This window comes from Hyla sarda, chromosome 4 (genome assembly GCF_029499605.1).
Source record: "Hyla sarda isolate aHylSar1 chromosome 4, aHylSar1.hap1, whole genome shotgun sequence".
Taxonomy (NCBI): domain Eukaryota; kingdom Metazoa; phylum Chordata; class Amphibia; order Anura; family Hylidae; genus Hyla; species Hyla sarda.
Genome location: NC_079192.1, coordinates 383,445,091 through 383,702,704, shown reverse-complemented (window position 1 = coordinate 383,702,704; position 257,614 = coordinate 383,445,091). Strand labels below are relative to the sequence as shown.

General features: G+C 42.9%; 1 protein-coding gene and 2 long non-coding RNA genes across 7 annotated transcripts; 2 read left to right on the top strand and 1 right to left on the bottom strand.

Moving 5' to 3' along the window:
- Positions 1-19,589: 19,589 nt before the first annotated feature.
- LOC130267358 (uncharacterized) lies at positions 19,590-22,339 on the top strand. The gene is made up of 3 exons (XR_008843154.1): positions 19,590-19,846; positions 20,291-20,450; positions 22,102-22,339. It is a non-coding gene; the product is annotated as an uncharacterized LOC130267358 (long non-coding RNA).
- A 13,727-nt stretch (positions 22,340-36,066) lies between these two features.
- On the bottom strand, positions 36,067-256,234 carry RNF130 (ring finger protein 130). Of its 5 annotated transcripts, none has more exons than XM_056516991.1 (9): positions 255,141-256,234; positions 191,310-191,504; positions 156,302-156,552; positions 117,574-117,645; positions 97,394-97,476; positions 84,074-84,170; positions 69,449-69,653; positions 59,791-59,967; positions 36,067-40,183 (listed from the first exon to the last, which is right to left on the bottom strand). In XM_056516991.1, the coding sequence occupies exons 1-8, from the start codon at positions 255,376-255,378 to the stop codon at positions 59,825-59,827; spliced, it is 1,284 nt and encodes a 427-aa protein (XP_056372966.1). In that variant the 5' UTR covers positions 255,379-256,234; the 3' UTR covers positions 36,067-40,183; positions 59,791-59,824. The 5 variants fall into 5 exon arrangements, with proteins under 5 accessions (XP_056372966.1, XP_056372969.1, XP_056372970.1 ...); XM_056516995.1 differs by having other exon boundaries at positions 40,136-40,183; positions 59,791-59,884; XM_056516990.1 differs by lacking the exon at positions 36,067-40,183 and adding an exon at positions 54,203-54,389.
- Positions 40,073-69,404, top strand: LOC130267359 (uncharacterized). Its single transcript, XR_008843155.1, has 4 exons — positions 40,073-40,209; positions 47,637-47,767; positions 66,960-67,002; positions 68,928-69,404. It is a non-coding gene; the product is annotated as an uncharacterized LOC130267359 (long non-coding RNA).
- Positions 256,235-257,614: the final 1,380 nt, after the last annotated feature.

Below are 257,614 nucleotides of genomic sequence, written 5' to 3'. Positions count from 1 at the left end.
AAGGAAGCTGTAGCCAATGATCACTTTCTTGGGTTGCTGCTCTCGTGGATACCGGACTAGCAGGACGGATCTGCGCAACTTTCGAAGACACGCTAGGCCAGAAAAGCTGCCAGCCTCAGCACTAAACTAAACCGTGAGTTCTAAACTAATCCCCACTAAAGCTAGCGTGACTACTGGACCCCAACTAATTCCCCTAAATCCAGTGGAACAGCGCATATCAGTCTAAGGACTCTAAAACGCTTAAGGTCCCAACCACTATCAATCTCTGAGAGACTTTGCATGTATAGAGACTGTTCCTGTTATGAAGCTTGCATAAAATCTTCAGTAAAAGTTCCAACTGTTTTCAGCAAACTCTCCGGTTGTGGACATTCAATTATTCTCTACCTCCCTATCGCTCTTGGGAAGGGTGGCGGTAGGACAAGCATTACAGAGGAGCCCTCACCCTGGCGTCACGAATAGAAAGGGTTAACCAGACACCCTTTAGTCACCGCACAGCTACACCCCATATACCCTACTCCCCCAGGCTATCACAATAAAATAGGATATTTTGAAAATAAATCATATATTTATGCATCTAATACCTGTGGCCGGGTCTCAATATCTTGGACCTACAGCTGAAATCCTCCCTCTTCTCTTACACTACAAAGAAAATTAGAAGTAATTAGCAATGTTGACAAATTCAAAATACACAAATTATTATTGTAATGAGATAATGAGCTGAGTACAGATCGCATTTTCAACTACTGTGTTAGGCTCCAATAGAACTGGTTATGGTATTGTATGTTGAAAAGCAGCATTCCTGGTACAAACAAGACATTATGGTATGTCAGTCATCATTTAGCCAGGAAATAATTTGAAAGTAGATACATTATTAACATACAGTGTTCTGACCAAGTTGTATAAACATTTTTATTTTTCAATATCAAGAAAGAAGCAAGCGGGAGGCACTCGTGGATGCTACACGTAGAATTTATTCAGGTCCGGTCACAGGATACAATCAGCCAACTAGCCGTTTCACGCTAAATGTGCTTATTTATGAGGTCATGAATAAGCACATTTAGCGTGAAACGGCTAGTTGGCTGATTGTATCCTGTGACCGGACCTGAATAAATTCTACGTGTAGCATCCACGAGTGCCTCCCGCTTGCTTCTTTCTTGATATTGGATTGTCTTTACTTCTGGGGATTGAGCACCGTGTGAACACGGTTACATCTGGATGACCGAGCCTTGGTTACAGTTCACACCACCTCCGGCTTTTTGGTAGGCGGCAGTGCCGACTTTCTATTTTTCTTCTTGGACATTTTTATTTTTCATTTTGCTCTATAGGCACTTATCAAATTTCTTACACCCCTCAAGCTTCCATGACACCTTAAAGGGGTACCCCTCATGTTTTTTTTTTGGTAATTAAACTTGGGCCACAAAGTTAAACACATTAGTAAAATACTTGTTTTCAAAAATCTTAATCCTTCCATTACTTATCAGCTGCTGTATGATACACGACATTTTTTTCTTTATAAATGTTCTTTCTGCCTAACCACAGTGCTCTCTGCTGACACCATTGTCAGTTTTAGGAACTGTCCAGAGTAGATGAAAATCCCCTAGAAAACCTATCCTGCTCTGAGCAGTTCATAAAATGGACAGAGGTGTGAGCAGAGAGCACTGTGGTCAGATAGAAAGGTAATTCCAAAAGAAAAGAACTTCCAGGGGTGCAAAACAGCAGCTGATAAGTACAGGAAGGATTAAGATTCTTACATTTAAGAAATGTAAAAATATGTTTACATTTCTGGCACCAGTTGATTTACCCCAATTTTTTTTTCAAGTGGAGTAACCCTTTAAACTCTGACCTATTTTAAACTTTTTTTTTTTGGGGGGGGGGGGGGGGTTGTTGGTAAAGTGACTGCGAGAACATTGAGTAATTGCCTGATGGTGTTGCCTAGCAATGTTTTCTAATGTTCCCAGTGTTTCCTCTTCTTTATTTGTGTGTTTATTTGTGTTTACCACCCACTTTAGACATTGCTAAGTAAAATATATTAAATAACTAGATATGGGTGTACTGAACACTAGTAAAAACACCCCGTTACCCAGTTTTCGACTAAATACAAAGCTTGACCAGCTCGCAAGTAAATAACAGAAACTGAGTGGTGATTTCGCGTATGTGCGGAAAACTCCCGCTTTTGCTTACCTGCGAAAAATTTATTAACGCCGTGCGACAATGTAGTAAATTTGTCGCGCGTAAGCAGAATGGAAGTGAAAAAAATTCAACTAAAAAAAAGCATACCTAAGCAAACTTTCATAAATGCCCCTTAATGTCGGTAATAAAATTCAGTCTTTGAGCAGGGCCCTCGCTACAGTGATAATGGCTAATAGCCAGATACATTTAGAGGAGAACTCCCTTTTTCAATGGCACTTTTGCCATTGAAAAAGGGGGTTCTCCCCTAAACATGTCTGGGCATTAGCTATCACCCAGCAATCCACTTTGCTGTTTCTAACTCTTGACAAGGATTGATTCTCCATTCTCAAGCGCTGGAGTCCCCTGCTCAGCGGACCACCATTCACTGAGTAACTGCCACAGCACAAGGAAGCGGCCGCAGCGAGTGATCTGCATATCCCGGCTCCTGCCATCCCACATCCCCGCTACTGTCAACTCATCCATCCAGTGCCGGACGCAGCTCCGAGCCACCTGTCACCATAGACCTTCCTGCCAGGATATCCACAACAAAGACGGAACAAACACCTAAGAAGACTGCAGGTATTTCTACCAGGCCGGGTGCGCTGTGAGCATGTACCCGTGCCAATCTGCACAACGCTATATTTCATCGTGCTCATTCCTTACAGTATTTACAGCGCTGCTACTATTTTTACTCTATTTTTATTATACATCATTTTACAAGTGATTCTAACTTTTTCCCTGTCTGGTAGACTGGTACCATCTTTTTAAAACCATTTTTTTATGTTACAATATGTTATACTGCTTTTAACCTATATATATCATTATCTATGTAGCGAGGGCCCTGCTCAGAGACTGGATTTTATTACCGACTATATTGGCAATATATTTAAATAAAGCACATTGGGGGAGATTTATCAAAACCTGTGCAAAGGAGAAGTTGCCCAGTTGCCCATAACAACCAATCAGATTGCTTCTTTCATTTTTCAGAGGCCTTCCTAAAAATGAAAGCAGTGAGCTGATTGGTTGCTATGGGCAACTTTATCTCTGGACAGGTTTTGATAAATCTCCCCTATTATATTTAGATGCCAGCCACATCTCCCATCTCATTTTTTCCCACACACTAGCACAAAATACTAACTGTGCCTAGAGGTCTGAATTTCTTAATTTTATTACTAGTTTCTTTTGGCACTACGGGTAAAGTGTATCTCAGCACCTCGGCCCAGTTAAACTTTACATTTATAGTGAGCGGCTCCCCATCCACTTTTTAATGAATTGTAATACACCTGATTTTCTGAACTACTACTATCAAAAAGGGATATTGGGGAACCTGCAGAGATTCTCACATGTCTTTTATGAAGGTCTAGATGTTATATAGCTTGAATACCATGTTATTAGCAGATTATTTATCATTATAAAATACCGTATTTATCGGGGTATACCATGCACCGGCCTATAACACGCACCCTCATTTTACCAAGGATATTTGGGTAAAAAAAGTTTTTTACCCAAATATCCATGATAAAATGAGGGTGCGTGTGTGCGCGTGTATACCCCGATATACCCCCAGGAAAGGCAGGGGGAGAGAGGCCGTCGCTGCCCGCTTCTCTCCCCCTGCCTTTCCTGGGGTCTAGAGCGCTGCTGTCGGCCCTTTTCACCCCCTGGTTATCGGCGCTGCTGCCCGTTCTGGCCGATAGCCAGGGAGAGAGAAGCGGCGCCGACAGCCAGGGGGAGAGAAGGGGCAGCGGCACCCATTGCCGGCGCCGCTGCCCCGTTGCCTCCCCCCATCCCCGGTGGCATAATTACCTGAGTCGGGTCCGCGCTGCTCCAGGCCTCCGTCGTGCGTCCCCAGCGTCGTTGCTATGCACGGCGCGGCGCTCTGACGTCATGCGCCGCGCCGTTCAGCGCATAGCAACGACGCCGGGGACGCACGACGGAGGCCTGGAGCAGCGCGGACCCGACTCAGGTAATTATGCCACCGGGGATGGGGGGAGGCAATGGGGCAGCGGCGCCGGCAATGGGTGCCGCTGCCCCTTCTCTCCCCCTGGCTGTCGGCGCCGCTTCTCTCTCCCTGGCTATCGGCCAGAACGGGCAGCGGCGCCGATAACCAGGGGGTGAAAAGGGCCGACAGCAGCGCTCTAGACCCCAGGAAAGGCAGGGGGAGAGAAGCGGGCAGCGACGGCCTCTCTCCCCCTGCCTTTCCTGGGGGTATATCGGGGTATACACGCGCACACACGCACCCTCATTTTATCATGGATATTTGGGTAAAAAACTTTTTCTCCCCCTTCTCTCCCCCTGGCTGTCGGCGCCGCTTCTCTCTCCCTGGCTATCGGCGCTGGCACCGATAGTCAGGGGGACAGAACGGGCAGCAGCGCCGATAACCAGGGGGTGAAAAGGGCCGACAGCAGCGCTCTAGACCCCAGGAAAGGCAGGGGGAGAGAAGCGGGCAGCGACGGCCTCTCTCCCCCTGCCTTTCCTGGGGATGTATCGGCGTATAACACGCACACAGACTTTAGGCTAAAAATTTTTGCCTAAAAAGTGCGTGTTAAATACGGTACTCCATTTTTTTTCTATCTTTCAGGAAAATAAAAAATAAAAAAAAAACAGCATTGGAAAAAAACTGAAAAATACTCTCCCCCATTTTTCTTTCCAGACTTTTCCATCTTTACAGCGGACCATGCTTATGTTGCTGGGCTTATGTTCAGGAATTGGGCTTACAATTAATTGCTTAGCATATATTTGTTACAAGTAAATCTCTGACGTTCTTGTGAAAGGGGATGTGAACCCAGCCTGAGGACAGTTTTTGGAGAGTCAGCGAACACTTTATTTGTAAGCAAGAAGTTCCACAAATATACTGATTGACAAAAAAATCCATAATGCACCATGAATGTGTTGTTGGATTCAAATCCCAGAGCTTTTTAAAGGGGTATTCTGGTGAAAAACAATTATTTTTTTTCAAATCAACTGGCTCCAGAAAGTTAAACAGATTTGTAAATTACTTCTATTACAAAAAATCTTATTCCTACCAGTACTTATCCGCTGCTGAAGTTGAGTTGTTCTTTTCTGTCTGACCCCAGTGCTCTCTGCTGACACCTCTGTCCATGTCAGGAACTGTCCAGAGTAGGAGCAAATCCCCATAGCAAACCTCACCTGCTCTGGACAGTTCCTGAGACGGACAGAGGTGTCAGCAGAGAGCACTGTGGTCAGACAGAAAAGAACAACTCAACTTCAGCAGCTGATAAGTAAGATTAAGATTTTTTAATAGAAGAAATTCACAAATTTGTTTAACTTTCTGGAGCCAGTTGATTTGAAAAAAATAATAATAATAATAGTTTTTCACAGAAATACCCCTTTAAGATATAAAAGCTGAGCTGTGATTGGTTGTTTGGGGGAAATGTCTCCAGTTTTTCTCTTACACAGTTTGTATAAATCTGGGCCTGTGTGTGAATACAGTGATGACATATGTAACTGATTCCAATAGTAGAGCAAAAGGGAAAACTGTATAATTGAAAGGAAGCTCCAGTAGCATGTTGGGCTGACTCTAGCCAGGATGCCAGATGGGAAACTATTGGGCATGGAGGCATAGACGTTTCTTATGGCATGCTGCAGCACATTTGCCCACAGAAGTTACAGCTGGATGAAAAGTCTCCAGATGAGAATGACATATTCCGTGTGGATATTCCGACGTGTGAACTTAGCCGAAATGTTTCAATCTGGCAAAGACATTCCTGAGAAACCCTTGTGTCTTGGTGAGCATAATCCTGCTAAATGATACCAGTTGGAAGCCATGAGAGACAACACAAGAGGCCTCAGGATGTTCTGCACATATCTCTAGAGTCTCTCGCATCACTTCTAGGGGTGGCAGACTGACACATGTAATGGCTTCCCGGATCATCACATCAGCAGTTTGGGACGTGTGTTCCTCCACAGAAAAGGAAGAATTAAAGGGATACTCCACTGCTGCCCCTGGGTGCGGGCGTCATGACATCACGGCCACGCCCGCTCATTATGTCACAACACGCCTCTTCAATGCAAGTCTATGGGAGGGGCGTGGTGGCAGCCACGCCCCTCCCATAGACTTGCATTGAGGGGGCATGCTGTAACGATCCCGCAGCCCGCACCCATCGTTCAGAACACTGGGGCAGTGGAGACCCCCTTTAAAGCCATCACCATGAGGTCTCCATACTCAAAACCATCTGTTGTCGGATCCCAAACCGAACCTGCATGCATCGCTAAAGATGATACGGTTCCAGTCGATAGCAGTCCAAGTTTCTCGTTTGTGACACTACTGAAAACAAAGGGAATGGAGGCTGGTTGTTGATGGAAGGAAATGTAAAAGGCGCAGTGACACCAAATTTCCTTGTGCCAATCACCTGGAAGTGGTCTGGGCAGAGACAAGATATGTACAGAAGGTGCCACCTGTGTCTGGTTGGTGGAAAAGGAAACAGTGTCAGCTGCTCATACTTGTTGGTGGGCTACCTGGAGCCTGTTCATTATGTGTGCGTGCCCTCATGAAACCACTGCTCCCAACACCTCCTAACAGCGTGGTCAGTATGGTGTTAATGGGGGCAATTTATCAAAACATGCAACCATCCTGCTTCTCTCAGCCCAATGATGCATCCCCCCTTCAAAGTTTGTCAACAGGACAAATATCTTCACATACATTGTAGAGACATGTCTAGCAGTCACCAATCTTTCACCAAGAAGTACACTATCTAAAAGTAGCCTCTGAAAGAATTTTGCAGCAACCTAACGTTTCAATCTACAATAGTTGCATTAGGTTTTTGTTTTTTTTAAATCAATGAGTGTATGTTGTCCTGGCTGCCTTCCACCTCATTGCCAATGCTGCAACTCAGAAGTATTAACCTTGGAGCTACTGGAGGGTTATATTGAGCGATAGATGTCATATCTGTTTAAAGGTTTTATTTACAGAGGATTTTGTTTGTCCGTTTTAGCTATGACAATTTACATCTATCATTCGCTGATGTTTTCCTGAAACTGAGATTAGTAATCTGAGAGGAAAGAAAACTTCGAGGTTGCAGAAATGCCGAGTCATTTGACTAATGATATTGAGAAAGAGCGGTGCATCTGGTGTCTCCCTCCTCCCTCCTCAGATCCTGCAGAGAAGTAACACATAATGTGATGCAGAGTGAGCCGCAGGAGAGGATAGTGAAGGTCACCGGGACTGTTCCCCGATGCCACTACTGACGGGGGAATCTACTGCATTAATGAACCACGGTGTCAGCGGAAACAGTGCCAACGTTACTGCAGGGCAGGCTGGTGCAAAGGACATGGGCCTAAATCCAGACATCCTTCCCCTTTATTGCTTCTGCAAGCTAAATGTAGGTCAGGTATCATCCTGGAAGACATGCGGTTATAGCGGTGTAGTAATGTCTATTGTGGGATCCTGGAAGTTTATTTTTCCCTGTAATTAGGATTATCAGGGTACTATGAAAGCCAATGGCAAAGATTATACACATATGTTCAGAGATAACAAAGCATTATCATTCTTGACCGATCTTCTTGCATGGTGGCCCAGTAGTTAGCAATGTTACTTTAGGGTTGAAATCTGGAAAACACTATGTAGATGGTTCCTATGCTCAAAGGCAACTTGTTAAATTGACTGGTCAGAAGGCCTTTTGCACTGGGCAATGACTGTTCCTATGAACATTGGCCCTTGTAAAACATCCTTGCAGTTTTCTTACTCAAAGGGAGAAGCAGGTCCCACCCTTTCATTCTTGTTCCGTTTGTGGTGGTGGTTGGGGGGGGGAGGCGGGGTTGAGATGCAGACTATGCCGCAGGCGCCCAGACATGGACAGTCAAGGATGTTGATAGGGAAAAAGAGAAAAGCAACCACACAAGGAGCCTAGTGCATTATCTTTTGGACAAAGAAGTGTGTTAGGATAAGTATTATTGTGCTCACCTGGAGTGCAAAATTTATGCGCATATAACCCAAGTATTCTGGGTACAAGTGCCGGTTCTCGGAGGAGGTGCAGAGCCGTGGGGTAGTGGGTAGGAGCTGAAATCCGTCCACAAGTAGTGTAATGCCAGAAGTAGAAAGAAAAACCCCCTGTAGGCGCAGATTGCTCCGGAGATGACAGACAAGAAGATATCATTTTTAAAAAGAATATCTTTTTATTGAGAGACCAATGACGCGTTTCGGGTACAACCCTTCCTCAGATTGGTATGACATGACAAAGTTCTCAGAGGGTATATATACACAAGCAGACTCAGAAAAAAACCGCTAGAATTAGGCGGGTACAATTAATTAGCATAACATATAAATCAAATATACATAAGAAAAAAATATAGTGGTCACACAGATTAGGGTACGGGGAATCAATAATCATAGGCGCACAGGCACACCCTAATCACCACGGCTGCGGCCCGCTGCTGCAGGACTTTTTTTTTTTTTCTCAATACTAAACCCCAGCCCCACCGGACATCCCCGACATCACCCGCCCGACATCACCAACGCCAACCAACAAACACCCCCCCCGCTCGGCGCCCCAACCGCTATTACACATTATGGAATACGGTCCCTACACTGACTGACCTTACATGCCGCCCGGGGCCGCTTTAAGAGCGCGGGGGCTGATGGGTCAGGCTAGGTGACTCATGGTGCGCAGTGCCTGGAGCCCGCACACGCGCACTGTGTCTGGAGAGCCTGCACAGGAGAGGCCCGCTGCCAGTGCAAGGACAGTCCGGCTTCAAGGTCAGGAGAGGTCATGTATGGCCTGCTGCCATACATGATGGGGATGTAGTCCTGAACTGTGAGCCTACATTATGTAGGCTCACAGCTCAGGACTACATCCCCATCATGTATGATTGTGACTGTCTATTATATGTAGGCTCACAGCTCAGGACTACATCCCCATCATGTGTGATTGTGACTGTCTATTATATGTAGGCTCACAGCTCAGGACTACATCCCCATCATGTATGATTGTGACTGTCTATTATATGTAGGCTCACAGCTCAGGACTACATCCCCATCATGTGTGCTTGTGACTGTCTATTATATGTAGGCTCACAGCTCAGGACTACATCCCCATCATGTATGATTGTGACTGTCTATTATATGTAGGCTCACAGCTCAGGACTACATCCCCATCATGTGTGCTTGTCTATTATATGTAGGCTACATATAATAGACAGTCACAATCATACATGATGGTAATGTAGTCCTGAGCTGTGAGCCTACATATAATAGACAGTCACAATCATACATGATGGGGATGTAGTCCTGAGCTGTGAGCCTGGGCATGTGTGGTGTGGTCAGTGCATACTGGGAGTTGCATGCTGGGAGTTGCAGTTACTACTGTAACGCCCAGCATGCCCTGATACAATCTCGGTCTGCTCTGCAGCTGTCCCAAAATTTGTTTTGTTTCAGCAGCAAAACCATAGACTTTATCAGCCTGATACAGTCTATGGTTTTGCAGTTGACCCAAAACTACAACTCCCATTATGTTGCACTATACTCCTGAGTCCTGGGGAAGCAATGCATTAATTTTGGGACAGCTGCAGAGCAGACCAAGATTGTATCAGGGCATGCTGGGAGTTGCAGTTACTATCTGTAATGCCCAGCATGCCCTGATACAGCTTATGGTTTTGCAGCTGACCCAAAACTACAACTCCCATTGTGTTGCACTATACTATAATATAGGTTAAATGGTGCTACATGCTGGGGGGAGTTGAAATTTCCTTGATCCAGATTCCAGCCTATATCTCTGCAGCTGAACCGAAACTACAGCTCCCCCCAGCATGTAGCACCATATAACCTATATTATAGTATAGTGCAACACAATGGGAGTTGTAGTTTTGGTCACCATATATTGTATCAGGGCATGCTGTATATATATATATACATAACACGCGTGTGCGGAGTGAGTTTGTGGTTTAGGGCGCACGCCTATGTCAATAATAATACATAACTGAATGAAAAAAATGGACTTTGAATGAAAAATATATTTAAAAAACGTGTAAAGAAAATCGTGGAATAACGGAAATGACATTTCAGATGATGTAGAGACTTGGCCCGCACGCTAATAGATTGACAACATCTCGTGTGAGGCTCGAGAGGGAGGCTTGAAGTATTCAACTTTCCAGGATGCAGGAAAAAATTCTATTGTGATATAAAACATGTGGGAAAGAAAAACGGAAATAAATAACCATAATAAAGACAAGTAGATACATAGTGATTGGATACTTGAAACCATGTGACCGCCCATTTATAAAATCTGCCGGGATCTTCAAATACAGTTCTTCTACACATCACAGTATTCCATTCATCCATTTCACTTGGTCTTTATAAATCGTTCTCATCAATATCCATTCTTAAAGTTACTGTACAACCGGTCATTTGGAATCATGTGCTCATTTATTTATATAAAAATATATTTCCCCCTACATACCACATCACTCTAGTATTTCATCTATTTATTCCACTAGGTTTATTATGTAACTTTGTCTTTATTATGGTTATTTATTTCCGTTTTTCACAAGGGATCTTTTTCTGCATTCTGGAAAGTTGAATACTTCGAGCCTCACTCTCGATCCCTATTCAAACACGAGATGTCAATCTATTAGCGTGCGGGCCAAGCCTCTACATCATCTGGAGTGTCATTTCCGTTATTCTGCTATTTTCTTGATACGTTTTTTATATATATTTTCCATTTTTTCATTCAGTTATGTATTATTGATTCCCCGTACCCTAATCTGTGTGACCACTATATTTTTTTCTTATGTATATTTGATTTATATGTTATGCTAATTAATTGTACCCACCTAATTTTGGCATTTTTTTTCTGAGTCTGCTCATGTACATATACCCTCTCAGAACTCTGTCATGTCATACCAATCTGAGGAAGGGTTGTACCCGAAACGCGTCATTGGTCTCTCAATAAAAAGATATTCTTTTTAAAAATTATATCTTCTTGTCTGTCATCTCCGGAGCAATCTGCGCCTACAAGGGGTTTTTCTTTCTACTTCTGGCATAGTCAAGGATGTTGGTTGGGGCTGCTGAATGGGAACCAGTAGAGGTCTGTCCCAAACTATGCGATACAGTGCCTCAATGCCCTGGGTCACCCAATTGTATTGTTTACTGTTTACACATTAAAGAGTTATCCCATGTAAAGCATTTAGTACCCGTTATATTATAGGTGGTAAATGTATGATTCCTGAGGAGCCCAACCAATCATAGAATAGGAGCCCCTATTTCTCAGGAGTTTGAAAGAAGCAATGGACGTGCACGTCACCTACCATTCCCTTAAAGGGGTACTCCAGTGGAAAACAATTTATGTTAAATCAACTGGCTCCAGAAAGTTAAACAGATTTGTAAATTACTTCTATTAAAAAATCTTAGTCCTTCCAGTATTTATCAGCTGCTGTTTACTACAGAGAAAGTTCTTTTCTTTTAGAATTTCTATCCTGTGTCCACAATGCTCTCTGCTGACACCTCTGTCCATGTCAGGAACTGTCCACAGCAGGAGAGGTTTGCTATGGGGAATTGTTCCTGCTCTGGACAGTTCCAGACATGGACAGAGGTGTCAGCAGAGAGCACTGTCGGTAGACAGAAAATAAATTAATCTTCCTCTGTAGTATACAGCAGCTGATAATTACTGGAAGGATTAAGATTTTTTTAATAGAAGTAATTCACAAATCTGCATAACTTTCTGGCACCAGTTGATTGAAAATACATTATTTCAACTGGAGTACCCCTTTAATTTCTATAGGGATCAATTGTTCTTGGTCAGCTTAATAAAGTGTAAATGGAGCAGCAGGGCACATGTATGTTCACTGCTTCCTTCATACATTTTCTCACTGCTTGACCCTTCACTTGGAACTAGAGATGAGCGAAGTTACAGTGATTCGATTCGTCACAAACTTCTCAGCTCAGCAGTTGCTGACTTTAGCCTGCATAAATTAGTTAAGCTTTCAGGTGCTCCGGTGGCTGGAAAAGGTGGATACAGTCCTAGGAAAGAGTCTCCAGCCCACTGGGGCACCTGAAAGCTGAACTAATTTATACAGACTAAAGTCAGCACTGCCGAGCCGAGATGTTCGTGACAAATGGAATCACTGTATCTTCACTCATCTCTACTTGGAACCTTTACTGTAGTGATCAGTGAGTGTCCAGTGGTGAGAAAATAGTGATCACTATAGTAAGCAAAGGATAGCGATCATGCAACAAAAGATAGGTGAAATACACTGCTCAAAAAATAAAGGGAACACATAACCCCTTAAGGACGCAGGGTTTTTCAGTTTTTACATTTTTGTTTTTTCCTCCTTACCTTTTAAAAATCATAACCCTCTCAATTTTCCACCTAAAAATCCATATTATGGCTTTTTTTTTGCGTAACCAATTCTACTTTGCAGTGACATCAGTCATTTTACCCAAAAATCTACAGCGAAACAGAAAAAAAAAAAATTGTGTGACAAAATCGGAAAAAAACACGCCATTTTGTACATTTTGGAGGCTTCCGTTTCTACGCAGTGCATATTTCAGTAAAAATGACACCCTTATCTTTATTTTGTAGGTCCTTACGATTAAAATGATACCCTACTTATATAGGTTTGATTTTGTCGTACTTCTGGAAAAAAAATCATAACTTCATGCAGGAAAATGTATACGTTTAAAAATGTCATCTTCTGACCCCTATAACTTTTTTTATTTTTCCGCATATGGGGAAGTATGAGGGCTCATTTTTTGCGCCGTGATCTGAAGTTTTTATCGGTACCAATTTGGTTTGATCGAACTTTTTGATCACTTTTTATTCATTTTTTAATGGTATAAAAAGGGACCAAAAATACGTATTTTTGGACTTTTTAATTTTTTTTCGTGTACGCCATTGACCGTGCGGTTTAATTAACGATATATTTTTTATAGTTCGGACATTTACGCACGCGGCGATACGACATATGTGTATTTTTATCTACACTGTTTTATTTTTTTAATGGGAAAAGGGGGGTGATTCAAACTTTTATTAGGGAAGGGGTTAAATGATCTTTATTAACACTTTTTTTTTTTACTTTTTTTTTTGCAATGTTATAGCCCCCATAGGGACCTATAACACTGCACACACTGATCTTTTACACAGATCACAGGCGTGTATTAACATGCCTGTGATCAGTGTTATCGGTGCTTGACTGCTCCTGCCTGGATCTCAGGCACGGAGCAGTCATTCGCTGATCGGACACCGAGGAGGCAGGTAAGGTCCCTCCCGGTGTCCTGTAAGCTGTTCGGGACACTACGGCGGTCCCGAACAGCCCGACTGAGCCGGGATAGTTTCACTTTCGCTTCAGACGCGGCGGTCAGCTTTGATCGCCGCATCTGAAGGGTTAATACAGGGCATCACCGCGATCGGTGATATCCTGTATTAGCCGCCGGGACCGACCCGATATGACGTGGGATATATGTGACCCCGCGGCATATCGCGGGAGCCGGCGGAGGACGTAAATATACATCCTTCATTGTTAAGGAGTTAAACAACACAATGTAACTCCAAGTCAATGACACTTCTGTGAAATCACACTATACACTCAGGAAGCAACACTGATTGACGATCAATTTCACATGATGTTGTGCAAATGGAACAGACAACATGTGGAAATGATATGCAATTAGCAAGACACCCCCAATAAAGGAGTGGTTCTGCAGGTGGTGACCACAGACCACTTCTCAGTTCCTATGCTTCCTGGCTGATGTTTTGGTCAATTTTGAATGCTGGCGGTGCTTTCACTCTAGTGGTAGCATGAGACGGAGTCTACAACCCACACAAGTGGCTCAGGTAGTGCAGCTCATCCAGGATGGCACATCAATGCGAGCTGTGGCAAGAAGGTTTGCTGTTTGTCAGAGCAGTGTCCAGAGCATGGAGGCGCTACCAGGAGACAGGCCAGTACATCAGGAGACATGGAGGAGGCCGTAGGATGCAACAACCCAGCAGCAGGACCGCTATCTCTGCTTTTGTGCAAGGAGGAGCAGGAGGAACACTGCCAGAGCCCTGCAAAATGGCCTCCAGCAGGCCACAAATGTACATGTGTCCACTCAAACGGTCAGAAACAGACTCCATTAGAGTGGTATGAGGGCCTGACGTACACAGCCCAACACCGCGCAGGACGTTTGCCATTTGACAGAGAACACCAAGATTGGCAAATTCGTCACGGGCACCATGTGTTCTTCACAGAGGACTCTGTAGGTGGGTGTAGGTGTCAGCTTACTGTATATCTGGGATGTTTGGATCTTACTGCGGTGTAATTTATATTAGACTTGCAGCCTAAGAGATGAATGCAAGATGAAAGGTGATCTTTAGGATAGAGGACAAGTGTCAGATCGCGGGGGTCCAACTGCTGGGACTCGGCTCTCCTGAATGGGGCGTGCACTCATGACAATCCGAAGGAATATGTTGAACTGAAATGTGGAGTGCGGTGACAAGACAATGCAGAGATAACCGTGCCGTCCACTCTTGTTTGTGCAGTCAGGAAGAGCTTCACTTCCTCATTTTTTGTATTTAGTGATAGGAATAGAAAATAAGCACGAGGGTTTCTTTGTTATAACTTGTCCAAAGCTAACATGAACAATCACATGTGCATATCACAGTTTTATTTTAGACCACTTCATTGCACAACCTAATGTCATGTGACTTATAAACATCAACCTTTACCATATTTTGGTTCAACAGCCCTATTGTTTCCCATTGCTGCACTCTCTGTAGATCATTAAAAAAAAGGTCTTAAAGGGGTACTCCGCTGGAAAACATTTTCATTTTCATTTTAAAATCAACTGGTGCCAGAAAGTTAAACAGATTTGTAAATGAATTCTATTTAAAAATCTTAATCCTTCCAGTACTTATCAGCTGCTGTAAGCTCAACAGGAAGTTTTTTTCTTTTTGAATTTCCTTTCTGTCTGACCGCAGTGCTCTCTACTGACACCTCTGTGCATTTTAGGAAATGTCCAGAGTAGGAGCAAATTGCCATAGCAAACCTATCCTGCTCTGGACATTTCCTGACATGGACAGAGGTGTCAGCAGAGAGCACTGTGGTCAGACAGAAAGGAAATTAAAAAAGAAAAGAACTTCCTGTGGAGCATACAACAGCTAATAAGTATTTGAAGGATAAAGATTTTTAAATAGAAGTACCGTATATACTCGAGTATAAGCCGACCCGAGTATAAGCCGAGACCCCTAATTTCAACCCAAAATCCCAGGAAAAGTTATTGACTCGAGTATAAGCCTAGGGTGGGAAATACCTCATCCCCCCCTGTCATCATCCAGACCCCTCATTAACATCCTCATCATCATCCCCTTGTCATCATCCCACACATCCCCCCTTCATCATCCCCTTGTCATCATCCCACACATCCCCCCTTCATCATCCCCTTGTCATCATCCCACACATCCCCCCTTCATCATCCCCTTGTCATCATCCCACACATCCCCCCTTCATCATCCCCTTGTCATCATCCCACACATCCCCCCTTCATCATCCCCTTGTCATCATCCCACACATCCCCCCTTCATCATCCCCTTATCATCCCGCACATCCCCCCTTCATCATCCCCTTATCATCCCACACATCCCCCCTTCATCATCCCCACCCCTCTTCATCATCCCCACACCCCCCCTTCATCATCCTCTTCTCATCATTCGCCCTCAGTGGTCTTCAACCTGCGGATCTCCAGAGGTTTCAAAACTACAACTCCCAGCAAGCCCGGGCAGCCATCGGCTGTCCGGGCTTGCTGGGAGTTGTAGTTTTGAAACCTCCGGAGGTCCGCAGGTTGAAGACCACTGCGGCCTTCAACATCATCCAGCCCCCCTTTCACCCCCTTTAGTTCTGAGTACTCCCCTCCGCTCGGCGCTGGTCCGGTCCTGCAGGGCTGTCCGGTGAGGAGGTGGTCCGGGCTGCTATCTTCACCGGGGGCGCCTCTTCTCCGCGCTTCCGGCCCGGAATAGAGGCGTTGCCTTGACAATGACGCAGAAGTACGTTGGCAATGAACGCACCTCTGCGTCGTTGTCACGGCAACGTGACTATTCTGAGGCCGGGCCCGAGGCGCTTAGAAGAGGCCTCCCCGGTGAAGATAGCAGCCCGGAACCACTATCCCACCGGACCACCTCCTCACCGGACAGTCCTGCAGGACCGGACCAGCGCCGAGCGGAGGTGAGTACTCAGAACTAAAGGGGGTGAGAGGGGGCTGGATGATGTTGAAGGCCGCAGTGGTCTTCAACCTGCGGACCTCCGGAGGTTTCAAAACTACAACTCCCAGCAAGCCCGGACAGCCGATGGCTGCCCGGGCTTGCTGGGAGTTGTAGTTTTGAAACCTCTGGAGGTCCGCAGGTTGAAGACCACTGCGGGTGGGGGAGTTCACTCGAGTATAAGCCGAGGGGGGTGTTTTCAGCACGAAAAATCGTGCTGAAAAACTCGGCTTATACTCGAGTATATACGGTAATAGAAGATGATTTAAAAAAATGTTTTCCAGCTGAGTACCCCTTTAAAGTGGTATTCCAGCACTAAAAACGTATGACCTATCTGCAGGCAGGGTCGGTTTTAGGCTTAGCGTGGCACTGGGCAAAATCAAAAGAGGGGCCCCAAAAGTCGTAATAGTGCACTAACAAGATTTGTACATTTTTTGGTCACTTCAAATACCATAAAAAATATCTAAAAAGCAATTGAAAAGTCCCATCTAAACAAAAATGGTACCGATAAAAACTACAAATCACAGTGCAAAAAATCACCCTCATACATACCCATATACAGAAAAATAAAAGAGTTATAGGGATCAGAATAGTACAATTTCATATTTTTTGTATAGTTCCCCCACATTAGGTTGGCAGCATAGTTCCCCCACATTAGGCTGGCAGTATAGGTCCCCCCACATTAGGCTGGCAGTTTAGTTCCCCCCACATTAGGTTGGCAGTATAGTTCCCCCACATTAGGTGCAGTATAATCCCCCCCCCCACATTAGGTGCAGTATAGTTCCCCCACATTAGGTGCAGTATAGTTCCCCCACATTAGGTGTAGTGTAGTTCCCCCACATTAGGTGCAGTATAGTTCCCCCACATTAGGTGTAGTGTAGTTCCCCCACATTAGGTTAGCAGTATAGTTCACCCATATTAGGTGCAGTATAGCTCCCCCACAGACATACAGCCTTCAGCTATATACAGTGTAGGCTGGAGGCTGTATATCTGTGCACTGCCTCCACTTCAGTGCTCCGTCCACCGCTCCTCCGGTCCACCGGAGGAGTGGTGGTCAGAGCATCCTCCTCCTCGATGCTCCACTCCTCTGTTCCTACGGGCGCAGACAAGGGACGTCAGTGATGTCCCTGCGTGCGCTACCTCCCGGCGGCCCCTGCGTTTTTAAAGTTAACGTGGGGCCGCAGAAAGGTAACCGGGACATCCTTGTGTCCCAAAAAGATCTTTCGGGACACAGGGATGTCCCGAATGTGACGGAGCTTCTGCGGGCTGCTGCGGGCCCCCCCCCCCCTGGGGGATGGGGGTCCTGGACAATTGCTCGGATTGCCCCGCCCTAACACCGGCCATGTCTGCAGGATCCCAGGGGGTTAAACCTCTGGGACCCCTAGGGTCTTTATAAGCAAGCCCTGAATCTATCTTTGCTAAATCAAGTGGTGGATTGGCACACTGTCCCTTCATAGTTTATGGGAGTATATCGCTCATTTGGTCACCATGGCAAGATTTTTTGTCTCAGTCGATCCAAACTCCTATGCAAGCCCAGACATTTAGGCCGATCTGAATGATAACACCACCCCCCGCCCCCACCCCCTCTTCCCTTTTGCATCTAGTCTCCTCAGGTTTTTAATTTTTGTTATGAAGGTTTTTTTTTCCATTTATTTCTGTGATCTTTTGTTTTTTCGATCTGACAGCGCAAACCAGCCAAAGAAGGAGCATTAGCTTGTTGTTCGGCTGATCGCTGGCCCTTGCAAGGACAATTATCGGGAACGAGCATTTCTAGGAACTCTCATTTGCCCAGTAATCAGTTGCCCATAGCAACCAATCAGATCGCTTCTTTCATTCTTAACCCCTTAAGGACTCAGGGTTTTTCCGTTTTTGCACTTTCGTTTTTTCCTCCTTACCTTTTAAAAATCATAACCCTTTCAATTTTCCACCTAAAAATCCATATTATGGCTTATTTTTTGCGTCGCCAATTCTACTTTGCAGTGACATTAGTCATTTTACCCAAAAATGCATGGCGAAATGGAAAAAAAAATCATTGTGCGACAAAATAAAAAAAAACACGCCATTTTGTAACTTTTGGGGGCTTCCGTTTCTACGCAGTGCATATTTCGGTAAAAATTACACCTTATCATTATTCTGTAGGTCCATACGGTTAAAATGATACCCTACTTATATAGGTTTGATTTTGTCGCACTTCTGGAAAAAATCATAACTACATGCAGGAAAATGTATACGTTTAAAAATGTCCTCTTCTGACCCCTATAACGTACGGGGCAGTATGAGGACTCATTTTTTGCGCCGTGATCTGAAGTTTTTATCGGTATGATTTTTGTTTTGATCTGACTTTTTGATCACTTTTTATTCATTTTTTAATGTTATAAAAAGTTACCAAAATACGCTTTTTTGGACTTTGGAATTTTTTTGCGCGTATGCCATTGACCGTACGGCTTAATTAATGATATATTTTTATAGTTCGGACATTTACGCATGCGGCAATACCACATATGTTTATTTTTATTTTTTTTTACACTGTTTTATTTTTTTTTATGGGAAAAGGGGGGTGATTCAAACTTTTATTAGGGAAGGGGTTAAATGATCTTTATTAACACTTTTTTTAAACTTTTTTTTTGCAGTGTTATAGGTCCCATAGGGACCTATAACACTGCACACACTGATCTCCTATGCTGATCACTGGCGTGTATTAACACGCCTGTGATCAGCATTATCGGCGCTTGACTGCTCCTGCCTGGATCTCAGGCACGGAGCAGTCATTCGTCGATCGGACACCGAGGAGGCAGGTAAGAGCCCTCCCGGTGTCCGATCAGCTGTTCGGGACGCCGCGATTTCACCGCGGCGGTCCCGAACAGCCCGACTGAGCAGCCGGGATACTTTCAGTTTCACTTTAGAAGCGGCGGTCAGCTTTGACCGCCGCTTCTAAAGGGTTAATACCGCACATCGCCGCGATCCAACCGCTGGAAGCACCCTAGTTGGGAAACACTGGTCCACACGATACGTTATATCGTATGGATGACCATTTACCTTCAACCAAATTTTCCAAAACTGTTTAATTCTTTGACAGGGCGAACCTAGACTCACAGGCCCAGATATATCAAACTGTGTGAGAGAAAAAATTTTGTGATTTAGCCACCACAACCAATCACAGCTCAGCTAATGAGCTGAGGTAAAGTGAAAGCTGAGCCGTGATTGGCTGCTGTGGAAAAATCACTCTATTTTATCTCACACAGTTTGATAAATCTGGGCCACAGTCTTTAAATGCACAAGATTTCTATCTGGCTGATTGATCAATTTGGCATAACTTAGGATTGTCTAGTCTTATTTTAGTTGGCTTTTAAACCAGGACATTTGGTGCATATTTATTATTATTATTATTTTTTTTTGCACTTCGAGGCCACACCAGTTTTTACCCATTCTATGCCTGTTTTGCCAAACCCACCTAAAGAGTGTCTAGAACTCATAATAAAGGTGTAACAAGTCAGGTAAGGCTGGTTTCACACTACGATTTGTAACTACGGTTCCCGTATACAGCTGGAAGGAGGGGGCGGGCTTAATCACGGCGCCCACACTCAGCCGTATTCGGAAGCCGTATTTAATGCATGTCTATGAGCCGACCGGAGTGAACCACAGCCTCCGGTCGGCTGCTTTTTCAGCCGTATGCGGTTTCCTGACCGTAGGCAAAAACGCGGTCGACCACGTTTTTGCCTGGGGTCGGGAAACTGCATACGGCCGAAAAAGCAGCCGACCGGAGGCTGCGGTTCACTCCGGTCGGCTCATAGACATGCATTAAATACGGTTCCCGAATATGGCTGAGTGCGGGTGCCGCAATTAAACCCCGCCCCCCTCCTCCCAGCCGTATATGGGAACCGTAGTTACAAACCGTAGTGTGAACCCAGCCTAAGACAGATTTCCTTTTTTGTCTGCAGCGCCGGCTTCTTAAATTTAGCAGTCCAGCCACGGCTGCAGGAAATAATGAGTGACGTCCCTGACGCCGCACAGAGGAGCTGGCAGGAGACGTCACTCATCATATTATCCACACAGCCCACAAGACCCCCCACATTAGCTGAGCCTGCTGAGCGTGGCCAGGTAAGGAAATATGAAAAATAGAAAAAGCAGGGGGGATCTAATGTGGGTGAACTATACTGCCAACCTATTGTGGGGGAACTATACTGCCAACCTAATGTGGGAGGAACTGTACTGCCAGTATAGCAGTATGTGGGGGAACTATAGTGCCAGTATCGCTTCCCAACATTAGGTTGGCGGTATAGTTCCCCCCCACATTAGGTTGGCAGTATAGTTCCTGCACATTAGGTTGGCAGTATAGTTTCCCCACATTAGGTAGGCAGTATTTTCCCCCACATTAGGTTGGCTGTATATTCCCCCCCCCCCCCCACTAGGTTGCCAGCATAGCTTCCCAACATTAGGTTGGCGTTCCCCCACATTAGTTTGGCAGTATAGTTCCCCCACATTAGGTGTGCAGTATAGTCCCCCCACATTAGGTTGGCAGTATAGTTCCCCCCACATTAGGTTGGCAGTATAGTTCCCCCACATTAGATTGTAGTTCCCCCACATACTGCCAACCTAATGTGGGGGGAACTATACTGCCAATCTAATGTGTGGGAACAATACTGCCAACCTAATGTGGGGGAACTACACTGCCAACCCAATGTGGGGGAACTACACTGCCAACCTAATGTGGGGGAACTATACTGCCAACCTAATGTGGGGGAACTATACTGCCAATCTAATGTGGGGGGAACCATACTGCCAACCTAATGTGGGGGAACTACAACCTAATGTGGGGAGAACCATACTGCCAACCTAATGTGGGGGAACTACAACCTAATGTGGGGGAACTATACTGCCAACCCTATGTTGAGAAGCTATACTGGCAACCTAATGTGGGGGGGGGGGTGATATACAGCCAACCTAATGTGGGGGAACTATACTGCCAACCTAATGTGGGGGAACTATACAAAAATATAAAATTGTAGTATTCTGATCCCTATAACTAAATTTTTCTGTATTTGGGGATGTATGAGGGTCATTTTTTGCGCTTTGATTTGTAGTTTTTATCGGTACCATTTTTGTTTTGATGGGACTTTTCAATTGCTTTTTAGATATTTTTTTATGGTATTTGAAGTAACAAAAATGTGCAAATCTGGTTAGTGCACTATTACGACTTATGGGGTCCCTCTTTTGATTTTGCCTAGGACCACGCTAAGCCTAAAACCGACCCTGCGAGATCTAGCCACACCTCATGATCCCCAGCACTCCAGCTCCCTCAATGTCATCTACCGGTAGACGGAACACACTCCTTTTTTGGGACTCCGAATAAATGGAGCGCGTGCGGTCTGCAGGACACATTCCTCTCTGAAAGCTGGGGCCCATTCAGTAAGTCATGGAGGGTCCCAGTGGTCGAACCCCCCATGATCAGCTACTTATCCCCTATTCTGTGGATTTTGGGAGAAGTTTATTTGTTGCTGGATTTCTGTATCTACTAGACAATGATACAATTGTCACCATTCATATGTCCACCAGATGGCACTACAGTGCTGCAGCAATATTATTATAACTGCTTTGGAATTTCAATATAACTACTTAAAATTATATGAAGATAAAAACAAGGATGGAAATACAATAGGCACAAGTTGATCATGGTGCAGCTTTATCACTTTTTCATTGGTTTGAATACATTGGTCATTATGTTTTTGTTGTGTTTATTTTTTCTTTGCAGGTATGTGACAAGGTGAAATGGCGCACCCCTGGTCTTTCAACAGCATTGAGGCTCAGAGGGCACAGTTGGCACAGTTTCCAGTTGACTAAAACGTTATGATGCTCTGAACTTTATGTAGATTTTTTTTGTTTTTGTTATTTTGTGCTACATTTTCGATTTTAGTTTTTTTTTGTTTTGAAAAACAACATCCTGTATATTATCACAGATTTTTGGAACAGAATATCAATTCACATTTAGGGTATGCTCACATAGTAAATTTTCATGTGGATTTTAGCAAGTATTGTGCCGTGTGAATTCCTATAGAAATCACATCCTAATATTATTAATATGCTCTGTAGTTTACATAATGATCATTATGTTCTACATTCAGAAAAAAAAAACATGACAAAAATAAGTTTCTGTGTCAGATCAGGTAGCCAGGACAAGGTTAAGCCCCATTCATGGGTAAACCCATAGCAAAATATGCTGCATACCAAGTGAAAATCCATTTCAGAAATCTCAAGGTACGCCTCATATTTCTGCTGAAAAATCTGCATCATATGTGTTGTTTGAACATGCCCATATTGGGGGACATTTATCATGGTGTGCAGAGTATTTTTTTTTTGCTTACTCCGGGCGCACTAAAAGTTGCATGTGCGCCTAAGCACTTTTTTGTAAGACTTTTGAGGGCACGCATAAAGTAGCAAAAACCCTTACCTAAGCAACTTTCAGTGGTCGAGTATTTATGATATGCAAAGGTCGCACGTATGCAGAAATAAAGACATTGCAAACCCCCTTCAAAACGTCGTAAACCAAAGCCAGGTCAGACCTGGCTTAGAAAAATGGCATTAGACAGCACTTTTTAACCCCTTCCTTCTGGGGCTATTTTTAATTTTTGCACGTATCTTTATTCTTTAGATCCGTACGGTTACAAGGATACCTCATTTATATAGGTTTTAGTTTATTTTACTGCTTAATTAACACGGTTTAATTAACATTATATTTTAATAGTTTGGACATTTATGCACATGGCAATACCACACATGTTTAGCTTTTTTTTTTTAATTTTTCCATTTGAAAGATGGGAAAGGAGGGGGGGGGGGGTGATTTAAACTTTTACTATGGAAGGGGTTAATGCATATTTATTTACTTTTTTTTCTTCTTTTTTTGTTTTTACACTTTTTTAGTCCCCATAGGGGACTATAACATGCAAGCTCTAGATTGCATATACTAATCAATGCTTCTCCATAGGAGAGCATTAATCAGTGATATCGGGTACCGATCAGACGGCAGGGAAAAAGGTAAGAAATCTCCCCCTGTCCTCTCAGCTGATCGGGATGCTGAGGTTTTGCCGCAGCAGTCCCAACCAGCCCACTGTGCTAGTCGGGAAAGGAATTAACCGCTTTTTCAAAGTTGATAGCGGCATCTAAAGGATTAATGCCAGACATCAGCCCGATCCACAATGTCCCACATAGCCGTGGGTCCCGGTTGCTGACCAGGACCCACCGGATATGATGCGTGTTCACCTCCTGAGCGCTCGTCATACAGCGGGAGCCCACCGTGAACGTACATATACGTCCATTTACGGTAAGGGGTTAAAAAGTCGCAAATGTGACTTTTTATGCAAAAAGCTCTGCTCCCTGGCCACCTGCCTGCTAGTTGTTGCAAGACTACAATTCCCATTTCGCTCTTACAGTGAGTATATCCTGGGAGTTGTAGTCTTGTGACAGATAGTGGGGGTCTCAGATGCGGGCGGCTGCGAAGCAGTGACAGCCAGCTCACAGGAATGTGAAAGTACGGTACTGTAATATCATATTTCCCAGCCGGAGCCATGTTCGGCCAATCGGTCCGGTAACAATGGTCCTCGCCCACCCTGGTAACGTCAGGCTGAACAATGCCCAGGAGCTCCTATGCCCAGGAGCGACATTTTTTACACTCTGGGTCTGTTGGTACCGGCTCTTCCTAGTACCCCTGTGGCAGTGGATATTGAGGTAATAACTGGGGGTTAGGACTTCCATTTTTTGGGGTGCTAACGCTAAGCCCCAGCTTTGTAATGGACTCAGTCTATAGGACAGCTTCCATTATTAAGCCTGTAAAGTAAAAAAAAAAAAAAAAAAACACATGTTAAAAAAAATACTTTTATTCCAAAAAACACTCCCCATAAACCCTTGTTAACCATTTTATTAATATTAAACCAAAACAACTGAATCTTAAGTAGTCCTCTGCATACACAGATCTGAAATGAGAAGAAAAAAAATATACACAAAAAAGTGGCTTAGTAAATTAGGGGGAAAACGTGAAGGAAAATATGATTTTATATATATTTATATATAAATATGAGAGGAGGTGGTGTTGCAAAGTGGTGTTCTGAAGTCATTTATCAGTTTTTGCTAAAAAAAGAAAAAAAAAGTTGTGTTTTAAAGCGATTTATTTTGTTTTTGCTTATGTGAGCCAACTTTATCAACCCCCTGTGTTAGTATGATGTCACACATAAGCAAAAAAAATGACTTCAGAACTCACTTACCAAAGCATCGATGATAAATCTTCATATATCTTCATATATCTTAAAACGTGATTTTCCTGAATGTCCTCATTGCATCTTAATCAAAATGGTTCATACATATTCCATGGGTGTCCTGCATGTTAGGGTACATACAATGCATTCAGAAAGTCTTTAGACTCTTTCACTATAGTCACATTTTGTTATGTTGTGCCTTTTCCTAAAATAAAAAGATATAAAAAATAAAAATTACTCCCCCCCCCCCATAATTCTGCACTCAGTACCCAAAATGCCATAGACCAAACAGAAATTGAAAAGCTTTGATAACTTATTTAAAAAGTAAACACTTAACTATTGCATTCACATAAGTATTCAGACTCTGGTGGGAACATTTTTTTTAAAATCAACTGGTGCCAGAAAGTTAAACAGATTTGTAAATTACTTCTATTAAAAAAATCTTAATCCTTACAGTACCTTCCAGCTGCTGTATGCTCCACAGGAAGTTCTTTTCTTTTTGAGTTTAATTTCTGTCTGACCACAGTGCTCTCTGCTGACACCTCTGTCCATGTCAGGAACTGTCCAGAGTAGTAGCAAATCCCCATAGCAAACCTCTCCTGCTCTGGACAGTTCCTGACATGGACAGAAGTGGCAGCAGAGAGCACTGTGGTTTGGTTTTCATCCAGATATAATGCTGTAGGGATGGGTATTGAGCAGGTAAGAAGCAGTGCCCTGTGTCCTCAAGACATAACACTTTGAATTGAGCCCCAAAAATGTAATCTTGGTTTTATTAGACCAGAGAATCTTGTTTCTTACAGTCTGAAGGATATATGGAGCACAGCCAGGGTGACAATTTGGTTCTTTTTTGCCTCTCTTACCAAGGCCCTTCCTTCCTGATTACTTAGTTTTGTTGAGTGGCCAGCTCTGGTTGTTCCAAATTTTTTCAATTTAAGAATTATGGAGGCCACTGTTCTTTTGGGAACTTTCAGTGCAGCAGAGGTTTTCTGTACCCTTCTTGAGATCTGTGCCGCCACACAATACTGTCTCTGAGCTCTACAGGCATTTCTTTCTACCTCATGGCTTGGTTTTTGCCCTGATATGCTGTGAGACCTTATACAGATATGGCGAGGTTGTATTCCTAATCATCTTCAATCAACTGAATTTACCACAGGTGAATCCCTTCCAGAAACATATAAAAGATGGTAATTTTTGTAAAGGACGTGAACCCTTTATAGTTTTTTCTCATTAATAAATGTACAAAAAGGTTTAACATTCCCTTTTTATATTCTCAATATAAGATATTGAGTGCAGAATAATGATAAAAAAAATAAAAATGTTTTTTCTACCAGTACCAAGTGTTATAGAGGTCTTCCCGAGCTCCTGAAGTGTTGAGAGCTGGAAGGCCTCCTCACTACCCTTCATATCCCTGCTTGATTGACAGTCAGCTGGAAGCTGAACCCTATTTCCAAACTTGTATGTACAGCTCAGAACTAGATTTGAATACATAACTACCTCCTTTCTTATCAGTTTTTATTTTCTAATTGTCGAAACTAGTGTCTGCAGGTTACTCTGGGGTGGGGGGTATTTAATTGGCTTACAAAAGTTGTTGCCTCATTTACAAAAAAATATTTTAACAATTCTCATCACTTCTTCAGAGTGACATGAAAAGTGGAAAGAATTAATTGGGGGAGCGGCATGGCCTGCCTTTGCATGTCAACCGTAGTATAATTTACACAAAAAAGGTTATTGAAAGAGCTTTATTGACCATTCAGTCATTATAAATCATACAATAAACTACAATCACACAAAGCATGACAGCACAATACATAGCACAGGTTTCCTAAGCCATACATCGCACAGCATGCTACACTAACACTCCGCTCAATCCTGAAAGAGAAAAAAACACCAAATCAAAATAACCAAACAATACAATCTGTGATTGGGGGAGAGGTGAGGGGCTATGGGGGAGGGGGCATGGGGGGATGAAAGATTATGGGGATAGGAGAGGGGTCTCCACTCCTCTTTTTCATCTATGCCCTTGCTGTCCAAGATGGCATAGTCTCTCAGCAGGCTGTGTATGAACCTGCGGCAGTCCGGGACAGACATGTTCTCCCTGTCGATGACGAGGCAGTCCCTGGTCAGCTATACAGTGTCCTTACAACAGTTCATAAGGAGACAGGCTTCCTGGATGGCCTCCATGTTGTGGACCCCTGACCGTAAAGCACTGAGTGGTACGATAGGCAGTTCCTGGACACAGAGTCTCTCAGTTCAGGTTCCTGGGTGTTCAATAGACCCTGTGCAAAGGGGCGCTGCCAAAAGACATGCAAAGATGTTTTCTCCAAGAAGGGGCACCCGGGGAAGTACTGGGTTCGGCACAGGTTGCGGGCATGCATGAACAACCATAATGGCCATCCATGAAAAGTTCTTATGTCCATTGGTTAGCCGTGCAGAAGCCACATTGGCCCAAACTGTCTCTGCCCTGACCTCAGGGAGCCCTGGAATGAGCTCCAACAAGTCTTTTGCTCTGATGAGCTTGTAGATGGTCTTTGGCTTCCACAGGGTGGGCTTCAGTCCCTCCCGACAACATCCCTGTAGAACCAGGGGGTGTTACATTTGTAACAGAGGGAGAGGTCCCACTTGTCCCAGCTGAGCTCCCTCCAGAGGGGCAAAAGAAACAAGCGAGACATGGACCTGTCCGCTAAGCCAGTCTTTTTCAACAGAGTCAGCTGCACGCTGACACATGCAAAGGAAGCCCACAGCAGAGTAGGGATGTCAGGGACGCCCTTCCCACCCTTGTGGGGCTCATTGTACATCACAGTCCACTTGACTCTGTCGATTTTGCCCCAGATGAAGCAAAACACAGTCCAGGTGATGGTGCTGCAAACGGTGGTATGGAGGGCCAGGCCTGTGCGGTGTACTGTACTGTAGCACAGGCAAAACTTCACTCCACTGGACAAGTATTTTGCCCTCAATCGAGAGCTTTCTGGAACTACACAGTCTGATTTTAGAGTTAATCTTTGCCAGTCAGTTTTGCCTAGACTTGAGGGCCGCGCCTTCCTTCCAGAACCAGACTAAGAGGAATTGGATGTAGTCTGGTTTAGCAGTGAAGGAGGCGGAAGAAGCCAGGTGCCATTTCCCAAAGAACATAGCCTCCGACATTCCACAGTCTCAAAGTCCTCGCAGGTCTGGATAAGTGTGGTCAACGAATGCCGATCGACGCAGAAGACGGTCATGTCATCAATGTAGAGCAAGCACTTGACCTCATAGCGATCTAGTACCGGTGTGGTCATCCCTCTGATCTCTCCATTCTGCTGGATAGACTCTGCAAAGAGCTCTATAACACAAACAAAAAAATGACCCTGGAAAGAATGGGAAATGGGTCGCCGGTCACCAGCACTGTGCTGCAAATGTCAAGATACATAACGTTAACATATGAGCAAAACATCTTCCCCTTACCCATGTTGCGCAAAGCCCCACCCATGAATTCATGAGAAACACGTTCAAACTCCTCCTGATCCAGACTGACCAGGGCGGCTCAGGCATGGCAGTTCTGAATGTAATGGACCGTGTCTCTCACAAGGGCAAGGCAATCGGCGATCCAGTGGCCTAGGAGGCTGCAGGTCTGGTCCAGGTGGACATTCTGCCTGATGACAGATTTCAGCCTGTTGGCCAGCGCCTTGGCGAGGATCTTGTAGTCCATGTTAAAGAAAGAGATGGGATGCCAATTTCAAGTCACATCTCTCTCCCTTCCGCTTATACAAGATCATGATCATTACTTCCCTCAACGACGAAGGCATTCTGCCCCCCACCACCATCTCCACTAGGTCTGGACAGATTAGGTCCCCCAGCACGGGCCCTACTGGGCTTTAAGGATTTAGCAGCAGAGAGCAGCTCCTCCACCATCAAGGGATCTTCCAAGACCTAAGCACCTGTAGAATCAACAACGTTAGTGATACATGACAGGAACCTCTCGTTGGCTTCGCAGTTGGATGACTTTGGGGCATAGAGATTGCAGCAGAAGACCGTGACGATCCCCATCACCTCCTCCTTGCCCCTCCGCGTGTCTGGTCTCATCTCGCATCTCTGTCAGGGGCATGTGGCCAGCATGGAGCTTCCAGAAAAATAAAGAGTTACACTTCTCACCCTTTTCTAGGTCCTCTACCTTGGAACGAAAGACGATTTGCTTGGATTCCTCCTCAAAATGCCTTATTAAGCTCTTTTTGGTCTCTTCTAGCTCCTCCCTGACGTCCCAGCCGCACTGGAGCAGGTCTTGCAGTGAACGCAACTCGTGCTGAAGTTTCCAAGTCCCATTTCTCACATGCCTGTTGTCTGCTTTTTGCATGAAAAACAACAAAATTTGACTTAAACATACACCCACCAATCACTAATAAAGTTAAAGAAACATTTATCGTTACGCAAAACAATGTAAGCATCTCTAAGTTCCTCCATGATCTCCCTCTGTGCCAACAGGGCACAATTCAACTTCTAGGAGCCTGTGCCATGTGGGAAATAATGGCTCAGAGTCCCCCGAAATCAAATGGTCCAGTGGTCAGAGAAGAAGCAGGGGACCATAGAGTATATAATCTGTTTAACTGCTCTCTAAGTGAAGATGAAGTCTATCTGAGAACAGAGTGAGCCATCAGGGCGACTACATGTATAGTTTATGAAGCAGCTCCCTATGTGGCCAACAATGTCCTGCAAGGATGCCTCTGTCACCATCTCGATCAGCAGCTTGGATGTCGTGTCCAGATAGGCGGATCTGCTAGAACTGCGCCCGTCTGCTTCAATGGGGCAGTTGAAGTCACCACTCAACACTACTGCCCTAGTGGTGGCAAGCTGGGCTGGCAGGGCCTGGAGCACCTCCAGACTGATACCCTTTTCAGGGGAGACATACACACTGATTAGCTACATGGCCTCATTCCAGGCTGGAGCATCCTGGTTGGGCATCCTGCCACCTTCTGCCAGCCTGAAGTGGAGCTGGAGGCAGATGATGGCTTGGGCTGGGCCTCCCAAGCCATCTTCATTTCTGGGTTGGGTATCGAAATGAGGCCATGACTTCTACCAGCAGGCATTATCAGCTTCCTTTTCTTCTTTTGGAGAGTCTTCACAAAGTCTTCTTTCCTGTGTGGGAGGAGCCATGCAAATAATTTCCCCAGGGTAGGAGGAGCTATGCAAATCTTCTCCAAAGGTGACAAGCTTCTACGAGGAGATTCCTTGCCGCTTTCATCGAAATTCCGGAAGTCGCCACCATTTCACTTCTTCGAAAGTTGTCGATGGCTTCCTCTGGAGCTGGAGTCTTGTGTCAGTTCTTGAAGCAGAAAATACTCCTCCTCAGGACCTTCCAATGACATCAATGGGGCTTTGATTCCAGACAGAATTTCAACATGGAAATTCTGCTTGGAATCTGCTTCAAATTTCTTGGTTTTTGCAGTAAAAGTAGAGGAAATTTGGTCGGATGTCCTGGGCATAACTCACAGTGCACATTCCCGTATTTATTTGTTTGGTTTTTGATCACTGTGCCACTTTATGGGTGTTGTTCGTCAATTGGATTCATCAGGGTGCGGTAAGCCCTTTTGGGTGTCCCTTCTGCCAGTCCGGAGGAGGTGTGTGTGTGGTTCCTCACCTCCCTGCAATCCCCAGGCATTCCTGCCTGCCATGGGCAGGATGCCATTGGTATACGGCTCTGCGGGTGGATACTTGGGCTAACGCATAGGTTGATGCAAGGAGCACTTGTGGTCCCCTAGTAGCTTTGATGAAAAGGGACATTGAACCTGGACCCTTGCAAGTACCTTTTGGCCCAGAGGGGAAGGATGGTTTAGTTGGAGGGCCGCTTTCCTTTCAGAGAAGGGCTTTGTGATGGACCGCATCCTATTGCACCTTTTTTTTGAGTGTAACATGTTTGCACTTTTTTCTTGCACTTGGGTGATAGACAGCATGTTCCTTGGCTCAATAAAAAATAAAAAAGTAGAGGAAATTCAGTGTGAAAATTTTGTGAGGAAATTCTGCCATGTGAACATAGTCTTAGGAGGCCACCAAATAGATTAGTTGGTTGTCTGGTATGGCCAGATGTAGAACCTTGAAAATCAGCCATTAGAGACCTACTCTAGTTGTATAATCCTGTGTCTGTGATGAGACAAGCACATTAAACTCCAACATCCATGTAGTCTTAAAAACATACGAATAACTAATACATCCAATGGGTATTAATGAATCAATATGTGGGGAAGTATTAGGAGTACCTATAAAGCATAACAGATCCATCAGTAGCATTTTGGTAATGGTTTCCATGTAGCAGCAGCAGATTATTTAGGCACATTTCCCTCTGACACTTAGTTCCAGCAATTGGTTGGGGGTCACAGTGGTTGGATCTCCAACAATCGGATATTGGAAGCATATTTATTTTAGCCATATGCCACTAATGTCTGTAATGAAACAACTGCCTTTGCGCAATAATGGACAATAAAATTAGAAGCACCACAGCATATGGTATAGTTACTGGTGTCAGGCTCTAGGTGCAGGCACGCTGTGCCCTAAAAATAGTAATTTCCCATCTGAAACCACATTGACATCTGCATTATGCCCAGATACTATAAATCTATAACATGTTTCCATGGTTGGTGTTCTCCCTAGGAATCGTAAATCCTGTATTACCGAAGTCCTCTTGTTGTGAGATGGCGAATATTCTGTTCTCCAGTGGAGCACTACATTGGCCTTTTCTTTTCCATTCAGCATTAAACAGGCCACTATGGGGACAGACTTCTAATCCCTTTATTACAGTCTACCACATTCAGAGAGAAAACATTTCACCGAATGGTTCCTGTTAAAAATGAGCAGTCATCGAGATTCATTGTTATGTAGGGTTCCTTTGTTGATTTTACACGTCTATTCTATGAGCTTGTAGCTTGTTAGACTCTATCTAGCACGACTGCTGTTTTCTTGACATATTCTTCTTCTTTTTTTTTTTTTAACTACAGTGCCTATAAAAAGTATTTACCCCGTTGGACTTATTGTGGAACAACATTGAATCACATTGGGATTAATAAGGATTCTGTTAAATCTATCAACTGATAAATAATTAAGTATGGTAGCTACAACAAATCTCTGCAATTTGACCTCCATTCGCTACAGTTATCAACCCCCATTAGCAGATGGAAACAGGGACAATATGGCGCAGGAGCTGAACATGCACTGACACTGCCTGCAGTGGCTGGGATTGGAGATAACTCTGATTATATCCATTTAAGCTTTTAGCTGTTGAGGTCACTAACTTCCATCGTCTAATTGTGCCCCCGAAAAATGCAATCTGGGGTTTTGTCATGGCAGCTGGGGGCTCAACAAAGACAAAGCTTAAAGGGGAACTCCAGTATGTAACTTCTTATCCCCTACCCACAAGTTAGGGAATAAGTGTCTGATCGTGTGTGTGGGGGGGGGGGGTTGGGGGTCCAACCGCTGGGACCACCCGCGATCTCCTGCTTGGCACCCGATGTTCTGAAGATTTGTTTCTAGAACACTGGATCTCCTCGTGCTCAAGAGCGGCGGTGGTCAACACGCCCATTCCTTGCACTGTTTGTCAGAGATACAAAAGCACTGTATTCGTGTATCTCCGGCTCTCCCACAGAGATGCATAGAGGGGATTTGTAGCGGTAGTCGCTCTGTGCATGAGGAGAGCCGGGCCACCGGGCAAGAGTATGCGTGGGGTTCCAGCAGGAAAAACCCCTGTGATCAGCCACCTATCCCCTATCCTGTGGAGATGGGAAAAGAAGTTAAGTACCAGAGTTCCCTTTTAATATGAGATTACATATGTAATTACACATACTGCAAATATGTACTGTGTTAGTTCCTCAGGTTCCAGGATGACCATTGTATGTTGAGACCATAACTCTATGGAAACCTGGAATTGGTTCTGAAGCCCTAAAATGTCATCCGAAAATAGGAAAAAGTGATGATTAAACAAAAATAAGTAGATAACTAATATAGATAAAGCAAGTCCTTACATATAAAAGTAAGAAAGAGCTGGTTGGAAGCTGCAAATCACTGTCTCTGTAGAGGACAAGAGCTTCTTCAGGGTCCTGTACAGTACACAGTGTCCCAAAAAAGTTAAATGGAGCTGTGCAAAGGAGCACCATGGCACAGGTAAAGAGTAGTACAGAACATGAAATACCTCCCTGTACTGTAGGAGGCGCTACCAGACAGCTAGTCAGTGCATGCACTTCAGTAATACAGGTGTTTTACCAGTGAATGCCCATTCCGATTGGTCGGTTCTTCCAGCCATTAACTCGTTTTGCAGATCTGGACTGTCCGTAGCATTGTATGTTGAGTCTGGTTTCAAGTTACAATGGTCCAGAAAAGACCATTGTGTGTTGAAACTATTGTATGTTGAGGCCATTGTATGTTGAGGGATCACTGTACTGTACAAGTGATTACAAGTTCCCAAAACGTTTAATAATATTTCTTTAAATGTAATATGTTTTTTTTTTTTTATGGGAAAAGGGGGGTGATTCAAACTTTTATTAGGAAAGGGGTTAAATGACCTTTGTTAACTTTTTGTTTACTTTTTTTTGCAGTGCTATAGCTCCCATAGGGACCTATAGCACTGCACACACTGATCTCCTATGCCGATTCCTGCAAAGCCATAGCTTTGCAGGGATCAGTCAGATAGAGGCTCGATTGCTCAAGCCTGTAGCTCAGGCTTAGAGCAATCAATCGACGATAGGACGCAGCGGAGACAGGTACGGAGACCTCCGCCTGCGTCCCAGCTGATCGGAACACGGCGTGACCCCGTTATAAACACCGGGATCGGGCGTACAGGTACACCCTACGTCCTTAAGGAGTTAAAGGAGTTCAGTAATGAAACATAACTTATCCCCTATCCAAACAATAGGGGATAAGTTATAGAGCGGTCAGACCCCCCGCGATTTCCTGAATGTGGCCCCAGCAATCTGTCCGACACGCCCCCTCCATGTATCTCGTAGAGACATTTTTCTCTCCTATATTCACTTGTATTAGTGATTTATGCAAAGTTTTTTTTTAAAACAACCGTGACCATTTAACACAAGGTAAGTGAAATTACTTTACTGCAGCATTCTACCACAGATAGATGATCTGAGGTACACATTTTGGGGGGCTATTTTCCTATTACCCCTTGCGAAAATGAAAAACTACAAAACTACAACTCCCAGCATGCATGGTCTGCAACAGCTGGAGGCACACGGGTTAGGAAACACTGAATTAGGAAACAGACAATATTTCCCAACTAGGGTGCCTCCAGTTGTTGCAAAACTACAACTGCCAGCATACCAGGACAGCCGAACGGCTTGCTGGGAGCAGTAGTTTTGCAACAACTGGAGAACAGTTTGGAGACCACTGTGTAGTGGTGTTCTAACTGTAGCCCTCCAGATGTTGCAAAACTTCAGCTCCAAGCATGTCTAGACTGCCCAGGCATGCTGGTAGTTGTTGTTCGGCAACATCTGAAGGGCCAGATGTTACAGAACTACAACTCCCAGCATGCCTGGTATGCCTGGGCATGCTGAGAGTTGTAGTTTTGCAACATCTGGAAGAGTACAGATTGGAGACCACTGCTGCCTCTGATGCAGACGCCACTGCGGCCTCCTCCACTTGCCTGCGCCGATCCTGCAGTATGTCCCCCCCTGAAGCTCTCGGTGTCATCTTTCCCCGCTCTGCCCGGACTTCTAGGGGTGGGCAGAGCGGGGGATCAGAACTTTCACCTCCCAGTCTGCTGAGACACAGTGATCGCTGACCAGGACCATTCACATATGGTCCTGGGGGGGGGGGGGCTTGCAGAAGTTGTCTCCCGCTGGTAACAGCGGGACTTCTGCCTGTATACCCGTTCGATCCTGCACATCGCCGGGTTAACTAAATGACTTATATAAATGTCAGGATGCGCAAACTACCAGCATAACCTGACGTTTATATAAGTCATTCTGTGGGAAGGGCTTAACAACTGTTGTGGTTCAGCATCATGAAACAAAGCTACTAAATTAATGTTAATGTTAATTATAGAAAAAATTAATTATATATCTAATAACTATTAATTTTAAGGTTGAAAATACACACCGCACACCCTGTTAATTTTAGGACACGTACATGCTGGCGTACCCACTAAAATTAATTAATAAAGAGGAATGTTGTGTTAAAATAGAATAAGGCACTAAATAATTGTGTAAGAATTTTTACAGACTACGTAAATATCCCATATGTGGCACTAAAATTTTTCCTTGAAAAAAATAAAAATATAAAAAAACATACATAGTAATACAGCTTCATGCAAATTTAGGGGTGGGTAACGTGCCAAGCAATTTTTTTTGTGGCTTCACTATTGTTTATGTGCCTGTTGGTGCTGCGCTGTCTTCCTTCCGACGTAAACTCCGGCCTCAGCGCAGCGACACAAGACTCCGCCCACCAACGTCACAAAACGCGGGCTCAAAGTTAAACAAAAAGCCTCCAGAGTACGGATATTCATGGTGCGGCATAGTATGTTTTTAATATTTTTTTAATTTCTGAGGAGGGTGGATGGGTTGTTGCGGGATAGTTGGAGTGCAGCTATTTAGTGCCAGGCAGGCCAGTCAGGGTGTCACCCGATGCGGTATGCCCCCCCTCCCCGTCACTCCCTAGCAACACTAATGGTAATAAAGAGTAGATAAAGAACTTCGGCTATTAACATAAGGGAAAACTTTTCTGCTTTAAAAAATGCTTTTATAAGCGGCGTTCTCGAGTTTTGCTTACGTGTGATTTGATAAATAGGTCACATGTAAGCAAAAGTAAGTTAAAAAAAACCCTGTCATATAAAAGCCATACGTATGAAAAGAATGATAAATCTCCTTCATAGTGATTTTTCAGGGTCGGAACATTCACCAATCAACCAATCGCTAGGTAGAGCTGGAAGTAGTGCATGCTGTGCGCAATCTCTCCCGACTTGTTACCGAGAGTCATAATACAAGTCTACAGGACCATCTCAGTCCCATAAATAGACAGAAAGGAGAGACGCCCTCAGCTCATGGACTAAACAATTGACCCCAACCAATGAAAACTTCTGACATGCCTCTAGGACATGCCAAAAGTTTATTAAAGCAACAGGTAAAGAGGTTGTCCAGGATAAGAAATACAGAAGAGGTCTTAAAAAAAAAAACAGCACCGCACCTGTCCTGGGTGTGGTATTGCAGCTCAGTTCCATTGAAATGAATAGAGCCTTATTGAATCACCACTCACAACCAGAGGACAAATGTGGTGCTGTTTGTGGAAATATTTAGCTTTGTTTTTCTATTCCTTGATAACCCCTTTAAGTATTTATGACATATCCATAGGATATACTATAAGCAACTTATAGGTGTGGTTCTCACCTCTGGGACTCTCATCTATCTAGAGGACAGGGATCTTTATTAAGATTTTATGGGTTTTTCTTCAAGATGTAAAAATGTTAAAAACATAAATAAATAAATAAATAAATAAATAGGAAATTGAGGACAGACAGACCAATGAAAAGGTGACATTTTAATACTCATATGAATATTGCTGATCAAGTAGCAGGCATCTACACAGGCGAGCTCTGCTGCAGACATCTTACCACAGAGTTCTTTACCACCTCACACAGATACAAATGTCTAGGCTGCGTAGGGTTAAGCTGTGAATTATTAGACATTCTCCTGGTAATTTTAGCTAAGCTACAGCTGAAAATCCCGGCCCTGCAATTATCCAGACCTGTATCTTTTTCACAGTAGTTACCAGTCATGCTGATACAAGGAGCTGTGAAAATGGCCTTTATTCCAGAAAAGCCAAGATACCAGGTAATTATGTCAACTTCTTCAGTTTTCAATGGTTACCGATCCTGGGACCTTCAAGAATTAACAGGGTATGAAAGCTGAATGGCTCTATAAAGAGGCCAAAAACCTTTTGACAACAAGAATTTCAAGGCTAATTAGTAATAATAGCTCAGAGCCACATTCCGGTAGGTTGACTAGTTATAGGTTCCTGATTTAACTTGTTCGATGTCTAGGTTACCTAATAAAGATGAAAATGCTCTTTCTGTATGAGAGACCACCAATTTTGGCGTGGAAATCTGGATAGGGCTTTAGGGAGTTTAAGGCTGGGTTCACACTATGGATATGTGGCAATCTAGGGGGTTGTATGCTGGGACTAGTAATGCTCCTCATAGGTCAACGTTGCTGCAAGTGGTGTGGCAGTCCCAGTGTAACCCGGCCCTAGGCGTGAACTACTTTTGACAATGGAGGGCTGCACGTTGGTACAGTGGTGGGAATTCCCAGTGGTGCGTCCCAGTGTGCTGTGTGCTGGTGGTCGGGATGTCCTTGATGTTGTGGTGCATTTAGTTAACCAGACACAGGGAAACAGGGAGAAGGTGCAACACAATTGTGGAAACAAGTGGAAAACAAATGTTTTCAAATCAACTGGTGCCAGAAAGTTAAACAGATTTGTAAATTACTTCTATTAAAGAATCTTATCCCTTCCAGTACTTCTGAGCTGCTGTATACTTCCGAGAAAATTGTGCAGTTCTTTCCAGTCTAACAACAGTGCTCTCTACTGACACCTCTGTCCATGTCAGAAACTGTCCAGATTAGAAGCAAATCCCTAAAGAAATCTAGAAATTCTCTCCTGCTCTGGACAGTTCCTGACATCGACAGAGGTGTCAGCAGAGAGCACTGTGGTCAGACTGGAAGAAACTTCAGATATACTACAGAGAAAATTGTGTAGTATACACAGCAGCTGGAAAGTATTGGAAGGGTTAAGATATGTAAATAGAAGTAATTTACAAATCTTTCTTGCATTAGTTGATTTGAAATTTTCTCCCACTGGAGTTCCGCTTTAATAGAATTCTGCTGCCCCATTTACACTACAGAATTTCCACAGCGCAAATTCCGAACTTATAGACTCCACCGAAAGAATGAACATGTTCATTCTTTCGATGGAATCAACTCTGAAATGAACTGCTGTCAATTAAGACAGTGCATCTCTCAGCGGTCCTAGCTCCAGACGGAATCTCTGCCTAGAATATCTCCGTTCGGAAATTCCCTAGTGAGAAATAGCACTTAAACCGGTCATCAATTTCATGCTGCATAAACCACAAGTCACCAGGGCAGTTCCCAGTGGCTTCTACCTGCTCTGTTGGCCTTGATTAATAGATCTCTCCCTATACCCAAACAGATTTATCAATCAAAGCTGGTGGGGAAGGGAAAAGCTGCCAGGGGCAGCCCCAAATACTCATGGTTCGGGCAGTATGAAAGTAATGACAGAATCTCTTTAAAGGTGTATCCAAGTTTTTGACAAAAAAAAAAAAAAAAGATGATCAGCAACTAAAGAAAAAAAATCTGGTCCTTTCCTAGGGTGATTCAATGTGGACAGCTAAGCGATGAGATCCATGATGCCAATAGTACAGAATATGACCACTAAGGCCACTGAATAGCTGTGCTAGTCACCTGCATCCACTAGTTAAAAAAAAAAAAAAAGAGCAGAACACCCAAAGTGTCAAAGAGCTTAGTAATATTTTTTTTTTTACTTCTTATACCACATCTGCAACTTGGATAACTACATAATACAAAGTAATACAATATTGAATGCCGTCAGCCACCACTAGGGAAAGCTTGATGAAGTCAGCTATATACAGCATACATCAAATGGGTGATAGCTACAGGTAGTCAGAATTTTATAATGGGCTGTTTTATAAAAAATGGAATTCTGACAGGTGGGTTATAATTTGTTTCTTTTATATAAATTTTATTTATTTAATCGTAATAAATCCTTTTGTCTAACCACTTAGATGCCGCAGTCGCTATTGACTACGGCACCTAGAAAATTAAACTGCATGTGTAAGATTCTCATTGGAGTCAAGAGCTGTTGCTGCCGCTAGCACTTTCTTGGGATATTAGAATTACCTTTGCTTAGAAGGTCCTTTAGACAGGACTGCCATCAGAGATTCCTGTCCTTCATACTGCCGAACCTACTGGATCCCATGACTTAATTTGGCCTGGGCCCATGACAGCAGTACAGCCAGTAATGCCCTGATGACAGCCATGTCTTCAGGTAGACCTAGTGAGGAGCTAAGGCCAGCACCTTCTTGGGATATTGAAAATGTCATTGCTACACTGGTGCAGGGAGTTGCTGCTGAGGCCAACACATCTAAAGTGACACACATCTGGAGAAGGACCAAGAGTTTTGCTGCCCTGTGGCTAGCAAGTGTGAATCTGCCCATCCCAGACTATACCATTACTCTGTGGACAGTGGTTCCAGTTGTTTTGTCTTTAGGACCCGTTTCTGTCCTGTCTGTCGCACAATGAATGTTGGTGCTATTCCTTGATTACTCGCTCTATTGATTCCTTTTAACCCGGTCACATTGACAAAAAGCACAATAACAGGAAGTTTTGCTGATGTATAATGATCACTTTTTATTCCGACCATTATTTTTTAAATATGAACAGCTGAATACTTGTTAGTAAGTTACAGCAGTAACCTGAAGAATGTCCATTACTGAACTAGGAGACTGGTCAGAAGCCCAAATATAGTAGTCAATCACTACAGGTCTACTAGAAGAGAAAGTTCAGTGTAGTCACGCTCCTACTAGAAGTGTCCAACCCTCCGGTCTCTTTTTAAGCCAATAGACTTTCTAGCACAACAATGGTTCGGCTCATGAGATTCTAACTGATAATTTGTTCACGCAAAACAAACATCTAGAGAAGATCGTGAAGGCCACTGTGAACATTTTGGTGGCTTTATCTATGTTGAATTGAAGCTGAATCTTTTACTTTCTTTAGTTATTTCTGTAAACTGGTGCTTAGAATGCCTACCACCAATAAGACGACCAGAAAAAGCATATTTATGAACCCATTAAATATTAAGACCCCTGTTCCCACACCCCTCATATGTCCAATAAATGGCAACGACCACTGTACCACCAAAATGGAAAACCAAAATTTTGACTAGAAGCAAGCATTGAGACGTTCTCTGTTCCCTCCATTCAGAGACAATCCAAAGGCAAATGTGGATCAGCCCTTCAGCAGCAGAAAAACTGCTGTAGAAATGTTTTTTCTTCCCATCGACACTGAAGAAACCAGAAATGCACTTAACCATGAACTGATAGCAGCAAAAAGTCTGCAGCTTCTTGAATATCGTGACATAAAGAAAAATAATTGTTCCACTGACATCCAGATATTATTGAAGAACTGATAAAGATAAATAGCTAGAAGAGGTAAAAGTGGGAATGCAACGGTCTGCAGTCTCCATGTTTTTTTGTGCTTCATCATGCACCATATTAGCAAGAGACCGGAGTGTCCCCTGTCCATGTTGCAGCTGCCAATTCTTTGGCAGGAGGGGATGGGATACTGTGCTTTGTTTTTCGGCTCTTCACTTGGGACACAACACAAAATGGGCAGCACGAGTTGTTAATGTACAATGAGGTGAGTGGACGGGGGAATAAGGGAGTACAAGAAGAGGTAGAGGGGCAGCAGATAGAATGGCTGATTAAGAAAACGGCTCATGTCTTGTTTTCGTCATAGATGTCGAGAGATGGCTCAATGGTGGACAGCTCTGTTTCGTAACCCAAGCTTCGTGGAGACAGGGAATTTCGGTGGAAAAACAGACTACCTGAAAAGGAAACATAAAAAAATAAGGTTAATTTATGTTATGTTCTTAAACTTTTTGGCTTTCTAAATTTTACCTACTATGAAACTGAACATACACGGGGGCACATTAAATGGGTGGCATGATAAGTTATGGACTGGGAGGTGAGAAGAAGACAATGGTTTATAATATTATAATAGTATGGCAACTACTTTATATCTACCAATACTAAACAAATGAAAATAAGGCCAGCCTAACCCACTTGCCTAAAGGTGACTAGCATCTTGTGGGCAGAGTAGCAGTAGCAATGTATAATCACACACAGGCTTACATTTGAACCTTTTTTTATATTCTGGTAACCACTGAGCTGGTTGTTGTCTCCATCTAGCTAGAATCCACTTCACAGGGTGTATGTCCTACCATGGTTTGAAATCAAGAGATTATTAGAAGTGATTAGTCCATCTCTCTTGTATAAGCTTATTGGTCCTATTTAAGAACAGCGCCAGAAACATATCTGTCCATGTATCTGGTATTGCATCACACCCTATTCAAGTGAACCAGAACCAATTCCATAAACAGTCTATGGACAGACATGGTGTCACTTCTGGATAAAAAAAACAGAACATTTTTCTCTAACCTTGGTCAAACCCTTTAAAGGGGTACTCTGCACCCCTAGACATCTTATCCCTTATACAAATGATAGGGGATAAGATGTAAGATTGCCGGGGTCCCGCTGCTGGGGACCCCCGGGATCCCGGCTGCTGCACCCACCTGTACAGCTTCCACCTCACACCGGCAACGCTGGAGGCTTTGGATCCTGACCACAATGGCGGACAAGCGTGACGTCACGACTCCGCCCCGTGTGTATGGGAGGGGGCGTGACGGACCTCCCATAGACTTGCATTGAGGGGGCGGGTCGTTACGTCACACGGGGCGGGGTCGTGACGTCACACTCGTCCGCCATTGTGGTCAGGATCCGAAGCCTCCAGCGTTGCCGGTGTGAGTTGGAAGCCCTACAGGTGGGTGCAGCAGCTGAGATCCCGGGGGTACCCAGCAGCGGGACCCCGGCGATCTGACATCTTATCCCCTATCCTTTGCATAGGGGATAAGATGTCTAGGGGTGTGGAGTACCCCCTTTAAACCTGAATTTATCATAATATGACCACTCTGGGAATGCTGTGTGTTGTGGTACCTTAAAGGGACACCAAATGTAATTCTCTTTTGCATTTTCTGTATAGTTTTATGGGCAGCCATGTTAAGACAGGAAGAGGACTGTTTTTCAATAAGATTACTATTAATGAGTCCAAAACAAAAGTACTTGCTTAAGATTTGCATTTCAGGTTCAATGCTTTTTTAAGTAGGATTGTATAATCAATTGTATGGTTATGTTCATTCACTGCCAGTGGGTTACGGTCTGTCGTATTTGTTACTATGTGATGCCTAGTATAGCATAGTTTACTGTGGTATTCTATCTTAATGGATGCATTATAGGTCAGTAGGTTCCGTTGAGATATATTGCTCAATGGATCCATCAATACCGTCATGGTGGTAAAAACAGAAGTTATAAAGCTTGTGTGAACAGAGTCTTAGGCCTATGATCCATCTGCTGACCTACAATAGGTCTGACAAGCCCAATGTGGATTATATTTTTTTATTATTTGGTAGGCAAAGACCTTATCTTCTAGCTGTTAAGATGTAATGATACCTGTCTGAAATGGAACAGATCCTAACCACAGTGTGAACATTTACAGAAAAGGTATACAACCAACACATTTAAAATTCTGCTCAACATTAAGGTGCAGCCTTCCACATTACTAAGTCAACCATACAGAGTAAGACATAACAACTTATGGGACATCTTCAAAATTCCAGATCGGAGGAACAGACAGGTTTCTATTCTGTTAATGTAAGGGATCGTGTGTAATTTTTGGAATGCATTATTTTAAATAGCTCAATACCCACACATAGCCGATCTTATTCTAAACATGAGCAAAGATCATGGACTAAATGGATATCCTCAGCCTATTGGAATACCTTATGTTTTCCAATAAGACTTCATATACTGCTTGAAATCAGGCCAGTCTTCAACGAGAGGCAATACACATGGCAGAATACAGAGGCAGCATTTGCATAAGTACACAAACCCATTTACAGTATTAGTAACCCACTTAGAAAACAAACAAGACTACAGAGCTGGAGAGGCAACGAATACAAGCGCAAATCCAGAAATCAATTACAACTATAGTGTGTACAAGGACTTTACATTGCGGGTCACATACAGATCACAAACAATAAAAAAAGTATCAATAAATATATACATAACTACAAAAAAAACATTAACCCTATATTATCTAGGGCAATTTTACTGCTTCTTATTCCATATTTGGATTGTGGGCCCCATAGTGTGCCTGATCCCTTATCAATGCTTAATTTTACATGTGAAGAAGGAAGAAGCACCTGTACTCCTGGGTCCTCATGATATCACTGTACACTGGTAGTTCAGCACTGTCATAGGGACACTGCATGAATCCCAGTTTTCATCCACTGCAATGTACACATACTTGAATAATGATATGAATATTTTTATCTTTACACAGATGTATCTATATCACTAGACTCAACAAGGTTAAAGTTTGGGCAGGAAGTGATATCATGGGCCTATTACTTTAAGTGCCGAAAACTGGCAGAGAAGTAATCTTCCACTGAATACAAAATGTAATTGTGTTCCCAGATATAAATCTGTGCCCATACTTTCGGAGCTCCACCAAACTCCACTATGTACTATAGGTAACACACCTGTATAGGGCAATTAAACAAAGCTGCACGCCAACTAAGCTTTACCGCAAAGGTGAGTTCACATTCATGACAAAACTTACGGTTTATGTAGAAATATTCTTCTTATTTTTATTAACTTTTGTTTCATTTTTCACATGAAGTCGTCTTGCAGGACGTAGGTATAGCAGCAATCATGCAGCAAGAAGTTAGACATTCGCTAACAGTCATGGCACAACGTTTCAGGGGCGGACCCCTTATTCATGTGCACTGACTGACGGGAAGATGAGAACCTTAGTAAGAGCAGACCAGCTGCAATTAATTAAAAAGACTTCGAAAATGTTAAATTGCGCTTATAACTTAAGTTATCTATAAAATCGTTTACTGGGTCTTACAAAAATACATTAAAACTACAGTTTTCCTCGATGCCTCTCGGCATTAACGTTTCGAGGAACAGTCTAATGTGTCTTATGTTAAGTCCAATTTAAGAAAAACTGAGCAAACAGCATTGAAATCATTGCAGAATGGCCCCTCCCTTGTAATAAAAAGAGCTGACAAGGGAAGGGCCATTGTTGTTATGAATAAAAATTATGTGGCAGAAATCTATAGTCCGCTAGCGGATGAGAACGTTTATAAGAGATAAAAAAAATGATCCAACCAGTGAGCTTAAAAAGATAGTGGATGCATATATTACACAGAGCTTACAAGATGGTGCGATTACAGAAAAAATGGCAAAGTCTCTCATTACTGATTATCCCAGGGTACCTGTTTTGTATACACATAACCCAAGGTCCAAAAGGACCGCGACAGGCCCCCTGGGCGCCTGATCGTTTCAAGATCGGGCTCCCTGCTTCAGCCTCTCGTGGTCCTTGTGGACAATTTTTTACAAAAAGAGGTAAAAAAACATTGCCTAGATGTTTAGTAGATACCACCGATTTCTTGTTACAGCTGGAAAAAAAATTCCTTGCAGCGATGTCACTTTTTTTTAAATGTACATTATATGTTCAAAGCATGTATACTAATATCCCTCAGGAAGAGGGCAGTGAACGTGTACGAAGAATGCAACTCTTGAAAACAGGATGCTATCGTTCCTCATGACACTATTAGATTTTGTTCTGATTAAGAATTACTTTCGTTGTGATGCTGAATATTTTTTTTACAAATATACGGCGTATCAATGGGGTCTTCATTAGCCCCTTCGCTAGCTAATGTATTTCTGACATCTTTTGAGGATCGAAACATCTTTTTGCCAGGATTATTGAACGAGTCATCCATGTGGCTTCGCTACGTGGATGACGTGTTCTTATTATGGCATGATAGTGAAAAAACATTGTTTTGTTGAGCAGTTAAATGGTTCACTTAACTTATGATGCAAATATTATACATTTTCTGGATGTTGAGGTTAAAAAGACTGAACAGGCATTTAAAACAACACTGTATACAAAGCCAACTGATAGAAACAATATGTTGCGTAAATGTAGCTACCACTCTCCTGCGGTTTTTAGAGGTTTGCCCAGGAGTCAATTTATTCGGACACGTACAGATGAAGAATATAAACAAGTGAGTGAATGTACAAATGAAGAACATAAACCAGTGAGTCAAAAAAATAGTTAAAAAATTTACAGCAAAAGGATATAATCAACAAAAAAATCTGAAAAAAAATGAGATTGGTAAACTAGCAAGAGAACAACTTAAGAAACGCCCCGAAAAAAAGAGGAAAGAAAAGAATCACGTCTTATATGTAGTTACATATGATACAAGAAGTAATTTGGTCAAAAAAACTATTAAAAAATATTGGGGATTACTTAGAACTGACCCTAAATATGGGAAATTATTTTCTGATTTACCTATGTATGTACATAAGAAAGGAAAATCAATTGGTGATAGACTGATCAAAAATGACACTTCTGTATAAAAGAAAGACAGACAAACATTTTTGTCTGCCTGTAAACAAGAGACATTTCCTTGTTTATCGTGCACAAATTGCAATAACATTATTAAAGGGGATGCAGTACAACATCCTAGAAAGGGTCATAAAATTAATATTAAAGGATTTTACCTATTAAAATGCGCTTGTGGTAAGGGCTATGTAAGACAAACATCTAGAAATATTAAAATCCGTATTACAGAACACAAGTCAGCAATAAGGAAAGCCCTACAATGAAGTACACAAGATATATTAGAACTTACATCCACTAAATATGGTGAAACCACCGTTGCACGTCACTTTAAAGAACAAGGCCATCAAGTTTCTGAGCTGAGATGGAAGATTTTGGAACAGGTAACAGTTGAAGATTCCAACCGCCAATGCTTGCTTCAGAGAGAAACGTTTTGGCATGTCGAGAGGCATGAATGAAAACTGTAGTTTTAATGTATTTTTGTAAGACCCAGTAAGCGGTGTTATCGATAACTTAAAGGAGTACTCCGCTGCCCTGCTTCCGGAGCTCCGCTCCCCAGCGCCCGGAAGTTTATTGTTCCCAATGCTGTGTGCGGGCTTCCGTGTTCAGGGCTGCCCCTCGTAACGTCACACCAGCCCCTTCAATGAAAATCCATGGGAAGGGGGCCATAGGGGGTGTGAAGTCCCATAGACTTTTGTTGAGGGGGCGGGCGTGACGTCACGAAGGGCGGCCCTGAACACGGAAGCCCGCACACTGCGTTCAGGACAATAAACGTCCGGACGCTGGGGAGCAGGGCAGCGGAGTTCCCCTTTAAGTTATAAGCGCAGTCTAAGTATTTTTAATTAATTGCAGCTGTGGTGCTCTTACTAAGGTTCTCATGCTCCCGTCAGTTAGTGGGCATGAATAAGGGGGTCCACCCCTGAAACGTTGTGCCATGACTTGGGAAGCTTCAGCTAATGTCTAACTTCTTGCTGGTATACTACATCCTGCAAGACGGCTTCATGTGAAAAATGAAACAAAATGGAATAAAAATAAGAAGAACATTTCTACATAAACCGTGAGTTTTGTCATGAATATGAACTCACCTTAGCGGTAAAGCTTAGTTGGCGTGCAGCCTTGTTTAATTGCCCTATACATGTGTGTTACCTATAGAGAAGTAATCTTATCCTCAGTGACCGTGTTTCCTTTTTGTCTGTTTCTTAAGGTAATATCCTAAATTTAAAAACACATTAAAATGTTACATTCCAAAGTTAATATAAATTGAATTGTTAATGTAACAAGCACTTTACACCTTTCAGCATATCACATTATGTAAGTATAAGGCCGAAACGCGTCACTTGTCATCGTTTGGTGTTATGGCTGAATACATTTTCGTATTGCCTGACATCCCCGCTGGACATCCCTTGCTCTTACCACATTATATATCATATCATTGGAACCACAAATAGATCAGACATTACTACTCTCCTAGAACATGTAAGAGAACTGTGGGTACTACGCCATTGTGTAGGCTCTACTAACCTCATGGGGGTACCATGACTATCATTTTAAGTAATTGCAGGGGGTCAATGTGTATTTGATGTGTACAATGTGTATTTGACTGCAGAACAAATATCACAAATATTCCAACATCAGATCTGCACTTAAAGGGGTATTCCAGGAAAAAACTTTTTTTTATATATCAACTGGCTCCAGAAAGTTAAACAGATTTGTAAATTACTTCTATTAAAAAAATCTTAATCCTTTCAGTACTTATGAGCTTCTGAAGTTAAGGTTGTTCTTTTCTGTCTAAATCCTCTCTGATGACACCTGTCTCGGGAAACGCCCAGTTTAGAAGCAAATCCCCATAGCAAACCTCTTCTAAGCCGGGCATTTCCCGAGACAGGTGTCATCAGAGAGCACTTAGACAGGAAAGAACAACCTTAACTTCAGAAGCTCATAAGTACTGAAAGGATTAAGATTTTTTAATAGAAGTAATTTACAAATCTGTTTAACTTTCTGGAGCCAGTTGATATATATAAAAAAGTTTTTTCCTGGAATACCCCTTTAATGCTTAAATGTAGACAGATGATAATAGTGTCTTATTGTAATAATATCATTAAATCATTAACTGCTATACTTTTGCCGACAATATTGACAAAAACTACTGTTACTAACAATGCATGCACTTATACAGTTTGACATATTCAATTTAAATTGCATTATAGATGTACTTGATCTTATGATCATTAGACAGGATAGAGGCACACAAGTTTTTTTTGCATGCCTTCTAACACTAGGTGGTGTGTAAATACAACTGTTGGTTTCTCTTTGCATACATGTTATTCTCGTTCCCTGTATACAGTACCTATGGGTAAACTGTGTGACGCCACATTATTCCAGACAGTTTCCATGCCTCAGTATATCGCTGCAGAAAATAAATTTGTGGATTTCCTCCCATCAGGGTACGTTCACACGCTTCTAACTAGCAGCGGGTTTCCTGCCGGGAGAAATCCACATCGAGTTACGCTACCATTCACTTGTATGGGTCTGCAGACAGTCCGCAATAGTGGCAGATTTGCAGGCCACCAGTGGACCCGTCAAAATAAATGGTAGCGTAACTTGGAGTCTGCCTCTAAAATAAATTCTTGCACTAAAACTCGATAATGTACACTGCTGCACCAGAATTACCAAGCGGAACTCCGCTCTGGAAAATCCGTAGTGTGCATGGACCCTAAGGCTTTGTTCACACACTATATTTTTGAGTTTTATTTTCAGCCATTGTTATGTTCTCACAGTTTTTTTTCAGCCATTTTTATTGCTTTCAGCAAACAAATAGATACAGAAGTTGGCATAACAACCGAAAATTACACCTCTGAATTGCCGCTATGGTCGTGTACTAACTGGAGAGGCTGAACGGAGAAGCTCGCGGAGGTGCTAAATCTCTTAGAACCAACAGGTAAGACCAAAACATAAAAATAGAATAACAAAAGGCCACTTACCGCATCTTGTGCTTAGCTTTATTTTCTTTGTGCATATAAAATGCCAGCAAGGCAGGACATAACGCCAGGAAGGCGCTGCAGCGCCTTCCTGCCGTTATTTCCTGCCTTGCTGGAATTTTATTTGCAAAAAAAAAAAGCTAAGAACAAGAAGTGCTTTTTGGCTACACAATTTTTTACTGTGAAACATTTTGTTTTAACATGTTACATCTTAAAACAACATGTTTCACAGTAAAAACCAGACGGGCAATAACTGCATGACCAATCCACAGACATTCGCAGTAATAAGTGTGGTTCTGCTGTGCTGGGATTGGCTTTCTATGTACTTTAGCATTTTAGATAGTGAGCTCCATTGGGAAAAGGGTGGATGGAAGTGATAATACACAGTAGCAGTACAGCACTACAGAATAAGTATTTTGTTTCCTAAAAAAAAATTACTTTATCACCATGATAGTATAAGTTGGAAAAAATTGTTTAAGCTTCGCCATCTGTTAGAATAATTTTGTTTGAGTTCTTGTTTTATCTCGCGCTCTCTGTTGGCCACTTGATATCTAAATGCTATTATGTGGATTATAGAACAATGAAAACAACATGAAACTGTATTGGATACAAACAGCATAATGTTAAGCTCTTCATGGTCCCATAGTAAGCAATAAGTTAGCTCTTATCCGCATTGACCTGGCTTATAGAGCGGGCAGCTACACAGAGGGACAAGAACGCTTATCTGAACCGCCACACTTTACATTCCAATGGAGTGAACTTTTGGAAGTAACCAGATTAAAAACTACATAGGAGATGTAAGGTATATAACATGGCCAATAAACAACAGAAATAGGATACAAATAATGACTAAGATTTAATAATACTGTCTAAAGGCCCTATTACAAAGGGCAATTATTGGTTGGCCCAGCAATCTTACGACAAATAAGCAAATGCTTGTTCTGTGGTTGGCTGATTTAATTTTTAAGGGGTTGCCCGGCAAAAGAAACAACCTGCGTTTAGTGTCAAAAAGTATAATAAAGCAGCTGACTAACGTAATGTTATTAGCCATAGTGCAGAGCTCTTCTATATCGGCCATGCTGCTTCCCTTGTAATCTGTGACGATATGTCACAGGCTCTCAAAGCAGTCTGTTCCATCCCTCCTGTCAGCACGGGACGAGTCCAGTGACATGAAGGGGTAGCTCATTAAATTTATGATTCATTAGTTAAGGCAGCAGAAAGGCAATTCTGACAGAAATTACTGAGTGAGAATTGGTCATAAATCTAATAACCAATAATACGAGGGAAGAGGGATGGAGCAGACTGCTCCGAGAGCCTGTGACATGACTTCCCAGCTTACAAAGGGAGACAGCACAGCTGATATTGAAGATATATGCCCTATGGTAAGTTGTTTTATTTTACTTTTTGAGACCAAATACAGGTTGCTTCTTAAGCTCAACAACTCCTTTATGCTGGTTTAAAAATCCCTGTACGTTAGCAGCACATCATCCTAAGGGATGTGCAGCCAACAATAATGGAAGCAAAGAGCTACATAAATGATCAACACAAAGTCATAGTCAACCAATAGAAAGTAGTTACAAGATAAATTTATTATAATTTATTTCTAAAAGAAAAATCTAGTTCTGCCTTCAATTCCCTTTACGGACATGTAAAAGCAACGTTAAATGTTTGTAATTTATAGCAAAAGAACAGGCCTAACACCCATCAAGGCAGGATACAGCATGTCAGGTTGTAATATAGAGGACCTTTCATCCCACTGCAGGTCTCCAATTGCAATGAACAAGGATTAAAGGGATTGGGTTACTTCACCATCAGCACTTATTTGATCAGGAGCTTAATGCAGCTCTTTGGTCCGCTGTTCCGAACATCCAAGTGCAGATTGTTTAATGGGAACTTAATGGTACAATATAACAATCAGTTCAGAAGAAGAACTTAAAAACATCAAGCTCCACATCCATAGAGCAGGCGTTCCAGGCATACATGTATTATTAGTTACTTAAAGGACTCATTTTTCTTTTGTGCTAATTCTAGAAGCATAGGCCTGAGTCGGAAAGGCCATATCCATCCAGGAATTCTTGCGTTAAAAACAATGGTGACCCTGGAGAGATAATAGAAACCATACTTATAAATGTATGATTCTAAATTGCCTCTCTAGCTTGGGAAATTCTCCCATAGGACCTTTACACTTATAAGATAGGAGAATGTCTAACATGAGTATATGCATAATATTTTACCAAAAGGGGCAGATGCAAAGCTACTGACCTGAGTGTAAAAATGAAGCAGTCAACAATGAAAATGCTATTATAAGTACAGGCCTTACAGGGAAACGTGAACTGCCAGGCACCTGATTTATTCTCTTAAAGGGGATCTCCATGACTATATATTAGTCTACAGAAAAGCACTCACTATGTGCAGACTCTTCGCAATATACTTTCTGTACTGTCTGGTCACAATGAGAAGGTCTCAGAGACTATATGGAGTCCATTGATAAAGAATTATACTGGCCATACATATTAAGTTGGACCTGTCATCACTTTAAAGCTGCTTGAACCATTGGTGGTCCCCAGAGGCTTTAGCCAGTCCTGGTGAACTTCACTGACATATCTTTTAAAAAAGGTAAAATCAATAAAGATTGGTGGTGGTTGAGCAGGGTTTTGGAGAGGCCAATGGGGTCTCCAAGATGACAGATTCCCTTAGTAGCTGCCTGCTCTGCCAACATCAAGCATGGCCCAATACGGATGATGCATGAGAGCATATCAATAGGGTGAGGAGGGTAAGCCGCTGACAGACTCCTGTTATTTCCCATGGGAACTGGTCTAAATCAAACTGCTTGATCCCTCCGCATACGTGACTAGCACTCCATTAAGTCTCTATGGTTTTCCGAACATTGCTGAACTCGGCAATGTTAGAAAGCCCCATAAAGAATGAACTGTGCACTGCCGCTCCTATCATGTGGAGGATGTTTGTCCTAAATTTTTGGAAACTGGGGGTCCCAGTGATTGAAAACCTCTATTCCTTATCAACAGGACTTTCCTAAATATGTAGTTGTATAAGACTAGAAGCACATGGCTGCACCACTTTTGTCCATGGGTTGTGTCTGATATTGCAGAGACAGATACCAGGATGGAAACCCAATGGACGCAAATATAGTCATTGGGGTCTGTCAGGCGTTAATGGTGTCTGTCATGTAAAGAATCTGGTGCCATTATTTTCCTTTTTCTCAGAAAAAGAACCTAGTCTTAAAGGGATAATCCAAGATTTAAGAGTTGATTTGTTTAGGAAACAGCACCACCCCTGTCCTCAGGTTGTGTGTGGCATTACAACTTGGCTCCATTAACTTAAATAGGACTCAGCTGCAATACCTCAAACATTGCCTACTGTTCATACGCAGAACTATGTGACTCTCTGGCTACAGACCACAAACAAAACACCCCTTCATGCTGTCATCTTATCATTGCATAGTGCAGTGTTTACCAACCAGGGGGCCTCCAGCTGGTGCAAAACTACAACTACAGCCTTTGGTTGTCTGGGCATTCTGGGAGTGGTAGTTTTGCAACCGCTGGAGGCACACTGGTTGGAAAACACTGGCGCAGTTAAACAGGGCTTCTATCCCTGACTATAAAGGATCGCTCATTGCACAGACCCAGGATATTAGATACTGGTTTAGTAACTGCACTGTGTATACACCATGCCAATGAAATTATTATTTCTTATGAAAAACGGCAGCGTCAGGCGGTGCGGCACGGCTCGCACTTCAGAGAGGCTGGGAATACGCTGTTACGTGGAGATGCTGAACAGTAAAGGCTTTATGATATATTTATTGAAGTTTTCTTGGTGGAGAAAAAAAAATCAATGCACTTTAGCTATATGCCAGTTAACTGTGCCAGGACTGCTCACTTCCGCAATAACAGTTTACCTTACGTAGCATCATGAGAAATGACAGCCTCTGTCCTTTACTTGAATAACATCATACCCTATAGCCATTAAAGGCAGGAGAATGGAGAAAAGGATCTGTTTTTTCCCAAGAAAACAATGGCACTCTTGTCCATGGGCTGTATCTAGTATTATCACCATAGACAAGAATGACGCCGTTTATGTAGGGCCACTCCATAAAAGAGTTATACACCCATTAACATTTCCTAAATGTTATAAATTAACATAAAAACCTCAACCTACCTGTCTGAACTCATGGTAATCCAGCGTAGAACCTCAGGTGTGTGCCCTGGTCTCTGTTTACTAAACATGTGACCACTGCAGCCAATCAGTGGCCTTAGCAGTGGAGTGCAGTACTATTGCCATTACCGCTCACCAATGAGAGCCATGATGCAGTAGTATGGCAAGTGACCTCTGAGGCCACTGCCAGTAAACAAAGACTGGCTTGCCTGCGGGAACTTTTACACTGGAATGCTGTGGGATCAGACAGGGGATTGGTGGTTTTAATGTTATTTTATTACATTTTGGCCTCTTATTACAATTTTTGCTTGGCTCTAGTGGCCGATGGGTATGCCCAGTGGGCTCCAAAGCCTAATATGCATCTTAGAACTCTGATATTTTTGTGCTGGTGGGGTCAATTAACTAATGAGAGGCTTCAGGGTCAAAAACCCTATACTGCCATGCCCTTACATTATAAACTATTATAAATATATCTAAAAACCTGCTGAAAGGTCCACATTAAAGGGTATTTCCATTAGACGTTTATTGCATATTAACAAGATATGCCATAAACGCTTTATATGGACTGGTTTCACCTCAACTTTAGTTACCTCCCTTGTCCCAACACTTCAAAGGAGAAATGGCCACACTTGCATTTCACATTGAAGTGAATAGAAGTTGCGTTACCTGGAACCACCACCATACCCTGAACAGCACAGGGCTTCTGGCCCATGTTCACTGCTTAGTCTGATTGGAGGAGATACTGGGTGCTTATACCCCACCGATCAGTGGTTGAGGCTTATTCTGTGGATAACCCTTTACGGTCTGTAGAATTTACAGAAAGAGCTTAACACTGACATTCATGGCCAACAACTACATTGAGACATATGGGGAATGCAGTGGCGGTCAATAGACCCCTATTCTCTTATTAGGTGAGGTTTACAGAGGTCCTGCACCCATAAGGAATATCATGCTTATATGCCATAAGTGCTCAATATGACAGTACCGCTTTAATACAGTCTTTTATAACCCTGACACCATGTTTTGGGTTTGGTCACTTTTCTAGGACACCTATTCTTAATATCTGAGCTGGGTCCTTCATATAACTCCCCCATTAGTAAACAATCCTAAATTTAGAATGTTAGACCTGAAATGACTGGAAATAACTTTTACAGCCTTCCCCAAACTCATCCATAACTATTAGCACTTGTCTGGGATCACTTGCACATTTGATTTGCTTCTTGGCAAGGTGTTATCCTAAACCTGGATACTGTAATGTAGAACTGGCCCAGATTCTGCTTTTGTCTAGAACTTTCTGATGGTTTTATAATGAAAGCCACACATTGTTTCCTCCCGGTAACCTAATAGTAAATAATGACTGCAGAAATTCTGTTATGTGTCATGTGAAATTCCACCACTATGTCATAAATGTACAATATTTGAAGAGGAGATGGATATTCTTGCCAACCTAATGCATATATGTGAGTGCTGAATTGGTGGAGGCCAAAACAAGGGTTCCTCATGATCGCGAGAACAGGGAAACTCCGTACCCTGGCTTCACTGACCTGGCTTGAAGGAGCTTGATAAGACAAGGTATTCTGCTCAGGCAACCCTGCAAAGAATGCCATAAAAGGGTCAAGGTTATGTAAACTCTATCCAAAAATGGGCATTTAGGGGCATTTCCAGAGCAAGGTTTAAATGTACCGATACTGGCTTTGAAAATGTAAGCCGCTGTTCCATGGTTACAAACAAATTCTGCATGCTTTATTGATTGTGCAGACATGTATTAATCCTTCCTTCTAGTTAACTTACGGTACTCTTGATCATTGCATCTATGGTCAGAGCTACTCTGTATTATTCATAAACATGTTATATAAGCCAAAAAGAAATCAATGTCTGCACAGCAATTGTCAGCGCTAAAAGAGAAAGGAGGGAAAAGAGACAGGCAACACAGGGCAGAAACGCAAAAGAAGGGACGCAAAGAGAGAAAGAATGCTTAAAGGTCCACTGAACTGAGCAATACAAAAAGCAGCCAACAGTAAAGCGCATCTTGAGTCTTTTCAGGTACATAGATGAATATCCCAGATCACTGTCCATAATAAAGGTGCACATACCGTTTAAATATAAGCTTAGGTATAAGCTTCACTAAAGATGAAAGTATAAATAATCCGATGGATTTATCTGCTGCTATGTCTTCCCCTCTACTATGAGTAAAATAACACTCAACACTTATATCTTATTAGAATTCTTTAATTATCAATTTACACGTATAATGAAGATTTGGCACTAAAAAGTCATCATAAGAAAAATAAACCAAAAGACATATTAAAAAGGATTTTCATTGCACTCTGTTAAATGGTGTGGAAAAAAAAACAAGCAAAACGCTTTTCCTGCCCTCTTCAGAAATTGCTGCTTCACGACCATTCCACTCTGCAAAGCGAGCACAGAAAAAAAGGTGTAAGAAATAGAAGAGACAATTCATAAAAACAGTAAACTATACATTTATTTTTCTTTCCTTAATGCTGCTAAAAGATAGATAAATCACCCAATATAACTATGTGCAAAGGGAACGGAGACTCTGCAGGACCGCCTGTTGCACATCAAAATCCAACCATACCGCCATATTAATTACAGTTTAGGTATGTATGATGTATCTGGACACAGGTAATAAGCCATACGCTAAGTATAAACAATGGCGTTTGACTATTTTTATTAGCACATGCTTTTGTTTTCCGGCTGCTAGCCCTGCTGGGTCCTGTTGGACAGTACAATGATGTACTGATGGGAAAAAAGGAAGAATACAGCAACTATTAGCTGATCACTCCCGCTAAGCAGTGTGCAAGGTCACTAACATTTTATTAGCCAAAATAAGGACCACTAGGACAGCCAAAAATGTGAAGATTCTGATACAAGAGTGGGGTAGTATCAGTCATATGATCTACCAGCAATGGTGGAGAACTGGAATACCTCAAAAGGTACAGATTCTAAGAATAATAATTGTAAATTAAGGAACTGCAGTTCCCTAAAATATGGTATAAGGACTCATGCACATGGCAATGCAGTGCCAATCCCTACAGGTCTGTAATACATAAGGAAACATAGGCTTTCCATGTGCAGTTGAGGCACATGTGAACTTCATGCTATAGTTCTAAAGGAGAACACCTCCATAAATCAGCATGCATAGGAGTAAGCAATCTTTTTAATAGACTTCGGTCCTGTTCAAACCACAGGACATATAAACGTGAATATAAAAAAAAAAAAGGTATCCAAAACATATTTTTCCGTGTCGCCACCTGACTTTAATAGGCCACGTTTACTAGATACTTTTGACTAGATTGTTAACTTATTTTTTGGAGGGCAGAATAGCGATGTCTAGTAGACTATTATGTTCTCTAAATAGTACTAGATTGTGTCATAACCTTTTTTTTTAACATTCTAATCAATGGGTGATGTGTGCAAACAATCTGCTTTAAATTTTCATACTTTAAAAGTATACGTTTTAACTACTTTTTGCTAAAAGGTAAAGCTAGGTTCACATCTGGGTCCGAGGCTCCATTCAGGGTCTCCTTCGCAAAATCCTTTCAAATAACAGATGAAAAAAATCTAGTCAATACTTTTTTTTCTGTCTGATGGATGTCAGCTGGAAAGTGGACGGACCTAATTAAAGTCCATTGGGCTCAGTTGTGCAGTGGACTGTCTGACTCCATTTATCGCTGCGACACAGACCTAGCATTGAACGTTCTAATCTTCCCTTATGACCAACCCCTCTATACTGCTACCCAAAAAAAGAGGAGCAGTCACTAGACAAAGGAAGAGAAAAAAAAAAAAAAAACATGTATGGAGTTTATTTTTCTGTAAAAAAAAAAAGTACAGAAATGTATACAAACATATACTTATATTTTTTAAGTATAAGTCAAAGACCTAAAAGCATAAAATATCTGACTTTTTCAATGTCTTTAGCACATATGTTAAAAGTATATGATGTGAATGTGGCCCAATATGAAGACCTGTGTGCCTACACATATAAATAAAAGGTACAGTCTGGCCCCACAGGAGTCTGTGTGGTGCCTTATTACAGATTCATGATACATTCATGTGCATGAGGTCTAAATGTTGCTTTGCCAATTGAACTATCTACTTAAAGGGGTATTCCAGGAAAAAAAAACTTTTTTTTATATATATCAACTGGCTCCAGAAAGTTAAACAGATTTGTAAATGACTTCTATTAAAAAAATCTTAATCCTTTCAATAATTATCAGCTGCTGAAGTTGAGTTGTTGTTTTCTGTCTGGCAACAGTGCTCTCTGCCTGCTGACATCTCTGCTTGTCTCGGCAATTGCACAGAGTAGAAGAGGTTTGCTATGGGGATTTGCTTCTAAACTGGGCGGTTCCCGAGACACGTGTCATCAGAGAGCACTTAGACAGAAAAGAACAACTCAACTTCAGAAGCTCATAAGTACTGAAAGGATGATGATTTTTTAATAGAAGTAATTTACAAATCTGTTTAACTTTCTGGAGCCAATTGATATATATAAAAAAAGTTTAAAGTGGTGGCGGTTAATTTTTGGGGTGACCACTTTCCTCATTTGACACTACTTCCATGTCATACAAATATCTTTGAAAAAATGGCCGCTACATGTCGGGTGCCCTTTAAAAATGATCTTGCCACTGCAAGCAATAAAAAAAACTATGTTAAACCTCTATCAGGCATATTTAACGTTAATGATACACTTTAGAATGGCTTTACTGACAGTAAGACTCTTATCCGTATGGACAGCTCATTTCATTACAGTGCAGGCTCTCAGAAAGAGATCTTATTCAGTGCAATGTATTGATCCTTCAATATAATAGGTCTGATGGACTCGCTCTAGTTTATCATAAGCGCCGCAGGCCGGCAAGGATCATAACTCATAAATGACAGACACTGAGGAAAATGAAGCCATAGAGCTGCCACAGGGGAGGGTGCATTAATATAGAAAATGTACATGCATTCATTTGAATCCTCAATGAGAACCTTCTTAGTGCCCTGAATATAGGACAGCAGTTGCGTAGTAGGCAAGATTCATAAAAATGGATTTCAAGCGATATTTCCTGCCAGTATTTATAGGAATGAATAGAATATGTATACGTAATAGAATATGACGTGATTTATAACCCTATTAGCTCCCTAAGAAACCTGTTGCATGTACTGTCTGCATATGGCTACTGGGAGCAATAGAGCCTGTAACTGGTATATGTTAGCATGCAAACCAAAAGAATGAAGGGGAAAGAATTCCCCTTTGTACATTAGAGTTAAAGGGGTATTCCAGCTGTGAATGTTCATCACCTATTTATGGTTATGGTGGGCAGGCTACTGTTGCTCATTGAAGAAACACAGTGGCATAGAAGGACTGAAAAAAGCCCCCACATATTAGCCAAATCCCCCCCAAAGGAAAGACCTTCATACCTCCAACTGAGTTATATGGCATTATCAGCCACCATACAACTACTTGAAGATGGGGAACCTGTGACAGACCCTTGTTACTGAAATCAGTGGGGGGTCCCAGCAGCCAGCCCCACAAATATAATATCTTAAGGAAAGGTAATAAACATTTATAGCTTCCATACCCCTCTAATATGTGGTGGAATATAAAACTCAAATGTCCTACACAGGATCCAAGAAGCCCTAAATAGAGGTCTGTTGCAAAACGTGCATTGGGGTCTGAGGTGGAGGTCCGGGATACTGTGACACTTTTGGGTATATACTCATACTTCTTAAATGCATATTGCCCAGTGTCTATAAGAACCCTTTTGGCATTATACTTTGTGACTTTTTTTTGTATTTTACACTATTTGTGATTTATACACCAGTGTATGCCTCTGGAGATATGTGCAATAATATTAAATTGCCCTAGTCTTATCTGTATTTCTATGGTCCCATCACCACGCGGCATTTCTTTTAGATTTATGAACTATGTATAAAATAAAGGTAATAATTGTAGGTACAGAAAAAAGTATTGCAAATCAATACTTCTATCATAGGATTTATTCCTAATCTGAAGATGCATGTGGAAAACTATTTACTTGAAAAACTTTATTTTTCGTTGGCTTTTAATACTGATTTGCATTATGTGCCTTTAACAATGCGTGCATGCATGTTTGCAATGAATTTGCTGATTATTTTTTATTGTTTATGTAAACTTGTGGATACTTCCTGTTTACCTTTTCTGCATACCTGTGGCTCCGCCCATTTGGTCTTTTGGCGCCATTTCTCACACTTTGTACACTATTTAAACTCCATTATGCCTATTGTAACTAGATCTAATTAAGAGGGTGTTTTCCTCGAAACACGTAATCTCCAATTTGTTTGTTATTTTATTCAATAAAGTGGTCCCTGATGAGGGATCTTTTTTTATCTACTCCTGCCTCCCTCTACATCTTTTGGGTCAAGAAGAATCCGCAGCGCATGGACTCATAGATCTTCTTCCTTCACAGTGTTCTACCTCTACTACAGGACTGGCTTCCCCCATGCTTCCTGCGACCTCCCGGCTTCAGCAGCGGTTTTGACTGTTTGGTACCGTAATATCTAGGGTGATAGGCGCATGTCCTATTGCTTTGAGGTGAGCGGCCAACCACTAGACGCATCGGTAGCCCTGAAAACTAGTTTTGTTCCACCTGCCAAGGGTAATACATGTGGCGCCACTCGTGTGGTCTTTTCTTTTTTTCTACCATACTACTTGAATCGATGAGGGCTACCAAGTCTGGGGATGGTATAATTTCAGATGTGTTATACACTAGTGGTTGAATGTTCAGCTACCCACGGTGGTGGAGAGGAAGATTTGCCTGGCCCATCCACCGTCAAAAAATAAAGAATAAAAAACTTCTAGGATTTCAGGATTTGTAATGAAATGCAACTTTCTGTTTTAAAAATGATTTACTTGTTAACCTTGAGAGTAGGTCAGACCCTCAGCTACCCCCTACAGCTGGGCATGCTTACAATCTAATAGCCATAAGGGTTATTATTGTTATTACATTTTTCTAGGTTATTTCTATCCTTCCCACTCCTCATGCTCCAATAGAACTAGTGATGGAATATATATATATAAATATATATATATATATATAAATATATATATGAGCATAACAGTACATCAGTGCAGATCACGGGTCAGTCTATGTGGACAAGGATAACCTTAGCTTCCATCCCATCAGTGATCTCTTATAATAACATCATATTACAGAACATTTTACTCATAAATCTTGGGCATATCTAGGTCAGCCTTACAAAATGGACTAAGTCTTCAGAATCAAGAGAGAACAATCTAATTTTGCACAAAATTATTGCAAATTGTTCACATCTGCTGTGGAAGTGATACCTGACTAGTCTGTTGGAGAACTGAGAAAGCAATACAAAAAATTGCATTTATTACTTGGCACCCCAATATCTGTTTTCTTTTATGGAACCAATAATATGGATTAAACAAGTCAACATTTGTGAGAGGTTCTTTCTAAGGATAACCTTTATTGGTATAACAGCCCCTTTTCTTCCAGATGACATATGTTATACCCGGACACACAAGTCCAGACATAGTCTAGTCCTAGTCAATAAAGAAAAACTTGACATAACTGTACAGTATTTAATATCAGCAGTCTGGCATCTTATCTCCTGACCCAATCTCTACTAATGATAGAACCTGTCTTTCCTGTTAATAAGGCATCAAACCCTGAATGGGGCCTGCTCAACAAAACCGGCATTGTGTCTCACTGTGATATCTTGGCTACCATGTAAATGGAATATAAGCATCTTTGCAATAAACAGCATACTTATAAGACAGAAAGACATTGTTACTTACTCTGTGGCGTACAAGTTAGCCGTGGCTTTGATGATCATGTAGCACAGCGTAAGGGCGCTGAGAAGGCCAAAACTGGCAATAATGAACCATTCTTCTGTTGACAAAGGAAATGGGAGGGAGTCACTCTCGACAGCAATTTCAGCAGCATGGCCAACACATCACTCCAATGCCCAAAGGCTGAAAGGAACAAGAAGAAAGGTGGCTTTTTGGGCCCACACCACAGGACGGAGCCCGCCGGCAAGGATGGAAAGTGAAGATTAGTACAGTTACTTGTAGGAGAAAGAAAATAGGAGAATTAGCAGAAATTGACTGTACGCAGAAGGGACAAGAGTGGTAGTCAGGACAGACTGAATGATGGCGAGCGTAAAAGATCAGTAAGTTGAGGCGAGCAAGTAAAATGCAGAGAACATACGGCTGACAGTCTCCTTTTTAGTAGACACCAGGTTACTCTATTTAATAAAAAAGGCAAAATGAATTTCTGTATGTTATCAAGGTGAAAGGTAGTGCACAAAGAACGCCTCCAGACATTTTACCATATTTTACCTAAATGTGTAAGGAAATTGTTACCACCAAATAAAATCTACAGTCATACACTTTAGTCAATCCCCATAGATTGCAGCAATGCAATAATCACGAAAACAACAAGTTATCACTTAAAATATTTTCTTACCAAAAATTTTTAATTATATATTTTAGTAAATCAGAAGGAAGAGCAGCCTAGCAATTGCATCTTTTACCTAGGTTCTGTTCACACCTGCATTAGAGACTCTACAAGGGGCCTTCATCGAAGATTCACTCATATTTAACACAGAATTATTTGCCACATCATCGGCAAATCTTGCCACATTATACAGCCCACTGCTTTGCTCAGTTTGCTAGGTATTTGTATTGTGATAGCTTCTATGGGCTGGGTTCACTGCTGGCTGGAATTTGTAGTGCACCAACTGTGCACAGTACAGCAAGTGACAGGAGGTCACTATCTGAGGTCAGCCTACTGAACAATGCTTAGCTCTTCTTGTACTGTGATAGCTTTTATGGGTTCGTTTACAGCTGGCTGGGATTTGTAGTGTAGCAACTCCAGCTAAAAGCGTACCCGTCTGATCCAACAAAAAAACTTTTTTTTTTTTAAATATATCACTCAGTACCTAATCCTGATCATGTAGGTCAAATTTTTATGTGTCTAGCACCTTTATTTATTTTATATTACACTTTTAATTTACCTCACAAGTCTGAATTCCTCTCAAAGGGAGGGCACATGGCCTCACTGTGCAGGTCTCCACCCCCTCCCTCAGTATGTTGTCTGTTCATATCTCCCCTAGCATTAGCAAAACTACAACTCCCAGCTTGTCCTCACTGACAGTAGCGGAACACAAGCTGTCAATCAAGGAAGTGTGTCCATAATGTAGGTAATGATGCATGGACACAGCAGGACTAGTATGTGTCCAAGCAAGCGGGGGGGGGGGGGGGGGGGGGGGGGGGGGGTCAGTTGTTTGATTGTTTTTTTCAGTATGAAACAGAAAATGTTCTAATAAAAGCAACTGCAAAACCTATTGGTTTTGCATGCTTTACAACATATCAAAAGTTTTTGTATCTGACAGTTCCCATTTAAAGAAATGGGTAATGCTATGTAATGTGATGGTTTTTATGAGCTCATTTACTGCTGGCTTGGATTTTTAGTGCACCAACTGTACAAAGTACTGAAGGTGACAGAAGGTCACTGTCTGAGGTCAGCCTACTGCATAATGCTTTGCTCTGCTTGTACTGGGATCGCTTTTATTGGCTTGTTTACAGCTGGCTGGAATTTGTAGTGCACCAACTCCAGCTTAAAGGAACAGGTTAAAATAGACATCTATTGTATCAGTGTTTCCCAACCAGGGTGCCTCCAGCACTTGTAAAACTACAACTCCCAGCATGCCCAGACAGACTTTGGGAGTTGTAGTTTTGCAACAGCTGAAGGCACTCCAGTTGTGAAACACTGCGTTATATTATCATCAATCTTTACAATATACAGCACAATATATCTTCAGTTTGAGGCAGAATAGATCTTTTACAATAACCCTTCTCATTACCACATTCATCCCAAGTTGCTTATATTGTATAAGCTTTGTTGTGCTCCATTTCTTTACAAGTGTAATGATAAACGGAATTTCTCAACAATATAAAAATTATAGTTAGGAATTTGGAAAATGTATAGTATAAGGATGCTTTGAACATTTGCTGCACACATTATAATAAATCTGCATGTTCCAAGTCCTGGCTGATGGCTCTCATTTACAGTAGTGACAGTAAGAGGATGTGTAGTATGTGGTAGGAGGGCTGAGTGGGGGGAACAGGGGTGACAGAGGGCTGAACGGGGGGAGGGAAACAGGGGTGAAGACAGAAGTGACAGGAGGACTGGGGTACCTGAAGCTGAGCTGTGGTATCGGAGCACCATCACCTTTCCGTCTCGTGCGAGTGTGCATCCCTTTCCCAGCCTGCACCACACTCAAGGCGCCGCAGGGGGAGGCTGTGGGCACGCGCACACACTCAATGCGTACACAGGCTTCCCTTACCCCTGCAGCGCCATGAGTCACAGGCATGCAGGCCGGGCGGGAAATGATAAAAAAAAAATGTTTCTTTTGTTAGCGGCAGGCATCCCTTTTTGTGGGCACCCCGGCTGTGTCGGTGCAGGATTTTGCGGGATTTGTGGTATCCGCAGCATGGCACCTGACCGCCCGCTCCCGCCTTCTGACCGCCTGCACATTTTGGGGTGGGTCCCACGGGATCCCAATCCCAATGCAGTACTCTAGATGCATGCTTTTGGCAAGAAGAATTTGAATGCCCAGTTATTGATTGTACCCCCGCATCGTCATCCTTGTTTCCGCCAAAGCATGAACCAATGCAATGTACAGGAACTGCATGCAGTACTAGCAGTGTGGCAATGAGCCTTATACAGAGTGTGCCTGCTTGGACTGAGGGTGGATTCCCCCACATGTGATTTGAGGGCAAGCATCATGCTTGTCCTCAGGAAGGCCTCCTACTCCTGAATGGCCGAGACAGTGTGCACAATACCAGAGGGGTTTTGGGGGAAAAAATGAAAAAGGATCTGAAAAGACATAGAAAGCATCAGGATCATTAAAGGAGCAAGACAGAAGCCATTTTTTTGTTTCAGGAAAGGTACCCTTGAAGTAAAGATGCCTTATCGTAGTTAATTTATGGGGAATACAAGCATTTACCTATATACAAGTAAGATGATGTATCTGGTACTCTCTCAGGCTCTGTCCACACCGCCAGACCCATTGGATGGACCCTGACTGTGTATGCCGGACCACGTTGACTTATACCAGGTCTGTCGGGTTCTGGCATTTAAGGGGAAGAATAGCACAGAATGCTGCACTTTTTCTTTCTGTTAAATCTGACAGAACTACAGATGGAGGCTCCGCACAGAGTCTGTGACAGTAGGGTGGACAGAACCTTAAAGAGCACTCACTTTTTGCAATTTCTCCTTCGTGTTCCTGTCATTGTCAAGTTATTTCCTGGTTACCCCGGGAAATTGTTTATTCTACTGAATACGTTGCTCATGGCTGAGCTTTAGTTGTTAGTAAAAGGTTTTACAAACTGTTTTAGAGGAGCTACTTTAGGGTTTTTATAAATGTCGTGATCCAGAGCTGTTGTCTATTCACGACTTCCTGACGGCTCTTCCACTGCTGAGCCTTTATTCTATATTTGATGACTCTATTTATTTGCTTCTGACCTGATGCCGCCTCATTATTATGCTCTTTGTTATTATTCACTGCTGTGAGTTCATTTATATATTATATGCTGTTTATACTACCTAAAACCACTTAATAAAACTCTTTGGAAAAAAAAACCAAAAAAACAAGAGCACTCACCGAATACTTGATTTTTTTAATGTTATGAAACAGTAAAAAAAACATTGGGTTTTAGAATCAATCATATTCTATATAGATATAGAAATAAGGGAATATTTAGTAGAATGTCAGAAAGGAAGTAAAAAAAAAAAAAGAAAAAGCAGTACATCAATGGGCAATGTCAGGGTAGAGTACGCTTTACCAAAAACTGCACTGCACGTACCCTGTAGCAAATGGAGCCTCAGTTTCTGTATTACACACATAGCAAAAATAATGTCATCTATTACAGTGAATTAGACCAGTCTTGTATAACTTTTATTTATCTGTGGTAAGTTATATGCAGTGTAATGATGTTGGGTTTTCATTCATGGATTTGTATAGGCAGAAGATTATATTCGGAATATAATAGAGGATAAAATTGTATTTCACTGACTCCATATTAGTTTAAAGTGCAAAGATGGGAAATACTGTATACTGCGCTCACATCTTAAAGTGGTACTCCAGGAATTTTTTTTATTTGACTATGCTACAGGGGTTGTAAAGTTAGTGTAGTTAATAATATAGTGTCTGTACTTGTGTGTGACGGTTTTCTCACAATTCTTCTGTGATTTTCACCCCAATATTTATTTTTAACAGCATACAAAATGACTGAGGTCTCAGATTTTTCCCAGGTTGCAATGCGGCCGAGACCTGACTTACTAGTCACCTGATGACAGGGAGCCTGTCTGCTTCAATTGGTGGAGGGATCGTTTGGTGGGAGAGAGATCAACTGCAACTAATGCAACAGCTGTAGGCACCTTGATTGAAAACCACTGGTCTTTTGAATGGATAAGCTAATTTATGTTTCAATGGGTGAGGTGGTTGATGTGTGGGAGGGAGGAAAATGGAATTCTGGGATTTGTAGGCAAAGAAGGAAACTCAAACAGGAAATACCAGTTCACAAAAAGCTAGCCACAGTGTTATGGTAATCTCACGACATAGCCATTTAGCCCCAAGACAAGTGCAGATCCTTCCTAAGCATGTCCATTACTGTCTACCAGGTACGTACTAAAATCACCGTATGGTGGATAACCCCTTTAACATATCAGTATTATATTAAGGTTTTCTTAGAATTAAATGTATTTCATTTTTACAGAGCACAAATCCAGTCCTAAGGCAGGCCGCATTACAAACCTGGACACTTTAAATACATTTTTGCATGCATCCCACCGCGACAGCTGTGAGGAAATGTATCTTATGTCACTGGATGCACTAAGCTGTACTCATATCAATGAGTAAAAGACTCATACTGGCAGCCACCATAACTTTAATGCTAGTCTATTTGAAACAAATCACATTCATTCAAATTGTATCCCAATTTTAGATTTATATGAATCCAAGACATTTGGGAACTGGTATGAGGTGAATTGTAAAGATGTCCATGGTCCCTTAAAAAAAATTGTAAATTATGCACTGGAGCAGGGTCTCCTTTCAAAGGCATGAATCCCTGCTCTTGTACACTGAGTGGCCTGCTTAAGCCTGGCCTGCTTACACTTCTCATTGCTTACAGTACATTTGCTGGGCTGGGCGCTCTGAACCTGGCCAAGTAAATGTGTACAGATCTGAAACTACATTTTGGGAGGTTTGCTCATCTCTGCATGGTAGCAGTTAAAATACCCATACACCTTCAATAGAAGTCAGCCAAACACTCAATTGGTTGACAGCTGTTCTACCAGTCCTGAGAACAAAAGGATCAGGTATTGACATTTAACACACACAATCCATTTTCCCCAACATGATCACGGAAGAGGCAGAAGACCCCTCCATACACATTAGTTAAAGGGGTACACCACTGGAAAAAATTTTTTTAAATTAACTGGTGCCAGAAAGTTAAATAGATTTGTAAATTACTTCTATTAAAAAATATTAATCCTTCCAGTACTTATCAGCCGCTGTTATGATCCACAGGAAGTTCTTTTCTTTTTGAATTTCCTTTCTGCCTGACAACAGTGCTCTCTGCTGACACCTCTGACCATTTAAGAACTGTCCAGAGCAGGAGAGGTTTTCTATGGGGATTTGCTCCTACTCTGGACAGTTCCTAAAATGGACAGCGGTGTCAGCAGGGAGTACTGTTGTCAGGCAGAAAGGAAATTCAAAAAGAAAAGGACTTTCTGGATCATAACAGCAGCTGATACAGTACTGGAAGGATTAATATTTTTTAATAGAAGTAATTTACAAATCTGCTTAACTTTCTGGAACCAGTTGATTACCATTTTTTTTTTTTTCAGTCGAGTACCCCTTTAAGATTCCAGATTCTGGAGGGTTTTTTCCATATAAGTGTATTGGCACAATTATTCCATGGTATTGTATTTTATGAAGTAGCCAAGATATCAGGAATTGTACCAACAATTTCTGATATCATACAGGCACTAAGATGTTTTGCAAAACCCAAAAGGGGACATTGTTCATCTACTCTAGGCCTTGATGGAGGCCTTAAGGCTGAACTGGTCAAACTGGTCAAACAATTGTGAATGAATCTGCCAAAGTTTATGAAGTGAAATAACTGAAGATATCAAATGAAGAGGTCAATGACTTCAATATATACACAGTACCCTGAGCTTCTAAGCTGCCCCTATACAGTGACCAGCACGTGTATGCATGGATTCTAGATATGAATGAAGTCCGGGTCAGGAGGGTGGCATCTCAACCTTACCTTTCCTTGCCTGGAGTATACAGATGTGGTTCAGTAAGGCAAAGTGACGTCACTACAGATCCTCCCAGACAAAGGAAGCAGTGTAGCTTTCGAAACGCGTCAGTTTTTTTTGTCCTTTTTGGTTCTCCGTAGTGACGTCACTTTCCTTTACTGAACCAGATCCGTATACTCCAGGCGGGGAAAGGTAAGGTTGAGGCGCCACCGGCCGGGGCAGTCTCTCTCCTGACCCGGACTTCATTCAAATCTTATCTGGATTCCACATTGAAACAGACCTACGACGTTCCACAAGGTGTTTTTTTTTATAAATGATGCACATGATTGTGGGGTAATATCTATCATCAACGTAAATGTTTTAAAACTCTGTATTAAACAGTGAGACGACCTATTAGAGATATGGGCTTCACTAAGCACTGCAGCAGAGCATTGCACCGCAACAAAAAGACATTATGGAGATTGGAGCACCACTTCTGTATGGTTATATGCAAAAAAAATCGGATAAAATCTTTTTATCATGTTGTAATATCATGTTGTTTATCAGTTTATCATGTTGTAATATCTTCTATTAATAGCGGAATATAATGGTATATGAACCTATCCCTTAATTAATTTTATACTTACCATTACAGTGTATCAACAAACAACTACAATCACTGAAAATTCACCATAACTGTAAGTAACAAACATGTACACTCATATGTTGTATGTTTAGTTGTGTGATACACATTAATCAAAGTCCTACACAGGCACTTAATACACTATACTATATACTCTTTTAAACCCTAAGTTTTATTGGAAACTCTAGTGTCCTGGAAAGTATCTGTGACCTAATAAAAAGACATATTGGATAGAAGTCATGTCATAGTAACATTTCATGATCGGTGGTGGTCTGGCTGCTGAGACCCCCACCAATCTCTAGAACAAAGGGACAAGCCTTCTGCTGACCACTCTGTCCCTTAGCTTCTGATTGGCTTTTCTTGGAACGATTAGTAGATGGATTACAGATGTCACGACAGCCTCATAAAGATGCATAGAGATTGCCAAGGTGTCTATCCTCTGTGTACTTGACTTTCCAAGGAAAGCAGAGCACAAGAAAAAAAACAAAAGTGAGCACTTCTGTCACTTTTGTTCTATTGGTTGATGGAGGTCTCAGCAGCTGACCCCTCGCAGATTACACTAAAACATGACACTAATTGTCTAAAACTTTTGGTACACGTTAAGCACAACAAATGGTGTATGGGAAATACGCCAAACAATGTAAGGGTGCTTTCACACCACGTTTTCAGCCTACGGCTGGGGGATGGGAAAACCGTACGCCAACTGGACCGGCGCTGAAATCCATTGATTTTAATGAGCTGACCGTTTGAGTCACCGTTTGACTCCGGCAGGCTCATTTCTACCCCGTATCCGGTTTTGTGACCGGACCTAAAACCAAAGTATACTATGGTTGTAGGTCTGGTCAGAAAACCAGATACGGGTCGAAAATAAGCCGACCAGAGTCAAACTGTGAGGGCTCATTAAAGTCAATGGATTTCATCTCCGGTCCAGCTGGGGTACGGGAGCGCATGGTTTTCCCCTCCCCAGCCAGATCTGGCAGCCGTAGGCTGAAAACGTGGTGTGAAAGCCTAATTTATACTGTTAAAACATTTTAAGAGTGGAAAAGTAAGAAGGGAACCATGGGGCCACAGGCCAGAGCAGAATAGAACCACAATTCTCCAAAACCATCTTCAGCTGGTCAAAAGGTATCGTCATTTTAGTTTCTACTCAGTCTTTGTATTTTTTCATTGTCTTTTTTCAAGTGATCTGCATTAAATTTTTCTCTATCCTGTTGTCCTTCCTCACCTCTCAATTGAGGTGGACTTCTTGGCTGTTGGGTCTCATAGTAAAAGCTATATCTGTTCAGAGATAAGAAGGCCTGGAAAAAGGGTTTGGTTTAGTTTGGATGTGGTTGAATGGACTAAATTTTGTTGGTATTACAGTATTTGATTGTTTCTAATCTCTTAAATCAGCCTTAATTAACAAGTAAATGGTTTAAGGGGTACTCCGGAGGATAAACAATGTTTTCAAATCAACTGGTGCCAGAAAATTATATAGATTTGTAGATTACTTCTATTTAAATATCTTTCCTTCCAGTACTTATCAGCTGTTGTATCCTCCAGAGGAAGTTGTGTAGTTCTTTTCAGTCTGACCACAGTGCTCTCTGCTGACACCTCTGTCTGTGTGAGGAACTGTCGGGAGCAGGAAAGGTTCATTATTGGGATTTGCTCATGATCTGAACAGTTCCTTACATGGACAGAGGATACAGCAGAGACTACTGTGGTCAGACTGAAAAGAACTACACAACTTCCTCTGGAGCATACAGCAGCTGATAAGTATTGGAAGGCTAAAGATTTTTTTAATAGAAGTAATTTACACATCTGTATAACTTTCTGGCACCAGTTGAAATGAAAACATTTTTATCCTCCAGAGTAAATCTTAAAATTTTTTGGAAATAAAAGGTTATCGTTATAACATTTATCTATCTGATTCTCATTAATGTTTGCCTATTTTCTGAGTCTGGCTGACTAGTAAATGTTTTTTTTTTCTTCTCCTTTCAGTAAAATGATAAAACAAACATCCAGCATTGAAATCATTTTCAATTTGTAAAACCCCTCCACTGCTTTTTTTCCCCCCAAAAATAGCAATTTTTCTTGGAAAAAAAATCTTAAAAATTATTATTATTTTTTTTTTATGTAAGCTTTCGGAAGTAGTAGTAGTTTGTGAACAAAGTATGTTTAATTTTCTATATGTATTTATGTACCCTTTTGAAATGTAAAATGCTACATATGATGACATTACATAAACAAGACATAAAGATTATTACGTATGAAAAGAATAAACTTCAAGTGTTTAAATCCATGAAGGATTCACTCAAGTATGAGTGAAGACCTCTCCTCTACATCCTCTGTGCACGAGTGTTATGTGATCTTCAATAGAAATAATTTCTACTAAGCACACTAGCATTACAATGTGGTTACCAATGGATTCTTGGGAGATGTCGGCTGGTCACAACATAACAACAAATATGGCAGCATACAAGGTGTAGTTAGTCAAGCAGCCAGTCCTGGGTATGACTTACTTGTGACAGCTATGTTGATTTCTCCTGTCCTTGGAGTGATCTCTCCCTCGTGCGGGAGCTGTGATATTGCAGAAGAGCGCAGGGATTCTAGAATCAACGATCCCTCATCCACTGGGTCACTTGGTGCAGTTCCTCGTGAACTTGGTTGACTCCTGGTGAGTCTCTCTACATCAAATGCTACATTATCGCTGCATGGCACATTAGTCTGAAAATAAATCATGAAAATTAATACGTTTCTCAAAACTGCTCAACACTATAGAGAACAACTGTAATTAACAAAGATTGATACAAAAGAATTATAAACCCTGCATTGCACAAAATTGTATTTCATAAAGCTATTACTTTGTACCTGACATTCACATTAACATTTACAAAAACAAAACATAAAACATTCAGTCTACTTACTTAAAGGGGAAATCCAGCAAACATTATTACTGTTGGCAAAAATACAGTGAACTGAACTAAAGAAAAACAAACATGTACAATGACTGCCACCCAACATGTTTCACCGCACTCAGTGACATCATCATGGATGGCTAAGATGCTTACATGGCACTTAATATTTTGCTGGTTTCTTGCATGGGTGCAACCGTGTATTGGGTTTAGGTGCTGGCTACATTTTTGTTTTATTTTGTTTTTGCTGTGCAATGTGGGGGGAGTGACTCCCTCTGTAGCCGTGCATCCCCTCCCCTATTTCACAGGAGGTGGTTTTAGGTTGTTAGTGGATCCAGCATGTCGCCCAGCCTGAGGTGAGTGAATGTTAGGGTCCCATCCTATATGAGGCCACCTCCACGTGGTGGATGGGAGGGGGACACGTTTTGATCAAAACGTGCGCTAAGAGCCTCAATTTTGTTGACCAAGTGTGCTGCTGCCATTTTCTTTTTTTAGTCTATTGTCTACATGCTTTTATGTAAAGTCTTCTGCACGGAAGACCATAGCAAGAGATTGCTACCATTTGCTGTCCAATATTTTTTTTTTCCCTTTTATTGTTAAACTTTACTTATTTTATTTTATTTTTTTAAAAGCTTGATAAAACCAGTGAATTTGGTTAAATGTATTGGCAATAGTGGGGAAGGACGTGGGTCAAGAATATTTTGCAGATTCAGAGGGTTAAACTACGCATTTAGACCACTTATTCTATCTGCTTCTTTCAGGATGTGCCCTGTGTGCTACCTCTGTATGGTGCTCAGGTATTAGTATATTCCTGCTGTCTTCCGTGGCTTTGATGTGCGTGAGATAGTTTAAGTACTCTTATCCTTTGCAAAGCTCATCCAAGATGCTCTTGAAATAGAATTGCTTTTAGCAAGCCACAGCCTGGTCTTATGGGGAGAAGAAATGACTGTGGATCAGGCAGTAGAATGTCCCTGTTATAGGCACAGAATGACCAGGGCGTAATGCAGCCATCACAGCAAAAAGAAACAATAGGACATCATATTTGTCCAGTGATACAATATATGAAAAACCACAGATACATTGTAAAATGATGTGCCAACTCAGCTCTACTATAGTACACAATAATAATTTACACAAGGTTTCTTGCATTCATAGTCCCTTCAAAAACATTAACACCAGCAAGAAGAATCTGGAAGATTTAAAGGGGTACTCCGCCTCTAGACATCTTATCCCCTATCCCCAGCGGCGGGACCCCCGTGATCTCCCTGCTGCACTCGGCGTTCGTTTAGAAGGTCGGGTGCAGCACCAGAGGCTCATGACATGACGGCCGCACCCTGCTCTTGACGGCCAAGCCCCCCTCGATGAAAGTCTATGGGAGGGGACGTGACGTTGACGGGGCACGGCCTCCTTGCATTGAGGGGGCATGGCCGCGACGTCACGAGCCTGTGCAATGCATTGTCAGTCATCCTGCATGGAGCGAAGTTCACTCCCTGCACCAGATGTCTGGGGTGCGGCAGCCGAGATAGTGGCGGGATCCCCACGATCAGACATCTTATCCCCTTATCCTTTGGATAGGGGATAAGATGTCTAGGGGCGGAATACCCCTTTAAGCTCTGAAGCCTGCATGATTGTGAATGCAACTCTTGGCTATAATACAAATGCAACTCAGGATCAGATACGTCCCCCATGAGGGCACTGTTCTCCTTATAAAGACCGCCAGCTGGTGAAAGGAGTCTTTCCGACAAAAGAGAAAAGGTTCCCCCCTCTGCGATTTTTTTTTACCCACTGCACCAAAATGTGAGACTTTTTACAAAAGCTGTCCACAGCCAGTTTTGTAAGGCAGGTCTGGGCTTGTGTAGATTTGCGACACATAAAGTACATGAGGTGAACATGTCTTTTCAATAAATTTTCTCTAGATTTAGAGTATAAGGGTTGTTCTTGTGAGACAACCCATTTAAGGTCTATTGTTAAGAAATGCAAGGGAAGTTCTGCACCACTTTCTCTATTAGTAAAGCCATTCCATTACGCAAGCCTTTTGTCCGATGTTATTCCTGTCTACAAAGTGGATGCTAATGGGAGGACATGTGATGAGATACGTCCATCGGCCTCCACCTTTGAAACACAAGTGCACGACTTGTGCAAGTACAGGTGAAAGCTCTACTGTGCACTAAGCTTGCATGTCCTCTTGCAGAGATCATGGACATTCAGGAAACTCAGATGTTCAGATGTTTCCATAGTGTAGTGTGTTCTAATGGAGGAGGCCAATGGATGTGTGTCATCGCACAATCCTCCACCTGCCAGAGCAGTAGCTAGCTCTTTTTGCGCCTGAGGCAAAAACAGATAAGTGTGCCCCCCCCCCCCCTCAAACATATACATCACTGCCTCCAAATTACAGTGTCCTATGAAAAAATATATTACCCAATCTTTCCTCAGCCCCTCCAATATACATCCCTATTTAAAAGTAAATCATCCCCCTCCAACATACAGTCCAATGTAAAAAACATTTCTCATTACCCCTCACCTCAGCAGCCGGAAAGCCAGCCACCAACCTGGCCGTTAGGAAGAGGAGGACTAGTTCCTAGCCCTGTAGCACTGCCCACACTGCCTCTGCTGCTGCCTCAACATGTCCCGCCTGCTAGGCCAAGAGGTAAGGGACTAACTAAATAAGATGGTGTCTGCCCGGGATCCCTTCCCCAGCAGTGTACCGGCCTCAGCTCAGCTCAACCACCATGATACGTTCCGGAGGTGGTGCAGGGAGGCAGTGCGCCTTAATGCTGTGCTGCTCCGTAGTTTAGCCACTTAAAGGTAGAGAACGAGTACTTTAATGCAAACAAAACTAAAAAGCACAAGGCCAGCCTGAGCGGGAACTAGCACCAGTGGCCGACAGCTACCGCTGCGCCCCCTTTCCGTCATACGATCAGGAAAGATGATTTTGCTTTACAGATAAGGGAAATGGTATGGAACGTTTAAAAAGTATATATTAGTAAGTTGTATATATTCATCTTTCCCATGAATTTGTTAACATTAGACGTAAAGTGGCCAACCTCTTTAAGGAGATGTTATATACAGTGACCCCTCAACTTACAATGGCCTCAACATACAATAGTTTCAACATACAATGGTCTTTTCTGGACCATTGTAACTTGAAACCAGACTCAACATACAATGCTACCAGATCTGTCCAGATCTGTGAAACGTTTCAATGGCTGAAAGATCTGACCAATCAGAATGGGCATTCACTGGTAAAACCCCTGTATTACTGAAGTGTATGAACTGACTGGTGTCTGGTAGCGCTCCCTACAGTACGGGGAGGTATTACATGTTCTGTACACTTTACCTGTACCAGGGTTATCTGCTCCTTTGGACACCAGGTGAGGACGGCTCCATTTTACCTTTTTAGGACATTGCGTGTACTGTACAGGACCCTGAAGAAGCTCCTGTCCTCTACATAGACCAGTGTTTCCCAAGCAGGGTGCCCCCAGCTGTTGCAAAACTACAACTCCCGACATGCCCGGACAGCCTTTGGCTGTCCGGGCATGCTGGGAGTTGTAGTTTTGCAACAGCTGGAGGCTCCCTGCTTAGGAAACACTGACATAGACCGTGATTACAGCTCCCAGCAGATCTTTCTTACTTTTATATGTAAGGATTTGCTTTATCTGTATTAGTTTTCTACTTATTTTTCTTTAATTCTCACTTTTTTCCTATTTTTGGATGACATTTTGGTGGCTTCAGAACCAATCACCGGGTTTCCATAGAGTTCTGGTCTCAACATAAAATGGTTTCAACATACAATGGTCGTCCCAGAACCAATTAATATTGTAACTTGAGGGACCACTGTAGTTGCATAATGTGTATAAGCTTTAGGAACATTTTCTGGTATGGAACAACCCATCTTGCAACACCCACATAAGACATATAAATCCAAGTTGTAGATTCCCGTATATCAGTAGGATTCTGTTCACCTCTATGGTCCGATAATATAACCATTGGCAATTATAAAGGGAAACACCAACCAACCGATGGTATCTACTTAACCAATGTTATCTACCTGTGGAGGTAACTTTGAGTCTTAGTTTTTTCCTCAGATATTTGGGATAACTGTGCACAGCAGAATCACTTATTGCCATAGTGCACATGACGGCATGTTATAAAGACCGGAAAAACCTGAAAATCAGCTTCAGTTTCCTAAGTAGCTGTGGAAAGCTATTGAGCTCAGTACAAAGAATCTGTCCGTCTCTGGAGAAGGGAACTGCCTGAGGCAAACACTGTAAAGCAACATGCCCAAGGTCACCACCAGAGATGACAGTGGAATTCAGATTGAGGAGAGAGACTGAAGTCTGCTCAGACCGCTGCGGTCACGTATGTGCTGCCGAGCCTCTGTTGTCACTGTACTTAAAGGGATACGGGAGCAGAGTTTGGATAGCAGCCTTCCCAGGATGATCTTTCATTCAGAACTCAAGAAAAGCATGGTGACAGCTTCTGTGGAAAATGGGATGTCAGTCATATTTGTTGTCACCCAGAAACAGATCTAACAAACAAACAACTGAATACAACTAGAAATTGACTGAGCATACCGATTCAAGGACACCTATTTTTTTTTTTTGGAGAGGAAATGCTCAAAAAGTGTCCTCAAATCTCAAAACTTAACTTGGAACTTACAATTTTGTTTAAATTTAATATTTTCACAAATGGTATTTAAATGAGCAAATAATAGCTGTAAAAATTTTATATCACAGAAAAAAATAATGCTTCTATATATTACTCACTAGGTCATGCAGATGCTTTACATGTCTTTTTTTTTTTTACTCTAGCTTCTGTATTTGGCTCACATATTCCTCTGTTCTGTTGCTCTCTCATTCTGACATTCACTACTAAGGAAGAGGAGTGCCCTAGGCACTGAGCCCGCCCTCACTCACCATGCATTCACTTCCTTCCCTGAATTTTCTATGCTGGCTCTCTTCATCTAATAACTGCAGGCTGCTCTGTAACACCTTCCCTCTGCTTTCATGCTGCAGTCTGATAGGACAGGACAGGAGTGAGCACAGAGAAGTGCTAGTCCCACCCTCACTTTCTAGACTTTGTCCCAGCCTGTGCTTCAGCTGGGACAAAGATGATGCTGCAGCGTGGACAGGATTGTGTTGTGGATGGTATGGGACCTCTACTGGTCTTTTTTTTTTTTTTTTTTTTTTTTTTTTTTTTTTTTAAAGCCATTGTTTCTCTAAAAAATGGAGATAACTTTATTTAATGAAATATATTAGAAAGGTTTATGTTTTGCCAAGATGTACAACATATAAAAAAGTTTTTCATTCTGCCAGTGTCCATTTAAAGATCTCATTCAGTTAGTGAAACAGACATTCTTTATATCCAAAAGCTGAGATGAGTGTTTTCTACGTGTGTACTGGGTCTAGGCAATCTTCTGCTGGCTAAACAACTGGGACTACATACAGACATATATATTATTTTAACTTCACTAATGAATTGCACTAAACTATCAGGGTGCGGTCCACCTACGCAGATCGATGCAGAAGAAACACTTCCTGCATGTGGTGGCCAATGGCAAAATTGTGGGTCCATTGGCCACCATGGTTTTGTCCAAATGCGTTATTGGACCATAAACTTACTATATGGGGAATTGTTCAAACATTGTTCATGGTTCATGACAGGAATTGGCACCACCAATGGTTTTGCTGAGAGCTATTCTTCTTGACAAATCTAAGGACGCTGCTAGTCTGAACTGAGCTTCTGACACTAGTGTGACCATAGCCAGATTTGTGCTGCTGATGTTGCAGGTTGGTTGCAGCATCTGCTGCATTCATTCCCTGTCTGCTCCTCTGCCTGTGGCATTGTTCAGCACATATCAGCATCCTGTTAACAAACCAATTCTTCTTAATAGTCCCAATAAAGATTTATGTATACATGATAGGGAGATGGTAATATAGGCAAGTAGGACCAGTCAGAGGTGATGTTTCGCTCACAGAGGATTGCCAAAACTGGAAGCAATTGTAACAAATTATCACATGCGAGATGTTTTTATTTCTGTACAGTTTTCAACCTTCAGATATAACTAAGAATGTTCACTGGCAGCATACAGATATCTTGGAAATAATAAAAAGTGAAACAAAAAGCGCACGAGAAAGCTGCAGAATTTTTCATTATATAATGATTAAACTTTAGTTGCATAAAACAAACTACTACTGGGCTAAACCAGATTCATAGCTTGGCGTTCATTCACCCAGGGCAAAGGTTCACTTTACTGCCCTAGTCCTATATATAAGTCAATGTTTCGCAACTAAAAATACTAAATACTCTAAGGCCCATACAGTACCTCTGTATACAGAGTTTTATTTTTGTATTTTATCAAATTCTGCATTATGATGGCATTCACTCCAAGTAGCACTGGTCCTATGTAACCATATGTCCATAACACAGTGCCGCCTGAAGAGACTGTATAGCAGAATACGGTAGTACACACTATGTGGTTACAAGGACTCCATGTGCTTTTGTATCTTAATGTCATTTAAGCCACGTAAGAAAAGATTAGATCTTCAGAGTTTTATTTTACGTCCATAAAACCCAATCACTTGGAACACAGAAGCAAGGAAAAGATGTGGACGTGTTTCAGGCAGTGAAAGACCTTAAAGGGGCACTCTGGCATCAGGTAAAAAAATAAAAATGCTGAAGTAGTATAAAGCATTGTTTACCTATCTGCCCCAGTTCTGAAACCACCAAAGATGCATTGATTTTTCTCAGCTCTTCATCACAGTCCTCCCACCTTGCTTATTTCCCTCTCAAAGTACTCCCGCCAGTTCCCCACCCAGAGCAGTTGCAGAACATCTCATTCCAAAGCAGATTATCGCACAATTAGTGAGGTTGCCGCATCTGCTGCATTCATTCCCTGCCTGCTCCCCTGCCTGTCGCATTGTTCACCACATATCCGCATCCTGTAAACAACCTCATTCTACCTAACTATCCCAATAAAGATATATGTGTATATATATATATATATATATATATATATATATACAGGGGTGTGGAAATAAAAAAAAAAAACTACTTGTCCAAGGGACTAAAGCGGAACACAATCTACTTGTCCCTCAAGAAAATCCACTTGTCCTGGTTGATGAAATAATTTCAACCAAAATAGTCTGATTCCCCCCACTAGACCACCAGGGATGGATATAAGATCCTTTAGACACTGCTGACAGCGATGATCTAATGGTTTAATAGGCGATCGCAGTATGTCAGGCTAATAGCGGCGGGAGAGCTGTAGCTCCTCTTACACCCGAGACAAGCCCAGAAAAGTCTACATGTAACTTTTTGATCACCTTATAAAAAATTTCTCATATGAAGTGACCAAAAATTAGCAATTCTGGACTATTATTTACATTTACACCGTTCACCGTACGGTTTAATTAACATTATAATTTAATAGTCTGGACATTTCCACATGTAGCGATACCACTTATGTTTATTTTTGTACATTATTTTTATTTAAAGAAAATTGGAAACTTTTATTAGGAAAGGGGCTTATTCACATATATACGCACCTTTTAAAATATTTTAATCACTATTTTTCAGTCTCAATAGGGACTTATGTGTTACTGGGGGGGTTCTGCTTCTCCAGTTTATATGGTGCATTTTGTGTCAGAAAATGCTGGAAGTTGCATTTAGTTACTAGATAACTACAACACCCAGCATGCCCTGATACAGCCTATGGTTGTGTGGGTGTTGCAGCATGTTGCACTGTATAGTAGGACAGTTAAGGTTATTGTGTAACATGCTGGGAGTTGTAGTTTTGGTTTGTGTCAGCTGCAGACCCATAGGATGTGTCAAGGAATACTGGGAATTACAGTTAGTAACTACAACACCCAGCATGCCCTGATGTAGCCTATGGCTCTGCAGCTGACCCGAACCAAAACTACAACTCCCAGCATGTTACACTTTATAGTTCTACAGTTTAGGTTATGGTCCAACATGCTGGGAGTTGTAGTTTTGGTTTGGGTGTGTTTGTGTGCATCCGTGGGGCTCTTGGTCGTCGGGTGAGTATGAAGGGGCAGGATTCTGGGGGTGCAATTTAGTGCGGGTGCCACTAAAAATAAATAAAATTAGATGGCACAACTGCCCTAATGCCCGTCTGCTCCTATACAAAACATTTATGCATACACATATCATACACACACCCGCCACTGCCCCCCCACATCATACATTACATACACACATACACTCACACCATACATATACACCATACATATACACACATCATACATACACCCGCCGCTGCCCACCCCACATCATACATCACATACACACACACATCACACTTAGACATTATACACACATCATAAATTACATACACATCACACATAGACAGACATCATACACACATACACTCACACCATACATATCCACCAGTGTTTCCCAACCAGGGTGCCTCCAGCTGTTGCAAAACTACAACTCCCAGCATGCCCAGGGCATGCTGGGAGTTGTAGTTTTGCAACAGCTGGAGGCACCCTGGTTGGGAAACACTGATATACACCATACATATGCACACATCATACATACACCTGCCGCTGCCCCCCCCATCATACATTACATACACACATCACACATACACTCACACCCTACATATACAACCACCCTTCCTGCTGCCGCCTGCATTCTTGGTCTCCTCACCTGATCCGCCATGAGTGGACATCAGAGCTGTAGTCCTGGCCGGTGTGAGGTGAGATTTCCGTTCCATCGGCTCCTGCGCCTCACACCGACATTAAAGAAAAATAAGGGGGAAGTCTGTCTGTCCCTGCTAGCCCGATACAGGGCTAAATCTATAAAAATTCACCTGCCCGGCGCCCAAAACTACTTGTCCCGGGCGTCGGGCTATAGGATTTCCACATCCCTGTATGTAGATATATATATATATATATATATATATATATATATATATATATGTTAGGGAGATGGTGATATAGGCTGTAGGGCTGGTCAAAGGTGATTACATCTCTATTCATCGCTGCTGCCCCATGGCTTAAATAGATCCTATGATCTAAGCTTGCATTACTAAATTAGTACTGTATGCTCTATTATCTAAGGCCACTTTTTATGTATATCTTTTGTGCTTATTTTCGTATTTTAGGGGTCACAGATATTTGCTTACTTGACATGTTTATTTGTGATCATGTAAGGGATCAATACACTTAGGAAACTTCTGGCATTGGCCCAAGGGAGACATTGATTAACAAAGCCAGATCTGCAGGCTCTTGTGTGAAATGGTGCTGTCAGTCATGGTACTTAACATTGGGTATAGTGTGCCCACATGGCTATTATAGATTCACTGGCATTATTTCTGCCCAGCAAAGCAGAAGAGAAAATCAAATTGGCAGATGAATCCAATTGGCCAAGAGAAGCAAACTCCCAGGACTCAGCTGAGACAGTCATTGCTCAGTTTTCATAGACTCTAGCCACCTTTTGTATATACCATTCATCTTCAACCTATTGCCACTGTTCTCCAGATGGCGGAGGGGGTTATAAGGCCTCTAGCTTGGCGTTTGTGCTCGGAAGAATAAGACTACAGAACACAGACGTCCTTCAAGGCATATGTAGATGGCTGTTAATCTTTGCAGAAAAACAACTTGTCCTCTTGCCTCTTATGAAGAAGTGCTGCATAATTTTGCTCTTAAGCACTATGTCTCAACAGGTCTCAGACGCACTTCAAGACACTGAAGGGCCTCTGCAGCTTGATCTGTGCTACTGTCGGATTTCGCTGGGCCTCTCTGTCTGTCCGGCTCCAACTCCCCAACCGGTTTACTTCCTCTCATGCTTCATTAGTCAGATCAACATTCACAGCTTGCTTAATGGCCCTGTGATATTTAGGAAGAAATATGCAGGGAATTGGAAGGTCACATGTGCCCTGCAATATGTAATGCTTTTTAATGTCGCTATGCTTATAAACAGATATATAATATATCTATCTTAAAATTACTTCATACTGTCCAAACTTTCAACTGGCTCTGTATACGTATACTCTGTGGGTTCTGTATACCGGCTATAACAGTGCCATGGATACGTTTTTTCTCAATCTGGGGCAAATGTTCGGTTGCTGCCTTAACCCTGTAGCTAAAAACATGTTCCTAAATGTGTAGAAAAGGAGTACGGAGCACTTACCAGGTCTTTCTTGCTTTAGCTTCTTTACTGTTCGTCAGAACACGCAGGGTTGGTCAAGCAGGGGAGCAGATGGACGAGACGCGGGAATACTGTGCTGGCGACAGACCGTTGTGCACCGAGGTCCATCGCCAGCACAAGACCTGGTGAGTGCTCCGTACTTCTTTTCTACACACTTATGTTCTAGTACTGTACCTTTTTATTCATCTGCCAGCACCTGATAGGCATAGCTTAGCTTCCAGGGGCAGCTTCCTGCAGTATCTCCAGTCTCAAACCCCGATTTGAGTCTGAAAACAATGGGGGGCAACTTATCAATGTCTGACACTGATAACTAGAAGTAGAAAAGTTGAACATTTTTGTGCAAATCTTATTCATGTATTCCTTTTAGTGTTTCGCACAAAAATTTTGAGCACTGGGTGAAAATATTAGATACACAAAAAGAGATCAACACACAGCCGCACTGTAGCAATAAATCCAGGAAGAAGGTTTCTCCCATCAGAAGACGAATTTCAAATTCTCCGAGTGCTCGATTTGTCTCCTGATGGGAGAAACCTCCTCTGTGCGAAAATTTTGGTTTTTTTCATTGATCCTCTCCCCCCCCCATGAGTTTATCTGCAAATGTTTGACATTAATATGCGTCACAAAGTGACAGATCACTTATCTTAATTTCTACACACGATCTTAAATCTGTAGCCATTTGATGCAATGCAGTTCACAGACAGAAATGAATGGCCAATTTGTGGGTGGATTTTGGCATTGGAGTATGTGGCAAAATCTGTATAAAAACATACAAACTACAAAAGGAAAACCCCCAACTAACATTTTTATATTTTGTACATCTTTGCAAAACATTACCATTTGTAATATACTCCATAAAAAATGTTATCTCCACTTTTAAAGAAATCATGAGTTATTCAAAAAAACAAAAAAAAACATATTGGATGAAGAGATCCAGCACAGCACAGCAGACTTAGGGAGGAAATGAATGCATGGTGAGTGAGGGCGGGCTCGGTGCTTTCCTTGGACTCGCCCCTTTCTAAGCAGTGGATATCAGAATGAGTGAGCAGCAGAACAGAGGGATTGGAGAGCCAAATACAGCAGCTAGACACATAAAAAAGGACATGTAAGGAATCTGCATGAGCTAGTGAGTAACATACTGTATATAAGCATTATTCTTTTCTGTGATATGACAGTCAAGTTCCCTCATCCTACTAAAGAAGTAGTGGTCCCAGAGGACTGAAGAAGCACATGCTGCTATAAAACTCACAATTGTGTTTTTACACAAGATGAAGAAATGAGAGAAAACAAAAAATATCACATTAGCCATCAGCGAGTAGCACTTTGTGAGAGTTCTAATGTGAGTGTTTTCAGGACGTTTCTTCATCTCGTGATGGATGGTTATTACTTACTCAGCCATTTTTTACGAATGGCAAGAAAAGAGCCCTAATAAATACCTGAAAGTAAGACTAACTGTATTTGTAATATAGTCTGGGAATCTATGCGCTATAAAATCACAACCCTGACCACAGCAAATTCTTCTTGTAACCTAAGTCCTGAGTAGGGAACGACCGATTATCGTATTGGCCGATATTATCGTCCGATATTCACAATTTTGTAAGTTATCTGTATCAGCATCCAACCTTGCCGATAATGCGCCAAGCGCTTGCGCCCCCAATGAATATATTTGCGGCCCGGACATCCCTGTGTCCCGAAAGATGTTTTCGGGACACAGGGATGCCCCCGTCGATTCTCTCTTGGGTCCCGTGTTAAGTTAAAAAACGCAGGGGCCGCCGGGAGATAGCGCACGCTGGGACGTTACTGACGTGCGTGCGCCAATAGCAACGGAGGCGCAGAGGACCAGAACATGGAGGAGGAAGACGCTCGGTGGCCAGCATGGTAAGTGACCAGCGGCATGTCAGTTTCGGTGCTCAGACCAATGCTCCTCCGGTCCCGGGACCTACTGCTATGGCCGGAACGGAGGAGTGGTCGTCAGAGCACTGAAGTGCAGCAGTACACAGGCATACAGCCTCCAGCCATACACTGTATATGGCTGGAGGCTGTATGTCTGTGGGGAACATACTGCACCTAATGTGGGGAACTATACTGTCAACCTAATGTGGGGGAACTATACTGCCAACCTAATGTGGGGAACTATACTGCCAACCTAATGTGGGGAACTGCACTGCACCTAATGTGGGGAACTATACTGCCTACCTAATGTGGGGAACTATACTGCCAACCTAATGTGGGGAACTATACTGCCAGCCTAATGTGGGGAACTGCACTGCACCTAATGTGGGGAACTATACTGCCAATCTAATGTGGGGAACTATACTGACAACGGAATATCGGTATAAGTTATCGGCTATCGGCCTGAAAGTTCACAGGTTATCGGTATTGGCTCTAAAAAATCCATATCTGTCGATCCCTAGTCCTGAGGGGTCACAATGGAGGTGGTAGGAGAAGCAATAACAATTATAAGGGGTTTTCCCCCTTTTACAGAGCTGAGTTCAGGCTTGATCATAGCACTGAAGGGTTAAGCAGAGATTTCTCCGAACCCTGTAGCTGTAGCAAGAGCGTGGCTGTATATTGCAGATTTTGAAGGTGCAGAGACAGTGCATGTAAGGTCATTAGGAGGAAAATGTAAGATATGGTGTGGCAACTGGTAGCTGCCCATGATGTACATTTCTGCCATGTTGTGGGAAGTGGTTGAAACCGTATAATATTCTAAAAGGGTTACGCTAGGAAGTGTAAATGCACCTGCTCAATAGTCTCCAATGCCCCATAGCAGAGGACACAGGCGGGTGGGGGCTGAAAAGGAACCATCCTGTCAGTGGGTACATGGGCACAAGTTTTATCACAGCCTCATTATAGTGGAGTTGCCAGCCAATTCCTAGGAGCCTGAAGTACTGCATATATTTTATCAGGGCACTTCAATAGCTACAATTCTGATAAAAAAGAAAGTCACTATAATAAGTTTTTACATTTGGGTATACTATACGCCAACAACTCTTTCCTTATCTTGGAAATGTTCTGGCTATAGTATGTAGCTGGCTATACATCCTGTTCCTTTCCATTATTTCAGTATAGGAAAGATTATCTTAGCTTCGTAGGGATATATGGATCTGCCAGACACATCTGGTGGCCCTTATCTCAAGGGGAAAAAAAATATAGGACAGGAAAAATTCATTCTATAAGGGTCAATGAAATGTACAAATCTAGACATTTATTTACAAGGAATTCGAGAGAGTTGAGTTTGCAGACTTATATTGTCTTCCATCACACAGGCAGACGATACTCGATAAAGGCATTCATCAGTGAACAGTAATAATAAATGTCTAGCGGCTGGTAATTCCGCTGAAGATGCTAAAAAAATCCTAATAAAAAAAAATTATAAAATAAATAAAAAACATCAGACAGCTGCAGGCAAAGAAGTAGTCTTTTTAAAGGGGTACTCTGGCGCTTAGACATCTTATCCCCTATCCAAAGGATAAGGGATAAGATGCCTAATCGCGGGTGTCCCGCCGCTGGGGACCGTGCACGCAGCACCCCAGTTATAATCAGTCCCCAGCTGTCACGCCCCCTCCCATAGGCGTGCATTGAGGGGCGGAGCGTGACGTCACAAGGGGGCGGAGGCGTGACTTCACACGCGGCTGGCCCTGTGGTCGCCGGTAATCAGACCCGGAGCGAACTGATTATAACTGGGGTGCAAGATCACAGGGGTCCCCAGCGATCAGGCATCTTATCCCCTATCCTTTGGATAGGGGATAAGATGTCTAAGCGCCAGAGTAGCCCTTTAAGTAAACAAAGTATATACCTGCAAAATGAACAAAAAAGATAAAATCCTTAGTCACCCTATTTGCCAAAACAATTCCTACTCTTGCTTGGCTGATTTATTGCCTAAAAACTCAGGTCTGCTTTCATGGTGTTACTAAGACCTCAGTCCAGACCCATAATCCCTGAAATAAAGGACCTTTATTAGTGTCCTTGCTGACCAGCATTAGTGTCAGAAAATCAGTTTCAGTGACTGTACGTATGATATAAAAACGTAGAAGCCTCCCATTATCGTCTACTTACCACAATACCCAAGGCCTTTAAAATGTTTAACTTGCACATGGGACAGGTGCAGTGCTCGCTGAGCCACGGGTCCACGCACACCTTGTGGAAGACATGCCTAGGAAATGAAACAAAACCATTTTAAAATTGGTTCCATAAAACCTAACAAAGCAATCTAATTTTCCAAACTGACTACATGGGGTAAAAATTTTAGGTTTTAGGGAGGAGGGGTTGTATTATCACACTACCAACACCTTGAAGCATCCTGAAAGACCCCACTATATCACTTCTTCTGACACCAGGTCAAAAGGATTTTTAAATATATATATATATTTTTTTACGGGGAGACTAGCCCATTTTAAGGCACAAACTACCGTATATACTCAAGTATAAGCCGACCTGAATATAAGCCGAGGCCCTAATTTCACCCCAAAAATCCAGGAAAAATTATTTACTCGAATACAAGCCTAGGGTGGGAAATACATAATCCCCCCATGTAATCATCCAGAGACCCGTCATCATCACCGCCTGTCAATCCCTTCATCAGTGGTCTTCAACCTGCGGACCTCCAGCTGTTGCAAAACTACAACTCCCAGCATGCCCGGACAGCCATCGGCTGTCCGGGCATGCTGGGAATTGTAGTTTGGAAACCTCTGGAGGTCCGCAGGTTGAAGACCACTGCGGCCTTCGTCATCATCCAGACCCCAATCATCATCACCGCCTGTCAATCCCTTCATCAGTGGTCTTCAACCTGCGGACCTCCAGATGTTGCAAAACTACAGCTCCCAGCATGCCCGGACATCCGATGGCTGTCCGGGCATGCTGGGAGTTGTAGTTTTGCAACCTCTGGAGGTCCGCAGGTTGAAGACCACTGCGGCCTTCATCATCATCCAGACACCCCCTTTAGTTTTCTACTCACCTCCCCTAGGTTGGAAGTTAGGGTGAGCTGGTCCGGGCCATCTATACTGCAGGGACCGTCCGGTGGGGAGGGTTAGTCGTTCCAGGCTGTCCATTTTCACCGAGGGGGCCCTCTTCTCCGCGCCCGGCCCCGGACTAGTGACGTTGCCTTGACGACGACGCAGAGGGACGTTCATGCACGGGGACTGCCCGGAACGACTAACCCTCCCCACCTCACGGTCCCTGCAGCATAGATGACCAGACCAGCTCACCCTTCCTTCCCACCGAGGGGAGGCGAGTAGAAAACTAAAGGGGGTGTCTGGATGATGAAGAAGGCCGCAGTGGTCTCCAACCTGCGGACCTCCAGAGGTTTCAAAACTACAACTCCCAGCATGCCCGGACAGCCGATGGCTGTCCGGGCATGCTGGGAGATGTAGTTTTGCAACATCTGGAGGTCTGCAGGTTGAAGACCACTGAGAAGGGATTGACAGGCGGAGAGTTCACTCGAGTATAAGCCGAGGGGGGCGTTTTCAGCATGAAAAATCGTGCTGAAAAACTCGGCTTATACTCGAGTATATACGGTAATCCCTCATATAAGACCCAGCCTGGCCATATTGGTAAATGCCAGAACTTATTAATACATGAATGGGTTGACAACTATGAAATACTTAGATTCTACTGATATAATGGTAAGAAGTGTTGACAATTCCCTTTTATATTGCACAATGGGTCATACCTGCTCATATTTGTTTTACCATAGAAGGCAACATTATAGTAGTGGATACTGATGCAATTATATTATTTAGTTTGTAGGTATTTACCTTCATCTCATGACACGTTTAAGAAAGAACATTTTGTCAGCATGGTAAAGTAATACACAAATAATAAGTACGAAAGATTCAAAGACCTGTGATTCATCAATTATACTGACATATGAAATGTTATTTTGAAACACTTGTTAAGCATTTATCATTACTATTAAAGGGTCTGCCTCTTAAGACAATACTTTTTTGTTATAAGGGTTTGCCAAAGGTTGGCTGGTTACAGGGTGTCCCCACTGTAGGAAGCACCAAGTATCAACTGCAACCTGTGCCAAAATGTGTTCAATCCTCCTGCAGCACCCCCGCAGGAGAAACACAGCATTTACACAGTTCCTCAACACAATCAATGGCCTTTCCAAGTAATGCACAGAAGTAGGAGGTCTTATAGGAGACACTGTATGCAATCTTTGTTCTAGCTTTTTAATGAGGTCCCGAATTGAAGTTACCCTCATCTAATAATTCAAATGCCTTTAAGGGGTTGCCCAAATAAAAATAAAAAATAAATAAAAAATCACATAATCTCTTCATATGTCCATTCATATAAATAAGCAATGTGTAATGCTTAAAAATAAAATAATGTATGGAGTGGCTCCTGTTATATCTACACCAAAATAGACCTGGGCAGCCCAATAATAACACCTATACCCACGGTGTTCAAAATTACCGTATATAAGAATAATACACAGGAATTGGGGCTGAAAGGTCAATGATACCAAATGTAAGTGAAAATAAGTATAATAATGTATTAATACTCGGCAATATTATAATACTATAAAATAATGGTATACAGTGGTAACCGTGACCCACAGGGCCCTTGTGGAATCACGGTATTCACTAAAATAATAGTATCAAGATAAAAATAGATATTCGCTCAAATATAAAATGTGACCAACCTCATAAAATTACATGAAAGCAATAATAATTGTAAAATTGCCACCAAAGTATTGCACATTAGCCTATAATAGAATATTGTCCACACAGTTATTAGCAGCAAGTGGGAATCGTCATGCAAATACACTGCTTCAGCGCAATTTTGTTTGCAGCTGGGGTAACCAATAGCAACCGTATATACGTCCTTATTGGAATAATGGAACTTCGTGTCTGATAGTCTCCACTGAATAGATATAGCAATGGACTGCCGGCAAATGGCTAGTTTATAGGCATATACACTGTAGCAATGTAGAAAATGAGATAGTAGCGCTTAGTGTAGGAAGATGCTGCCGGAGACTCGGCCATCTCCAATGGTGGCAGTGCCGGGTTGCGGTGTGCTCTCGGCAGCGGTCTTTCAGCGTTGCGTTATGGTGGGCTCTCGGCCGTGGTCCTACAGCGCTTCTATCTCCTGGATGGATGGACAAGATAGCGGCGTCCTCGTGGCAGCGAGGCGCGCATGTGGCAGACTAGGTTGCGAATAAAATGCCTCTCGTCTGGTCAGTGTAGTGAGTGACTGACTGGGGCTTAATAGAGGTGGTCGCAATGTTCATAAAACGGGATGCTGGACGCGTTTCAAAACTATCTCAGTTTTTTCCTCAGCAGCAATCATAGATACATTTACAATTATTATTGCTTTCATGTAATTTTATGAGGTTGGTCACATTTTATATTTGAGCGAATATCTATTTTTATCTTGATACTATTATTTTAGTGAATACCATGATTCCACAAGGGCCCTGTGGGTCACGGTTACCACTGTATACCATTATTTTATAGTATTATAATATTGCCGAGTATTAATAAATTATTATACTTATTTTCACTTACATTTGGTGTCCACTATCATTGACCTTTGAGCCCCTATTCCTGTGTATTATTCTTAATGCTTAAAAATGTTGCGCCTATCCACAGAGTAGGGGATAAGTATCTGATCGTGGGGGAGTTCAACCTATGGGCCCCCCTTGCAATCAGGCAGTTTCCCCTTATCCTCTGGAAAGGGGTTATGTTATTTTGGCTGGATATCCCCTTTAATTTCCCCTACAGTAATGGAAACCTTACTTCAAGCTAATTACAGCTAATCTCTAGGGGTCTCAGTGAGGAGACACTTTATGATCAGCTTACTGTCAAAGGACCCTTTTAATAAGAAGAAAGTACTGTATCCAGATCGAAGATCCCCTAGGGCATGGGTGTCAAACATGCGGCCTGGCAAACATGTTCATTGCTCTGGTCAGGGTCGCGTTAACATTAAAAACACAGGAGCCGCCGGGAGGTAGCGCACGCAGGGACGCCACTGACGTCCCGTGCGTGCGCCCATAGGAGAAGAGCAGAGTGGAGCAGAGCAGTGAGGACGACATGCGGGTTTGGTAAGTCACCACTCACCAGCACGTCATCTTCGGTGTTCCGACCCCCGCTCCTCCGGTCCCGGGACCTACTGCTATGGCCCATAGACAGGAGGAGTGGTGGTCAGAACACTGAAGTGGGCAGTAAACAGGCATACAGCCTCCAGCCATACACTGCATATGGCTGAAGGCTGTATGTCTGTGGGGGAACTGTACTGCACCTAATGTGGGGAACTATACTGCACCTAATGTGGGGGAACTATACTGCACCTAATGTGGGGAAACTATACTGCACCTAATGTGGGGGAACTGTACCGCACCTAATGTGGGGGAACTATACTGCCAACCTAATGTGGGGGAACTGTACTGCACCTAATGTGGGGGAACTGTACCGCCAACCTAATGTGGGGGAACTGTACCGCCAACCTAATGTGGGGGAACTATACTGCCAACCTAATGTGGGGGAACTATACTGCCAACCTAATGTGGGGGAACTGTACTGCACCTAATGTGGGGGAACTGTACTGCACCTAATGTGGGGAACTATACTACACCAAATGTGGTGGAACTATACTGCACCTAATGTGGGGGACTATACTGCACCTAATGTGGGGAACTATACTGCCAACCTAATGTTGGGGAACTATACTGCACCTAATGTGGGGGAACTGTACTGCACCTAATGTGGGGGAACTGTACTGCACCTAATGTGGGGGAACTGTACTGCACCTAATGTGGGGGAACTGTACTGCACCCAATGTGGGGAACTATACTGCACCTAATGTGGGGGAACTATACTGCACCTAATGTGGGGGAACTATACTGCACAGTCTTGTGCAGTGAGGCAGGGTCTTGTGCAAAGGGGGCATGGAGTGTTGTACAAAAGGGGCATGGGGTCTTGTGAAGGGGGGTTATGGGGTCTTGTGAAGGGGGTCATGAAGTGTTGTGAAGGGGGTCATGAAGTGTTGTGCAGGGGGCATGGGGTCTTGTGTAGGGTGGGCATGGGGTCTTGTGCAAAGGGGGCATAGGGTCCTTCTGCAGGGGGGCATGAGATGTTGTGCAGGGGGGCATGGGTTGTTGTGCAAAGGGGACATGAGGTGTTGTGCAGGGAGGGCATGTTTTTTTTTTTTTAATGCGGCCCACATAAACTTAAACCTTGTTTTTTTTGGCCCATGTTAGCCTTTGAGTTTGATATGCTTTAGGGTATTTTAAAAGTTTTATTTTAAAGTCAGACAATCCCTTTAATATCAATTGTGAATAGAATTGCCCAATGCACAACATATTTAGTGTGTCTGGAGAAGCTTGTATGGAAGCCCTCTATATTGTAAAAAACAAACTTTTCCTATTAAGAAGTAAGGATTGTGGGTACGGAGAAGCCGAGGAATAGGATATTACACATAAGACTAATAGAAACTTCGCTGAAACAAAGCTGACATTTTATCATTTACTGGATGCACAGATCCACCTCCCTTCTATTTCACCAAGTTCATAATCGGGAGATCTATAAATGGCTTTCAGACGTAATGACTTTTAGATATTATCGACTTAGATTGCGACCAAGCTCTGCTTCCCATTGACTGCCCAGCATTCTGTCTCTCTAAATAGTCTCTGATAAAGACCCTTCTATAGCAAGGCGCTTAATCTTAGAAAACCATTTTCCTTGTGAGAGACAAGATTAACTCAGCTTGTTGTCCACTCTGTTCTCGATTTGGCTGTTCATTTTTTAAATGCTTGCCAGAGAAGCTGGACTTGGGTCGTGGGAATGCTCTTTGTGTGTAACTAGGACCCAAAGTCTTCTATGAGACAAGCTTCCAAAGGATTCAACAGAAATCACATGGAATGAGAACCTGACAAAAGGGTCTGGCATTTCAGATTTTCTGAATTAAAGGGGTTCTCCATAGTCTGTCAAATCATTTTTTTTTTTTGTTTTACATTAATTTCAAGATCTCTTCTTGTTACAAAACGTGAACATCTCAGAGAAGTCCGAGATGAGTTTTCAGCCTCTAAATTAGGGCTGCACCATTAACTACAACAGCAAACAAATTGTCATATTAGCTAAGTGTGACTATGTGCACACAAAACGCTGTGGTTATCACTTTGAAATTGAATTTCGGCACCCAAGATCCGACTCCCATGTCTCCTGCTCTCCGCTACCTCCCACCTGACACCGATGTGTGTGTAATATGATGATGCTTACCTATCCCTGAACCACCATTATTAGGCTGCAGATCCTGTTCTCCTTTGTGCAGTCCTAGAATCTTCTCTGTGCTTTCTCCTTCCGAGACAAGCAGCTGGATGCAGGACCTTCCCACTCAGCCAATGGCTGGTTTCAGCAGTGTCCTGTCTCAGCCAGTGATTGGTTAGGCAGAAAGGTCCTGAAACCAGTTGCTTGTCTCAGAGCAGGAAGCCTAGAGAAGGCACTGGGACCACATGGAGGTAAACAGGATCTGTGGCAGACCAACAGGGGATGGGGGTAGGTAAGCATAAGATTTTTCTTTTTATGTTTCTTCCGCACCCCAGCACAATATTAAGGGGGGTGAACATGGAGGATGTGAAATGGGGGAAATGGGTCATTAAGAGAGGGGGAATGCTAATGAAATAGAGGGGAATGGACAGGAAACGGAGGGTGGGACATAAAATGGTGGAGATTGTACATGAAATGGATGAATGGGACATGAAATGGAGAGGACTGAATGTGACTTTGCAAAGTAAAACTATGTAATGCTTCGCTGTGCAAGGTCTCTCATATCAAGTATGAATTGATGATATGTGGAGCTGAGGAATTTGGATATGCAACTGTGCCTGGTGGTGCTTGGGCCAGGCAGGAGATCCAAGATGTCTCCTCTCCATACTGCCAGGGAAGTCCGCTCTGACTGGAGAGGCAGAGATTCTGTCTGAAAATCACAGCCCTCTGTGCTTACAGACAAAGCCTTTGCACTGCTGCCGAGCAAGAAGCAAAGATGTCGAATTCTTCAGAAACAACTGGTGACTGGAAGAAGTTATCATGGTGGGCTGGGCCAGATGGAGAAGAAACAAGAACGTAGACAACTTCAATCAGAGAAGACGTCACTTGTGAGTCACTGGTTGTAACTGCACTATATCACTTTATTATGTATTGTCCCTATATTGGGGTAATATTGGTCTGTGTATTGTGGTTTTCATTCAGTAGCAGTAATGGTTGTATTATTCAGTTATTTGGCAGTGGAAATATGTCTTGGTATTATTTGTCCCTTGTATAGTGTTAATATTGATAATATTGGAATTAATACTAAGCTTTATGCAGTATCAGTATGATGATACTGTCGCTATAAGGTGGTAATATGTGGTAATGGTGTGGTGGTATTATTTGGCATTTATATAATGTTTGACACTAAGATGGTAATGGATAGATGGTGGTATTTGTCCTTTGTATAGTGGTGTCATTTGGTAACTGTATGACTATTAGAGACATATATTAAACTTTTCTGGTACTGTTTTAAGCCACAGACTTTCTACACACAAAATGTTATTAAGATTTTGAATCGGGAAGGGGATGCCATTTCAGTTCTCACCTCCGGCAGCAAATATGCCAGAATCGGCCCTGTAATAGGGATAGCAGATGACAACTTTCTCATAAACACAATTGATCTTAAAGTGTTGAACGAACATCATCGGATGAACAGTCATTTTGCAGAACACTTTTTAGTCCATATTGGCTGTAATGTAATGTACAATTGTTCGACTGGCCATAGATTGATCAAAGACAGAAAAAAGGACGTCCAAGCCTTCTAAACACATTGAGAACATTCTTTCCCAATTGTTCATGGATGAAAAACATTTCCAAAATGAAAATAAATCAGTCCGAAATGGCGAAAAGTTTCAAACACAGCCATTTTTTGTACCAGATGACAACAGTCTGTCATTATTCATCACCATAATGAATGATCATTTCCGTTGAAAACATCCATTTTCATGAACTTTAATCTAATGGGCATAGGAAATCAAATTTAAAACCAAGAAAAAACTTGGAATGTATTTGGACCCCCAAACCAATCATCCAAAGGTGGGATTCACCATGACAGGCAAGCAAATAATACAATAACCGTTAACACTAAGAACTGTCAGCGGAAGGACTCTGCACACAATATAAAGAGCACAAAAAGGATCCTGATGTCAATTTCCCCCTGTGGAACAACTGTAGTTGAAACGCTAAGATGAAGAAAAAAGCATCTTCATGATGCAGTAGGGTATATAACATATACCAGATGTCATACTTAATGAGAAATGCATGAGACACGTGATCAAAAGAAGTGGCTATGCACAGCAACTGCACTACAATTATTCTTCCTTTCCCTTACTTTACACTTGAAGACACGCAACGAGTGAAGATAAATCACACCGGAATTCCGGCTTCATAGGAGAAATCTTGTCCTTGCTTTCATTTTGGTGACTAAAATTGAGCAAGTGATTTGCAAAAGTCTGCAAACCATCCTAAAAGATCACAATATAAAATACTAAGAGGCAGGACCTAGCAGGTCCTCTCCAATCCAACAGCTAACTTTGTCTCCAAATACATTTTTCCGACACAAACCTCATCGGCCCAACAGTCAGTAATTCCAGACAAGTCACCGGTCCCCGCAGAGTGACAACAACCACATACACAATGATCAATGTGATCATCTTTTTCCCAAGGAAAAAAAGAAATTAAGGCCGGAGGGTGGATGCTGGTAATGACTGGGTACAGGGATCGGAGGCCTGAGGAAATGATAAAAAAAAAAAGTCCCAGACACTGCATTTATCACTGACATCCATATCAACAGAGCTGGTGTCTCAGAGCTTTAGCATCCACGGATAATTTAATACAAGCAGACATAAAATCATTACTGCAGAGAGTACGAGTCCCGCTGCCGCATGAAGCCATAGTCCTGTTCGTCATACACATCCTTTTTATCTGGCTGCAATATCTGCATGCCTGTAAAAGGATTTTCTGAAAAGCAGCGGGCGCCCTTAAGCCAGATCCATACATCATCTGCCTGCTGCCAACCTATGTGGTATGTTACACACAATACCTCACCGGACAGATGTTACGGGTGGAGCAAAGGCAAATAATATAATGCACTGTGTGTATTGGAGTCCCTGCTGCTTTCAAGCCCCCATCCCAATCCCAACATCTCTCTATGGTGTTTTTCTTTTAGACTTTAAATGTAAAAATATGAAAATGCATGTATTTTTTTTTTTTTATCTCAACTAATGTTTAAGGTTATTTTTCAGATGCCCTTCCTTCAATGCTCTCAGCTAAAAAAAAGTATTTTTTTCCCTTTTCCGGTAATAGCGTGGACGTGTCCGTGTTTCTATTAAAGTCAATTATATCACTTAGTTGTTGCATGTTCTCTCCTGTTAGGTTCTCTCAGAGGATCAGCCAGAAATTTTCAGATTTTAACCCCTTAATGACTCAGCCCATTTTAACTTTAAAGGGGTACTCCGGTGCTAAGACATCTTATCCCCCATCCAAAGGATAGGGGATAAGATGCCTGATCGTGGGAGTCCAGCCACTGGGGACCCCCGTGATCTTTCACGCAGCCCCCCGTTACCATCAGTCCCCGAAGCATGTTCGCTCCGGGTCTGATGATTGCCGATCACGGGGCCAGAGTATTATGACACCACGGTTCTGCCCCCGCGTGACGCCCCCTCAATGAAAGCCTATGGGAGGGGGCGTGACCCACACGATCAGGCATCTTATCCCTATTTATAAAATAGCAAAAGGGGGGTGATTTAAACTTTTTTTTTTAACCACTTTTTACTTTTTTTTTTTTTTGCCCCCTTAGGAGGCTTTACCATGCAATTGTTTGATTGCATACACTGTTCAATGCTATGCCATAGCATAGCATTGATCAGTGTTATCAGTGCTCTGCTGCTCCACCCTGCTGCGCAGGCATGGAGCAGTAGATCGCCGATCGGACGACGAGGAGGCAGGTGAAGACCCTCCCGTCATCCAGTAAGCTGATTGGGACATAGCAATTCTGTCGCGATAGTCCCGATCAGATCCGCTGAGCTGCCGGGATAGTTTTACTTTCAGTTTAGATGCCGCGATCAACTTTGATCGTGGCGTCTAAAGGGTTAATGCCGGGCATCGGCCCGATCGGCGGTGCCCAGCATTAGACGTGGGCCCTGGCTGCCCATAGCAACCGGGACCCACAGGCTTTAACCCTTCTCCGCTCGTAAGAATGGTTTAAACTCTGTTAGCGTTATCAGGGCGTACAGGTATGTCCTGAGTCCTTAACTGGTTAAACCTTGTCAAGAAAGTGGCAAAACATTATATAAAACATTATAAGAGAATCTGACAACTGGTTCACCCGCACTAAACCCAATATATGCAAGTTATAGAGCAAGTGAAGAGCATTAAAATGAAAGATCACTCAATCTTTTTGGTGGCTTCTGTGCAGAGTTATGTGCTTTTATTCATATTGCACTCCAGCATGCAATGGAGGCGAGGAACCAGCTAGCCCAGCTCCCTTGCCTCAATCATCACTCCCAGGCCCACCACTTTCCTTCACGTGACAGCCTGCATGTGCATGGGGGCAATGATGCTCCTGACTTTGCAGACTATCAGAGCAGAGTGCTCATCCCCTTCATCAGCAAACCCCACTGCCCCCTCCCCGCTATCACATCATAGAAGGAGGCAGGCTGAGGAGTGAAAATTGATGAGGCAGAGGAGCTGGGCGAGCCAGCTACCCGCCTCCATTGTGTGCTGGAGTGCAAAATCAATAAAAGAATAAAAGAGTATTGGGTTTAGTGTGGGTGAACCAAATTCTTTTAAAGCTTGCAAAAGCTTTATAATGTTTTGCCACTTTCTAGACAAGGTTTAAAATCTAAACATTTCTGGCTGATCCTTTTAGCGGACCTAACAGGAGCAAACACGCAACTAAGTGATAAAATTGACTCTAAAAGGAACAAGGACAGGCTGATGAGTGTGGCCGGCAACCACAGCTAATATGAAATGCTAGCCTTGTATAACAACACTGCCAATGCTAGAAAGCTTCAACCCATCCTAATCCATTCTAGAAAAGTCATTTATCAACCCTTTCTCTATCAAGGACCTACGTAATATGTCCTGAGTTTCAACTTTGGCCACCATTAAATTGTTGAGCTAACACATGTAAAGTAGCTATCAAAGAGGACTTGTGGACTCTCTTTAAAAAGTGAGATATGGGCATGTATAGATAGCGGAGGACAAGGGAGGGGGGTTATGTAGATATTTGTTACATTTAAAGGAAATGTGTCATCAAAAAATGACCAATTGTCTATATCTAATTTTTATATTAACCATATTTTTTTTTATTTTTTTTTATATTTTTGGTATTTTTTTTTTTTCTAAATTTGCATTTGACTATCTATATTTAAAAAAAAATCATGATATCTTGCAGTCTCCATTATGGTGGCCACTAGAGCAAAAACTAAGCTGAGACTTCCTGTTCTGTACAAATCATTTCCCAGTTATGCCTTTCTTCTGAGAAGCATAGTGAAAGGTGACAGTGGTAGGGAGAGAACAATGAATCTACCACTATTCACAGCAGACATCAGCCTCCCCCTCCCTGTACAATGATCTCTGAAAAGATCATAGAGAATGCTCAGTAGCGTCTGGGACCACTCCTGCCAATTGTTGTCTATGTTACCACTTCTCTTACCAATCAGGGAGTATATGTGCCATGTAAATGGGTTCCTTATTACACCTACAATTGAGAATAAATATGAGAAGCTACACATCTCATTCCGGATGTGTTGACTCTTAACTCATATGTTTCATGGCATCTGGATCACAAAGATTTTCATGGTCTCATTAGTACTGGTGAATATGTGAACCTATGTGCATGTAAAGACAGACTAAGTGTCATGTGTGAACTCTGCACATCTTGAACTTTTTAGGGGGCACTGTATGTCTCAGACTCTTCTTAGGTGAGCCTTTTATCGATGAAGTATATTTTTACACAATATTACTACTTCGGTGTAGAAGTGCTAGGTGGCACTTTCACAAAGTACAAGGTGTCTTCTTTTGGGAAATCTATTGTTGATGGGGTTTAAGTGGAACTTTTTTTAAAGGGGTATTCCAGGATTTTTATTTTTTATTTGACTGTGCTACAGGGGCTGTAAAGTTAATGTAGTTCATAATATAGTGTCTGTACCTGTGTGTGATGGATGGTCTTGCAATTCTTCTGTGATTTTTGCCCCAAAGGTTAATTTTAACAGCATACAAAATTAGTGTTGGCTCAGGTTTCTCAGGTTGCAGTACAGCCCGAGACATTACATCACTATCTGCTTCAATGGGTGGAGCGACTGCTGGGTAGTAAGGAGATCATTCTGCAATGAATTGTATTTTTGCTGCAGCTGGAGGCACCCTGGTTAGAAAACACTGGTCTTTTGCATGAAATGCAGCTAATTTGTGCTTCGATGTGTGGGAGGGAGAAAAGTGACTTCACACTTAAAGGGTACCTCTCATTAAATAAACTTTTGATATATTTTAGATTAATGAATGTTGAATAACTTTCCAATAGCATGTTAATGAAAAATATGCTTCTTTCTATTGTATTTTTCCCGATCAGTCCTGTCAGCAAGCATTTCAGACTCATGCTGGAGTCCTAAACACTCAGAGCTGCCAGCCTGCTTTGTTCACAGCCAAACAGGCTGTGAACAAAGCAGGCTGGAAGCTCTGAGTGTTCTCCTTTGTAAACAAAGCAGACTGGAAGCTCGTAGTGTTTAGGACTCCAGCATGAGTCTCAAATGCTTGCTGCCAGGACTGGTAGGGAGACCCCTAGTGGTCATTTCTTCAAAGTGGAAAATTAAATAGAAAGAAGCATATTTTTTAATAACATGCAATTGTAAAGTTATTCTGCATACATTAATCTATAATATATCAAAAACATTTTTTGATGAGAGGTACCCTTTAAAAACAAGGAATTATGGTACTTGTAGCAGAAGAAGGAAACTCCAACATGAAACTGTCAGTTCACAAAAAGAAAGCCAGAGCGTTATGGTAATCTCATAACATAACCATTTAGCCCCAAGACCAGCGCAGATCCTTCCTAATCATGTCCATTACAGTCTGGCAGGTAAGTACTAAAATCAACTTATGGTGGATAACCCCAAGATTAATCTTGAAAAACCCAAAGTCAAGATTAATTTGTGTTTTAGAAATGTGTGGCTGCGAAATGGTTAAAGTGTAGAGCCCCTTAAATACTGATTCCCAAAAATGCGCTTAAGTGGTTTTCTCAGTGGGTTGTATACTTCAGTAATGCAGAAATCATATTTGACAGACAAAAACTCTGTAATATTTAAATGCGCTAAAGAGTGGCAGCAAGAAATTCCTCATGTGTACTTACTTGCATGGCAGGACACGCACAATGTCATTCTGCTTGTAGCTCTCGATACACACAGCGCAGTGGTCGAAATCTGGGTCTGTTTCCTGCATGAGAAAAGGGAGACGTACGTGAAGGCCTCACATTAAAACACCATACACCATGGATCAGATGTAAAGTTAGTCAATGGTAAATCCCTCTATCTCAGTGTTTCCCAACCAGTGTGCCTCCAGCTGTTTCAAACCTACAAATTCCAGCATGCCCGGACAGCCGAAGGCATGCTGTGATTTGTAGTGCTAAAACAGCTGGAAGCACACTGGTTGGGAAACACTGTTCTTCCAGTTGCATTACATCCGGACACTGCACAAATAACATTTGGGGTATGTTTACACTACGGAATCTGCGTAATTCTGTTCTGGAATCCTGCTTGGACATTCTGCTGCACTAATGTAGCATTGGTGTAAATGAGGCCCTGCTGACACATTCACACTCCGGAAGTTCAGCTGCGGAAAATACTGTCACGGAAATTCACATGCTTAAAGAACTAACATGTTCATTCTTTTGGCGGAATAACATGTCATTAAAGGGGTACTCTGCTGCTCAGCGTTTAGAACAAACTTTCCCGAACGCTGGAGCCGGGAGCTCGTGATGTCATAGCCCCGCCCCCTCATGACAGCTGTCATGACCCCTCCCATAGACTTGCATTGAGGGGGCAGGGTGGGACGTAATGTGGGGGCGGGGCTTTGAAGTCACAAGCGGAAGAATCTGGACAAAAAACAATGGAGCGGGACCCTTTTGTGAGCATAGCCTAAATGATATCACTCGCTTTTACATGTTATCAGTTTTCACTTGGAAACTGTCAACAAGCTGCTACTGATCAATTCCCAGTTTTATTATGCTCTATATTATAAAGGAGTTCACAAAAACAACACCTGTCAGCAATCCACACGGTAGGGGATAAATATTAGAATTACTTGGGGTCTCACCACAAAAACCAATACTCATCACAATTAGGAGGTACCTCTTGGGCATGCTGATGGTTGTAGAGTAGGCTCTTGTCACAACTAGAGGTACTCCATTGGGCATGCTGATGGTTGTAGAGTAGGCTCTTGTCACAACTAGAGGTACTCCATTGGGCATGCTGATGGTTGTAGAGTAGGCTCTTGTCACAACTAGAGGTACTCCATTGGGCATGCTGATGGTTGTAGAGTAGGCTCTTGTAACAACTAGAGGTACTCCATTGGGCATGCTGATGGTTGTAGAGTAGGCTCTTGTCCCAATTAGAGGTACTCTATTGGGCATGCTCATGGTTGTTCTGTAATTGTTGGGCATGGATTGTAGAGCAGGCTCTCTTCTGTTTCTGTAATTTGACTGCCGCTCCATACAAACCCCTGTTCACTGTGCTTGTGTGATGGAAAAGAAAAGTGGGACTCGAGATCCCCAGCATTTGGCTCCCAGCGATCCAACCTTTATCTTGCATCATTGTAGTAAACTTCTCAGCAGGGCGCTATCATACCTCAGTGGACGAACGACTATCTTTTTGCATGTTAACTAAATGCTCTCCAATTAATTTAGGTGGCGTTATCGACAAATGTGAAGAGCATATGCAAGGGCATCAGAAACCATTGCGGGAACTAAATTAGCAGATGGTCAATACTTCATGTGGGCTCATCTGATGGGGCTGTAGTGATGAATGATGGGCATTTGCTGCATTTTCTCCTTATTCTATGTGCAGAAGCTTGTTCTATACTGAAGATGCTCAATACATAACATCTTATCCCCTATCCCCAAAGGATGGGGATAAGGTTCCTTTAGAAGGCTGGGTGTGGGTGGCGGGGGTCGTGATGTCACGGCCACGCCCCCTCGTGACGTCACACCACGCCCCTCTATCTGTGCAGGTGGTTTCCTACCAGCCACCTAACACAACAGTCAATAAATGTGTTACTCAGGTTATATCAGGTTACACAATCACCCTCTTAAGGCTGCAAACCTACGGATTCAAACTCTCATCAGTGGACTGACTCTCACACTGACAAGCTGTCTTCAGCATCTGTGCTGATCCGGGCTAGTCTAAAATCCTGGGATGGCTCGAGAAGGGTTGAAAGCACCCACTACTAAATATGCCTTTCAGCAACATAAAACACAGGCCCGACAGCTTGCTAGGGATGTTCATAAGTCCTGTTAAATAAGGGGTACTGTGGCATTGAACTTTTTTCTTCTTTTTTAAATTCTGCCCAGGCCTCCGGCATTAAAAAAACAAAAAAAACTCTACTTGCCTCCAGCCGCTTCCCCAATGTCTCTGGTATCCTGCTCCCGGCTTCCTCTCCGGTCCTATTCCTGGTTGCCAAGGATTGGCAAAATGAGACTGCTGCTCAGCAATTCATTGGCCACAGCAATTGATTGGTTAAAAGGCAGTGTGACGTATGGGGCCCGGTCTTCTTCCTGGTGCTGGGACCTAATACTGGAGACACGGGGGAGCAGCAGGAGGCAAGTAAACTTTTTATTTTTTTAATGCCTGGGCCTGCCTTTAAAATATTTTAATGTCGGAGTACCCCTTTAAGTCTTGCCAGGTATTTAAACTGTTGGATTTCCCATATGTCACCGAGCTTCCTCTGGATGAGATATGCGCCTCCTGAAACCAGGTATTCACATATGACCGGTACCTTGGGAAACAGTATTTATCTGGTTGAGTAAAGCATCTGTTAAGCTGTGCAATTTATTATAATTTCTCTGTTTGCTGTCAGTAAATAGAAATATTTTTCAGTTTACTTCAAGATGCTATACACACATAAAGACATTATACTCCTCAAAAGGCAAATATATCAGCAACGAAACGTTCTCGTCATTCCTATTTGCTACAACATCACAGTTCAATTGTATCGGCTAAGAGTCCAGGCTTTTTTTTCTTTTAGCTTTTAGAGGATTTCCTACACACAACTGTATTAAGTCCTAGCAGTAAGTAGTATCAGATTTGCATGCTTTTTTACCCAGGTGTAAGCAAGAATTTTTCCATATGATGAATAGAAAGCAGAGATATGAAAAAATGGTGAGAAATTGATATAAAGGAGATTAGGGTTAGGAAATGCATAACTTTTCATGCTGCAATAATAAAGCTGTATTTACAAGCACATATTTAGCTATATCAATAGGTACTACAGGAAAAAAGTGCAGAGCCGAAGCATCCGAAAGTCTTATAGAAAGTTTGTCCAAATTGCTAGGATATACTACACAATTTCTGGGGCTCTGACTGCTGTCAGCTCTGTGTTATACTGTCACTGGCTAACCAAGCCGAAAGGACCTAATAGGAGACAACCCTCCCCCTTTCCAAAACATTCAGACATTGATGACAACCCCTTTCAAGTGGCAGCTAAGAAAAGACAGTGACAGTAATATTTAGCGATTTTTACATAGAAAACACAAGCCCAGATCCAGGCGGTATGGTTTCGTGAATAGTATGCTGGTATTGTGTTACATTCCTGCTTGACTGGAGAACAGAAACATCTGAGGCCACTAACAATGTTAGGATCAATGGCAACCATTAAAGTTAATGTTTCTGGGGTCAGAACAAAGCATTAAAAGGTTTACCATTAAATCCAATTAGAAGATCTTGGAACAATTACACTGAAAAATATGAGGTTTGGAGCAAACGTTGTATCCTGTCTCCAGCCTCGTACTGTATGTCATTTCTATGTATGTCTGTATGTCGGAAAAAACGGGATAGATTTTACAAGATGCAGCTGATTTACATGCGGCATGTAATTCTGAGGGTGCCAACTTACCTAAAAGGCAAGCACCATGTTAGGGAATAGAATACATAATAGACTTTTTGTTTGGATGCATACCACTCTTATTTTTAAAGCATAACGTTGAACAATATAGAAATTTTAAATTTAAAAGTAATGGATCACCTAGATTTATTTTACTGATTAGAGTTTGATATTGAAATATATTATTCTAATGTGATTACATTTTCTGATATGAATTTTATGTACAATATATGAGGGCAGACATATTGCCAAGAGATTCTGCTGTTTTCTGCTGGCACTCATTGGCTTCTATGGGAGAGTTTTCTAGGCATACGCTGTGACCTGTGCATTGGTCATTGTGCAGGGAGGGGAAGGAAGGGAGCTGTAACCATCACCTATCATGAATGGCCTAATCTCATCTGTTTGTTTTCATGTGCTACTATCATTTCCCCACATTATGGAAAACAGATAAACTACTGTGTAAAGCAGGAGACACATTCTAATATGCAGGGTGATTTAAAAAGGATGGTGCAAAAATAAAGGCCTGTGGTTAAATTATTAGGGTACCTCTCATCAAAAAAACTTTTGATATATTATAGATTAATGTAAGCAGAATAACTTTACAATTGCATGTTATTAAAAAATATGCTTCTTTCTATTTAATTTTCCACTTTGAAGAAATGACCACTAGGGGTCTCCCTACCAGTCCTGGCAGCAAGCATTTCTGACTCATGCTGGAGTCCTAAACACTACGAGCTGCCAGTCTGCTTTGTTCACAAAGGAGAACACTCAGAGCTGCCAGCCTGCTTTGTTCACAGCCTGTTTGGCTGTGAACAAAGCAGGCTGGCAGCTCTGAATGTTTAGGACTCCAGCATGAGTCAGAAATGCTTGCTGACAGGACTGATCGGGAAAAATACAATAGAAAGAAGCGTATTTTTCATTAACATGCTATTGGAAAGTTATTCAACATTCATTAATCTAAAATATATCAAAAGTTTATTTGATGAGAGGTACCCTTTAATGGTAAATTGCAAATGACTGAAAAGCAAAGCAAAACTGAAAAGGTCAATCACCACAACAAGAATTTGGGGCTCAGAAAAACCATATTTTCTCATGGAAGCAAATGAGGGACTCATCCAGAGTAAACGTCTTCTGTGCACTGAGCGGACACAAAGTCTACGGTCCCAGCCACAGGATCTGACCGACCTCAGACAACGCATCTCTAAAGCAGTGGAGTTCATATAAAAGCATATGCTGACATGTGTCTGAACAGAACTGGACAATCACCTAGACATCTGACGTGTTCACCAATGGAAATCACTTCGAATAGAATAAACATGGATAGATACAATGGGGGAGATTTATCAAAACCTGTCCAGAGGACAAGTTGCTGAATTGCTCATATCAACCAATCAGATTGCTTCTTCCATTTTTGAAAAGGCCTCTGCAAAATGAAAGAAGCGATCTGATTGGTTGCTATGGGTAACTCAGCAACTTTTCCTCTGGATCGGTTTTGATAAATCTCCCCGTGTTTTTTATGTTAATAAATTTATGTTTGAACATAATTTATGTTATGAAAGTTTGCTTTACGGCCAGTATCAGAAGTGCTGTAAAAAAGATAGTGGGGAGGGAGATAGACGCCCCACAGTTTTTTAATCTTTCAAAATTGACTTTTTTTTTTTATAACCATATATTGAAAAAAGTCATGTTATCCATTAATAAGCTCAATATAAGACATTTTTAACAATGACAGTGCCTTTTTAACAAAACCAAATGACAGCAAAATCTCCCATGTAAAACATAATGAACTTCAACATGACTGATGCTATTTTTCACCAACATCTGGTGCCAGATACGGGTTTGCTGGCCCCATCACACCAGATCGTTGGCCATCCTGCCAAAACCAGTAGTTTTGCACTAAGTTTTGTCTAAACTGTGTGGGCACCTTTATATATATTTTTTGATTCAAGCAGCACCAGAGGCGACCTAAAAGGGATGTACCCCATCACACACATTTATCGTTAGAATATTTTGTCTCCTACTCTGTTTGCCATGCTTGGCCCAAGTATGCTCATGACCCAGGGAGGTAGTGAGCCATTTTATCTCCTTTTCAGACCAATGGTCTCTAAGCTGTGGCTCTCCAGCTGTGGGGGCATGCTGGAAGTAGTAGGTTTGCAAAAATTGAGAGCCGCGTGTTGGCTTGGAGGACAAAATGCAACATAATCATAATAATTGTGCTTTGAAGCCAAAAATATGCTGCCATTTATCAGAAGAGAAAATTCCGTTTTTTTTAGGCAGAAGAGGAAAAGCTATGTTTACATGAACGCAAATGTAAGAGTTTTTATTATTATTCTTGGTTGCATAATCTTTCCTAAACATTGCATCTGTTAGGACTACTTGAAAGGCAAACAATTCCCAGATGTCTCTCCAGCCAGTGCTTATAAGATAATGATTTCATATGGTGACATCTTAAAGAGAAAATCTGTCCTGCATCAGAAACTGTAAGGTTTACTACAGGAAAGTCATGTTCTGTCCTGGCCAAATCCTAATGTCCCATCTGTCTACAATCTGGTAAAGACCAATGTGTTTGCAACATGAGGAAACGTTAGCAACAAATCCAATTGTTTCTTTAATTGTTCAGAGGTCATTTAAAAGAAGCGATCGGATCAGCACTTATCACCTTGCAAAAGTTAAATCTTCCCTAATGTCTGTCGTCTTGCCACAGGCTGCACACAATGACTATCTGGGTCAAACATTGTAGATGCACATCATATTTTAGGAATCAACCAATATGGCCGACTCTACAGGTCCCACCATTGGAGGTCACCACTCCTGGTTTCGGACCATTTCATAGGTGCAGGGAGTGTAACTTGAAGCTTCTGAGTATCAATACAAAATCTGTAAGATTAGGTTCATATGCATCTGACAATCCAGAGCATTCTGGATGGGAAAGCTGGATGCAGACTAGAAGTATTGCATCAGACATCTCATCCAGTGCCCCATAGGTTAAAATGGGGCATACTGTGGATGATCCACCATATATGCACTGGATGAAAACCCTCCATAAGCAACTTGTTGATACATCACCACCACTGTCATATGTGATAAGAATCATCCAACAATAGCAAGGAAACTCTCCCAAAACAAGTGTATATGCTCCAAAAATGCCCACTTTGGGAATACCAATACCCTGCCTCTGTTATGGTCTGGTTCTTGGGAATGCTCCCCAAAAATCTGACATTTTTTAAGTATTCTATAGGGGTATATTTATGTGCTGGTCAAATTATGTCTTAACTTAATTTCTACACCCTGTCATTTGTAGTATGGTTCTTTTTATACAGACCAACGGGGATCTTTTGGGCCCTCATATGCTTAAAGGGGTACTCCGGTGCTAAGACATCTTATCCCCTATCCAAAGGATAGGGGATAAGATGCCTTGATCGCGGGGGTCCCGCCGCTGGGGACCCCCGTGATCTTGCACGCAGCACCCCGTTATAATCAGTCCCCGGAGCATGTTCGCTCCGGGTCTGATTACTGGCGATCACGGGGGGGGGGGGGGGGGGGTGGGGGGGGGGGGGCGGAGCATTGTGACGTCACGCCCCGCCCCCTCAATGCAAGCCTATGGGAGGGGGCGTGACAGCTGTGGGACCCCCGCAATCAGGCATCTTATCCCCTATCCTTTGGATGGGGGATAAGATGTCTTAGTGCCGGAGTAACCCTTTAAGGGCCTGGGTGCTGATCCAAACCCTGCATCCTTTATAGTCATGCCTGTGGCTTTTTACACATCCAGAAATTCACATCCACATAAGCATAACTGTATAATATCTACCAATCCTTGTTCTTTGATACAGGAAGACTTTGGGGGAAAATGCATTGAATCTGTAAATCCATTTATTATTTCCGCCCTTTTTGTCTGTGCGTATGTAGGTTCCCCAAATGCATTAAAAAGGCACATGTTCTTTATAAATAGGTTAAATCTTAGTAAATCTAGGCTGGAGTGGAATTTAAAAAAAATATGTGACAATACACTAAAATGTGACAATTTTAAATTGTCATGTTTGATAACTTAACTAACACTGCAAAAGTCTAAGAAAATTTCAGTTCATCCTAACAAGTTTTAGAAAATAACTTATGCGGTGTGAAAGCAGGAAAATTTTTTAACAAGTGTACACAAAAAAGCTGTGTAAATCTATATATATATGTAAAGCTCAACGTGTGTGTATGTGTGTGTGTGTATGTATGTATGTATGTATGTTCCAGCATCCCTTCCAAACTGCTAAAGATATTAACATGAAACTTGGAACACATGTTACTTATATGTCAACAACAAACATAGGATATGTAATTTAAACCTTACTCACCACCATTTGCCAGGGTTGGGGTTTTTATTTAAAGTCCCATACAAGTCTATGGGAAATATATGTTACTGCATAACTTCCAAACAGCTGGAGATATTTCGATAATACTTGGTCACATGTTACTTATGTCAAATAAAAATATGTAATAGTTAACTTAACCCCTTACCTGCCCCCATATGTGAAGGATAGGTTTTTTGTTTCAAGTCCCATGCAAGTATATAGGACTTCTGGTGTCATACTCCACAAGCTCCTCTCTGCTTCTCCTGGTGAATGTGTCAGTCCGGCTGGTAAGCCACACCCTCCCTGCATGCCATGTCCCTTCTCACAAAGACATGCCCACATTTTTAAGCCACACCCCTTTTATTTTCAGCTTAAAATATCTTTACCATGACGCAGCCGCACCGGAGGACGGGATATGAGGATTAGAAATGAGGACGAGCTATGGGGACGGGATATGGGGTCGGGATATGGGGTCGGGATATGGGGGTCGGGATATGGGGACGGGATATGGGGACGGGATATGGGGACGGGATAGGTTTACAAAATATGCGGAAAGGATATCGAGGTCGGAATATGAGGAGGGGATATGGGGTCAGGATTTAGGGACGGGATGAGGACAAAAGCTTCCTCCTTTGTTGCTTTCCCTCCCCCACAAGGATGAGGTAGGAAAAACCGGGCAGCGCCGGATACTCCGCTAGTACAATGATAAATTCCATTGTTTGCTTATACAATTCAGATTTGTTATCAACAGCAAACCAGCTGACAACAGAACACTGCTTACTTAAAAGCGTTTGGTGGATAAGCTTATGCTGTTTGGCAACTAGAAATTGCTGCCATTTTTAATATAAAGATTATGTTGTCTTTCCTATTACTCTGAAGGACTTGGCTATGAAGATACATACTGTACTGTTCTGCCATTAGGAAAAATGTAAAATAACAAATACAAATTGTGTTTACTCCAGGGCATTTAGGACAATAGGCAGAACAAGATGCAACATTAAAAAAAAGTGAAACATGCTGGAAGTTGTAGTAACTTTACAGCTAGAGAGCCACAGATTGAAGAATACCAATTTACAGTGTACCCGTCAGATCCAACAATTTTTTTTTAAAATATATCACTCAGTACCTAATCCTGACCATGTACATCTAATTTATGTGTGTCTAGCACCTTTATTTTTTTATTACACTTTTAATTTAGCTCACTAGTCTGAATTCCTCTCAAAGGGAGAAGTGTGGCCTCATTGTGCAGGTCTCCGCCCCCTCCCTCAGTATGCTGTCTGCCAACATCTCACCCAACAATAGCAAAACTACAACTCCCAGCTTGTCCTCACTGACAGTAGTGGGACACAAGCTGACAGTGGGAGGATTTTTCCTGCACTCACAGCTGTCAATCAAGGAAGTGTGTCCATGACATAGATGATGACGCATGGACACAGCAGGACTAGTATTTGTCCAAGCAGGCAGGGGGTGCTGGCTTTTTCAGTTTGAAATACAGAATTTTTTTTTAATGAAAGCAATTGCAAAACCTATTGGTTTTGCATGCTTTACAGCATGTCAAAAGATTTTGTATCTGACAGTGTCCATTTCAGGGCCCAAGTAGAAACCACCATCAAAGATGATCATGATATGCTCAGAGTTGTAGTTCTGCAATAGCTGGGGAGCCAGAGGATAGAAACTACTAACCTAAGGACACATGCAGATCCCAGCATCTGGACATGCTAGGCCCCCTCAATACAAGTCTATGGAAGTGGGCGTGACAGTCACCCCTACCCCTCCCATAGACTTGCATTGAGGGGGCAGGCTGTGACATCACGAGGGGGCGGGTCCGCGACGTCATGATACTCCGGCCCCTGTATCAGGCACGGAGCGAAATCTGCTCCGAGCAGATGATATAGGGTGCTGCAGTAGAGATCACGGGGGTTCCTAGCAGCAGGAACCCCGAGATCGGACATCATATCCCCTATCCTTTGTATAGGGGATAAGATGTCTAGGAGTGGAGTACCCCTTTAAAGGGTTACTCCGCTCCCCAGCGTCCGCAAAATTCCACCTCACACCGGAACATTGAGTTCCTGGATGCAGTGTGCGGGCTTCCGTGTTCAGGCCCGCCCCCTTATGATGTCACGGCCTGCCCCATCAATGAAAGTCTATGGGCAGGGGGCACGACGGCCATCACGCCCCCTCCCATAGACTTGCATTGAGGGGGCGGGACATGACGTCACATGACGGGGCGTGGCATATCGAGGGGGCGGGCGTGAACACAGAAGCCCACTGACAGCGTTCAGGAACTCAATGTTCTGGACGCTGGGGAGCAGAGTAACCCTTTAAAGCTTAGCAACAGTAGGGGAGTTGCATGATGGAGACTACTGAGCTTAAGAGATATGTAGGTCATAGTGCCATGAACCGTGCCTATTACAAACATGAACACCACATAAAAATGTCCATATAATACTCATGGACCTTAGATGGCAATGGCAATGGACCTTAGAAATGAATAATGCACCTTGTATCGGTTGTCGTAAGTGTTCGAAGTCTTCAAGGATCTACAACTGAATAACATCTGATAAAAATAACCTATTCAATTTGGCCAATGAGATCACAGATCCATCATCACTTATCAGATCTGTTACATTGGGATCAAAACTTTATTCTCTAAATCCAGTATCAATTTCCTTACTGATATACTCAGAGGAATTGGATATAAATTTACAAGTGATCACATTGCTAGCTAGAGGATGACTAAAGGTTTGTGATTGCTGGGCAAATAGTTCCCATTTCCATGACTTAGCAACTGCATAGCATATGACGTCCACCGCTGGCACAAAACAGCAACTTGGTAACGGTAAAGTCATGATTGTAAATTTATTTCTGACACGGTCACGACTTGCATGGTATGATAACTACTAAAACAGCTAAATGCAAAATCCCACGAGAAATATTCATGCACAATGACGTCAAAGTTGCATTGTAATACCGTAAATGTCCATTGCAAAATACAACTGGATCACACAGCCAAAAGGGACTTGGCACGTCAAGATAAACTTGAGGAGAAACACATTCTGGGATACAGCAAAGTTTTCTCCAAATAAAAACTGCAAAAAAAAATGTTGAAGAAGAGTTTTCCCCAAAATTATTTGCCTAGGTTACGTTAAACCTGAACACCCTTTAATAAATATTAGTCATCCAGGGTCTCATAAGACCTCATACTTATACATAGGGATTTTATTGCCCCTGCTCATTGCATAAGATGGCCCCCGAAACATCTAGGTCCAGATTTATCAATCTGTCAGACATAAATGTGTTAGATTTTTGTCCCGGACAGATAACATTCAATCACAGATCAGCTTTAGTTTCTCAAAATAAGCTGTGATTGGTTGTTATGTGTCTGAGACAAAAATCATACACATTTCTGTCTGGTGTCTACTGGCTCTAGTAATATCTAGCAGCAAGCCAATATGTCTACAGGATATCAGTGGGAGATCAGCCTCCAAAAAATTGATTTTCATTTCATTTTTTTAGATAGAAACTTAAAGTAACTCTTTACTTTTGAAGGACAACTTGTCTGTTCTTCTATTGATGGGGTGCACATGCGTTTAGCATAACAGACTTTCCACATATTGCAAGTGGCTGCATCTGGCAACTACCAAAAGACTGTCCCTGTAAGCCCTATTTAGGCACCTACTCAAAATAAGGGCTGCATGCATGTAACAGCAACTCTTACGTTGGAGGTATCTTTGGTTTACCATGACAAACGGCTTACTATATGTTCAACCATATAACCTTACAGTGGCATATGTTGGCCAATGACCACAAGCATAAAAAAGACACTCTTTTGGCCTCTACTGTGTGAATGGGGGCTTATGACAATGTGCGGCATATGTGCTGGGAGCTTTCACTGTTCATAAAATGGTCAAGTTTACTCGTATGTGAAACTGATCTTAGTCAAGTGGATATCACTTATAGATACACTTGTGCCATATGTGAGAAGGCTGGTGCAGCTAGCCTGTGTTTGTGGGAGGTGTGGGGTTTCTGCGCTATAAGAGCCCGCTGCTTCACTAACTCGGCACGCCGCGGGTTCTGTTACGTCATCCTGGTCAGCTGACTGTTGGGTCAGCTGACCGGAAGTTCGGTCGGTGCCGGCATGGGTAAGTGGCTGGGACTGGCTGGGGCATGCGGCAGCGCCCTCCTCGCTCCAGAGGTAAGCCGTGGCTTCGGAGGGACCTTAATCAGTCCAGCCCTGTTGTTTATACGTTGTATCGGGGCACTATAAGGAAACTCATGGTAATATGGGGCCTCATCGCGGGCACGGTGTGGGGCCGCATCGCGGGCACGGTGTGGGGCCGCGGGATGCGGCACCATGTGGGCGACATAGGAGTATTTGCGGGGCGGAGACGGGCACGAGTGTGTCATTGCCTGCCGCCCCCCCCCTCCCATCTAACCGGCGGTAGGGGCGGCACTTTACGTGTTATAAGGGCAGGCGTTTGCTTCCATATAGTGTACCCAAAGCTTTCCTGTGTTCACACTATTACGTATTGCACAGTTTGTCACTCGTTTCCAGCCTTTTAGTAGCCCAATTGCAAATCTCAAAAAATAAAAAAAATAAAAAACCGGCATGGTTTTGGGATCATGGCGTCACTATTGCTTGAGGTGGAAACAGGTTGTCTTTCCATCATGGTGCGGTGTTCGCTTCTGTCATTTGGTTGCGCAGGTAGGTTAATTGTAATGGGCGTTGTTGTATACGCGATCATAGAGTGCGTATAGTTCACGCGCTCATGGCGTTTGTGCTGCACGCACGCGCCTGCGTTTTTCTGTGCACGTGCCCGTGGCGTTTGTGCGGTGCACGCGCTCGTGGTGTTGTATCATACACGCTCGTAGCATTTGTGCCAGGCACGCACTCATGGCATTTATACTGTACACACGCTCGTAGCATTGCTACTGTACACGCTCGTAGCATTCATAGTGTACACACGCTCGTAGGATTTATACTGTACACACGCTCGTAGCATTTATACTCTTCACACGCACGTAGCATCTTACTGTACACGCTCGTAGCATTTATACTATACACACGCTCGTAGCATTTTTACTGTACTCGCCCATAGCATTCTAGTGTACACACGCTCGTAGGATTTATACTGTACAAGCTCTTAGCATTTATCCTGTACACACGCACGTAGCATCTTACTGCACAGGCTCGCAGCATTGTTACTGTACACGCTCATAGCATTCATAGTGTACACACGCTCGTAGGATTTATATTGTAAACATGATCGTAGCATTTCTATTATGCACGCGCTCGTAGCATTCATACTGTATACACGCTCGCAGCATTCATACTGTGCTCACGCTCATAGCATCCATAGTGTACACATGCTCGCAGCATTCATAGTGTACACACGCTCGCAGCATTTATACTGTACACACGCTCGTAGCATTTTTTACTGTACACGCTCGTAGCATTTGCAGTGTACGCACGCTAGTAGGGTTTATACTGTACACGCGTTCATAAAGGCACACGCTCGTAGCTTATACTGTACGCATGCGTGTAGCATTATGCTGTACACGCTTGCAGCAGTTATATTGTACACGCCGAAATTAATAAATAAATAAAAAACAAACAAACAAAAAAAGTGCTCCTTTAATTGTGCTAGCCAGTTGGTCATAGAGTTCTGAGCACACGTTACCATAATTAAGTCTACGCAGACAGTATTAGTTGTTTGAGGCACATGCTCCCATATTCATTCCTTGCGTACAGTCAAAGTCAGTCGGTGCACGCTCCTATAATAATATTCATATACACGGTCATTTGGTTACTTGCACACGCTCCTATAATTTGTCACGCTACTGGCATACGGTCACATTCCGCATCTATGCTCTTTATTTATTTAGCTTTCAACACGGCCCTCCTGTTGTCAGGCGGGGCTTATCATGTGTTTATTGCTGCACGTGCACTTGTAGCATTTGGTGCAGTAGCAGTGTTGCTGCATGGGTTACTTCGGTACAGACGTTACTTTGGTTAAGGTTTTCATGTCACATTGACCAGTCACGTCTACAGGTCAGTTCTGTTACAACCTGAAACGACTTCAGGTTGACGTCAATGTCATTACGTACATTGTGTTATTTAGAAGTAGGGTTAGGCTACTGGCATATAGCTTTATTTAAAAAAGAGAAATTTTTTAGTCTATGCATGGTCACGAACTTTCGCTGCTTCAAGCGGACCAGTCACGTCCACAGGTAAGTCCGATACAACCTGACACGACTTCAGGTTGGCGAGTTTTCCATTTTCGGCCGGACCTGTCACGTCCACAGGTTGGTTCAGTCACTACTTGACACGACTTTGGGTTGAGGACGATGTCGTGATATGCTTGTGCATGGTTATTTAGCAGTTGGGATGTGCATACAGGGATATAGCTTGGTTTGTCTGTCTCGGTTGTCACTGATGTAGTTATACTTTGGTTGAGTTTCATGGTCATGCCCGGCGCGTAAGTGTTGTCATTACCTGTCACGTCCACAGGTCGGTCACAGTTACAACCTAACACGATTTTAGGTTGACGTCTAGGTACTTTTCTCGGTTACATGTTTGCACTTGGGATTGTGAATACGGTCACGGTTTTCATATTTTCACTCTTAGTGACATATTATTGGGTTTTGGCCACTATTCACTGTAATTAGCACATATCATCAAGGTATCATCATAGTTAATAAAGCTTTTTTGTTTATTATAATGAAGTTTTGCCCTCTATTTAATTCAGGTGTACCTACACGCGGCAGTACATGGCACACCTCTGACTGCCTGATAGTTCGTTAGATACTAGGATTAGGTAGGGACGCTACGGTTATGAGCACTGACCACAAGTGAGAAGGCTGGTGCAGCTAGCCTGTGTCTGTGGGAGGGGTGGGGTTTCTGCGCTATAAGAGCCCACGGCTTCACTAACTTGGCACGCCACGGGTTCTGTTACGTCCCACCCGAACCCTCCCCTTCTTTCAATAATTCAGGAAAATCATAATTTCAGGTATGCCCTCTAGTTAATTCAGGTGTACCTACACGCGGCAGTACATGGCACACCTCGGACTGCCTGATAGTTTGTTAGATACTAGGATTAGGTAGGGACGCTATGCTTATGAGCACCGACCACAAATATTCATTAATACTCAAGAATAAATGTACAGGCTTAATAATGAAGTAATGTTTGACATTAAAGGAAAATTGCGGTGCAGGGACACTTATCCCCTATCCAAATAATCAGGGATAAGTGTCTGATCGTGTGGGTCCGACTGTTGGGACCCCTGCCATCTTCTGTGCAGCTCTCCGGCTCTCCCCAGGATAGGAGAATGTCGACCCCCGCATGAAGCTGCAGCCGACACCCCTCCTCCATGTATCTCTATGGGAGAGCCAGCGATACCTGATTGCTGTATCTCCGGTTCTGCAATAGAGATACATGGAGAGATCAAGGGTCCCATCAGTCGGACCCCCCACGAACAGACACTTATCTCCTATCCTTTGCATATGGGATAAGTGTTCCTGCATTGCAGTACTCCTTTAAAAAGTAACTTATTAGCCTGTATGTGTAAATAGCATATTTGCCTCCCTGGGAGACGGAACAAAACATAAATGCAACTTAGCCATTTTTTATGATCAAAATTCATGTTTTCATGGCTCATGAACTAAGAATTTACAGAGATAAAGCAAAGAAAAAGTTTATTGCTCCACTTGTGACTTAAAGGCGTAAGGAGTACCCACAGCAACTGAAAAAAACTATTCGGCTGCCCAGCATGAGAAACACAATCCCACTAGAGACAAATAAGGAGGGTAGAGCAAGGGAACAGATGGTACAAAGTATATGATGTATGACTTACCACCTGTTCAGTACACAGGAAGTCATACTGCAGGAGATAAACACCAGAAGCATGGTGATATGATTGGGTGCGAGACCGGCTTTCACAGTCGTCTCAATTACTAATGACATTTGCATACAATATTTGAAGACTGTAGAACTCATTTAAACCCAGGCAGTCCTGGTTGTTCTCCATGCATTTCGGAAAGAAGGTTTATATATAGACTTGTCAGGAATTAAAAAAAGAAGCTAACAAGTACATGGAGATTCTGATAGCTCTGAGCTGCTGATTTCTGGAGTTTTATCATGTTAAAATAAAACCTAAGAGGACTGCTGCTAGAAAAGTTCCCCATGAGCTAGTAATTGTAACTCAAAAGTCATTTCTATAATACAGTGTCACAAATTTAAAGTAACAATGGACTAAAAAGTACCTGTTACCAAATAAACTTTTCTAAACTAACTCAGGCTATGTTCCCTAACTACTCCTAACACTCCTCCCACCTTAAAATGATTTTCAGGGCTTTAGAAAGCTGTGTATCATACCTTTATTCTTGCTCACATAGTGCAATCTCCAAGCAGGAGAAAGTGGGTGTTTCCTAGCAGGCATGACATCACTGAAGCCTGCTAGGGACCACTTTCGCCCTCAAATCTTTGCAGCGCTATGATGAATAGAAGACCTCAAGCTATGTGCTTCTTTCAGTGAGGCTCTATGCATCTTTCAATGAGGCTCTGTGCAGCTGTCAATCAAGCTCAACGCAGAGAAACACTTCCTGAGTTTGGTCTCCTTTCAGGCCAGGAGGAGACCAAACTTACTGTATTAATTGTGGCAGGTAACAGAACAGAGGCACCTAGTGGCCATTTTTTCTATTACATTTTAAACATATTTCTGTTGATAATTTTAAAAGCAAGTGAATTGGAAAGTGTCTGCTAATTACACAAGGAACACTAAATTAAAAGTTTTACTTGGTGACAGGCACTCTTTAAAGCATTACGGTCATTTGTAAAAAAAAGAAAAAAAAAAAAAAAGAAATGTTTTAATCATTGAAGTAATGTGCCCTAAGACCTGTCTGCATAGTAATATGCATGTTTATATATGTAAATACCTTTTGATCTATGTATTACTATGCTCAGTCTTTCTGCATCTCTCTTGGAAGCTGGGGCGTTTCTCCAAGAGCATGATGAGCTAATTTCCTCCCCACCCTCTAACTCCCCTGTCATAAGGTCTGCAGAAACATTTTTTAAATTTGCAAAGCTTTGTGCCTAAAGTGTATGCTCTATAGAACTCTAATGCAGCCATGTGAAACTACATGGTGCAAGTACACAAGAAAATTTTGCATTTTGTGCAAAAAATATACACTTTTACATTTGCACAGCTTTGTGCCCAAAATCCATGCTTTTTATAACCCTAAAGTAGCCATATGGTACCTATATGGTGCAAATACAAAAGAAATACGTTCATAAAATGACCAAAGAAAAGCGTATCGAAAAAAACATAAAAGTTATGTCAAACTCAGTTCACCCCCCTATCTATAAAAAAAGCATTTTTAGAAATGACCACAGGTCCCCTTTAAAAGGCTTGAACTAAACAAGTAGATCAGAGTACACATCACAGACTGTAACAGAATGCAGACCTTGAGCAATGTAGAATTTAAACAACGTACAAACGAAATTCCTCCAGATCCTTCTCATGTCTAACTCTATGCTTAAGGAATGCAGCCTAGAAAACTTAGTATAGTCTGCAATGCCTTCTTCTGGATATAACCTGCAAAAATGCAGCTTATTCTTACAATTTGATGGGAAAGTATTTTTTCTACTACCACTGCAATTGGGTTGTAAGGCTAAACAAGTCACGTGTAAGGTGTCAGTGAAGCGTTAAACCGGCAGACTTTTCTTTTATTTAACAACAGCATTGTTGAAGTGTCTGTGGTTTTTTTACATAAAGTTTCTATTTCAGCAGGTGACATAGTATACCGCTCTATGGTGTCTATGACCAAACAGAACAGTAAATGTGCTTATTAGCATGGTAGGAGACAACTAGGCCAGGATCGCATTTCATTCCAATTGCTTTAAAAATAGCAAAACATAACAAGAGTCTGTGCTACTATATAAACCAAAACAGGGTATGCTAGAAAATTACTGGACAAGATCCCACCCAAATATGATCTAGACTCTTGTAAAGCTATACAGAGCCATAGTTCCTAGACTTACATGCCCCGATTTATCAAACTGTTTGAGAGAAAAAGTGGAGTGATTTTCCCACAGCGACCAATCAGAGCTCAGCTTTCACTTTACCACAGCTTGTTAGCTGAGCTGTGATTGGTTGCTGTGGGAAAACCCCTCCACTTTTTGTCTCACATAGTTTGATAAATCTGGGCCACAGTGCTTAGGGAATATTACCGAGAGGTGAAGCATGGGGGACTGATGTGGTATATGGAGTAATTCAGAGTCCACTGAGACCGCCAGACTGAGAGCCGGTCTTGTCCGAATAGGGCCTATGGACAGCAAATGTCTTCATGAGAAATCCCCTTTAATAAAGTAGGAATCCAACCAACTTAAAATAGCAAAGGGATTTTTTTTAAATGATGAATATTCATAAGCCGGGCAGTGCTGCGGACGAGCGGTGCTGAAGTCCTGGTCTGCTGGTACTTACCTATACATGACTCGAGCACCGGAGAGGAGCTCCCATCATGCACGGCAAGTCCAGACTGCTATCAGCAGCCGTAGACCTGCCAGTAATGGCGGACAACAGGGATCGTGCTGATGTCTGCCATTAACCCCTCAGATGCTGTGATCAACACAGATCACGACATCTGCGGCAATGTGGCGCTTTAAATGGCTGATCTGATCGCCTGCGGGGATCAGATCAGCCATGATGGTGGAAGGAGGTCCCCTCACCTGCCTCCGTCCATCTCCCGGCATCCTTTTCTCTGATCTGACATTGAGCAGACCAGAGAAGTAGATTGCCGATAATACTGATCAGTTCTATGCCTATGCATAGCACTGAACAGTATTAGCAATCAAATGATTGCTATAAATAGTCTTCTATAGGGACATAAAAAGTGTAAAAAAAAAAAAGGAAAAAAATTAGGTTTTTAAAGAATGTGAAAAAGGCCATCCCCCAATAAAAATGTAAATCTTCCCTTTTGCCCATTTACTACCAAAAAAGCTTAAAAAAAAAGAAGTTTGGTCACTTTACATTACAACTATAAAATAATAAAATGTGATCAAATACGGTGCAAAAATTACGGTCAAAATAGTAATATTTTGTGAAAAACAGTTTGAGTTTTTTTTAAATCGGTACAATAATACAAATGTAATCATGAATATAATTTTATTCATATTGACCCAGAGAATAAAGAAAACATGTCATTTTTACCATTAAGTGTACAGCGTAAAAAAGAAACCCTCCAAAATGTGCAACATTTCAGTTTTCTTTTCAATTTCCTCACACAATATTTTTTTGGGTTTGCTGTACATTTTATGATAAAATGAATGATTTCATTACAAAGTACAATTGGTCACGCAAAAAACAAGCCCTAACAGGAGTCCATGTATGGAAATATAATAGTTATGATTTTTAGAAGGTGAGGAGAAAAAAACAAAAACGCATAAATAAAATTGGCTGTATCCTTAAAGGGGTACTCCGGTGGACAACTTTTTTTTTTTTTTTTAAATGAACTGGTGCCAGAAAGTGAAACAGATTTGTAAATTACTTCTATTTAAAAATTTCAATCCTATCAGTACTTATTAGCAACTGTATGCTACAGAGGAAACGCTTCTTTTTTGTCTTGTCCACAGTGCTCTCTGCTATCCACAGTGCTCTCTGCATAGATTTGCTATGGGGATTTTCTCCTGCTCTGGACAGTTCCTGATACAGGAATCAGGTGTTAGCAGAGATCACTGTGGACAAGACAAAAAAGAAATTCAAAAAGAAAGTAATTTCCTCTGTAGCATACAGCTGCTAATAAGTAGTGGAAGAGTAAAGATTTTTTTTTATAGAAGTAATTTACAAATCTTTTTAACTTTTTGGCACCAGTAAATAAAACAAAAAAAAATATATGTTTTCCACCGGAGTACCCCTTTAAGGCCAAAATGGGCTGTGTTCTTCAGGGGTTAAAAATGAAAGAAGTGATCCAATTGGTTGCTATGGGCAACTTTTACCATATACAGTTTTTGGTAAATCTCCCCCCTAGTCATGATGCTTTTATTCTCCTCAACCAAGTGGATTGAACCAGCAGTTTTGTTTACATGACTATAAATGCTGTTACCTTATCGCCTTTTCTGACCGTCCTTGTCGTAAGCTTCCCGATGGCTTTCTTTGCTGCATCGCCAAGTCGTCTCTGTGAAAACAACAAGAGTAAGAGATCAGTCATTCATTCAGGTGCTCAAACACACAACGGGGAAATCATGTTATCCCATGACACTTTAGGCAACAACAGAGATCCATGAGATGCAAGTCCAATTAGTATTATAAGCAATTGTAAAATGGTAAAAGTAAAACTTTGAACAAAAATAATTTCCTAAAAAAATTCTTACGTTTTATATATATTATATATACACAGGGTGGGCCATTTATATGGATACACCGTAATAAAATGGGAATGGTTGGTGATATTAACTTCCCATTTATGGCACATTAGTATATGTGAGGGTGGAAACTTTTCAAGATGGGTGGTTACCATGGTGGCCATTTTGAAGTCAGCCATTTTGAATCCAACTTTTGTTTTTTTCAATAGGAAGAGGGTCATGTGACACATCAAACTTATTGGGAATTTCACAAGAAAAACAATGATGTGCTTGGTTTTAACTTAACTTTATTCTTTCATGAGTTATTTACAAGTTTCTGACCACTTCTAAAATGTGTTCAATGTGCTGCCCATTGTGTTGGATTGTCAATGCAACCCTCTTCTCCCACTCTTCACACACTGATAGCAACACCGCAGGAGAAATGCTAGCACAGGCTTCCAGTATCCGTAGTTTCAGGTGCTGCACATCTCGTATCTTCACAGCAAAGATAAAAATCTAAGGGGGTCAGATCGGAAGACCTTGTGGGGCCATTCAACTGGCCCACGACGACCAATCCACTTTCCAGGAAACTTCATCTAGGAATGCTCGGACCTGACACCCATAATGTGGTGGTGCACCATCTTGCTATGGGTGTCAGGTCCGAGCATTCCTAGATGAAGTTTCCTGGAAAGTGGATTGGCAGTCATAGGCCAGTTGAATGGCCCCCAAGGTCTCCCGATCTGACCCCCTTAGACTTTTATCTTTGGGGTCATCTGAAGGCAATTGTCTATGCTGTGAAGATATGAGATGTGCAGCACCTGAAACTACGGATACTGGAAGCCTGTGCTAGCATTTCTCCTGCGGTGTTGCTATCAGTGTGTGAAGAGTGGGAGAAGAGGGTTGCATTGACAATCCAACACAATGGGCAGCACATTGAACACATTTTATAAGTGGTCAGAAACTTGTAAATAACTCATGAAAGAATAAAGTTACGTTAAATCCAAGCACATCATTGTTTTTCCTATTAAATTCCCAATAGGTTTGATGTGTCACATGACCCTCTTCCTATTGAAAAAGCTAAATTTGGATTCAAAATGGCCGACTTCAAAATGGGCGCCATGGTCACCACCCATCTTGAAAAGTTTCCCCCCTCACATGTACTAATGTGCCACAAACAGGAAGTTAATATCACCAACCATTCCCATTTTATTAAGGTGTATCCATATAAAAGGCCACCCTGTGAGTGTGTATATATGTAAAAAATAGGACAGTTATGCAGTTATAAAATCATTTGGTCATAACGGCAGTCCCTGGCGGTATATCCCTACCTCTCCAGCCTTGACTCTCTCGCCATACTCAAACAAGGAGAGATCTACCAATCAAGGGCGACCAGAGTGTGGTGATGCTGCCTGGTGACCTCCCACTATAGCATGTGCACTGACAATGGATTTAACAGGATTTCAAGTATTACTGTCATTGAGTCAAACTTTCTCCAAGTCCTGAGACCAGCTGCATCCGTGCGTTATAGCTGGGTGGAGCAGCAGCATGCTTCACTCTCTGTCCGGCCAGCTGATCAGACTGCTGCGCTCCATTATAGTCAATGCCAGCAGTGCATGCGCTGACCCACAATACAGCTGTGCATCGGGTTCAGGACAGCAGCAGCTGTCGAGGATGGTAGGAATATATTTATGCACATTACATACATTTTACAATCTAAGAAAAAAAAAACTGGGTAAAATTCATTGTGAAATTAAATAAACACAGGGTAATGTGCAGATATAAACTACCACGTTGTGCAATCTAAATCTGCATGGATATTTCCTGCAGGAAGTCAATAGGAAAACCTTCCCATTTTAGACATTGTACTACTCATTATTAAGAGGTGACCAGATGCTAAAACTTCTAGCAAAGCAGAGATAACAAAGGTGCACTTCAGATCCTCCTGACATTCAAGCCTCAGGGGGTGGCTGAACAAAGTTAGTCTTTCCGACAGCTTTCAAAAACAGGATTCAATAAAAATAAAAGCCATATACTGTAGTTTTAAAGGATCAGAAAGATCAATCTCTTGACTGGCTTTAAAATAAGCTTGTAAATGAAAGCCTGCACATTGTGTAGAAAGGTCAAACACTAATGTGTCCCATCAAAGTTAATGAAGGTCGGCTGCTTTCTGGTTGCTGCCTTAGGCCCTGAAATAAAGGTCTCGTCTTTTTCGGGAATATCGCCTCTGAGTGCGCCCAATTAACCCTCCGAAATGTTAAACGTCTGGAATTATACTTGATAGGACACTGACAGATAACATTGGAAATTCTAGTCATTTTTGCTACAGTTAAATAGATATTCCCTTCTTAGAAGTTCTTGGTAGGATATGGCATAAATAACTAATAGGTGTGGGTACGGCTGCCATTCTCTCTCAATGAAAAGATAGCTATGATTGTAAATGACTCTCTTGGTTGAAGTCTATGAGAGTTTAAAAAGAGGTGAACAAGAAGATTCATGTCCTTAAGATAGTTTAGGGTCCCATACCTATCAGGCATTAATGACATGTCCTGAGGTTATGTCATACATTCTTATGAAAAAAGCAGCTGCAGCATGGTACTTACCATGAGAACAGGTCCTTTATTGTACCAATAGGGTGCTTATATGCAGTGGTCAGGTGATAGCCGTTGTTGCGCACAGTGTGTTTCCTATTGGTTTACACACTTTGTGTAAAAAATGCAAATAAAGGAACTATTTTATGGTAAAAGTGCCAGGCTGCAACTTATTGCTTCATAAGATGATATGCTTTTCTGACTTGTTGGACTGATAATAGTGTTTGAGCACCATCGGGATACAGATTGGGGTTTTGAAATTACATACTGTGTACTGGTGCTCTGGACACAGGCCACACTGGGTGGTACAGTTAAATAGGCAACCCTATCACGCCCAACAAGTTCTGTGCTTGAGTCCATTTTATCAGAAAAGGGTTTGCCAGATTTGGTACGCTGCCTAAGCAACTGTACGACCCAGCGTAGCTTGCGTCTCCCCACGGTGGAGCTGAAGATTGTAGAGGCTTTGATTTACCCTTTAAAATTAAAATATATCCTTTTAAGCTGATCTTTCTGCTTTTTTAATGCCGATACAGTTGTCTTATGCTTCTCTGTGCAGTAATAAAATGTATTGGAATTTTTACTAATTCATGAAAGCCCTGGGAGTGTCTACTTGTCTTCACTTTAAGTACTTTAAAGGTCTTAAGAGTGCAGATGTCCTTGCTAAAACTGTCTCCAGGAGAGAAAACTGAGGAATGACATAGTTCCTCTAAATGGAAAAAAAAATGCATTCAGAAAAATAGGGCTAACAATGGGGAAGGTTCGTGGCAATTTTATACTTCACATTTGAGGCAGAAATATGAGGGTCTGCCACTGATATAGATGCAAGATTATTACTGATGTATGCACACAGCCAGAGACGTCAGGGCAGCCTAATGGTTAATGATGTTGCCTTGCAGCAATGAGGCCCTGGGTTCGAATCTGACAAAGGAAAACACAGAGTTTGCATAGTCTCCTCGTGTTTGTATGTGATTTCTCCATGTAAATTTCCTTCCAGATTTCAAAAACTGACTTATAGTTTCATAGGTTTCCTATATAAATGACCACAGGGTGTGTCTGTGAAAGGGAAATTAGACCCTGAGCCCCGCTTGGGACATCGACTCAATGACAGCAATCAATGTACAGCAATGTTGAATTTATTGGTGCTATACAAGCACTGACATGTGAGTATATGAGACTCTATTCTCATCATAACACTACATAAATGAATAAATCACACAAGACTGTCGGAGTGCGCTTACTTATTCCAATCCACATCCAATGAAACAAAAAATGCCCAGGCTCTAAGACCATGATACTAGATAGGTTATCTGTCTGGGGTAGAATATATTTCACACCTATTCTAAGTACATTTGTGCAATTGTCTTCCAGGGGACAGGTGACCTACACAATGCTTGAAGAATAGCTTCCATAACAAACTCAGTTAGTCCCAGGGGTCTACTTGTCCCAGAATAATCTTTACACAAGCTAACCTTGTCCGAAGCACAAAATGTATGAAAAGGCTTCTAAAAATCATATATATATGTGTGTGTGTGTGTGTCAAATAACCATTGTACACGCATAAAGTGTGGCTAAAAATTTCTGGGTCAACTAACATTAAGTATTAGAAGCCGTCTGTAATGCCCTGAAGACCATCCCCTAACCAGACCAGACATTCTGCGACCGATTTTTGGGTCCAACATATATTATGTATACTGGCACCCTTCTTTGAGAACCTCACCCAGCTAGAAGACCGTTTTTTTTTTTTTTTCAATTTTGGGTGAGCTTCTAAAAAAGGTTTCACTGCGATTCATTAAAGTAACATACAACCAAATACTAACCAAAATGAGAAGCAAATACTGACTAAAGACTAACAAGTGAAAGCAGTCTCAGTCTTTCACCTGGCTGTCTGTCCTCCAGAGTGAGAATAAATCAGAGAGCGGTGTCTGTTTCTGACCGCTTACAGATCCACAACTCTGTTCTCAGTGTTTGGGTTGGGTTCTCACATAAGATTTGACTGATACTGGATCAGTATTTTTAACTAAAACCAGGAGTGAGCCCAACACACATAAAAGAGTGCAGTACTTTCCGTAATAGTTTTTTCTCTGTTCAACTCCTGACCAACATACAACGTGTGAACCTAGCCTTAGAGAGGGCTGGGTTATACAAAGCAGGCAAGAACGTGTAGAGTTGGGAGAGCATACATGGAGGGTAACTCAAGCTGTAGATAAGAAGGAAAGCAGACAATGTACATGGTGTTTTTTTTTTTTTTATGAGAAAGCAGGTGAATACATTGTGTACAAGTGTAAAGTGAAAGCAGAGCACCCAAAGCAAATGGTAGAATCCAAACCACACAGATGTCACCTCTGGCATGTATTACTGGGTGGACACATCTACACAATTGGAACCAGTGTGCAAATGGAATATCAGGGGTGTCACGATGCCGGCTGGCAGGTAGTGGATCCTCTGTGCCAGAGAGGGATTGGCGTGGACCGTGCTAGTGGATCGGTTCTAAGTCACTACTGGTTTTCACCAGAGCCCGCCGCAAAGCGGGATGGTCTTGCTGCGGCGGTAGTGACCAGGTCGTATCCACTAGCAACGGCTCAACCTCTCTGACTGCTGAAGATAGGCGCGGTACAAGGGAGTAGACAGAAGCAAGGTCGGACGTAGCAGAAGGTCGGGGCAGGCAGCAAGGATCGTAGTCGGGGGCAACGGCAGGAGGTCTGGAACACAGGCTAGGAACACACAAGGAAACGCTTTCACTGGCACAATGGCAACAAGATCCGGCGAGGGAGTGAAGGAGAAGTGAGGTATAAATAGGGAGTGCACAGGTGAACACACTAATTGGAACCACTGCGCCAATCAGCGGCGCAGTGGCCCTTTAAATCGCAGAGACCCGGCGCGCGCGCGCCCTAGGGAGCGGGGCCGCACGCGCCGGGACAGGACAGACGGAGAGCGAGTCAGGTACGGGAGCCGGGATGCGCATCGCGAGCGGGCGCTACCCGCATCGCGAATCGCATCCCGGCTGGAGACGGTATCGCAGCGCACCGGGTCAGTGGAGCTGCCCGGAGCGCTGCGGTAGCGAGAGAGAAGCGAGCGCTCCGGGGAGGAGCGGGGACCCGGAGCGCTCGGCGTAACAGTACCCCCCCCCTTGGGTCTCCCCCTCTTCTTAGAGCCTGAGAACCTGAGGAGCAGACTTTTGTCTAGGATGTTGTCCTCAGGTTCCCAGGATCTCTCTTCAGGTCCACAGCCCTCCCAATCCACCAAAAAGAACTTTTTTCCTCTGACCGTCTTGGAGGCCAGTATCTCTTTCACTGAGAAGACGTCAGAAGAACCGGAGACAGGAGTGGGAGAAACTAATTTGGGAGAGAAACGGTTGATGATGAGTGGTTTAAGAAGAGAGACATGAAAGGCATTAGGAATACGGAGAGAAGGAGGGAGAAGAAGTTTGTAAGAGACAGGATTAATTTGGCACAAGACTTTGAAGGGACCAAGATAGCGTGGACCCAGTTTGTAACTGGGGACACGAAAGCGGACATATTTAGCGGAGAGCCATACCTTGTCTCCGGGAGCACAAACTTTTTCATGCGAGATGAAGCCTGTAAAAGAGAAACTTGGGTCTCTTTCCATATGGTGGAAAGATCACGAGTCACTTCATCTACCGCGGGCAAACCAGAGGGCAAGGGAGTAGGGAGGGGGGGAAGAGGGTGACGGCCGTACACCACGAAAAATGGGGATTTGGAGGAAGATTCAGAGACTCTAAAGTTATACGAGAATTCGGCCCATGGTAGAAGATCTGCCCAATCATCCTGGCGGGAGGAAACAAAATGTCGTAAATAATCACCCAAGACCTGGTTAATTCTTTCTACTTGTCCATTGGATTGAGGATGATATGCAGAAGAAAAGTTTAATTTAATCTTGAGTTGTTTACAGAGAGCCCTCCAGAATTTTGACACGAATTGGACGCCTCTATCCGAGACTATTTGTGTGGGCAACCCGTGAAGACGAAAAATGTGTACAAAAAATTGTTTAGCCAACTGAGGCGCTGAAGGAAGACCAGGAAGAGGGATGAAATGTGCCATCTTGGAGAATCGATCAACGACCACCCAAACAACAGTGTTGCCACGGGATGGGGGTAGGTCTGTAATAAAATCCATACCAATCAGGGACCAAGGCTGTTCGGGGACAGGCAGAGGATGAAGAAAACCAGCGGGCTTCTGGCGAGGAGTCTTATCCCGAGCACAGACAGTGCAGGCTCGCACAAAGTCCACGACATCCGTCTCCAGAGTCGGCCACCAATAGAAGCGAGAGATGAGTTGCACAGATTTCTTGATGCCTGTATGACCTGCGAGATGGGAGGAGTGACCCCATTTGAGGATTCCGAGGCGTTGGCGTGGAGAGACGAAGGTCTTTCCTGGAGGAGTTTGCCTGATGGAGGCTGGAGAAGTGGAGATCAGGCAGTCAGGAGGAATGATGTGTTGCGGAGAGAGTTCAACTTCCGAGGCATCCGAGGAACGAGAGAGAGCATCGGCCCTAATGTTCTTATCGGCAGGCCGAAAGTGAATTTCAAAATTAAATCGGGCAAAGAACAGAGACCACCTGGCCTGGCGAGGATTCAGCCGTTGGGCAGACTGGAGATAGGAGAGGTTCTTGTGATCGGTGTAAATAATAACAGGAAATCTTGATCCCTCCAGCAGATGCCTCCATTCCTCAAGTGCTAATTTAATGGCTAGAAGCTCTCGATCCCCGATGGAGTAGTTCCTCTCCGCCGGAGAGAAGGTCCTAGAAAAAAAACCACAAGTAACAGCATGCCCGGAAGAATTTTTTTGTAGAAGGACCGCTCCAGCTCCTACAGAGGAGGCATCAACCTCCAATAGGAAGGGTTTAGATGGGTCAGGTCTGGAGAGCACGGGAGCCGAAGAAAAGGCAGACTTGAGCCGTTTAAAGGCGTCTTCCGCTTGAGGAGGCCAAGACTTGGGATTGGCATTTTTTTTGGTTAAAGCCACGATAGGGGCCACAACGGTAGAAAAATGTGGAATAAATTGCCTGTAATAATTGGCGAACCCCAAAAAACGTTGGATAGCACGGAGTCCAGAGGGGCGTGGCCAATCTAAGACGGCAGAGAGTTTGTCTGGATCCATTTGTAGTCCCTGGCCAGAGACCAAGTATCCTAGGAAAGGAAGAGATTGGCATTCAAACAGACATTTCTCTATCTTGGCATAAAGTTGATTGTCACGAAGTCTCTGAAGAACCATACGGACATGCTGGCGGTGTTCTTCTAGATTGGCAGAAAAAAATCAGGATATCGTCCAGATATACAACAACACAGGAGTATAAGAGATCACGAAAAATTTCATTAACAAAGTCTTGGAAGACGGCAGGGGCGTTGCACAGGCCAAAGGGCATGACCAGATACTCAAAGTGTCCATCTCTAGTGTTAAATGCCGTTTTCCATTCATCCCCCTCTCTGATGCGGATGAGATTATAAGCACCTCTTAAGTCCAGTTTGGTAAAGATGTGGGCACCTTGGAGGCGATCAAAGAGTTCAGAGATGAGGGGTAGAGGGTAGCGGTTCTTTATCGTGATTTTATTAAGACCGCGGTAGTCAATGCAAGGGCGTAGAGAGCCATCTTTTTTGGACACAAAGAAAAATCCGGCTCCGGCAGGAGAGGAGGATTTACGGATAAAGCCTTTTTTTAAATTTTCCTGGATGTACTCCGACATAGCAAGAGTCTCTGGGGCGGACAGAGGATAGATTCTGCCCCGGGGTGGAGTAGTGCCCGGGAGGAGGTCAATAGGACAATCATAAGGCCTGTGAGGAGGTAGAGTCTCAGCTTGTTTTTTGCAAAAAACATCCGCAAAGTCCATATAGGCCTTAGGGAGACCGGTTACAGGGGGAACCACAGAGTCACGGCAAGGGGTACTGGGAACCGGTTTTAGGCAGTCCTTGAAACAAGAGGGCCCCCAACTCTTGATCTCCCCAGTGGACCAATCCAGGGTTGGGGAATGGAGTTGAAGCCAGGGTAGTCCAAGGAGGATTTCGGAAGTGCAATTGGGGAGGACCAAAAATTCAATCCTCTCGTGATGAGGTCCGATGCACATTAGAAGGGGCTCCGTGCGGAAACGTATGGTACAATCCAATCTTTCATTGTTTACACAATTGATGTAGAGGGGTCTGGCGAGACTGGTCACTGGGATGTTGAACCTGTTGACGAGAGAGGCCAAAATAAAATTTCCTGCAGATCCGGAATCCAAGAAGGCCATAGTAGAGAAGGAGAAGGCAGAGGCAGATATCCGCACAGGCACAGTAAGACGTGGAGAAGCAGAGTAGACATCAAGGACTGTCTCACCTTTGTGCGGAGTCAGCGTACGTCTTTCCAGGCGGGGAGGACGGATAGGACAATCCTTCAGGAAGTGTTCGGTACTGGCACAGTACAGACAGAGATTCTCCATGCGGCGTCGTGTCCTCTCTTGAGGTGTCAGGCGAGACCGGTCGACCTGCATAGCCTCCACGGCGGGAGGCACAGAAACGGATTGCAGGGGACCAGAGGAGAGAGGAGCCGGGGAGAAAAAACGTCTTGTGCGAACAAAGTCCATATCCTGGCGGAGCTCCTGACGCCTTTCGGAAAAACGCATGTCAATGCGAGTGGCAAGATGGATGAGTTCATGTAGGTTAGCAGGGATTTCTCGTGCGGCCAGAACATCTTTAATGTTGCTGGATAGGCCTTTTTTAAAGGTCGCGCAGAGGGCCTCATTATTCCAGGATAATTCTGAAGCAAGAGTACGGAATTGTACGGCGTACTCGCCAACGGAAGAATTACCCTGGACCAGGTTCAACAGGGCAGTCTCAGCAGAAGAGGCTCGGGCAGGTTCCTCAAAGACACTTCGAATTTCTGAGAAGAAGGAGTGTATAGAGGCAGTGACGGGGTCATTGCGGTCCCAGAGCGGTGTGGCCCATGACAGAGTTTTTCCAGACAGAAGGCTGACTACGAAAGCCACCTTAGACCTTTCAGTAGGGAACTGGTCCGACATCATCTCCAAGTGCAGGGAACATTGGGAAAGAAAGCCACGGCAGAATTTAGAGTCCCCATCAAATTTATCCGGCAAGGATAGTCGTAGACCAGAAGCGGCCACTCGCTGCGGAGGAGGTGCAGGAGCTGGCGGAGGAGATGATTGCTGAAGCTGTGGTAGTAGCTGCTGTAGCATCACGGTCAGTTGAGACAGCTGTTGGCCTTGTTGCGCTATCTGTTGTGACTGCTGGGCGACCACCGTGGTGAGGTCGGCGACAACTGGCAGAGGAACTTCAGCGGGATCCATGGCCGGATCTACTGTCACGATGCCGGCTGGCAGGTAGTGGATCCTCTGTGCCAGAGAGGGATTGGCGTGGACCGTGCTAGTGGATCGGTTCTAAGTCACTACTGGTTTTCACCAGAGCCCGCCGCAAAGCGGGATGGTCTTGCTGCGGCGGTAGTGACCAGGTCGTATCCACTAGCAACGGCTCAACCTCTCTGACTGCTGAAGATAGGCGCGGTACAAGGGAGTAGACAGAAGCAAGGTCGGACGTAGCAGAAGGTCGGGGCAGGCAGCAAGGATCGTAGTCGGGGGCAACGGCAGGAGGTCTGGAACACAGGCTAGGAACACACAAGGAAACGCTTTCACTGGCACAATGGCAACAAGATCCGGCGAGGGAGTGAAGGGGAAGTGAGGTATAAATAGGGAGTGCACAGGTGAACACACTAATTGGAACCACTGCGCCAATCAGCGGCGCAGTGGCCCTTTAAATCGCAGAGACCCGGCGCGCGCGCGCCCTAGGGAGCGGGGCCGCGCGCGCCGGGACAGGACAGACGGAGAGCGAGTCAGGTACGGGAGCCGGGATGCGCATCGCGAGCGGGCGCTACCCGCATCGCGAATCGCATCCCGGCTGGAGACGGTATCGCAGCGCACCGGGTCAGTGGAGCTGCCCGGAGCGCTGCGGTAGCGAGAGAGAAGCGAGCGCTCCGGGGAGGAGCGGGGACCCGGAGCGCTCGGCGTAACAAGGGGGTCTAAGAATCAATAAAGATACGAAGACTGTAGACTGCAAACATTTTCTTACCCAAGGTAAACACTTGCATGTACAAAAAACTTTATTCCATGTCAATAGGCTTTAATTCATCAATGTGTTAAAAATAGTATATATATATATATATATATATATATATATATATTTATATTTATGATTGAAAAAGCAGTGACCGCACTTTTTTACCTTGACACGTAAGTCCTTGCAGTGCTCAGCGAGAAGCAACTCTACTGTTTAGTTAAGGCATAAGTTTGCAACGACAACAGAAAATACATGAAGGTTAAGAAAAGGCTTTATGCCAGGCTCCAACAATGATTGAAAAGACTAAATACAAGGAAGGAAGGAAGGAAAGGCTCAGTTTTCAGCATCACAGCAGCAACCAATCCCATCTGGAAAGCAACCAGCTAATTTTAAATTGATATGTGACTTGAAAGATACTTGGTTTCTGATATTGATATTACCACAGGGAGGTCCTGTGGGAATAGCACTCAGAACCCCCCCCCCCCCCCCCATCTACTGTTATCTATTGATTTTATACAATGTATATGGAAATGCTTAGGGACAAGAAAATACTGCAATGTAAGATTATATGGGGTAGATATGAAGGTAAAATGAGCATCAAGAAGAGTCAGTGACTTCTAACAAAAATCTAAATAACTATAATAAAAGAGGTTTTGCCAAGATGATTGGTGATAAGTGTCTTACCACTGGGACTCCTGCTGACTACAAGACCAGGGGAAAAGCAATTGGCTATCTTCGAGTAAGGTAACATAGTAGCATAGTAACATAGTTCATAAGGTCAAAAAAAGACCAGAGTCCATCAAGTTCAACCTATAACCCTAATGAGTCCCTACTGAGCTGATATACAACTAGAATCCATAACCTGTAATGTTATTATTCTCCAAAAATGCATCCAGACCCCTTTTAAATTATTTTACAGAGTTCACCATGACCACCTCCTCAGGCAGAGTATTCCACAGTCTCACTGCTCTTACAGTAAAGAACCCCCGTCTGTGCTGGTGTAGAATCCTTCTTTCCTCTAAACGTAGAGGATGCCCCCTTGTTATAAATACAGTCCTGGGTATAAATAGATCATGGGAGAGATCTCTGTACTGCCCCCTGATATATTTATACATAGTTATTAGGTCTCCCCTAAGCCTTCTTTTTTCTAAACAAATTACCCTAATTCTGATACTTTTTGGGTACTGTAGTCCTCCCATTCCCCGTATTACCCTGGTTGCCCGTCTTTGAACCCTCTCCAGCTCCACTATATCTTTCTTGTACACTGGTGCCCAGTACTGTACACAGTATTCCATGTGTGGTCTGACTAGGGATTTGTACAGCAGTAGAATTATTTCCTTGTCGTGGGCATTTATGCCCCTATTGATGCACCCCATGATTTTAATTGCCTTGGCAGCAGCTGCCTGACACTGGTCCCTACAGCTAAATTTACTGTTAACTAAGACTCCTAAGTCCTTTTCCATGTCAGTCGTCCCAAGTGTTCTCCCATTTAATACATAATCCCAGCCCAGATTTTTCCTCCCAATGTGCATAACCTTACATTTATCAGTGTTGAACCTCATCTGCCCCTTCCCAGCCCAAACCTCCAACCTATCCATTTGTAACAGTGCACTGTCCTCTATAGTGTTTACCGCTTTACAGAGTTTACTATAATCTGCAAAGATTGCTACTTTACTATTCAACCCCTCTACAAGGTCATTAACCCCTTAAGGACCCTTGACGTACGCGTCAGGCGGGGATCGGACCGGGATGCCTGCTGAAATCATTCAGCAGGCATCCCGTGCAAACGCCCAGGGGGGTCATCAGACCCCCCCCCCCCCCATGTCGGCGATCGCGGCAAATCGCAAGTGAATTCACACTTGCGATTTGCGTGATTCCGGGTCTATGGTGACCCGGAATATAAGGGGGATTGCGGTTGTCTAAGACACCCACGATCCCCCTGAAGGGATAGGAGGGAGGTGGCAGGGGTGCTACCCCTTCTATCCCTGCTATTGGTGGTCTAGACGCGACCACCAATAGCAGATCAGGGGCGGGGGGGGGGGGGGTAACTTTAGTTTTCCCCGTCCTGCCCACCCACAATAGGCGGGGCAGGACGGGGAAAAGACGGGGACCGGCGCCGAACATCTACTTACCCATCCGGGCGGGCGTCGGAGGCAGCGGGCGATGGAGATCGGCGGGCGGTGATGTAGTGCGGCTGGATCGTACGGATGCCGGTGAGTTGCCTTGCAACATCTGGAGGGTACAGTTTGAGACCACTATACAGTGGTCTCTAACTGTAGCCCTCCAGATTTTGCAAAACTACAACTCCCAGCATACCCAGACAACTGTTTGGGCATGCTGGAATATGTAGTTTTGCAACAGCTGGAGGGCTACAGTTAGAAATCATTATACAGTGGTCTCTAACTGTAGCCCTCCAGATCTCGCAAAACTACAACTCCTAGCATGCCCAAACAGCTATTTGCTGTCTGGGCATGCTGGGATTTGTAGTTTTGAAAAAGCTGGAGGACCACAGTTTGTAGATCACTGTGGCCCTCCAGATGTTGCAAAACTGCAAATCCCAGCATGCCCAAACAGCAAACAGCTGTCTCGGCATGCTGGGAGTTGTAGTTGTGTACCTCCAGCTATTGCATAACTGCATCTCCCAGCATGCCCTTCGGCGATCAGTACATGCTGGGAGTTGTAGTTTTGCAACAGCTGGAGGCACACTGGTTGGAAAATAACTGAAGGTTTTCCAACCAGTTTGCCTCCAGCTGTTGCAAAAGTACAACTCCCAGCATGCGCGGTCTGTCAGTATATGCTGGGTGTTGTAGTTTTTAAACAGCTGGAGGTTTGCCCCCTCATGTGAACGTACAGGGTACATTCACACAGGCAGGTTTACAGTAAATTTCCTACTTCAAGTTTGGGCTGCGGCAAATTTTTCGCCGCAGTGCAAACTCCTAGCGATAAACTCACCGTAACACGCCAGTGCGAATGTACCCTAAAAACACTACACTAACACATAATAAAGGGTAAAACACAACATATACACCCCCTTACACTGTCCCTCCCCCCCAATAAAAATTAAAAACGTATTGTATGGCAGTGTTTCCAAAATGGAGCCTCCAGCTGTTGCAAAACAACAACTCCCAGCATTTCCGGACAGCCACTGACTGTCCAGGCATGCTGGGAATTTAGCAACAGCTGGAGGCACCCTTTTTGGGAATCACTGGCGTAGAATACCCCTATGTCCACCCCTATGCAATCCCTAATGTAGTCCTCAAATGCGCATGGCGCTCTCTCACTTCGGAGCCCTGTCGTATTTCAAGGAAACAGTTTAGGGCCACATATGGGGTATTTCCGTACTCGGGAGAAATTGCACTACAAATTTTGTGGGGCTTTTTCTCCTTTTACCCCTTATGAAAAGGAAAAGTTGGGGGCTACACCAGCTTGTTAGTGTAAAAAAATAAAACATTTTACACTAACATGCTGCTGTTGCCCCATACCTTTTATTTTCACAAGTGTTAAAAGGAAAAAAAGATCCCCAAAATTTGTAACGCAATTTCTCCTGAGTATGGAAATACCCCAGATGTAGGCGTAAAATGCTCTGCGGGCACACAACAAGGCTCAGGAGAGAGAGCGCACTATGTACATTTGAAGCCTAAATTGGTGATTTGCACAGGGGTGGCTGATTTTACAGTGGTTCTGCAACAAAAGAAATACCCACATGTGACCCCATTTTGGAAACTATATCCCTCATGGAATGTAACACGGGGTATAGTGAGCATTAACACATCACAGGTGTTTAATGAAAATTTGGATGGAAAAATGAAAAAAAAAAAAAAAAAAAAAAATTTGTAACCCCATTTCTTCTGAGTAAGAACATACCCCATATTTGGATGTAAAGTGCTCTGCGGGTGAACTACAATGCTCAGAAGAGAAGGAGCGCCATTGGGATTTTGAAGAGAAAATGTGTCCGGTATTGAAGGCCACGTGTGTTTACAAAGCCCCCATAGAGCCAGAACAATGGAAACCCCCCCCCACATGGGACACAATATTGGAAACTACACCCCTCATGTAATGTAATAAGCACTGTGAGCATTTACGCCCCAAAGGTCTGACAGATTTTTGGAACAGTGGTCCGTGAAAATGAAAAATGTAATTTTTCATTTGCACAGCCCACTGTTCCAAAGATCTGTCAAACGCCAGTGGGATGTAAATACTCACTCCACCCCTTATTAAATTCAGTGAGGGGAGTAGTTTCCAAAATGGGGTCACATGTGGGGGGGTTCCACCGTTCTGGCACCACTAAAGGATTTGTAAACACACATGGCCCCCGACTTCTATTTCAAACTAATTCTGTCTCCAAAAGCTCAATGGCGCTCCTCCACTTCTGAGTATTGTTGTAGTGCGCCAGCAGAGCACTTGACGTCCACACATTGGGTATTTCCATACTCAGAGGAGATGGGGTTACAAATTTTTGGGGGTAATTTTCTCTTATTACCCCTTGTAAAAATGTTAAATTTGGGGGGAAACCAGCATTTTAGTGAAAAAAAAATTATTTTTCATTTACACATCCGACTTTAACAAAAAGTCGTCAAACACCTGTGAGGTGTTAAGGCTCACTGTACCCCTTGTTGCGTTCCTTGAGGGGTGTAGTTTCCAAAATGGTATGCCATGTGCCATTTTTTGCTGTCCTGGCCCCATAGGGGCTTCGTAAATGCGACATGCCCTCCAAAAACCATTTTAGCAAAATTCTCTTTTCAGAAGACAAATGTGACTCCTTCTCTTCTGAGCATTGTAGTGTGCCAGCAGAGCACTTGACGTCCACATATGGGGTATTTCCATACTCAGAAGAGATTGTGTTACAAATTTTGGGGGGCATTTTGTCCAATTATCCCTTGTAAAAAAAATTAATTTGGGGGAAAACTAGCATTTTAGTGAAAAAAAAAAATGATTTACACATCCAACTTTAACGAAAAGTTGACAAACACCTGTGGGGTGTTAAGGCTCACTGGACCCCTTGTTACGTGCCATGAGGGGTGTAGTTTCCAAAATAGTATGCCATGTGGTCTTTTTTTTTTGTTGCTGTTCTGGCACCATAGGGGCTTCCTAAATGCGACATGCCCCACAAAAACCATTTCAGAAAAACTCATTCTCCAAAATACCACTGTCGCTCCTTCCATTCTGAGCCTTCTAGTGAACCCGCCGAACACTTGACATACACATATGAGGTATTTCCTTACTCTAGAGAAATTGGGTTACACATTTTAGGAAGATTTCTCTCCTTTTACCCTTTGTAAAAATTCAAAAACTGGGTCTACAAGAACATGCCAGTGTAAAGAATGAAGATTTAGAATTTTCTCCATTAATTTGCTGCTATTCCTGTGAAACTCCTAAAGGGTTAACAAACATTTTGAATGTCATTTTGAATACTTTGAGGGGTGCAGTTTCTATAATGGGGTCATTTGTGGGGTATGTCTAATAAGAAGGCCCTTCAAATTCACTTCAAAATAGAACTGGTCCCTGAAAAATGTAGATTTTGAAAATTTTGTGAAAAATTGGAAAATTGCTGCTATACTTTGATGTCTTCCAAAAGTAAAAACATGTCAACTTCATGATGCAATCATAAAATAGACATGTTGTATATGTGAATCAATATATAATTTATTTCGAATATTCATTTTCCTTATAAGCAGAGAGCTTCAAAGTAAAAAAAAAAAAATGCTAAATTTTCAATTTTTGATTCAAATTTTGGAATTTTTCACCAAGAAACGATGCAAGTATCGACAACATTTTACCACTAACATAAAGTAGAATATGTCACGAAAAAACAATCTCGGAATCAGAATGAAAGGTAAAAGCATCCCAGAGTTATTAATGTTTAAAGTGACAGTGGTCAGATGTGTAAAAGTTGTCCGGGCCCTACAGTGAAAATTGGCTGGGTCCTTAAGGGGTTAATGAATATATTAAATGGAACAGGACCCAAGATGGACCCCTGTGGTACCCCACTAGTAACAGTCACCCAATCAGAATAAGTACCATTTATAACCACCTCTGTTTCCTATCACTGAGCCAGTTGCTTATCCACTTGAACACATTCTCTCTCTCTCTCCTCCCCTTCTGATCCCTGTTTATCATTTCTTCCTCATAATTTTTTAAAGGGCCAACACTTTCATTTTTAACCATTTTGCTATTTATATAATAAAAAAAAAATTGGGGGTTAGTTTTTTTTTACATTTTTCTCTATAGCTTTTTAATGCTTCTTCACTGCCATCCTGTTTTAGTATTTGGCCCCTCGAGAGATTCCCTTATTGAAGAACAAGATATAAAGTATATATTATGATCAATATTTCCTAGGTATCCTTCTTTTTGCACATTACTCTGTCAGGTCTGTTGGTTAATATTAAGTCCAGTAGAACGCCCCCCCCCCCCCCCTCTGGTTAGGTCTGCATCATTTGGGACAGATAATTGCCTTTAGTTATAGTCAGAAACCTGTTTCCTTTATGAGATTCCCAGGTCTCAGTCTCCCAGTTTATATCAGGATAGTTGAAGTCCCCCATTATTATCACCTCATTCTGATTTGGTGCCTTGTTTATTTGCCTCAGTAATTGATCTTCAGCCTCTTCCATTATGTTTGGTGGCTTATAGCAAACCCCTATCAGAATTTTTTTTATTTTCATCTCCATATATTTCTACCCATAATGACTCCACATTATCGTTTCCCTCCCGTATATCCTCCCGCAGTGCGGCCTTCAGACTGGACTTTACATAAAAAGACAAATTCCTCCCCCTTTCGGTTTTGTCTGATCCTTCCTGAATACACTATAATCCTGTATGTTGACCGGCCAGTCACAGCTATCATCCAACCAAGTCTCTGTTATACCCACTATGTCATAATTCTCCCCAAACATCAACCACTCCAGTTCCTCTGCTTTATTGGTCAGACTTCTGGCATTAGTCAACATGCAGTCAAAGGTGCCCAACTATTCATTGCACACAGTAGTCTTTTATCTTCAGCATTCCTGTCCCATAGAGTTTGAATGGAGGGGCATTGTACCACCGCTTTATTCAAACTGGGGCACCTGGAACCCCATTGTATCCCATGGAAAGGTGTTATCATTAAGGTACAATCCATTTACTGTAAAACCAAAGAAGACATACCTGTAATCAGAAATATACAAAATATAAAGGTAAAGAGAACATGTCACTGGTTTCATGCTGTCCGATCCACGAGCAGCATGAAACATTGACAGGCTTTCTGATCACAAGAATACAGTGGTCTCCCAAGTTACAAAGGCCTCAACATACAATGGTGTTTTCAAGACCATTGTAACTTAAAGGGTACCTTTAATAAAAAAAAAAAAGTTTTGATATATTATAGATTAATGTATGCAGAATAACTTTCCAATAGCATGTTATTAAAAAATATGCTTCTTTCTATTTAATGTTCCCCTTTGAAAAAATGACCACTAGGGCTCTCCCTACCAGTCCTGGCTGCAAGCCTTTTTTATAGAATTCAGACTTGAGCTGGATCTTAGACTGCAGCCGGGACACAGACAAGCTCAGCACTGCTCCCTGCCTGTGAATCAGACCTGTGAGCCAGAACTGTGCTCATAGCACAGCAGGGCATACTCCTGACTCTGCCTTACTGCATGCTCTTATTCATTTTACTATCTGAGCTCCGATCTTTCTTCTCTCTGCACATGCAGTTGTAAACAGAGAGGAGAAGATTCAGAGCTGCCAGTAGCTGTGTTCACAGTCTCTATGCTGGGCCACCTTCATAGCTCACACTAAAATGGTTGAATGTGAGCAGGGGGTTTTGAATGAAAAGAAACACAGGGATATCGTCAGGGAAAGTCAGGGACAAATTGGGGGGGGGGGATTAGGGAGAGTGTGGATCATGATAGGTACTCTTTAAAACCAAACTCAACATACAATACTATAGGAAGTCGAAGCTATAAAACATGTCAATGACTGGAAGGACTGACCAATCAGATCAGAATGGGCATTTCATTGGTAAACCCCCTGTATTACTGTGCATGCACTGGCTGTCTAGTAGCGCCTTCCTACAGTACAAGGCGGTACATGTTCTGTATTACTCTTTACCTGTGCCAGGGTTAGCTGCCCCTTTGGACACCAGGTGAGGGCGGCTCCATTTTACTTTTTAGGACAGTGTGTGTACTGTACAGGACCCTGAAGAAACTCTTGTCCTCTACATAGACAGTGATTTACAGCCTCCAGCAGCTATTTCTTACTTTTACAGTCATGGCCGTAAATGTTGGCACCCCTGAAATTTTTCAAGAAAATGAAGTATTCCTCACAGAAAAGGATTGCAGTAACACATGTTTTGCTATACACATGTTTATTCCCTTTGTGTGTATTGCAAAAAAACCAAAAATGGGAGGGAAAAAAACAAATTGGACATAATGTCAAAAAACTGAAATCAGTCGCTTCCTATGACCATCAATAAGCTTCTTACACCTCTAAGATACAGGGGAAAACCTTTTGCAGGGATGTGAGACGATTACTGGCTAAGAATTTATGCTTTTTTTCTGGGGTAAAGAGACCATTTTGGTAAATTAAGTGATTTATAATCATGTTAGAAATCACATAGGCTATCACATGGCGGGCAGTCGACTAAAATGACAGTGACCATGTTAGGAGATTTAGGTAGACTAATGCAGAATAAAACGGGCTGACCAAAACACTATGGCTGAAACATTTTAGGAGTCAACTACTGGAAAATCCACTTTTGCTAGTGCTATGATGGTGCAAAAAAAAAAAAATCACAAATTTGAGCTAAGCAATTAAGCAAAATCAATAAGCAATTAAAGAATAAATAAGTAATGTCATGGTTAAACAAAACTGAATGTAATAAATCAGCATGCTGCCTGCAGTCAGCCCAGATGGCTAGCTGTCACAGTTTCCTTCATGATGGCCAATTTTCTATTTACAGGAGGGAATTTCTCACAGATAAAATATGTACATTTACAGCACGGCTTCCTGTTTTTCTAGATAACATTTTACTGTGATTGTACTTCAGCAGACAGACCTTTTAATATGAGACAGCTTATAAAATAGTTATTTTTGGCTATGAGGTCTAGGTCTAGTTAGGATGCCTAAATGCACATCATGGGAAACTTTGTTTTTGGACAGTTTTTCATTTATTACGTCAGTACAAAAAATTAGACAAGGTGCCAATGTCCATCTGGCGTAGGTCCAGCCGCTGTGACCTTATCAATCACTAAGGACAGCAGAGCTAAGAAATTGCTATTCTACTTTGCCTTCTGTGGGCTTCACTTTGATTTTTATGGCTGCATGGTTGGTCTATTGTATTCAATCCATATTATTAAAATTCAGAGGAGTGAACCAATTGGACAACCTCTTTCCTTTAAATAAAGGGAATGTCTTATGTACTCAATTTTAGTTTCATAAACAGTTTTTTAGCATGTGTTTAGAGTTTTCTATAACATTTTTTGTAAACAATTTTAGGGCAGTCATATTGGTGGCACACATTACTTTCCTGCATTGTCTGTAGAGAGTATTCTGTAGGGTATGTGCTTTATAGTGGATGCAGTGATTGGTAGTTAAAGTAGTACTTGGTAGTTAAAGAGGTTATCCAACATAAGGTGACTTTAGCAATTAAGTGTCATACAGTAATGGACATGCTTATCAAGGATCTGTGCTTGTGTTGGTGGTACATGGCCGTGTCCTGTGTCCCCCATCACGCTGCTTTTGGAAACTTCCTACTTCTTGTTTCTGTGGCCTCAGATTACAATCCCCAGGATCCTTTGTTTCAAGGTGGGAGGGGATTTATTTCCCTCCCACACATCGCTCACCCTACCCCTTGCAGCACAGCACAACCAGACACACAAGCTGGGGATCTGTGTGATGATGAATGCACGCACATGTGCGCCCATAACGTCATCAGGGGGATGACTTCTCACACAACAGACAAAGCAGCTAAGCCTCCTTTTAGCACCTGCCCTGTGATGTATTTTCTTGGGCAGCACAGCAAGCTGGGAAAGGCCCGAGACAGCATTAATTTTGTAGGCTACAGAAAATGAACTTCCGGAAAAAAGAAAGACAAAGAAATTCGATAACAGCCACCAAACACAGGTAAGTGAAGTATATTAGTAACTAGACTAACTTTGCTGCCCCTGTCTTACATTCAGAGAAAACAAAATCCTGGAATACCCCTTTAAAGAGGATATGTGATGAATGTTAGATTGCTGTTTGGCTGGGGGTTCCCCAACATTTTATTACCTATTCTGTGAATAGGTGATGAATGTTTGCGGCTCCAGGCCATTTGGCCACGTGAGTGCTACTGGGCAGGGAAAACTAAGGAGGAGTCAAAGTTCTACCACTGTCCCCTTATTTTCAGAACAGAAGTGATGGAAAATCCTTGTAAAGAACCATCCTTTTATGGGAGAGTAATACATCTTTAAAGGGGTTATCCACCATAAGGTGACTTTAGAACTTACCTGCCAGACAGTAATGGACATGCTAAGGACAGTGCTTGTTTTGGGGCTAAATGGCTGTATTATGAGTCCACCATAATGCTGCTGAGTTCTAATTGTGAAATGGCTATTTCCTGTTGAGTTCCCTCCCTCCAACTCAAGGTCCCATGATCCCTTGTTTCTAAGTGTGAGGTCACTTTTCTTCCTCCCACACATCAGTCACCTCGCTCCATCCATTGAAGCAGACAGGCTCCCTTTCATCACCACCTGACTAGTGATGCAATGTCTTGCGACTCACTGCAACCTGGGAAAACCTGAGATGACACTCAGTTTGTATGATGTTAAAAATACAAGATTTGGGAGATCATCCATCAACACATGTACAGACACTATATTATGAACTACACTAATTTTACAGCCTGTGTGGCACAATCAAATAAAAAAAAATCCTTGAATACCCCTTTAAGAACAAATGGAAACTAGAAATAGCAGCCAAGTCAGATGTCTCAAGCAAACCTTCTATTTTTTTTTTGTGTGGTAGCCTAGGTTACCCCCCAAAAAAGACCCTAAACTGATACCCAAAAGACTAATACTAGATTAGACTCAAACAAAACATCTTCTGCTTTTACCTCTAATTTTTGTTTTCCAATTAGAGATTTGTGAAAAGCTATTAAGAATAATAAGTGTAGCGCACTCCCCCCCCCCATACACACACCATTGTAGATGACATCATACTGAGACTTAAATGCATTAACAACATTCCTGTCACTTTCTCCACCAAGAAAAAAGCATTGTAGCTATTTAAAGGGGAAAAAAAAAATCTGAAGTGAAATTTACCAAATGGAGTCCCTTTTCTTCCTCCCAGCTAATAGCTGCGCCTTCTCCTTTACAACATTTGAGCATTTCAAACAGAGAATCTCGACTTCTGCCACCTCCTCATTAAACATTCATCTGCTCAAGCTTTTTCACCGCATAAAAATTTCATCAAGTTTCGCCTGACCTTTAGAAAATAGTCAGGGAAAAAGAAAGGTCGTTTCTCACATAGCGACTTGTCTAATGCGCGACATGTGTTTAATTTTTTTTTCTTCCAAGGGGGAAGCAGCTTTGTTGCAAACCTTAGCGCTCTACATTAAACCGGTGATCATTCCTGCTGTTCTTTAGAGGTCGGCCACCTGAGGGGAAAATTCTAGAGTACGGGTTGAAGCCGATTATTACACAGGTAGGTATATACACATATAGGTCTTAAGTGCAAGCGAATACATAATACAAATGGTATCTAATCCCTCTTTACAACCTGCAGACTATATATAAAAGTTCAGTACATGCCTTAAATAATATAGTAAATTGTAGAAAGGGAAAAGGGGCAGGAGAGATTGTGAGGGCGGGCGGGGAGACATCTGACTGACAGTGGGAGAGATTGTATCTGCTCCCTGAATGAAACGAGCCTTTTCATCCATAACATGAAGCTGCGGCCGACACACCGGGCAGGGATGTGGAATTTCTATCGCCCGACGCCCCGGACTAGCAGTTTTGGGCGCCGGGCAGGTGAATTTGTCCGGCCCTTAGCCCGACTTCGGGCAAGCAGGGCCGGACCTGACAAGTGCGGCGGCGATCTGCAGTCTGTATGAAGCGGGCACCCGACTCCTGCCCGCTCCATACTCTGCAGCCTATGTCCTCCGAAGCAGAGCAGGGGAGATGAGAAGCTGTGTATTTGTCTTCTCTCCCCTGCTCTGCAGACGTGCGGGGGAGATGAGGGGGCGTGGCTTACTTCTCCCCGTGCAGACCTGCGTCCTCTGCCTTCACTCCCCCCAGCTGTAGCTTCGGAGAGCTGAGGGGAGGAGGCGCGTCTGCGCGGGGAGATGCTTGCGGCGCTCTGCAGTATGTATGGAGCGGGCTCGGGATTCCTGCCCGCTCCATACTCTGCGGCCCCCGGCTGTTCTCAGTAGCTGGGGGCCACCGCTAATAGCCAGCATGCGGCGATCGCCGCGGCTGGCTATTAACCCTTTAGATCGCCGCTGTCAAAGCTGACAGCGGCGTCTAAAGCCTGGGTTCTCAACCTGGGGTAGTAATAGTAATAGTTAATAGTAATAAAGCACAAGGCATTGAAATTTTATGTATTGTGCTTTATTACTCCCCTCTCCCCTTCCATCTTAATCCCCTTGCACCATTCCCCCCTTCCTCTGATCCCCCTTTTGCCATATCCGATAATAATGGCACAAGGGGATTAATATGGAGGGGGGAAAATGACAAAAGGGGATCAGAGGGAGGGGGGAATAATGACACAAGGGGATTAATATGGAGGAGGGGGGGTTGATTATCCCCCCCCCCTTCTTAATCCCCTTGTGCTATTATTATCCGATATGGCAAAAGGGGATCAGAGGGAGGGGGGGAATAATCAAACCCCCCCCCCTCCATATTAATCCCCCTGTATCATTATTCACCCTCCTCTATCTTAATCCCCTTGTTCCATATTGGATAATAATGGCACAAGGGGATAAAGATGGAGGGGGAATAATGGTAAAAGGGAATCAGAGGGAGGTGGGAATTGTGGGACAGGGGGAGTAAGACGGAGGGGGAATAATAGCACAAGGGGATTAAGAAGGAGATGGGATGCATTAGTATAAAGGTAAGAACACGCCTTTTGTCTGCGGGTACCCCTCGCTCGCAAGTTCCGCGTGAGGGGGTACCCGTGGACATACTTTCAGGCCTTGGGGGTACGGTCGCCGAAAAGGTTGAGAACCACTGGTCTAAAGGGACATGTGAATGCTCCCTGGTGGGCTAGGGGGGTGGATCACCCCCCCCCCCCCCACAGCGCGATCGCAGGGGGGCGATCCACTATGGAGGTAGCCGGAGGATTTACCTCTGCTTCCTCCTGTCCCGGCTCTGTCATTGATAGATCCTGGCTGGACCAGGCTCTATCAATGGATCACAGAGCACACAGATTAATAGAGTTCAATAGAATCTATTCATCTGTCTGAGGAATCTAATGATTCCTCATAAGTCTAATAAAGTGTAAAAGAAAAAAAAAAGTTTTAATAAAAGTTTGAAAGACACCCAGTGGTCTTCAAACGGTGCCCCTCCAGATGTTACAAAACTACAATTCCCAGCATGCCAGGACAGCCGTTGGCTGTCCGGGCATGCTGGGAGTTGTAGTTTTGCAACATTTGGAGGGCCACAGTTTGAAGACCGCTGCATTAACCCCTTCCATGTTAAAAGTTCAAATCACCCCCTTTTCCTATATAAAAACATATAAACATAATAAAAATAAACATATTTGGTATCGCTTCGTGCGTAATTGTATAACCTATTAAAATATAACATTATGTATCACGTACGGTAAATGTAATAAAAAATACCAAACCACAGATTTGCAATTTTTATAATATCCCAGAAAAAAAAGTTAAAAAGCGATTAAAAAGTCAGATCAATGCCAAAATGGTACCGATACAAAAAACAGATTATGGTGCAAAAAATGATCCCTCATACAGCCTGGTATGCGGAAAAAAAATAAAGCTACAGGGGTTAAAAAATGGCAATTAAAAAAATTAGAAAAAGTTCAGAATTAGTAAAACATGACATAAACGATACAAATCTGGTATCGCTGTAATCAGGCGCCTAAAGTAAAAAACTAACATGTTCCCTCAACCACAAGGTAAATGGCGCAGAAAAGAAAAACCACCAAATCTGCTAAATTATCTTTTACTATTTCAACTTCACTTCCCTAAATATATATATATTCTTTGGTTCAGAGAATACGTTATTGAAAAATTAAAAGGTATCCTTATAGTAGGTAGTTATGGCTATTATAGGGCGAGGAGGAAAAAATCAGAGCGTAAAAGCGAAAATTGGCCCGGACAAGTGGATCGTCATGAGGGACAAGTAGATTTTGCTCCACTTTAGTCCCGTGGACAAGTAGTTTTTTATAAAATTTCCACACCCCTGCACACCCCCTCCATGCAGTTCTACGGCAGAGCTGGGGATAGCCAAAAGCAGCGCTCCGGCTCCAATAGAGCTGCAGGGAGGGGGCGTGTCGGCCGCCGCTTCGTACGGTGGTCGACACGCCCCATTCATGCTAAGAATCGGGGTACCGTTCAGTAGATCGCCCCAGCAGTCGGACCCCCCGCGATCTAACACTTATCCCCTATCCTTAACATAGGGGATAGGTTGTTACATCCTGGAGTTATTCTTTAAATGGGTACTCTCATTAAAAAAAATTTTTTTTATTAAATAGCTTATGTAAAAAAAAAAAAAAATGTTTCTAACAAATTTAAAACAAATCATGTTTTATGTGTTTTTTTTTTACATTTGTAAACCTGGCCACTAGGTGTCACCCTATATGGCTCAGGATTACTTTTCCCCCTCTGACGTTCAGCACGCAAAATTTTATTATCCACGCCCCTTGCATCTCCCTCTCTTCATTCATTGCAGCACGCGAACTGCAGGAAAGAGAGAGGAGACGGGCGGAAGCGAGCCCCAGCCAGGCTGCAGATGACGTCGTGCCGGGTCCGCCCACTTACTGCCCTCACCAGAGAGCTCAACTCTGAGCTCCTGCAGCTGTTTTTCAAAAGGTATTTTTATGGGGATTTGGGCAGAAATACAGACAGGGATAGATGTACTTAGTGTCAGGGACAGATGGGGAGGGGGAATAGAGAAATTTAATTTAGTGATAGCTACTCTTTAAATATGTAAAATAATTATTTTAAATATAATTTTCTTTTTTTTTTCTCTTCCTTGTAAGGGCTATACCCCCTCCATGTTTCTTACCTTTGCCAGATAGGAGGGGCAGCACATTCCCCGGTTGTCCCTCCTACGTGCCCCAGCAGCCCACTTAGTAAGAGGGGCCAGCACACATAATCTTCCACTTCCTGCATCTTCTCTCTGCAACTATTTTAAATCTGGCCTTTAGCACAGAGCCTGAAAACCGAGGACTCAGGGAAAGGAGCTGCAGGAAGCAGAAGATGTTTTACGCTGGGTCCCCTCTTCACTAAACAGGCTGCCGAGGACCAAAGTTGTGAACTTTAGAAATTGGGCGACCAACTAATCAACCAACCAATTAATCGATTATGAATAGTTGACAGCTATTTTTATAATCTATTAGTTGCAGCTTAATCGATTAGTTGTTTCAGCCCTAGTCCTGTCCATCCAGAAATAATTTCTGGCCCTTCCGCTAGTTGCAATGCATTGCAAGGTGTAACCTTAACTAATACACAGAGTCAAGCAGGGATCACTATGTAATTTAATTTTTTTCTTTATAATGAAAATATTTACTAGAAAACTGGATAAACATAAATAAATAAAAGTCGCATCATCTGAGAAAAAAATAAGTAAAAAAAAAAAATATTTATTCAGTGAAAAAACGGAGAAACTGGGTTTGATTTAGGTTTTGCTTATTTGCCCAGCTAGTGTGCAACTGATGCTGCCAACAAGCAAAACTTGGCAGAAGAAGAGGTTTTATTCCTGGAGGGGACAGCGAGCGGCGCACAATGAGATGTGTGCGCCCTTCTAGGAAAACCAATTCCACTTGAAATTTCTCTTAATATATTGTCGGACTGCTGAGTGTTCTCAGAAAGGACATTATTCTGGATCGGTACCCAAGAAAAAATTTTATTAAAATGCTAAAAATAACAGAGAAATTTCTGCAATATGACATCTGACAGTCCTTAATGTATAAAATTCGCTGATAATTCAGAAACTCAGAAAAAGAGAGAAAAAAAAATATAAGATAGTATTTTTGGATACAATTTTCCCTGAGGATTGCACTCCTGAAACATGAATCTCCCCCCCCCCCCATCGTGATTCGCCCCGCTGACAAAGGCAGGGGCATTGTGGTCCAAAATTACCACGATTACAATGCCGAAGCCTGGAAGATCCTGGGCGACACTCTTTATTATTCACAAATTAAAAGGGATCCACTACAAGAATTAAAAACAAAAATCTTTTCACTTCTGCAAGAAGGAGTAGAACAAAAAATCATTACAAAAAAAGAAAAACATTTTTTATGGACCCCCAAATCCAAAAATGGCATTTTTTTTATCATCTCCCTAAAATACATAAAGATCAGACACATCCACCAGGCAGGCCCATCATTGCAGAGATTGGGAGTATCACAAGCAACATCTCAGAATACTTGGACTTGATACTCCAACCCTTTGTCCAAAATTTACTGAGCTACCTTAAGAATTCTGATCAACTAATAACCACACTCAAACACCGTCTGGGAAGAAGGAATGCTGCTCATGACCATGGATGTGTCAGCACTGTATTCAAATATCAGACACGATTTAGGTCTGGCAAGTACAGCCTATTTTTGGGAAAAAGATCCCAATATACCTGCCAAACAGGCCTCCTTTCTGTTGAGTTGTCTGCGGATTGTTCTGGAGAACAATTTCTTTACCTACGACGGGGCGACCTTCCATCAAATAAAGGGCACAGCGATGGGGACAACAGTCGCCCAGTCGTATGCAAATCTTTTTATGGGGCAATTTGAGGACAAATTCCTCAGAGGAAATCCCCTTTTCCAGGAGAGCATAGTTGTCTATAAGAGATACATTGATGACTTGTTTCTCCTGTGGAAAGGCTCACCTGAAAGTCTAAACATCTTGATTCAAGAAATTAACAATAACGATTGGGGCATAACTTTAACCCCCAACTACTCGGAGACCAAAATTGAATTTTTAGATCTCCAAATCTCACATAAAAACGATAAAATCATCACTTCCACGTTTTTCAAGACTGTTGATTCTAAAAGCTATGTACCCTTCTCAAGTGGTCATTATTGCAAATGGAAAAACAGTATTCCATACGGCCAGTTCCGACGAGTCCGAAAAAACTGTACCGACAAAAAAACTTTTGTGTCGCAATCCAAAACATTGAAAGCTCGATTTAAGGCAAAAGGTTATCCAAAAACTCTAGTGGATAATGCATATAAAAAAGCACTGGCACTTACCCAAGAGGATTGCCTGACATCCATCTCAGAACTGGTTACACCTGGACCTAAAATAACTTATGAAGGAGAAACAAAAGGAAAAGAAAAAGAAAACCCAAGAACCCAAAAAAAACAAAAAGAACAGAAGGATGCAACTAGATACGCTAGTAATTTCATCACTACCTATTCTACAGGTCATTCCAGTGTCCGGAATATTTTGAAAAAACACTGGGACCTCCTGAAATGTGATCCCTATCTCAAAAACATTATACCCACACAACCACTAATGACTTTCCGAAGAGCTCCTTCTTTGAGAAAAATGCTATCCTCAAGCCGTTTGAAAAGACAGAAAAAAAGAACAAACAAAACCATAGAAACTACAATGAAAAAAGGGGTCTATAAATGCAACAAAAAAAGATGTTTATGTTGTAAAATAATAACCAATCAGAGCACACAATTTTCAAGTCACCACACCAGTGAAACATTTGATCTAAAATTTCACCTTACCTGCCAATCTAAATTCGTGATCTACTTAATCACCTGTTGTTGCGGGATCCAATATGTCGGCAGGACATCACAAAAATTACATCAAAGAACTAATCAGCATAGATGTAATATAAAAAAGGGGTATATGAAACACAGTCTGTCCAAACACATCACTTTGAAGCATAACAATGAGGACAATGCTTTTTCCATCACTCCCATTGATTTTATCCCGAGCCACATTACAAACCGCCTGGATGCGCTGGCAAAAAGGGAGATGTTTTGGATATACAGACTGGAATCATTACAACCGCGAGGTTTAAATGAAGCGGTAGAAGTTGTACACTAATTATCTCTTTTTGGCCACAGTGACCCAAGAGAATTACCTATTGGGACAACCCACAAAAGAATATTATATTATATGAATGAATAACAACTAGGCATCTTCATGGAGGATGCATGCAATCTCCATTTTTGTTGCTTCATAAAACAATTAGAAGAGGACCCTTTAAATGAAGAAGAAAAGCGTCTTGCAACTACCATTGGATATATATCTTTATACATTCCAATGAATGTGGTACCCTTTTACACACAACAAGTAATCTTCTTACCTCCAAGAATCTGCCCAGACATTACTGGGTTCTTCCCCCAGTTATAAACATCCAGGAAATAACCAATGGAGTGCATCAAAGATGAGGGGAGAAGGGAGAAACGGTTTCCCACTCTTCACGTTAAAAGGATATATATACATATATTAATTTCGATTACATCTCTATTGCATCTCCGAGGCAAACGAGAAGAATTCAGGGAGCAGGCAGGTCTCCCATACTCCATCTGCCTAGGGGACCCCTGCTGCACTTTCTTTATTATCCCAGGAACGAATACAGATGCCTACAAGAACCTACTTTCCAGTATAAGTGCCACATGGAATGGTAACATCAATATTCCAACCTAACACTGAAGATTCAGTAAAGGCCTCGGCGGTATATGTCCCTGGTAAATTTATTTTTATCAGTTCCATGACAGAATCGATGTTATTACTGTCGCTTTTGATTTATGATTTAATTGCTGTAACAAACGATGAATATTTCTTGTTTTTATATGTATTATATTTTGATTCGTCCGCTGGAATTTTCGCGGGCTTTTGCTTTGCATAAAAGGAAGCTCAGCCTATCTAATGCCAGGATCTGACGAAGAGGGGGTCCCACCCCTCGAAACGCGTTATCCTATGTTTGTACTATACCTGAATAAATCTCTAGTTTTTACCTACCTTCCGATTGTGTGGCTATCAATTCCACACTTTTCTTGCTGGAAAGGAGCGCTCCAAGGCACCATCTTTTTTCGGATCGGAGATCCTACCGATTTCTTCTCAGATAATAAAAAAAAAAAAAAAACACACCTTCTCTGGCTAACCCATTTAACCCCTTAAGGACCAGGCCATTTTACACCTTAGGAAAAGAGCGTTTTTTTAACATCTGACCACTGTCACTTTAAACTTTAATAACTCTGGGATGCTTTTACCTATCATTCTGATTCCAAAATAGTTTTTTCGTGACATATTCTACTTTAGGTTATCGGTAACATTTTGTCGATACTTGCATCGTTTCTTAGTGAAAAATTCCAAAATTTGATGAAAAAATTTAAAATTTTGCATTTTTCTAACTTTGAAGCTCTCTGCTTGTAAGGAAAATGGATATTCCAAATATTTTTTTTTATTAACATATACATGTCCACTTTATGTTTGCATCATAAAATTGACAAGTGTTTACTTTTGGAAGACACCAGAGGGCTTCAAAGTTCAGCAGCAATTTTCCAATTTTTCACAAAATTTCCAAAATCACAATTTTTCAGGGACCAGTTCAGGTTTGAAGTGGATTTGAAGGGTCTTCATCTTAGAAATACCCCACAAATGACCCCATTATAAAAACTGCACCCCCCAAAGTATTCAAAATGACATTCAGTCAGCATTTTAACCCTTTAGGTGTTTCAAAGGAATAGCAGCAAAGTGAAGGAGAAAATTCACAATCTTCATTTTTTACACTTGCATGGTCTTGTAGACCCAATTTTTTAATTTTTACTAGGGGTAAAAGGAGAAAATGTACACCGTATTTATCGGCGTATAACACGCACTTTTTAGGCTACATTTTTTAGCCTAAAGTCTATGTGCGTGTTATACGCCGATACACCCCCAGGAAAGGCAGGGGGAGAGAGGCCGTCGCTGCCCGCTTCTATCCCCCTGCCTTTCCTGGGGTCTAGAGCCCAGCTGCCGGCCCTTCTCTCCCCCTGGTTATCGGCGCCGCTGCCCGTTCTGTCCCCCTATCGGTGCCGGCGCCCCATTGCCGGCGCCGATAGCCAGGGGGAGAGAAGCGGCGCCGACAGCCAGGGGGAGAGAAGGGGGAGCGGCACCCATTGCCGGCGCCGCTGCCCCGTTGCCTCCCCTCATCCCCGGTGGCATAATTACCTGATGCCGGGGTCGGGTCCGCGCTGCTGCAGGCCTCCGGCGTGGGTCCCCGGCGTCGTTGCTATGCGCTGCACGGCGCGGCGCATGACGTCATGCGCCGCGCCGTGCATAGCAACGACGAAGGGGACGCACGCCGGAGGCCTGCAGCAGCGCGGACCCGACCCCGGAATCAGGTAATTATGCCACCGGGGATGGGGGGAGGCAACGGGGCAGCGGCGCCGGCAATGGGTGCCGCTGCCCCTTCTCTCCCCCTGGCTGTCGGCGCCGCTTCTCTCCCCCTGGCTATCGGCGCCGCTAATGGGGCGCCGGCACCGATAGTCAGGGGGACAGAACGGGCAGCGGCGCCGATAACTAGGGGGAGAGAAGGGCCGGCAGCAGGGCTCTAGACCCCAGGAAAGGCAGGGGGAGAGAAGCGGGCAGCGACGGCCTCTCTCCCCCTGCCTTTCCTGGGGGTGTATCGGGGTATACACGCGCACACACGCACCCTCATTTTACCATGGATATTTGGGTAAAAAACTTTTTTTACCCAAATATCCTTGGTAAAATGAGGGTGCGTGTTATAAGCCGGTGCGTGGTATACCCCGATAAATACAGTACTTATATTTGTAGCCCAATTTCTCTCGAGTAAGCACATACCTCATATGTCTATGTAATTTGTTCGGCGGGCGCAGTAGAGGGCTCAGAAGCGAAGGAGCGACAAGGGGATTTTGGAGAGTACGTTTTTCTGAAATGGTTTTTGGGGGGCATGTTGCATTTAGGAAGCCCCTATGGTGCCAGAACAGGAAATAAAACCCACATGGCATACCATTTTGGAAACTAGACCCCTTGAGGAACGTAACAAGGGGTACAGTGAGCATTTACCCCCCCACTGGTGTCTGTCAGATCTTTGGAACCGTGGGCTGTACAAAATTTTTAATTTGCACAGCCCACTGTTCCAAAGATCTGTCAGACACCAGTGGGGTGTAAATTATCACTGCACCCCTCATTACATTCCGTGAGGGGTGGTGTAGTTTCCGAAATGGGGTCACATGTGTTTTTTTTTTTTTTTTGCGTTTGTCAAAACCGCTGTAACAATCAGCCACCCCTGTGCAAATCACCTCAAATGTACATGGTGCACTCTCCCTTCTGGGCCTTGTTATGCGCCCCCAGAGCACTTTGCGCCCACATATGGGGTATCTCCGTACTCGGGAGAAATTGAATTACAAATTTTGGGGGGCGTTTTTTCCCTTTTACCTCTTGTCAAAATGAAAAGTATGGGGCAACACCAGCATGTTAGTGTAAAAAATTTATTTTTTTACACTAACATGCTGGTGTAGACCCCAACTTCACCTTTTCATAAGGGGTGAAAGGAGAAAAAGCCCCCCAAAATTTGTTAGGCAATATCTCCCGAGTACGGCGATACCCCATATGTGACCCTAAACTGTTGCCTTGAAATACGACAGGGCTCCAAAGTGAGAGCGCCATGCGCATTTGAGGCCTGAATTAGGGATTTGCATAGGGGTATTCTATGCCAGTGATTCCCAAACAGGGTGCCTCCAACTGTTGCAAAACTCCCAGCGTGCCTGGACAGTAAACGGCTGTCCGGCAATACTGGGAGTTGTTGTTTTGCAACAGCTGGAGGCTCCATTTTGAAAACAGTGGCGTACCAGACGTTTTTCATTTTTATTGGGGAGGGGAGGGGGGCTGTGTAGGGGTATGTGTATATGTAGTGTTTTTTACTTTTTATTTTGTGTTAGTGTAGTGTAGTGTCTTTAGGGTACAGTCACACAGGCAGGGGTTACAGCGAGTTTCCCGCTGCGAGGTTGAGCTGCCGCGCAAAATTTGCTGCATCGCAAACTTGCAGACTGATACTCACTGTAAGCCCCCTGCCCATGTGAATGGACCCTGTACATTCACAGGGGGGGAACCTCCAGCTGTTGCAAAACTACAACTCCCAGCATGCACAGTCTATCAGTGTATGCTGGTAGTTATAGTTTTGCAACAGCTGGAGGCACACGGGTTGGGAAACACTGAGTTAGGAAACAGACAATGTTTCCCAACCAGTGTGCCTCCAGTTGTTGCAAAACCACAACTCCCAAACATTCTCAGGCATGCTGGAAGTAGTAGTTCGGCAACATCTTTAGAGCCAGATGTTGCCGAACTACAACTCCCAGCATGCTTGGAGTTGCAGTTTTGCAACATCTGGAGGACTACAATTTGCAGACCACTAATACAGTGGTTCCCAATCTGTGCCCTTCCAGATGTTGCAAAACTACAACTCCCAGTATGCCAAAACTGTCCAGGCATGCTTGGAGTTGTAGTTCTGCAACATCTGAAGGGCCAGATGTTACAGAACTACAACTCCCAGCATGCCTGGACAGTAAGGGCATGCTGAGGATGTGTAGTTTTGCAACATCTGGAAGGGCACAGTGGTCCCAAAACTGCGGCCAAGGGCTGTCTGGGCATGCTGGGAGTTGTAGTAAACAGGGTCCCAATACAGCAATGCATGTCGCTTTACGGCGACGTGCATTGCTGTAAAGGGCCCGACCGCGGCTGAAGAGGAACTCACCTGTCGCCGCCGCCGTCTTCATCGCCGGGATCCGGGTCTTCAGGGACGGAGGTAAGTACCGGGGGGCGGTCCCCAGCACTCCCCCATCCCCCGCCGCGTCCTCCGGTCTTCCTCCCCTCCTCTCCGGACTTCCAGGGGCCGGGCAGGGCGGGAGGAAGTAACCGCCCCCCCTGTGATTGGTCGGTTAACTAACCGACTGATCGCAGGGGATAGGAGGAGGTGGCAGGCTTGCCACCTTGCTCCTATACTTTAGCATGGTCCTGGCTGTCTGTGACAGCCGCGATCATGCAAAATTACCGGGCGGTCGGATCCCAGAGACCCGATCAGCCCGGTATCGCCGCAGATCGCAAGGGCATGGCCCCCCTCGGCGGTTTCCCTGGTTGCCTGCTGAAGCATTTCAGCAGGCATCCGGTTCCGATCTCTGCCCGGCGAGCGGCAGGGACCGGAAAACGCCATGACGTTGTGGAACATCATTGGTCCTTAAAGCCCAGGGTGCCAAGACGTTCCACAACGTCATTGGTCCTTAACAGGTTAATGACTGCAAAAAAGGTACAGTCAGTCAATCACAGGCCCTTTATTACCACAGGCCAATTATCAAGAACAATCGCTACTACAAACACTCATTCGACTAGGACACTTCTCCGAAGCACAGAATGACAAACCCTGTGAGTAACAGATAGTAGATATCTGAGAGAGAAGTATAGGTGCTAGAAACCTAAAAAAATATATGTACATGATCAGGATTAGGTACTGAGTAACATATAATAACATTTTTCCACAGAATATGACAGGTACTATTTAAAACATTTTAGGCCATTAACAGCATTGGCCTGAATGAAGGAGAGGTGTGCTAGGTGTTGTGAGAAGCTCGTGCCCAAATGTTCTGCTTTATTTATTAAGCGAAGACAAACGTTTTAAAACCATATATGACTTACATGATTACCTTGCTTTACAAAAAAACAAATAAACATACCCTGAATTCTAAGTAATTGGGGGTCCTCTGTTCAGGATCCTACTTGCTCTGCATTATTCTATCAACCCTTTGATTCAAATGTACACAGTGTAATAATTAATTTCTCCTGTGGTGGCACTGCAAGAAAACTGAACACTTACTGACCCAGATATCACTTTGAGAATTTTAGTCGGAAAAGGATAACATGCAGTTGAATGGGTTTTCAGTTAACCCATTCACACTGCAGAATTTTCTGGACGAGATTTCCGATAGAAAATGACGACCAAATAATTCCACCAGATCATTGAACCTGCTTAATGTTCTGGCGGAACCTGCGCCACGGACACTGACATCTATCGAGATGGCAATGTCTGTGTGGTCCTGAATCAGTCGGTGCTGGCCGCACTAGGAATCTCTGGCAGGATTTTGTTCAGCCATAAATTCCGAAGTGTGAACCCGGCCTTATTGTCAAGGAACCCTTCTAATAAATAGGGACTGTCCAAAGTATAAGGTGTGGTCTATTTCATGGGTGGAGTCTAAGGTGCTAGGTATATTCTGGCTATCATATAATACACTAATGACTAAAATAAATGCTTAGTACTGCCAGAACTGAGAAACAGGTCAAATATAACAAGTGCTGGGGGTTTGCAAAAATTACCAAAAAGGAAACGCAAGCTGGTGCTAGTTATTTCAGTTCAGCCTGTGAAAGCACAAACTATTAAAATAACCACATACTAAATCTGCTGTCAAGTGAGTGGCCTAGTTAATACAGCAGTTTCTTTATAAATTCTACACTGTAATATATACATGTCTTACTAATAATGACTGCTCGAAATTGCAGCTCCGTATGAAACTTTTCTAGCCGATTCAGTATTTCTACATTGACCTTTATATTAACCCGACATAAAAATAGAAATGTAGCACTTGCAGTTCTATAGACGACTATAATTCACATTGCGACACATATTGTTACCCCATTTTTACACATCGATATTACCAATTATTTGCCTAAATGGTAGGTCAGTGTTTCCCTACCAGGGTGCCTCCAGCTGTTGCAAAACTACAACTTCCAGCATGCCCAGACAGCCAAAGGTTGAGAGTTGAAGTTTTGCAACAGCTGGAGGCACTCTGGTTGGTAAACACTGTATTAGGTACTCAGTGGAGGGTTAATTTCATTACTATTATGTTTGATTGTATAATCTCTTGTTAAGGGTGCACACACATGTAGTGGTTTTTGGGTGAACCTAATTTTACTGGAATCTGAGGATTTTAGAATTAGCCAAAAACCACAGAAATTCATGGTTAAACTGCGTGTGGTTATTGTCGTAGAGTTCCCCTGTTTGTGGAAAACCTGTTGGATGTGCACCTCTCTAAGCAAAACACAACCATTGACTAAACGACCAAACAATTAAAGTTAACCTGGAACACCAAATGTAGAAAATGCACTTTTCCTTTGATCCTTCCTGTTTGCGAAAAATATATATTCTATTCTTCCATGTTTCCCAGCCGGACAAGACCCCTCTCTTACTTTAAAGGGGTACTACCCTGGAAAACCTTTTTTTCAAATCAACTGGTGCCAGAAAGTTAATCAGATTTGTAAATTACTTCTATTAAAAAATCTTAATCCTTTTTAGTATTTATCAGCTGCTGTATGCTCCACAGGAAGTTCTTTTCGTTTTGAATTTCCTTTTTGTCTAACCACAGTGCTCTCTGCTAACACCTCTGTCCATTTTAGGAACTGTCAGGAGCAGGATAGGTTTGCTATGGGGATTTGCTCCTACTCTGGACAGTTCCTAAAATGCACAGAGGTGTCAGCAGAGAGCACTGTGGTCAGACAAACAGGAAATTCAAAAAGAAAAGAACTTCCTCTGTAGCATACAGAAACTGATAAGTACTGGAAGGATTAAGATTTTTAACAAATATGTTTAACTTTCTGGCACCACGTTTTCAGGGGAGTACCCCTTTAAGGCAACTAGCAGCAAAAGCTTGCCTACCCCATTGCTTTTCTACTTAAAACTATGCACATGCCCTGTACTTTAGCTGTGTATTATAAGTCAAAGGGATCACCAGGTAAATGGACTTGAACGCTCAAGGAGTTTTCTCCAAAATCACTACTGTTGATAAGTTTTTCCTCTATTTATTATTATTGTTAAATGTTAGTGCTCCTTTCCATTGAACCCATTTATCTCATATTGCAATAAAAACAATAATAATCATAAATAATAATAATACATTTATAAAAAAAATCCTCTCTATACTCTGTGTGTCCCATGATTTTAGCTATGTGCCAGCTCCTCTTCTCAAATTTTAGTCTGGCTCTAAGAGAACTGGCTGCAGCAGGAGCCTCCCCCCTTTACTCTAAGTGCAGCAGGATAAAAAGGCTGTTAAGCCCCACTCACTGTCAAAGCCTTAGCCCTCTGAAGTTCCACAGCAAAAGGTTTAAAGGAGTTATCCAGAATTAGAAAAACAGAGCTGAATTCTTCAATAAACCCTGTCCCTAGGTTGTATGTGGTATTGCAGCTCAGTTGCATTGGAGTGAATGCAGCCAAGTTGTAATAACACACACAGAAGAAGATACTACAAGAAGATGATGAAAATTCTAAAAACTAACCAACAGCAGGTGGCACGGCAGACATCACTGCTCTGAGCCATCAAGCCTTGTGTTAGCCCAGAAACTGCTTCATGCCAAGAGATATTGCTGCTTTTGGGCCTGCACAGGATTTAAGTAAAAGTGTTGGCATTGGTCGTGCCCGGTCTGTCAATCAAGTAGGCGTGATTACAGTACGGGGCACAGTGACTACTTCAGAATGTTGCATGCCTCAATGACTACTTGAGCCTCATTAGCATACGGTGCAGGAGACTTTTAAAATACACTACAGCAGATGCTCAGGAGGACATACAGATTCTTATATCCCATGTAAAGGGAACCTGCCACCAGGTTCCACCTCCTTATAGTACTGGTGGCAATACATTATATAGGGGAAATAAGGTTTCCTATCAGGTCCAGAATTCCTCCTAAACATCTGCTATAGTGTCGAAAATCAGCTTTAAAAGTGTCCTGCGCTGTATGCTAATAAGGCTTAAAGAAGTAGTCCAGTACTGAAAAACGTATCCCCTATCCTAATGATAGAAGATAATGTTCAGATTGTGGGGGGTCCGACCGCTGGGACCCCCCGCGCGATCTCACGTACGGGGCCCTGGCTCTCCGGCCAGATAGCGTGCATCGACCACCGTACGAAGTGGCGTCGACACACCCCCTATGGCAAAGCCGGAGATTGCTGAATGCAGCGCTCCGGCTCTGCCATAGAATTGTATTGAGGGGGCGTGTCAGCAGCCGCTTCATGTGGTAGTCGACACGCTCCCTTCTTGCGGATTGTTGGGGCCCCATACGGGAGATCGCCCCCTGCGATCTCCCGTATGGGGCCCCAGCAATCCGCGAGAAGGGAGCATGTCCCAGCAGATAGGTGATATGTTTTTCAATACTGGAATACTCATTTAAGTTGTCATCATGGTGTGTGGCATCCTAAAGTAGTCACCGCGCCATTGGCCGTAGCCACACCTTCTCAGGCTTGATTGGCAGCCTGGACATGGCAGATGTCCCCACTGCTTTACGGCCTGTGCGAGATTTCACAAATGTCCTGGGCATAAAGTGACTTCTGGGGTAACAGGAGACTTGAGGTAGCAGAGCTAGGATGCTGGCTGTGCCCTGGCTGTCAATCAAGCCTTAGTAGGTGTAACTACTTCAGGATGTTGCACGATCCAATGACTACATAAGCCTTATTAGCATAAGATGTGGGACACTGTTAAAGCTCATTTTCTACACTATAGCAAATGCTCTGGTGGCAGCATGTTATATAGGGTTAAATAAGGTTTCTCATTCGGTCCAGTTGCCCTCTTGAACATTTGCTATAGGGTAGAACCTGTTGACAGGTTCCCTTTAATCAAGATATAATAATTATAAAAGTAGTAAAAATAATCTATGTGAATACTATATACCAATGTGAATCTTATATTTTATATAAATAAAGGGTTAGTTACCTGGTTCCGATCTCGAGCGCTTGTGTACCTGATCCGCTGTATGAAGTAAAATATCAACCAAGCCGAAGAAATAATCATCAGGACGATAAAAGAGATGGAGACGAAAACCAAAGAACCTCGGCTCAAGTTTTTGGCTGGGCTTCGAGACCCAACTGCTATTGCCATAAGCACAGAGATGTTCCTTTCCACATAACTGAGGATTTCTCGACCCGTAGACTCCGAAATCATTATGGCAACGATATCTCCAGTTCCTGATGTGGAAAAGAAAGAGAAAACACATAAAAAATTGATAATTTATTCCATTTTAGAACGTTTCTATTTAATATATAAAGCACAATACAAAACCGTGCCTAACATCCAAAAATATTAAAATAATTCAACTAAAATAGCCTGTAGGATTGGAAAGAATTTCCAAATCTATCACACTATAAACTAAAATTACAAAAAAAAAAAAAACAACAACTCTGTAACATTAAATATGCATTGTGAAGCCACTTTGTAGGATGGGCTCCATAGAGAATACCAGCAAGCTGGGGCAACTAATTACCAATACCCTGACAACCAGATATTTTTAAATGCTAAATGCCTAGGCAGACATGGCATCTCTATATTCAATGCAGGATCCATTGGGAAATTAGGCTTGGAAAATGCTGGACTAATGGAAATTTTATTTCCTACTACAAAATCATACATCTAGCTAACAGCTGAACTCATGCCGGCTTATATCATTTAGTGACAGGCTTAGAACGGATGATGGAACCATAATTCTCACTAGATAACTGTAATAACACTTGTGAGATAGCAAAGGCTCTCGTATTCACATGGACTATGCATATATTTGCGGGTGCAATAGTACAGCTCTTGAAAACACATTTGTTTGGTGGGGGTTGCAGAATATAAAAAAAAAAAAAAAAAAAGTGAAACTTAAAAGTATACTTGTTTTAACTTTTGTTTCCATAAGTCAATAGCGTATGTATAGATAAACTTTGTAATAGTAATATCTTTTCAAGAGAATCTGTCATGATCATGTTAAATGTTATAATCCTCCCAGTTCACTGCCCCCATCATGATAAACCACCCCCTGCCTTTGTTTTTTTTATATTTTTTTAGTTTACTACCTTGACATTGCTCTGTATTTTCTGCTCAGTCTCAGTCACACTGCAACACACAGCCCAGAACAGTTCAGCGTGTGAGATGAGCTATGATTGGCTAAGGCTGCACACACTGGAGAACTGGTGAAATATACTGGAAAAAGGAACATACAAGAAACTTTGTAAGAAACCCTTCCTCCCTCCTAAACTCCTAGTTAGCGATGAGCGACCTTACAGTAATTCGCTTCGTCACGAACTTCGTCTCGGCGTTTACTGACTTTAGCCTGCATAAATGAGTTCAGCTTTTAGGTGCTCCGGTGGGCTGGAAAAGGTTGATACAGTCCTAGGAGACTCTCTCCTAGGACTGTATCCACCTTTTCAAGCCCACCGGGGCACCTGAAAGCTGAACTAATTTATGCAGGCTAAAGTCATCAACTGTCGAGCCGAGAAGTTCGTGACGAAGCGAATTACTGGAAGTTCGCTCATCTCTACTCATAATAGATCATGATTTTGAGTCCCATTAAATAAATGCATATTTGCAGGAACTGGCCAGACCGTAGTAACTGACTGACTGTGTTGAGGCCATTAAACTGAAAGGGGCTATTGCAAATACTTTTTTGATAGGTTGCTAAAGAATACAACTGATGAACTAGGTAAACACAGAGCGAACTGTAGCCTAACACTGCTCAGCACTGCTCCAAAATGTCCCTCAGGCTCTAAAAGAGTATGTATTTTATGAGAAGCCGCGCCACTCTTGTTTATGCTCTGTGCCTGGTATTACAGCTCAGACCCATTCACTTGAATACTACAATATCAGACCTTTATCTAATCATGTAGCAGTTTGGATGGCCAAACCGATGAAAGACACCCTATAGAAGTCTGATTCAGTTTTGAACCATCAAACCTGCTGACAGCCTATACATGGCTAGAGGACAGGAGAGAATTGATTATTGATCCCTTTAATCTCCCAGCTGCCAGAATGTCAAGCGTTTGGGAGGTGGGCTCTTCTTGTTAGGTGCACAGAACTCTCTATAGTGCATTTTCCTGGCTCCTCCTCATTAGCCATGATTGACAGCAGACTAGACATCATTTACAGCAGAGAGGAAGGGCCTTAACTCTTAGGCTTCATGCAGCCATGCAGAATGTGCCGTCTTTTTCTCCCGCTATTCATAACGGGGCCCAGCGACCCCATAATAGTAAATGGGAGCCGCCGGGACCCGTTGTTGCCCGTTGCTCCCCATCATGAGACCGACCATTAAAGTCAGATGAAAAAAAAAGTGACTGACGGCCGTTCTTGACGGGGAGAAAGGCAGTGTGTAAGGGGCCTTAGAAGGATACTTTCTTGCCCCAGCATTCTGAACATTTTGTTCAGAACAATTGGAGCAGGTGGCCATGATTATGATGTTACGGACACACCCCCGTGACGTCAGGCCACGCCTCCTCAATTCATGTAGATGGCAGGGGGCATGTCGGCCACCATGCCCCCCACATAGACATGAATGGGGGGGGGGGGGGGTTGGCTGTGACATCACAACAATGGCCGCCGGTACCCGGCTTTTGTTTAGAATGCTGGGTGCTGCGGGAGATCGTGGGGGACCCCTGCGATCGAACATCTTATCCCCTGTCCTTTGGATAGGGAATAAGATGTCTAGCAGTGGAGAACCCCATTAATAAAGAGAGTTCAGGGTACCTAAGGAGAAGAGCCTGCGCCTTGGCAGTTTCTGTGGTTGGGAGATTAAAGCTAAAAGTCAGCACCACCTCTGTCCTAAGATTGTGTGTGGTATTGCAGCTTAGTTCCATTGAGGTTAATCGAGTCACGTTGTAATACCACACACAACCTAAGGACATGGTTGGCGCTGTTTTTGAAAGAAATTTGTTCTGTGTTTCCAATCCTGCATAATCAATTTAAACAACATTTTTCTCTTGACCATGCATGTTGAATGACCAAAACGATAGATATCGTAACACGCCCCTGCCCGTCCTCTATATAGGGCTATCAGCAGTTTTGACAGCGCAGAATTGCTGACAGATGCCCTTTCTTAGGGTCTTTATATGTTTTTAATCATGTTCTTGTGGTCCCACAATATTACTGCTTAGTCACAGAAAAGAATGGATCCCAGAAAAACATAGCAGGAAACAAATCCTTTCCTACTACCCTCAGCTTGGATTTGTTCTGTCTATATGGAGGGAGCACAAATAAGATTTGGACAAGCCTATTAATAGATCTCTGTCCCTGCGCACCAATTGCGTAACTTTCCCTTATGAGACTCTGGATATCAGCAAGCATCCCGCCATATAGGGCCGGAGATTAAAACTAAATACTTAACTCCGTAAACCAATCCTTTAATAAACGTTTATGTAAAATATGCATTAAGCCAGATTCCAAGAAGCCCCTCTGTGTGTTGTAGAGAATCGAGTGACAGGTTTCAGTAATATACAACATGCACCGAATGAACATCGGACAATTAAAGCTACTTAAATACAGCGACATAACTGTGTCATTTGTTTGCACGGCACCTCGCCGGCCTCTGGTTCATCCATATTCTTATTAAAGCTTCTCTTGCTAAGACGTGTTCATAACGCACGTCTGAGGTGCGCACCCAATGCAGTGATGACCTAGGGGTCAATATCAAGAGACAAGATGTCTTGTCATTATGTTTCATCAGAAGGATAATATTCTGCATAAAAGTATACAGTGACCCCCCGACCTACGATGGCCCCGACATACGATAATTTCAACATTCAATGGCCTCTCAGAGGCCATCGCATGTTGAAGGCAGCATCAACATACGATGCTTTTTTATGTCGGGACCATCGCATAAACGGCTATCCGGCAGCGCTGACTGCTTCAGCTGCCACCGGATAGCAGTTTACGGTGCCCCATGTGCTCCGGTGATGGTCACTCACCTGTCCTCGGGGCTCCGGCGCGTCCTCTTCGGGATCCCCTGCATCGTCTGCGCTCTCTATCGACGTCATCACATCGCTGCGCACGCCGTCCCGTCATCCAATAGGAGCGGCGTGCGTAGCGACGTGATGGCGGCGACGGAGAGCGCGGTTGCCGGGGAAGCAGAGGCCTTGCCGGAGCGTCGGGGACACCTCGGGGACGCGGCGACAGTGATGGACGGCGACATCCCGGCCAGCGGTGACGGTCCGGAGCGGCGGGGATAGGCGAGTACAACTTTCTCTCACAGTGGTCTACAACCTGCAGACCTCCAGATGCTGCAAAACTACAACATCCAGCATGCCCGGACAGCCAACGGCTATCAACTGGCTCCGGAAAGTTAAACAGATTTGTAAATTACTTCTATTAAAAAATCTTAATCCTTCCAATAGTTATTAGATTCTGAAGTTGAGTTGTTGTTTTCTGTCTAACTGCTCTCTGATGACTCACGTCCCAGGAGCTGTGCAGTTCCTATGGGTATATTCTCCCATCATGCACAGCTCCGGGACGTGACATCATCATTGAGCAGTTAGACAAAAAAACTTCAGAAGCTAATAACTATTGGAAGGATTAAGATTTTTTAATAGAAGTAATTTACATATCTGTTTAACTTTGTGGAGCCAGTTGATATATAAAAAAAAATTTTGGCCTGGAATACCCCTTTAATACAGTGGCCCAGATTTACTATTGTTGTAGGTGAATTTTTAGTTTTTTTTACCCTATTTGGATTTTATTTGACTGTTTTCTCCTTTTTTTATTTTGTAATTTTTCCTTTTTTAATACAATTCCGATGGATTTTTGAACTGCATTTGAACAAATAAAAGGTCCCCTCATTTCATATTATATCTGGCTACAGTGTTTTTGCCTCCCCCCCCCCCCCCCCCAAATAAAAAAAAAAAAAAAAAAAAGACACCATGCAGCATGTATGATTCTTATTTTTCAGATATCTATTTTAGATGACTATTTTATTGTTAATGTTACTTTAAAAACGGCCAGATTTTTTTTTACTATTGAGTTCTATTAAACTAAGTTGACAGCTTGTTTGTTCCCACATGTATTTATTTATAGCTATAATTCTATTGATGTTTACAGACATTTTTTTTTTTTCATTTCTAATTTGGGCCACATTTTAAGCTGCAAACATCCCTAAATATGGCCCAAATTTCAGCCATAAAATTACCATTTTTGAGGACTCAAAATAAGGTCCATAGTGTTAGGCTATTAGTGGAATCAGCCTGGGATACAAGATATACGGTATATATTATAGTGACTTGTAGACTTGTAGTCTGGCTGTAATCTGTAGTCTTCTTTTATGCTTTTAATATGTTCATACTTTATTCCTTGATGGTATATATCATTAAAATCATTTCTGGTTTATTTAGTTCTTACATTTGTGCCGGCAATGGCAGATACATCAGGAGGCGCAGAAAAACAACATCTGGCTACTGCAACTCCTCTAGACCCATGTTTGCCAACCAGGGTGCCTCCAGCTGTTGCTAAACTACAACTCCCAGCATGCCTGGACAGCCTTCGGCTGTCCGAGCATGCTGGGAGTTGTAGTTTTGCAACAGCTGGAAGCACCCTGGTTGGAAAACACTGCTCTAGACCATGGTATCAGCACAGCAGTACCAAAACTTGAGCCACATAAGACTGCAATGACCGTTACCACAATGCCCAACAGTACTTTTGCACGACCAATTGTACTTTGTAATGACATCACTCATTTTACTATAAAGTGTATGGCGCAACCCAAAAAAATATAATTTATGCTTACATGCCTTACTATTATTGTGCTGCTTTTAAAAAAAAAAAAAAATAAATAAATAAAAATAAAGAATTATTTCAACAAAAATATTGTATTCTGAACCCTTTAACTTTTTTCATTTTCCCTATACGGGGCTGTGTGAAGGCTCATTTTTTGCGCCATGATCTGTAGTGTTCAGTACCACTTCTGATTACTTTTGTGTTCAATTTATCAGGGTTGTGATGTGGACATTGGCATTATTTTACTATTACACCGTTCACCATATGGGATCATAAACATTATATTTTAATCATTCAGATAATTTCACATGCAGTAATACCGAATATGCAGGGTTTTTAATTTATTTTTATTTAAAAAATAGAAAAAGGGAATGATTTTAATCTTTATTAGGGGAGGCGCTTATGTGTGTTTAAAAAAAATGTAATAAAAATTACATTTTTATTAGTTTACTTTCACTTTTTTAGGTCCCCCATGGGAAACTTTTACATGCAATCAGATTGCTTACACTGAGTAATGCTTTGCTGTTGTATAGCATTACTCAGTGTTATTGGTGATCTGCTAGTAGATCCTCACTCATCATACTCTATCAGCAGGTTGGAGCCGCAACCCACACGGAGCAGGTGAGAGGAACTCCGACAGGGGAGCAAACTGATTGGACCTCCGCATACATGTTGCGGGGTAGCCAATTGGTTTAGGGGTCCGGTGATTATGATTACGGCACTTACGGGGTTAATGAAGGAGACCAGCAAGAACGCTGTTCTCTGTCATTGACTGTAAGGGCTCGTTCACACTGCGGAATCTCCGCTCGCTGAATTTAGTGAGCGGAGATTCCGCCTGGCCGAATACTTCGGCGCTAGGGCCGCGGGGCACTGAGCCGTCACCATTGAAGGCTATGGTCCGCTCGTGGATTCCGCACAAAGAATGAACATGTTCTTTTTTTGCGCGGAACACTTTCAGCGGCGGAAATGTCCGCCGCTGAAATTCCGCAGTGTGAATGGGTCTCGCGGAGACCCGTTCACACTAATGTTAAAGTTCACACCGCGGAATTGCGCCTGCGAAATTCCGCGGCAATTCCGTAGTGTGAACGTACCCTAAGTGCATGTCTGCTGACAGCTCCTGCACTCACTTGATAGTTACTCTGTTGCTCAGGATGTAAGTGTACTTCCTGGTGCTTTAAGTACCAGGGCACCAAGACTTCTATTTACCTCCAATGGGGGAGATTTATCAAAACTTGTGCAGAGGATAAGTTGACCAGTTGCCCATAGCAATACCGTTATATACCGTGGAACCGCCAAAAGTTACAAAAATACCACGATACACACATTTGGTCATACCTCCCAGCCCTAACATGTAATACAGGTCTGTTCTGGATCCATCGGAAAAAAAGCCTCGATGTTAGTGTGAACAAAGTCTTAACAAATGTAACAAAGGGATCAAATACAAAAACTGATCTACATTCTTTTTCTTTCAGCATCTTCATATATCTAAGGAGGAAAAATCTAAATAATTTGTAGCAGCAGTAGCCAATGGCTGTCCGGGCATGCTGGGAGTTGTAGTTTTCCAATATCTTGAGGGCCTCAGTTGGAAGAGCACTGCTGTACAGTGGAGGCAGGAGTCTGCACAGGAAAGGGGCCACCGATTAATATTCTTATGAGCCTTCTCTACTATATCCAGACAACATTAATTGAGAACAACGTCGTCGTGTCCGTAGCTCTCATTAAGCCTTATTGTTATTACGACCAGAGCAAATATTTTCCAATGTAACCGGATATCCCAGAGAAATGTTATTCCTCTAAGTATTCTCAATTCCTCATTATGCGCTCTTACTCTTCCGAGTTACTGGAAATTAGGCAAATTCTGGTGCCAGAGAATATTAAGAACGTCCACGAAATGAGTCTGTGGGCAGCCAGTAATGTGACATTTCCAGAGAAGTCAACCTCTCATTGATCACATTGGGGATGGAGATGAGAGGTTATGAGGAACCAATACAGCACAGGTCACCGCCACTCTGGGTAAAGAACTGCCAAATGCACTTCATGTTATTACTGATGTCACGGTATTATCTATGGTAATAGACATGGCGGTAGAGAAGATCACGGAGTATTAAAGTGACCAATAAGCTCCGGTAATTGTAAGATTTCAGATGACATCTATTACTCTCAAATCCTGCCGTTACCACTAGAGGAGTTTTATTACTATTCGTTCTTTCCAGGGCCTCGGTTTTTCATTAATGAAACACTTAGAAAAAAAAAATTGGGATGTATATAGTTCAGTCAGCATAGGCTATTATTGGAGAATAATGTAGAGGTTCTTTTGTATGTCTTGTGCTTACCTATTTTAGCTGATGGATCATGCTCCATTTAGGTTTAAAATTCCACACTGAAGTGATTCTGAAATGCAGCCTACAATTTTCCATTAATCCTCAGAGTGTGGTGTTTGATCATGGCAGCTGGTCATTGGGCAGCCCATTTTGACCATGAAGGGGTAATCTGCCCCTAGACATCTTATCCCCTATCCAAAGGCCCCCCCCCCCCCCCCCCCGTTGACGTCACGCCCAGCCCCTCAATGCAATCCATGGGAGGGGGTGTGGCGTGATCAGACATCTTATCCTCTATTCTTTGGATAACGGATAAGATGTCTGGGGGGGAAGCCCCTTTAAGGACACAGCCATCTGCATTTCTACATTTCAGTTTTTTTACTTCATGCCTTTCAAGAGCCATAACTCTTATTTTTCCATCTACGGATCTTTATGCGGGATTATTTTTTGTGTGACCCAGTTGTACTTCGTAATGACACCTTTCATTTTACCATATAATGTAAGGCACAACTTAAGAAAGTATCCAAAGTGTCCAAAAGAAACATAGTGCACACCACAGTAAAACTGACATGTTCTCTTTATTCTGTGGGTCCATACGATTAAAATGATATCCATATGTTTACACGCTTTTCTACTATTGTACTACTTAAAAAAGCGGGTGCTGCAGGGAGATTGCGGGGGGGTCCCAGCAATCAGACATCTTATCCCCTATCCTTTGGATAAAATGTTTTTGCCCAGAATACCCCTTTAAAAGTCTTTAGGCTGCTTTCACATACTGAATTCTTACGGCATTTTCAACACAATTATACAGATTTTGGTGAGATTATTGTAAAAATTACACATGGTTACGGTATTTTGCACATAATTTCAGGAAAATCATGCCAAAAATAAACAAATAAAAGAAAAATCTGGGGAAAAAAATGCAACGTGTGAACACAACCCTGGAGGGGGTAATTAACTACTATATATCCTGATCCAATAGAAATAGCAGCAACATATAGATATGGAAGTGGAGGGGTCTCGGAGCTAGCCGGAGGGGATCTGGTAGGTGATGATGCAATCTTGTAGTTCAGGACTGACATCCTCAACACACATTAAGCCAAAAAACTTTGTGAGAGTCAGACTGGATCACATGACTAATTTATAGGGCATGCTAGGCACTGTAGTACGGTAGCTCCCTATAAATGGATCTTGAGAGACAGTTTTCTTACTGGAGGAGAGCTAATACATAATGGATATGTTCTGTCATACAGACAGGCGGTCGTGTGTGTCACGTAAGGTTATTAGTCACAAAAACACACACTGTATGGGGGGGCCAAGTGCAGACCCATGACCCAGTCAGAGGTCATTAGGATACCCTTTGGACCTCTGCCCAATAAATGGGGGTGAATGTGAATACATCAGCAGGCCATGAAGGTAACCGCATAGAATGATGGTGAAGGAGGTTTCTCCATCAGGTCTCACAGACAGAGGCATTGGCTCTCTAGCGTATTATAAAAATGAAGGGGCAGTCAATAAAAGTGATTTATGACTTCTATGATCCGCTGTGATACAGGGACATCTTCCCGATGACATCTTGAATGGTAGACTGTCATGTCTGGACTAAAGATGAGGCCACCCTGTTATTTTAGGAAGCATCACGTCTTGGTTAAGGTCACAGTCATGTTTTATAATACAAATACCATTCACATTCCGATTTCCCAAATGCAATAAACACATGCACTTAGACGGCTGAAGTAGAAACATAAGCATTAACCCTTAAATGTTAAACAGACCTCTGTCTGGAAATGCCTGCAGAAGGAAGATAAAAACAAAAAACAAAAAAAAACAAGGCTCTTGCCTTATGCTGGAAGATTTAAAGTGTACCTGTCATCAACAAAAACTTTTTTTTATAAAATGAAGATAATACAATTATATGTATATTTGTATTATATGTTGGTTGGTCATATTTGTGAAATATGTATATTCTTGTCCCTGCAGCTACTGTGTCTCTATGAGGAGTCCAAATACAGGAAGTGAGGGTGGACAAGCAGGGCTCTGTGCAGTGATTACAAGCAGGGCTCTGTGCAGTGATTACAAGCAGGGCTCTGTGCAGTGATTAAAAGCAGGGCTCTGTGCAGTGATTAAAAGCAGGGCTCTGTGCAGTGAGGACAAGCAGGGCTCTGTGCAGTGAGGACAAGCAGGGCTCTGTGCAGTGAGGACAAGCAGGGCTCTGTGCAGTGAGGACAAGCAGGGCTCTGTGCAGTGAGGACAAGCAGGGCTCTGTGCAGTGAGGACAAGCAGGGCTCTGTGCAGTGAGGACAAGCAGGGCTCTGTGCAGTGAGGACAAGCAGGGCTCTGTGCAGTGAGGACAAGCAGGGCTCTGTGCAGTGAGGACAAGCAGGGATCTGTGCAGTGAGGACAAGCAGGGATCTGTGCAGTGAGGACAAGCAGGGATCTGTGCAGTGAGGACAAGCAGGGATCTGTGCAGTGAGGACAAGCAGGGATCTGTGCAGTGAGGACAAGCAGGGATCTGTGCAGTGAGGACAAGCAGGGCTCTGTGCAGTGAGGACAAGCAGGGCTCTGTGCAGTGAGGACAAGCAGGGCTCTGTGCAGTGAGGACAAGCAGGGCTCTGTGCAGTGAGGACAAGCAGGGCTCTGTGCAGTGAGGACAAGCAGGGCTCTGTGCAGTGAGGACAAGCAGGGCTCTGTGCAGTGAGGACAAGCAGGGCTCTGTGCAGTGATTACAAGCAGGGCTCTGTGCAGTGATTACAAGCAGGGCTCTGTGCAGTGATTACAAGCAGGGCTCTGTGCAGTGATTACAAGCAGGGCTCTGTGCAGTGATTACAAGCAGGGCTCTGTGCAGTGATTACAAGCAGGGCTCTGTGCAGTGATTACAAGCAGGGCTCTGTGCAGTGATTACAAGCAGGGCTCTGTGCAGTGATTACAAGCAGGGCTCTGTGCAGTGATTACAAGCAGGGCTCTGTGCAGTGATTACAAGCAGGGCTCTGTGCAGTGAGGCTCTGTGGCATGCTATGGGCTCACATATGAGGATGGTTGACAAGTCAGGAGCCTGCACGAGCCCTGCCCTCACTTCCTGTATTTGGACTAGAGAGACACACACAGGCAATAGCTGAAGGGACAGCAGTTGTTTCACCCAAAAATATACACATTTTTTAACCAATGTATATTACAAATATACATATAATGGCATTATGTATATTATATGAAAAGTTTTTGTTGACGACAGGTACACTTTAAGAGATTCTCCATAAAAATGTATATAAAACTACTGAACTGGGTTGTACAGGATTATAAAAACATGGCTCCTTTTTTTCCGGGAAATAGCAGCCACACTTGTCCATTGGTGGTGTTTGGTATTGTATCTCCGCTTTAGTGAAGGAAATGGGACTAAGCTGCACAACCTGTACATACCATGATGTTTGGGCCATATTACCTAACCAAAGTCTGTGAAATGTGTTTAGAATATTTATCATGTATTAATTTTACTTTTTTATTGCAGGTTTTATCATCCCAAAGACGCTTTCATTTGCAGCCACCAACAGTCAGATAGGCGTGGCCAGGGTTACGCTATGCCGCAGTGCATTGACACACAGGTCCTCAGCGCATGCACGCTTCTTCAACCCACTGAGCGAGCACTCGCTCCCTCTACCTTCCCTGCCCTGAGCACCTGCGCAATGCTAGAGGCAGAAAGGGAGGGTAGAAATCAGTAGTGAACACTCACTCGCCATGGTACCGTAGTGGCGATAGAGCGTGCATGTGCTGAGGACCTGTGTGCCAATCACACAGCGATCCCAGAGCTGAGGGAAAGGAGGGAGGCATGGCTGGATCGGGGCATAGCATACCCCTAGCCACGCCTATTCGACTGTTGGTGGCTGCAAACAAAAGTTCCTTTTGGGATGATAAAACCTGCAATAAAAAAAGGTAAAAGTAATACTAGATAAATATTGTAAACACATTTCACAGACTGTGGTTAGATAATATGGCCCAAACATCATGACAGTTCTGCTTTAACATAAAAACTTGATTTAAACAATAGGTCATTTTCTGATTGCATCCATTCTATGCATTTAGGTTGGTATAATGACCTGTACGAGTGAATGAACAATGCCCCAAATGGAACCACAGAGCTCAAGAGTCACCATGCAATGCAAGGTTTAGATTTTTTCTTTTATTTCTTTACCTCCCTGAACCAGAGGTACCTTTTACGTTAACAACGGCCTCTGACATTCCTAGAAACAACCACAATCCTCAATGTTGTACACATCGATGGGCTGAAATGCTAAACCACGAATCAATGCCAAGCTACAGGGCCGCTGCCCTTGTCAATCACACAGCCATTTGCCAACATCAGAGAAATGTTCAAATGCAATGTCAAATCCATAGTGAGCTGAAGCTCGTACTGATTTTTTTTTTCAATAGGGTTATTTATTTATTATTATAATTTTTTTTAACCCCTTCAGAGATCACATCAGTACTAGTGCACAAAGTATACATAATATGTATGTGTGTATGTATATATATATATATATATATATGTATGTATGGGGTGTGAATTGGCAAGAATCTGGCGATACAATACGTAACGCGATACACGTATGATGATACATCGCGATATATCCCGATTCTGTCTCAAAGACGATATATATTGCGATTTTTACGCACGTAGTGATACCAAATATGTTTATTTTTGTTATGTTTACATGTTTTTATAAAGGAATAGGGGGGTGATTTGAACTTTTAATATGGAAGGGATTAATGTGTGTCTTTTAAACTTTTATTAAAACTTTTTTTTCTTACACTTTATTAGTCCCTTAGGGGACTTTTAGGAGGAATCATTAGATTCCTCATACAGATGAATATAGTTCTATTGAACTCCATTGATCTGTGTGCTCTGTGATCCATTGAGAGAGCCTAGTCCAGCCAGGCTCTATCAATGACAGAGCCGCAGACAGCAGAGAACAGAGGTAAGTCCTCCAGCTACCTCTATAGTGGATCGCCCCCCTGTGATCGCGCAGCTCTGTACACTGTATAGTGGCCATTTTGAGTTACTGCAGTTTAGCTCTCATTCTCTTAAATGGGAGCTGAGCTGCAATAACCCAACTTGGTTACTACACAATATACGGACCATTCTGCTTCTATTTTTTCACTCTGTATGCCGGCCCCACATCTCTGGTAAACAGCTGATTGGTGGTAGTGGTATTTGTTGGAACTTCACCAATCTGATATCGTTGGCCTATGCGTTGGCAAGGTCATCAATACCTTTTGACCTGAAAACCCTTTTAAATCAGCACAGAAGGTGGGATTTAAAATGAACCCTTTAAGCTTTGCATAGCTTTTTTATTTAGCCACAGTGGGGTTTTCACAAAAAACAAGTCTGCCTTGGTGGTTCTACCATGACTACACTATAACAACAGTAAGGAGGCTTAGGCATTTGAAGGATGCCAGATGAATAAACAGAGACCCCAGGGGTGAACGTTCCTGTTACTTGCTCCTATTCTTTCCTTGCTGTTCACATTTCATCTTGATGTATGGAAAGGGCTGATGTCTGAGGAAAGCTGAAATCCCTCTTGTGTACAGTGTATTTTTATCTGCATGATGTTGGCCTCATTCTATTTCCAGCCAGCAGTCTCCCTCCCACTCGCCGCCTCTACATCTGGAAACAAAAGGACCAAATTCAATTAATGTCATTTTATTAGAGTTCCAGCTGAAAACCATGGATAGGAAAACCAGATTTACTTCTTAAGAAAATAAATTTGCTTCTATGGAAATGGCAAGAAGTTCATTACACATTAACTTGATGTACATAGAGGACTTCATGACCAAACATATAGCAGACGTGAGGGAGAGCATGCACATGGCTATATATGACCGATAAACTAAGGTTGGTAAACTGACCTTGCCTACAAGGGCAAACATACACATCTGTGCATAAGAAAAACTGCAATGCTGAATATGAGAACAATTCAGATCCAAACTGTTCTCTTTTGGCAAAGGTAACAAAAACATCTAAACTTGCTGTAAAGGACTAGACCACCATTGTTTTGTTTACTACAGTACATGAGCAGAAAAATTGGGCCTGATACATGAGCAGAAACATTGGGCCTGATTTACTAAGAGTGTTGTATAGTTATCTTTGTGGGTTTTAATTCCACAAAATTATTTTCCACGGTATTTACTAAGGTTTTCCTACATTTTGCACTTTTTCCTACATATTGTTATTTTTTTATTTTTTTTTTACACATGCTCTGATCGGTCAGGTTCCTCAGCTCAAATCCACCACATTTTCTGTGGAAACCTTAGTAAATATGTTGAGTTTTTGGTAAAATGTCGGGGACACACCCACTTTTCCCAGCAGCCACGCCCCTTTTCCGTGTTTTCTCAGTAAAGTGGAGAGTTAGTCAGGTTTTTTCTATTCTGGCGCACAACCCGAGAAAACGTGTTGGGTTTACAATAGTAAATAAGGGCCCTTGGCTCAGTTTTGGTGCAGGTAGGGAAAAAAAGATGACCTTAAAAGCAGGCGCTCAGGTGTCCATTCGAAGAAGTCACAACCAGGTCATGGAAATAGGATCAAGTTGCAGTTTATTTAGGAATATAACATGGAATAGGACACATTTCAAGGTGTACAATCCCCTTCTTCAGATACAGCAAAGTCATCATTAGATGACTATTTGTTTAACCATCACGCTATAGTACTTGTCAAAGTCGTTCTGTTATGCTTGCCCATTTTTCCAGATTCCAATAGACCATTGCCTAATACAAAATGGTATAACTCATACACAAACAGCAACAAGGGCGAAAAGCCACGGCTAGTCCACTAGCAAATGTCAATACCAACAAATTAGAACCAGATCATGTAAAATATCAATAACTTTATTAAACACATATGCATAAAGTACACATACAAATAAGGAAAAAAAATAAAATAAAATCAAGGCACTACGAAGATGGGGGCAGACAAGATGTATGGCACAAATTCATGGAATACAGGGAAATGCAGGTATACAACAAAATGCAGATGTAAATAGGTAATCACTGAATGCAATCCACAGAGTATACAATCAAGTATAAAGAATAAAAGGTGTATCAGTGAAAAACCAAAACATGTCCAGAGATGAAAATAAAGTGGACAGAAATAACAAAAAGAAGAAGTGAAAAAACCATAAGATCCTCCTGCCATGCAGCCACACACCTGCCTCCTCCTACCCCAACGTACATTTCGCCTGTGCTTCGTCAGGGGGCGTCTAGAACCCCTGCAAGGTGAGTATTTATATCATCACTCTACCAATGATTAACCTCCTACAATGAATGACAGGTGTATAGACCAGTGAGAGGCATGCATTGCCTCTCAGCTTCCAGAACCACCTACCTGCCTAATGATTAGGAATGATTTACACCTGAGTCTCCTACTTCAGTCATAGAATACGTCCACTGTGTCATCCCTGTGCGCCGCCACCAGAGAATAAATGCGCCGGAACCCCCTCTAGGGGCTGGTTCCGGCGCATTTATTCGCTGGTGGTGGCGCACAGGGATGACACAATAGACGTATTCTATGACTGAGGTAGGAGACTCAGGTGAAAATCATTGCTAATCATTAGGCAGGTAGGTGGTTTTGGAAGCTGAGAGGCAATGCATGCCTCTCACTGGTCTATACATCTGTCATTCATTGTAGGAGGTTAATCATTGGTAGAGTGATGATATAAATACTCACCTTGCAGGGGTTCTAGACGCCCCCTGATGAAGCACAGGCGAAACGTACGTTGGGGTAGGAGGAGGCAGGTGTGTGGCTGCATGGCAGGAGGATCGTATGGTTTTTTCACTTCTTTTTAGGTTATTTCTGTCCACTTTATTTTCATCTCTGGACATGTTTTGGTTTTTCACTGATACACCTTTTATTCTTTGTACTTGATTGTATACTCTGTGGATTGCATTCAGTGATTACCTATTTACATCTGCATTTTGTTGTATACTTGCATTTCCCTGTATTTCATGAATTTGTGCCATACATCTTGTCTGCCCCCTTCTTCTGTGGCTGTTATCGTAGTGCCTTGATTTTATTTTATTTTTTTCTTTATTTGTATGTGTACTTTATGCATATGTGTTTAATAAAGTTATTGATATTTTACATGATCTGGTTCTAATTTGTTGGTATTAATACACAATGGTGTCTTGACAGGCACCATTGTAATAAATGTGTTATTCACCCCACCCCATACATATATATATATTACACACAATGGTTAACACTCAACCAAAGCAGTGAATTAAAGCAGCACTTCGCCAAGCTTTACTAAAAACGCTTTGTAGAACATCATCCTCCTTTATCCTCGCACTCTTGTGTTCTGGCCAAACAAAATATTCTGGGACGTTGCCAGAGTAGAGAACTCGACAGTTTTTTTTTTTTGTTTTGTTTTTTTGTTTTCCCGCTACTGAAACAGCTTGTCTAATTTCAGATTTTAAAAAATGCAAACATCGCTGCAGCTTGTTTACTAAACAGAGACAATCGGATTACATTGCAGGTGAAGGTAGCGCACTGCCAGGATCTCCAGGGACAGGAGAGGGATGACTACATTCATGTGCCGGAAGAAGGAGGCAATAACCTATCAAGTGAGCAGATTCACGGAAATCTATGCCAAGTGCAAAGAGTTTCAAAACATCAATACTACACTTTAAAATTTTTTTGAAAGATACAATTGTCAGGGTAGTACAGGGTAACAATGATATAAATAAATGTTCTATAACAAATAAAATGGTAACTATAATTTTGAAGTGCAAGTTCAAGGTTGCAGGATCTTCAGTGGGGAGATGCAGGCCACGCTGGGCGCTACAGTTGCTTGAGGCAACCGTACCACGCTCAGCAACTTGCCAGTTTCTGATAAATGGGACCCGTGCGTGGAACATCTGACATGTCATAGTGACATCTTTCAAGCTTTGATTGGTGGGGGTCTTGGTGCGGAGACCACCACCAATAACTAATATGAAGGTGCAGATGTGCTCAGCTGAGGTGTGGGCCCCTTTGTTTATACTCTCCTTACAAAGCCATGAATGAGATGTACAGGATTATAGAAAGTCCCATGGACCTTTCTGCCAATTCCTCAACCATCACATCTATTCCTCCTACGACAACAACGGGGAGGGACAATAAGGGAAGGACCCACTCCCTCAAAGCATCTCAGGGGAGCCGCATTTTAGGCCTCTAAGGGAATTTATATCCTTCGTCTAGCCATTCACATTATATAGGTTAAAGGAAGTCTGCAGTAAATTAAAGGGGTACTTCGCTGGAACACTTTTTTAGTTAAACAGATTTGTAAATTACTTTTATTAAAAAATCTTAGTCCTTCTAGTACTTACAAGCTTCTGTATGCTCCATGGGAAGTTCTTTTCTTTTTTTATTTACTTTCAGCCTGACCACAGTGCTCTCTGCTGACACCTCTGTCCATTTTAGGAACTGTCCAGAGTAGAAGCAAATCCCCATAACAAACCTATCCTGCTCTGGACAGATCCTGACATGGACAGAGGTGTCAACAGAGAGCACTGTGGTCAGACAGAAAGGAAATTCAAAAAGAAAAGAACTTCCTGTGGAGCATACAGAAGCTTATAAGTACTAGAAGGATTAAGAATTTTTAATAAAAGTAATTTACAAATATTTTTAACTTTCTGTCATCAGTTGATATAAAAAAATGTTTTCCAGTGGAGTACCCTGGAACCAGTACCAGGGGGTCCGAACGCTGGGACCTCCCACAATCTCCTGCACAGGGCCCTGGCTCTCCCGTGCAGGAGGCGTGCCGGCCGCAGTATGACGCCGTGGCCGACACGCCTCCTCTATGTATCTCTATGGGAAAGGCGGGGATGCCGCATTCTTGCCTCCCCACCTCTCCAATAGAGCTATATGGAGGGGTGCGTATCTGGTGCACAGCCACGGCTATGCCAGGGCCGCGTTTGGGAGATCGTGGGGATTCCCCCGCGATCAGACACTTCGCCCCTATCCTGTGGATAGGGGATAAGTGTATTTTGCTGCAGTTGTACTTTAACAAGCGTTTAGCCAACATCCATTTATCCGAACACCAATACAAAAGGATGCTCAGCCTTACATGCATTCTTACATCCATTGGGGAAGAGTCTGGACACATGACATGGTTGACTGGTCTTGCAGGCTCAGTTGACATTCATCTAATGTGCATGGATAGCTTTAGTGTCCTTGCTATTCAGTTCAGATGTTTATTTGGAACACCTAGGACAGGCTAGTTGCTGGCAATGTGCTGTCTGACTAAAGTAAAGAAAGATTGGTAGGGGTAAACTTCATAACAACTGTACACGGTCATAAAATATTTAGCAGTTTAAATGGAAATATGTAGCTATATTTGCTGCAGACAAAGTTAGCTGTTAGGGTATAAAAGTAAAACGTACCTTTCCTGGAGCTAATGGTGGTTGCCTTAACTATAAAGCCTCCTTTTTATTTTAATCTTAAGCCAAAAGTCAAGGGGGCGGAGCTAAACTGCTCAAGTGTCACAGCCTGGCATAACTCCTTGCTCAAACCCCCCCCCCCCCCCCAACTCCCAGACCTTTGACTGAGGTTCATTGAATCAAAGAGAGGCTAAACCCTGCCTCTTTGATGCTTGAAAAAGGCAATTTTATGAGTTTGGCAACCACCATCGATTCCCCCCACCCCCCGCATCAATCATGTGCCCGAGTGCCAATGGCTGTCCGGGCATGCTGGGAGTTGTAGTTTTGCACTAGCTGGAGGTCCGCAGGTTGGAGACTACTGCTGTACGCTGTATCCCTATGCCCGGGCTGCAAAAGATACTGAAAATAAACTTTAACTTGCCTACGTCGGCCTCACGCTGTTCCTTGGGACTGGAACGTCGGACAGCCGTCAGCCTATCACCGGCCGCAGCGATGTCCCGCCCCGGCCAGTGATGGGCTGAGCGCACTGTCATGTAAGAAGCTGGCCAGAGCTCCTTACATGACAATGGGCTCAGCCAATCACCGGTCAGAGCTCCTTACATGACAGTGGGCTCAGCCTATCACTGGCCGGAGCAGGGCATCGCTGCGGCCGGTGATAGGCCGACGGCTGTCCGACATTCCCGTCCCCAGCGTGTGACCCACATAGGTGAGTTACAGTTTATTTTCTTTATCTTTTGCAGCCCGGGCATAGGTATACAGCGTACAGCAGTGGTCTCAAACCTGCAGACCTCCAGCTGTTGCAAAACTACTACTCCCAGCATGCCCGGACAGACGTTGGCTGTTTGGGCATGCTGGGAGTTGTACTTTTGTAACATCTGGAGGTCTACAGGTTGGAGACCACTGGCGTACAGTATAGAGTTCCAGCGTCCGGCAGCCCCCAACAAAGAGGAGGAGGGTAGTGCTTGACATATGTGAGTAGTGCCCCGCTGGGCTAATCATTAATTGGGGGGGGGCAGAACAGTGCTGGCGGGTCACATAGGATTAGTTCCCCGATGTGGGGACAGCGCTGCGCTGGGCTGATAATACATTCCCAAGGGGGAGGCGCCCAACCGGTATTGCGGTATGGGGGAAAATTCATATCGTGCAGCCCCAAAAATTCAGTATTTGGTATGAACTGGTATACCGCCCAGCCCTACCCACAATAAAAGTTTTTAAATAAGGTCTAAAAGATATAGGCCGGCATTTATCATTGTAGGTGTAAGTGAAGCATTTTTTACACCTTTTTTTCGTGTGCTGTAATGTGTAGGAGCACCAAATTTATTAAATGGTCCCAGAGCATTTGATAAATTTTGTGCAGGTCACATGTTCTGAAATTTCTCTCTTCAAATACACCAAAATCTAAGCTAAGTCTGAGCTGGTGTAGTTTTAGAGACTTCTCAGTGGCTTCCATATCATATGTATTGCCAAAATCAGTGGATTGTAACTCAAAATCAGCAGAAATGTGTAAACCAAAAGGTGCAAATAAACCCTGCTTGCGCCTTTTTTGCAACTTTTGTAGACACAAAAAACAGTCTAAAGACAATGATAAAGGTCGGCCATAATGCAAAATATGTACACTGCTGGCTATGAACCTGTATACTAGTGTTTCCCAACCTTTTCCGGCTCTGGGTACACCTCGGATATTTTTTTTTTTGCGGGGCACGCAATGCACAATATCTATTTACAGTGGGGCAAAAAAGTATTTAGTCAGCCACCAATTGTGCAAGAGATAAGAGAGGCCTGTTATTTTCATCATAGGTATACCTCAACTATGAGAGACATAATGAGAAAAAAAAAATCCCTAAAATCACAAAATCTGATTTTTAAAGAATTTTTTTGTATAAAAAAATAAGTATTTGGTCACCTACGAACAAGCAAGATTTCTGTCTCTCACAGACCTGTAACTTCTTTAAGAGTCTTCTCTGTCCTTCACTCATTACCTGTATTAATGGCACCTTGTTTGAACTTGTTATCAGTATAAAAGACACCTGTCCACAACCTCAAACAGTCACACTCCAAACTCCAATTTGGCCAAGACCAAAGAGCTGCCAAAGGACACCAGAAACCAAATTGTAGACCTGCACCAGGCTGGGAAGACTGAATCTGCAATAGGCAAGCAGCTTGGTGAGAAGAAATCAACAGTGGGAGCAATTATAAAAAAAAAATGGAAGACATACAAGACCACTGATAATCTCCCTTGATCTGGGGATCCACACAAGATCTCACCCAGTGCTGTCAAAATGATCACAAGAACAGTGAGCAAAAATTCCAGAACCACGCGGGGGGACCTAGTGAATGACATGCAGAGAGCTGGGACCAAAGTAACAAAGCCTACCATCAGTAACACACTACGCTGCCAGAGACTTAAATCAGGCAGTGCCAGACGTGTCCCCCCCCCTGCTTAAGCCAGTACATGTCCGGGCCCTTCTGAAGTTTGCTAGAGAGCATTTGGATGATCCAGAAGAGGTTTGAGAGAATGTTATATGGGCAGATGAAACCAAAGTAGAACTTTTTGGTAAAAACTCAACTCATCATGTTTGGAGGAGAAAGAATGCTGAGTTGCATCCAAACAACACCATACCTACTGTGAAGCATGGGGGTGGAAACATCATGCTTTGGGGCTATTTTTCTGCAAAGAGACCAGGACGACTGATCTGTGTAAAGGAAAGAATGAATGGGGCCATGTATCATGAGATTTTGAGTGAAAACCTCCTTCTATCAGCAAGGGCATTGAAGATGAAACGTGGCTGGGTCTTTCAGCATAACAATGATCCCAAACACACCTCCTGGCAACAAAGCAGTGGCTTCATAAGAAGCATTTCAAGGTCCTGGAGTGGCCTAGCCAGTCTCCAGATCTTAATCCCATAGAAAACCTTTGGAAAACCTGTGTTGCCCTGCGACAGCCCCAAAACATCACTGCTCTAGAGGAGATCAGCATTGGGGAATGGACCCGGTTTTCCCCTCCACCAGCCGGATCCGGCACCCGTACAGTGAAAATGAGGTGTGAATGCAGCCTTAGACAGCAACTAACAAATGATGTCTTCTTTAATCAGCGTCTTTCCCTATTCTTCTCCATCTGGTTCGGGCCATCATGACAATTCTGGGTGACAGAGGGGTGTACATGGGTTACAGAGGGGTGTACATGGGTGATAGATGGGTGTACATAGGGGTGTAGAGGATTGTGCATGGGTGACAGGGGTGTAGAGGAGTGTACATGCAGGATAGAGGGATGTAGAAGAGTGTACATGGGTGACAGGGGGGCCTAGGGGGTGACAGGAGTTTAGAGGATGATAGAGGGGTGTACATGGGTGACAGGGGTATTGGGTATGTAGAGGAGTGTACATGGGTGACAGGAAAGTAGAAAAGTGTACATGGGTGACAGAGGGGTGTAGAAGAGTGTACATGGGTGATAGGGGGGTGACCGAGCAGTGTACATGGGTGACAGAGGGGTTTTGGGGGTGTAGAGGAGTGTACATAGTGACAGGAGTGTACATGGGTAACAGAGGAGTGTAGAGGGGTGTACATGGGTGACAGAGGGTTGTAGAGGAGTGTACATGGGTGACAGAGATGTGACAGATGGGTGTAGAAGAGTGAACATGGCGTGACAAGGTGGTAACAATGGGGTGGACAGGGGGGACAAAGGGACAGAGGGGTGAATAGGGGGAGGACATGGGTGACAAGGAAGTGGTCAGAGGGGTGGACGATGGAGGGCGAACATGGGTGACAGGGGTGACAGAGGGATGGATGGGGGGTGGCCAAGGTGGACATGGATGACAGGAGGGTGGACATGGGAGACAGGGGGTAAGATGGGTGGACAAGGGGGTAAAAGAGGGGTGGACAAGAGTGACAGGGGTGAATAGGGGGTGGACATGTGTGACAGGGGGGGGGTTGGACAGGGTTTAGAAGGGGTAACAGAGGGGTGGAAAGGGTACAGTATCTTAAGCAAGCCGGCATGGGAATCCAGCGCAGCTTGCAGTTTCCACGGCACGGGTATCCAGCACAGCTTGCAGTTTCACTGCATTTTCCCCTCTCCATATTCGGCTCACTGCGCTGCAGAGGGGAGCGGGACGCTGAGAGACGCTGTGCACACGCAGGCTTCCCTTCTCCCCTGCGGCGCCATGAGTCACAGACACGCAGGCCGGAGCGGGAAATTTAAGAAAAAATTAAAAATTCACTGCAAAATCCCACGGCACCCTGGGCAGTGCCAAGGCACCCCGGTTGGGAATCACTGCTTTATACTGTGGAGCTGTACGCGTTTGCCGCAATGAGCATATATTGTGGAGTTTGTTAATATACCATGTGTACAGCATTTGTTTTGCCGTTATATGTGACTACTGATGGTTAGCATATTTAAATATACAGGTAAAATATGTAAAAATATGTGGTATATAAACCTCTTGTGTTGTGCCAACATTCAGGATGACAATTATAACATAACTTATAGCTCCTTCTGGGTAAACAATTTTCTAACGTGATATAAGTCCTGGAGTCTGCAAAAATGGAAGATGGCTTTGAGATTGCTTAATAACGTGTGTGCACACTAAGGTACACTAAGCCTGTAAATAAGGAAAGTCATATGGCATTGTATGCCAACTCCAGAAATGCTATGGTGTCAAAGAACAGTAAATTCCTGTCTTCTGTAGAGGTTATTGCATCGGCGCTATGAGCCGATCCTTATGAGTACGGAGAGAAAGTTTATGCATATATTTAGTGTGATGCTGATGCACTGCCCACCCGTTGCACTAGTCCTTATGCATACGGAAGAAAAGTTATGCTGTACATACAGTTATTAGGTGTGCACTGCTCGCGCTGTTCACCCTATGGAGTTACCACGTAGCTCTTACACTTACCCGTCGTAAGCTCAAGCCGGTCTCCTCCTCGCTGTCCAGCTGGCGGGGGTAAGATAACGGCCGGCCTAGGAAGGGAGAGGTCAGGTGGTGGAGGTCTGTCGCTGGAAGTAGATGATGACGTTTAGAGATGATGATCGCTCTCCAACTTATATGGAAATTCAATTGTGCTCATGATATGGTGGTGTACTGAGTAACCTGGCTAATGCTAAATTGTTACTGACAAAGTAAAGATTTGCTTGGCAGCCATCGAGTCATTCCCTAATTTTATTCTGAACTTTAAAAAAACAATTTTAAGACAGATCCAGGTGGAAAACCCCTTTAAGATAATAGTAAACCCCACATTTAGTCACATTGTCACTGTTAACTGTACAAGGCACACTTCTAAAACCAGACTTGGCAAGTACACAAGGCACACTCAGGATGTGGGGAGCAGTTATGGCCTGTTTCTATACAATACACCTACCAGTGTTACCGCTATATCACAATCGGACATTTAGATGCTTAGTGGGTATGACCTTGTGCGATGAAATTATCCCAAAAAAAAAAAAAAAAAAGTCTAACGTGCACTATACACTCTTCATGTTAATGTAAAATAACTGAAAAAACTAAAGTCTATAATGCTGAAGTACAGAGATTTGCCTGGGCTACCGCAACCTTTCCAGCATGTATTAAGTGACAGGAGACTTCCATCACACGGTGCGCTCTGCTGTTGTCACCAAGAGCTCGTGCAGGCCACCTATAGATAATATATGGCTATTTTTACACATCTCCTATCTCTCCCCCTCAAAGCTCCTTAACATGGTTGAAAAGAGAAAGGTCATTGTGTTCCTGGAGTATTTCATTGAACACAAGCTCAGTACCCGGCATTGCCCAGTCTCCCTCCCTAAACCTTGAGAGAGAGAGAAAAAGCAACAATACATAAATAACAAACTATTTTATTTGTAACCAAATAAAAGATATAAAAAATGTTTATTTGTAATTTTTTTAATTGTATTGTATTATTTTTCATAACTTACCAAGAACATTAGGCTTTATATTGCCCCCCCCCCCACTCTTCTTTCAGCCCCTAATAAATCTACTTTCCTGCATCAGCCCTGTCCCCTCTGCATCTGCCTCGCATCTAATTTTCTGCATCTGCCTACTGGACAGTTAAATCATACTCTACCATGGTGTTGGTGCAGCAGCAGGATGTTTAAAACTCCCAGACAATAGACTTGCATGGGATCTCGGGTAAATCTCATGATCGAATTACTCTCGGACTGTGAAGATTGCCCAGGAGTTCTAAACATCCTGCAGCCTGACCAACATCATGGAAGAGTATGATTAAACTGTACAGGCACTGCTGTTTTACTCTCAGGCGGCAGAGATTGCTGTATTGGGACATCCCTAAACTGTACTATATTTTTTAAATATAAGTAACACATGTACAAAGTAAATCGAAATATCTCCAGCCATTCAAAAGTTATGCTGATATATCCTGTACAACGGCGGTGGCTCCGTTGTACAGGATTTTTAGACGCCCCGGACGATTATGCATCCACTCTTCCCCTCAGCTCTCCTGAGATTTCCTAACCCCAGGGCAGTGTGTGAGCTGCCGTGATTGGCTCTGCACCAAGCAGCAGGGACATACAGGAGAAGGAGAACGAACATACTGGAGAAGTAACACAGCATCACGTACATCTTCATACAGGAGAAGTCATGTAATCTCCTTACTACTGGGGTTACACACTATAACAAATCCCCTCCTCATGTTATCTGCTTACTAATGGGGTCACACACGGTAACAAACCCACTCCTCGGTACTACTGAGGTACTTTTCTTGTATAAAGATGTACATGCTGCTGTGTTACTTCTCCTGTAAGTTTGTGCTCCTTCTCCTGTATGTCCTTGCTGCTGCTGGGGACAGAGCTTCTTCTCCTGTACGTCCCTGCTGCTGCTGGGGGCTGAGCCAATCACGGCACCTCAGACACTGCCCTGTCCTGCTCTGCTCTTGGAAATCTCCGGAGAGCTGACGGGAGAAGCAGATGCACAAATGTCTGGGGCGCAAGAAAATCCTTCACACCGGCAGCGGCTCCTCTAGCGGTTCCGGCAGAGGACTGGCCGGCTTTTCACGTTGCAGATGACTGGCACTGGAGGTGCGCATCAGAAATGTTGTTCCTCACAGCAGTGCCTAGTGCTGGGAGGAAGTGACTTAATCCCAGTGACTTCTTCCCAGCACTCTATATATTATATATATATATATATATATATATATATATATATATATATATATATATATATATATACATAACATGGGGAGAAGGAATTAAGTTTATTTCTCCCCATTTCATTTCTAAACAGTTAACATGACATGGAGGGGATTGAGTTATGTAGGGAACAGCTATATCAGGTAAATGGCTGTATGCATTTCATATTACCGTCCCCCCTCAAATAGCCACTCCCCTTCATATTGCCATTTCCCCTCATTTCATATAACCATTCCCCTCATAGCCAATCCCCTCATTTTACATCATGAAATGCGTGGAATAGCTGTAGGAAATAGGGGGAAAGGACATAAAATGGGGAGATTTCACCATTTGTTTTTTTTTGTGCAATCGCATTATTTACCTTCCTAATCGCAATCACAATTTTTCTTTAAACCGTGAAGCCCAAGATATAAATGTAAGTATTTATTTATTTATTTAGTGTAAATATGGATTACAGGGTTTCCATAAAGTGCTATAAAACCCCGGATGGTTAAGGACAAAAAAATTAATAAAAAAATAACAAAACAAATATTACCTTAATAAATACACAGTAAGTTTAGTAATAATAAAAATAAATCTTATTGATATTAAAAACACAAACCCCGATACAGTATTCCTAAAAACATCAACACATAAAAGACTCATTAAAACAAAAATATAATGAACATGCCCTATATTTAATGAACATCACTGCAACATCAAAATTCATAAGTAATGATAAGTATTATTTGCACAGGACCCAGATAATATACTTTACTATAATCCAATAAGTTTTATTGCAATATGCCCAGTATGTAATAAGTAACAATTCATAAAAGGTAAAGGGAGTAGTAAATATTAGGATGCGGACCATACATCTCGTAATGTAAAAGATAGCAATGTCCAAAATACATGAATATACACAAAGATGCCTAAATATTGATACCTACACCCACTATCCCCTTGCTGGTTAACACAAATAGCCAATCAGCCAACCACATGGCAGCAACTCACTGCATTGAGGCATGTAGACATGGTCAAGACAACGCTGACGTTTAAACCAGCATTATAATGATAAAAGAAAGGAGGTTTAAAGGGAAACTTACAACAGGATCACCCACTCAAACCTGCGGAGAGGGTCAAAGTTATAAAGTAGCGGAGCTCCACTTTAACAAAGACTATAAACTAAGATCTATTCATTTATACCAGTTGTAATGCTGGGAAAATTGTCATCGGTGGCACGAGTAATAAATAGCCTGCCCCTGGTGGTCATTGTTGTGAACTGTGCCCCTGTAACAGTCTGTATACAGAGATTAGTCCTACCCCAAATAATAAATACAGTGACTTGAGAAGACTGCAATGAAATACCCCCATACGATGACTGGTAACATCACACCATGACTAAATAAAACCACCATACCGTGAAAGGATAAGACAATACTGAAATGCCAAAATGATTCCTTTACTATAAGTCAATATTAAGACGGTACTGTGATAGAATACAGGGATTATACACAGGCAGTCAGTGGGGTATGACCAGGCTGTAGACTGGACAAATGATTAACCCCTTCACCCCAATGACGAAACATGACAGGCCATCAATATTTGCTTGTAGGGGTCTGACACCCACCCACAGCTCAGATCTCCTTACTCCTTTCTCCTCTTTGCAGAACAGACCTACACTAAAAATATTACGTCAATAAATACTGTGATGCCCAAGCTGGGAAAATATCTTCTTTAAGTCATTGCTCAGATCTGTGTTGTGGTTTTGGATCATGACACATTGTGGGTCCACTACCCGTCCGGTCTGTTTCTTCCATGAGAATATCAATGCATGCAGCGCTATTCCTTCTGTCAAATCTGACAAAACATTAGCCCGAGATTGATCTTTCAGATGCATTAATGAGAAACTATTTCCAAGAGATGAACCTTTTCTTTAAGACGACTTCTCAGATAACACAACAGCTAGCTATAAATAGACAAGTCCTGGAGCCTTATCCATAACATCACAATGAAACCCAAGTATCCAAGTGGCTGTGATATGACCCCTTACATCACCCAGTGCAACCATACAGCTCGAACGGCCATCTGCAGCAGCAATGCCACCGCGGACAATGTCAATGCAAATACTTGCTCTATAATGACAGTACTAAAAGAATGTTATAATGGGAGTATTTTCTATTGCTTTATCTGCTTATAAAGCGCAACACATGAGCCATCTCTTCAGAATGTTACAAGACTATATTATAATACAAGTCTTCTTCGATAAGATCTTAATCCATCCACAAAACATAGACTTTTGGTGACAACATTTTTTTGTATTTGTCCGACTTGTACAATGCATTTTGACAGCAGGATATCTGTTTACATCTTTTGCACCTTAGAGCTCATGACTTGCCCAAGTCTACAGTGATCAGTATACGGATTAGCCCTAAAGAGTACCTGTCACCAAATAAAACTTTTAATATAGTGTCCCTTGTGTAATTAGCAGACACTTTCTAATTCACTTGCTTTTAAAATTATCAACATATATATGTTTAAAATGTAATAGAAAAAACAGCCACTGGGTGGCTCTGTTCTGTTCCCTGCCACAATTAATACAGTGAGTTTGTTCTCCTCCCGGCCTGGCAGGAGACCAAACTCAAGAAGTGTTTCTCTGCTCTGAGCTTGATTGACAGCTGCGAAGAGCCTCACTGAAGCATGCATAGAGCCTCACTGTAAGATGCACAGAGCGTGAAGTCTTCTATTCATCACAGCACTGCAATGATGTGAGGGCAGAAGTGGTCACCAGCAGGCTTCAGTGATGTCATGCCTGCTGGGAAACACCCACTTTCTCCTGCTGAGAGTTTGCACTATGTGAGCAAGAATTAAGGTACAATACAGGGCTTTTTAAAGCTCAGAATTTTTTTTATTTTTATTTTTAAGGGTGGGAGGAGTGTTAGGAGTAGTTAGGGAATAGCCAGCGTTAGTTTAGAAGAGCTTATTTTGTGACAGGTACTTTTAAAAAAAAAAAAAGTCTATGTGACTTCATGCAAATTTTGGGCCCTAAAGTTGCAAGAGATTTAAAGGGAAACTGACAGCATTCACTCTTTAAATCCAATACCCAGGATTATAGTGCAGGTAAACAGGATTGCAATAAGGTATCACTTACCCTGATCCGATGTTTGGTTCTGAAGATACCCATTGTATTATGTCCATTGCTAATCTGGAAATGGCTGTCTTTGCCCAATGGAGGCGGGACCTGCATCCATTTCGTGAAGTCGGCTATTTACATAATATCAATGGAGCCTTATACAACGGGTGTCTCTGGAACCGAAGCGCGGATTGAGGTAAGTGATAGCATGGTTCACCCACACTAGAGCCCTGTGTACTGGGTTTAGTGTGGGAGAACCCGCTTTCAGTTTGGTCAGTGCATTAGGCATCACCACATGTGCTCTCTGTATAGAATATTCTCAAATCATGACCAATTAGTGGTATTAGAGGACTGTGGTTGGGAAACACTGACCTAGGACAACATCCTTTATTGAGGCTGTAAACTAGACAATAAGCCAACTGCTGTAGCTTCCAGCCAATTCAAAAAGTGATCACATGTTAAATGTGTACATATGTACAACCCCTTTACGGTAGGTGATGTAGTGTGGGATCATTCTGATCACCATAGCTGGCTTCATGCACACGTGATAAATAATAAGACATAAGGGAAGAACACTTAAAGGGGTACTCCCACCCTAGACATCTTATACCCTATCCAAAGGATACGGGATAAGATGTCTGATCGCGGGGGTCCCGCCGCTGGGGACCCCCGCATTATTGCATGCGGCACCCACCTGGTTTTTCACCGGAACCGCTGGAAGGTCTGAGCCCCTCCCATAGACTTGCATTGAGGGGACGGGCGTGACGTCACACGGGGGCGGAGTCCTGACGTCACAGACTTCCGTTCCCGGAGTCACGACTCAGACCCTTCAGCGGTTCTGGTGAAAAACCAGGTGGGTGCTGCATGCAATAATGCGGGGGTCCCCAGCGGCGGGACCCCCGCGATCAGACATCTTATCCCCTATCCTTTGGATAGGAGATAAGATGTCTAGGGTGGGAGTACCCCTTTAAATCCTCATTCTTGCAGCAGTAAACACAAAATGTTCCCTTCCTTTAGATCTGTCTTCACACATTCATTCTGAGACTGACAGACATAAAAACAATAGGAGAAAGACAGTCAGACTAATGGCAGCGAGTGGGAGACGGCAGGACTCTTATCGTGGAGTGCGAGCAGCTCAAATGCCATGTAAACAACAATGCCATAATCAATGTATCAAGGCCGCACACACTAAAGCAGTAGTCGGGTGTCTATAGTCTTGGGTAGAGGCCAAAAGGTATTACATACAGTGCCAAATAATACATAGGAAGCCATCTCATTTTAGGTAATTTTTCAAGATAAGCTGTCACGTGTACATTATTTCTTGATATTGTATATGACTGTCACTAGTAAAAAAAAAATTCATTTAGTGGGTGAAATGTAGTCTACTAGGGACTAGGTTCGGTCCATTTACAAGTGGTCCATTTTTTGTTAAAATATGATGTGTTTTATGTACATTTTGGAAAGCTTCTCGGACATCTCAGGCATACTCCTGACAGAGGTAAGACTTTGCGGTAAGCAATATGACAATGTCCAGTGCTGCTTGCCTCTCTCAAGTTTGCAAAACGTGATTCTTAATAAGAAGTTGTGCAAAACTTGTTCAAAGTCCGCAAGCAGTGATCCTAGACATAGCTGTTGACCTATGAGCATGTAGTCACGTGGCCCTATGTGCTTCCGCAGCATTTCTTATATATCTGAGAACTAAAAAAAGAACAACTTGTTTACACCGGAGACGCCTAGAAGAAAGTGGGAGGAAGGCTGCAAAACAGGACTGAAACGCAGGAAACACTTCTCAGTGGTTGATCTCTCCCATGACTATTCATTCCCCTTTCTCCCACAAATGTAAAAATATAACAGATTGCTAAATGTATGAGCGAGACACACACAGGAGTAACCTGCCTGCACAGTGCGGACACCTCCCAGCTACAGCAGCCGGGGAGTTATGCACTGATCATTGTTATCTATATAATCCTGGAGAATTACTTTAAAGTAGAACTAATGCCATAATTCTTGGACTTGCGGTAATAATCATTTTCAGAATATACCATAATGTCACCCATAAAACTCTCGAAACCAACTGAAAGCTCCCCAGTATCGGGACAGCAGAAGGGGTTAATAGGGGTAGCTGCTAAGTTGGGAGTACACAGGGGCTGTCAGGACTGCTCCCACTCCCCTCCTGTACATGCCATATACTTAAAAAATCCTGGAATTTTGTTCACTCACGTCTATCCCCCAGGGTCTTGTCTATCAAAGCTACTGGATTTGTTTCTCTCGCTCCCTTTGCAACTTTATGCATGGACAGAAGAGAGCAAATCCAACAGCTACATTACTAGAGAATATAGCAAAATACAGACAAATAAGAGGAAGAAGAAATGGTTGTGGTTATATTTGTCAGGTTAATTCCTTCCTGCCGCAGAGCTTAAATTTTTTTTTTCGTTTCTAGTTTTTATCACCTTGCCTTTTAAGACCCATCAACAGAGGCGTATGACAGCATAATTTTTGCAGGACAAGTTATAGTTTTTATGGGCACCTTTTAATCTACTGCAATATCCTCCTCTGTGGCCTTCCATCAAATGCTCCCCTCCAATCCATCCTCAATGCTGCTGCCTCACTAATCTACCCCCCCCCCCCCCTCGCTCCTGCTTTGCCTCTCCCCTCAGCCAATCCCTTTGTTGTCTACCTATTGCCTGGCACATTCAGTTTCATCTGTTCACCATGACCTACAAGGCCGACAACATCCTGTACCCTCTGTACATCTCTGACTTTATCTCCCGATACCGCCCTTCCCGTAATCTTCAATCTGCTCAAGATCTCCGCCTGTGCTCTCCCCTCCTCTGCACCTCACAAAACCATCTCCATAACGTCTCCTGTGCTTCCCCCAAACACTGAAACTCCCTACCCCAACACATCTGCCTCTTACCCACCCCTGTTGGCATACAGAGGATGAGGATCTGCTAACAAAGTAACCAATGATGTGCGGGCATCAGACTCTGCAGAGAAGATGGAGCTGAAAGTAGACAAGGACCAGATGAAGAAGAAAAGTAAAGACAACAAAGAAGACGTCTCCTGTCAGTCATTATACAATTGTGTTTTCTCCTGACTGTCCCATCAGAGCTGGAGTCACTTGTAATTTCTGCAGGGATGATGGGTGACAATGTACCTCAATCTGTGGCTCTCCAGCTGTTACAAAACTACAACTCCCATAAGGCCTGAAGCTTTGCAACAGCTGGAGAGCCACTTAAACCGAGATGATTTTAATGTATGCAGCTCATTTTATTTTAATGGGTGTCTGACTGCTGCTACCCCCCACTGTAAATAAAAATGGCTGCATAGTCTAATATCCTCGGGCCTATTTTTGCTCCCAGTCTAGCCCTGGAAGTGTATTATAGGTATTTCCCAACCTTTAAAGGGTACCTTTCATCAAAAAAAAACTTTTGATATATTATAGATTAATGTATGCAGAATAACTTTTCAATTGCATGTTATTAAAAAATATGCTATGTTAATTTTTCACTTTGAAAAAATGACCACTAGGGGTCTCCCTACCAGTCCTGCCTGCAAGCCCTTTTAATAGACTTCAGACTCATGCTGGAGTCCTAAATCTCAGACTGCAGCCAGGACACAGACAAGCTCAGCTGGCAGCTCTGAATCTGAGGGCATGCAGTAAGGCAGAGTCAGACCTCTAGTGGTTATTTTTTCAAAGTGGAATATTAAATAGAAAGAAGAATATATATTTTTTTTATAACATGCAATTGGAAAGTTATTCTGCATACATTAATCTATAATATATCAAACGTTTTTTTGATGAAAGGTACCCTTTAACTTTACAGTTGCTTCACAACTACAGCTCCCATCATACTCTTCTGTCTGCATGATGGGAGTTGTAGTTTTGCAACAGCTGGAGAGTTCACATGGGGGGCAGGCATAGTGGCATAGTTTATATGGGGGAGGGGGATGCATCATAGTGGCATAGGGGCATGGTGTTTGACAGCATTATATTTAGGTACACAGGTACACTTAAATAATGTTTTAAAACAGGCAGCACCTATATCTGGCATGACACTGCGGCCACTAGGTGTGAACCAGGTCTTAGCTTGGACCTTCACCGGATGTCAGACCTGGAAAGCGGACCCCTACTAAAAGTAGTTGAGTACCCCTGGTTTAGAGGTTTTCGATCTTGGCATCCAAATGGTTAAACAGCCGGGATCTGTGAACAGCAGCCGCAATGTACATAATAGGCTCAGCTCTTGAGCTCGCTTCATACATCCTGCAGATATACATGTCTGTCTAATGTCCAAAAGAGGTAACAATAGAAAAATGTTACAAAACTCATGCTCCCTCCAAGTCTCCTCATGGTCTTTATTGACAGGCAGCTGTGTATACATGACTGAAAACCATGAGCCTACTGTATACCTTCATTCTTCCTATTAGCCAAATAGCACAATATTTTTGTGTTGTTTTGGCTAATAGGAGTATGGATCTGTAATACGCTGCATTTACATGCAGTAGAACATTCAGCTGAAGTGTCAGCTTTAATAGCCGGGCTATTGTAGACGAGGATAAACCCTACTTCAGCATTTATCTAACCATTTCCAGATAAGATACTAAGCAATGCTTCTGAGTGAATGCAGTTAAGATTGCCAGAGATGATGAAGTCGATGGTGATAAGATGGTAAATTGTAGGCCTCGTCTGAGGAGAACATCAATACACATTTGCAAATATGACAGCAAGTGAAGCAATACGAAGCAATTACAGGCCTCTGTTACTGTCATCCTGTAGCCAATATTATCCTCGATAAAGAAATACACAAGGCTGTGATGGATCCCCCCCACCCCAATGATATTGTGCTACTTTCTACTACCAAGGTAAAGGAATTCTTTTTGGGGCACAAACTGGACAAAAATCATAGAAACACAGGCACAGCACTGTATTATGTCTAGTGCAGCATCAAAATTATTATAAAAACACCAAAGAGAAAATGTGGCAAATTCTGCCACCTCAGGACCTACACTAGCTGGAACACAGCAGATCAGTTTTTAGTAGTAAAAGGGTATTACCATCTCATCTATAGTTTAAACTTATAGAGCATGTCATGTTATTTTTGTAATTACATTTATTTAGCACATTTGCCTTCCTTCTCCTGATATTTCTGCTCCTTTTCTCCCCTCCCCAGCTCATTGCCTGGGTTACAGACCTTCACTCTAGAAGAGGTTATCGGGTTGGTGTGTGAATGTGTGTTTTGTACTATATATACATTTATACTATATATATATTTTGTACTATATATACACAAACACACACATACACACACAAAACAGCCACACCCAACCACCGCTTCTAGAGTGGAATAGTGGTCTGTAACCTAGGCCACAAGCTGTCAACCAGGGTGGAAAGGAGCAGAAATATCAGGTGAAAGATGCAAATCTGCTAAATGAATGTATTTGCAAACACATTTCATTTGACATGCCCTACAAGTTTAAAGGGGTATTTCAGTAGTGAATGAACTTTAAACTAGTATATCTGCAATCATGCCATACAAAAATGTATTACGACTGGCAATATAGGCACATTAAGACTGGTGCTATGTTAAAGGAAATCTGTCACCAGTGTCACCTGCACTAACCTGTCGGAACAGACAGGTAGTGCAGGTGACACTGATGACAATGGTACTTACCTGTCCCGTTCCGTGCAAGGGTTCCCCAGTAATCTTTTCTGTTAGCTTCAGCTCCGGGCGTGGCTTGGGGCACGGGCAGAGCTTAGTGACTTCACCACTGCTGTTCTCTAGCAGTAGGGTCCAGCAGAGAACAGCAGCGGTGACGTCACTAAGCTCCGCCCATGCCCCAAGCCGCTGCTGCTCTCTGTGCGGCCTGCTGCTAGAGAACAGCAGCGGTGACGCCACTAAGCTCCGCCCGTGCCCCAAGGCAGGCCAGGAGCTGAAGCTAACGGAGAAGATTACCGGAGATCCCCGAACGGAACGGGACAAGGTAAGTACCGTTGTCATCAGTGTCACCTGCACTACCTGTCTGTACTGACAGGTTAGTGCAGGTGACACTGGTAACAGATTTTCTTTAAATACACTACAACAGCCACTGTTATCTATGTACTAAAGCTGGTACTACTGTACTTGTACAATAGAGGATACTAGAATATCTAAGATCACATTATAACATAATTTACACATTTTTTTCTGGTGTTTAATTCTATCCCAGTAACAATGTCTTTCATTCTTAGGACATCTGACTTACCTGGATGAGTCATGGTGACAGTATCTTCATTGGAATTGTTGTTATAGATGACCACGGCGGTGGCGTTATGGGACGCGGCTCTGAGGATTTTCTCTTTGAATGTGCAATTTCCGCGTTGCAGGAGAGCAATCCAGTGCTTGGTGTTCGGAGGCACAGGGAAGCGTATGTGCGAGTCGCAACCCTGTCTGTCCGGAGCTGCCGAAAAAGAAGGAAAAAGTCAATAAGGCAAGTAAAAAAAACTTGTTACAATGAATATATTTATACTAATTCGGCAAAAAGGAGTTAAGAAATTTTGTGATGCGCGCTCTCTCTCTCTATATATATTTCATATATATATATATATATATATATATATATATTTATTTCAAGTATCGATCTATCCATCTATTATGGACAAAGGTATGTGGACTACGATGAATCATATATGAATCTTAATAATTAGGTTTAGGTGTTTCAGCCAAACCCACTTATATATATATATATATATATATATAAAGCAAAGCACACGCTACGTCACCTCTATAGACATACATTGGTAATAGCATGGGTTGTACTAAAGAGCTCAGCAACATGACCTGGGCTGTGATTGGCTGATGCTGCATTCCTCTCTCTCATCTATATTCACTGCTTCTCTAACCATCTGACCTGCTTAGCCTAAGGCAGATCCTACCTGCAGCTCTGACAGGAAACAAGCACAGGGGGTGATGGTCTGTGTAGTTTTCTGCAGCTCTCAGTTCCCTGCAGGAAGCACCTGGATTTTCAAAGGCTGTTTATGTGGGCTATGGAGGTCCGATTTTAAAACAAATCAGCTGGGATGCCTTGTGGAGTCATGGTGAGCATATAGCTTATAAATCTCCTTTAAAGGCCTGGAACTGCATTTCAGGAAGATAAAGTTAATGCTATAGCATCCAAAGACATTTTGGACGAATGTATGCTTCAACTGTTTTGGGATGGCCCTTAACAAAACTGTGTCCCAGTTCACAATACAAGGTCCACAGTGACGTGGTGTGATGGGTTTAGAAGGGAGAAACCGGACCCCAGCACTGTCTGTCCAGAGCAGATAACTAAGAACATAAATGTAGAAAAAATATAAAGGGGTGTCATTAAAATATAACATTTATTCCTTCATTGGCCTGTGCGATTAATACATATCAATTCTGTTTCCATGTTTTTTAGCTGCTATGCCAGGACAATGTTTACATCCTAATTCCCACAATCTTCACAAATTCTGTTTACCACCCATATTCCTATCCTATAGTGTGTTTCCATACTATGTATTGGATTATTTAAAAAGTGTATATATATTAATTGGAGCATATACATATACTGTCTCTGGTGCACTCTACAGACAGCCCATTATGGGAATTTAATTTATTTATAGCTGGCCACCAGCACTACTCCCCTCCTGTGATTTTATCTGTCTTGTGTCATGTGTGTTTTTTATGGGTTTCATTGGGGTTTCTCATTTTCTGTGTGTGATGAATTTTCAATAAAGATTGTCAAAATTGTACCACATACCGTATTTTGTTTTTTGGTCTCATTGTTTGGGGTCCTTTGTAGGTATATATGTTTATGTTTCAGGATTTCAATACTCCAATATTCCAGAATTGGCGTAATGAGGATATTTTTAGAATAAAGAACTATTACTATACACTCCTGATAGATATGCGGTGTGCATTTATTCTAGAGAGCACTATAGAATTTGACAAGATCAATTGCACGCGTTCCCGACGCGTTTCTGTCCGCATGCTATAATGCAAGGCGCATGGGGACATCCTCAGGGGAACCTGGTGTCGCCAGAATAATAGTTCAATACTAATTCTTAAAACAAGAGTGCATCTTTATAGTTTAAATGTACACTCCATAAATGTGGATACAATAACATTGCACTGCTGTTATAAATCATCTGCGCAGGAACATCCCGATGCCAGGAAGAATAACCCCTGCAGAAAGCAGACAATAGGAAATAGAGTAAACAACCTTACCACATCAGTCATATTCCGAGTATTTAGTTCATATCATACAAACATAGTTTGCATGGAGAACCCTATAATAGATGTAACGCCGAGCGCTCCGGGTCCCGCTCCTCCCCCGGAGCGCTCACGGCGTCCTGTTCATCCTTGCAGAGCACTAGTCAGACTCGCTGACCGGGAGCACTGCTCTGTGTCCCCCGGCGGGGATGCGATCCGCGCGGCGGAACGTGCCTGCCCGCGGGTCGCCTCCCAATCTTCTCACCTACCCCGTCCTCCTGCTCAGTCCCGGCGCACGCGGCCCCGCTCTCTAGGGGGCGCGCGCGCCGGGTCTCTCAGATTTAAAGGGCCAGTGCACCATTAATGGGTGCCTGGCCCAATCAGTTCCTATTCACTCCCTGCACATAAAAACCCACTTCCCCTTCCTGTCCTTGCCGGATCTTGTTGCCCTAGTGCCAGTGAAAGTGTTTACGTGTGCCTATTGCCTGTTTATCCAGACCCTTTGCCGTTGCCCCTGACTACGAACCGTTCCGGCCTGCCCAGACCTTCTGCTACTTCCGACCTTGCCTTTGCCTAGTCCTAGTGTACCGCGCCTGTCTCAGCAATCAGTGAGGTTGAGTCGCTATCAGGTGGAACGACCTGGGGGTTACCTGCCGCAGCAAGTTCATCTGCTTTGCGGCGGGCTCTGGTGAATACCAGTAACCCCTTAGATTCCGTTCCCCTGGTACGGCCCACGCCATCACCTCACTGATACAGAGGATCCACTTCAGTGTTCTTCCTGCTACCAACCCGGACCCTGACAATAGATAACTAGCAATAACCTCATGGAACAGTAAAAGTCCAACCTGTCCTTGTTTTTCTCCATGAACTAGTAACAGATTGTAATACTGAAAACAGCTTTGTTCATTGCAGCTTGACTATGACACTATGACTGATTCAGAGCTAGTGTTACACCTCTCAAACTGGCTTCCTCCTTTGCTCCTAATACATAGGAAATTGAGATAGTGACGACCGAAATTGTGCAATCACCCTAGTGCTACAAAAAAATAAATGCTCAAGAAAGCAGTCTACTGCAGACCCTGGGAAAGAAGAAAGGCCCTGACCTATTTCCCAACTCTCCAACCCAAAAGTCCCTGCAAAGGTCAGTGACAAGAGGACATTTTCTTGCCAAAGCTTAAATCTAATTTTCCTATTTCATGTTCACATGAATCATGTCAGGCATAATTTAATAAAAAGCATGTAATGGAGTTTTGAGGGATAGGGGAAATTCTTAAAAATTCAGGGAGTAAATAATCCATACATACGTGCTCCATATTTTTAAGCATACGCACTCCAGACTTAAAAGCAAACACTCCATATTTTCACACATATGCGCTCCACACCTACATGCTCCATAATTACAAGCATACGCGCTCCAGACTTAAAAGCATACGCGCTCCAGACTTAAAAGCATACGCGCTCCAGACTTAAAAGCATACGCGCTCCAGACTTAAAAGCATACGCGCTCCAGACTTAAAAGCATACGCGCTCCAGACTTAAAAGCATACGCGCTCCAGACTTAAAAGCATACGCGCTCCAGACTTAAAAGCATACGCGCTCCAGACTTAAAAGCATACGCGCTCCAGACTTAAAAGCATACGCGCTCCAGACTTAAAAGCATACGCGCTCCAGACTTAAAAGCATACGCGCTCCAGACTTAAAAGCATACGCGCTCCAGACTTAAAAGCATACGCGCTCCAGACTTAAAAGCAAACACACTCCATATTTTCACGCATATGCGCTCCACACCTACATGCTCCATAATTACAAGCATACACGCTCCAGACTTACAAGCATACAAACTTTTTAATCTTCACTAGAAACCTACATTTGGATTAAGAGAACTTGTGAAGCTAGGCAAGAGCAGCCATATTTAAGCCCTACAATGATAATATACTAAAGAATAGTGCATGAAAAATTATTCTGCCCAGTTTGTTAGTATAACTTAATATAGAGTGAAGCCTCTTAGAGAAGACCAAGCAAAATTGCATAAAAAAGTGGTCTATTATGGAGGTGGTCGTCTCAAAGTGTATGGTAATTATCTAAACACCAAAGAAAAGATCCCTGAAGGTTCCAGGGCATACATTCATAAACAACCTTTAAGGGGCAACCCCCTGACGGGGAAAGCCCTTGCTAGAAACCCCCGTAAAATGTTGGTATTTATTATATACTATTTAAAAATTGTACCCTCCACATACAAATGTTAAAATTGTCAGCGGTATATTACTGGTTAATCTGGGAGAAAAATTTAGCTTCTCCTCTCTGGGATTAAAGGGAAACTCCGGAGGAAAACTTTTTTTTTTTTTTTACATCAACTGGTCCCAGAAAGTTAAACAGATTTGTACTTATTTTACCCTTCCAGTACTTATTAGCAGCTGTATGCTACAGAGGAAATTCATTTCTTTTTTAATTTCTTTTTTGTCTTGTCCACAGTGCTCTCTGCTGACACCTGTTGCCTGTATCAGGAACTGTCCAGAGCAGGAGAAAATCCCTATAGCAAACCTATGCTGCTCTGGACAGTTCCTGACATGGACAGAGGTGTCAGCAGAGAGCACTGTGGACAAGACAAAAAAGAAATTAAAAAAAGGAAAAGAATTTCCTCTGTAGCATACAGCTGCTAATAAGTACTGAAAGGATTGAGATTTTTAAATAGAAGTAATTAATAAATCTGTTTAACTTTCTGGCACCAGTTAATAAAAAAAAAAAAAGTTTACCGCCGGAGTACCCCTTTAAGTTGCTGACTTTATTCACACAATGTTTATTCTTGTGCGCTCCTGGCTGTGCAATGGATATGACAGCAGTTTACCCCTGCTCATACGTACCGCTATACCACTGGATTAAAACATGAAGGGATAGCCTCCCCAAGCAGGTATAGCGGTACATACGAGCAGGGATAAAACTGCTGTCATATCCAGTGCGCAGCCAGGAGCGCACAAGAATAAACATTCTGTGAATTAAGTCAACACCTTAATCCCAGAAAGGAGAAGCAAAATTATTCTCCCAGATTAACCAGTTATATACCACTGACAATTTTAACAATTGTATGTGGAGGGTACAACTTTTAAATAGTATATAATAAATATCAACATTTTACGGAGCGTTTCGAGTAAGGGTTTTCCCCGCCAGGGGGTTACCCTTTAAAGGTTGTTTATAAAAGTGTATAGTAGACTGAAAATCCGTCACATAAAATATTGTCCGGAGAAGGACCTGGTCTTCTCAAGGTTTTTTGTTACTACAATATAATAAGAACGATCATATATGTATTCCAGATCAGCTTCTAAGCAGAAGTACTCAACATAGTCTGTTACCAATAAGAGACATCTATGGACAGAGAAGTATGCTGTAGATACGCAGTTCCGGGTGCCGGGCAGGTGAATTTTTCCGCCCTTAGCCCGGCTTCGGGCAAGCAGAGCCGGAACTGAAAAGCGCGGCGGTGCTCAGCAATCTGTATGGAGCGGGCTCCGGACTTGTGCCCGCTCCATACTCTACAATGCAGCGGCAAGTATACAAAAATCAATAATCTGGTTGTCTAATATTATAGTTCCATAAAAAAGCATTTTGTTAAAAGGCATAAAATGGTGCTTTACAAAGTAAAGAATATAAGAAAGTGTGACAATAATGAAAGAAAATTGTAACTGCTGACAACACCTATTGAAAATCTTGCATCGACATAAAAAAAAAAAATTTGCACTTTCTATAAACATACACTTCAGTACATATAATACAGCGCTTTGTTCTTTCTACCTGTCTTAAATGCATCGCCTTGGAGAGAAGGGAGCAAAATATCAAAAAATTCACTTTACAATTAGATCATGCTGATTCAGTGAGGGAGAAGAAAGACGCCTCTTCTTTTGTAGCTCGTCCTTTAGTAGTGATTAAAGGGAATTGAATGTTATGGGCAGCGGTGACTAAAGAGACAATTTGTTTCGCTATTTGATGTACGGATATTCAATTAACTGTCAAATGACAACACGGCCACTTAGGAAATAAATGTTATTTCAGTCTCAGGCAATCTCCGACTTCACAGAGGAACAAGAAACTCAATGTCCTCGCCGTGAATCAAAACAGATAGAACGTGAGGAAAAGGAGGACAGATGATCTTTAGCTTTATTGTAATCTCAAAAAGACCGACTTATAGGGATACTCTGGGCAAAAGTGGAAAATACAGCTATTACTGCCTACATGGCCCACACCAAGCTGGCTTGGGCAGTGATTGCCTTGACCCACCTCAAGAAAAGGATTGTAGTGAACGGCACATACCAACTTTTTGTGGTGTGGTGCAGGTCTCTTGGTGGGTTTAGGTCTCCCACAATTTAATGTAATAGAAGACAGCACTCATCATTTGGATGCAGTTTGGTTTATGTATGTGTATGTATATATATATATATATATATATATATATATATATATATATATATACATAATAGTTTATTGAGGCTTGCTAAACTCTCTCCGTTGGGTTGAAATGTTGCAATTAAATGAGAACACCGATACTGTTCTACACAAGTACAGCGATTGTGTATCTCCGAATCTCTCAAAGACAGTGCATGGAGGGGGCATGTTGACCACCACCGCGCCGTGCATGAGGATAGCTGGTGTTCTGAAATCTTCTGAGATTGCGGGGGGTCCCAGAAGTTGGACTACCCGTGATCAGACACTTGTCCTCTATCCTGTGGATAGGGGATAGAAAGAAAAGTACCTCTTTAAAGGATAGGGGATAAGATGCTTGATCGTGGGGGGGTCTTGCCACTGGGACCCCCACAATCTCCTGGCCATTACCACGGCATCATAAACACCAAAGCTTGGAGCTTCCATGTTCCTCACACAATGCCAGCTCCATTTATGTCTAGGAGAGGAGGCGTGACAGCTTGTACATAGTCTCCTACCATAGAAATGAATGGAGGGGGCGTGGAGGCTGTGTTCGCCCGTCATCCGGCATGGATTGGAGTTCACTCCGTGCACCGGATGACTGGTGTGCCACACTAGAGATCCCGGGGGGCCCCAGCAGCTGACCCCCATGATCAGACATCTTATCCCCTTTGCTTTGAATAGGGGATAAGATGTTGAGGACCGGAGTACCCCTTTAAAGCAATGCAGCCCTATTGTATCCTGTTATCAGCCACAATAAGCTCCCAAAAAAAGCTGGCTGGAGAATCATCTCCCTTGACGACTACTTTATCTCATCTAACCTCCAGAAACACTTACATACATACATATTGCATATATGAGCTGCAGACCTTAGATTTAGACCTTTGTGTTTGAACAAGTGTAGTTCACCTGACATTACAATAAGTACTTTCCCTCGCATGATTTATTAACACTAAACCACTACAAGCACAGATCTATAATCCATAAGTATAGATGATGTCCATCTCCTACACCTCACTTCAACCTCCCTTCTCTTCTCTCTTGGTCTACATTATTTAGTTGACTCTCAATGCCTTATAATAGTTATACTACGCTGTGTTTTTGAAAATAAAAATGTTAATATCCTCAATCTCTTACTCAACAGGTTTATTAGCCATCACCATCCTTGCTTAGGACAGTGATCTCGTATGTGTGGAAAAGCTACCTATCCAGGAATGGGTGTGCAAAATTTGTCTACAGATCTATAAGCCTTTGTGGACTGGCCATTGATTCTACATTATTAATGGGCCTTGTCTTCCTTATTCTCACGTTCAGTCCAAAAGCCATGTTTTATTCAACTAAAAGACAGGATGCAGCATGACTTACCACACAGGGAGAGGCAGGGAGGCAGTGAATTCTGGGCTATTATATATAACTACAGGAAGAGAGAGGGACACAGTTTCGACTCCCAAGATCACCATACATGTGCACTCTCAACCAAGCTTCAATGGGGGAGATTTAACAAAACATGTGCAGAAGAAAAGTTGACCAGTTGCCCATAGCAACCAGCTTCTTTCATTTTTAACAAGGCCCCTGAAAAAGAAAAGAAGCAATCTGATTGGTTCTGATCAGAAGTTCTGCAGCACCCGTAGCCCACTGGCTTTCAGCGCTTGCAGGGGGAGGTGACAGCTACCGTTCTCCGTTCTGCGTCCGCGGCTCACAGGAGGAAAAGGAGATCAGCGCCTGTGGGTAACATGATTAGTCCCCCGATGTGGGGACATTGTTACAGCTGATAGTTCATTCATTCGGTTGGGGGGGGGGGGGGGGAGCAGGACAGCGCCCGAGGGTCATATATGATTAGTTCCCCAGCGCACAATTAATTCGAGAGGGGGGTGGGGGGGGAGTGTATGGTGGTAAGGGGGAAATATGTGGAAAAAAAATACCATGGTCATACCACCCAGCACTACCATGTAGTATTGGATTGCTTCCTATTGCACAATGCTGACTCAAGTATCCAGCTTTCTTGAGGTACCGTTCTAGCATCGCTCCGATCACCCCCAGAGGATCTCTATGCCCTAAATGAGGCTACACAAGTTACATGTAGCGCATCCACAGCGTATTTCACACTGTGGATGTGCTGACAGCAGGCACAAGAGCAAGCTCCCTGCTGCGACTGGGTAGCTCTGTGTGTCCGCTCTAGGATCGGACAAACAGAGCTACCCAGCCGAAACAGGGAGCTTGCTCTTGTGTCTGCCCTCGGCGCATCTGCAGTGTGAAATACACTGTGGATGCACTACATGTGACCCTACCCTAAAGGGGTTTAGGCTAGATTGACACGGATTAGTTTCGTCAGACAAATACATCTGATCTATAGCTTTAACGTATAGCTTTAAAAAAAAAAAAAAAAAAATTATTTAAGTTTTGCATTTTAATTAAAACACCACCAACAAGGTGGAACAAGGTAGAACATACACAAAGGAATACGTAGGTCCCAGAGACCGGCTCTAGCACAGTCACAGAGATTCAGAATATGCAAAAATATTCTCCAGTAAAACAGAAGGGCACATATGAGACCCAACCGTAGGAAGCCCAACACAGACAGACAAACTCACACACACACAAGCACTCATCCCGGTAACCCCAACCCTCCCCTACATCTGACGTATAGCTATGACTGATGGCACTTAGCGGCATCCGCCATACATAGGGTTACCATGTTAAAAAGAGGTATAACCACACAGTATACTTTTTTTTACATTACAGCCAAATAACGTAACGCTGTAGTTTGCCAAATCAGGAATGAAAGCCAAAATTTGTTACATGGCCCCCAATGGTTAAATGGGGTTCTATGGATGCACTAGGACTATCCTACTGCTTGATTACTGCTAAACACAGTGTGAAGCTAGCCTTATCAAAGCTTTAAAACTGACAGCTTATCCTCAGGGTAGGTTAGCAATATTACATTGGTGGGAATTTGACTCCCCTTCACACAGCTTAATCGATAGGGTGCCAGGGGTGGGGCCTATTATTATTGGCCCATCAATTTTAAATGCCCAGAACACCTTTAAGCACACCAAGCTGTCACTGGGACTGTTGCTATGCGTCAACACATAACAAAAGGGGGAAACGATAACCGAGATAGATCTGAAGCAATTGAAGTAAAAGAAAAATAATGTTTCTAGAATTTTCCCCCTAATGACTTGTAAAGCGATTTACTCAATTAACACAAAGTAGAGGGGAATGAAACCATTACGATTGCGATACAAGTCATCTTCCTGTCCAGATCCGCCTGGTGGAAAACGTTAGAACTGGGAAGGACAAGAATAATGGCAGAGCATTAAAACCCCAGTCATGTCCAACCTACAGCTGCTGTCTGTTCTCTCTCACTTGGCAATTTCTAATTTTCAGGCTGAGTGCTGGAGTTAACATACCATTTTTCCTACCAGCCAAGCAGCACGATCTGTGAAATAAATTATGGCTGGCCTTCTTTCAGGACGATCAATTATCTACATTTTTCCTGTACGCATTAAAAATATTATTCAAAAGAAAAGAAACGGGAATGAAACGTGCATGAAAAAAAAAAGAAAAGAAAAGGGAAAAAAAAAAAAGAGAGGGCCTGGCGGAGGCAGGGAAATATGTCAGGAGAGGGAACTGGCACGGGGAGAAAAATAGAACAATATATATTTAAGTTACACAGCAAGGCAAATGGCGCTGGCTTTGGAAGAAAGGTGGCACATTTTTCTACTGATATACAAAAAAAATATGTAATTAAAAAAATAATAAGAGTCCCAAACAATGTTTGTTTCTTATGTTATTGCAAATCCAATAATAAAAAAAATTATAATAGTAAAAATAATAAAGAGTTATTTTAAACTGTGCCCCTTTCTCCCTCAAACTGCAGAAATAGAATGAGCATTGTTTTCTATTGATAGAGAAAAAAAAAAGGGCCTGAGGGTCCACAGCTGAGCACTGTGCCCATTTGTTTCCGGCTCTCCTTGGAAACCCAAACATGCTGAGACTTCCTATAAATCCCTACACTGATTGAGTCACTATCTAAGGAAAGTCATGCAAAGCGTCAATGAACAAGGACGATGCCCAGCTGAGCACTTCTCCCCAATGGGCAGTGGTCTCAAACTATGGCCCTCCAGATGTTGCAAAACTTCAACTCCAAGCCCGGACAGCCATTAGCCGTCACAATAGGGTTGGGCAGATAAAAAATAATTGGGCAGTTAAAATTCAAAATAGCCCCACCCTTCTCTCCTCGAACATCATATGCCAAGAGGCTTCCGTACACTTTGGACAGTCACTTCTTACAGCAGGCACTAGACAGAAAAAGGTGTTTAGTGTTGTGGGAAAATCTTTAGTATAACTTGTAACTTTTTTATTTAAATCCTTGCTCTTCCAATGCTTAGGAGTCCAGTGGGCGGTCCTAGTAAGTGACTGACAACTATCTTTGTGTACATGCTCATACAGGTAAGGTGGTTAATTACTGCATGAGACCGCCCACTGGACTCTTAAGTACCTGTCATCAAATAACATTTTCTAAACTAACTCAGGTTATGTTCCCTAACTACTCCTTAAAAAACGTCAGAGCTTTAAAAAGCTGTGCATCATACCTTTATTCTTGCTCAGTGCAATCTCTCAGCAGGAGAAAGCAGGCATTTCCCAGCAGGCATGACATCAATGAAGCTTGCTGGGGGACCACTTCCGCCCTCACATGTTTACAGTGCTGTGATTAATAGAAGACCTCAGGCTCTGTGCAGCTTTCAGTGAGCCTCTTTGCAGCTTTCAGTGAGGCTCTCTGCAGCTGTCAATCAAGCTCAGTGCAGCCAGAAGCACTTCCTGAGTTTGGTCTCCTGCTAGGCCAGGAAGAGACCAAACCTGTCTGACCTAGTGGCTGTTTTTTCTATTACATTTTAAACATATTTATGTTGATCATTTTAAATGCAAGAGAATCGGAAAGTGTCTGCTCATTACACAAGGAACACTATATTAAAAGCTTTATTTGGTGATACTCTTTATCCATACAAAAAGCAGGGATTTTCAGCAAAAAGTTACACTTTATAGTAAGTATTTTCCCACAAGCCATATATGAATCTGCTCAGCTCCGCTTGCTCTATAACATCATGCAGGTATATTAGTATGTATAAAAACAAAGTCACTAAATGTCAAAATGTAAATTAAAATATGAAATAAGCGTCCCACAAGCACCATGTTCCCGGTTCAGGTACCGGACCGACCCTATGAAGAGACACCTACGAGAATTAATAGGCAACATTTTAGAGGACTCCTCTTCAAACACATTTTGCTGCATAGCACTTCATTTCTTCCTAAAACACTGACGGCTCGATGCATATTTACCGAGGGATGATTTATAGAGCTGTAAAAATCAAGTGTGAAATATTAAAGAGGAAAGTAGGAAAAATCAGTGTAAACTCGCACGGCGGAGTGATCAATTGTATTTACAGAAACCTGTAATGAATTCTAACAAGAATGAGGCGCAGTTCATTTTTATCCCGACTAGAAGACATTTATGGAAGCTGCTCTACATGGCTTGGGGAACGCAGTATTATACAGCGTATAAGACTAAATACATCAAAACAAATGAATGGAGTCAATGGCATTATAAAGAACTAGCTTCCATGTGTCCAGCAACCCAGGGAATTCATTATAGGGGATGCAAAATCCAAGACTCCGCGTGTCTGTGGTTCATGGACGGACCTGAGAGCCGGAGCACTGTTACACAGAGTAAGTAATGTGTTATTAGCGGCGGAATTATTTAGCACAATAAAGGAATGCATAAGGTAATATTCTTATTTTGTAACATTGTTGCATGCTCCTTTGAAACACCATGACCCCTATTCTAATTGTTACACATCCACACCGTCTATTTGGTGTAGGATTCTATTGTGGCACTTGTAGTCCGCTGCAGGCATCCTCCATTGTATGCATTTTTATGCCGGGGATCGCTCCTAGCAACGGACTACAAGGGCAGGATCTGCTCCCCCAGTATAAATGCACAACCGCATTTGGTTGAGCACCTCCAGCAATTTGAGACCACGTTTTTTGTTGTTGTTTGAAACACCATGACCCCTAAATCAAAGGGATGTACTTTTGGCAGTTCTCCAGGCCGATGACGCTCCTGGCCACCTAATGTGAAGGAAACTGCAATACAGCTCCATTCAAGTGAATTAAGCAGTGATGTAATCCTTTGTATAGCAGGTTGCTGTAGCATCCAGAATAAATTGGTGAAGGAGTCTCAATGCTAAATTAGGGCAGTGTCCCCTTTATTCTGAACATTTCCCATTATAGGAGAAATTGGCATATGGCAGCACCAATTAGAAAGTGCTACTAAGAAGTGGGAAACACTTATTTAAACCTGTCTGACCCAGTTCTGAAACCACCAAAAACATACTTGTTTTGTGTGTCTGTGGAATTCTTCTTATTTCAGATAATCACTGTGCTTCCTGGTTGAGCAGTTGCTGAGTACTACAATTCCCAGAATACATTGCTTTCCCACAGATCATCATAGTCCTTCCTCACAAACTCCTGTCGGTTCCTTACCCAGAACTGCTGCAGAACATTGCTTTACCCAGCAGACTGTCTCTCTAAACAGCAAGACTGCAAAAGCTGCTGCATTCATCCCCTGTCTGCTCCTCTGCCTGGGGAATTTTTCTGCACAAGTTAGCATTCTGTAAAAAAATCTCATTCTCTCTAAATATCCCAATATATATATATATATATTTTTTTTTTTTATTGGCCCTGAATCCAGCAGCCGTATTGCTAAATTGTAGTGTGAATGCAGCCTTATACAGGCTGTGCACTTACTATTTTACATTGTAGCAGAGTGTCATTTCTTCAATGTTGTTACGTGAAAAGATACAATAAATATTTACAAAAATTTAATGGGTGGACTCACTTCTGTGAGATACTGTATCTATTAGCCAGACATTCGGCGGCCTACAGCTACCAGAAAATGCAACTTTGTGCAATTCGGGGGGGGGGCAAGATAAGGACTGTAAACTCCATCATGCACATTAGCTAGAAGCGCTCATTCATCACAGTGTCTCCAGTCAATGTTTGAGAGCACGTTCATTGGAGACTAATGTCATTCTTGAACTCTCATCGTTTCTTAAGTAGATTATGCTACGGTAATTGTCTTATAAAAACTACTTGTAGCTTCTTCATTGCCCTTTAATGCAAATTACATTAGGGCTCCTTCAAGAGTTCATGAGAAGAAAGGTCTGTCATATAGGTCTAAAGGCAGTCTTTTCCAACCAGCATGCCCCCAAGATGTTGCAAAACTACAATTCCCAGCATGCACGGACAGCTGAAGGCTCTCCGAGAATTCTGAAAGTTGTAGTTTTGCAACAGCTGGAGGTACGCTGGTTGGGAAACCCTAAGTAATAGCTCCGAAAATGTTCTGTTTTCTGAACACCAGGGGTAAGTAATTATTCGTTAATCTGAAGGATTCCCTGATGGATTATTACACGTAAAATACAAGATTTTATCATATTTACGGATATCCAAGACTTCAGGATACCCAGTCCAGTTTCCAATAAGTGAAAACAATGACAGACACAGACAGATCAATATCCATGCTATATTTATTAGGCTCCCTTCACACTACCATTTTGCCCAGTAGTGTGACGGCCGTAAGAAGACAACTCTTTCTCCCACTATCTTCCAGCGGAATAACGGGAGTCATAACGGACGTTAGAGGAATCCCGCTCAAGTGAATGTGATCCTCTTTGTCCGTTAAGACTCCCAATAGGCTCCATTACACAATACCCATGCATGATTACTTATAGAACATCCACGTTATCATAGCCTACATAATATCCATACTAGAATAACCTACACACTATCCATACAATTATAACCTACACACTATCCATACAATTATATCCTACACACTATCCATACAATTATAACCTACACACTATCCATACAATTATATCCTGCACACTAACCATACAATTATAACCTACACACTATCCATACAATTATATACTACACACTATCCATACAATTATATCCTACACACTATCCATACAATTATATCCTACACACTATCCATACAATTATAACCTACACACTATCCATTCAATTATAACCTACACACTATCCATACAATTATAACCTACACACTATCCATACAATTATATCCTACACACTATCCATACAATTATATCCTACACACTATGTATACAATTATATCCTACACACTATCCATACAATTATAACCTACACACTATCCATACAATTATATCCTACACACTATCCATACAATTATATCCTACACACTATCCATACAATTATATCCTACACACTATGTATACAATTATAACCTACACACTATCCATACAATTATAACCTACACACTATCCATACAATTATATCCTACACACTATGTATACAATTATAACCTACACACTATCCATACAATTATAACCTACACACTATCCATACAATTATAACCTACACACTATCCATACAATTATAACCTACACACTATCCATACAATTATATCCTACACACTATCCATACAACCTACACAATATCAGGGGGGTGTGCGGAAATAGCCAATAACTTATACCGGAATATCGGTACAGAGTATCGGTATCGGCCCTAAAAAATCGATATCGGTCGATCCCTAATACATACTATTATTTTCTATACTATATAATATGCTCAATGAGGGAGATTTATCAATACCTGTCCAGAGAAAAGTTGACCAGTTGCCCATAGCAACCAATCAGATTTATTTTTCATTTCTAAAGGCCTTTGCAAAAATGAAAGGAAGATAGGTTGCTATGGGAAACTGGTCAACTTTTTCTCTACACAGGTTTTGATAAATATCCCACAATATCTGTACTTTTATTACTCATACAATACTTGTACTATAATAACATATTCAATATCCTTACTATTATTATAATAGAGGAAGACAAACTAACAAAAACAAATAAAATTAAGATAAATCTGTTTATTTCGATCCATATTTCACATATTACATAAATTTATAGCTGCGCTTTTGAACAAAGCATTAACATGTCACCATGGTAACCGGCTTCTAAAAGAATTCCTAAAATGTAACAAACTGTACCATATAGAAAAGAACATACAATTTTGATTTAGTGTCATTTCCTTTTTTTTGCTGATCCTTAAAAAAATTCAAGAGATACTGGAATGTGGCAATAGGCATTTATTCTGTCCCCCATGTGGTTCAGTCTGGTATGTAAATGGTTAAAGAAGATGTATTCATAAAGACGAATGAAAAGAGGTTGGTGTGGAGGAGAGGACTAAGATCTGGGTGTGTAAATGTAGCCCCATACAGAAGGCTTGTGGGGGGTCCTGTAAGGCAGTAGAAGTGAGATGCCATGTACTAGAGTCCTATTATTATAGACATTGGCAGCAGGCCAATGCGCTGGAATGCCCAATGTCACTACTCTATTGTTATTTAACCCCAAGTGTCTGACTGCTTTGTCCTATCCTTAGAAGCTCAGCTTATGGTAGATCGGTAGAAACCTATACACTCTGTTATACATAGATAACTGCATATAGATGACGGCAGTAGATGTGTATATACAGAGACTCTAGCAATGTGAATGGTGCACCTATAGCAGTGATGGTGAACCTATAGCAGTGATGGCGAACCTGTGGCACGCCGAGCCCCCTCTGTGGGGGTTCGCCATCAGCCCATTCGGGACATCCCCGTGTCCCGAAAGATCTTTTCGGGACACAAGGATGTCCCGGTTACCTTTCTGCGGCCCCTCGTTAACAATAAAAACGCAGGGGCCGCCAGTAGGTAGCGCACGCAGGGACGTCACTGACATGTCATCTTCATTGTTCCGACCACCGCTCCTCCGGACCCGGGACCTACTGCTATGGCCTGTAGGCCATAGCAGTAGATTGTGACTCCTGACTGGAGGAGCGGTGGACAGAGCACTGTGAGGCAGTAAACAGGCATAAAGCCTCCAGCCATACAGTGTATATGGCTGAAGGCTGTATGTCTGTGGGGGAGCTATGCTGCACCCCTAATGTGGGGGGGGGGGGCTATGCTGCACCCCTAATGTGGGGGGGGGGGGGACTATGCTGCCAACCTAATGTGGGGGGAACTATACTGCCAACCTAATGTGGGGGGAACTATACTGCCAACCTAATGTGGGGGGAACTATACTGCCAACCTAATGTGGGGGAACTATACTGCCAATCTAATGTGGGGGAACTATACTGCCAACCTAATGTGGGGGGGGGGGGGGAACTATACTGCCAACCTAATGTGGGGGGGGGGAACTATACTGCCAACCTAATGTGGGGGAACTATACTGCCAACCTAATGTGGGGGAACTATACTGCCAACCTAATGTGGGGGAACTATACTGCCAACCTAATGTGGGGGGAGGGGAACTATACTGCCAACCTAATGTGGGGGAACTGTGCTGCCAATCTAATGTAGGGGAGCTATAAACTATCAATTAAAAAAAAACAAGTTTGGATCATTGAACTCTGTTCTTTTAAAACAAAAGATCTAAATGAGTTATGGCTACTGTATGAGTAGTTTTTTTTCTAAACTTAAACCTCAGTATTCTGATTTATTTGCTGTGCGGGCACTTTGAGGGAAAAAAAGTTGTCGTGCATTACGGTTTGGGCACTCGGGCTCAAAAAGGTTCGCCATCACTGCCCTATAGTATAAATATTACAGGACTTGGGCAGAAAACTTCATCTTTGCCCCAGGCGAAGGAAAGTTGAGACTTGTTTTTTTCTTCATGGTCTTTTCCCTAATCCATCCTTTCAATTTTATAAATATCCCATAAGGTATCTTCCCACAATATACATTTATACTTCCCAACCTAGTGTATACTCACAGGCCTGTACCATTTCTATACAGCAGTTAAAGGGTACTCTCATCTCAATAAGTTATGTCCTACCCACAAAATAGGGAACAACAAGTTGATCAATGGGGTTCCAACCAGTGATGAAATTTTCCCCGTAATACACAAGTGTATTGCCAGTGCTCTATTCATTCTTTTTAGGGCCAATAAACATTGAAATGTGCGAAACAGGATTTTCCCAAGAATTACCGAGTATTTACTACCTCACATCTTTCCTTCAATCCTGACCATTTTTCCAGTCTTTGCCAATGAAGAACATGCCCACAGCATAAAGCTGCCACCACCATGCTTCAATGTGAGAATGGAGTTCTTGGTGGGTTTGCACTTCAATGTTTCCCATGATGGCCAAAAGTTCACATTGTCTCTCATCTGACCAGTAAGTGTCTGCCACACCCCGTTTGCCACACTTTTTTTTCTTTTCTTTTTTTCTCTAAGCAAAGGCTTTTTTCCAGTCATTCTACGATAACATCACACTGTTGAGTGTGTGAATTTAACCGGTACTGTGAACATCTCCAATGTGAATCTTTGGAGCTCATCCAGTGTTACCGTTGTTGTCCTTGTTTAATCTTTGATAATGCCCCTTTTTGCCGTCTGTGAGCCTGGGAGGGAGGCATTTCCTCATCAGGTTTGTAGTTGTGCCATATTCCTTTTATTTTGTTATAAAGGCTCTAATGGTGCGTCGCAGGTTCTTTGCAGATTGGAATATTTCTTATGACCCAACTCCTATCTGCTTCTTCACGACTTTGGAGAAGTCTGTTTGTAGAGCTCCTCGAGCTTCATGTTGCATGAGCCGCGGCAGGATGTTTAAACGTCACAGGCAATCTCGTAGCTCAAGACTGATGTGATCAGGAGGCGGAATACCAGAAGTTTACGAGACTTCCGGCATTACTACTACTGATTATGTCAGTCTTGGGGAAAGTCTTAGGCTATAAGGTTACCCAAGACATTTAAACATATCCTGCCATGGCTCAATGTGACAGTGCCCATTTCATGGTGTTGTAAACAGAGTGGACCCTCAGAACGGGTGTATTTAAACTGACATGTGACACTCTGACTGCACAAAAAGAGGTTTAGTTAACTAATTGTGTCATTTATCATGTTTATTGGTTAGACCAGTCCTTATTTAGAGTATACGTACGTAGCAAAGGGAGTGAAAACATATATCCATTTATTTTTAAAACAAGGATTCTATGTTTAACTAACAATTTGTATTCTTTTCTCTGTTCAACTGCATAAAATCTGAATAAAAATAAATTTTGATTCCAGGTTGTAATGAAACAAATACATAAAAACAATAGTTGAATTGTTGTGCGAGGCACTATACCTTCCTCAGCTTATGAATACAGTAAATAGCACCCGATGCCTCATTCCTGACTGTGGAGCAGCAATAACCTACTTTCTGGTGTCAATGACACCACCGTCAGCTGCTGGCAGGGCGAGCGTTATTACAACATTCAGCTGACTTTGTTCACCAATTACCACCCGCCACTTGGAAGCAGAGTGTTATTACACATTTTCCATTAAAACTGTGGATGGATTGTAAGGGCTTATTTTAACTAAGCAGGAATGTAAAGTCTGCTTCTTTTCAATATGTTTAAAATCCGCAGGACAGGCTGGAGGGCAGTATTTATGGATATTTTAGGTGCCAATTCTGCACCACAAAGGGTACGATCTATTGCAAAAATCTGCAATATTCCTACAACAGAATGGTCCTGTAGTGGATCTGCAAGGAAACCTAAAGGTCCCAATACAAACTACAGCTTACTCCGCAAAAAACTAGCCCCCACCCCCCTCAGCTCCATCAATGAAAAAATAAAGTCGTGGGTGATAGAATATGGCGAGGCAAAGCAATTTTTTATTTATTTTTTATTTTAAAACATGACAAAAATCATAAGAAAACTGGTATAGCTGTAATCATACCAACCCACAGATCTACTGCTGCATTTTTTTTATTATTATTGTTATTATTATTATTGTTAGCATCCAGCAATCAATCACTGCTACTAATCAGTGGCTTCAGGTTTTTATGTTATTTTATTACACTTGAATCTTTTTTTTATTTTTATTTTTTTTTTTTACTGCGATGGGAAGGGATGAAACATTGCTAAGGACTAAACCATACTTCACCATAAAGCCATCAAGTAGCTGTTTACTAGTGTGATGGGACCTGCGCAGCTCATATACAGACCTCCGCCAATGCCTTTCATGGAGATTCCCTTTATCTTCACTTTATCCATGCCAGCTAGTTGCTAGAAGTTAAAGGGGTACTACCGTGGAAAACTTTTTTTTTTTTTTTTTAAATCAACTGGTGCCAGAAAGTTAAACAGATTTGTAAATCGCTTCTATTAAAAAAATCTTAATCCTTTTAGTACTTTTTAGGGGCTGTATACTAAAGAGAAATAAAAAAAGAAATCCATTTCCTCTGATGTCCTGACCACAGTGCTCTCTGCTGACCATTTTAGGAACTGTCCAGAGAAACATATGTTTGCTATGGGGATTTTCTCCAGTTCCTAAAATGGACAGCAGAGGTCAGCAGAGAGCACTGTGGTCAGGACATCACAGGAAATGCATTTCTTTTTTGGATTTCTCTTTGGTATACAGCCCCTAAAAAGTACTGGAAGGATTAAGATTTTTTAATAGAAGTGATTTACAAATCTGTTGAACTTTCTGGCACCAGTTGATTTAAAAAAAAAAGTTTTTCACGGTAGTACCTCTTTAACCTCTAATCTGTCCTTGACTCCGCTCATGATACTTATTTCAGGACTGGGGTTATAACAGGCACATGTTTAGGGCAGGACGTGTGGCAGTAAACTTCTGGCAGGGCAATCCATGATCCCAAGCAGTTTATAGCTTTATCTATGGTCTATGTGAACTGCAATAAGTGACAAGTTAGCATGGTAGGAATTTGCTGAAGCAGCAGATATTTATGGGAGATAAATCCCATCACTGTATACATCTGTGTCTTCTGCTGCACAATGCATGACATGTAATTCAATAGACAGCCTGCGCACACAGATTTGTCATGCGCAGGAGCGCTAATGTTGGGGAGCAAATGGTCTATTGGGCGTTCTCTGAGGCTAGACCAGAACTCCAGCAAGCCAAGGGGTGAATTAATTTATATATGTTTATTTAGGGCAGCACAACCACGTTGCATGCGGTGAGGAGTACAGGCCACAAGATTTCTGTGCAGATACTTTCAAAAAGCTGACAGATGACACCCAGCCCACGTGCACTGGTTTAAGCAATGTTGAAATTTCACAGTTTAATATTCATTCAACCTCAGGTCTAAAGGGTCAAAAGGACATGACCTCTGTAACGCCAGCCTGTGATCTCCTAGCACACCCCAGGGTCTTATAGTCCAATGGACAAGCTGTCATTCTAGTCATTCTATTAAAATGAGGAATATGAATACAGAAGGACAAAACAGGCGTCCTGCACTCACCACTTCAATGCTGGCTATATGGCTCCCATCTCGGGCTGCTAATCCGGTACGGTTCCCAGGACAGCGTGGGGCGCTCAGAGCGCCCCACGCTGCCCTGGGAACCGTACCAAATTAGCAGCCCGAGATGGGAGCCGTATAGCCAGCATTGAAGTGGTGAGTGCAGGACGCCTGTTTCGTCCTTCTGTATTCATATTGGTGATTGCTGTTCATTTCGTCCTAGCACCGCCGCTGCCGGGATATTGGTTAATATTGGTTACCTGCCTATGTGCCACATTGTCCATCTAGAGGATCTGCAGAATGAGGTAACAGTGCCACTTGTTCCTATTATTATTTCTATTAGAATGAGGGGCTAGGATTATTACAATAGACAGACAGAATGAAGCTACTCACGCAGCTTGCTTGTCCTACCACGTTGGCACTACCAAAAGTTTCGGAGTTGACTTAAAAGGTTTAGTAAATCTATTTTCCTATATCCCATTAGCTAATTGCAAGGCCACATCCACACTACCGTTGCGCCCCATCAAGAAAAGCCGTCAAACTCTCTTTTTTTCTTTTGGAGCACCTGTCCTGCATAAGGGTAAATTCACATGGGTGATTTTGCCGCAGCAAAGATTTCGCAGTGGAATCTCCGCAGCAGATTTCATTGACCTTAATGGGGTCAGCTGCAGATTTTCCGCCACAGCAAACTCGCCGACAACCTGCCCGTCTGAACGTACCCTTTTACAGATTTCCCCATTAATTTCAAAGGATGCAGTGTAATACTTAATTTCCCCTTCGGTGGCGCTGTGGGTTAACTAAACGCTTGAATAAATTGACAACTCAAAAGTTACCTTTCCCCGTGTTAAAGTGGTACTCCGGTGGAAAACTTTTTTTTTTTTTTTTATCAACTGGGGGCCAGAAAGTTAAACAAATTTGTAAATTACTTCTATTAAAAAATCTTAATCTTTCCAGTACTTATTAGCTGCTGAATACTACAGAGGAAATTATTTTCTTTTTGGAACACAGTGCTCTCTGCTGACATCACGAGCACAGTGCTCTCAGCAGAGAGCTCTGTGTTCCAAAAAGAAAATAATTTTCTCTGTAGTATTCAGCAGCTAATAAGTACTGGAAGGATTAAGATTTTTTTTAATAGAAGCAATTTACAAATCTGTTTAACTTTCTGGCACCAGTTGATAAAAAAAAAAAAAAAAAAAAAAAAAAAATTTCCACCGGAGTACCCCTTTAATATGGCTTGCCTCCAGATATATGATATGAAAAGTGCTGATAGGACACAGTATAAGAGGTGACAGCCCATTGACAAGGTAAACTGTAACAACTAATGCAAAGTTTTAAGGAATGCTGTACCAGAATAGTTATTGTATACAAGTAATTCCTAAAACAGACATGTCAGTGTTATGGTCATTTGGAAAAACTTTTGACATTGTCCAGACATGTCAAAAGTTTAGATCGCACCACAAAACAGAGACTTTTGCAATTTTTTTTTTTTATAAATAAATAATTTATAAATAAATAATAATACATTCCCCCCCCCCCCTCCCTTTAGTCTTTTAAGGGGTACTCCGTCCCTAGATATCTTATTCCCTATCCCCTACTTCACCCCGCATTCATTTAGTGTCGGGTGCAGCGCTGGAGGCTCGTTAGGTCACGGCCACGCCCCCTCAATGCAAGTCTATGGGAGAGGGCGTGACGGCCTTCACGCCCCCTTCCATAGACCTGCATTGAGGGGGCATGACCGTGACGTCACGAGCGGGGCGTGCCATGACGTCACGGGCCTCCGCCCCGCATCGCCAGACATCAGTCACGGAGTGAAGTTCGCTCTGTGCATGGATGTCTGGCTGGGATGCTGCAGATGAGATCGAGGGGGTCCCTCTGGATAGGGGATAAGATGTCTATGGGCAGAGTAACCCTTTAAAGGGGTAGTCCAGTGGTGAAAAACTTATCCCCTATCCTAAGGATAGGGGATAAGTTTGAGATCGCGGGGGGTCCGACCTCTGGGGCCCCCTGCGATCTCTCTGTACGGGGCCCCGGCTCTCCGCCGAGATAGCGGGTGTCGACCCCCGCACGAGGCGGCGGCCGACACGCCCCCTCAATACATCTCAATGGCAGAGCCGGAGATTGCCGAAGGCAGCGCTTCGGCTCTGCCATAGAGTTGTATTGAGGGGGCGTGTCGGCCGCCGCTTCGTGTGGAGGTCGACACGCCCCCTTCCCGCGGGATGTCGGGGCCCCGTACAGGAGATCGCGGGGGGCCCCAGGGGTCGGACCCCCGCGATCTGCAACTTATCCCCTATCCTTAAGATAGGGGATAAGTTGTAAACCACTGAATCACCACTGGACTACTCCTTTAAGGCTATAAAGGACGCAACCTGGTATTATATAAATGGAGCTTATAAGGGATAATACAGATCCTGGACCTGAGCTATCACTGCAACGTTTCACATAACAATATGCACCATAATCACAACACGATCTATAAAGACCGCTTGGTCAAGAAATTAAACGTCACATACAGTTAGCAAAGAGAACAGCAAAAACAACAAAAACAAAAAACAAAGAGTAATAAATTTACTATCATGTATATTACATCTAACAAAATCCTATGAAGTATAATGGCCAGTATGGGCGACAATCCCCCCAAAAAAACACAATAACTATGATGTCAATTTGGTTGGTAGCAGAAATCCGGAATTGTAAGTGGAACATATGGCTGTACACAACTGCGCATAATTGTGAACTCAGCCATGCTGCGAGTGCAGGTGTAAAGAGCACCACTGGGAGCAATGATGTGCGCCGCTGTCTGCTATCAGCATGGTGTTTGGAGGAAAACACATAGAGAGGTCAATGCCTGGAGGCAAAGAGCATGCAAGACATGTTTACAGCCCTGATGTGCATCAATCAATATCATACAGAGGCTATAAAAAGGGTCTACATGTACAATAAACATAAAGCCTGTAACTAGACATTATATATGGCTGTCTTTACAATAAGTGATGACATATATAGGACCATATATAAATTTCATGTCTGATATCTCTGGTTCTGGTTATCCGAAGTTCTTTTTATTTTTTATTTAAAAAATAAAAATAAAAAATAAATACTCACCTGCTGAACCAGTATGTTGTTGCTGGTCCGTGGTTGCTTGGTCCCCGCTGCTCACCACTTCCTGGTCTCGTCCAGACACAAGTGGCCAGATAGGCAATCACTGGCTGGGCATTGCTGTGGATAGTGACTGGCTGAGCAGCGGGCCTTGGTACCTACACAGTAGCAGAGGATCGCCGGACAACCTCTTTTAAGGAGATCAGAAATCCTTTAATGATTGTCAATGTAGCCTTAGACATTAATAACCACACAAGATTATATAGAGATTAGATTTCCTTCACATCCGTGTCAGAAGTTGAATTAGGAGCCTTAGTCATGGATTTCAGCAAAAATCCCACTAAATAGTGCAACATTCTGTGCTATTTTGCCCGCTAAAATGTTGGACACCATAAGGGAAACCCAAGGGACCAATGGGGGTCAACTGGTCATCAGCATGCAGGGAGGTGAGGCATCTACGACAGAGCAGGACAACAGACAAAAATACAATGTAAGTGTTGTCCAGGCAAAACACTATTTTTAAATTTTGGTCAAGGTGGTAAATAAAATAAAATAAAAAACTCCACCACTTAATGTTTTGCCTGGACAACCCCATTAGGGTTCCCAAACACCTTAGATTCAAATTGATAAAGGTGAACAATGTGTATCTAACGTATATGGCCACCTTTAGACTAGACCAGTGGTCTCCAACGCTGTAGACCTCTAGATGTTGCCAAATTGCAACTACCAGCTTGACCGGACAGCCCCTGGCTGTCCGGGCATGCTGGGAGTTGTAATTTTGCAACGGCTGGAGGTTCGCAGTGTGGACACCTAGGGACTAGACTTTCTAATGCATCAGATTTTTAACAATGGAACAGCGGTGCATCTTTAGAATGAGTAGTCTCAGTTTGCGCCATGTTACTTGGATTACTTTTATGTCAAAAAGGTGCTCAAAAAGTGGTGCATGTCTGGCACATGTAAGTCACACCACGTTTTGGTAAGGCCACATCCACTTTCTGGTAAGTCCTACCACTTTACTGAGCATGGCGCAAAAGCGTAATGTGAAAATGTAAGCCAGTTTTTTGGCACATACGGACGATTATCTTTTCATTGTGTTGGTCAATGCAGTTATCCTACTAAGATTTTTCATAATACAAAAAAAACAGTAGAAGGTCACTGTTAGGCCCTAAGCACAGATTCGTAGTTTATTTGCTTTGTTCAATGCCTTTTTGTTAGCCGAATCTCCAGCGATCAGCTATAATCACCAGCAGGAAGTGTTAAATTCCTCTGCAGCGCCACCAAAGGGAAAATGAGGAATGACACTATGCCCAATGAGTGAGAGAATCTCTTTGAAGTCACTTTGCTGGTTGATGAAAGTCCCAATTGTCGCCCCAAATCTTTGGGGAGACAATTAAAAGGGGTACTCCTGTGGAAAACTATTTTCTTTTTTTTAAATCAACTGATGCCAGAAAGTTTAACAGATTTGTAAATGACTTCTATTTAACAACCTTAATCCTTCCAGTACTTACCAGCTGCTGTATGCTCCACAGGAAGTTCTTTTCATTTTGAATTTCTTTTCTGTCTGACCACAGTGCTCTCTGCTGACACCTCTGTGTATGTCAGGAACTGTCCAGAGCAGGAGAGGTTTGCTATGGGAGTTTGCTGTTGCTCTGGACAGTTCCTGACATGGACAGAGGTGTCAGCAGAGAGCACTGGAGTCAGACAAAAAAAGAAATTCAAAAAGAAAAAAACTTCCTCTGTATTATACAGCAGCTAATAAATACTGGAAGGATTAAGATTTTTAAATAGAAATAATTTACAAATCCGTTTAACTTTCTGGCACCAGTTGATTTAAAAAAAAAAAAAATCACCAGAGTACCCCTTTAAGATGGCAGAATCCTTCCCGAACATTCAAGTCATCTCATTTAATTCCCCCCACCATCCCTCATGATCTGATGAAAGTCCTCCGATCACACTGACCTCACATGGTGCTGATCAGCAGTACATTTCGACTTCTACTCATTATCTATGGACAACCTAATAAGTAGCAGTATCAAGGTAATAAACAATTTATTTAGAATTCAGAATTCGCTTCACAGATGATTCATAACCCGAACATAAAGCGTTACAATGTAACAGCAGCAGAAATAGCAGGTTTCAGCTACATGAGCAATCGCATTAAAAGGGCAAGATAAGAACAGTACAATAAAAGAAAGTGACCCTTCTAGGTAACAGCAGGAAGGAAATGCATGTTATGTAAGCAAGTTGCTTGCGTGATGGCCCTTGCTTAGTACACTGGAGTATACCAGCCAGACAGAGGCAATTGCATTTGTTGGCATTCATGTCAAGTACATTGTCAGCTTGTCAACACTGTGTTCTGCCACCTTTCTATCATAACCTGCATTAGCCTTTTCTGCAATTTGTTTTACAGTAGGTGTTCTGTGTGATGGGACCAGACAGGCTAGTCTTCATCCACCAAATGCATCAAGGAGCCTTGGACACCCATGACCCTGGTACCGATTCACTGGTGTCACTCTTTTTTTAGGCCTAAACACTGCATACCTAGAACACTCCACTAGACCTTACATACTGGAGATTCTCTGACCCAGTCATCTAACCATCACAGATTGGCCCTAGTCAATGTCGCTTTAAGCATTATTTATGCTTGCCCCCATTTTGCCTGTTTTAAAGGGGTACTCCGCCCCTAGACATCTTATTCAAAGGAGAGGGGATAAGATATCTGATCGCTGGGGACCCCACGATCTCCCTGCTGCACCAGACATTCGTTTAAAGCTTCGGGTGCAGCGCCGGAGGCTCGTGAAGTCATGGCCACACCCCGCTTGTGACTTCACTGCCACACCCGCCTCCATGCAAGTCTATGGGAGGGGGCGTGACGGCCGTGACATGAGGAGCGGGGTGTGGCTGTGACATCACGAGCCTCCACCCCGCATTGCCAGTCATCCGGCAGGGAGCTAAGTTCGCTCTGTGCATTGGATGTCTGGGGTGCCGCAGCCGAGATTGCGGGGACCCCCGTGATCAGACATCTTATCCCCTATCTTTTGGATAGGGGATAAGATGTCTAAGGGCAGAGTAGCCCTTTAAATAAATGTTAAGATTACAAGTCCTCACAATAAATGTGAATAAGCCAGCACATGTGTTTTACTTTCCTTCCTTGCACGGAGAGGCAGAGAGACAATCCACCATACACGGTAGAAACTAAGGAAGAAGATCCAACGCAAGGAATCTTATGGAATGGCAAATGGTTTATTTCTCCAAGTTTAAAATAATCACATAAGAAACATCGAGTTGGCTGACAGCCTAACACGTTTCACTATCTATGAAAGCTTACTCATAGGCACCCTATGATTAAGTTCTTGTAGAGTGAAACGTGTCAGGCCATCAGCCAACTGGATGTTTCTTATGTGATTATTTAAAACTTGAAGAAATAAACCATTTTCCATTCCACAAGATTTCTCACGCAGGACCTTCTTTTATGAACTTTAAGATCTGACTGTTCACTCGCTGCCTAACTTGGTAACAAGACAATCAACGTTATCCACTTTACCTGTCGTACTGAATACAGCATAATATAAGCCACAAAGCCTCCAAGTTCACAAAGATGTAGGAAAACTGCTGAGGCATCGGTCACTTTGCACCTCATTTCTAAGAATGCAATGTGAGCAACATAGGTCTAGTTTAGGAAAAGCCTAATACTTTCTGTGTTAAGAAATACAGGGAATTTTTTTGTGTGAACATACGCTAAGGGGGAGATTTATCAATAGCCACTTCACAGCCTTTTTTTTTGCTGTTTTTGGCTTACATGCACCAAATATATCAAAAATATATCAGATTTTGATAAATTTTGCACAAATGAAATCATCTCAGAATTTGCAAATTTTTTTTTTTTACCTTACGTTTTGCACAAAATGTTCCAAACGCTTGGAGCGGGTGGCGGAGGTCAAGATGTCATGACCACGCTCCATGTGATGTCACAACATTCCTCCTAAACTCAAGTCTATAGGAGGAGGCGTGGCAGGCGCATCCCATAAACTTGCATTGAGGGGCTCGGTGTCACGATGTGTGTGGTGTGACGTCACGACCCCCTGCCGCCAGCACCCAGCGTTCTAAAAGAACGCTGGGTGCTGCACAGAGATTGCAGGGTTCCCAGCTGCGGGACCCCCACGATCAGACATCTTATTCTCTATTCTTTGGATAGGGGATAAGATGTCTAGGCGTGGAGTACCCCTTTAAGCAATGCACACGAAATGTGCATAAATAATATTAGGAAATATCGTCTCTTCTCCCTCTGCCAAACTCCGTCAGTACATTATCAAACGCCTGGAGTATATGCCGAGATTAGACTCTGTTCACTACTTGATAAGGAACAGCTACGTTCACTCTTAATAACAAAATGATTGTTTATCTTCTCTATGTTCCTTGAGATGATAATTATAGGGGATTAACGTCTTTATTTCATTTCTAGGAAGAGCCTTCATGATGCCGCCAACTAATAGAATAAGAATCATTTTATATGCACTAAAAAGCAACTATACAGTATACCCGAAGGACGATGTATACAGTAATTATAGAGACAATCCACAGAGCTGACCTTCTCATATTGCATTACGGATTGCCCTTTGACACTAAAAAAATAGATTTTTACATTAAAGCCAATTACCAGGCCGACACAGAATGTAAAATGCTTTTGTTAACCAAGGAATGTGCATACATTTAACTAATGGCTGGGGTGTAAAGTAGGGCTATGTGCATACATTATGTGCACCGAACTATGCAGTGTCAGGCAGTAAAGCTCTAAATTCTATCTAATGGAGAATATTTCCAAAATAGGAGGATAAGGCCAAGATCCTAGGGTCTTGATCCTAGCATCTTATCTCCACCACCATTTTAGGTTACATGGAACAGGAAGAGATTATAGGAAGAATAAAAAGAGACAATTGCCCACCCAGCTCTTCCCAGACACTTCCTAGCTGCAGGACATCCATTATAAAAATATTAATATGTTCTAAAAGAGATTTAGCTTTTACAAAAATTTTTTTTTGCTAAGGCTAAGCTTTAATTCTCGGTGCCAGCACTGTGAGGCCCCATTAGTCTTTATCACTTACCGGTAAACATGAAGTGGTTATTTGTGAATGTATAGTGCCAAAAAAATAAAATAAAAGTGCAGGATAAGCGGCTGCCAAACACGTCTGGCTTAGGTCCCGGTTGGGAAAAAAAAAAAAGAAGACACCAAGGGGCTATACTGATCCGCTTTCAATCACTGTGTCCAGTCTACATTGTTGGCACCTGCAGATGGTTTTTTAATAGTGGTTTGCAACCTTTAACATTCTAGCAGTGGGAAAACTACAATACCCAGCAGTTAGAATTACTGTAAAGGATCCCCACTCAACCAATTTTAATCCTTCTCTGGTTCAACCAAGACACTGTGGGCAAGACGGCACACTACAACTATACACATCATGTGGCTCGAAATTGTCTAAAAAGTCTAACAAGGCCTACAATGAGTTTCACAAACCAGAAAGGTTCTACAAGGTGGTATTAAGAGACACTTGGTTTCCTTCTAGAGAAGAATTGATTTGCATACTTTTTTCCCATTGAGCATAGCACCGACACCAGCTAAGTTACTTCACTGAGAAACAGTGCCCTTTAAGTTGTAGTAAAAAGGTGCAGGAGGTCATTTTCCATAAGCAAAGCCTGAAGGCTCAGGTGACTAGGAGGGCATCACTTCATGTAGGTATCAGCTATACATTCACCAGAAAACATTTCGGTTCAAGGAGGCAATATTTAATCAAGAGAGATAAGGAAAGAGCAGCTATGGTTAATAAGTAGCCCCGGTTATCAGCCTCTGAAATGATGCAAGGAATTTGGTTAAATGATCTCTAGAATTCTGCGAAAGTTTTGCTGAGGTGTGAAAAAGATTGTATGTACAGTAACAGAAAATATAAAGGAGCCAGCATAAGATAAGACAATAGCAAACTGAATACCAATAAAAGAAAAATACAAACCCATCCTATTAATTCACATATCCATCTATAGCTCTCATGCATCCATCCATCTTTCATGCCCATATAGCCATCCAACTTTTGCATATCCATAAATTCATCTACGGCTCCATTTAGCCATCAATCGCTCTTATTTTTTCCATCCATCCTTCTCCTTTTTCACGTACTTCACGTACCATCCATACCTCTCTCATACTTAAATCCATCTCACATCTGCCTAGCCATCCATTTGTCTCTTCCATGCTTCATTCCTTTTAGGTTCATCCATTTCTCTCTTCCATGCATCCATCTCCCTCACATCTATTTATTGACTTTGGCGCCTGCCTGTTTCTTTAAATGATTTTACAGCTGGACTAGTATTTACCCTCCTGTTTGCAGCCACTGTGGCCTTTGTACAGAAGACTTACAGTTTTCCTCATAGTTGAGGGTTCCAGAAGGAGGATCACCACCTACCCAGTAAATATAACAAAGTTCTATGGAAAAAACTCTCCCTGAACGATTCTACACACAGCATGTGTATTTATTTCCCCATAACACTGAGTACATAAGTGAAATTCTATAGTAAAATATTATAGAGGTTATCCAGCAAGAGTTTTTTTTTTTCAGGACTAGGGCAGTTAACAGTACAATTACTGGCCCAGGTGGGACATCGACTCGGCCAGTGATTGACAGAGCAGTGTGACACTCCGGGACCGGACGTCACAATTTCTGGGCAGAAGAGGAGAACAGCCGGGGACCAGAGCCACCGTTGAGGCGCAGGAGGTAAGTGAAAATTAGTTTTTTTTATGCACTGTTAACTGCCCAAGTCCTGAAAAAAAAAGGAAAACCTGCCTGACTAGATAAACTCAACATGACCATATATTGTCTGGTCATTTATTTGTCAACATGGTGGCTATGTACGGTTATGCTCAATTCTAAGAAGAAATAGCCTACGTTTGGGTATACCTTAGCCAAATGGTATGCCACAATGTACCGTTGCTGACCAAATGTATTCTACTTATTCCTATGTTTGGTCCATTTCTGAGCATATACCCGTAAAGTGCAGACAGACTCACTTTAGAGTCCTACAAAATAACAGTATACACTTGGAAATGAACCAAAAAGAGACACTAATAGACCATGCTAGGTTTATTAAAACCAATGGACCCAGCAAAGGTACACGGTGGTATTCGAATTAAGAAAAAAGCGCAGTCGGCAGTGCTTCACCTGTTGGTTAAATGAAGTACGCCCCCGGTGATTCGCTCTGGCTAATCCCCCTGCTTAATCCACTGTGGTCCTCTATGATAGGTCAAGATTAAGCGCTGTGTATAGAGTGAAACGGCAAGTCGGACACTTGCTGTAGTCATGGCTTCTCTGTCCCAATAAAAGTACAAGCTGCTCCAGTGGTGAGTGCCATAGGACATTTTTCTTTATTATTTAGTTACACAGCGGTATACTTTGGTATACCCTAAATGTAGAAGTGAACATAGTACATTTTTCCTATATATGTCATGTGTATGGTTGGATTTACAAAAGAAATTTGAGAAACTGAGCGCTTTTTTGCCTTTTTTTAGGCTGGAGAACATTATGTCTTTATTTCCATAGATTTGCTGCCATGGTGTTCGATACAAAAAAAAAAAAAATACATAATAGAAGAGAAAAAAAAAAAAAAGACATAATGAAAGCTGAAAACTTCAATCGACAATTTCCAGCCGTTCCGTTGTGACAATAGCAAACCTGTAAAAAAACAAAACCTAAATTTGGTTCGCTGAACACCATCTTCAGAATCTATTGTTGACATCCAGACAATACAAAATCTGGATGTTCTCTAGTCAGACGTGCTCCCCACACCGATAATAAAAGAATTGATGAAGAGAACCTTATTGTGAGTGCGCATAATTTTTTTCATTTGTTCTTAAAGTGCATCTGTCACCTGATGTTGAGTTGGTAAACCAGTCACAAATTGTATAAGGGGTTAACATGTAAATGTCAGACATACATTTCTTACTAGAATAGCTTTATTTTTTATTTTCTTTGTAAAAACTCTTTTTTGATTGTCCATGACAGTCGGGGAGGCAGGGCCCATGGTCCGCTTCACCCAGGGGCCTCAACGCCTCTCTCCAATGACATTATGCCATCTCCTGTCTGTTATTGACACACAGAGCTCCCTGCCCAGTGTGGCCCTGTGTACTTTTTCAGAGAATGTGCCATCAAGTGTTTAACTGCGCGAGCGGTGAGTCGTTATGGACCTCTCGGATTCACTGCACATGCATCGTAATACGCATTAACAGTGCATGTGCAAGAAAAGTACACAGGGCCACAGTGGGCAGGCGAGCCATGTTTGTCAACCACACACACAGTAGATGGCATAGTGTGGAGAGAGGCATTGCAGCCCCGCCATTCTGACTGTCCAGGACGATAGAATTTTTTTTTAATGGGAAATAAAGCAAGCACTTCTGGTAAGGATGATATGCCCGACATATACATGTAAACCCCTTTTAAATTGTGTGGCGGGTTTACCAACTCAATATCATGCGACAGATGCACTTTATAGGGGTCGTCTGGGATTTATAGAAACTTGGCTAAGACCTTAAACCCCCACTGCTCCTGTACATTGTTTATGTGTCTCTTCAGCCAATCTCTGGCCTCACTGGTCACTGCTTGCAAGTTTGACAAGTGAACAATAATAAGCAAGTGATTGGCTGCTAGTACAGGACCCTAACCCAGTCCTCAAGGCCCACCAACAGTCCAGAATTAGAATTTTCCCATTTTATTCCAATAACTGAAAAAACATGGAATGTTGGTGGACCTTGAGGACCACATATCTTCATACGAAAGACATATGTGACGTCATTGCTGCAGGCCTGATAGGGAACACAGGAGCAGCGGGGGATTTAAGGGTGTAGGCTACTGGTTTAGAGTATGAGAACTATTTTTAACCACTGCTAAATGGAACGTTTTCCAAAAGTAGAAAAAAATAAGAAAAAGAAATGCTTTAAAATACATTCTTGCTTCTTTCCCGGCTCTAAAACAGACACGAACCTGGATGTCATACAAGACAGCGGTCACCAATTCTTTTTCCTGATAAGATTTGACAACAACTGTAATCCAATTTCCCGGCTTCCTGGTCTCATCTGGATTTTGACTTGTCCCTTATGTTGCAATAAATGAATTGAACAGTATGTATGGAGACCTTTTTAAGTATCAAGAAATAAGTCATACAGCCCGGCCTCAGCAGAAGAAATTCTTTCCCAACGGGGGCCTAAACATTTGTTTTTACAGGCATGCAAGAAAGGAGGACACTTCTATTTTAGTGAAGAAAAAAAAAAAAAAGAAAGAAAAAAGTAGCTTACCACAAAAACAAAGTCAACTCTGACAATAACACATTACATGGTATGAATCACAACATCAGGGACTATGGGGTTCATCATAGATATAATAGCTGTGCATTTTAAACTGTCGCTAAATATTGCATAGCCTAAAAACTGACACAAAAAATCAAGACCGGGGAAGTTAAGAAAAATAAAAATGCCCCAAAGCCACCACAATACTTGTTCTGTGTCCCCTGTAGTTATTCATGTGGTTTTGGCAGGTCCTTTGGCCCCTGATGTCTCCTAAATATTCTTCTTCCTTGTTTGCACCACAGACTACAACTCCCAGAAGTCAGCGTAGCTCTGTGTAATGGCTGCCAGCCAATTGCTTTCACTATCTGTGTGCATTCCGCAAACAAACTGTACAGGTCTTTTCTTTCGGACTATCTTCAGCAATAAATCATGCTATGATCTGAGGAACATGGTCTCTGAATGGCAACAGTCAGTGATAAGATCTACAGCAGGAAAAGAGCAGCATTATGTGCTGAGGAGACTGAGAATCTTCAATGGGCTTTTCTCTCATATCAAGCTCTTCACACAGGGAGGGGAGGTGTGCTGTGAAGCCAGAGCTCTAGACCAGACAGAAATAGTCACATGGTGTCTTAAAGGGAGGGGGCTAGGTCTCAGTGAGGGTTTCACACCAAGACAAAGTGGATCAGAGAACGACGTTTTTCTCTCACTCCCTGCATGTAAGCGCCAGCTGAAAGAGAGAAACTGCTCTATATAGCTAATGAATGATAGTTAGACAAATAGGTTAGTGAGAGGGAAAGGATGGGCTATGGGTTTGGTTCCCCAGAGTATCCCTTTAAATCAAGGAACGATGCACTATATGGGTTATGTACTATAGGCACACAGGCCATGAAATGTGTAGGAGCACCATATTTATTAAATGGTCACAGAGCATTTGATAAATTTCAGAAAATGTGACCTGCACAAAATGTCTCTCTTCACAAATACCAAAAAGCTAAGCCAAGTCTGAGCTGGTGTAGTTTTAGAGACTTTTCAGTGGCATTGCATCTTTTTTATGCCTTTTCACAAAAAGGCGCAGTTCATAAAACCCTTCCATATCATGTGTATTGTCAAAATCTGTGGATTGCAACTCAAAATCAGCAGAAATGTGTAAACCAAAAGGTGTAAAAAAGGCACAAATAAACCCAGCTTGCGCCTTTTTTGCGCCTTTTGTAGGCACAAAAAAACAGTCTAAAATACAATGATAAATGTCGCCCAATGTCTTCAGAGCCTACCTGGTTATAACTCAGGCAGGGATTTTTGACCATTATCACCCACTTCCGCAAGGTGTGCTTCCCTCCCATCCGCTCCCGCAAACATTTTGTCACAGCTACTCCTGTCCAATGTCCAAAGGATCCGTTTTACCAACCACTTGTGCCATTTCAAATGTTTACCGGACTGTGCGGAATTTTACGGGACCAGCTGAATGTCTGTGAATGGCAGCTCCTGCCGGTGAGGACTAAAAACTGCCCGTTCCCACAAGTTTTATATTGGGACCTGCAGGATCCCAATCTCATTGCCGCCCCCTCTACTTCAGACCTCCAGACAGTTTCCTAAAAACTTGAAGGTTCCAAGTCCATACCAGCAGTCATCATACCACTCGGGAAGGAGACATGCTCTTATCCTTACAGGAGATATATCATGCCCAAAAGCTTATCCCCCTAGTTTGAGATGGGGGGGTGGGGGGGGGGGTGATTCTTACAGGAGATTGACGGGGGACCCAGTGGTCAGACCCTCCCCCCCGATGTAAAACTCATCCCCTATCCTGCAGATAAGAGATATGTTTTTGGACATGATACTTTTCCTTTAAAGCAAATGTACTTTGGTGCAAAAAATTCCAGTCAATCCAAGAACAACATCAGATAATATTGTAAAGATGCTGAAGGAAAAAAGGTACAAAACTATCTATATGAACAGTAAAATGCATCCTATATCGACATGACCCAAAATCCAATCACCAAAAAAAGAAGCCACTGCACAGCCACCATAAAAAAAAATCCAGGTTACAATTCACAATGGCACATCGTGGCAAAGGTTTTATGTTTTAGAAAACTGTCCTCTGGTCTGATGAAACAAAAAAGGAACATAGCCATAATGACCAGCACAATGTATGGAGGAAAAAGAGGAGTCTTGCTAAATTGTCGTCCTTTTGGCCACTGGATGCAGAAACTGTGAGCGCCCCCCTATGGTGAAAGCTGCAGGAAACTATTTTATTTCACACTTGTTGTTCAAATGAAAACAAAACAATGTAAAATCAACTCACATTGTTAACATAACAAAGCATAACAATTGTTAAACAATAAGATTTTGTGATATATTTATAGACTTCACACAAGTCCCCGAGTACTGAGGAAGAGATCCTTTTTCTTATGCCGTTATCTGTAGTCCATTCCACAGGTTCTAAACATTATTAACATAAAATAACAATAAAACTAAAAAAGACTGAACTAATAAAACCAAAGAGAAAATGACACATTGACATCTTCAAAAATTCACAGCCAGAATACAAAACAGATTCTTGTGCTAGAAAATAAAACCTAACATTCACCGTCTAAAACGCGTGTCGCACACATGATTACAACGTGTCACAACAACAGCTCCATCAGGTACATACATGCCATCTCGTGCACTAAAATAATGGGTTTCTTAGACACATTTGCTTTTCAGATTTTTTTTTTCCATTCTTCATTTAGCACAAACATCTTCAATCAACACGGTGATTGAAAAAAAAAAACAGAGAGAGGGGGGGGGGATGATATTTTTCAGTGGAATGATTTAACTCTTTAAATACTCTGTCTTCTGACATGTCGTTTTCAGTAAATATTTGTATGCCATCTGTAATTTCTACTGAAATCATATGAATAAACCGACAACCGGGTGTTCCCATTCCGCTTATCTAACTGTGTCAGACTTTGAGGGGACACAACCCTTTTGGGGATAATCACTCACTAGCCACAAGGGGGATATACACATACTTGACACTTTATTAGGTACACCTATTCAATTGCTTGTTAACACAAATACGGTAGCTAATCAGCCAATCACATGGCAGCAACTCAATGCATTTAGGCATGTAGATGTGGTCTAGACAACTTACTGAAGTTCAAACTGAGCATCAGAATGAGGCAGAAAGGGGATTTAAGTGACTTTCACTGTGGCATGGTTGTTCGTGCCAGATGGGATGGTCTGAGTATTTGACGTAAACAACATGAAAGCTTGGACCCATTCGATCTTGTATCAAAGGTTCAGGCTGGTGGTGGAGTAATGGTGTGGGGGGACATTTTCGTTGCACACTTTGGGCCCATTAGTACCAACTGAGCATTGTTTAAATTGGACAGCCAACCTAATGTTGGTGACCATGTCCATCCCTTTATGACCACAGTGGACCCATCTTCTAATGATACTTCCAGCAGGATAATGCACCATGTCACATGATATCATCTCATACATAACAATGGAGTCACTGGACTCCAATGGCCTCCACAGTCACCAGATCTCATCCAATAGATCACCTTAGGGTATGGTGGACTAAGAGATTCATATCATGGATATGCGGCTGTCAAATCTGCAGCAACTATTTGATGACATCATGTCCTTGTAGAAAGAATGACGGCAAAATGTCCAACCCAGTACTAGCAGTAAAGACCGGTGAGAGTATATACTGTACCAGGAGGAATAATAATGAAGAGTTCTAAAGAAAGATACCCCAGCATGATTTCATTAGGAATGCAAGTCTGTACTAAAACAGATAATCTGATTATTAACAGAAGATACAATGCCGTAGCATGTCTTTTATCAGACACTGTTAATCCAGCTAACCATAGAACAATGCACAGGAGACAGTTCCTGGGGATACACAATGCCTTTTATACAGCAATACAGCGGGTACGCAAAATTATCAGCCAGTCTGTCTCAGACCTTCAGACCGAGGTCAAATTTTACCCTAGATGAGGGCAGAGAAGGGTCAATGAGGCTTTACAGCCCTCAAACCACATTCTTTTATATCTGCTTCTTCCACAGTAGGCTTCAGGTATGCAGTCTTATTCAGGAATCATGTCATATGCAACTACACTCCTACTGATAGGGGTGCACAGGCTTTCACCCCATTTCCTGCCCATATGTATATTTTTTTTTTTTTTTTTTTTTATGTATCCATTAAACAACCCCCCCTTCATCTGCATGACATGGCTTTTTATATATATATGAAGTGACTTTGGAACTACGTAGAACGTGTTGCCCTCTCATATCCTATCCTGCACAAATAGATCCACAATTTTACCAATGCCCAATTACTCCCTTGGCATTCACAATGGCTGTCAACGACGTCCGAAAAGCCCCCGTGTAACAAAATACAATGGCAAGATTTAATCCTAAAATCCGTAAATTCCCCTAACTTTTACTACCGTCTGGCTGCTTTATAGTCCCCGTAAAACAATACACGAGTGCATGGCACTCCCCATACACATTACACTTTTTTTTCTAATGCCTATGAAGGTCTTTAGGCCTGGAGCCCATTATAACACTGATCTGAGGAAAATCAAGAGAGGAAGCATTGTGGGGGCAAAGAAACAGCAAGTCTGTAGCCTCAATCTATGATAAGCCAACACAGCAACAAGATAAAGGTATCCTTTAAGAGGTGCAGACCTCTGAAGAAATGTGGCACACGTTTCACTGCATATCCAAGCTTATGTCAATTTTGACAAATAGTGATTATATGGGCGTCCAACTGCAACCCAGTTGCACCCTGTGAGACAAACATGGATGTAAATAGAGAGGGTAAAAGTAGTATTGAATGTCACCTTTTTTCTTACTAAATACTGTTTCTTTGAGACAACAGTGCCTGCTCTTTTTGTAGCTCTCCACTAGTGTCCTTGGCTCTTGGACAACTCTTCTGATTTTTCTTCTCGCTCCTCTGTCAGAAACCTTGTGAGGAGCACCAGGTCAAGGCAAATTTATGGTGGAATATTTGTCTTTCCCCTTCCGTATTATGACCCCAGCAATGCTCACTGGAACATTAAGAAGCTTAGAAATGTGTCTGTAACCATCGCCATTGTTATGTTTTGCAAAAATAAGGTTGTGAAGGTCCTGAGACAGCTCTTTGCTTTTACCCATCATGAGATGTGTCTTGTGTGACACCTTGGCAATGAGACATTTTTGTAGCCATCAATTGGGACTGAACCAGCTGATATTAATTTGCACTGACAAGGGGCTGGATTACTTTATAATTACTGACAGATTGTCTTGGCTTTCTCTGCCTTTTTGCCCATCCCTTTCTTCGTATGTTCAATACTTTCTCCCTGTGCCATGTCACATTATTATACATACACTTAGTTTATGAGCTAATTTGTTTTGGTTTCTTTGTATGTACGGATTACTTGGGTTATTATTACCAATATCTGGTGAAAATGTCATGTCAATAGCACCTTTGGAAATATATTATTACTACTTATTTCACCTGATATATATATATATATATATATATATATATATATATGTCAGGTTGCTTTTGTAGTATTAATACAGGATCAAAGTGCTGATGTGCCTAGATTTAGCAGTAAAACATTTTTTTTTCTAGGAACTCTGAGAACAAACCTTCCAAAAGGGAAACATGGGCCTCACATGCACTTTGTCACCATTGATTGAAAGAGAATTTCTCATCTTTGTAAAGAAAATACTCAGAACTATATACTGCACATACATGTGTATCTCTATACCACCATTATTCCAGTCACTGACAGAATTACAAGCATATTTCCTGCATCCTAAAGACATCCCAAGCATGTACCCATTGGTTTTCTGTAAGCTCCAGAAAAATCATACAAGAATGTCTGAAGAAAGCTACTAAAGCAATAAAGAGTAGTGAATCTACAAGGCAGAAAAGTGATTTGAAAAATGTGCCAAATACATCAAACACCACATGCCGACATGATAAACTTGGTGTATTTGATACTGACCCAGTGATAAGTCTACTATCATTCCATAAATTGAAGCTCCACAGTAGGGCCCCATAGGAAATACAAATGTTTCTAAGAAAATAAAAAAATGGTAAGACTTTACAAAGGGTAAAGTAAAAAATATTCAACATAAAACATACAAAGCACCTATGCAGACCCATGCATCTCCATCATAACCTACTGTTAACTCACTGTGAGTACTTTACTTCTAACTACATACAGTTACTGAGTAGCAAGTAGTAGGGGGCAAATGCCTGAAGAATCAGACTACACATGGTTTGTTTGTAGTCTGTTACCATGGAGACACATGGGTGCTTCACTTCACAGTTTAGATGTAGAATTTTTATCTTCCGAAAACAGATTCTGATTGGTTGGAATCATTTTGGGATATTAATACTATTAAAAGGTCATCTAGCTTGACTAGTGAAATTGCTGCAGGTTCATATGAAGCCTAACATTCTTGTAAGAAATTATTATTATATTTTTTATCACAGAGAGTGAGTCACAAGTCCTATATAATAGGTGTGTACATTAGGAGCGTTGATGACTAGGTGCGCTCTCTAAGGATTTTATCCCTTTAACTAGAAGTAATGATATCTAGAGCAGATTAAATCTTCCGCAATCTCCTGTGTGCCCCGTATGAAATTCTAATGAACGCAGCTTAATTCTCTTTACATTGCAATCTCACAGACTAAACAAATAGAGAACTATTTCTATATAAAGGACGGTGGTAAGAGGAATAGAAAGACACACTGGGAGATTAACTCCTTCAGTAAGAAGCTGTACAGTATACAAAATTGGAAAATTTGAAAAAACATCAACAAAAATAATTTTTAAATATGTTTAACATAAAAACATTTAAAACAACAGGAAATTTTCGGATGACACAATCCCTTTAATTTACCTTACAAACGGGAAGTTTTGTTATTGCAAAATAAAGCTCCGAACACTCTGCGTAGCCAAAGGGATTATCTCACACATTAAATTAGACTTTGGATGTCAGAACACGTCAATATGGAGATTTTATCAATTTACATACATCCATAAAAAATAAAAATTTCTGTGCTGGGACATTCTCATTACTGCATTGTTATAGTGGAGCCTAGTGTGGAGTCTTCTCACCCTTCAGTCCACTTTCTGTACTCCCCGTTGGTGAACACACATGCAGTCTATTCTTCTTCCCAATGCGTCCTCAGCATTGGGGGAAGGGATCACAACTGTTGGTTGTGTAGAAGCGTTCCTTGGTTTCTTCTCTGCTTATGAGAGAAGAAAAGGAGTGGTCATCCTCAGCTTTTCTGACAAGCAGAGAAAAACAGACGCCTGCAGAGTAATTGACATCTTCTCTACTTGTCATAGAGGTGAAGTGTGCACTACCTTAGCTACTAGGGGGAATGACACATGAACTCAACTGGCCACCAATAACCGTCCACTGGAGCTGGGGCGCTGATGGATTAACAAGACATAGGAATATTCAACAGTTAATACAGTTTCACCCAAAGACAATTTTAGAATATTAAAAAGTCTGGTTATTCCCATCTGCACATTTTTGGCATATCCCCAGTGGACAGAATCCTCTCTCCTATCCCCCCCAACCCCCCATTCATCTACAAAAATAACTTGGCCAGCAGTCAAGACTGCTATCGCTATTCACATTCTTTCTATATTGTGACATTATAGTACTTTTCCACTCACTACTTGTAACGTTGCATGATTTTATAACTTGTTTTTCAAATGGAAATGAGCAGGAAAAATCCAAGACAGACTCCTAAAAAGGACACTAAGGGCCCGGCTTTTGTTGGCTTGTTGCTGGACCTATTATACAGGGCCATATCGGCCCGTGCAGTAGGGCCCATTGAAGTGATGTACAGATGTCACCAAGGAGAAGTCAAAAAGTGTGTCTGCATTTACCAGTGTGTTCACTGGTCCTGCGATTGAGAGCAGCAATAGTTTATTTGCATATTGTGCCAATGAAGCAGCCTTGTTGACTACAGTAAATAGTAAAACAATAGTTGGGTTTTTCTATTTTCAGGGGGAAAAAAACTAAACATTTCCCAGCATAACCCCGATCACACACAATACACTGCTTCTGTTCAGGGCCATATCAGAGCGAAGGGATCTTCCCAACTCAGCTGGATAGCCAAGATAAGGTTCTTCAAAAATATAGTAGTGTAGAAAATACTTTAAATAAATATAAATATATATATATATATATATATATATATATATATATATATATATATTTTATCTGGCTTTTATACACAGGTACACTGTAGGGGGGTAGCTATTTAGCTGACATATTAGGTCCATTTATAGGGTTACTCCACTAAGTAAAAACTTGCCCCCTTGTAGAGTACCCCTTTAAACCTGAAATATATAGCACTGATAGAATGTACAGACTCACAAAATGGAGAATTGCTGGAGGAACAATTTCCATAGTATGGACACAATATAACAATATACAGGCGATATGTTTTGGATCTGTAGGACAGATAGTCTTGTGTGTGGGGCATTAGGCCCAGACCAGGGGTACAAAAATACTTTTTTGACAGTGGCTACGGTAACTGGTGTGGTTGTCAATGATCCAAAAAAAAAAAGAGAAGAAACATTTTGCAGTGCAGCCACCGAACACAAAGCACCATCCCCAAAGTAAAAACTGCAGGGAAATGCACCATTTACTGATGGGCTAATGCAATGTCACATATTGGTCTGCACAGTGTGAACAGGTCACTTCCCTTATATACAGCCAGTTATAGAAAGGTTTATATTCACTCCTCCTGGCATTTGTCCAGAGTATGCAGAGGACGTAATATGGAGCCTCTGCAGGATCTGCTGAGAACCAGTTCTGAGAGAAGGGTTATGAAAATGTTTGTGTCTGATCATTTCCGGAGGAAACTTCAAGTGGCAGTGGAAAAATGTGTATGTGTCTATATATATATATATATATATATATATATACACACACACACACATACATATACACACACTTATACCTATATTATAATACACACATTTTTAAGCTAAATTTAAAATAAAATAAAAAAGCAAAAAACTCCCCCATACACTAAACCCTCTGAGTTGACCACCCAAAATTGTATAAAAAGTGGTCTTCTATAAAGATGTTCCTTTCAAACAAAGAAGGCTCTATGCATTGCACATAATCAGCTGAAATCTGGTGTGTGGTCTTCTCAAAGAGATTTTAGTGTATATTTAACCCCTTAAGGACCCAGCCATTTTACACCTTAGGACCCGGCCATTTTTTGCACATCTGACCACTGTCACTTTAAACATTAATAACTCTGGAATGCTTTAAGTTATCATTCTGATTCCGAGATTGTTTTTTCGTGACATATTCTACTTTAACTTAGTGGTAAAAATTTTTGGTAACTTGCATCCTTTCTTGGTGAAAAATCCCAAAATTTGATGAAAAATTTGAAAATTTTGCATTTTTCTAACTTTGAAGCTCTCTGCTTGTAATAAAAATGGATATTCCAAATATTATTTTATTTTATTCACATATACAATATGTCTACTTTATGTTTGCATCATAAAATTGACGAGTTTTTACTTTTGGAAGACACCAGAGGGCTTCAAAGTTCAGCAGCAATTTTCCAATTTTTCACAAAATTTCCAAAATCACAATTTTTCAGGGACCAGTTCAGGTTTGAAGTGGATTTGAAGGGTCTTCATCTTAGAAATACCCCACAAATGACCCCATTATAAAAACTGCACCCCCCAAAATATTCAAAATGACATTCAGTCAGCATTTTAACCCTTTAGGTGTTTCACAGGAATAGCAGCAAAGTGAAGGAGAAAATTCACAATTTCCATTTTTTACACTCGCATGTTCTTGTAGACCCAATTTTTGAATTTTTACAAGGGGTAAAAGGAGAAAATGTATACTTCTATTTGTAGCCCAATTTCTCTCGACTAAGCACATACCTCATATGTCTATGTAAAGTGTTCAGCAGGCGCAGTAGAGGGCTCAGAAGGGAAGGAGCGACAAGGGGATTTTGGAGCGTACGTTTTTCTGAAATGGTTTTTGGGGGGCATGTCCCATATAGGAAGCCCCTATGGTGCCATAACAGCAAAAAATACCCACATGGCATACCATTTTGGAAACTAGACCCCTTGAGGAACGTAACAAGGAATAAAGTGAGCCTTAATACCCCACAGGTCTTTCACGACTTTTGCATATGTAAAAAAAAAATAAAAAAATTTCAATAAAATGTGTGCTTCCCCCCAAATTTCACATTTTTGCAAGGGTTAATAGCAGAAAATAGCCCCCAAAATTTGTAACCCCATCTCTTCTGAGTATGGAGGTACCCCATAAGTTGACATGAAGTGCACTATGGGCGAACTACAATGCTCAGAAGAGAAGGAGTCATATTTGGCTTTTTGAGAGCAAATTTTGCTCGGGGGCATGTCGCATTTAGGAAGCCTAAATGGTGCCAGGACAGCAAAATAACCCCCACATGGCATACCATTTTGGAAACTAGACCCCTTGAGGAACGTAACAAGGGGTACAATGAGCATTTACCCCCCACTGGTGTCTGTCAGATCTTTGGAACAGTGGGCTGTACAAAATTTTTAATTTGCGCAGCCGACTGTTCCAAAGATCTGTCAGACACCAGTGGGGTGTAAATTCTCACTGCACCCCTCATTACATTCCGTGAGGGGTGTAGTTTCCGAAATGGGGTCACATATGGGGTTTTTTTTTTTTTGCGTTTGTCAAAACCGCTGTAACAATCAGCCACCCCTGTGCAAATCACCTCAAATGTACATGGTGCACTCTCCCTTCTGAGCCTTGTTGTGCGCCCCCAGAGCACTTTGCGCCCACATATGGGGTATCTCTGTAGTCGGGAGAAGTTGCATTACAAATTTTGGGGGGCTTTTTTCCCTTTTACCTCTTGTCAAAATGAAAAGTATAGGGCAACACCAGCATGTTAGTGTAAAAAATTTTTTTTTTTTTACACTAACATGCTGGTGTAGACCCCAATTTCACCTTTTCATAAGGGGTGAAAGGAGAAAAAGCCCCCCAAAATTTGTAAGGCAATTTCTCCCGAGTACGGCGATACCCCATATGGGGCCCTAAACTGTTGCCTTGAAATACGACAGGGCTCCGAAGTGAGAGCACCATGCGCATTTGAGGCCTGAATTAGGGATTTGCATTGGGGTGGACTTAGGGGTATTCTACGCCAGTGATTCCCAAACAGGGTGCCTCCAGCTGTTGCAAAACTCCCAGCATGCTTGGACAGTCAACGGCTGTCCAGCAATACTGGGAGTTGTTGTTTTGCAACAGCTGGAGGCTCCATTTTGAAAACAGTGGCGTACCAGACGTTTTTCATTTTTATTGGAGAGGGGAGCTTTGTAGGGGTATGTGTATATGTAGTGTTTTTTACTTTTTATTTTGTGTTAGTGTAGTGTAGTGTTTTTAGGGTACAGTCACACGGGCAGGGGGGGTTACAGCGATTTTCCCGCTGCGAGTTTGAGCTGCCGCGCAAAATTTGCTGCATCGCAAACTTGCAGCCTGATACTCACTGTAAGCCCCTGCCCATGTGAAAGTACCCTGTACATTCACAGGGGGGGGACCTCCAGCTGTTGCAAAACTACAACTCCCAGCATGCACAGTCTATCAGTGCATGCTGGTAGTTATAGTTTTGCAACAGCTGGAGGCACACGGGTTGGGAAACACTGAGTTAGGAAACAGACAATGTTTCCCAACCAGTGTGCCTCCTGTTGTTGCAAAACCACAACTCCCAAACATTCTCAGGCATGCTGGGAGTAGTAGTTCGGCAACATCTTTAGAGCCAGATGTTGCCGAACTACAACTCCCAGCATGCTTGGAGTTGTAGTTTGCAACATCTGGAGGACTACAGTTTGCAGACCACTAATACAGTGGTTCCCAATCTGTGCCCTTCCAGATGTTGAAAAACTACAACTCCCAGTATGCCAAAACTGTCCAGGCATGCAACATCTGAAGGGCCAGATGTTACAGCACTACAACTCCCAGCATGCCTGGACAGTAAGGGCATGCTGAGGATGTGTAGTTTTGCAACATCTGGAAGGGCACAGTGGTCTCCAAACTGTAGTCCTCCAGATGTTGCAAAACTGCAACTCCCAGCATGCCCAGACGCCAAGGGCTGTCTGGGCATGCTGGGAGTTGTAGTTTACAGGGTCCCATTACAGCAATGCATGTCGCTTTACGGCGACGTGCATTGCTGTAAAGGGCCCGACCGCGGCTGAAGATCTACTCACCTGTCGCCGCCGCCGCCATCTTCCCCGCCGGGATCCGGGTCTTCAGGGACGAGGTAAGTACCGGGGCCGGTCCCCAGCACTCCCCCGTCCCCCGCCGCGTCCTCCGGTCTTCCTCCCGTCCTCTCCGGACTTTCAGGGGCCGGGCAGGACGGGAGGAAGTAACCGCCCCCCCTCCTGCGATTGGTCGGTTAACTAACCGACGGATCGCAGGGGATCGGAGGAGGTGGCAGGCTTGCCACCTCGCTCCTATACGTTAGCATGGTCCTGGTTGTCTGTGACAGCCGGGATCATGCGAAATTACCGGGCGGTCGGGTCCCAGAGACCCGATCAGCCCGGTATCGCCGCAGATCGCAAGGGCGATTTCCCTTGCGATTTGCGGCGATCGCCGACATGGGGGGCATACATGGCCCCCCTCGGCGTTTGCCCTGGATCCCTGCTGAAGGATTTCAGCAGGGATCCGCTTCCGATCTCCGCCGGGTGAGCGGCGGAGACCAGGAAAAGACATGACGTATGCATACGTCATGGGTCCTTAAGACCCAGGGTGTGATGGCGTATGCATACGTCATGGGTCCTGAACAGGTTAAAGGGGTACTCGGGTGGAAAAATTTTTTTTTTTTTTTTTTTTAAATCAATTTTTGCCAGAAAGTTAAACAGATTTGTGAATTACTTCTATTTAAAAATCTTAATCCTTCCAGTACTTATTAGCTGCTGAATACTACAGAGGAAATTATTTTCTTTTTGGAACACAGAGCTCTCTGCTGACATCACGAGCACAGTGCTCTCTGCTGACATCTCTGTCCATTTTAAGAACTGTCCAGAGTAGGAGAAAATCCCCATAGCAAACATGTGCTGCTCTGGACAGCTCCTAAAATGTCAGCAGAGAGCACTGTGCTCATGATGTCAGCAGAGAGCTCTGTGTTCCAAAAAGAAAATAATTTCCTCTGTAGTATTCAGCATCTAATAAGTACTGGAAGGATTAAGATTTTTTTTTTAATAGAAGTAATTTACAAATTACAAATCTGTTTAACTTTCTGGCACCAGTTGATTTAAAAAATAAATAAATAAAAAATAAAACAGTTTTCCACCCCTTTAAATAGACTTTTTGAAGGATACAAAAATACACATGATAATATCTCTATAGATTCCGCAAACAGTTTCAGTTTCTATAGAATGCATATTACTAAATTTCCCCATCCTTCAACGTCGGCAGGTGTGTATGTACTGCAAGTAAATATTGCAAATTAAATGTGTCAGATTAAAGGAGTTCTCCGTTTTTCTACTTGTTAAAAGATTTTCTAGACAGTAAGATGATCACAGTGTCCCCCTGTTCAGACCTGCGGCAATCAACTGCAATCTGCAGGCAAACCTGGCAGAAAGTGTGCAAATTTTCCTACAGCGCCACCCCAGGGGAGCGCAGAAAAAAAGGCTAGGAGCCAGGATTTATTTTTTTAACTAACTGTGTGATTTTTCAATTTTTGAGATGCAGTTGTTTATCTTTTGCACAGCTCCTACTACTCTATAAACACAATTATTCTGTATACAGGACCCCCCACCGAATGTAGAACCTCCAGTAGTTATTTTACCCCATGTACCTAGGACCTACCTGTAGGCAGCTTGATTCCTATATGTAGGACAAACTGTAGGTAGCTTGCCCCCTGTATGCAAGACCCCCTATTGTGGTAAAGCTACCTACATGGACACCCATGTAAGTCATTTGTCCCCTGTATGTAGGACCTCCCTATGGGTGGTTTGCCCCCTGTATGTAGTTTGCTCCCTATAGGTATGATCCCCGGTAGGTAGGTTCAAGGTTGCCCAATGTATGTAATTTGCTCCCTATAGGTAAGATCCCCCTGTTGATAGGTTGCCCAATGTATGTAGGACACCCACGTAAGTAGTTTGTCCCCTGTATGTAGGACCCCCTATAGGTAGTTTGCTCCCCATAGGTTATATCCTCCTGTAGGTAGTTTGCCCACTGTATGTAGGAAAACCCATGTAAGTAGTTTGTCCCCTGTATGTAGGAACTCCCTAAAGGTAGTTTGCTCCCTAAAGTTAAGATCTCCCTGTAGGGAATTTGCCCACTGTATGTAGGAAACCCCATGTAAGTAGTTTGTCCCCTGTATGTAGGAACTCCCTAAAGGTAGTTTGCTCCCAAAAGTTAAGATCTCCCTGTAGGGAATTTGCCCACTGTATGTAGGAAACCCCATGTAAGTAGTTTGCCCCCTTTGTAGTTTTCTACCCATGTAGGTAGAATGCCCCCTGTAGGCCAAGGACACTTAAAAAGCAAAGCTAAAATCGTAGCTCCGCCCCTGTGCTGGCTGGACAGCTTTTGTATCCATAAGATGCCATCCCATAAAGGATTATTATGTGACCATGCGCGCCACTCTGCCTCCTCCGCTGCGCCTGCACTTTTTGCTTGTGCGCAGATAGCCATGTAAACAAAGCACAGTGACGTGTATCGTCAAATGTTCTTCCAGAGGACAGGATAGGGGCATAGCTAAATTGTTAAGAGATTGGAGCTGCAGATAGATTGCAGTATATAAGTGTCATCGGCTCTGTTAAAAAAAAAACACGATATAGGTGCCTGGGATTTGCCGAGTGGGCAAAATAGGACAGGTCCTCCAGTGCAAGAGGCGCTCTTTGTAACCAGTCTTCCACGCTGAGATTCCTTAGTGTGAATATCCCCTTATACGGAGAACCCCTTTAAAGTGGAATATCACTTTAACACTGATATTTCACAGCGAATATACATACAGAGAAATAATAAAAAGAAAAGAAATAAAATCAATAAATAAAAAAAATCTGTAAGTACATAAACCAACATGGGTTACAATAGAGTAACACAGTGTTTTCCAACCAGTGTGCCTCCAGCTGTTGCAAAACTACAACTCCCAGCATGCCTTGACAGCCTACGGCTGTCCAGGCATGCTGGGAGTTGTAGTTATGCAACAGCTGGAGGCACACTGGTGTAACATATTCAGCTTAAACGAGGTTATCTGCTAGACAATGCCATCTTTTTATATAGTCACCCACGCATGTAGATTGCATGGTTACATTAAATTCTGGAAATTTTTAGCCACAATGTTTTTGGACCTTGCGCAACATAAGCAGATACTTCCGCATGACTCACTTTACCCTACACGTATTAGTCGGCTTCTAAAGTTAGGGCTGACTCTCTGGGTTAATGTACGGACATAAAGAAAGCCTCTTAAAGGGGTACACCGGTGCAAAAAAAAAAATTTAAAATTTTTTTTTTTAATTAACTGGTCCCAGAAAGTTAAACAGATTTGTAAATGACTTCTATTTAAAATTCTTAATCCTTCCAGTACTTATTAACTGCTGAATACTACAGAGGAAATGGTTTTCTTTTTGGGACACAGCGCTCTCTGCTGACATCATGAGCACAGTGCTCTCTGCTGACACCTCTGTCCATTTTAGGAACTGTCCAGAGCAGCATATGTTAACTATGGGGATTTTCTCCTACTCTGGACAATTCTTAAAATGGACAGAGGTGTCAGCAGAGAGCACTGTGGTCATGATGTCAGCAGAGAGCTCTGTGTTCCAAAAAGAAAAGAATTTCCTCTGTAGTTTTCAGCAGCTAATAAGTACTGGAAGGATTTATATTTTTTAATAGAAGTAATTTACAAATCTGTTTAACTTTCTGGCACCAGTTGATAAAAAATAAAATAAAAAAGTTTTCCATTGGAGTACCCCTTTAAATGAATTCAATAGTTATTGGAGACAAAGTCAATGCACAGAGATTGCACTTATGTCCAGGCTATAAAAGCCCCGTAAGAATGGGCCCCAAACAACTATATAGCAAGTAGATTCAAGGACAAATACCGTAACAGTCACAAGCAGCACAAAAATAAAATATATTGTAATGCTCTTCAAGCTTCTTCCACACAATGCAGTTCTGCAGGTTATTGGACAATACATGTTGCTGGATAAGACCAGATTCAAAAGGGCAGAGCCTGTAATCAAGCTTCAATAGTATGGTGGGAGCCTTATTGTGGTTGGAAATGGCTGGCACTGTATGATGGGGAGCCCCACGATAACAGTCCTTGTGCGGTGTGGAACACAACTGCCTCCAGCACTGTATGTCGAGGATCCCCACAGTGGCTGGCACTATAAGAAAGGGAGCCCCATGGCAACAGATACGGTATGGCAGGGAGCCCCACTGTAGATGGCACGGTGTCCCAATGGTGCTAGCATGGTACAGCAGGGAGCTTTGCTGTAGCTGGCACAGTACGGCAGGGAACCCAGCTGTTGCTAGCAAGGTAAGGCTGGGAGCCCCACTGTGGCTGGCACTGTACAATAGGGAGCTTCACTGTGGCTGGCACTGTACAATAGGGAGCTTCACTGTAGTTGGCACAGTACGGCAGGGAGCTCCACTGTGACTGGCACTGTACAACAAGAAGCTTCCCTGTAGTTGGCACAGAACGGCAGGGAGGTCCACTGTGGCTATCGGTGTAAGGCAGGGAGCTCAGCTGTGGCTATTAGTGTAAGGCAGGGAGCCCAGTTGTGGCTAGCAGGGTAAGTAAGGGAGCCCAGTTATGGCTAGCAGGGTAAGTAAGGGAGCCCAGTTATGGCTAGCAGGGTAAGTAAGGGAGCCCAGTTATGGCTAGCAGGGTAAGTAAGGGAGCCCAGTTATGGCTAGCAGGGTAAGTAAGGAAGCTCAGTTGTGGCTAGTAGGGTAAGGCAGGGAGCCCAGATGTGGCTAGCAGGGTAAGGCAGGGAGCTCCACTGTGGCTAGCAGGGTAAGGCAGGGAGCTCCACTGTGGCTAGCATGGTAAAGCAGAAAGCCCAGCTGTGGCTAGAATGGTAAGACAGGGAGCCCAGCTGTGGCTGGCACTGTACGAAAGGGAGCTTCACTGTGACTGGCACAATACGATAAGAAGCTTCCCTGTAGTGGGCACAGTTCGGTGGGGAGCTCCACTGTGGCTAGCAGGGTAAGGCAGGGAGCTCAGCTGTGGCTAGCAGGGTAAGTAAGGGAGCCCAGCTGTGGCTAGCAGGGTAAGTAAGGGAGCTCAGCTGTGGCTAGCAGGGTAAGCCTGGGAGCCAACTATGGCTAGCAGGTTAAGGTAGGGAGCCCAACTGTGGCTAGCAGGGTAAGGCAGAGAGCTCCACTGTGGCTATCACGGTAAAGCATAGAGCCCAGCTGTGGTTAGCATGGTAAGGTAGGGAGCCCAATGTGGCAAGCAAGGTGAGGCCGGGAGCTCTACTGTGGCTAGCAAGGTAAAGCAGAGAGCCCAGCTGTTCCTAGCATGGTAAGGTAGGGAGCCCAACTGTAGCAAGCAAGGTAAGACAGGGAGCCCAACTGTGGCTAGCACAGTATGGCAGGAAGCTAAGCTAAGCTTGGCATAGTATAGCAAGGAGCCCCACTGCCTGGCACGGTACAACAGGAGACCCACTGTGGCTGTCATTATTCGCTGGGGGATCCATTATGGCTGGCACACTTCCACAGCATTTGACATGTGCACTATAAAGAAGCTTGACATAGTATAAGAAGGAGCCCCACAGTCTCTTACAGGAGACCCACTCCTGCCACTGAATGCCCACTTCACAGCATCTGAGGCGTATATTATGAAGACATAATTTCCCCTCGCCATACATTATTAAGACTATCAGACGTCCCCTCCACTAGCACCAAGCCCCCAGTCAATGGTAACAGAACTCCTCCGTGCACGAACATACAAATTACAAGCAAATAATTGTTTACAGCCATAATAAATGGCAAATCTAAAAGCATTTTATTTCTTCACATTACAAGCGTTTTAGCAGTAGGGTCTCAGTTTCCTGATCCACTTCTAATGGGCAGAAATGCAGCTCCCTGGCACCAGCCGTCTAGACTAAGTCAGCAGATACCTGAATGACCTTGTCCACAGAACAACTCCGGAGAATCTGTCAATACATGAACGTGTGCTGGATGTGACTTCAAAGAGTTGTTGGGAACACTGGGAGGGAATTTATTATTGTGGGTATTTGGTGCAGTGAGTTTTTGTATTAAAACTGTGCAACAATTTGTTTAGAGTTTTTTAATATCGTCTATAGTAGATTGTTTAGTCTGCAGAATTTTGCAGTGATAGGGTATTTAAAGGGGTACTCCGCTTGGAGCTTGTGACGTCATAGACCAGCCCCCTAGTTATGTCACGCCCCACCCCCTCAATGCAAGTCTATGGGAGGGGGCGTGACGGCTGACATCATGAGGGGCGGGGCTATGACATCACAAGCTCCCAGGGCCGGTGTGAGGTGAGATTTCCGAACCCATGCAAAAACCAAACCGCTCCTCCCCTCAGCTCTCAGAACAGTTTGTTCCAAACGCTGAGCAGCGGAGTACCCCTTTAAGATGTGCGACTGTTGCTAAAAGTCATATTTTGAAAACGCAAACCCTAAAGTTGCATCCCACGCAAACTCAGACCACACATACAAAATGCTTTCTACATAGACAAAATGAGACGCTGACTTTTTCAAAGAACACAACAGATAAGGACTAATCCACAAAATGCCTAAAGGGGTACTCCTAGTAAATAAAGCTTGTCCACTATCCACAGGATAGGGGATAAGTGTCTAATCACGGTGGGTACAATTTTTGGGGCACCAAGTGATCTCCCAAATGGCGCTTGGATACTCACTCTGAGCAGAACGGTCCCCCCCCCCTCGGGGACGTGAGGGCAATACGATTTTGGGTCGCAATAGTTATTGACAGGAAACCCAGTAATATTTTTGCAACATGCTTCGTCTTGCAAATTTCCAGTTTATGAGTCCTTATTGTTTTATTAGTTCTGTTTAAAGGGGTACTCGGCTGCTCAGCGTTTAGAACAAACTGTTCCGAACGCTGGAGCCGGCAGCTCGTGATGTCATAGCCCCGACCCCTCAATGCAAGTCTATGGGAGGGGGCGTGACAGCCGCCACGCCCCCTCCCATAGACTTGCATTGAGGGGGCATGGTGTGATGTCATGAGGGGCGGGGCTATGACATCACCAGCTCCCGACACCGGCTTGAGCGTTCGGAACAGTTTGCTCCAAACGTTGAGCAGCGGAGTACCCCTTTAAAGGCCGTGGACTTCAGGTTGAGTTCCTTTAAAATAGTATTAAAGGGGTATTCCAGGAAAAAACTTTTTTTTATATATCAACTGGCTCCAGAAAGTTAAACAGATTTGTAAATTACTTGTATTAAAAAATCTTAATCCTTTCAGTACTTATGAGCTTCTGAAGTTAAGGTTGTTCTTTTCTGTCTAAATCCTCTCTGATGACACCTGTCTCGGGAACCGCCCAGTTTCGAAGCAAATCCCCATAGCAAACCTCTTCTAAACTGGGCGTTTCCCGAGACACGTGTCATCAGAGAGCACTTAAGAAAGAAAAGAACAACCCTAACTTCAGAAGCTCATAAGTACTGCAAGGATTAAGATTTTTTAATACAAGTAATTTACAAATCTGTTTAACTTTCTGGAGCCAGTTGATATATAAAAAAAAAAAAAATTCCTGGATAACCCCTTTAAACCGCATCACAATCCAAGGACAATTACTTATATAAGGGCAATTACAACAAGAAGGTCCTAAGAAGATTTTACTTCACTATACTTAGACCTTGGTTAGTTCTAAAGCCATCGGAAAATCTGCAAAGTGGATAGACATGTCTGCACTGGGATTACAGAATACAATCAGAACATTGCATAACATTATCTGAGACACAATGGGTGGGGAATTTAACATTGGATGTACACTGGTTTTGTTGTGTATGTTAGGCACATATTTTGGTGCAGCTTAGTGGTTGTGCCTTTACAATGAATCTTTTGGTATAGACATTTCACAAAACTCATGTGTAGTAGTTAACTTTGTGGTACTTTTTGCAGTGGTCATGAATTTATCCTTTGTGCCTTTTTGCAATTAGGCACAGAAAGACAAAAATCAGTCCATTTAGGCACAAATCTACTCCATAATTGGGTTGGCTTAAATAAACTGCTATCCCTCCAATGCCTTGTAAAAACCTTGGTCTCCCCTGTCATGAACATAACACAGGCTGTCACAACACAGGGGCCTGAATTCTGTTTAAAAACACATATGGGAAGGCTAAAAAAAAAATAAAAAAATAAAAAAAATTGGATCCCTATAAATGCCCTTCACTAGTTGCAATTTGTCCTAATAACATATAATGGAGTTGCTAAGGCTAAGTTTACATGGCCATTGTGCTCTAGCCAGCTCAGGGTCCGCTTGACACAAAAAAAAGACAAAACGCGTTTCGGCTCGGTAACGGGCCAAAACGCGTTATCAGTGTCCACCATGTCTTTTTGAACCTCGGTGTCTTGAAATAAAGAAATTATTTTAATGGGAGCAGCGCTGGACATAGTTTCTTTGTTGTGCATTTGTATTGGTGTAGTCCACATCAGTCCGGGCGCTGCAGGACACAGGAGTGGAGCTGAATACCTGCACACAGCTTCTAGACCCTAAAGATGTCGGAGCACAACTGACACTGCCGAATCCCGATGGGGTCTGTTGACTTGAATGGACATACACTATTTTTTTTCTCCGCTCAACTCTTGTCCTTCCGACGGACTGACCGGCAGAGCTCTCTTTTATGGAGCCCAACGGCCTTGTGAACAACCCCTTAGCTGTAAATACAGCACAACATTACACAACAGTCAACACAAAAAGAGAAACACAGCCGCACATCCACCATTTGTATTTTGATCTACTTTCTTCTCAGCAGAATTTCAAAAACTAACAGGTTATTAGTATACATTTTGATCAAAAAGTACAAGCCCACGTCAAGCCCACCTAGTCAGAGTGGGTCCCTAACCTGACACTGGCGTAGCGCCACTGCCTCCGAGACCCCATGCCCAGCCCCATGTGACCCAGTGGCCAGGCAGCCCCACTGCTGCCCGACCAAGCCCCTGGCTCTGGGCCACTCCACCCCACAGACAACGCATCACAGAAACAATGGCCGCCACAGAGAACCACACCAGTATGAAAACTACCATGTGCTCCGTACCAGAGGGCTGGGAGAATGGTAGGAGGAAACCCTTATGCAGTTTCCTGCTAATTAAAAACGCCTGGGCCGAATGGGTGGAGCGGAGTTACACAACAGTCACTTGCCGCATTGTAGACCCGGCCCAATAAAATGTTAAAAAAAATTTTATTTTTAAATATTTGTATTAAATATATATGTATATTCTGCATACAATAAAGTTATTATACATTTATCTACATTTTTGAGTGTCTGCCTCTCTTTTTAAGTCACACGGTTTGAGGTGAGACGCCTCATTAGCACCTTGGTATTATTATATACACATTGCTTTAGTTGAGCCCTCTCCACGCTTCCATTTTGCTTCTGCATTGATCAATGATTGGCTGAGTGGTTAAGGAAGCGCTGCAGCACTCGTTGCACGTCCAACTTACTTTACTGAAGACAGGTGTAACGCACAATCAACAATTGTTTCGCTAAATACCTACCTGAGGTGAGGCTGGGTTCTAAGTGTTCTTAAAGGGGTACTCCACTGTAAAACTTTTTTATTTTTTATTTTATTTTTTTATCAACTGGTGCCAGAAAGTTAAACAGATTTGTAAATTACTTCTATTTAAAAATCTTAATCCTTCCAGTACTTATCAGCTGCTATATACTACAGAGGAAGTTTTTTTCTTTTTGAATTTCCTTTCTGTCTGACCACAGTGCTCTCTGCTGACACCTCTGTCCATTTTAGGAACTGTGCTAAGCAGGATAGGTTTGTTATAGGGATTTGCTCCTACTCTGGACAGTTCCTGACATGGACAGAGGTGTCAGCAGAGAGCACTGTGGTCAGACAGAAAGGAAATTCAAAAAGAACTTCCTGTGGAGCATATAGCAGCTGATAAGTACTGGAAGGATTAAGATTTTTAACTTTCTGGCACCAGTTGATTTAAAAAAAAAAAAATGTTTTCCAGTGGAGTACCCCCTTCAAACCCGGAAGAAGTCTTCAGCTGTGCACTTCACTCCCTGACTTGCTGCGCGAGATGAACTCCACAGACTTCTAATAGAGCTCATCTCGGGCAGGTAGATGGAGATCGCAACGAGCCAGGGAGTGAAGCGCATAACTGTGAGCTTCACCTGCTTTGTTTTCGGTGGCGGTCTCTACAACATGCCAAAAGTTTTTTCTTTCTAAAGACACGTTCTTATTCTAGCTGGTTATAGAACACCCCATTTGGGCTCGACTAGGGCTCTGTCCACACTGCAGAATAGCCGCAGTGGAACGGACATCCTCCCAATGAACAGCCGCAGCGCAGACCGACTCGGCCGGCGATAGGTTGGGCGGCAGTGTGACGTTTTCGGCCCCGGCCGCAGGTGCCGGTGTAGTGAAGAATTTTGTGTCCTGAAGCGTTTTCACACTGCCGCTCAGCCTATCGCTGGCCGAGTTGGACTGCGCTGCGGCTGGTGATTGGCTGATTCCTCCGACCACCGGCAACCAGGAAGTGGATTGCGGCGGAGACCGGAGCCGGTTACCGGAGGCCCCGGGGGAGCGGAGGAAGGTATGTACATCTTAATTTTTTTACTGCCGGCACTATGGGGGACAATTTTTATGGTCTGGAGTTCTCCTTTAAGCTTGAGTGAAGAACTCATTTATTCTAGATAAAGAAAAATATAGAATACAGAACTCGTGACAGTACTTGCATGCAAAAAGTGTGTGTGTATGTATATATATATATATATATATATATATATATATATATATATATATGTGTGTGTGTGTGTGTGTGTGTGTGTGTGTGTGTGTGTGTGTGTGTGAAAGAATCCGGGCTCTCAAAGAGGAAGCAGAAACTTATTTTAGTTCTTCCTCTGTAGCATGACACCCTCAGCACTTGCACAACTGCACCACTTTCCAATTGTCATCTGTATAGGGCAGTGGTTCCCAACCAGGGTGCTTCCAGCTGTTGCAAAACTACAACTTCCAGCATGCCCGGACAGCCTATGGGGGTGGCCCAGCAGCAGGACCCCCAGGATCAGACATGGATAGGAGCGATGTCCCGCCCCGGCCATTGATAGGCTGAGCCCACTGTCATGTAAGAAGCCGGCTTCTTACATGACAGTGGGCTCAGCCTATCACTGGCCGGGGCGGGACATTGCTCCGGCCGGTGATAGGCTGACGGCTGTCTGATGTTCCAGTCCCCAGCGTAAGGCCGACGTAGGTAAGTTAAAGTTTATTTTCTTTATCTTTTGCAGCCCGAGCATAGGGATACAGCGTACAGCAGTGGTCTCAAACCTGCGGACCTCCAGCTGTTGCAAATCTACAACTCCCAGCATGCCCGGACAGCTGTCCGGGCATGCTGGGAGTTGTAGTTTTGCAACATCTGGAGGTCCGCAGGTTGGAGACCACTGGCGTACAGCGAGTTCCAGCGCCGGTGTCGGCCCGCAACAAAGAGGAGGAGGGCAGTGCTTGCGGGTGACATATGTGAGTAGTACCCCGCTGGGCTGATAATTAATTTGGGGGGGGGGGGGGGGGGAACAGAACAGCGCTGGCGGGTAACATGATTTGGTGGGGGGGGGAGCAGAACAGTGCTGGCGGGTCGCATGATTTGGGGGGGGGCGAAAGAAATACCGTTATATACCGTGGAACCGCCATAAGTTACAAAAATACCGTGATACACATTTTTGGTCATACCGCCCAGCTCTAACTAGAAGGAAGTTTTCTTCCTTTTGGAGGAAAGCTAATTTGCATATTTATCCCATACAGCAGTGGTCTCCAGCCTGCAGACCACCAGATGTTGCAAAACTACAACTCCCAGCATGCCCGGACAGCCGTCGGCTGTCCGGGCATGCTGGGAGTTGTAGTTTTGCAACATCTGGAGGTCCGCAGGTTGGAGACCACTGCCATAGAGCATTGCCTGTAATACTCCATGCACCAGATGGATCTCCTCAATAAAAAACAGCACCCCACAGAGTTGATACAGCTAAAGAAAGCAACAAGTTTATGCCTCCTTAGTCACCCGTGTCTACTTATCTATATCAAAGATGTAATATTTAAATCCCCCCATGGTTCTGCTGAATGATATTTACCACACCATATTATATATGGGTCATGGATTCTCTAAGTGTAGAAAATAATATCGGTCAGGCGTTGTGTTATAGCAAGGCAGAGCCGAACCCAAAGCTTAACCACGTCTGCAAAATGACATATATATAGGTCATCGGCACCATACATGTATGTCATTGCAGTTTGCATAGATACAACAGCTATGCCCACTTTTTCATATCGGTTCCACTTATAAGCAAATAAAAAATAATATAAATAAAAAAACAAATAAAAAAATACCTGTAAAAACCACGCTGATTTGAAGACCGTTTTTCCAGGAGGATTGTACATGAGTCTACATACCCTTATTAATCTCTCCAGTGATCATCTATGTGACCTGCCTGCACAATAACTGAGCCTAGGCCAGCACTAGAGATGAGCGAATTTACTGTAAATTCGATTCGTCACGAACTTCTCGGCTCGGCAGTTGATGGCTTATCCTGCATAAATTAGTTCAGCCTTCAGGTGCTCCGGTGGGCTGGAAAAGGTGGATACAGTCCTAGGAAATAGTCTCCTAGGACTGTATCCACCTTTTCCAGCCCACGGGAGCACCGGAAAGCTGAACTAATTTATGCAGGATGAGACATCAACTGCCGAGCCGAGAAGTTCGTGACGAATCGAATTTACTGTAAATTCACTCATCTCTAGCCAGCACTCATACCAGACAGTCATCTACCTATCTAAGGGTGGGTTCACACTACGTTTGTAGTGTACGGTTGCTGGATCCGGTTGGAAGGGGCAAATACCGTCCGCTCCCGTATCCCAGCCGGATCTGGCCCGAACCCCATTTATTCAAACACTGACTCCGTTTGCCTCATTTTTCCCCGTATACAGTTTTCTGACCGGACCAAAAACCGTGCTATACCTCTCCTCTTTTAGATTTTTAAATTACTTCTATTAAAAAATCTTTATCCTTCCAGTACTTATTAGCTGCTGAATGCTACAGGGGAAATTCTTTTCTTTTTGGAACACAGGGCTCTCTGCTGACATCATGACCACAGTGCTCTCTGCTGACACCTCTGTCCATTTTGAGAACTGTCCAAAGTAGGAGAAAATCCCCATTGCAAACATATGCTGCGCTGGACAGTTCCTAAAATGGACAGAGATGTCAGAAGAGAGCACTGAGGTCACGATGTCAGCAGAGAGCACTGTGTTCCAAAAAGAAACCCCTTTAAAGCCAGCAAGTTGAGGCTCCTTAGTTCAGGATATGGACCTATTCTCAATTTTCAGGTCTGGCAAACCTATATGGTCTTTAAACTGTGGAGCTCCAGCTGTTGCAAAACTACAACTCCCAGCATGCCCGGACAGCCGTTGGCTGTCCGGGCATGCTGGGAGTTGTAGTTTTGCAATAGCTGGAGGTCCACAGTTTGGCGATCACTGCCCTACATAACACCTAAGGCTCCTGATGAAGGGTCTCGGTGCCGCTATGGGTGGGTAGGGGGACCCAACAACCATTGTTAATTTCCCTATGACGGAAATAATCCCCGATGATCTCAATAAGTCTATTGTGTAATGTATTTGTATTTAACCCTACTCAGTGAGCGAGTCTCTTCAGTACCTTCTCTATACAAATGAATTCACATGTAGCAGATTTGTTACAGAAATTTCAGCAGCCGCCTATTCATGTGAATGGGGTTGGCAGAAATCCATGAACATCCTGCGGAAACTCCAACTCCAACCAGATGAATGAAACTGATTTTCATTTCTGCAACAAACCTGCCGCGTATGAATTCGCCTTTAGAATGGCATATGAAAAAAGGGTCATTGCGCCGTTTTAAAGGGGTAGTCAGGACCTAAAATGTTACTTTACAAGGTACCCAGGGTGGCAGTATAAAAAGAAAAAGGCATATTCACCTGCTGCCAATTTTTGTAAACAGTGATTGGCTGAGTGGGCATTTTCATCGTGTTGGGACAGAGACCAAGACGCTCTGAATAATAGGATTGGCAGCATTGGAAAGACAACGGCGCGGGATGCCGGAAAGGGGAACTCAGCAAGCTGTGTGTGCGGTGCCGTCTGGCGTGTCCAACCATCCGGTGTCAAAATTGAGACGCTGGATGATTGTGAACTGTCCCATTCAAATAACTGGGATCGGTTCTAGCATCAATTTCCGAAAACTATGAGGAACATATGTGAACCTGGCCTTAGGGTATGTTCACACTACGTAATTACTGCGGAATTATGTGCTGTGAACATAAACATCAGTGTGAATGGGTTTCCGCGAGAACCGATCACACTGCGGAATTTCAGCGGTGGACAATTTCGCCGCTGAAATTGTTCCGCGCCAAGAAAGAACATGTTCATTCTTTGCGCGGAAGTCCGCGAACACGGCATAACCGTCAATGGTGACGGCGCAGTGCTGCGCGGTCCCACCGCAGAGGTTCTGCGGCGGCAGCCGCCAGAATGGAATCTTCGCTCGCAGACTTTTGCGAGCGGAGATTCCGTTCATAATCAGTAGTGTGAACATACCCTTATATGTTACACTGTCACCTGGGGCACTTTTATAGGTCATGTTTTCCAGAATACTCCTTTAGGGTACGTTCTCACGAGCGTATTTCGCTGCGGATCCGCTGGTGAAGGGCCGCTCTATGCTGTCTTTACATGTGCCTGCTCGTAGCGGCAATATGCCGCTATGAGCAGACACACTGCGATGTGTGAGTCGCAGTATACTCGCACATCACGGGAGCTCTCTGCCTAGCTCAGAGCAGGGAGAGTGGCCGCGATGTGCAAGTACAGCGCGCACATCGCTGCAGTGTGTCTGCTCATAGCGGTGTATTGCCACTACGAGCAGGTACATGTAAGACAGGGCCTTCACCAGCGGATCCGCAGCGTAAAATACGCACAGGATCTGCTGCATATTTTCTGTAGCTGATTTTGCTACCCATTAAAGATAATGGGAAATACGCAGCAGATCCTTTACATGTGAACATATCCTTAAGGTAGGGTCACGTGTCAAAGATATTTCACAAGTGCAATTTCAGCTGCCAGAAAACAACTGCATATGTACTGTGCTACGTGTGACCCTAACCCTTAGTCAGGGGTACCCTTTGATGCAGGATAATGTATGTGTGAATAGACCCTTAGGGTCAGATCACATGTCCTGCAGATTTGCTCCAGCAGGTTTTGCAACAGACTGAAGTCAATGGGCAGCAAAATCTGCAGCAAAAAAAAAAAAAAGGGACATGTGAACCGACCCTTCACACGTACACTACCCTGCGCATATTTGAAACTGCAGATTTCAAGGTAAACTAAATGATGGCATACAGCTTCAAATCTGCAGCATCAAATAAGCGCAGGATACTGTACTCTTAGTCCACATGTGCATATTTTGCTGCAGATTTCAATTGTCAATAGGTAGCAAAATCCACAGCAAAATAGGAATGTGTGAACGCACCCCTTAGGGTTCTCTGTAAAATGATTACCGTATTTTTCGCCGTATAAGACGCACTTTTTCTTCCCCAAAACTGGGGGGAAAAGTCGGTGCGTCTTATACGGCGAATACACCCCTATCCCGCCGGTCCCTGAGGCCATCAACGGCCGGGACCCGCGGCCAATACAGGACATCACCGATCGCGGTGATGCCCTGTATTAACCCTTCAGACGCGGCGATCAAAGCTGACCGCCGCGTCTGAAGGGAAAGTGACACTAACCCGGCTGTTCAGTCGGGCTGTTCGGACCGCCGCGTTTTCACCGCGGCGGTCCCGAACAGCCTGACTGAATAGCCGGGTTAGTGCTTACAGGACACCGGGAGGGACCTTACCTGCCTCCTCGGTGTCTTCTCCGTTCAGGGATCCCCTGTATGGCCGGCGCTCTCCTTCCTCGTCATCACGTTGTCACGTACGTGCGCCGGCCGGCAGCAGAGACGTTCCGGAGCGACGGGGACACGGCGACAGCGATGGAGCGACATCCAGGGCAGCGGTGACGGGTCCGGAGAGGTGGGGACACGTGAGTATTACCTCCTCCTGCAGTGGTCTTCAATCTGCGGACCTCCAGATGTTGCAAAACTACAACACCCAGCATGCCCGGACAGCCAACGGCTGTCCGGGCATGCTGGGAGTTGTAGTTTTGCAACATCTGGAGGTCCGCAGGTTGAAGACCACTATTGGGTTCAAAATCTTTATTTTTTTAGATTTTGCACCTATAAATTGAGTGCGTCTTATACGCCGGAAACGAAAAATACGGTATGTTACTACCCATTGAGTTCAATGGGACTGTAGCAGATCTGCGGAGAACCTGCAGTGGATTATGTATGTGTGAACGTACCCTTGACTTTTAGAAAATTGTCCATTCTTATAAAGTGGTTATCTGTGATCAAATTGTGTGCAAAATGGATTTTTCTATCAGAAAAAACAAAAAACATTGAATAGCCTCCTATTTCTGGCACCTGTTACTATGCAGGCTGCAGTCATGCTAGCAAATTAGCACTAACCTGCGCAGAAACCGTGTCAATACGTGACGTCACTTCTGCGCCATAGGATTCCCGTCAAACATAACAGGATGCGATTTGGAAGAAAAAAACATGCACAGGTCCCACGCGACCTTTCGTCATGTGACCATGCCTTTAGGCTTGGGCTACACAACGATTCTGGCCGGGACCGTGAAGTGGATCGTGCTGGGTGACACCTAAATTAAAGGGGTCCTTTTTTTTTTTTTTTAAATCAACTGGTGCCAGAAAGTTGAACAGATTTGTAAATTACTTCTATTAAAACATCTTAAAGGGGTAGTCCAGTGGTGAAAAACGTATCCCCTATCCTAAGGATAGGGGATAAGTTTGAGATCGCAGGGGGTCCGACCGCTGGGGCCCCGTGCGATCTCTCTGTACAGGGCCCCGGCTCTCCGGCCAGATAGCGGGTGTCGACCACTGCACGAAGCGGCGTCCGACACGCCCCCTCAATACATCGCTATGGCAGAGCCGGAAATTGCCGAAGGCAGCGCTCCGGCTCTGCCATAGAGTTGTATTGAGGGGGCGTGTCGGCCGCCGCTTCGTGCGGAGGTCGACACGCCCCCTCCCGCGGGCTGTCGGGGCCCCGTACAGGAGATTGCGGGGGGCCCCAGCGGTCGGATGGGGGATAAGTTGTTCACCACTGAACTACTCCTTTAATCCTTCCAGTACTTATCAGCTGCTGTTTACTCCACAGGAAGTTCTTTTCTTTTTGAATTTCCTTTCTGTCTGGCCACAGTGCTCTCTGCTGACACCTCTGTCCATGTCAGGAACTGTCCAGAGCGGGAGAGGTTTTCTATGATTTGCTCCTACTCTGGACAGTTCCTAAAATGGACAGAGGCGTCAGCAGAGAGCACTGTGGTCAGACAGAAAGGAAATTCAAAAAGAACTTCCTGTGGATCATACAGCAGCTGATAAGTACTGGAAGGATTAAGATTTTTTAATAGAAGTCATTTACAAATATGTTCAACTTTCTGGCACCAGTTGATTTAAAAAAAAAAAAATATATATATATATATATATATATATATATATATGTTTTCCTGTGGATGACTCCTTTAAAGCGGTTATCCGGGAATAGAAAAACAGAGCTAATTTCTTCCAAAAACAGCATCACACCTGTCTTCAGGTTGTGTGTGGTATTATAATTATTATTATTATTATAGCGAACTTACACTAAATTTGATTTGTCACAAACTTCTCGGCTCGGCAGTTGATAAATTTTCCTGCATAAATTAGTTCAGCTTTCCTGTGCTCCGGTGGGCTGGAAAAGGTGGATACAGTCCTAGGAGACTCTTTCCTAGGAATGTATCCACCTTTTCCAGCCCACCGGAGCACCTGAAGGCTGAACTAATTGAAGCATGAAAAGTCATCAACTGCCGAGCCGAGAAGTTCGTGACGAATCGAATTTACTGTAAGTTCGCTCATCTCTAATTATTATGGTGGTGCAGTTTTTTTTTGGAAGCAATCAACTCCGTACGACATGGCGACTTTTCTGCCGCAAAATTTGCTATGTAGCTCCAGCCAAACTCTCCCACCTCTGACATCACACACATAATGCAGCAGCCAATCACAAGTCAGGGCCGCAACGTCGCCTAAATGATGTCATCACTGCAGGGAGCAAATTTAGCTGCCTACTGGTTTTACAGTTGTGAAAGTGACTTTTTTAGTTGTATCATATCCATATACCATAGTGGTCTCCAAACTGTGGACCTCTAGCTGTTGCAAAACTACAACTCCCAGCATGCCCGGACAGCCAACGGCTGTCCGGGCATGCTGGGTGTTGTAGTTTTCCAACAGCTTGAGGTCTACGGTTTAGGGATCAGCTGACATACTTGGACACTAGTCTCGCAGGCTTGCAATCTATTTCTGTAGTTTTGCCCACACACTCCTTTATGTAGCGCCAACGTATACCGCAGCGCATATTATTTCTTCCATCCTCACCGGATATGACAAAAGACAAAACATCGACACACACACAAATAAGGATAAATACCTCCAAGGATGTTGACAGGCGTCACCACGATCCCTTTGGCTTCCGTCACGGGCGAGTCCAGCCCGTAGCGCCCGCCGTCCAGCACGGACTTGCTGCCGGGCTCCTGCCCCGTTACATTCACAATAGCATTGTAATATTCCACGTTGGTGGTCTCGGAGGCGCCGCGGACCACCGAACAGGGCAAGAGGACCAGTAATGGCAAACAGTTCAGATACTGCACGGACCGCCTTGGAATCATCTTTTCTCGATTTTTTGCGAAAAACAAAAACAAACAAAAAAAAGAAAACAAAAACAACTAAATCCTTTTGGTACAAAAGCGGAAAATCTGCAGGAAAAAAAAAATACAAAAAAATCCAACTTATCCCAATATGTGGGATCTGTCTGGCGGCCGACCTGGCGTGGACGATCCTTACATCATTACGGATCGAAGGTGAATATTACTTAATATATCAAATAAAATAAAAATTTTAAAAAAAAGCGTAAAATCTTTAGAATGCCTAGGCTGGATCTTGGCAGGGATCACACAGAGAAGACACAGCCGTGCGGAAAACGTAGGCAGATAGGATCTTACTTAGAGCATCGCATGCGGTCATAATCCTATTACTGGGCAAAGCACAAAGAGATGCCCTCTGACATCGCCACTGCAGCCGACACTCTCCAGGGTGGCTGCTAATGCCAAGCCATAGAAGGGCTGCAGGCAATGAAGGGGTTAACAGCTGTGGATCAACAACAAGGGGCACAGGGCATCTGTCAGGTCTGCAGCAGGTACCAGGGTGGTCACGTGGGGGTCCCCTGCAGCTGGCACCCAGCACAATGTACCAGTGTCCTGCCTGTGCCCCCCACCACCCCCAGGCAGCTGGATTGCAGCTGTTTCAGAGAAGAAAAAAAACCTTTTGCAGGAACTTTTCTTCTTCCTCCTCCTCCTCTCTTAAAACGCGCTGTGTGACTTGTTGGCTGCAGCGGTAGGTGGGCACCGGTACTCGGTTGGCTGGAGGTGACACAGACTTAATGCAGGACAGCCGCGGCGACACGACGCACTGAGCTCTCCCAGGAACTGCTGCTGCTGCCGCCGCCGGCGCAAGCAGTCTGAGGGCAGGAGGCGTGGCTAGACAGACAGAGAGAAAGAGAATCGTCCCTCCCCGTCACGTGATCGACGGCTGTGTTTCTTTTTCCAGCTTGTTGTCATTCCGCGCATGCGTAAGAACTAGTGCCAGCGTTGTGTCATCTTCCAAGCGGTGTTGCAATAGCAAAGCACAAACAAGCGACTGCACGGGCACTTATAACAATGTGTATATATATATATATATATATATATATATATATATATATATATATAGTATAGAAACAGTCCTCAAGGTATATAGGGGGAGATTTATCATTGCTTTTAGAGCATTTTAGTTTGCCTATGTTTTGGCACAAGCAGCATATTTAGCGACTTTTATGCGTCTTTTGATATAGACAGTTTTACTCTTGTCAAAAGTCACTATTTTGTGCGCAAGGGTACTTTTTTTTTAAGGCACAAAGCTACACCACCTACCAGTAGGCGTGAGAATCACTTCTACCTTTCGCAATTCGACCTTTAACCTGTTAAAGACCAAGGGCGTAAACTTACGGCCCTAGTCCCGCTCCCGTGATATAACGCAGGGTTACACGGTGACCCCGCATCATATGATGGCGGGCCCGGCGTCATAGTGAAGCCGGGACCCGTCGCTAATAGCGCGCGGCACTGATCGCGGTGCCGCGCCCTAGTAACCCTTTAGTGAAAGTGAAAGTAAAATGTGCCGGTTAGCTCAGGGAGCTGTTCGGGATCGCTGCAGTATAATCGCGGCATCCCGAACAGCTGTAGCACAGGAGGAGGTCTCTTACATTCCTTCCTGCAGTCCGATCGCCGAATGAATGCTTCAAGCCTGAGATCCAGGCTTGAGCATTCAATCGCTGAAAACACTGATTGATGCATTCCTATGGAGATGCATCAATCAGTGGTAAAGATCAGTACATGCAATGTTATAGCCCCCCCTGGGGGCTATATTATGGCAGAAGAAAAGTGTAAAAAAATCATTAAAGGGGTACTCCGGTGAAAACCTTTTTTCTTTTAAATCAACTGGTGGCAGAAAGTTAAACATATTTGTAAATTACTTCTATTAAAAAAAATCTTAATCCTTCCAGTACTTATTAGCTGCTGAATGCTACAGAGGAAATTCCTTTCTTTTTGGAACACTGATGACATCACGAGCACAGTGCTCTCTGCTGACATCTCTGTCCATTTTAGCAACCATGCATAGCAGATGCATAGCAGATGTATGCTAAGGGCAGCATGGTGGCTCAGTGGTTATCAGTGCTGGGGACTTGAGTTCAAATCCCACTAAGGACAACAATAAATAAAGTGTTATTATTATAATAACATCAGCAGAGAGAACTGTGCTCGTGATGTCATCAGAGAGCATTCCAAAAAGAATTTCCTCTGTAGTATTCAG

Excerpts from the sequence above, each read along its gene's own strand:
- RNF130 (XM_056516991.1), bottom strand. The coding sequence starts at position 255,378 with ATGATTCCAAGGCGGTCCGTGCAGTATCTGAACTGTTTGCCATTACTG. Across the intron at positions 191,505-255,140 it reads GCCTGTCAACATCCTTGGAG|CTCCGGACAGACAGGGTTGC; the intron begins GTATTTATCCTT and ends CTTTTTCGGCAG. Across the intron at positions 59,968-69,448 it reads AATCAACATAGCTGTCACAA|CCTTTGGGCATTGGAGTGAT; the intron begins GTAAGTCATACC and ends TGTTCCTTTCAG.